This window comes from Macrotis lagotis, chromosome 7, assembly GCF_037893015.1.
Source record: "Macrotis lagotis isolate mMagLag1 chromosome 7, bilby.v1.9.chrom.fasta, whole genome shotgun sequence".
In the NCBI taxonomy this organism is placed as follows: domain Eukaryota; kingdom Metazoa; phylum Chordata; class Mammalia; order Peramelemorphia; family Peramelidae; genus Macrotis; species Macrotis lagotis.
Window position 1 is genome coordinate 40,196,697 of NC_133664.1, and position 288,358 is coordinate 40,485,054.

At 37.4% G+C, this 288,358-nt stretch overlaps 4 protein-coding genes and 1 pseudogene across 5 annotated transcripts; 2 read left to right on the forward strand and 3 right to left on the reverse strand.

Moving 5' to 3' along the window:
* Positions 1-23,834: 23,834 nt before the first annotated feature.
* On the reverse strand, positions 23,835-116,023 carry ACAD11 (acyl-CoA dehydrogenase family member 11). The gene is made up of 20 exons (XM_074195819.1): positions 115,838-116,023; positions 113,623-113,722; positions 109,941-110,066; positions 102,100-102,261; positions 99,909-100,073; positions 97,077-97,221; positions 94,149-94,270; positions 92,616-92,722; positions 92,300-92,426; positions 85,277-85,354; positions 84,309-84,447; positions 79,655-79,762; positions 76,872-76,970; positions 44,840-44,906; positions 44,000-44,085; positions 34,394-34,465; positions 33,423-33,577; positions 26,701-26,817; positions 25,793-25,902; positions 23,835-25,319 (listed from the first exon to the last, which is right to left on the reverse strand). The coding sequence occupies exons 1-20, from the start codon at positions 115,984-115,986 to the stop codon at positions 25,205-25,207; spliced, it is 2,349 nt and encodes a 782-aa protein (XP_074051920.1). The 5' UTR covers positions 115,987-116,023; the 3' UTR covers positions 23,835-25,204.
* On the forward strand, positions 64,288-77,574 carry ACKR4 (atypical chemokine receptor 4). The gene is made up of 2 exons (XM_074195821.1): positions 64,288-64,356; positions 65,892-77,574. Exon 2 carries the CDS (start codon positions 65,901-65,903, stop codon positions 66,951-66,953), a length of 1,053 nt encoding a protein of 350 aa, XP_074051922.1. The 5' UTR covers positions 64,288-64,356; positions 65,892-65,900; the 3' UTR covers positions 66,954-77,574.
* A 796-nt stretch (positions 116,024-116,819) lies between the features above and the next one.
* Positions 116,820-129,580, forward strand: UBA5 (ubiquitin like modifier activating enzyme 5). The gene is made up of 12 exons (XM_074195820.1): positions 116,820-117,088; positions 118,750-118,795; positions 118,899-118,988; positions 120,731-120,840; positions 121,385-121,471; positions 122,932-123,016; positions 124,067-124,171; positions 124,346-124,473; positions 126,384-126,519; positions 126,943-127,021; positions 127,178-127,284; positions 128,423-129,580. Exons 1-12 carry the CDS (start codon positions 116,907-116,909, stop codon positions 128,507-128,509), a joined length of 1,242 nt encoding a protein of 413 aa, XP_074051921.1. The 5' UTR covers positions 116,820-116,906; the 3' UTR covers positions 128,510-129,580.
* Positions 129,581-137,722: 8,142 nt separating this feature from the next.
* On the reverse strand, positions 137,723-183,468 carry NPHP3 (nephrocystin 3). 2 transcript variants are annotated; one of them, XM_074195823.1, is made up of 27 exons: positions 183,070-183,468; positions 176,757-176,882; positions 175,656-175,806; positions 174,072-174,224; positions 171,620-171,753; positions 169,741-169,901; positions 165,966-166,122; positions 163,959-164,033; positions 162,634-162,813; positions 161,356-161,459; positions 160,076-160,190; positions 158,943-159,086; positions 158,033-158,130; positions 156,749-156,851; positions 156,223-156,305; positions 154,799-154,937; positions 153,503-153,667; positions 151,773-151,867; positions 150,240-150,362; positions 147,313-147,502; positions 146,800-147,041; positions 145,602-145,677; positions 144,432-144,559; positions 141,747-141,987; positions 139,852-139,977; positions 138,719-138,834; positions 137,723-137,986 (listed from the first exon to the last, which is right to left on the reverse strand). In XM_074195823.1, the coding sequence occupies exons 1-27, from the start codon at positions 183,466-183,468 to the stop codon at positions 137,806-137,808; spliced, it is 4,005 nt and encodes a 1,334-aa protein (XP_074051924.1). In that variant the 3' UTR covers positions 137,723-137,805. The 2 variants fall into 2 exon arrangements, with proteins under 2 accessions (XP_074051924.1, XP_074051923.1); XM_074195822.1 differs by having other exon boundaries at positions 154,799-154,940.
* A 73,455-nt stretch (positions 183,469-256,923) lies between these two features.
* Positions 256,924-257,776, reverse strand: LOC141494024 (lysophospholipase D GDPD1 pseudogene; annotated as a pseudogene).
* Between the last annotated feature and the right edge of the window lie 30,582 nt (positions 257,777-288,358).

The window sequence follows — 288,358 nt, forward strand, 5'->3', positions numbered from 1 at the left end:
TGTAGTGGTATAAATGCCACTCAGGACTGTTAACTTTATTCCTGCCCCCTTCAATTGTTTCCTGAGCCATACTGGAATCTTAAGACTATTGGCAGAGTGACTTTTTTTATACATTAATAAAATATTCTTGTTTAAGAGTAAACAAAATATCCCCTCCCCAAAAAAATACAGACTCGCTTGAGCAATAAAGGAGAGAGAGAAAAAATTAAAATTAAAAAACATAATAGTAATAATTGGAGGTATGGCCAGGTGGCGCAATGAATGGAGCACCAGCCCTGGAGCTAGAAGCACTCGAGCCCACATCTGGCCCTGTACACCCAACAATCACCCAGCTGTGTGACATGCAAGCCACCCCAACCCCACTGCTCTGCAACCCCCCCCCCAAAAAAAGACCCAAAATAAAATAAAATGATAGTAGGGGTGGCTGGATGGCGGACAAAGCATTGGCCCTTGAGCCAAGAGCACCCGGGTCTGAATCTGGCCTCAAGACACCCAACAATCACCCTGCTATGCAGCCCCAGGCAGGCCACCCAGCCCCATTTGCCCTGAACCCCGCCCCAAAAAAATAATAATAAAAAATGTGCTTCCATCTTTGTTCCAACACCAACAACTCTGACATGGGTGGATCACATTCTTTATGGTGAGTCCATCACAAAAGTTGCTTCCATATTTTTCCACCGTTGCCATTGCCGATCACAACTCCCTCCTTTCGTATTTCTCCACTACCATGTACTATATTTTCTCTCTCCTTTCACTCGGACTCTGCTGTAGGGTCGCTGAGTGGTGCAGCAGACAGATCCCTGGCTCTGGGGCCATGAGGCCCTGAGCCCCCATACCACCCCTTAGGCCCAGAATCCACCTGGCCCTATGGTCCCAGACAGGCCATCCAATCCCAGCCCCTTGCAAGAAGTAAAAAAGAAAATGTGTTATATCTGACCACTCCCCCACCATGGTCCATCCTCTCTTCCATCACTCACATCCCCCCTTCCCCCTGCTCCCCACTCCTTCTTACTCCAGATGTTTATACCCCATTGGGTATATATGCTGTTTCCTCTCCTAGCCACCTCTTATGAGAGCGAAGATTCCCTCATTCCCCCTTGCCTTCCCCCTTCCATATCGTTGCAATAGCTCATTGTAATAAAGAAAAATTTTATTATATGAAATATCTTGGCTTATTCCCCCTCTCCTTTTTCTTTCTCCCATTACATTTCCCTTTTTTCTATTGACTATTTTTACACCATATTTTATCTTCGAATTCAGCTTTCTCCTGTGCTTCAATTATAAAAGCTCCTTCTACCTTCTGTATTAACTGAGAAGGTTCATATGAGTATTATCAGTGTCATTTTTCTATGCAGGAATACATGCAGTTCATCCTCATTAAGTCCCTCATATTTCCCCCCTCTCCTCCAATCTCCATGCTTCACCTGAGTCCTGTATCTGAAGATCAAACCTTCTGTTCAGCTCTGGCCATTCCAACAGGAACATTTGAAATTCCCCTGGTTCATTGAAAGTCCATCTTTTTCCCTGAAAGAGGACATTCAGCCTTGCTGGATAGTTCATTCTTGGCTGCATTCTAAGCTCTTTTGCCTTCTGGTATATTATACTCCAAGCCCTATGAGCTTCCAATTGTAGTTGCTGCTAAGTCCTGTGTGATCCTGACTGCAGCTCCATGATATTTGAACTGTGTCCTTCTGGCTGCTTGTAATATTTTCTCTTTGACTTGGGAGTTCTGGAACTTGGCTATAATATTCCTATGGGTTGGTTTTTTGGGATCTCTTTCTCAAGGGGATCGGTGGATTCTCTCCATTTCTATTTTGCCCTCTGCTTCTAGGATATCAGGCCAATTTTCCTGTAGTGATTCTTTGAAAATGATGTCAAGGCTCTTTTCCTGATCATGACTTTCAGGTATTCCAGTGATTTTTAAATTATCTTTCCTAAATCTATTTTCCATATCAGTTGTTTTTTCAATGAGATGTTTCACCTTTTCTTCTAATTTCTCATTTTTTTGGTTTTGAAGTATTGAGTCCTGATTTCTGGTAAATTCATCAATCTCCCTGAATTATATTCCTTGTCTGAAGGATTTGTTCTCCTCAAAGAGTTTTCTTATCTCTTTTTCCATCTGGCCAATTCTGCTTTTTAAAGCATTCTTCTGCTCAATAACTTTTTGAACTGTTTTATCCATTTGACCTAAGCTGGTTCTTAGCGTGCTATTTTCTTCAGCATTTTTTTTTTTGGATTTCCTCGACTAAGCTGCTGACTTCATCTTCTTGTTTTTCCTGCATCGCTCTCCTTTCTTTTCCCAGTTTTTCTTCCTACTCCCTCATTTGATTTTCAGAGTCTTTTTTGAGTTCTGTCATAACCTGAGCCCAATTTCTGTTTTTCTTGGAGTCTTTAGATGCAGGAGCTTGTGCTTCTTAATCTTCAGACTGAGTATTTTGATCCTTCTTGGGATCATAGATAATGTATTTCTCAATAGTGTTCCTCTTTTTTCTCTGCTTGCTCATTTTCCCAGCCTAAGCCTATTTTGGGGGTGCGTCCTGAGCTTTTGGGACATTCCCACAAGGATCTCAGTGTGTGAGGTTCTGTCCTCCCTCCTGGTCTGTGAATAACCATATGCGCCCCCCTCTGCCATGGGGCTGAGGTGGTGAGGTGGGGGGGCGCTGCTGTTCTATGGGGGGGGGGTCTAGACTGCGATCAGGATCTGAATGTGGTCAGAGCCCCAGAGTCCTGTTCCAGGGACAGAGGACAGAGCTCTGCAGTCTCTCTTCACTCCCCTCCCTAGGTTCAATGGGCTCATGCCCTGGGGGCTCCTGGTAACTGGCTCTGCCTGCTTCTGTTTCCTGGATCGGGATTGCCTTGGCCATGCTGCTTGCTGTGTGCCCTGAGGGCTGGGCTCCACGTACTCGCTCTGGCAGAGGTCCCCTGCTCCCCCAATCTGTGCCTGGTGCTCCCCGGGGGTGCAGCTCAGGAGACTCCTCCGCTGCTGTGAGCTGGGGCTCCCAGTGCCCTGGGGCTGCCTCTGGGAGGCTGAAGTTCTTTCACTCTGGCTGGCTGCCCCCCAACCTTGGGGAGCAGAGCCTTTCTGCTCTTTTCCAGGTTACCTTGAGTAGAACTGCCTCACTGGGCCCCTCTGTGGGTTCTGTCTCTGGAAAATTTAGTTAGAGTCCTTAGTTTCAAAGATTTATGAGAGAGCGCCTAAGACACAATCCGCTCTTGTCGCCATCTTGGCCCCACCCCATAGTGACTCTTGTGGTCACCAAGGAACATGACCAAAATTGGATGACTCCTACCTAGGTGGGGATCCAGAAGGACTGGGAGGATGGTGGTGCCCTCTACAGTAACGGAAAAGGTAGGAGAAGAGGGGATGGAGGGAAAAGAATGATTTCTGTTTTGGACATGTTGACTTTACATTGTCTGCTGGTCTAAGATATCTGAAAGATAGTAAGAGATATGAGATGGAAAGTTAGAGAGTTTGAAGAACTCTCGGTAGATTTGAGAATCATCAGCAAAGAGTGATTGAGTGCATGGAAACTGATGAGTTCACCGAGTGAAGTAGTTTAGGAGAAGAGGACCCAGGGCAGAATGTTGAGGGAACACCTGTGGTTGGAGCACATAACCTGGACAGAGATCCCCCAACGAAGTCAGAGAAGCAGCAGTCAGGTGGGAAGAAAACTGGGAGTGGTGCCCTGAAAAGCTCGAGAGAGAAAAAATCAAGGAGGGATGTTAATGTCAGAATCTGCAGAGGTCAAGAAGAATGAGGATTGAGCAACAAAGATCACTGGTAACTTTGGAGAGAGCAGTTTCACTGGAATAATAAGGTCCAAAGCCATATTTTAAGATGTTGAGGAGCAAGAAAACTACTGGAGGGCCAGCTAGGTGGCACAGTGGATGAAGCACTGGCCCTGGAATCAAGAGGACCTGGGTTTGGATCCAACCTCAGACACTTAATTACCTAGCTGTGTGGCCTTGGGCAAGTCACTTAATCCCATTGCCTTAAATAAAAAGAAAAAAAAAGAAAACTACTGGAAACAGCTTTTCCTAGGAGTTTAGTGGGATGGAAGAATCAGGCGAGGGATGTATTTTAGGTTGAACATGCTTGTAGGCAGTATGGAGTGAGTCAGGAGTCAGAGATTGAAAATAAGAGAGTGGGTACCAGAAAGGGTCATTCTGTTGGAGAATATGAGAGAATGGAATTGTTTGAACAAGTAGAAGGAATAGTCTTGGTAAAAATTAAGGTCATTTTATCATGTGAGACAAGTGAAGGAGGAGAGAGTGACAAGACATTTGAGTAATAGGCAATTAGGAAGAGAAGAGGGAATTCACAGCCAATGACCTGGGTTTTTTGCAAAATAATGGCACAGTTCTCAATTGGGTCAGGGAAGGTTTGGAAGCACCATCGTGGAGTATGGGAATAATGAATCGATAATAGGATTGCCTGGCTGCAGTGAAGCAATATCCAAGAAATTTTTTTTGTCATCTTGTGAATCCAAACCATAAATATAAGGTAAGTTTACAACCAAACCCTGCTGTAAATTCTATAAATCAGGTACAAGATTTGTAAATAGTAATATTTTGGCAACAAGATCAACTTTTCCATTCCATCAAGCATTTATTTGTTAGAATAATTGTCTCGAATTGTTTCTTGCCTGAACCACACCAGAGATTCAAGTAGTAGTCTCAAAAAAATTTATCCAAAATTTCTTTTGCTATAAAATTTGGACTTTTCCTTTAAAAATTAGTGCCTGAATAGAAGGCAGAAAGCCAAGCTCCCACCTAACCGCTGCAGCAAAGTCTGGAAGTTTGTGCCAAGTGAAATGTCAAGAAATCCAACAAACGATAGGAAATGGGGCTCCGAAGCGGTGAACCCAGAGTAGCCGGCCAGACTGCTGGTGCTGAGACATGGCAGCCCTGGCAGGAGGCTCCCGGCCTCAGCCTTGTCCTGGCCTCCTTCACCCCGCCCCCACCCCCATGTCCAGGTGGGGCCGAGCCCATCAGTTTCACCACAATGACATCCCTCATGAGCTTCACCTTTGGGATCTTTGACAGCTGCACCTGGTACACATGTGCACATGCACACACACGCACCCAACATCCCATCGGTGCCCGCCAGGTACACGTACACATGCATGCACGCGCACACACACCCAACATCCCCTGTCAGTGCCCACCCGGCACAACACACACACACACACACACACACACACACACACACACACGCACATGACAATCCTGCTGCCCCTATTTTGTAATGGTGAAACTGTTATTATACCCAACAGGGAGAATTTACATTCATCCTTAAGTTTAGCTCAAGGCTCAACTGTCTTTTGGATCCTGACCAAGATCCTATATATTAGTTATCCTTTCCAGCTTTGTGTCATTTGTAAATTTGCCCATTTTCTCCTACATAACTTTGGCTTTGGTGTCTCATAATCTTAAAGTCATTTTAATATTCTGAACTTGAATATCAAAAAGAATATTTCCAAATACAAAAAATGGGCCACAGGCACACACATTTTCTATGAAAATGTACAACTTCAATTCATGTCGGTGCCCACCCAGCATACACTCACTTTCAGAGTCATCAATCTTACACACACACCCAACATCCCTTGTCAATTCCACCTCTTCAGTATCCCCCCAATACATCCTGCTTCATCCTCTTAACATTGCCCATCCCCTGTGCGCAGGCCCCCATCCCCTGTGTGCAGGCCCCTCATCACCTCAGCCTGGACTATTGCAATAATTGGTAGAAGTTGACTGCTTTATGTCTCTTCCCCACTTCAGTACACCTTCAAGGGAGGTGAGTGAATTCTTTTTTTTCTGCTTTTTCATTGAGATAGGGGTGTGGCCATGGGGGAAATATGAGTTGGTGCTGGTGATGAAAATAAAAGGACCATTGTAACTTTTTTTTTTAACTCTCCAGAAGAGAGCAAAAGCACAAACAGGAAAGTTCATATGTATTTATATATTTTATAGCAGGCAGCATGAATTGAAGTTGTACATTTTCATAGAAAATATGTGTGCCTGTGGCCCATTTTTTGTATTTGGAAATATTCTTTTTGATATTCAAGTTCAGAATATTAAAATGACTTTAAGATTATGAGACACCAAAGCCAAAGTTATGTAGGAGCAAATGGGCAAATTTGCAAATGACACAAAGCTGGAAAGGATAACTAATATATAGGATCTTGGTCAGGATCCAAAAGACTGTTGAGCCTTGAGCTAAACTTAAGGATGAATGTAAATTCTCCCTGTTGGGTATAATAACAGTTTCACCATTACAAAATAGGGGCAGCAGGATTAAACAGAAATCAGCAGTTAATGGAGCAACCCAAAAAAGGAATGTGCTCTTGGACTTTTGACCCTGTGCATTCTGCCCTCCTCAGAGCTCCTAAGAATGGAGGTATACTTCCCTGTCTTCTATCTCCTATTCCCCCCTTCCCTACCCCCATTCCCCCTTATCCCATCCCTTTCCTCTCATTTTTCTCCAGGGTAAGACAGATTTCTATACCCTATTAAGTGTGTATGTTGTTTCCCCTCTGAGCCATTTATGATGAGAATGAAGGCTCACTCATTCCCCCTCGCCTTCCTCCTTTCCACTCTATTGAAAAACCTTTTTCTTGATCATGTGAAATATTTTAGCTCCTTCTTCCTCTCCTTTCTCTTCCTCCAAGTACTTTCCTTTATCACCCATTGACTCCATCTTTTTACTATATTATACCATTATATTCAACTCCCTCCTGTGCCTTGCTTGTCTATATATGCTCCTTCTAACAGCTCTTATAAATGAGAAGGTTCATGTGAGTTATCAAAATCTTCTTCCCATGCAGGAATACAAACAGTTCAACATCATTAAGTTCCTCATAGTTAGTCCTTCTCTTCCACCCCCTCTAGGGTTCACCAGAGTCCTGTACTTGGAGATTAAACTTTCTGTTCAGCTCTAGTTGTTTCAGTAGGAAAGTTTGAAAGTCCCCTGTTTCATTGAAAGCCCATCTTTTCCCCTGAAAGAGGATGTTCAGTTTTACTGGGTAGTTGATTCTCAGTTGTAAACCAAGATCTTTTGCCTTCCAGAATATCATATTCCAAACTCTACAAGCCCTTCATGTAGATGCTGCCAAATCCTGACTATCTATAGAGCCACAGTACTTGAATTGTTTGTTTCTGGAAGCTTTTAGTATTTTCTCTTTGACTTGAGAGTTTTGGAGTTTGGCTATAATATTCCTGGAAGCTTTTCTTTTGGTATCTCTTTCAGGAGGTGATCAGTGAATTCCCTCAATTTCTATTTTACCCTCAGCTTCTAGGATCTCAGGGCAATTTTGCTTTATCGTTTCTTGAAAAATGAAGTCTAGGCTCTTTTCCTAGTCATGATTTTCAGGTAACCCAGTAATTTTTAAATTACCTCTTCTGGATCTGTTTTCAAGGTCAGTTGTTTTTATTTTTTTGTTTTTGTTTGGGGTTTTTTTTTTTAGGTTTTTGCAAGGCAAACAGGGTTAAGTGTCTTGCCCAAGGCCACACAGCTAGGTAATTATTAAGTGTCTGAGACCAGATTTGAACCCTGACTCCAGGGCCAGTGCTTTATCCACTACACCATCTAGCCTCCCCTGAAGGAGTTATTTTCTTCAGAGTTTTTTAATCTTTTCCAGCTGACCAATTCTGCTTTTAAAGGCATTCTTCTCTTCATTTGCCTTTTATTTTGCTTTTAACATATTATTTCCTTCAATATTTTTTTTTGTATTTCTTTCAACAAGCTGCTGACTTGGTTTTCATGATTTATCTGCATCCCTCTCATTTCTCCTCCCAGTTTTTCCTCCACCTCCCTTAATTGCTTTTCAAAGTTTTTTTTTTTGAGCTCATCCATAGCCTGAACCCATTGGATACAGAAGCTTTGATTTTGTCATCTTCGGAGTATGTATTTTGATTTTTCAGGGAACCAAAGTAATTTTCTCTGGTCAGGTTCCTCTTTTTCTGTTGTTTGCTCATTTCCTCAGCCTATGACTGATTTACCACACTTCCAAGGTTTGGGGGGGATTTTAGGACAACCCACAGGAGGTTCTTAATTCCTCCAAGGTCTTATGAGAGGCACTGACTGCCCTTTTGCCTGTGTTCAGGCACTCCCTTCTGCCCTGGAGCTGTGAGAAGGATCCCTTGCTTGGCTATGGTGGTATGGGGGCCCAAACTGCAACCTGGTTCTGAGTATGGGCAAACAGCAGAGTCCTGCCCTAGGGAGAGCAGAGAGACCTCTGCAGTCTCCCCTGACTCCCTTACCATCTGTGGGCTGTGCTCTGGAGGTATAGGCTGGCTTCCCCAATTCCCACTGCAAGTTCTCACTGCAGGGCTGCTCTGAGGCCGGCACTCACTCTGCACTCACTCTGGTGTGGCAGAATTCTCTCACCACCCCTTCAATCTTTCCCTGGTGATTCCTGTGCCAAGAGGTCTGCTATGGACCCAGGTGACCCCAGGTATTTAGGTACTTGTCCCAGATGCACTGCAGCTGTGTTTTTTCTAACCCCAGGCCCGGTGAAGCAGACCTTTCCTGCAGAACTTCTAAGTTGTCTTGGACTGGAAAATTGTATCACTCAGTCCTTCTGTGGGTTCTGCCCTTCTAAATTTTGGCTAGAGCCAGAATTTGACAGCTTTTGAAGTTTTGAGGGGAATGAGTTTCTGGAAATTCTTGCCTTCATGGTGCCATCTTGGCTCTGCCCCCCACAAATAAATTTTTTTTTTATAATTCCTTACTTGAGGTGTCCTTGGAGATCTCACACAGGCTAGACAACCTTGATAGATGTAATATAACAGATTCCTATCATATTTGGACTAAATGGCAGCTGAGATCCCTTAACAACTGTCAAATTATGAAAATTATTGGCCACTGGAAAAAATAGAGCATGCTTTGAGATCATGAGTTTTTTTGAAGGGGAGAGGTTTTGAAATGATGCAAGAATTTCATTCATATCTTCTTTAGCTATATCTGTGCCACCAAGGGGAGGAGAAAGCAAAAAGATTGGGGAGATGTCAGATGGAGAACCAAGAGTTCCAAAGACCTTCTATTAGGGGAAAATATTGTATGGCAAAATAAGTAGAATATGAATCAGTCAATATTTTTTAAAATGCCTCTCTAGACTTTGCTATCCCTGGGATACTGAGGGATTCAAGGGCAAAAACTTTTTAAGATAATCAAGGATCATGGAAACAACATATCCATGTATAAATGTATTCAAGACACAAAGCAGACACAAGGTGACCTGGTACTGTAGGGGAATGGCAGACCAGCCTAGGAAAGGCCTGCTGTAGGAAGTGGAGCTAGAACTGAATCTTGAAGGAAATCATGGATTCCCAAGTGGTGTTGGCCAGGCAGGAGCCAGGGGATGGAACAGTGTGCCACTCCCCACAAGCACTATGGCTGGACCACAGAGTTCATGAAGGGAAGTTATAAGTAGGAAGATCGGAAAGGTTGGGAAAAGGTCCAGGTGTAAAGAGCTGGAAATGCCAAAGGATGTTTTGCTGTTTCTTAATACTGGAGTTACCAGTGCTTGAGTAGAGAGACAACTATAGCAGACTATGGTGGGGAAGAAACAAGAGAGAAGGAGAGCATTCTGTACATGTTCAACTGTGATAAGGAAATAAATAATTGAAGAAATATTCATTGTTCATGGGTAAACTAAGTCAATTAATTATTTGGTGTTCTACTAAACCATCAAGAATTATAGAACTAGGGGCAGCCAGGTGCCACAGTGGATAGAGCACCAGCCCTGGAGTCAGGAGTACCTGAGTTCAAATCCAGCCTCAGACACTTAATAATTAACCTGGCTGTGTGACCTTGGGCAAGTCGCTTAACCCCACTGCCTTGCAAAAAACAACCATAACAAAAGAATTATAGAACTAAAAAAATAATAAAATTCATTTAGAGAAACATAAGAACAAGAATCTCAAATAGCAAAAGCCAAAAACCAAGGAGATATTGCAGCCAACCTCTACTGCAAAGCAATTATTATCAAAACTATTTTGTTGTTGTTTGGAAATATAGGTCAATCAACAGAACAAATTAGATACATAATACATAAAGCAAACAACGTAACCTAGTATAAACCTAAAGATCCCAGGTACTGTTCTTTGACAAAAACCACTAGGAAACCTAGACACCACGTGGAAATTAAGTTTAAACCAATACTTCACACCATGTTGCAAGATAAACTTCAAGTGGATTTGTGGTCTAGATATAAAATAAAGTATCACATCATAAATTAGAGGAGCAAGAAAGAAATTACCTTTCCTATTTATGAATAAGGGAAGTAGGCATTCATGACAAAGGATAAAAGAAAAAATTGCACAGGTTTTATTATATAAAGTTGGATTGGATTTTTTGTTTGTTTTTTTTTCTCACCAACAAATCCATTACAACCAAGAATTGGAGTGAGGCTGGTAGCCTGGGGCAAAAACATCTTTGTAGCAAGAGTTTCATTTCCAAGATAGATAAGTAATTAACATCTATAAAAATAAGAACCATTCCCAATGGATAAAGGGTCAAGGAATATAAATAGGCAGATTTTTAAGGAAGAAATCCAAACTCAGTAGCCATATGAAAAGTGCTCCAAATCACTACTTACTAGAAAAATGAAAATTAAAGCAATAATCTTGTTATACCTCACACATATCAGACATATCAGATTGGCAAAGTTAACAAAACAGGAATATAATAAATGTAAAGCTGAGGAAAATGGACATGTTAGTTAATGTACTGATAGTGGAGCTATGAATTGATCAAGCCATTCTGGGAAATCTGGAATTATACCTCAAAAATTACTATATTTGTACACCTAGCAATATAATTCCTGGGCCTAGATCTCCTAAAAATATAACGGAAAAAAAAGATTCTGTATGTACTAAAATATATACCTTTTTCCTGATGGTAAAGAAATAGAAACTAAGAAAGTCAATCAAGGAATGGCTGAATAAAGTTATGGAATATTAATTTGACAGAACTCTTATTTTGTAAGTAATTATGAAGGGAATGGTTTCACTAAAACTTGGAAAGACTTATATGAATTGATGCACAGTAAAGTGAGCAGAACCATAAAAACAATTTATACAATAACAATATTATAAAAACAGTATCAATCCTGAATAGCACAATGATCCATCATGATTCCAAAGGAATGATAATGAAAAATGAAACCCACCTCCAGATAGAGGTGATTCACTAATTATGCAGGAGCAAGATACATTTTTGACATGGCCAATGTGATATTGTATTTGAAAGACTGTGCATATTTATTAGAAGTGGGGTTTTTATTTTTTTCTCCACTGTCAAATAGAGGAGAGGGAAAAAAATCTTGTTTGTTGGAAAAATGCAATTTAATTTTAAAAATTAAAACAACATGGGGGCAGCTAGGTGGTGTAGTGGATAGAGCACCGGCCCTGGATTCAAGAGTGCCTCAGTTCAAATCCATCCTCAGACACTTAATAATTACCTAGCTGTGTGACCTTGGGCACTTAACCTCACTTGCCTTGCAAAATAAAAAAATTAAAAACTTATTTTGGGTCATGTTGAGTTTGAGACATCTACAGTACATCCTATTTAAAAGTCTAATATGTAACTTATTAAATCCAAAACTACTGATGAGAGCTATACACTAAAATATATAAAAATTCTAATACTTTTTTAAAAATCATGCAGAGAAATTAAAGATATGTGTGACTCAGAAAAGCAAACATTGTCTCTCCTGTCCATAGATCACCCACTTTGGTATAATGGAAAGCTTCCTAGCCTGGGAAATAAGAGACTCAGGATCTTGTTCTACTATCATCACGAATCAATTTTTCAGGCCAGAATGATGTATAAGGGCCCTTTCACTCAGAATAGATTTTATCTTAATCTGGACTTTTGCTTTCTCATATAACTAGACAATTTGAAAGTACATTTTCCCTATAACATTTGAGAGGAGACTTCAGGATTCAATGAGGTACATAGGTTCTTGTCTATTATGATTTTTTGCCAGTTACATTATGAGTTAACAAATGCTATTTAACACCTACAATCAGAAACATTGTCCAGGTGATTCAATCATTCATCCATAGTCCAATGCCCCGGTAACAATAATAACTAATATTTATATAAGGCTATAAGGTTTGCAAAGCCCTTTACAACTAATGCCACAAAGTTCACCTGAGGCCATCCAGTGTCCAACAAGGCCACCAGTTCATGGGAAATGGGAGGAATGATGACCAGAACCAGGAATGCTTGGTTTTGTCATAAACAACAACCAAAAAAAATTATTTTTTTGAGGGTAGAAAGGAAAACTCCAGGAACGGTTTACTGGAAAATTTGTATAAGGACAAATGTTTACATGAGCATTCTTCCAGTGTCTGTGTGGATGTTTGATTTGGTTACTCAGCTATAGTATTTATAAAATACAGAAATATTAGCCTTATTGTCTGCCTCCTGAAGAATTATGTCAACAGGAAGAGTGGGGGCAGGTGGCAAACATGTGGAGCTTTAGGCTTTGCCTGGCGTAGAACTGAAGAGGAGATCGGGGCCAGGCTGGAATGAGTCACTTGAGTACTCTTTCTAGGTCATCTGCCAGGAGAGACCACTGCCAATGTTTGTCTGAGGAGAGATTCAGGAAAATTGCCTGGATTGTGTTTTGTTGGGGCAGGAAAAAAATAACGTTTGGACACAAGCCTGACAGAAGCAGTTTTTTAATGTTATGATTATTCCAAATCTAAGCTGTTTTCTACTTTGAGAAATGTCCACAATGAATAAAGACCCCTCTCGTCCTTGGACATTCTCTCCCAAGTCCTTCTGAAAGCACTTCTTGAATGAGGAATATTTCACAGATTGAGCAAACATCTGCAGAGGAGGCAACAGTTTGTCTTTTCCAACAGAACAAGTCATATTTTGGGCACACCCTTTGAAAATTGTTTTTCTGAAACCAGCCCCAAGATTTCTCCTTTCCCTGGTTGATCTAAGGTGAACCCTCACAATCTTGAGGAGTCTTCCTTCTCTTAGGTGGGGCCTGGAATAGAACTCTGGACCTCTGGGACACTGGGCAAGTCACTTTACCTCTGTTTGCATCAGTCCACCTTAGAACAGTTATCTCTGTTAAAATCTCCAAGTTCTCTCAGCTTCAAGCCAGCTTAGGACAAGAGTGTGGCAGAACCGCATTCCAGGATGTTTAATGGGAGGCTCAGGACCAATAGCCTTTCATGATTCACAGGAACAATTCTCTATGACCAAACTTCAAGTTGGATCAGACCAGACTCACACCAGTAGAGGAAGAAATTTCAAAGCCCTCCTCAACACACTATTTGATCCCCTATCGAGACGGTATGAGCCAAGGACCACTGGGAGTAAAAATGAATAGCACAAGGAATGGCCCCAGTCCTTAAGAAGTTTAAAATCTTATAGGAAGATAAGGGTTATAAGGGTTTTATATATATATATATATATATATATATATATATATATATATATATATATATAGAGAGAGAGAGAGAGAGAGAGAGAGAGAGAGGCAGCCAGGTGGTCCAGTGGATAGTGAACTGAATGTAGAGTTAGGAAGACCCAAGTTTAAATTCTACCTCAGACTCTAGTTTTGTGGTCTTGGACAAGTTTTGCCTAACCTCTGTCTGCCTCAGTTTCCTTATATGTAGAATGGGAATAGCACTGACCATCCAGTATTGATGTTGGTGAAATATGGCATGGTATTTTTAAAACCCTTCATAAACCTTCAAGTGCTTTGTAAATGTTAATTATAATAATAATAATGGTTATTTTTATTAGTGTGTATTTTTCCTGGTAGCCTTAGAGTTTGGGGCTATAAGAGGGATCTGAACAAATGCTATCACAGTACAGAGTGGGAAAAGGGTAGCAGCCCACTGAAAGAGGCTCCCTTACCAAGCAGGATTATTGAGAACAGGAATACTCTCAGTTGGCAGAGATGGGGTGGGGAGATTAAGTGAAAGAAATGGTATAAACAAAGTTCCAGAAACAGAAAAATCTAGGACATGTTGAGACGCCCACTTGGGCTGGAGCACAGATGAGTTATGGGCAGAATTTGGTGTTGAAATCAAATGGTTTTCTAGAAAATTAAGCTGATACTTGATGATGTGTATTTCTTAATAATTAAGCATCAGTGGGAAGTAGTTCAAGAAAATGTCTGGTCCACACATAGAGAACTCTCATCTTAGCTGTTCCTCCATTGCCCCTACGTCGGATTAGTTACCAGGGCAAGTCCTTTCCCACTTCTCTGCTATCTCACATCTTTCCTCTCCATTTCTGAATCCCCTTTCCTAGTTCAGACCCCCTCCCCAGACTAATGGGAGTAGATCTAATGAAAAAAAAAAAAGTTCCTACTTAGGGTGTCCCTTCTGTAAACCACATGGAGTCCCAGATCCTTGTTTGGTCACTCAATGTCTTATACAACCTAGTTTTCTAGTCTTGTCTCTTTCTCAAGTAGCCTCACTTTCAAAGGAGAAAAGCAGTGATGACTGTTCTGAAAGGAGGAAGCTTCACACCTTGACTCACCGACTAGTGAATTCTGTTTCATTACAATTTTGCTGCTAAATGTTCCTAAAGCAGATTGCTTGCCTTCTCACCACTGCTTGAAGAAGCCTTCACATGAGGCCTCCTGGGGATCATCAGAGGGAAAAAACTTGGGGAAAAATTAATTCCTTGGCATGCTAATCCTTTTCCAAGGAAATGTTTTCTCTACCTGATTCTTTGCAGAAATTAGCTAAAAATTTATATTTTAATTAATATCTTAAAAATGATCACTGAGAAATTGGAGCAATGTGGGTCAAATCCAACACATAATGGATTATGGATAAACACAAGGGAAACACTGTAAAGTCTTGCATAGTTTTAGAATTGTTAACTGGATCCAAGAAGCACAGAAGGTGTCTTTACAGATTAGTTACCAGGACCTAGTAACTAATCACCCCCGCAAAAAACTTTAATTTCTGCCAGAAAAAAAGGAAGCAGGAAGTTGGGTCCAGAGGCTGGTCACTCTGCTCTCCTCAGAGAGTTCCAGACCAGAATTATATTTATCTGTTACCTTAAATATTAGTACTCTAGGAAAAATAATTTTTAGGTTCACTCTAAAAACCACATCATATTTTTTTTTTAGTTTTTGCAAGGCAGTGGGGTTAAGTGGCCTGCCTAAGGCCACACAGCTAGGTCATTATTAAGTGTCTGAGGCCTAATTTGAACTCAGGTCCTCCTGACTCCAGGGCTGGTATTCTATCCACTGTGCCACCTAGCTGCCCCCATCATATTTCTTAATAGTGAAGATGGGGTCCCAAGCACCATATCTAAGGCTTAACTCATCCCTTTCCTACCAGATTCCAATTCCACAGTGAATACACATAGCAAATAAATTCATTTATGCTAATCAACAGTAAAATAGACATATAAGAGAAAGTATATGTAAAAGAATATGAGCCAGACAGTATAGAGTCAATGATATCTTCCAGAGGCAGCTAGGTGGTGCAAGAGATAGACCACTGGCCCTGGAGTCAGTAGGACCTGAGTTCAAATCCAGACTCTGACACTTAATAATGGTCTGGCTGTGTAACCTTGGGCAAGTCACTTAACTACATTGCCTTACAAAAACACCAACAAAAAATTGCTATCTTCTATTGGGAGCGGATTAGCTCAGCTCAGTCAAGAGTCCCAGATCTTACCCAAGCTGGCTGTGCATAGGGAGATGATAGAGACTGCCTGCTCCTCTCCTGTCATCTTCTTCCCAGTTGTCCTCCCTCTATGGACCTAAAGAGAGATTGGAATCAGGTGTTTTCTCTGTCAAAGTCAGAAGCCAGAGGAGCTGGACCAGAGCCTGGATGACTCTTCTCTCTCATATTGCCAATTCCAGGCACAAGTGCAGGGAGTTATCAGTCTCCACCATGAAGGAGAGGGTCCTATGCATACACAACTGGCCCTTTGATCCAAGGGCAACACAAAAGTAGAATACAGAACACACATCTAAAGTTGGAAGGGACCTTGAAGCCTTAAGTCTAACCTCCTCATTTTACAGATGAGGAAACTGAGGCACAGAAGTTAAGAGACGAGCCCAGGGTTATCCAGCGAGTGACTGAGATGGTGTTTAAATCCAGGTCTTTCCATCTCCAAGTCTTCCATGGATGAAGACCTGGCCTGGTGGCACGCAGGGAAATAGCATTCAAAACTGAAAGCATGCTCCACCAATTTTTCTGTTGTTTCCAGATCGGGTCCCATCGTTCTTTTGAAGAGTTCACCATGAGTGGTTGTTGACTTCCAAATACCAGTTCTCAGAGGAAAAAATATCTTGCAGCTTACCTGTTGTGTTTGAAGAGCTCCTCTGGGGGACATTGAATTCTTACATCTGAAAGCTTCACCATTGTCTTACTGTGTTTACTCATAACATAACATGTAAATTGTTGGGTTTCCTCCCCAACCTGTCCTGCCCCTATCCTGACTACTCGTTTGGGGCATTTTAGCTTTATGATTTACTTGAGATCACCTATGCTTCAATTCCATCAAAGTTGAATTTTTTCTCATTCTTTTTTTCCCTAACCATGTGGTTATCTTTTTCTAAACCAAACCAGTATTTGGTCTGACTCTATACTGATGATTCTCACATCTGCCTATCCTGTGCTAACTCTCTGCTGACCCCTAGTCTCATGTCTTTAACTGAGTTTCGGCCATCTGAAACTGGATGTCCAGTACACACATCCCAAGCAGACTTCACGATCGTTCTTTCTTACCTTTTCCCTCCTACTTTCCCCATTATTGTTGACACTGGTCACATTGCTCCATGAATAAAATACTTCCATCTGCCAGCTCTGGGCATTTTCTCTGGTTGTGTCCCATCCTGGAATGCTTTTCCTCCTCTCTTCTCCACCCTCCACTTTACCAATCTCTTGATTCTAGGGCCTTCCCTTTCTTAATGATTTCCCGTTTGTCCTCTAACTTCTTTGTACACATTGGTTTGCTCTTGTCTCCCACATTCGATTGTGAGCCCCTTGAGACCACCATTTTGTATCTCCATTGCTTAGCAAAGGGTCTGGAACAGAGTAGAAATTTAATGTTTTTTTGACTGACTGATTCCCTAGAAAAACATACTTAGTTCCATGTAATGATGAACTCTTTGTTAATCATTAATATGAACTCCTTGCCTGACCTGGCCAGTGAAGACTTGTGCATGGTTAGATTTCTTTTGGGTTTTCAGAATTGGTAATAGGGAAAATTGAGTGAGTCTGCTTTCCAGCATGAGAACTGTTTGGGCTGTAGCAGGTCATTAACCCAAGACAGCTGGATCTTGGCATTGGATTCCATTCAATCATAGCAGGTGAGCTGAGCAGGAGGGGCAGGCACAGAGACTGGACTGGGACTTGGTTGACCTAGGGAGCTTGCAGAGGAGAAAACTGCCTTCATTAAGACATGAATCTGTCTGTCAATAAATACATATGGAAGACATACCAGGTACCAGGCACTTTGATGCTTATTAGGGATACAAAGTAAAGCCAAAAAACCAACAGTCCCTGGTCTCAAGGAGCTTACATTCTAATGAGACGACAGACAAAAAGTTGTATATAGAAGATATATGCAGGATAGATGGGAGGTCGTCTCAGAACAAGGACACTATATGGGTCTCAAACAAGGTGGGACATGAAGTTGAGACTTGAAGGAAACCCAAAAAAGTCAGAAGGTGGAAGGGAGGAGTGAGACCATTCCAGGTATGGAAAAGAGTCTTTGAAAAGACATAAAAGAGCATCTTGGGCAAGGAATGGCAAGAAAACTATTCACACTGGATCACAGAGCTTGCAGAGGAAACATAAAGAGGGGAAGAGTAGAAGAGCCCAGATTACGGATGAGTTTGAAACAGAATTTTTACATTTGGTCCTAGAAGTAATAGGGTGCCATTGGCATTTGGCGAGTAGGTGAATGACATGGTCACCCCTATTCTTGAGGAAAATCTCTGGCAGTTAAGAGGAGGATGGAAAAATAGCAGGGAGAATCAACAGAAGGCTATTTTCAGGCATGAGGTGATGAGTCTGTCTCGGGGTAATGGTTATGTGGGTGGTGAGAAGGCAATCAAAAGATGTTGAGGGGCAGCTAGGTGGCACAGTGGATGAAGCACTGGCCCTGGAGTCAGGAGTACCTGGGTTCAAATCCGGTCTCAGACACTTAATAATTACCTAGCTGTGTGGCCTTGGGCAAGCCACTTAACCCCACTGCCTTGCAAAAAACTAATAAAAAAAAAGATGTTGAGAAGGTAGAAAGGACAAGGCTTGGCAATAGACTGGATATTGGAGCAGTCAAGGATGATCCCTGTGCTGTGAGCTTGCATTACTCAGGTGATGCTCTCAATAGTAACTGGGAAATTTAGAAGAGGGGATGGTTAGGGGGGAAAAGTTGAATTGTACATGTTGCATTTGAGATAGCAATAGGAGCTCTAGCTCAAGAGATCTAGTAGGCAGCTGGTAATGAGATATTGGAGGTCATTGCAGAGACCAAGGGTAGGTATATGGGTCTGAGAACCATTTCATAGCAATATGAACCCATGAAAGCTCATGAGATCCACCAAGTAAGATGACTTAGAGATAGGAAAACAGAAGACTCAAGACAGACATACTTAGTGAGCATGAACCGAATGAAAATCAAAAAGGAGGAAACTGGGAAGGAACAACAGCAGTTTACCAAAAAAGCATTATCTACCTTCTATTATATGGCAGCTAGATGGCCCAGTGCCTAGAGAAAGGAAGACCAAGTTCAAATGCAGCCTCAGACAAATGCTAGTACTAGTACTAGTAAGTCATTTAACCCTGCTTACCTTAGTTTCCTTATCTGTAAAAGATTAGGGAAGGAAATGACAAATCATTCCAGTATCTTTGCCAAGAAAACCCCAAATAGGCTCACCTAATGGGTTAACAACAATCGTATTTATGTTAGATATTATGAATGGAAGAATGAATGAAAGAAAAAAGAATTAAGTGCTTACTAAGTACAAAGCACTGAGTTCTGGGACAGAAACAGAGGAATCAGACTCTCAAAAAGTTTACATTTGAATGGAGGAAGGTTTCAGCCACAAGTCAGATGGGAAGGTCCCATGGTCCTTAGAGCACTGCAGCAAAGCAAATAGTCCAGATCTTCTTTCATATCTTGTCCACAGATAAAATCCTGATGTGGAATGGCCTCTCCTGGCGGGGGGGTGGGTACCATCTTCTGCCAGCCACCCCAGGAGGAGCTGGAACAGCTGCTACATGGAGGATCAAATTCTTTCCGACTCCTGTACTAATCCATCATTGGTCACTTAGGAAAAAATTTTCGTCCTCATATTCCTGAACCCTATTCTAAATATATATAGCCTTGCCCATACCTTCCACTGGGCCTTCTGGAATTCTTATTCCTCAATGACAAACTGTCCTCTTCTGGGACTTCTTCTACTCTCCTTCCAGAGGATGATGATGATAACTGGCCATCTTCCAGGGTTGTTGAGATCAAGTGAGGGTTTTTGTTTTTTTTTTTTTTAGGTTTTTGCAAGGCAATGGGGTTAAGTGGCTTGCCCAAGGCCACACAGCTAGGTAATTATTGTCTGAGGCCAGATTTGAACTCAGGTACTCCCAATTTCCAGGGCCATGCTCTATCTACTGTGCCATCTAGCCACTCCTAGTGAGGGTTATTTTAAAAGAGGAAGATATGAACTTGTTTGTAAGCAGCCAGTAGGCAGGGGGAGAGCAGAGCCTGGAGAGAGAGGATAATGAGTGGAGGGGCAATCTGCCAGGATTCCATAGGATGGAAAGGATCAAGGATGCATCAAGGGTTTGCTTTGGAAAGGAGAAGGCCTACCTCTTCATGTTGCATAGGGGTGAAAGAGGAAGGAGTAGGGGAATGCATTCAATTATGTAAGGGGGGCAGAAGGGAGGAGCTCTGGGTGAATGGCCTCCATTTTCTCTTCAGCTTGATAGGGTGGTGGGAGGGGGTGCCATGGGAAGGATGACTATGCCTGTAATAATTGTGATGAAGACCAGGGACAAAAATAAGAGGTGACAGTGGGAATAAAAAGGGAGAACAATGGATGGATTGAAAAAAAGATTAAGCTCAGAAAATGGAACTTCAGAATTCATGAACAGGGATGGGGAATACTTGCGGGTGATAGTGAGATCAAGAATATTACTATCTCTGAGTAGAGGGGATGTATAAATCCTGCCTTTGAGTGGACTTCTTGAGGTTCCTTCTAGATTTTCTAGTTTATGTAGTCACTCTTCTTTTTATTAAAAAAAATGACAGATAACTACTGCCTCATATTGCTTTCTCAGCTCTATAAAATATGAGAAAGCACAGTGCAGGCTTTACGAGTTTATAGTTGACTCTGGGATACAGAGAATTTATGATCTCACTGTCAGTTGATTTTTTAAAAATTTAAATACAATTTTTTTTCTTCACATTGTTTAGATTATGCTCTGGAACCTCCCCTCTCATCTTCCCAGAGAGCTGCCTTATGTAACAAAGAATTTTTCTCACAAAATAGAGGAAGAGAAAAATATCAGCAAAACTGATGAATACATTTTAAAAATCTAACAACACACATATAGATGCAATGATCCACACCTTGGAATCCCCCCTCATTGGCTTGCAAAAGAGTGGAGGTATCTCCTAATGTGTCTTCTCAGAGGACAACCTTTCTCTTTGCAATTTTTCAAGATTAAAAATTAATTTGTGGATTTCCATTTGTATTTTGAATTTATGCTTGTAGATGCACATACATTGTTTTCTTGGCTTTACTTACTTTGCATATTTTATAAATCTTTTCTTGCTTCTTTCCATAATATTTGTTGTTTCTTACAATTTAGCAATATTCTATTACATTCATGTACCACAATTCAGGCATTCCTCAATCAATAGGCATCTCCTTTGTTCTAATTCCTTGCTACCATAAAAGATATTGCTATAAAATTCATGGGGCATATGAGACTCTTCTTCTTAATGACTTTCTTAGGGTATATGCTTAGTAAGGGAATCTCTGGGTTGAAAGGCATGGGTGGTTTTTTTTTTTTTGGCATAAATCCAAACTGCTTTTCAAAATGGTTAAACTAAGAGTTCCACCAACAATACATTGCATTAGTCTTCCCACAACTCCTCCAATATTAACTTTTCCTGTCTTTAAGTCATTTTTGACAATTTGTTGGCCACTCTTCCTTTAAGCTTAGGTCCACTTATAGTGAGGATACACCCCAATACTTTGAAGAGACTCAGCTTAATCAGTTTAAGCGTTTTCCCATCAATGGAGAGCACACAATTCCACTAATTTGGGCGACAAACTTTCTGAATTATATATTTTATATGTTAAAAAAGGGTCTTCATCTGTTAAGAAGTCTGTGGGGGATAATTCTCTGTGAACTTAGCAATGTTGACTGCAGATGACATATTTTGGTGGCTTATGTTTTATTTTTAATTTATTTTTTCTTTTATTAAAGATTTTATTTGAGTTTTACAATCTTTCCCCCAATCTTGCTTCCCTCCCCCACAGAAAGCAATCTGTCAGTCTTTACATTCTTTCCATGGTTTACATTGATCCAAATTGAATGTGATGAGAGAGAAATCATATCCTTAAACATAAAGTATAAGAGATAACAAGATCATACAATAAGATATCGTTTTTTTTTTTCTAAATTAAAGGGAATAGTCCTTGAACTTTGTTCAAACTCCACAGTTCTTTCTCTGGATACAGATGGTATTCTCCATTTCAGACAACCCCAAATTGTCCCTGATTGTTGCACTGATGGAATGAGCGAGTCCATCAAGATTGATCATTACCCTCACGTTGCTGTTACGGTGTACAGTGTTTTTCCTGGTTCTGCTCATCTCACTCAGCATCAGTTCATGCAAATCCCTCCAGGCTTCCCTGAATTCCCGTCCCTCCCGGTTTCTAATAGAACAATAGTGTTCCATGACATACATATACCACAGTTTGTTAAGCCATTCCCCAATTGAAGGACATTTCCCTGATTTCCAATTTTTTGCCACCACAAACAAGGTTGCTATGAATATTTTTGTACAAGTGATGTTTTTCCCCTTTTTCATCATCTCTTCAGGGTATAAACCTAGTAGTGATATTGCTGGATCAAAGGGTATTGCTCATTTTTGTTGCCCTTTGGGTGTAGTTTTTGATGGCTTATGTTAAAAACTTTTCCAGCTTAAAAGAACTGGTCAGAATTTGTATTCTCCCAGCTTTGCCCTCAAGAACCCTGAGTCACCTACAAAGCCCAGTAAAGGTCTGTATAAGTGGAGGACCTTCTCTAAGGTGGATGGCAGTGATGTTATACAGTATCAGACAAAGACTGTTTTTCCAGTTTCTCACCATGTTTGCTGTTAAGTATTGTACTATTTTATCTTTGTGAAAAAGAGATAACCAGGATGCACACACAACAGGAACTAAAGGCTGGAAAGAGGTTGAAATCAAAGTTATAAAAAGAGCCTAATGATCTTTTTATATTTTTCCTTTCTATTCTGTACTAAGAGGGGATATATTTCTCAGAAACTTAGTCTTTGGAAAATCCTAACAATTACCAGAAGTGATCTTGTTCCTGTTCAGGTATCCTGACTTCCCCCGGAACCAGGATGCTCTTTTGGCCCTCCTGGGGACACACACTTCTTAGCTTCATTAGAGACAGTCTTCCATCCTCTCTCCTTTTGGCACGTGTGAAATAAGGAAAATATCAGTTGACAGAACTAGGAAATGCCTTAAAATTAACACTTGCCAAATTGAAGAAAGTTGAGGATGTTTGGAACAAAAACATTTTGTTCAACATTTCTCAGATGTCAGTGTCCTACTTCCCAACCAACCTGTTTGGAAGCAGTGAAGGAGGATCTGAATCCTTTATTCTGCTTATTTACAAACCCAGCATTAACCACTCCTTAATCTATCCCTCCTGTACAAATAAGAGACCAATCAACTTGTTATGCGAAAAGTGACCTGGGTAAGCAGACCCTGGCCTAATCAGATTTAATTTTTTAACTTAGTTTAATTTTTAAATGTTTTTAGACATTTTCTTAATTTATTTCCAGTGTTCTTTTATTTACAATGTTTAAAGACATGGCCAAAGATGCTTGTACTTTATGACTAGACCTGAGAGCTGTGTCCAGTGACAGTGTTGCTTTTGTAGGCCCTTCACAATGGGGCCACTCTCCCATCCCTCGGGTTCCCTGCCTTAGAAACAGATGCCAAGGAGGCAGCTACTATGGCAGTGGGTTCTGGCTCCATGATGCCTGGCAGACGCTTAGTTCATCAACCCTTCCATCGATTCCAAGGCAACATGGTGGAAACTGACCCTTTTCTCTCCTAACCCCAACCAGTTACTGCCCTTCTCTCATTTTTTTCATCCTACAAGTCTACCTTTAATGTTCACTTGAATCTGATTTTACTATGATAAAAATGTTGAGGAGAAAAAAAAAGACCCCATTGCATAATTTGCTCCCTTTTCTCTCATTCAGGGAGGACCCTGAATAGAATCTACTTTGGGTTTGGAAAACACATTGATCTAAAGGAGACTTCAGCAACAGCACTGAGTCACCTAGAAACATTCTCCTGTGGCAAAGAGGAAAAGGGAAAAAAAAATTAGGGCTTTTGAATAATGGACAGACAGATGTAAGCTGTCCTGGCTTTCCTCACTCCTCCGGGGCACAGGTGCATTGAGGAATTTGAGTTAGGGCACTGGATCCACTCTAAGAATCATCCCACTCACTTGCCCTGAGAGGAAACTAAAATACAGCTTGAAACAATTTCGAGAAACCAAAATATTCTGTATGGGCTTCAATTGAGCTGATTTAAAAACTTCAAAAAAAACCCTCAAAAAACTGCAAAATATTTTCCTTTATTTGGCATTTTAGTATAATTTACAGGAGTTTATTGCAGCAACATCCAAGGATTTTTAACAATATCATAAAGTCTTGATTACTCAACATCATTTGGGCCCATGGAAGAGGTGTGATTAAGGTTCTCCATTAGAGAGAACAATCTTAAAATGTTCTAAATATCTCAAAGGATTTCTGAAAGGTTCACATCTGACAAGGCTCCTTTTAGCAGGAAACCCAGTAAGTTAGGGCCGATCTGCAGGTTTGGCAAAAAAGATATTTGGTTCTGGAGACAAGATTCAATAATGGTCTGATCGTCTGTCTACTGATGTGATAAAGTTGTTCTGGGCTGTTTTCGTGCAGCATCTGGTGCTTAATTCACAGGAGATCTGAAATACTGTTTAGAACTTAGACGCACAATAAGTGAAGTTATTAATTCCAAATTGTGGCTCATTAAACATCTCTCCTCTTGGTGGGTAAGGTTCGGATGTATATTCCTCAAGGACAAGCTCAGTTTTGTCCTGGTCCTTGAATCCTCAGCCCAGTGCTCTCTACAAGGCAGGCTTTGATGACTGATTGACTGCATATAAAGGTGGGCAGCATAAGTGTTCCTTAACAATGATGGTGTAAAGGCTTTTCCTTGCATTATTACAATCCAACAATCATATACACTTCTAATGAGGAGTTCTGATTTGCTCTGGGTGCCACTGGTCTATTGGACATGATATCTGGGAAAGTCTCTGGACTTTGGCTCAGAATGTTGTTTTTAAATGCATAAAATAAAAATAGAAGGGTACAAAGCTAATCAATCATAGTGAAATACAATGATTAAAAAATAAAACAATAACAAATAAGTTCATGAGCAACAGGTAAGGTTAGAATGAAAATTCCTTAAATGTTTCCTCAAAAAAAAAAAAGCTTGGAGCCTCAAAACTAATATCATGGCTTTTTGTGCCACTCTCATTAAACTTTTGCTTCTTTCCCATCATTTTTCTCAAATTAGAAGTTTAAAAAGTCAAAACCCAATCAAAGATCCTACTATCAGTCTGGGTGACTAATAGCTATGAAATAGCTGTTTGGAATATTGGAATACATCATTGATAAAAAAAAAACCCTACCTTTCCAATAGATATTAGAATTAATGTCAATTGTAGACAAGATTATAGCTAATAATTTGTAAAAATGAAAAAAGTCAATCAAAATATTTCCTATGCTTTGATTAATAATGAGGTTATCAAAGAATCTTTCAAATTCCTGAAAAAGCAAATTGAAGGGTCAATTTTCCATTGTGATTCATATACTACTTTTAAACATTTTAAACAAGGTAGCTGTGCCCCTGCCACCTCAAAACCTCAGGGGTCTCTGAAGCAGGCCCTACATCCTGGCAGTCAGCTTGTGGGCTTGTTCTTGCAATTCCATTTTTGCAATTGTTGAGAGATGAACTTCATCAGGCCCATCTGCTATACGTAAGGTTCGAATCATGGCATACCTAGAGAAGAGAGAATGGGGAGAAGTTTACTAATGGGAAAACCACCTCCAGCATTAGGACAAGGAAGGGAAACCACTGAGCTGGGAAATCCTGTGGTGAAGGAGCGTAATAAGGCTATCAGTTAAAGAGGAAGGGGAGTAAGTCTAGGAGGGAAGCCAGGCAGACCCCCATCCCTTGCTACTAGCAGGGTAAGTTACCTTCTTGGGGCCCAGTGCCTTCCCTCTGACCAGTAAGATGCCCTCGGCTCCTGTTGCTACAGGTGTTCAGAGAACCAGGCTGGCTCAGACACTGGGGGCTCCTCAAGCCCCTTCCCTCCCTGTTCCCACCACATACTCAGAGCCTGAAAAGCCTCTTCCAGGTCAAAAGTCAACTATGGAGATAGGAAACTTTTAATTTGACATTCAGCGTCAGAGTTCCTTTCTTTGTTTCTTTCCCCCAAGTACTTTAAGAAACATTAAATGATTTCTACTCACATTTGAGCTAAAGGAAAATCCTGAGAGACTCCAGCTCCTCCACAAACTTGAATTGCCTGGTCAACAATTTTGCTGACTGCCCGGGGGGCAGCCACCTTGATCATGGCAATCTGTAGACAAGGAAGATAAAGCATTGGGAGAATCTGATCCCATCCATGTTTCTTTTATACATGTGAAATGTACCTGGAGGATGAGCCCACACGATTCTCTCAGTTCAGACAACTCTAATGAGGTCCCTGTGACTTGATATATAAATAGTGGTCATTTGTGTTTTTGGCCAGACCTGTAGTTCCTTGCTGAAGGGAGCCTCGTGTGGAAAAGCCCCAATGACTGACATGGGTAGCCAGTCAGTCATTGGAGTTCTCAAGAAGTTATGTGATTTGTCCAAGGTCACACAACTAAAATGTGTCAGAGGCCACCTCTCAACAAGCACCTCTCCCTACATAAGAGTCTGTCCACACTCTCCGAGCCTTAGAAAGTGTCACCTCAGAGACAAACGCAAGCCAACAGCTGAAATCTAACTCCCAGAAAATGGGAATCGGGCAAAGAATTCTCCAAACCACTTCATTAGGTGGAAATCTGAGAACTAAAGACATTTCAAGTTTTGAAATCAAAACCACATATGTACGTGAGACGTCCTAATCACATTCTGGCGATCTGAGCTCTCTGACAGCCTCCCCGCAGAAGGCACTGGCTCTGGGCTCTTTACTCTCAACTGATCCTCACAACAACCCTGGGGGGGGGGGCAGGGAGAGGAAACTGAGGAAGATGCCGTGAGTGCCCGGAGACTCGGTTGGTAAGTGTCTGAGGCTGGGTCTGACCTCGGGTCTTCCTGATGTCAGCCCCAGGGGGCTCTGGCCCAATGGTTCCTAAGTCAGGCTAAAATTTTTGCAGTGACCAGGATTTACCTCCTTCCTTGCCCGGGCACTGCCCACTGTATCAATGCTGTGGGCAGCTTTCAGGGTCAGCAGGCGCACCTCCTCAATAGCAATGCGACTTTCAGCTACCCAGTGGGCCACCACCTCCTAGGAGAGAAGAAAAAGGTGTGTTGGGGGAGGGGAGTTGTGGAGGGGGAAGTATAAGCATCAGTTTCTCTCTAATACATGAACTGTATCCTAGAGACCCAGCCCTGCAGCCTGCCTCAACGGAAGCAAACAGACACGAAAGGCTTTAAATCTGAAAAATCATTATGAAGAGGTTGGAAACCTTCCACAACGCTGAGGCTGTGACTATAAGCCTGCTAGAGATGGCGTGATGCCAGCTGCTGCTGAAAGGCAGGGCCTGGGAAAGCCATTTCATTCACATTCTTCATGTGACAGATGAAAAGACTACACCCAGAAAGATGCAGGAATTGGCTGAAAGCCTCACAGAAAGGTTTTCTGCTTGTCTGAACCTAGGGCTCCCCTTTTAACCCATCCCTGCCATTCTGGGAACCTTTGGGAAGGCAACAGGCTTCACCAAAGCCAGCGTCCTCTGAGGATGGGTAAAGTGCTGCAAATTCTTTAGCACTGGGGCAGAAGAGGATTTCAGAGTGAGCCAAGCACAGGTTCCTTTACATGGTTTACCACTGACATCTAGTTTTTTCCAAACAGGAAATATTCTGATGCATCAATAAGATAGTTTATCTTGGACCCTTAAGCCATCCAGACCCAGTCAACTAGGACTCTTTTCCTCTTTAGAAGGTGTCCTCCAGGAACATCCATCAGCAATGGGATCTTCCATGTGCAGCAACAATCAGAGTTAGGGTTCCCTCTGACACATTTCTTGTAGAATGGATCGGGCTTGCTATATTACTCTCTGTGCCCAACTGTGATTAAGGGAAGCCCGGTCTATCAATGGAACAAGGTGATCAGCTCTCTGTCACTCGGCCTTGCTTTTATTCACCAGGAACAAATGTCAGCCCTGTTTTCAAACATACTACAGGCTCTGCCCCTTAACCTCCTGCTGCCTGCGCCCCAGCTATCTAGGAGCAGGAAGCAGATATCAGGGTCAGTGGCAGCTCAGAGAGTGCCAAGGACAACCTGGAAGTTCAGTGGGAAAAGCCTGTTGCCCCAGGGTGAGAGCTGAGCTTGGTCCAGCTCAGCAGCACAGACCTGCCTGGGACTAGGGACAAGCCTTGGGGCCCACAGGGGCAGAGCTCTTGGTCCACAGATGGCAAAGGGATCTCAGGGGTCTCTTTGCTCTCACAGAGATAGGTCTCTGGCTTTGCCCATTCTCAGATCTGGGTGGCAGCTCGGGGTCTTGCTCCTCTTCCTGGGACCCCAACAGAACTTGCTGCCACAGGTGAGTGGGGGACCCTCCCCACAGGTCGAGGGCAGAAAGGAGGGCTTGTGGTCACTCACAGATCAGAGTACAAGCCAGCAGAGTATTCAAAACTTCTTCTTAGATCTTATCATCTTGGAAGAACTGAAAACTTGCAGGTCCCTAGAAGTATCACTGAAAACAGTTGCACAAGATCCCCAAGCTTGGACAGATCATCCTCCAACCTAGGAGCAGAGTTCCCCCTTAACAAAAAAAAAATGTTAAAATCAAGCCATAGGCTGGGGAAATGAATAAACAACAGAAGGAAAGGAATCTGACCATAGATAGAAACTATGGTGATAAGGAAGTTCAAAATTCACACTCAGAAGATGACAAAGTCAAAGCCTCCAAGCAAAATAGCATTTGGTCTCAGCTTATGGAAGAGCCCAAAAAGGATTTTCAGAATCAGTCAAGGGAGGCAGAGGAAAAATTGGGAAGAGAAATGAGAGCAATGCAGGAAAATCATGAAAACCAAGTCAGAAGCTTGGTCAAAGAGATAAAAAAAATTCTAAAGAAAAATAATGTCTTAAAAACCAGACTGGGCAAAATGGAAAAAGAGGCCAATGAAGAGAAGAATGCCTTAAAAAGCAGAATTGACCAAATGGAAGAGGAAATACAAAAGTTCACTGAAGAAAATAATTACTTAAAACATAGAATCGAGCTAAGGGAAGCTGATGATTTTGTGAGAACTCAAGAAACAATAAAACAAAATCAAAAGAATGTAAAACTAGAAGAAAATGTGAAATAACACATTGGAAAAGCAACTAACCTGGAAAACAAATGCAGGAGAGATCATTTAAAAATTACTGGATTACTTGAAAGTCATGAGTGAAAAAAAAAGAGTCCAGATGGCATCTTTCAAGAAATTATTCAGGAAAACTTCCCTGAAATCCTAGAAGCAGAAGGTAAAACAGAAATGGAAAGAACCCACCAATCCCCTCCTGAAAGAGATCCCCAAATAAAACTCCCAGGAATGTTATAACCAAAATCCAGCATGTCCAAGTCAAGGAGAAAATATTGCAAGTATCCAAAAAAAAAAAAACCCCAAACAATTCAACTACCATGGTGCTACAGTCAGGATTACACAGGATCTGGCAGCATCTACATTGTGGGCTCATAGGGTTTGGAATATCATGTTCTAGAAGGCAAAAGATCTTGGACTACAGGCAAGAATCAATTCCCAGCAAGACTGAACATCCTCTTCTGGGGAAAAGATGGACAGTCAATGAAATAAGAGGTCTTTCAGACATTCTTGAAAAGACCAGAGCCAAACAGAAAATTTAAGTATGAAACGACCTGCTTATTTTCCTTCATGGGAAGAAGATACTGATAATTCATATGATCTTTTTCATTCATTAGAGCAGTAGGAGAAAGTATAGACAAGGCACAGGAGGAAGATGAATATGAAGGTACAACATATTTGAAAGTTAAGGGGTGACAGAGGAATGTACTAGGAGAAAGGGAAATGGGTTAAATTATCTCACATAAAAAAAACAAGAAAATATTTTTTCAGTGGAGCGGAAGAGGGGTTGAGGGGGAGTGAATGAGCCTTACTCTCATTGAAATTGTCTCAGATTAGGAATACACACATTCAAGTATAGAAATCTGTCTTACCTTAGAGGAAAGCAGGAGGAAAAAGGGGATGGGAGAGAGTGGGTAGGTGATAGAATGGATGGAAGATGCAAAACACTTTTGAGGAGGGATGGTGAAAAGAGAGAGAACAGAATAAATGGGGGTGGTGTGGAATAGGATAGAGGAAAACACAATTAGCAATAGCAACTATGGGGGGGAAAAGATTAAAACAAGTTTCTCTGATAAAGATCTCATTTCTCAAATAGAGAACTGAGTCAAATTTTTGAAAAATAAGAGCCATTCTTCAATTGATAAATGATCAAAAGATCTGAAAAGTTTCTGGATGAGATCATCAATGCTATCTATGGTCATGTCCCAATTGAATACTGATTGGAGAAATGCAAATAAGAACAATTCTGAGGTACTTACCTTATTCTTATTGGATTGGATAATAGGACAGAGAGAAAATGACAAATGTGGAGGGATAGAGGGAAAATGAGATATTGAAAAAGCACTGTTGGAGGAGTTGGAAAATGATTCAACTATCTGTAGAGCAATTTGGAACTATTCCCAAAGGGCTATAAAACCATGCAAACTCTTGACCTAGCAATGCCACTACTAGATCTATAATCTAGAAGAGATGAAAAATGGGAAGGAAGAGTGTGTGTGTGTGTGTGTGTGTGTGTGTGTGTGTGTATTTATAGCTGCTCTTTTCTGATGGCAAGGAATAGGAAATTGAGAAACTGAGAGGATGTCCTTCTGTTAAGGAATGACTGAACAAATTGTGATATTCAATTATGATGGAATTCTATTCTGATATAAGAAACGACGAGCAGGATGCTCTCATCTAGAAAGATGTACAAGAGCAGATGGGAAATGTACTATTTATAAAGAGCAAGCAATATTGTAGGATGATCAGCTATGAGTGATTTAGATATTCTCGGCAATGCTGTGACACAAGACAACTCCCAGAGATTTATGATGAATACCATCTATCCCCAAAGACAGAGCTGATGGCTTCTGAACAAAGATTGATGTGTGTGTTTTTTTTAACTTTATTTTTCCTTGAGGTTTCTTTTTCTTTTTTGGGGGGGTGGGGGAGGCCTGTGTTTATTTTAACAACATATCTGTTATGGAAATGAGGAATGGGGTGGGAAGAAGGGAGAGAATTCACAACTCAAACTTTTTAAAATGATTGTTAAAACTTGTTTTTTCATGTAACCAAGGAAAAATAAACCTCCTGCTGCCAGATAAGTTGTCATTTGTGCCTCTGGAGGCTGAATCTTAACAGAGAAATGAACAATCCGAAGTAAACCTGCAGTCATACCATTCTGTTGTGAAAGTGACTGATAAAACCATTTTACTCCCAGAATCAAAATGAATTTAAGGCTAGGAAGAGAAACCACATTTATAATGTTAATTAGGAATTTTTTTCCCTCTGGAGAGGAAAAAAAATAATTCACATAGGAAGTATGTTCTTTCTTCCCAGTAAAATGTACATTAACTTTGGAAAAAAGAATTGCCAAATTCCAAATATCTTCTCTGAAGAGTAATATGGCAATTAGCTAATATTCTTTAGTAACTTGGTTGCTATAGATTAATACGGACCTCTCATCTAAAGTAATTTTAAATTCCTCTCTTGATTAGAAGCTAGGAGGCGTTCCATCAATACCAGACATCTGGAGGGAGGTTCCGCCACTTTCAGGGAAATGGAATGTTATTGTTTACAACATGCTCACATGTCTCTGCTTGGGTTCTGGATGATTATTTGGTTGGTGCCAGATGTAAGGAATTTCTAATGGGGGGAAACATTTATGGAAAATACAACTTATTTTTTCCAGTTACATGCAGTTAGTTTTCAACATCCATCCTTTCGCAAACTTTTGAATTCCACATTTTCTGCTCCTCTCCCTTCCTTCCCCTACCCCTTCCTTGCAGCAGTGAGCAATCTGATAGAAGTCGTCCATGTACAATATTTCCATATTAGTCAAGTACATTAACTTATTTAAAGAAAAGTGGGAACACTTCCAGAAAACTGTCTTCTGGTGTAAAGCTAAAGCATCTCTCATGCCACTAAGATATGCCGCATGGTTCAGAAGCTCGCCTGCCCCTCCACCCCATGGTACCCTTCTGCCATATTGTGTCAATACTGATGAAGAGTGAGGAGGGTGGGGAGACAGGCAGTGGGCAACTGTGAGGGGCAAAGTGCGGGCTTCTCAGAAACAGGGCTAAATCTGTCCACGCCATAGGACTCAGTTTCTATTTCTTAAGACTCAGGTGAGTGTGAGAACCCGGATCTCGGGCTGGAAAAATCATGTCACCCTAACCACATGGAATGTAAACAAAGCCAGACCCCCCGGAAAGCTTAGGGACACCTCCCTTCTGTTTGGACCATCAAGTTTGACCAATTGTTGTAAGGGCCTGCAGAGAAGAGGAGGGGATGGGTTGTGGTTTTTGTGCCTTTAAACCTGCTTCAGCTGCAATTTGGCTTTTCCTGGGCACCAGGCTCTCTCTCTGTCTCTCTGCCTCTCTCTCTCTCAGTCTCTCTCTCTCTGCCTCTCTCTGTCTCTCTCTCTCCCCCTCCCTCTCTGCCTCTCTCTGTCTCTGTCTCTCTATCTCTGTCTTTGTCTGTCTGTCTCTCTCTCTGTCTGCCTCTGTCTCTCTCTGTCTCTCTCCCTCTCTGTCTCCGTCTCTGCCTCTCTCTCTCTGTCTCTCTTTCTCTCTGTCTCTCTGTCTGTCTCTGTCTCTCTCCCTCTGTCTCTCTCTTTGTCTCTCTCTGTCTGTCTCCCTGTCTCTCTCTCTGTCTCTCTCCCTCTCTGTCTCTCTCTCTGTCTCTCTCTCTCTCTCCCTCTGTCTCTGTCTCTCTCTCTGTCTCTCTCCCTGTCTCTCTGTCTCTCTGTCTCTGTCTCCCTCTCTGTCTCTCCCTCTGTCTCTCTCTCTGTCTCCCTCTCTGTCTCTCCCTCTGTCTCTGTCTCTCTCTCTGTCTCTCTCTGTCTCTCTCCCTCTCTGTCTCTCTCTCCCTCTCTGTCTCTGTCTCCCTCTCTGTCTCTGTCTCTCCCTCTGTCTCTCTCTGTCTCTCTCTCTGTGTCTCTCCCTCTCTGTCTCTCTCTCTCTCTCTCTCTCTCTGTCTCCCTCTCTGTCTCTGTCTCCCTCTCTCCCTCTCTCTGTCTCTGTCTCCCTCTCTGTCTCTGTCTCTCTCCCTCTGTCTCTGTCTCTCTCTCTGTCTCCCTCTCTGTCTCTCTCCCTCTCTGTCTCTCTCTCTGTCTGTCTGTCTGTCTGTCTCTCTCTCCCCCGCTTCTTGCAAGAACCGAACTAGTTCTAACTCTTTGCTGCCAGTCTGGGCGGCCCCGCGGGGTCATTGTGGCTCCGGGCCGCAATGCCCAGAACGCCAGGCCCGGCCGGCCCTAAGCCCGGGGGCACAACAAGGGCCAGGAGGCCCCTGCTCGCAACCACTAGTCACGCGAGGGGACGCGTCGAGGCCTGCGTGTGCTCACAGGGCGGAGCAGTCGGGGGACACGCGGGGAGGCAGGTCCCTGGTCCGGGCCGGGGGTGCCCCGCGGGGCCCGGCGGGCAGCGGGGGTGCGGGGAGAGGCGGCCCCCCAGGAAGCCGCGGCGGGCCGGGCTGGGGGACCCGGGCTGGTCCTCGTCCCCGCTGGGGCCCCGGGCCCTGCCTGCCGGGGCAGCCCTGGGCGGGAGGAGCACATCCGGGCATTGGAGCAGCCCCGCCCCCTCCGCCCCCACGCTCCCCGCCCCTTACGTGCTCCCGCAGCCGCTTCCGGAAGGCCTCCCTGCGGGCTGCGCGCGCACACAGGATGCTCAGCGCCTTCTCGGCCATGCCCACGGCCCGCATGCAGTGGTGGATGCGGCCCGGGCCCAGGCGGCCTTGGGCGATCTCGAAGCCTCGTCCTTCGCCTGTGCGGGAAAGGGAGAAGCGGGGCCGGACGTCACTCCCCACGCTGGCCCGGGCCCTCGCGGCCTCCACGGCTTCTCGCCAGGTGACCGGCCTCCGGCAGGGGGCGCTCTGCGGCGCGCCCGGGGTGAAAGGGCGAGGCTCGGTCACGTGGGGCTGTCCCAGAAAGCACCGGGGCGGGACCGAGGGCGGAGCCTCGCCTGCACCGGGAGCTGGGGCCGGGCCACGTGGGGGCCGGGCCACGCGGGGGCCGGGCTGGAGCTCAGGCCGCGCTCCCTCCGGCCCAGCCGCCCCCCACAGCCCCCATCCTTGCCTGGTCCCGGGCTCCTGCCCCTCTCCTCAGGCCCCCCGGCATTTCCAGCCTCCTCGGGGGGTGCTGTCTCCCCCGTTAGGCTGCGGGCTCCTTGAGGGGATCCTCCGCTTCTCCGTCCCTCCGAACCCCCGAGCCGAGCCCAGGCCCTGCCCGCCGCCCGCTGCCCGGCTGCCCAACGTGCTACCCCAATGCCCGCCGCACACTCAGAGCTGCATCGAGAATGGGATGGAGCGGAGGGCAGGCGCAAAGCCCAAAATGACCCTGAGCCAACTATTTTAAGAGAAATGAGGGATATTTGTGATTCTGTTTCATGTTCAGGGATGCCCTACGCATTTAAGTATTTAAATAGAGTATAAACAGATGCCCAGTCCTTTATTAAAATTTTATTGTTCCATTTTCCTACTGATCTCTCTGAATTAACAAAAAAAATTAATAATCATTTCCCAAGAAGTTACTCTATAAAATGCACCCTGTTCTTAAGAAACATTTTCTGAACACCTCTTACCTAGTATTAAGTTGGAAACAGGAACTCGTACATTGTTAAAATGTATCTCAAAATGTCCTCCATGGAAATTATCTATAAAATAGAATATTTACATTTTTTTTAAAGTATAAGAAGGATTATTTAACATTACTCACTTGGTATTTAATTGAATAACAGGGAAGGAATTCACAAGATGAGTTTAAATCTAGTGACTCAAATGTGTTCCATTGTAACCTGGATAATCCTGCCAAACCTCCCAAACTAGTACTCCAGTGGGAATTTCAGATTAATGATAAAGTCTCAGGAAAAAAAAAATCTTCAATTACTTCAAAAAAATTGCTGGCTAATAACCACTACCAGGTTTGTATCCCAAAGAGATCATAAAATAAGGGGAAAGGACACATATCTACAAAAATATTTCTAGCAGCTCTTTTTTGTAGTAGTGGAGAACTGATACTGAGTGAAGTGAGCAGAACCAGGGGAACACATACACAGTGAGAGGAATATTCCCAATAAAACCATTTCAGGATTAATATTCCTAGTGAAATCCTCTGAGGGTTAAGAAATATGAAAGAAGGAACAAACTATTATTCTTAAACTATTTTTAGAACAAAGTCCCTTGTAATCCAAACAGGTGGCTCACTCTCACTTTTGATAAAACTACTTTACTGACTACTAGGATAGTAGACTTTCTCCCATAAGAAAAACCTTGCATTACAAGAAGCTTCTCTTGTTTGATGATAAGTAGACTATTCCCAGACCTTGCATTCCAGGACAAGTTACATTACTTCAATAAGATAGTTATAATCCTGAAGGTTATTTTCACTATCTGGATGGAGAGGTAATACTTTATGAAAACCTTTCATTCTTTTCTTTGTTGCTGGGGTAGATTTTCACAAATAGAATAATCCTGAAGATAAACTAATAAGTCAACAGAGAGGATAGGGAGGAGGAGGGGATCTCCATATAATCTTGCTTGTCTATCAATTCAGGGCAGCTCCTTGATCTTCACTACCTTTGGGAGACTTGGAGTGTGCCCTTTTCTCAAGAAAAGTCAAAATAATCTTTTCTTTTTGCTTAGAGGAGTTTCCATATTTTTCGTGTTTTTTTTTTTTACCCCACACAGTTTGGTTCCCTGACCCAGAATTACCCCACCCCCCAAGACTCTCTTGGACACATGCACAAGTGGGTGCCATGCTGGATATTGTCAGTAGCTTGTGATTTAGTACCCAGGCAGATCCCTTGAGGAATAAGGGAAGAATCTGGAAGAGAGAGAGACTTAGTTTGAGCAACATTGAAAGCCAGAGGATCTCTGGAGGCAGCACTACAAGGGAGATGCCCCACCACAGGAAAAGACCCAGAGAGGCGCCACAGTGTACACAAGCCCAGGTGTAGCCCTGGGTGACCTGACCCTTGTCGCTCCCATGCAGATCAAATCTGCAGATTGAATCTGATGGGAGCAGAAAAAAGGGCGGGGGGGAAGACACACTCCCAAGCAATTAATACAGTTTGCAGGGAGAGATTCCAAAGAAGTTCAAGAGGTTAGAGACTATAGGGACAAGACTTAAGGGTCCAGAAGTGCCGGCTAAGAGCTCTAGGGTCTAGACTTAATAATGGGGAAGAAATTCAAAGTAAAAATGGAAAAGTGAAGAAAATGATAACATGCTGTTGACTTTGTCTCTTCCCCACTTCTTCACTGTGGTTCTATGTTGCCAGAATACTTTCTCTTCCTCTCCCTCCTTCCCTCCTCCCCCTCCCTGCTTTTCTCCAGGGCACTTGCCTGTTTTGTTTTGGTTTTTTTTTTGGTTTGTTATCTCTTGACCTTGGGAGGGAAATGGGAGCAAAAAGGGAGCTTATTAAGAAAAAGGACTAATTTATAATAGAATTGTTTCATGAAGACTTAGTAAAATAAGCATTAAAAGGGACCTTATTTTGAAGTTAAAGAGACAGGAAAGAGACAATGAAAATTACCAAATATGGTAAATAAAAAAATCATAGAAGTGTTATTTTAATTTGAGAAAGTTTGGGGGAAGTAAATTCCATAAAGTCAAGAGAGTCAGGTTAATTCTAAAGGATATAATTTGGTTACACAGAAATACCAGAAAAGGGAAACTAAATAGTCAATCTTTTACCAGAATGATATGGTAACATTATACTTTCAGGAGTATATTAGTATAGATTCTGGTAATGTTAGTTATTACAGAGAGTAACAGAACAAGTGGGAATCTGAGAACAGAAGAGCCCCCAGGAAAGATCTTGAACCTCCCTCCTTATGAGAAAAGTTATGTGGTCTATTCTATCTGAAGAAGGGAGAAGGGGATATTCCAATTAGGCTGTGAGACTTTTTTTTGAGTAGCTGTTTGCCTTCTCAAAATTTTACCAGTTAAGAAGTGCTAAATATTAAAACCTTTGAATGGAAAATGTTTTGTGAAAAGTGGAATCATGTATGTGGGTTTTATAGTTGTAAAATTAAGTTTTAACTAAGCTATGGGCATCTAGTTCAGAACAGTATTGACTCCAGTCAAAAAGAGTTAATGAAAAAGAATAGTGGAACAGAATATTAAGGGAAAATGCAAGCTGTATAGTCTGAGTTCAAGGTTCTGAAAGTACTGGGATGAGAATTAAGGCATAGAGACAATTGGAGTTTTTTGACCATTTTTTAAGTATGTAAATTGGTTAAAGCATGTAGACAGAAGGTTTGAGCAGACTTGACATTGTCTCAGTAAAAGGATTGATTTGGGGATTTTGGGGAGCCTTGGGAGGTAATTTAAAAATCAATGTAAGAAAAAAGGGTAGTATAAAAAGCTAAAAGTTGAAATGGAGATGTATGTTTAAATGAGGTTGGGGTAATCTGAAAATTGCATTAAACTGCCTCGTTTGCAATATCTGGCAGTGAATTGATTGGAAAAACAATAAAACCAATAAGATGAAAAGTTTGCTATGAAAGCAATTGCTAGGTCAATGTTGATTTTTTTATTATGTTATTATTGATTCTACAACATGCTAATCTTTTGTACAAAGTAATCTGAAGATATATGTAAATTGAATAAGGGGTTTATAATGAAAAAATGTTTTTTTTTAATTCTAATGTTTGATGGCTCCTCAGAGTCATAGGAGGAAAAAGAGTTAATGGAAATATTATAACAGATAGGGCCTTGGTGGAGACTGGGAGTCTGACAAAACTATTGTCAGGACAGACTTTGAGTTATATGCTCTTAATTAAGCTTTAGAATTACTAAACAAGGGGAAGGTAATATTTTATACCAATTTAAAATATGCTTGGGGTACAGTTCCTGTATCTGAAAAAAAATCTGGGGTGAGTGAGTAATGATAAACAGTAAAAGTAAAGAATTAGTACATATTACTTTGATATCTCAAATTGTGGGGAATCTCCAATTCCCAGAACATAAAATGTTCTACGCTAAGGAATGTTGGTCAGTGAGGATAGAAAACTTTTATAGAGTATTGAGAAGTTAGAATTGCACTGATAAAGATAAAAAGAATTTGCAAACTTTTTAGGCTTTAAAAAGAAAATGATTTAAGATTTGTTTTGAATATGACATTTGGAAGTATAAAGAAAATCTTGTAATTATAAAAAAGGGGTTTTTAGCAACAACTGGTCTTAAGAATTTTTCTGGGTCGCAAAATTCTAGGGAGCAAATTGAAATATGTAATGAATAATTAGTAAACTTTGTATAAGAACAGATTCAAACAACTTTTTTTTTGAGAATTTAAAATTGCGTTACAATAACAAACAATGAATGAATTGAGGTTTAACCTATCACATTTTTAAAGATTTGTTATGAGAAAACTAGAGAATACCTTGCCAACAGGTTAAATCTCTCAAGGTCTTTTTGGCCCAGGGAATTTGTGAAAAGCTTTGTTTTATTACCTCACATTTATAAAAGGGAATATTTATATGTAAGATCAATGTAGCTTTATTTATTGTCTGTTATTTAAGAAGAAGAAATTATAGGTGTAAATGTAACATTGGCATGGGTAATAAGTGTACATTGGGCTTTTGAAATGATCACATGTATAAGATCAAATTCATGGAGAATCTTGTTTTCTTTGTTTTGAAAATAGAAGTGTATTTGAAAGAAGAGATAAATAAACTTATAAAACACAAATTAGAAGAGGTCTGTGTGTAAAAGATACATATTATTATTATTAGTATTAGGTTAACTTTAAGAGAACCTGTTGTTTTATTTTGCTTTAAGAGAATGAGATGTCAGCATGAAAAACCTTATGCTTCATATAGATCAAGAATTTAATATTTAAATTTTAAAGAAGTAAAATTGCAGATTTCTTCCCCCACATTAAATACAGAGTCAGAAGAAGAGTGTATAAGAGATTGGGAGATATATCTTAACTGCAAGATACCCTATTCAATAATGCTGAATAGATGTGAGGGGCTTTGGAAAATGATTAGGAAATTAAAAATTATGTAACCCTTTGATGACTTATCAATGAGTAAGATGTTGAAGAGTTTATCAAACATGTGATCTACTTTTGGAAATATAAACTATTTTACTCTAATGATGTCAAACCTTGAATTAATGACTGCTTACTTTGTAGGGATAATGTGGGAAATTAACAAAGTTCATGACCTGCTGGGTTCCCTGAAATTTTTAAATGATGTGTTGGGCCTTGCTCTAGATTTGCAGGTCCAGGCATAAATGTAATAATGGAAAGATTGTTTTGTGAAATCCAGTTCTTAATGTGTTACATATATTACTGTTTTGTTAAATTTAGAGACCCTTAAGATATTCTAATGGATTGAATGAATTCTGAAAAATAATAATTTGGATTTCAAACATGGCTAATAATTAAACAAGTTTATTAAAGAGAATTGTTTGCGTAACAACTTGCCAATTAAGTATGCATGTATGTATTGAAATTTTTGTGGATATATATATATATATATATATATATATATATATATATAAAATCTCAAAGTTGCAGTTGTTTGCTTTAAAGTAAAAGTACCTGAGTAACAATGGGAAAGATAATAATGATAATAATTTGTGTTTTTTTGTGACAATCTCTAGCTAATTGTTATGTGAGAATTCTTAGAATAATCTCCTAGCCAAAGGAGGTGTTTATGTATTGTAATACAGCAGGTTAGCCAAGAGGCCTCTAACATACCATCTTTATCCAGAAATAAAACAGGTATGATTTCAGATAAAGGGATATGGGTTTGCAGATTACAAGTTAGTGGTCCCGGGAGGATTCAATACTAGTTGAATTATGAAACATATTTGTGAAGAAGTTTCTTTTTTGTATGTCAAAGAATACTTCAGATGCTGGGGGAACTTGACTACTTTTTGAATGTTTATTTACTGTACTTATTTAATGTATTCTGGTGACAGGGGCATTCAAGAGTACATATAGGTGATATATGGGTAGGGAAGGGGGTTGATTGATTGTGCCCCCCCCAATTCAAATTAGAATTAGCATTTAGTCCTTGTGAAGTCAATTCCCTTGGAGATCTAATTGGATGGAATTACTGTTTTAGATCATGGGACTTTTAATTGGTATGATCAGGTATGATCAGCAAAGGAAATGTTGTTGAGTCAATGCTCTCTTGAAGTCTGGAAGCCAGAGAGAGGTTTGGATACTACACAGGTGACAGGTGTATTGGGAGAAAAAAGCTGAAGGGGCAGCTTTTCAGTGCAACCTGAGATTGGACCCTTTTGACTTGACATCCCCAAATGTGATATTTGAATAATGTCTCACCAGATAAATCTAAAATTTGACTTAAAGCATTTGACTATCCACATGGCCTCTGCCTGGAAGCTGATACTCTATATTTATAAAGGAATTTTTCTTTGATGTCTTGGATCTTTATAATAAGTCGCTAAAGGTCAATCTGATATAGAAATTTTAGGTCAATTGGAGTAGTTTAGTAGCTAGATCGACCAGCATATGGCTTTAACTGCTGCTGTTAACTTTATGCTTTGTGAAGATAAAGATTCCTTGATTTTATTTTATTTTATTTTATGCTAGGAAAAAGGATATTTAGGTAAGAAAAATAAAGAAGGTTTATATAATCTCAAGAAATACTTCTGTGCAGTAGCACGTTTCAAGGTCTACTTTAAGAAGGGAATGTAAATCAGTTGAGTATTTCAGGAGAAGAATTACCTATAGTTTAGTTAGAAACATTTTGGGAAGAAAGAAGAATATATTTTAGTTAAGGATGCTTGAGTTGTTTTAATGAAGAACAAGAGATTAAGGCTATTTGTGTGTCACTTGCTGGACACTCTTTGTACTAAGATGTCATCTAATGTAAATGTTTTAAGTTCAAGTTAATTTGATAATTTTCAACACATTCATTTGTGAAGTGAACAATTATGGAAGTTATATTTTTGTTAAAAAGTATGTATATCAATGTGACAGTGAGTAAGGCAAAATGTAAATTTTATGGTCTAATGATGAAAACATGAGTCTGTCTGATAAGATGTTGTGTTAAAAAGTTCCTTTACCAGAAGAGGAGATCTCAACAACTCATCCAAATTGGAGATTGGAATGGACTCTGCAGATACAGAAAGATATTGAATGACTCCAGAGAGGGACTGGATGAGTTCATCTTCCTCCATTATGTCTATGTGTGAGAGAACTTAAGATGCAAAATATTTATGTATATAATTAAAGAAAAAAAGAGGAAGGATTGAGTGGAATATTCCCAATAAAACCATTTCAGAGTTAATATTCTTAGTGAAGTCCTCTCAGGGCTAAGAAATGTTAAAGAACAAACTATTATTCTTAAACTGTTTCTAGAAGAAAGTTCCTTTTACTCCAAACAGGTGGCTCACTCTCCTAACTTTTGATAAGACTACTTTTACTACTAGAAAGAAGGATAGTAGACTTTTCCCCATTTATTCCAAAGAAACTCATAAGCCTCCTCTTGTTTGATGACAAATAGACTATTCCTAGACCTTGTGTTCCAAGACAAGTTGCATTACTTCAATAAGATAGTTATAATCCTGAAGGTTATTCTCACCATCTGGATGGTGAGGTAATATTTTATGAAAACCTTTCATTCTTTTCTTTGTTGCTGGGCTAGATTTTTACAAATAGAATAATTCTGAAGATTAACCAATGAGTCAACAGAGAGAGGATAGGGAGGAGGAGGGCATCTCGTTAGGCCACATAATCTTGCTTGTCTATCAATTTGGGGCAGCTCCTTGATCTTCACTACCTTTGGGAGACTTGGGGTGTGCCCTTTTCTTAAGAAAAGCCAAAATAAACTTTTTTTTTTTTTTTGCTCAGAGGAGTCTCTATAGTTTTTTAAGTGGATTTTTATCCCAAACAACAGCAACAGCAACACTGTATTGATCAATTATGATAGACTTAGCTCTTCTCAGCACAGTGATCAAAGACAATTCAAAAAGACTCAGGATGAAAAATGCCCTACACACAGAGAGAAAGAACTGTGAAATCTGAATGCAGAGGGAAACATATTATTTTCACTTTTTTTTGCTTTTTCTTTCTCGTGATTTTTTCTTTTGTTCTGATTCTTTTTTCACAATATAACTAATGTGGAAATATGTTCAACATGACTGTACATGTATAAAACCTATATCAGATTTCTTGTTGTTTTGGAGAGAGGGGAGAAGAGAGAAGAAGGGAAAAAAATTTGAAAATCAAAATCTTATAAAAATGAATATCAAAAATATCATGAAATTGGAAAAAATAAAATACTAATTATTGTCAACAAAAATTGTTGGCAACTTCACCTCATGATGTTTGTCCTTCATTCTTGAAGAAGACCAGGATAATGAGGGAGGTGATTTGAGTGGGGGGGGTGCTGTGCTAGGTCACCCAACCTCACTTTCTGTTCCAGAACCGAGGTTCAGTGGTCAGATATGAATCAGGATGACTGGAGATGATCCTCAATGAAGGGCAATCAGGATCAAGGGATTGCCCACGGTAATACAGCTAGTGAGTGTCTGAGGCCAAATTTGAACTCAGGTCCTTCTGACTACAAGGTCAGTGCTCTACTCAATTGCCATCTAGATGCCCTAATAATTCACCTCATACTCATATTATGAGAAGCAAAGCTAACCTAATGCCAAAGCAGGTCTTTTCATCCTACCTGAGAAGTGATACTAGTGGTGTGTGGTTTTTTTTTTTTGGTTTTATTTATCACTCTTGATAGAGGGAGGTTTTGCCTATGGGCACTATATTCCACAAGTAATGGGTCTCACTTTCAGGTTCTGGAACCCTCCAGCCCTAAGACCTGAACTCCTTCCATTCCACAAGATTCTATCATATACACATGGATAGTACATGCTGGGGTAGTTAGTGCTACTTCAACTAGCAACACATGGTCTTGAGGGAATTGGTCTCTTATCTTACACAGGTATAAGAGTTTAACAAGCGATTCTTAGGGGAAAAAATAAGCATGTGCACCACACTTTATTTTAATTTCAATCGGTGATATGAACTTTTTTGGTAACTTCTTAAGTCTAAATAATCTAGTCCTTTTTTTTTAGCTTTTGCAAGGCAATGGGGTTAAGTGACTTGCCCAAGGCTAGGTAATTATTAAGTGTCTGAGGATTTGAACTCAGGTACTCGAATCTAGGGCCAGTGCTCTATCCACTGCACCACCTAGCTGCCCCTTTAAGTCTAGATAATCAATCTTCACTCTGAAATTTAACAATCAACTCTCTAAGTCGGTTCAAGCAGGCTCCAGCAGGTCCATGGATAGAAGAATACAATGTCCAGGCCTCTGGAACAGTGTCTTTGGAGTAAGTTCATCAGCCATAATACTATTCTGAATATGAGGGTGAGTAACAGACGACTGCCCACAATTCTACCAGAATGGACCTGTCTGGCAGAAGAAGGCTATAAAACTTGTTTATCCAGAAGGCATTAGGTGCCTGCTCTGGGTGAGGCAACAGCCAGTCCCTGCTCTCCTCTAGAGACGAGGGTCTCCTTACCCCTCCAGGATCCTTCCTGGCTGCCACTAACCTCTCAGTGGTCCAGTGGTCTTCCTCCTCCCGGACCTTTCTGTAATATAGGTCACTGGTGACCACACTCTACTAAATAATCTCCTTTGACTTCCATGACTGATCTTGCTCCTGGTTCTTTTCTTGCTAGTGCCTCATCATCTCCTCAGTCTCTTCCACTACCTCATCTTCCTCCTGCCCCCAAATATTGGTGTATCCCCCAGAATTCTGTACTCAAGAGTTTCTTATCTCTTAAAAGCCAATCTCTAAAATATTCTCTGCCCTTTCCAGAAGAAAATTCTTGGCACTCAAATTCATTGGCCTTAGCACATTCTATGTTTTTTAATGTAGTTTTCAACATTCATCTTTTGATAAGCCTTTGAGTTCCACATTTTTCTACTTCCCTCCCTTCTCCCTATGATAGCTAATCATTTAATTTAGATTATACAAACATTCTACTTTGTGTCAATTCTTATTTATGCATATTATATATTTCTATTAGATTTTAAGATTTTGGAGGGTTGAGGCTATATTTTTACATGCTGGCATTATTCATAGCATTTTGTATACAGTAGATATTTAATATTTTTCAAATTAAATTATTATGTTTGAATACATACATATATATATATATATGTATATATGTATATATGTATATATATTTCTCACTTACCCAAATATCCAAAGACTGACAGTGGCCTTACCAATTCCACTCCTGGTGTGTTGATTGGAACTAGGATCATGCTATGTTGTTTGTGTCTGTGCCAATAAAACATAAGAGATATCAGGTTGACTCACAATAATGGCTTTTTTATTTTTGGCTTTATTTTGGCTCGTATTATGGTAAAAATGCAAAAGAAACATGGTAGCACAAAAAATTTAGGCTGTGATTCTGAATATTGCAGAAAGCAAAGTATATGATGATTCAAAGATAAGTGGAGGGGCATCTAGGTGGTGTAATGGATAGAGCACCGACCCTGGAATCAGGAAGACCTGAGTTCAAATGTGACCTCAGACACTTAATAATTACCTAGCTGTGTAACCTTGGGCACATTGCCTTGCAAAACAAAAACAAAAAGATAAGTGGGAAGTAACAACTTTGTAAAAATTAACTTGATTTTCATCAACCTTGATGAAATCAAATAGATCTGTTTGAAAGATATTCATAAGAAGCAAGCATTTCAAGACTGTAGCATTTAATTGAAATAGAACTAGCATGTGAAATGATAAAAAGTTAAACTATTACACTTCCTAATTTTGATCTATACACCTTTGAAAATTAGGGGAAGCTTTATAAATGCAGGAAATTCCACAGTGAAGCACACACACAGAAAGAATGTTTTCCACAATCTTTTCCAAATACATACTTTGGCAAAATTATTGTACATCATGATTAGATCAAACTTACTTTCAAAACATACTTTAATTTCTAGTGTGCTTTCTGGAAATCAAGTTTCATTTCTGTGAAACTATCTTTGGCTTCTAATCAGTATGTAAAAACAAAACTTATTACCTGGGTGCAGAAGAATTCTTACTTCTACCCAGGACAATTGCAATTTTACATTTTGGATTCCCAGCTCCTGAAAGAGAAAATAAAATTAATAGAAAGCTTCCCAGAAGATCCTTTGACCTTAAATTTGTTTTCTAAATTACTGATGTATTTGTTCCTGGCAAAACAATAATAAAAGAAGCAAATCTTTGATCGATGGAAAATGGACATGAACATAATTGTATCATTCTCAAAATGAGTAAATAAGTCTCTGAAGAAAAAACACTGGATTCCTTCAGCATGAAAAACTGTAAGACGTGCCACAAGGGATAGAAATAAGGATCTATCTGTTGCCCTTAGGACAAAAGAAGTGCCTTCACCCAAATTAGCCCCAGATGTACATACACATGCTGATACCATAAAATTCTAAAAATAGAGGAGTCTTACCTGCTTAGAATTTACATGTTCTAACAAAATTAGCACTGTATGACCAAATAAGGATATGCAATATCCACTACCAAAAGGGACCAAGAAGGGCCTAGGGTAAAGGCAGAGATGTTTCTAGGACTTCAATCAAGTAGATTGCATGTTTCATCATAAATTGTCTGGAATCTGGTTTTGGGCATTGTGTTGAACATAATTCCCAAGTCTTTTAAAGTTGTCTTTACAATATTCTTATTACTGGATGAATTGTTCACTTGGTCTTTTTATCATTTCTCCCCCCCCCCCCATTTGTATTGATTTTTTCCAAATACATGTAAAGATAGTTTTCAACATTAATTTTTTTTGTACTTAAATATTTTATTTATTTTGAGTTTTACAATTTTCCCCCTAATCTTACTTCCCTCTCCCCACCCCCCACAGAAGGCAATTTGTCAGTCTTTACATTGTTTCCATGGTATACATTGATCCAAATTGAATGTGATGAGAGAGAAATCATATCCTTAAGGAAGAAACATAAAGTATAAGAGATAGCAAGATCAGACAATAAGATACCAGTTTTTTTCCCTAAATTAAAGTTAATAGTCCTTGGTCTTTGTTCAAACTCCACAGTTCTTTCTCTAGATACACAACATTAATTTTTGTAAAATTTCCTTCCACACATCCTTGTCTCTCCACTCCTTAAGATTACAAATAATCTGAAATGATTTAGAAATGTACAATCATGTTACACATATTTCCATGTTAGTCATGCTGTGAGATTAGGATCAGAACAAAAGGAAAAACCATGAGAATGAAAAATCAAAAAGAAACACCCCCAAAAAGTTAAAAATAGTATGCTTTGGTCTACATTCAGACTCCATAGTTCTTTCTCTGGACGTGGATGGAATTTTCCATCACAAGTTTTCTAGGATTGTTTTTGATCACTGTATTGTTGAGAACACCGAAGTTCATCATACAATGATACTATAAATGTATACAATGTTCTCCTGGTTCTGCTCAATTCACTTAGTAATCAGTTCATTTTTAGGTTTTTCTGAAGTTTACCTGCTCATCATTTCTTATAGAATAATAATATTCCATTACATTCATATACCACAACTTGCTTAGCCATTCCCCACTTGATGGGCATTCCTTCAATTTCCAATTCTTTGCCACCAAAAACAGATCTGCTATAAATATTTTTGTACATATGAGTCCTTTTCCTCTTTCTTTAATGTCTCTGAGGTATATGGACCTAGTAGTACATATTACAAGGCTAAAGGGTACAGTTTGATTGCTGTTTGGGTAGAGGTCCAAATTGATTTCCAAAATAGCTAGACAGGTTCATAATTCTAACAACAGTATATTAATATACCTATTTTCTCAAAGCTCCTGTAGAATTTGTTGATTTTACTTTTTTTATCAACTTTCCCAATCTGATGGGTATGAAATAAAGCCTCATTAGAATTGTTTTATTTGCATTTCTCTAGATATTAATGATTTAGAACATTTTTTCAAATGGTACTGATATCCTGAATGTTTTTCTTTGAAAACTGCTATTTGTATCCCTTGTACATTTAGCATTTAGGCAATGGCTCTTTTATTCAAATAAATTTTAATGAGTTTACTATAAATCTTAGAAATGAATCCCTTAACAGAGAAATTTATAGTAAGGGTTTTTCTCTTCATTTATTTGCTTCTCTTCTAATTTTGGCTCAACTGGTTTTATTTGTGTAAAATGTTTTTAATTTTAAGTAATCAAAAATAGTTTACTTTCTTTGTTTGATCATGTAGCTGCTTAACAAACCCTCTTCTCCTCCCTCATTTCACCATAGATCTGACAAATAATTTCTTCCGTGTTCCTCTAATTTGTTTATAAATGCCACCCTTTATATTTAAATCTTGTTTGGAGCTTATTTTGGCAGGATTTATTGGTTTATGCCAAAATATTTAACAGTTCTCCTAAAGTTTTTGGCCAAAGATGAGTATTTGCCCTAATGTTGGGTTTTTTAGGTTTATCAAACACTAGGCTACCGTGTTCATTTGCTTCTATATAGTGTATCTAATCTATTCCCCTAACCAACTCTCTATTTCTTAACTGGTACCAACTTTATTTTTGTTACAACTGCTTTGTAATATGGTTTAAAATCTAATACTAATAGGCCCCTTTCCTCTCCAGGTTTTTTCATTATTTCTCTTGAGATTCTTGGACTTTTGTTCTTTGCAATGATTTAAAAACATTTATAACTATATAAAGTAATCCTTTGGTAGTTTGATTCATACAGCACAGAAAAATGAATAATTTATATTAAATTTGACAGCCTAGTCATAATATATTTCTTCATTTATTTAGATCTATATTTATTTGTATATTTTATAGTTATATTCATATAGTTCCTGTGTATATCTTGGCAAGTATTTTGCATTTTCTGAAGTTATTTTAAGTGGAATTTCTCTGCCTCTTTAAAGTATAATTTTTTGAATAATATATTTTATTGACTTCAAATTTTACTTTTTCCCAGCTAGAAGTCTCCAACAGCCATTAAGAACCTGCTTCTAAACTCAATCCCTCTGTCTCTCCATTTTTATCAATATCTCTATAACCATCTAATTCCTTGAGAGGAAAAAAGCATGATGCCATAAATACATGCCAAAAAAGATTTTATTAATTGAATTTACAATAATAATGATGCTTGTCCAAGTTTAAAAACAGGTCTGTACAAAATCCTACCCTGATTCAAATTATTTTTTCTAATTTCTTATAAAATATGGTTTTAAATAATTAAAATAATCCAAAACTTTTGGTAAGGTTTGCCAGGAATTATTCTCTAAAACAACAGCAGCATCATATAAGCTAGTTAAATAAATAAGAACTCCTCATTAAGAAATAAGCTAGGTTTCATAGTCAATCGCTACCAGGCAGAAGGCCGTACTGACGATCAGTCCATTGAAATAGGTTAGGAATTATGCATTCGGTTGCCAGATATCAGACGCTGCTGCTTGCCCTGCATTGATGACATGCTGTGGTGCCTCACTGATACAGTGGGAGAAAGCAAAACCAATTTAAGGCCAAGAGATTCTCCCACAGTGGCCAGACCATCTCCAACAATCCTATCAGTTGGGCCATGGATAACCTTCACTATAATAATCATCATTATATAACTCATGCTTCCAATGACTTGGTTGGTTGATATGGTCCTCTTTAATAGTGAAGGACTAGTAGTAACAGTGGTAGCTAGTTAGCTACAAATGCCAGGCCTGGAGTCATCTTCCTGTGTGGCCCTGGGCAAGTCATTTGACCATTTGCTTCAGTTTCCTCATATGAAAGATGAGCAAGATAAGGAAAAGACAAACCACTCTACTATCTTTTCCAAGAAAACCCCAAATGGGGTCATGGCTAAAAATGACTTGAACAACAGCTCCATGACCAGGAATCTCTGGAATCTGTCTCACTCTTGCTGTTACCATCTAATTATGCTTGGGCACATCTGCTGCCTTTTAGTTGACAAGGGAGAGGATGGAGGGGGCTGTGCATTATCTGTGTCCTGAATTCCACTGTGCATCTCAGTTTGGGGGCTGCCTAGGTTTTTGGCAGGTCAACTGGCTTGCCCAAGCATAGTCAGAATGGGGAATGGCAGTTTCAGACCCCAGCTTCATTCTTAATTATCTACCATTTGTGCTTCTCACGCACCTTCATGTTACAGAGAGAACCCTGGATTTGGCGTTGCAGTATGTGGGTTAAATGCTAGTTCGGCCACTAGAACTTAGGTTCTGCAAAGCAATGATCTCTAAGGTAATTCCATTCCTGAAATTCTATGACACTGAACATCACTAGCAGAGGAGGTTTAGACTCAGGTGATAAGAGGATTGCTCTTTAACAAGAAGGGCTGTATTTCTTTTTCTTTTTCGTTATTTATTTATTTACAATATTGTTATCATTTATTTATTTTTACAACTACATGCAAAGATAGTTTTCAACATTCGTTTTTTGGTAAGATTTTGAGTCCACCATTTTTCTCCCTGCCTCCTTTTCCTCCACCTCTTGACAGTGAGTAATCTGACATAGGTTTTACATGTAAAACTATGTTAAATATATTTTCATATTAGTCATTCTGTGAAAGAAGAATCAGAACAAAAGGGAGAAAAACCACAAGGGAAAAAATATACAACACATAAAACAAATTTTAAAAATTGAAAGCACAAAGTTGACAGTCATTGTTGAGACTACTGTTGCTGTGGGTGGGTTTAATGGGCACTAATATGAGAAAACAGTGAGGAGGCTCTCTGCCAACCAGGGCAGGAAAAGGCTCCCACCACTGATTTCCTAGTCCACGTTATTCTAACTGCCTCTCTGAATATGGAGGATCCAACTGTTGCCCTAACAGAGGCATAGATTTCCCCTTTTAATACACAGTTACTTATGATTCTATGGGATTTTTTTCCAACTTGAACTCAACCCTTCAAAAAAATTTGTGATTTCAAGGTTATACTCTGCCCATTAACACAGATCATGGACTTCTTCATAGTTTTGTAGATGGATTTCATGATTGATTAGCCAAAAAAGAAATTACCATTGGTCAGTCTCTGAGAATGCAACCAGGCTAGGAAGTCGGAGGATAGAATCTGTCTTGAGGTCAGCATCTGAAGGCAATTGCTCTACTGGCCTAATGTTAGAGAACCTTGGTTACCTCTATGTGGTGAGATGGAATAGAGAAGAGCTCTGAGCAAAGTACTTAAAAAACAAATGATAGTAAGGGACTTGGGAAGCACAGGGGTGTGACAGATGGCAGATTCCCTTCCTGGCTTCATCTTGCACAGGAATACGGAAAAGTTCTCAAATAGACAGTTGTGGCAGCATTGGTTTCTTTCTAAAACTATGGTGATTAGGGTTTCCAGAACACAAATTCCTGTTCATTTAACTTCAGTATCTTAGAAGATTTATGGACTTTTTGCCGACTATACAAGGAAACCAAAAAGACAAAGTATTTCACTGAACATTATAAATCAAATTGTATAACTTAGTAGTTAAAAATGTGTGCATAATCTTTTTCCCTCCCTGATCTGAAATTTTCCACTCTTGTAGGAAACACAACTTCTTCTGTTATACTTCTGGGTTTCTGGAACATAAATGTCTCTACTAAAATTCCATTAAAAAATATGAGTCAAATAGAAAGCTATTTCCAAAGTCTGCCCTCAAAACTTAAAAGAGTTTTACTAACTTTAGAAATAAAAAGTATAGTAAAGCAAAATTGATGCACTTACTAGGGCTACAAAAGATTCTCCCTAGCTAAACATTAGTACTAGAAAATAAAGGTCTATAATTTAGCTTAATATATAAGCTATGTTCTTTTGAACCAAAAAAAAGATATATCTATATCTATATCTATATCTATATATCTAAATATTCTTTGGAACTTCTGAACTCCCACCTATTAAACTGAAAAGCAACAAACAGTGATTCATTTATTAAATGATTCATTTATTAAAATTGATACTGTCCCAACTGTTGAAGTTCAATCCAATATAATGAAGGGATTGGCCAAGAAGAGTATGTCCTTGGAATACATACAATATGCTTTGCTTGGTAGCAACGATGGTAGCTTGGTGAGCCTCCTCTGGGCATGTGTAATGGAATGACCCTTCTCCCCATTTCAGAGGAAGAGCAAAATCACCAGACTCTTTTCTGGTGGCTTTCTAGTTCTGTGATTTTTTAAAAAAGTTTTTAATTGGTTGCTGAGACTGAGTATTCATATAAAATGTTCAAACAAAAACCAAAAAAACAAACCTCTCTCTCTCTCTCTTTCCTGGCATTTTTGAGTGATGAAGAAGAATGACTTTAAACCTCAGGTTGGGAGTCTTTAGTCCTCAATTTAATGTCATGCTTATATACAAATGATGCCTATGTTACTTCCAGTTATTTCTTCCTTTCCCAACCTCAGGTGCTCTGAGTATTCTGAGTAGGAGCACCAGGAGATCAAATATATCAAAGCTATCCAAGGTACCAAAGAATCTGGACCGTGAAACCTTCAACAGTGACATGCTTGATCTGGAGCCAGCCCAGCTGAGGAAGAGAGTATCATGCCCATCAACTTTGCCTCGTAGCACCCACTCTGAGCCCACTCTCCCAAGAACCAAGTAGGTGTGTAGAGGGAACAGTTAGCTCCCAAGCTGGGGGGATGTCTGTTCTAGGATTGCTAAATCTTCTCAATAAATCTAGGAGTAAAAGCTAATTGATATTAACTGGTTAACTGTTGGGGAGATATCAAGTGCTTAAGTGAAATTGGGAAACACCGTTTCAGGGTCAACTCTAGAAACTTGAAGAAGCACCAGCTAGTTCTAGAGCAGACTGGCAAGGTAAACCTTAGGAAAACCAGATAACCAATGGACAAGGTGAAAAATCTAGCATTCGTGGTTCATGGCTCCTCTGCCAATTCTGTGCCAAGGAAGTTTTCAACACCAAGTGCCCTGACTCTGTAACTGAACCTTCTTTGATTACTAGGACAGAGAGAAGGATTACTATACACAGAGAAGTGTATCTTTTACTGCTTATCTCTATTATTATCAAATAGCTTAGATTTCTCGTATAGTTTTTTTTCTTCTGCCAAAGACCTATTCATAAGCTTCAACAGAGGGTGGATGTAATTCTGGTTTCTTGCATGCCAAGAGCAAAAGGCAAGCTGTGGCAAGTTCTGCCAGTGAAGGATGGTAGATCATGAGGATCAGTCTAGTTAAATTTGCAAAAGGCACAAAGCCAATTTTGCCTAAGGATTGGTATTTGGCAATGACAACTCTCAAAGCTCAGGTATTAGCTTTAGAAAAGTTGTGCTCCCTGTCAGTAGCAGAATAGGTGAGGGCTCTCTGAAAAAGTCTCCCTTTTAGACTGGATGATTCTTGGAGTTTGATCTTAAAAAACTTCAATTAGAGTAAAAAAAAAAACAGAGGCCCATATGTGGAAAGACACTGACCACATGAAGAACATGTTTTCTCCCTTTGACTTTTACCTACTTCTGAGAGATTATTTTATAGAGATGTAAGGTTTTGGGAAACACTTCTCTCCCTATAAAGACATCTGGCATTCCATAACACTGAACAAGCTTCTCCAAAAGCAGAGAGGGAGGGAGACAGATGCATGATAGGTATTTTAGACAACATGGATTTTCTCTGGAATTCCTTTCCTTTCCTGGGCTGACAGTCTATGTTCTGCAAAGATTCAAGACATGGTGCAAGGTGTAATTTTTTTCTTCCACATGATTTTTATGGTTGGCTTTCTATTTTGGAGGGACCTAATTGTTGTGCCTATTGATTAAGCTTTGAACCTGTGCCCCCTGGGAACTTTGGAAAAGTGAATTTGTTTTGAACAAATTCTAAAAATAAGCAACACAAAAATTAAATCTTGCCTTTCATAATCTAACAAAATAACATTAAACACATTAGTGTTTATTATCCTCAACTTTATTCTTTCCCTTTTTTTTTGCTTTAGTTAGGTAAGAAAGGTGAGAGTAGATTTCAAATGAAAAATCAACAAGTGATCAGATATTTTTCTTGCTTTTTCAGAAAAATGGAAAACCCCTTCATAAATATTTCATCTCTTCATTTAGCCACAGACAAAATTTGTAAAATGATAGCGATTGACAAACCACCTACAATACAGTTTCTGTTCTTCTGTGTCCTGTACATCTTGTCAGTCAAGAACACAGGATACACAGATTAAATAAATTCAGGAAAATCTGGGTGGGAGACCAAGAGATATTCTCCTCTGGTAGTAACAGATGGAGGAGATAATAGAATTGCTGTTGTCTTTAATCCAAACACTGCACAATTTCAAGGGTATTGACGTAAGAGAGCTGAATTAGTTTGAAAATGTTTTTCTGGCATTTTGCTTGTGTGCATTCCTTATCTCCCCCACCACTACACTGAGGCTGATAAGCAGGAGCCTGTAGAGAGGAGGGAAGCCAGAATGACCAAAGAATTAGGATGTTTAGGTAAGAGAAGATTTAGGGAGCTGAACCTCTGTCTGAAGACTGGATGATGTAGACTTGGGAGTGCCCAGCCCTAAATAATAGTACTGAGGCAATAGAGATGTGGTGAAGAAGTGAATTTAGAGGTGACATAAGGAAAAATTTCTGAACAATTAGGCCTATTCAAGAATGAAATGCACTGCCCCAGGAGGGTGTGGGTTCCTCCTCACTGGTCATTCAAGCAAATGTTGGCTGACTGGCTTATTCAATTTCTTGTAATGAGGATTTTTGTTCTGGAGTGGGTAGGATGACATGGTCTCTGAGTTTCTTCTGAGTAGAAGATTCTATGATCATCATAGAAAATTTAAAAAAAAGTTGTCAGATGATACAGATCTACATGATGCACAGAGGAATCCAAGAGTTGTGTGAAGCACAATACATGTATTCAAATTCCTGAGAGTACTTGTCACTGGATTTCTAATGTAGGAAAGATTTGTTAGGAAACTAATTTTTACTTGAAAAAAAACTAGTGGGGTAAAAAAATAATACTTTATTTAATTTAATTTAAATGTTTTCTCAAGAAAACATGTTGGTGCTTTTTAAAATAAAACTTCAGTTTGTAAAAACATATCAAGGAGTTTAAAAGTCCCTTGGTAAAAATGTCTGCCCTTAAGCAGGATCACAACTACATTATACCCAAGATGTGTCAGTGCATATCCTGGTCTTAAGAGTCTTAAAAAAGATTTAAAAAATAGAGCCAAGACCTCAGTAGCTTATTCTAATGATTTATAATTCATCAAGACATTTAAATTAAATTTTTATTACTACAATTTTATATCCCTTTCTCTAGGATTGTTCATTGCTGTAATAACTTTCCTCACACTAAAAGGAAATCATTAAGTTGTGTGACTAAATGAGTGAATAAAACAGCATTTATTAAATACTTGCTATGTGAAAGTGAACCTGAAGGCCTGAGTTCAAGTCTCACCACCTCCTGTGGCTCTCAGCTACTCTCTAAGCCTCTGGATTTCAAAGAAATTCTGATCTGCACTGGGAGAAGGAGCTTCTTGTGGAAGGAATTCCCTCTACCAATAAAAGCAGGTCTAATCCCCATCCCTATTGTACACTATGTGACAAATCCTGTATTAAACTCTGGGGGTACAAACACAAAAGGAAAAATGGCTCCTGCCCTCTAGAATCTTAAATTCTTTTTTCTCCTTTTTGTTTTTTTTACTTTTTATTTTTCCAATGACATGTAAAGATAGTTTTAAAATTCATTTTTGTAAGATTTTGAGGTAGAAATTTCTCTCCCTTTCTTTCTTACATTTTTCCTAAGATGGCAAGCAATCTGATATAGGTTTTTAAGGGGGCAACCATGCTACACATATTTCCACATTAGTCGTGTTGACAAAGAAGAAACATAGGGGCAGCTAGGTGGCCTAGTGGATAAAGCACCGGCCCTGGAGTCAGGAGTACCTGAGTTCAAATCCAGTCTCAGACACTTAATAATTACCTAGCTGTGTGGCCTTGGGCAAGCCACTTAACCCCATTTGCCTTACAAAAAAAAAAAAAACTAAAAAAAAAAAGAAGAAACAAACCATGAGAAAGAAAAAACTAACAAATGAAAATAGTATGTTTCAATCTGCATTAAGACTCCATATTTCTCCAGTCTTTTGGACTTTGATCTCTGAAGTACTAAGAACTGAGTCCATCAGAGCTGATCATCATACAGGGCAGCTGTCACTGTGTACAATGTTCTCCTGGTTCTGCTCATTTCACTCAGCATCAGTTCACAGACTAGTCTTTCCAGGTTCTTCTGTAATCCACCTGCTCATGACTTCTTACAGACTAATAATATTCCATCACATTCCTATACCACAATTTGTCTGGCCATTCCCCAGTTGATGGGCATCCCTTCAACTTCTAATTCCTGCCACCCCAAAAAGAGCTGCTAAAAATACTTCTATCTTGTGAGTCTTTTTTCCCTTTTTTATGATCTCTTTGGGACCCAGATCTAAAAATGGTATTGCTAGTTCAAAGGATATGCACAGTATGCCTTCTGAGTACAGAGGAGTCTAGAAGAGAGCAGACTGATACACCTTTGTCAGAAATAGAATTGATTTGATAATGAACTGGAAAGAATAGAAAGGTGCCTATGTTTGTGAGTTTGTGTGTGTGTGTGTGTGTGTGTGTGTGTGTGTGTGTGTGTGTGATAGTCAACTGTAAGCAACAATGTTCTTTCTACTAGATTATACTGCTGCTGCAAACTACAGAAAACAACCAATTTCATTGACACAGATCATCAGGAAATACACTCACATTGAAACAGAAGATTTCTATTGGAATCTGAGGGATAATTTTTTCCTGGAATTTTGAAAAGTTATTTTCCCATTATAGGTGGGGAAAGTTCAATGATAAGGGTGGGGTGTGTGTGAGACTGACTCAACTTCATTATCAAATGAAAAGGCGTGCCATATATCAGATAGAAGACTGGGCTTGGGGTCAGGAAGTTCTGGGTTCATTTCTGACTTTGGTCATATGGTGTTGGGAAAGTGATGGAGGCAACTCTCTAAGATTATCCATTGTGGAGGCTGTTGGCCTATATTTGTGGAGGGCGTAAGCTCTCCACCTGAGAAAATGGCAGGTCTGAGGGGAAAAAACTAAGGCTTTGGTGGTGGTGGTCCATTCCAGCTCCCTCAAGACAGATGAGAAATATGAGGCTCAGAGAAGTTGGACCCTAAGACTAAAATCTTTGTCCCCCAGGATCTTTACTCAGGGATCCTTCTCTTATGCCATGGGAGGTCAAGAGGGCAAAGGAGGTTCCAACAAATTAGCTTTTTAGCTATGGCTAAGGGGAGAAATCAGTGTGGAGAGGGTGTCTTCCTGCCTCACAACCACCACTGGGCATTACCACCAAATGGTGGATAAAAACAGAGGTCCCAGGTGCAACCTTACCCCTGCCAGCCCACAGGTGATAATTCTGGTCCAGCTCTTAAAGCCATCATCTGAGGAGGTGGCTCCTGTAGAGAAGGGATGGCCATTCCAACCAACTGCTAAATGCCTAGCACTCACAGGTCAGGTAAGTCACCCACCTCACCCAGCCAGATACCACAAGGGAGAAACAGGAGACAGTATGTGCTACCAAGCAGGTCAACTCACCATCACCATGTTAACTCCATATCCCCTTAGTCTCTGTGAGGAATATTGGGTTTCACAAAAAGGTGAAGGTCAAATTGTTAGTTTAATGACAAAGACTGGGGTCTTACTGTATTGCTCCCTATGGGTAGGTATGTGAGTTAAGACAAAAGACTTAGCCTCAGTCTGATCAAAAACTGAGATTAGGCCAGGTTTGTCCCAACTATTTAACCTAGGGTCCTTGACCTTCTCCTTTGTGCATACTCAAGGAGGTAGCTGTTCTTGCTCATTACTATAATGAGTAGGGCGGGGAAAACGTAGGGGGAGGAATGTATCAAATAGATTGTGACCTCAGCCAATGTTTGGCACAAAGGGGCAGGAATAAAGCCTTTGAAGTGCATACAATATCTGGCATTTCCAGGATTTCTCATCCCTTCCCCTTGAGGGAAGTGTGTCATTTATTAATGTAAGATGTCTTAATTAAAAAAAAACATTTTAATCACTCTGGACTAAGTATTCATGAGTCATTTGTAACAATTTGGGGGCTCGTCTCTGATGTATTGTAAATCTTTTCAGTATTTTCCGTGAAGAACATAAGAAAATAATTTGTACAAATGGCTTGATTCCAAGCACACTTTCTTGGTGTTCTCTATGGGGGAAATATCTCAGAGATTCCTGGGAAAATTGAAGCTGAAAGTGATTAAAATGTCTGGGGGTAAAATCTGGGGCAAGGGGTGATCTACAGGGTGGTGGGGTGATGGCTAGAGCTGCCCTGACTGGCTGAGAAGTCCTCTAGGCAGGACATTTATCCTGAAGGAGAGGCCAGAGGATAATGGGGTGTCCTGACGGGAGGGAGTGAGATGTGGGTTCTCTCTCCAGGAATTTCCCCAAATTCTTAAAGCCCATGATGAAGAAGGTTGCTGGTAGACTTAGGGGGCAAGGGAGCCTGGTAGCCAGAAGCTGGACAGAAGGAAGCTAAATGGATCCAGTCTGATGTTTAAGTGAGTTTGAATGGTCCCTTGGGGGGGGGTGCTTCTTGTGTTGATATGTTCTATGTCTTGTCTTGTCTTGTTTTTTTTTTTTTTTGCTAGGCAATGGGGTTAAGTGGCTTGTCCAAGGCCACACAGCTAGGTAATTATTAAGTTATGTCCTGTCTTGTGCAAGTGGTCTAGGGTAGGTATCTCTGGGTCAGGGGACTCTGTCTAAGTTTTAAACTGGGGAGCTGGGAATTGGACCTAGGAGTTTCAGAAGGTGGGAGAGGAGGAAGTGGGTCTGCAGTGTCCCCCTCCTGGAGCTCAGCTATTAGACACTGGTGTGTGGAATTAGAGAGAGAAGGGGGGAACTCTTAAAGAGAAAAAGCTGTGGTTCAGGGAGAGTTTAGGAGAGAGAAATCCCCTCTAGAAAGGGATCCTAAAGGGAAAAATCGAGAAGTTATGGGAGGGAATATTTCTTATTCTTATGACTGAACAAATAGCAATTGTGTAGTCCCACTGTAAGGTAACTTATTGATAAACATAATTATTTGATTACCTTTTGTGAACATATAAGCTATTTGAATACTATAATGTTAAAGCCTGGAATTAACATATGATAGCTTTGAAGGGGTAATAAGGGAAATATCAAAAATTATGACCCCTTCTGGGATAGAGCTGTGGTTCATGCATAATGTAGTAATGCAAAGATATTTAGTAATTCATGTGGTATTCTGACTGCTCTTTTGTTATATTGGGACTAATAACACATGTTGGGAAATTTAAAGTCATCTTGTTCTAATGGTTTGAAAGAACTCTGAAAGTAATGATTTGTATATTAAGGATGGCTAGTAGTTAAAAAAGTTTAGGTATAGAATTTTCCCAGGTATATATGTAAACTGGACTATTTGGCATACATACATACATACATTAAGACTATAATTGGAATTTAGAGAATTAGAATCAAAGTTCTAATTAGGCAAAATTATTATGTTAGATCATGGAACTTTTAATCAATTTTCCTCTATGTCAGATGCCAGGATAGTCAGCAAAAAGGAAATGTTACTGGGTCAATGTGTTGTTCTTGGAGCCAAGGAAGCCAGTGGGCTGAAGATTTCATGTGACAGGGATATACAGTTGAAGGGGCGGCTTTTCAATGTGGCCTGATTTGATTTCCCCCAAAAGTGACATCTGGATCATGTCTCCTGATAGAATAAATCTGGCCCAAGATATTTGACTGCCCACATTACCTCTGCCTGGACACTGACATTCAAAAATTATATCTATAAAGGAATTTTCCTTTGATGTCCTGGATCTTTATAGTAAGAAGTTTTAGGTCAATTGGATTTAATAGACAGATAGGTTAGGTGTGTGGTTTTGACACCTATTGTCACCCACATGTTTAGATAGCAATTAAGCTTCCTTAATTTTTATGTTAGAGGGGATATTTAGCTAAGAAGAAGAATGGGAAATTTTTAGGATAATTATAGTTTCAAGGTCTAGTTTAAGGAAAGGCATGTGAGTCAGATAAGTATGTCAGGAAAAGGAAAATCTATGGTATAATTGGGAATATTTTGGGAAAAAAATTCATTTTGGTTAAGGATGTTGGAATTATTATTGTAATGAGAGCAAAAGGTTAAGAAATGTATCAAGCTTAATCCTCTGTGGAGTTTACTCATGTAGTGAAAAACTTGTGGAAGTTTACTGTGTTAAAGTGAAGTACATATGTCAAAATGACAATGAGTAAGGCAAAATGTAAATTGCATTAAGCTCCAGAATCTTATTGTCTTGTGATGAAAACACATGTTTATGATCTGAGTAAAAAGACACCAAAAGACAAAGTCTCAACAAGACACCTGAGCTGGAAAGGACCTTTCTGAACCAATTCAGAAGTTGTAAGACATCAGATGTCTCCAGGGGAGAAGAGAAGAGAGGAGAGAATTGGACCAATTCATCTCTACCATCTCTTACTTATGTGACATTGCTTAGTCAAGGAATCTGTCCCTTTTGATACCTGTAACTTCCCCTTCATTCTTTAAGTGTTACACCCCTTCCTTCTCCTTATAGATAATGAAGATTTTGATGAAAAGGAGGAATAGAGGCAGAGTGAAGATGTTCTCCATTGAGAGAAAAGGAGGTTGAGATTATTGGGTGGCATGATTATATGTCTATATATCCTATCTAGGGAAAGTCCTATCTCTGATTTAGTAATGATGGGAGAAGAATCTAGCTGACAGAAGACATTGCCCAGTCTTTTGGTGTGGCTAACTGTGGTGGTCCACAACAGTTTGAGAATTGGTCTTGGGTGTCAGTCCCCCTGGGTCCAGTCTAGCTTCTCAATTCCTAGTCAGAGGTGCACTGTGGTACAGGATTCCATTCCAGAGGAGAGAAACACTAGTTCAGGGTGATTATTGTCTACACCAGTCTGGACAGGATATTTCCCTGGGGAGCAGCCAATGCTGTGGACTTATGTCCAGAAGCAGGGTACACATATTCTGAACTATACAATTTACAGAGACAGGTTGATTGAGACTCATGTGAGATGTAATGATGCTATCTGCAGGCCTTGTCAGGATCTATTATAGTAAAGAAAATTGTGATTATTACTCATTTGCCAAGGATTGATCAGGGAGTTGTTATCCAGACTTAAGGGCCTTCTAGCTGGGCACAGGATGGGAGTTGGGGCTATGGATCACCAATTTATATCCTGATTAGATTCTAAGCTGTAATGGAAACAATTACCAATTAGTCAACTAGGGTCCTGGACTTGCTGGCTGGCTAAGCCATGCAAATAAGAGAGAATTACTCAATATAGAGCTGTATTAGACAATCTGTTGATTGGAGGAGGAGATTGTGGTAATTTGAATCTATCAAGTTGCTGTCTAAAGATAGATGACAATAGCAAGCAGTAAAAGACATCAGAAAGTTGGCATACGCTCCTGCACAAACCTGGAAAATAGGATGGGTTCATGTCTCTGATAATGAGGAGGTAAATATCTTTCAAAAAATTATTTTAAAATTTTTATTTTTTATTTAAGTCAGTGGAGTTAAGTGACTTGCCCAAGGTTACACAGCTAGGCAATTACTGTCTGATGCCGCATTTGAACTCAGGTCCTCCTGACTCTAGGTCTGGTTCTCTATCCACTGCACCACCCAGCTGCCCTGAAGTGAAAATCTTGATAAAAGAAAAAGTCAGTAGTCATGTCAATAACATGACTTTAACAATAACAATAACTGTTTAAGAAAGAAATCACTAATAGAACCAATATAATAGAACCAAATTTCTTATTAAAAAAAAAAGAAAAGGGAGAATTGTGAGGAATATGGGGGCATTTGGGTTCCACAAGAATGTGAAGGGATGAGGGGTGGCTAGGTGGATAGAGCACTGGCCTTGGAGTCAGGAGTACCTGGGTTCAAATCTGACCTCAGCCACTTAATAAATACCTAGCCGTGTGGCCTTGAGCAAGCCACTTAACCCCATTGCCTTGAAAATCTGAAAAAAAAAAAGAATGTGAAGGGAGAATTTTAAGTTTACATTACAAAGACTGGGGTCTGCCTATATAGTTACCTATGGGTGGGTACTAGATTAAGACAAAATATTAGTTTCAATATGATCAAAACTGAGATTAGGTCAAGTCTGCCCCAAGTAGGATACAAATAAATGACTTAACAACAACAAAAACAAGGAATCAGAAACCAAGTTAAATACTGGAGATAGAAAGTAAGTTAAACCTCTCAAGGAACTCACACCCTAATCGGGGAAACAACATGCAAACAAGCATGTACAAACAAGATAAATATCCCAACTAGTATGAATAATGAATTCACAAAGTAATAAGTTCATGCTATTTGAAGTTATAATTATGTATAAAATATAATTTCAAATCCAATGGAAACTTGTAATTAAAATTTATAAATATTAAAATTTTAATCTATTATAACTGCAAAGGATAAGAAAAACATATTTGTGATACTGATTTATTATAAACAATAGAGCAGTTATTGAAATTAAGATTAAGAAAAATAAAAATTGCCGAATATGACATCTACAAATAAGCCCAAATATATCATGAAAATGTCATTCTTCTTGCTAGAAATAGTCAGCTTATACTGAAGTGTCTTGTCTTTCTTTACACCTTCATGCATATGTTGGTAGGAACTGAGAGCTTTACCTACCTTTCCTTGAATTTGAATGCTTACACTCTCTCACAATAAATGGAGCATTATCTAAAATCACTAATACCTGGGATAATACTCTTCCTCTATTTTTCAATAATTGAAAAACACTAATCTTGAGTTACCCATGTACTTTCTTATTTGACAGTCCAAGAAATGGAAGCAACCAATGTGGTAGCAGCTTCTCAGAGCATGAGGATTTGGAAATCCATAATCAAGCACTGGTTTAACTAAGAATCTGCTTTTGCATTATCTTTCAGGTAAAGTGCTGGGTCATCTTTAGACACTTTAAATCCAGGCTGAGCATTTTCCTTCTTAGAAATATAAGTTCTGGGCAGCTAGGTGGCACAGTGGATAGAGCACCGGCCCTGGGGTCAAGAGGACCTGAGTTCAAATCTGGGCTTAGACACTTAATAATTACCTAGCTGTGTGGCCTTGGGCAAGCCCCTTAACTCTATTGCCTTGCAAAAAAACAAAATCTAAAAAAAAAATATAAGTTCCAGAAGACATATGTCAATTTCCAGAATAAAATCATTTCATCCACATTCAAAATGTTTTAAGTTGAGCCTTCACTTTCTTCAAAATATCAGGATATTTAGCTGTCACATCCTCATTTGCATATCTGTCTCTTCAATGTTTTTAACATTATGTGATATAAATTTTTAATGTGATATAATTTTAACATCATACCAGTTTTCAAAGTGGATGAACCAACCAAGGCTTGCAGTAAACGTTTCTTCACCTTTAATTTCATTTCCTTTTTTTTCCTCACTGTCTTAAATTGCCTTGAAGTATTTTTCTGATGGTTGTTTTGTTAAAAGGATTGTTTTGATGGCAATTTTCAGTTCATATGGCTGAAAGATGCCCCATTTCTAGCACTGTCTATAACTGTAACACTATAAATTCTTTGTAGTAGTTTGCAAAACACAGAAAGTTCATGTGACTTTATCTTTTTTATTTTACCTCGACACTTTGTTATATCCCATATTTTCTTTAGAGCTAAGTGAACACCCTTGTATTGTTCAATTATGTCAAATTTTTTGTTCTAATGTAAAAACAAGTCTCTTTTTTTTTTGCACTGACAGTGTTTCCATCTGAATTCTCTTCCCTGTAGTGCATTTTGTCAAAAATTCTTTAAAAAACACTTATGACTGTTGGCAATAAGGTACACAGCATATCACATTCACATGTGATCAAAGACAAATGTAGACACATGAGAAAGCATGTTAAAGACTTTGATCAGCTCACAACATTGCATGAATGAAAGTTTGGTTTGCATTAAACATGGCCTGGCATTATTTTATAATTCACACTAAATCTAATTTCACATGATTCAAACTCCACTTTACTTCAATCTAGTTGTACATAGGACAAATTGGAGAAAATGTTAGAGGGAAGGAACTAGTATAATTTGGGCTCAGGAAAGGCTTCTTACAGAGAGGAGGAGGAAACGAATTTCAAGCCTGGGGGGAGGCAAGGGATGAAAATGCAGAGAAAAGAGATGGATTGTACTGGATATGGCTCAGGGTCAGCAGCCTTAGTTGTAAGTGTACTACTGGTAACACTGAAATGGCCAACTCTGGGCTCCAGCAGGAGAACATTCTGCCTGCCCTAAGTTCCTATCCAAAAGAGTCCATCCCTAAGTGCAGATCTGACCAGGTCACTGCATTACCCAGGTTCTGTACTGACTTGAGTCTTCAGACTCTTTTGCTTAGCTTTTAAAATACTTCATCACCTTTTATTTCCAGGTTCCTAAGACATGACTCCCTCCGGATCACTTGGGAATCCAGCCAAACTTGCCTTCCCTCTGGCACAGGACACATCTCAAGGCCTCCATGAGCTATCCCCACCCCTTCCACTTTTTTTCCTTCAAGTCCTCCTTCCTTAGGGGTCGATAAACTATTATCTTCAAGTTGACATTTGAAAATCAAGTTCTATTATACTTAAAAATTAAAAACCATACTGTGCTCCCAGGCTACAAAAACAGGATTTGACCCTGGCCTTAGTTGGCTGACTTGGTCTAAGGGGAAGCCTTTCTTGATCCCTCTGAAGCTAACTTGTCGTTATCTACTCTGCAATGAATTATTTTATTCTTTTTATATTTATTCTGAATATGCTTTTGTTTGTCTTTGTCTCCTAGAGAAAGTATTGCTTCATTTCTTTATATTTGTTTTCCTAGGGACTAGTATAGTACCTGGGAAATGGTAGGTATTTTATAAATGCTTCCTTATTGGTGTAGCCAGAAAGACAGAGTCTGAAAGATCAATTCAAAATACAGTGCAAAAACAATATTAAACCCTTAACCTATAACTGATTAGGATTTAATATTAGATTTAAAAATAGCTTTTAAGAGTTGCCTCTCAATTGCAAATTTTTTCTTTTATTGGGCATCAGACAATCACTTCAGAGATAAAAATGAACATTTCCTTGTAAAAAGGAAAAACATCATTTATTATTACAAGGCTATATAATTTCATCTGCACCGATGCCCTTCAGTGAATTTCTATTTTGGTCTTTCAGTTATGCCTACAGCTATTTTCTTGTATTTTGGGTAACAATGGGTATATTTACAAAGTTTGTATTTTTTTTTCAAATGAGATGGTATTCTTTCAAATCCATTTCCCAGAAAACTTAGGCACTTGAGATATATGCTAGTATATAAAAATAAAACAAAATGTGTTGCAAGTTCTCCTGAAGTTAGCTTCCTGGAAGAAAATTAGAAACAAAACTCTAAATGTAAATGAAGACTCCCTTGGCTAGGAAACTTAGAGGCGTGGCATCAAACAAACTGAGAACAAAAGTGGAATGAATTAGCCAGAGATGACATTCCACTTCACTTGTCTGTACAAATCTCTGGTTCTCCAGCTCTCTGCAACAGGTCAGTTACTGCTTACTCATTCCAACTCTGCTGTGCATTTTTAAAGCCTATAAATATTGCTATTTCTGAGCTTAAATGGGGTGTCTTTGCCAAGGGACTTAAAGGTGCATATAGTCAAAACCCAGAGTAACAATGCTTTTTTCAACTTTAAATAAGGGTTTGAAAGAGGCAGAACATACTCCTTGTTTTCCATTTAAGTGATATTATGCAGAAGAAATTCCAAAAATATGCAATTCTTTTATTTTGTCAGAAAGGCAAAAAACATGCCAAAGTTTTAAATGATTTAGTCTTCTACAATAGTGAGTTTTATACACATCTGCTATAAACTAGGCTTCTCTTTTATAATAATTTTTCAGTCTTGCTTTGATACTTTAAGAATAATGATTACAACTTGAAACTTTTTGAAGATAATGTTTCCTAAGTGATGTAGCTGTGTTTTTCATCAAGAATTTTTTGAACTGAAGCAATTAATGTTTTCATGTTGTACTGCTAAACAGTGCATGAGGAAAAGTTAAAAAAAAGTCATAAGTAATTTTTCAATTAATTTAAGAGTAAAATAGTTAAATTCATTAATACCTAGGTATTGCATAGTGAAAGTAGTTTATATCTATATAGCACTTCCTCCTAAGACATCCTATGCCCCTTATTTTAGAACTGTATATTCATTTTTTTATTACATAAGGCTGTCATCTGAAAATCTATCATAAAAAAATTCATGGGAGAATATGATCATTCCTTTTTTTAAAAAACCACAACTTTGAAAGTTACTATAATTTTTGTTAAGGACAGCATAGTTCTTAAAGGTCAAGCATATTTATAATAGCTTATTTTTGTCAGAGATACATCCAGACACATACAGCATTTAATAGGTGTTAATACCTCCTGAACAAATACCAGAACATGAAAAAGATGTAATTCTGCAAAAAAAAAAATGACTTTTGTGGCTTTTTTTTTGTCTGACTGACGGGGGATGATTTTAACTAACTGTTTACCTCATTTTACATGGTTACTTTGAGTTTATCTCTCAAAAATTAAATTGTGGAGGAAGAATTTTGTAAGAATTTTGTGATATTCTTAATTTGTGTGGCTGGGTGTGTTCTACTACAGCAGGTTCAAGTTTTAGAGTTCTTAAAAAAATGAAATTCTCTGATACTTTTACTTAGTGTTTGACCAGTAAGAAAAATTAACATGTTAATTCTATGTCCCCACCACAAATTAAGGCATATTTCCAATCCCTCTGATAGTCATTACAAAAGAAAAGTATTAAATAATTGTTTCTGTAGATATGCATCTAACATGGATTTGACTGAAGTTAATTAAGCCTATTTAAAAAAGTAATTTCATTCCAAGGAATGTTACATATTCAAGTTCTGGCAAAGCATAGGTATCATCTATTCACTGATTAATGACTATGAAATGAACAAAAACTTCTTTTCTAACAAGGAATTAAAATTATGTTAAATAAAAACAGGTTTTCTTTTGCATAGTTTTCTAATCAACTAGTAACATACTCCACTATTCCATCTACCTTCTAGATTGTGGCCATGGATCTGGAACACAGTCATTTCACAGATTACTATTATGAGGAAAATGAAGTAAATGGCACTCAGGATTACAGTCAGTATGAAATGCTCTGTGTCAAAGAGGAGGTCCGGAATTTTGCCAAGGTATTCCTGCCAGCCTTTTACACAGTAGCTTTCGTTGCTGGAATTGCAGGAAATTCTACTGTGGTGGCCATCTATGCCTACTACAAGAAACAGAAGACCAAGACAGACGTCTATATCATGAATCTGGCAGTGGCTGATTTGCTTCTGCTCATCACCCTGCCCTTCTGGGCTGTGAACGCCGTGCATGGATGGGTCCTAGGCATTCCAATGTGCAAACTGACTTCAGCCTTGTTTACCATCAATTTTGTCTCTGGGATGCAGTTTCTGGCCTGCATCAGCATAGACAGATACTTGGCCATAACCAAAGGCCCAGGTAATCAGAGAGGCAGAAGATCATGTTGGATTATTTGTGTCAGTGTCTGGCTTGTTGCAATACTACTAAGCATCCCTCAACTAATTTTTAATACAGTGAATGATAAGAAGAGATGCCTTCCTGTATTTTCACACCACTTAGAAACGACAATTAAGGCATCAATTCAGATCCTGGAAATCTGCATCGGGTTTGTGGTACCATTTCTCATCATGTCAGTCTGCTACTCTGTAACGGCTAGGACACTCCTCAAGATGCCCAACATAAAGAAGTCTCGGCCCCTCCAGGTTCTACTAGCAGTAGTGGTTGTTTTCATTGTTACTCAGCTGCCGTACAACATAGTTAAGTTCTGGCAAGCCATTGACATCATCTATTCACTGATTATTGACTGTGAAATGAGCAAGCGCATGGATGTGGCCATACAGATCACAAAAAGCTTGGCCCTTTTTCACAGCTGTCTCAATCCAATCCTATATGCTTTTATGGGATCCTCTTTTAAAATGCACATTACCAAAATGGTGAAGAAATATGGCTACTGGAGGAGGCAGAGACAAAATCCAGAAGACATTCCCTTTGATTCTGAAGGTCACACAGGGCCCACAAGTACTTTTAGTATCTAGGGTGTATGATGCTGCTTAATGGATTCTAATATGGGAGAACACTGTTTCTCAGACTCAAATTTTAGTGGGACATAAAGACATATCTAAACAAGATGAATTTGTATTTTACAGCAAAAAAGTAATATAAAAATATAAGACAAGTTACTCCTTGTGACTTAAAAAAATCTAGCAGTGCACAAAGTGAATTAAAACAATAACGACAAGAGGAGGGAAGTAGGAAATCCCTACAGAAAAATCAGCAGAGAACGACAAAATAAACAAGCAAAGAAAACCCCTAATGCAATAAAAGACACAGTTCATGGTAAGAGAATGCTAACAGAGATCTTGGAATGGAGAGAATAATTCTATAATAGCTTGAATCACAGAACAAGGTATATAACATACATAATAATTGTTGGAATTGTTGGAAGGGCTTGTAAAAGAATTAAGGGAAGAGACAAAGAGGGAAATTAGAACTCTCAATGAAAATGAGTGACTTAGAACAGAAGCTGGAAAACCTTGGGTAAGCAGGAGACACAAAAAGAACAGAGAAAACAGTTAAAAAATTCAAAGATGTAATATGTTCTTATAGCAAAGACAAAAGACAGCAACAGTGAAAAACTAGGTGAGATCTCTTCAATCTAATACAAAAATCCTATACATTTACTCCAGAAAAGACAAACGTGCACTAACTGATTATTAAATAAAAACTACGATGCCAACTACACTAGCCAATGCATCATTTATTTATTATAAAATACTCCCCTCACCCCCCCCCCCCCCAAAAGGCATCTAAGGACTTTCACTAAACACGTCTAAAGGAAGAGATTAAGTTTTCAGTGACTACAGGCAGATCCTCAGATTGAGGTATAATTGTCCATAAGATTTTTAAAAATTTCTAAAAGAGATAAAACAAGAAATAGACAGAAATTTACAAATTAAATGCTTTTAGAGGAAAGAATTAGAAAAGAATGAACAATTTAGTATAGGTGATATGGGGACAGCTAGGTGGCATAGTGGATAGAGCACTGGCCCTGGAGTCAGGAGTATCTGAGTTCAAATCCAGCCTCAGACACTTATTACCTAGCTGTGTGGCCTTGGGCAAGCCATTTAACCCCATTTCCTTGCAAAAAACAAAAACAAAAAAACCTAATTTAAAAGGAAGCAATAGTATAGGTGATATGAAATCTTATACAAATAACAGACTCCTTAAAACAGAAATAAATGACTCTAGGAGCAATAGGAAATATTAAAATAAAATGAGGAAAATATAAGGCATCTCCTAATAAAAACAACTCACCTAGAAAACAGATCTAATCTAAGAACAATTAATAAAAATTATTTTTAAAAATTAGGATATTTTAATCTAAGATATCATAAATAAAAACACCCAGACCCATTAGAACCAATCACCTCCTGAAAGAAACCCCCCAATAAAAACTCTCAGACCCAGAAACATTATGGACCAAATCCAGAGCTTGTAGGCTGAAAGAAAAAATTCTATGTATAGCCAGAAAAAAAAGTTCAAATACCAAGGAACCATGGTCAGGATCATCTAAGATTTGGCAGCTACCAAAGTAAAGAACAGAAAAGCTTAGAATATAATAATTCAAAAGACAAAAGATAAACACTTAAAAGAAGAACAAATAATTTGGCAAAACTGAATCTAAGCCTACTGGTTAAAAAAAATAGATTTTATTGAATTAGAGGACTTTTAAGCATTCCTGATGAAAAGACAAAAGCTGAATAGAATCTATAAAAATGGGTGGGGAAGTCAAGAGAAACTGAGCAAGGCAAATTTACTGGAGCAATTGGAAGGGAATCTACAATGAAGACATGTTTGCATTATAGAGGGAGGAGAAACATTTACTTTTTTACTTGGAATCCTAATACCTTAAAAAAGTAAAAAGTTAAGTAAGACAGAGGGACTAAGGATGATTTTGTTCTCTCCTAATGATGTTAAGTGAAGAAAAGAGAGGAAGTGGGAAAGGAATACATAGGGGAATAGAAGGGGGGAGAGAAGAGATTGTTTTTGCATGATGGAAGGGGTTGGGGGAATCATGTCATATGAATCTCCCTTTGAGTGGTTAAAAACACACACATACACATACACATGTATACACACACTTACACACCTTTTTGGTGTAGGAAAAGTTACAGAGAACACTAACAGGGATGAGAAGATGAGGGATTAAAGAAGGAGGGTAGAATAAAGGAGATAAGAGTAATCATAAGTAAAATACACTACACTTTGAAGGGTAGATTGTAAGTGAGGATTAAAGAGAAAGAAAGAACAAGAATCTATAAGTAGATCCAAGCACAGAGAAGGAAGGGGACAGTGGAGTGGTATATCATTTACATGTATTGAGAACACATTTTTGTCACTCCTTTCTCCTTCATGAAGAGGGAGATGGGGTAATGAGAAGAAAACACAGAAGAGCAAAGAATGGAGAGATATATTATTAATAATCATTAAAAAACATGTGTAGGATAAATTTGATTATAAAACAGAAAAAGAATTTTGAACAGATTAGAAAGCAGAATTCAACAATATGCTATTTACAAAAATATTTGAAGAATAACTTCACATATTAAAATAAGGAACTATAGTATAATTCATTATGTTTAGCTGAATTCAAAAAGCAAGGATAGTAACCATGATCTTGAACAAAGCAACAATGAAAAGAGACATGATTATACGGGATCAAAAGGAAATTACATTTTACTTAAAGACACCATAAACTATGAATAAATTTTCAATCATAAGTATGTATAAGGACTGAGAAACAGTATCAGACTACTATAAGAAAAATTAATTGACTTACAGGGAGAAAGTAAAACTATAATAGTTGGAGACTTCAATGTGCTTATTCCAGACTTAGAAAAAGCTCATTAAGAAGTTAAGGACCTGAAAAGAACTTTATTTTTATTTATTTTTTTGAAGAAAACTTTAGAAGAGTTAAATATGATAGATCTCTGCTTACTTAAGGGGAAAAGGAATATCCATATTTCTCAAACCTGCAGGGCACATTTACAAAAACCTCAAAAATGTGAAAAAGCAGAAATATTTAAAATATTTTTTATGAACAACAATGTAAAAAAATCATATAGGCCCTTGAAGGGAGTAATAAAAATGATTTGGAGACAAAGAACTTAATTCTAAAGAATTCAAGGGTAAAAGAATTAAAATCAAAATTGTTTCATCAAATAATAAGAGAACATGGCAAAAACTGTTAGGAATCTCCAAAACAATTCTATTAGAAAATTTAAATGCTTAGAAAAAATGAAGACTAGAAATCTATAAATCTATAATCTATATACCTTTTTTTTTTTTTTTTTTAGGTTTTTGCAAGGCAAATGGGGTTAAGTGGCTTGCCCAAGGCCACACGGCTAGGTAATTATTAAGTGTCTAAGGCTAAATTTGAACTCTGGTACTCCTGACTCCAGGGCTGGTGCTCTATCCACTGCACCACTTACCCACCCCAATCTATACACTTTCAACAATAAATAAGAGAAAGAATGTATCAGTGAATTGGGTATGAAACAAAGAAACAAAAATCTAGAAAAACAACAATACTACCTTCTCCCAAAAGACCCAAAATAGATATTGTGAAATTCAAAGAAAAGATTAAAAAAAATCATCCAATTGGGTAAATAAATCAAAGTTATTTAAAAAATAATAAATGAATTGCTAGTTTCAAAAAGAATAAAAGAAAAACTATCTCAAATGGAGAAAAATAAAGGAAATTTCAATTAAATGTCAACAAAGTTTACAATTTAAGAGAAATGGGAGAACATCTACAAAAATTTAAACCATCTAGATAATCAGAATAAGAAAGAGAAAACTTAAATAACACAATCTCAGAAAAAACACATCTGAAATCAAAGAAAATCAAATGAAAGAAAGGAAACCACAGATCAATATCACTAATTATACCAATGCAAATATTTTAGGTAGAATAGTAGCAAGTAGGCTATCACAACATATAAAAAAGATTTATAGTATTATAATAAAAAATTTACATTAAGTATAAAGTTGGTTCAATCTTAGGAAAACTATCAATATATTATAAATAAAATAATCAAAAACCACATAATTATGTCAACATATGCTTAAAAAAACTTTTGAAAAGATGTAGCATCCCTTTATATTAAAAACAATGAAATATAGGGAAAATGGCCTTATTCTAAAAACATTAAAAAATATCTTTCAAGACGAAGAAACAGCATTAGTGGGTAATGGAAATAAAACAGAGCCTTTTCCAATAACATTAAGCATAATCCAAAGATGTTCCTTATCACTAATTTGTTTAACATATTAGCCAGAGAAATATGACAAGAAAAAGAAATGGAAGGAATAGGCAGAAGTTCAGCAAAAATAAAATTATCACTTTTTGCAGAGCTTGTTGACAATGATGACAATTTTGATAATAAAAATATACAACCACAATCAATTGCCAAAAATAAATACAGATATAAATAAATAAATGTTAATTACATGTGGTTGGTCTCTGCCAACATTATAAAAATGACAATGGTGCCTAAATTGCTATTCCTGTCAAATTATCAAAGCATTATTTTATAAATATAATAATAATATATAATTGTAAAATAATAATATAATTCATTTGGAAAGGGCATTTTCTCAAGTGAAATAAGGAGGGAAAAGTAAGGAGGAAGGGGTCCTAGATGTATAAGACTTCAAACCATAATCTCAAGCTGTAAGTATCAAAACTATTTGGTACTAGCTTAAATAGAGAAAAGTTATTCTGTGGAATAGATCGTGTGCACAATATATATAGTGTATAGAAGCAACAAATACAATAATAATGTTTAAGAAACCTAAAAACTGCAGCTTTTGGTGGAAGGATTCATTATTTGACCAAAATAAGTTCCATATAAATATAATCTATACACAAAAGATCATATAATAAATAAATAAATGTAGCAAGGAAGAAAATACTTTTCCCAGTTATGGATCTGACAAGAGTTCACATGCACACAAGGAAAGTATTCACATTAAAAAATCAATGTAGTTAAAATAGAGGAGAAACAGTTAACTGAAGCAAAAAAAAGCCACCAGTTTTCTAGGATGAAGTTTTGAGATCAAAGAAACAGCAAAATCAATATTCAAGTTATAAAAAAATGAGCTATTTCTCAATATATATTAGTCATTAGGCATAAACACACAGTTGTCTCAAAGGAAGAATTCCAAGTTATCAAAAGACATTAAAAAAGCGTCAAATTACTATTAAGAGAAATATATATTAAAATATCTCATAACTGTGAGACTAGTGAAGTTGACAAAAAAGAAAGGTCTGGGAAGGAGAGGGAAGAGAGGTATACTATGCTCCATCGCTGGTAGGGTAGTGAATGGTCCTTTCATTCTGTAAAGTATTTTGGAATTATGTCGCACAAATCATTAAGCTGCACATACTTTTTATCCTAACTATACCACTACTGGGCCTTTAAAGCCCAAAGATAACAGAGAAAGAGTTTAAGACTCAAATGTTCACAAATATTAACAGCTGCAAAAAAAACAAAGAGGATGCCCACCAATTGAGAAATGGCTGAACAAATGCCGCTATGTGAATATAATGAAATATTATTGTACCAAAAGAAATTTAAAAAGGGATGTTTCAGAGAAACTTGTGAAGATTTGTATGAACTAATGTAGAGTGAAATAAGCAGAAACAGGAGAACAGAAAAGCTGTTACAAAGTAACAACACTGTATAATGCTGTAATGAAAGACTATTTGGAAAGATTCAATGTCTGATCAAGGCAATGGCCAAAACATAATTCCAGAGAACATGATGCTACCCATTCCCTGAAAAAGAATGAAGAACTCAAATGTGGAACGATTTAACCACTTTTGAAATGTCAAATGTGTATATTTATTTTGCTTGGCTATACTTTTTTTTTTGTTACAAGGATTGTAGTTGTATTTTTTTTTAATTTGAGGAAAGGGGTTTAAAAATAAAAAGATGAAAATGAAAAAAAAACATTTCTGAACCTTACAAAAAGAAATTACAGTAGCAGAATAATTTAAAGTAAGTAGAAATCTGGTCTGTAATAAGGAAGATGAAGATAACAGTCTACAAAAGGGTAGAAAAAGTGAGAGGACTGTCTCAAGTTAAAAATAAATTACAGTTACAAGAAGATTAGGGACAGAATATAGAGATTTGAGTCTGGATTGGGAAGGGAGCAAATTGGAATCTGACTCTTCCCAGCTCCTAGGGACAAGCTTTTCAAGGAAAAAACATGATAAAAATATCTGATGGAAGAAAAAAACAAGCACAACAATTAGATATACTCTTAAAACACAATATTTACACAAGAGTAAAATGAAGAGCTGAATATTATTTCTCATTTGAATCTGAAATAACAGTAGTAGAAATCATGATCTCAGACAAGGGAGTAATTAAAACAAATAAGGTTATATAGAAGAACCACATATTCTTAAATATTCTATGGATAATAAAAATGTAAACGTGCATATACCAAATGATGTAATATATAAATGTTCTAAGTAAAAGTTAACTAAATTACAGCAATATATAGACAGTAAGGAAGTGTTGAAGATGGTAAATATTTTTCATTCTGACTCAGATATTTAGTAGAAAGAAGTTAAGAATCTGAATGAAATGTTATAAATGAGAACTCTTTGGTGATGACTGAATATGAAACAGAGAATATACATAATTTTTGCATTGCATAGTATAGCTGCAAAATACAATTACATATTAGAACATAACTCATAAAGGTATAAATGTTAAATTTTGTACAGACAATAACACAAGTATATTAATTGAACCTGTTTTATGACTAAATGAAGAAAAACAATGTTATCCCAAATACTGAATAGATTCAAAGTAAAAAAATCACAAAAACCAAAAAATAAATATGCTAAAGACAATGATATTGAGACAACTTTGCAAAATGTTACAGATGTGGCTAAAGAAGGAGGAAAATTTGTATATTTGGTTGCTCAAAAGATAATAAATTGAATATGTAACTAAAAACTTAGAAAAATTAAAGCTACAAATACAAAAGATTAAAATCAAAGAAGGAAAAAATAACAAAAACACTGTTGAATCATAAAATGAAGGTTTTTGCTAAATAAGTAAAATTAACAAATTCTTCATTTGTCAAAGAGAGAAAAATTAAATGATCAACAAAAAAAATCAGAAGGAGAATTTCATAAGGAATAGAAAAGAAACCAGAAACTATATAATTTTGGCAAAAGTCTTTCAGGTAAATGAAGTACAGCAAGTCAACTTTAAAAAGCAAGATTAACTAAACTACCTAAAGGAAGAAATTCTGTTTCAGATAGACTTATAAATGATTCCTATCAAGCATTTAATCAACTAATAATATCTATATTACATAAACTGTTTAAAATTACAGAAAGAAGTTGGTTTACCAATTTCCTTCTATGAGACAAATGTGGTCCTGATACCCACCAGAAAAACATAAAGCAGGGAAAGATAATATAGATGAATATCATTAATAAAATTTTTATAAATCTATGTAATTAGTTAAGAAATTTATTAATAAAAAGGTTATAGTAATATAGTCACAAAATTATTCATTATAATTTGGTTGCAGTGTTATCAGGAATGCAAGGATGGTTAAAATTAGGAAAGTTAAAATAATAAAAAAATTATAAAATCACATTTATCACAGTACTAGATACAGAAAAGATCTTTAACAAAATGCACTACTGGGGCGGCTAGGTGGCATAGTGGTTAAAGCACCAGCCCTGGAGTCAGGAGTACCTGGGTTCAAATCCTGTCTCAGACACTTAATAATTACCTAGCTGTGTGGCCTTGGGGAAGCCACTTAACTCCATTTGCCTTTCAAAGAAAACCTAAAAAAAAAAAAAAGAATGCCCACTATTTCCAAGATGGTTTGATAAAGTGATAAAAATGCTATAAGAAAAGGACACATAAAAAAATTCACTAGGAATAATAAAAGGTTAAGACTATTGAAGTACATAGTGAAAAAATAGGATGAAGGGCCATGGTATTACTTGATGTTATTATACTAAATAAAAACAATTACCAATTTGTACTGGATAAAATATAGAAAAATAGGTTAATGAATCTTATTCAGAATGAATACGAAATGAACCAAAGCAATGTAATAAGATAAAATACCTATGATATTTTTATGTAACAATATAAAATAACAGCAAAATATCTAAAACATATAGGAGTCAATGTACCATATCAATGTACTCTGTAGATGTAACTATAGCACTTTTTAAAGAAATTAAGAATAGTTTAATGAAGTTAAAATAACTGGAGGGATATTTTGTGTTCATGACTAAACTGTATCAGTGTAATAAAAATAATTCTTTAAAAAGTCTAAATTAATTTATAGATTTAGGGCTATGTCTATCAAACTATCAAGGAAATTGCTTTATGGAACTAGATAAAATAAGATTCATTTGTTGAAACAAAAGAAATGATGAAAAAAGGTAGGAATGAAGAAGGACTAGCACTTCCAGACTTCAAACTACATTATAAAGTGATAGGGAGATAGGGGAAGTGTAATTATTAAAATTTTTTTGGTTCTGGCAAAGATCCCACGTTCACAGCATTTATACCAGTACTTTTTTGGAATACTAAAAATTGTAAACAAATTAGATACCACTGACTGGGGAATGGGTAAACAAGTTATAGAAATGAATACAGGTCTTATGCTATAAAAAATGAATATTATGAAGATTACAAATCATGGAAAGACATATAAACTGATATAAAATGAAGTAAGTAGACCCAGGAGAACAATATATATGATGACAAAAACAAAATAAAAAAATAAATTAAACAATGCTATGAAATGAAAAGGTCCAAGACCAGCCCCAAAATTGACCTATCAGAAAGTACATGTCTCCCTTTTTAGACAAGGCAGGGAACTATGGGTATAGAATTCTCCAGATAAAATCAGCCCTTTTTTCCCTTTTTCATTCTTTCATTTTTTATTTCAGGAAAGAGGAAAGGATACTATTGGGAAATATAAATGATACTGAAACAAAATATGTCAACAAAAGTTCATCTAAAATAGACTAAAGAAGTAAGACTTACAAAATAAAATGGACAAAGATCTAGTGGTCAATATTAGAAAGGAACTCTTTTTTTTTTTTTTGTCAGATTTGGGAACATACTCCCCCCATCCCCCCCTTTAGTCTTTTGATGATCCTTTAGCTTACTTAGGAAATGTTAAATATATCACTGCAAACAGGAGAAAATCTTCAGCTCATAATTAACTAAATTCTAGTTTTAAACACTTCCTAAAGGGCTCATTAATTTAGCCAAGACCACTACTGATTGCTGATTGTACAATTCCTTATCACTAATGTCTCTTATCTCACACACAAACTAGATTTTTGAAGGAAAAAAAATGTACAAAAAGAAATCATTTTAATCAAGTTAATCTGCATATTGCACACTGCCTTGACAAACAACTTTCATATAATATGAATATTCCAAAAACACAAAGATATGGTAATAAAATTAAACTATGGTGATTATACATTGGTTCTCTGTTTACAGTAAGCATTAATGATATAATTTGATGAACCCATGGGTTTTTTCTAATGATAAAATGAATATCATATAATGAAAGATATTTCTTGTCATCTTCACTCATACTTAAAAATTAAAAGAGAAAACTAAAATCTTAAGAAATGTCCACAAAAAATTGTTTTTTAAAAATTATGAAAATACTTCAAATGTAGAATTAAAGAAACAAATTCTTTTCTTATTTCTGTTTTTAAGATTAAATTTCATTTTTTCCAAAAGAAATCTGCCTATTTCCCTTTTACCTTGTCACACTTCCCAAACAGAGAAAACAAGGAAAGCAGACCTGCTGAAAGTCACCTACTTCTGATGTACAGTAGTTCTGTCATAGGCATAGTTGAGTGTACTCACCGCTGCTCCACCATTTCTTGCCATTGATGACATAGTTATCACCATCTCGTTCAATAGTGCATTCAAGATTAGTAGCATCACTAGAGGCAACATCAGGCTCTATAAGGAACCAAAAGCTAAATTTAAATAAAATATAAAATGATCACAGCTAGGAGAAAAAGGGAAAGTTCAATACTTCAGTACTCTGTAGGCTCCACAGTCCTAAATTTTATTTCAAACATCTTCACTAATTAAGTGACTTGGCAGAAATTTTTTAACTTGATCAAAGGCATTGCTATCTATCTTCTTTCACTGAAAATGTTCAAGAAATATGGATCAGAGTCCTCAGGGCTCTAGAATTTATTTCCTTCTGGTAATTTAATGACTAATCTCTTCTGCACATTTGCACACTTGCACACTTCACTCCTTTCATCTCTAATCTCCTTCTTTCATACTCCTCTCCTACAAAGCTTGTCCAAACTCACGGTCTTTAGGAAGTGTTCTGACTGATTCTCAACAGCAGAATGTTTGCCCTCCCTCAGGATCACTTCAGTTCTTGTATTATCTATATCACCTTGTATTATATTCATGTATAGTTGCTAACACTTTCTATAAATGGGTTATTCAATTACTTTATGTGTACCTGACCTTATTGTTTTGTTTTTGTTTTTGTTTAGGTTTTTTCAAGGCAGATGGGGTTAAGTGGCTTGCCCAAGGCCACACAGCTAGGTAATTATTAAGTGTCTGAGCCCGGATTTGAACCCAGGTACTCCTGACACCAAGGCCGGTGCTCTATCCACTGCGCCACCTAGCTGCCCCATACCTGACCTTATTGAAAGCTCCTTATATTTCTCACAATGCCTAATATAACAAAGAAAAATATTCATAGAGTAGGTATAAATGTTACTGGATTAAGAGGAAAACTGGTTTTTCTAAGGAAAAGGCTTGTGTAATTTACATGAAATGTAAATCTGAACCTTACAGAAAATTTTATTAAAAAAATAATCTAGGGGGCAGCTAGGTGGCGCAGTAGATAGAGCACCGGCCTTGGAGTCAGGAGTACCTGGGTTCAAATCCGGGCTCAGACACTTAATAATTACCTAGCTGTGTGGCCTTGGGCAAGCCACTTAACCCCATCTGCCTTGAAAAAACCTAAACAAAATAAAATAAAATAATCTACATCCTAAAACTAAACTGTAAAAACAGAAAAACAAAAAATAAATTTGAGTTTTAATTCTAAATTCAAATATGAATTATAAAACTGCTTTTTGCAAAGCTTTTAAAAAAATTACTTTCGCCTATGCATGCATGAGGTCAAATATTCTTAAAGTATTTCATTAGGTATTTTTAACTTGAACCAGATGTTTAGCATTGCTCTAAGTTCCATTTTTGCTGGCTGATGAGAAAGCTAAGCATTTTAAGAACTGTATTATGAACTTAACATCAAGATGATTACTCTATCCAAGAGAAAGCGGCATGAAATGTCCATCAGGAACAATGTGAGTAATGGAAATCAGTCACAGATTTTTTTCAATTGTATTCAATAAACAAATACCTACTATGTGCTTGAGAGATTATAAATAAGAAAACAAAAGGCAGTCATGTGAAAGGGAATGCATCTTGGTTTTCTTATTACAGTCACTTGTGCCTCTGGCTAGGAATCAACCTGGAAGGATGATTAGAGAATCAAACCTTGCAGAACAATTTAGAAGACCAAGACTACTTATCTAGTAGTGGACAAAGGAGGGAAGGAGCCCCAAGATCTTCATATTTACCATCTATGCCTTAGCTTCTCTTTCTAGTCACCCACAATAATTTCTTCAAGCCTGTCCTAGAGGATGGTCAGTCAGCCAACATTCAGGAAGGGCCGAGTTTAGGCCAAGCACTACAAGCTAGGAGCTGAGGGCACAAAGAAAGGCAAAAGCCAGTGTCTGCTCTTAGGGAGCACACAGTCAAATGGGGAGATACCAAGCAAACTCCTCTGGAAGAGTACCTCATGGTCAATATAAACTGGAAATAATCTAGAGGGAAAGGTGCTAAAATCAAGGTAGAACTGGAGTGTCCAGCTCTCGGCCCACAGGCCACATAGGGCCCTCAAAGCCCATTCATAAATGAACATTAAATTCTAGATGTGACCCAGAAGAGCTCAAAGGTTGGATGCCCTGCTAGAGAAGGTGAGGCAAGTCAGGAGTTTTATGGGCCTTAAACCTGAATTACTGTCCTATAATTGTAGTAACCAGGGAGACCAGCCTCACTGGAAAGGCAGGAAGGGACCATGCTATGAAGGACTCTGAAGGCCAAGCAGAGGATTTTATATTTGATTTTGGAGGTTAGAAGGAACCACAGAATTGTACTGAGGTTGGGAGGGGGGGGCACAGACTTGCATTTGTGAATGATCACTTTGACAGCTGAATAGAGGAGGGATTGGAGTGGGAGAGAACTGGGGTGGGGAGATAATTAAGCAGGAGGCTACTGCAGTGATCCATGCAGAGGATGCTGAGGGCCTTTACCATGGGCTAGAAGGGGTATGAGTGAAGGGAAATTTGACAGACTTTGGCAATAGATTGAGTATTGGGGATATCAGAGGGAGGAGTCAAGGGTGACACCTAGGTGGTGAACCTGGTTGACTAGGAAGATGGTGGTATCTGCAACAGGGGCAATAAGGCAGTAAGGAAGAGGATAATGAGCTGAATTGTAGACAGGAAGAGTTTAAGATTTTTACAGAACACCAGTTCAAGATGTCCAACGGGCAGTGGGAGATACAAGACTGGAGGTCAGGAAAGACGCCAGGATGGAGAGGTTACCTGTCATGCAGAAGCAAGATTTAATTTTTCCTTGAAGAAGAGGTTCAAGCCACTGTTTCTTCTGTTCTTCATTCCCATATAAGTGAAGTACCTCCATATTTCCTGTGTCTATGAATTGATAAGAAGTACATTTTTGCACTACAATTTTACAAAGTTTGTAGTAGCTTTATGCAACTATTAAAAAATACATGAATTCACAAATAATGACCTTAGACCTGAAGGTATATTTTAAGCTTACAAGATGATAAGCCTGTTGAAATCCTAGTAGTGTGTGTGTGTGTGTGTGTGTGTGTGTGTGTGTGTGTGTGTGAGAGAGAGAGAGAGAGAGAGAGAGAGAGAGAAAGAGAATATGTGTCTGTATAAAGATTCATTGTGTTTTTATTCAAGTTAATTTAAGCCAATCTTGGACAGTTTAGAACATCACACTTATAAGACAGAACACACAGGATTTGACTCTAGTGTAGATGATCAGATTCTCAATGAGGGAAAAAAATTTCATGGACAAAAATTGAAATCTTAAACCTGAATTACTGTACTGCAAAAACATACTTTTGGTCAGAGGAGGAACATAAATGAGTCCTAGTATCATTAACTGAAAAAAAAACTCAGAGTACGAGGCACCCACAATTCTTCTATTCCAACAAATGACACTGTTTAAATATACCTTGTGCATTCTTGTCTGGGAATCTATGTTTATGCTGTTTCCTACACCCAAAAGGCCTGCTCTGCCCTCTCAATATACCACTCCCCATCCTACCCACTGACTTCTCCATAGATGTATGTATACACAGAGACAGAAAAACACACACACACACACACACATCCACACATACAAACGCACAAACACAGAGACACAGACACATGCAATCAGACCTCCCTTTTAAGGTCCAGTTCATGAGTCTCCTCCTTCCTTGGAGCCTTCCCTGATCACCCAGGCAGAAAAGCTTTTTCTTTGGAGTGAATTCTATGGTACTTGCTTTACTAGGGACAGGGTGCCCACTCTCTGCCTTCTCTTATAATGACTCCCTCACATGCTTATTCTCTTCTGCTGTGTCTAGAAGTAAGGACCATGACTTCTCTTTCATCATACCATCTGCTATCTGTATCATAAGGCAAAAAAGTGGGCATGGATAACCTATTGTAAAATTCATCATGACTGTGTTAGATACTTAATAAATATATTTTTAATTAATGAAGTCTCATCTTCATATAAAAGTTTGCTTCATCAATTAATTCATGTTACAGAGAAAAAAGCTATACAATTTTATTTTGGTCCTTTATGGTGTATTTTTCAGAAACATTAATTCCTAACATTTTCTAGGTCCTGTTCCTTGCTTGGGCTTAATGTTTGTCCTTCATTTTCAAAGAAGATCACATCAGGGAAGTGATGCCATGACAAGCACATGGATTGAATATGAGTGAGAGGGGACTGTTAAGTCACCAGCCTCACTTTCTCCTTCAGCGTCATCTGGGTCCAATGGCCTGATATGAATCAGAATGACTGGAGATGACTCTGGATGCCAGGCATTCAGGGTTAAGTGACTTGCCCAGGGTCACACAGCTAGGAAGTGGTAAGTGCCTGAGGCTGGATTTGAACTCCCATCCTCTTGACTCCATGGCCAGTGCTCTATCCACTGTGCCACCTAGCTGGTCTTGTTTGGGCATAAGGCTTTGGGGTATAAGTGCTTACTCATATGATCATAAAGACTGTTACCAAATAACAAAATAATTTTGATAAGCTTTCATTGTTTCAATTTATGAATGTTATATGTTCAATTAGTGATACCATTAATCAAATCTAAGCTAAGGGCATCACTTAAGGATACTAACATGTAAATAATTTCTATCAGGTTAATATAATATATATACATATATATATATATAATTGCTTTTCTAAATGGAAAATATTAAAGTTTAGGACAAATAATAAAATATTAAACTAGATTTTCTTTCAAAATATACTCAACTATATTCAAATGCAGTACAGAATTAGATAAGCAAAGCAAAAATGCTATCATTCATGGATTAGGACAGGGCATTACAGTAAAAGTAACAAGAAGGAGATAAAAACAATAAAGAAGGCTAGATAGACATGGCTGTTCCATATCACATCAGACTAAAAGATGGCTTGTTCTTAGTAAGCCAGTAACCTTTAAAAAATGGCGAGAAAAGCCCAGTAATTCTCAGCAATCAAGAGACTTGACATCTTGCTTCTCCCTCTAATTTGATGGTTGCTCTCGAAAAAGTTGCTTCACTTTTTCTAGACCTGTCTTCTCCAATATAAAACGAGAGGCCAATGCCAGGCTAATTTCCAGGGCTAAAAGTCTGTGACCTAGAGAACATTGTTCATACTGTTAACAATCAATAAAGACAAGGAATAATTTCTGCTCTGAACATAGTAGACTCTGAATATAGAGGTGAAGAGTAATTTATCAGCCAAGATTAAGATGACCTCAAAAACTATTTCTGAAACTCTGAGGAATTATTTAGGGATTCTGAGTTAAAGTTAATTAACCTTAATTAATTAATTAATCTACCCAAACACTTAATATAGAGAACATTCACTTCTATATCTTTCTTGGAAAGGCTTCAAGTTTTTTTAGTCTAGAACACACTGTGCCAAAGCTGAAGGCTGAGGGAACTTTGAGATAAAGGGAAAACATCTCACTTCCTCCTTGGGATAGTTGATGTTGTTAATCTGCTTAAGAAGTCCTTGACTACTTTGAAAAGTTGCTGACTATGCTTTAGTGCAACCGAGCCCTCCTCCTGGACTAATTTCAGAACACTGTTGCTGTTTCAGTCATGTCAGACTCATGTGGGTCCATTTGGGTTTTTTTTTGGCAGAGATACTGGAAAGCTCTGTCATTTCCTTCTCTAGTTTAGAGATGAGGAAACTGAGGGGGGAAAAGTTAAAAGACTAGCCCAGGGTCCCACACCTAGAAAGTATCTAAGGCTGGCACTTTGAACTTAAGAAGGTAAGTCTTTCTGGGCTCCAGATCCAGTGTTCTTTCCAGTGAGACACCTAGCTACCCTTTGGAATACTAGTAAAATGTTAATTTAGTGAAACTATCATAAAACAGAAAAAAAAAATCAGAGGGGGCAGCTAGATGGCACAGTGGATAGAGCACAGGCCCTGGAGTCAGGAGGACCTGAGGTCAAATCAGACTTCAGACACTTAGTAATTACCTACCTGTGTGACCTTAGGCAAATCACTTAATTCCATTTCCTTCCTTAGAACTGAAAGAGGTCTTACAGATTATAAGACTTTCTCATTTTGTTCATTAGGAAACTGATGCCCCCAAATATTAAGTACCATGTCCAAAGGTCACACCCTTTTATTTTTTATATATTTTGCAGGGTTTTGTTTGCAAGGCAATGGGGTTAAATGACTTGACCAAGGTCACACAGCTAAGTAAGTATTAAGTGTCTGAAGTCACATTTGAACTCATATCCTCCTGACTCCAGGGCTGGTGCTCTATCCACTATCCACTAGTTACCCCATCACACCCTTTTATGACAGAACCACACTAGGATTCAGGTATCTCACGGGGTTCAGTATTTTCTGCTCTATTTTGTTACTTGATAGATGGATTTGCTAAATATACAAAGGAGCTTTAATCTCAGAAAATGTAGGGACAGTACTATTTGAAGCAGTTATGACCAGTTCCCACAACAATTATCATTAAAAGGTCACAGTGTAGTACAGGTAATAAAGACAGTAGTTGGAAGGAATATGGCAGAGTTAGCCCCACTAACAGTTGCCCAGGATGAGTCCCAGAGAGCTCAAGTCCATTCTACAGTCATTTTGCCAAGCCTAGACTGGACTTGCTCTGATCAGTCCAGTCCAACTACAGCTAGCCTTGACTCCAATATACCAGTGGTTCCCTGGACAGGTCCAGCAAGTGAGCCCAGGCAGGCCATGAGACCAGCTGGGGGCATAAAGGGCCCTGAGGCCCCAACATTTATATGAGGATGGCACTCATTCACATGTGCACAGCAGACTAAAGCAGAATGAAGAAGCCTTCCTTTGAAGTCTTTGTCATTTCATCTCAGTAGTACATCCCAAGGGGTCTCCTTTCAGGCTGAAGCACAAATAACAAAACAGGGACTCCTTAGAGTCTGTAAGATCAAAACTATTTTCATAATAATGTTAAGATATTTTAATTTCTAACATTAAAAAGTATTAATAGAAATCCCTGCTGAAAAGCTCTTGGAATGAGTCCTCAGTATTTTTTAAGAGTTTAAGGAGGTCTTGAGACCAGAGAGTTTGAGAATTATCACTGGACAGGAACCCTGGAGCAGGAACAGGAACTCTCTGTACCCCATATGTTGCCAACAGACATATCTGCCAAACCTTCAACCACAACCCAATGTTCTTCAGACAGATTCTGATGGTTCACTTCACCCCACAATTCTGAATAGACACTCAATTTCTGCTACAGAATAATTAAATAGGAATTGACGGTCTTTATCATTACCAAAACCAACTAGATGACTATAACTTCAGGGAGGTTTGGGAGTTGATATTTGACCATAAAAAGAGAAAATTCTCATGTTTCCAATACCCTGAAATATTAGCTCCTTCTCTTAAGGTATAATTTAAAAACTGCTTAGAAAATCAGATAATGCTATATTTATGAAATGACTTTACAACCTGGTGCTTGGCAGTTGAAAACATCCGGAGCAAAAATGCATTTTCCTGTTTCTTCGGCAATCAATGCATAATCCACCTGGCTGAGGCCACTGAGAGCTGGCAGGAAGAGGTTCCAAAGCCCCTCAGCTTTAGCCATTTCCTGTCAAAGGGATATCTTTAGAATTTGCCTTGACCCTTCAATCTTAAATTCATCTCTATATCCCAAGGAATATCATGGTGAAAAGATGTTTTATTGACACAAACTTAAAAATCTTCTGAAAAAGTTTTTTAAAAATTCTTTTAAATACTAATGAATATAAAGATTGCATCCTACAGTATTCAAAGGCAACTGCTCTGACTTTTTACAAATGGAGGGTGTTTTTTCAAATTCAAAAGGAATTTTCTCTAGTCATCTCATTTGCTGTGCTTATAAACGCTTCTCAAATTGCTCTGGAAGTGATTTTAGAAACTTAATTTGCTCATTTTAGCATATCCTATTGAATCACAGTATTTTAAAAAAACCCAGATCTTGTACATCTATGCATGACAATGCAAATCACTGTGAATCACTGTTCCACTTCTTACAGTTATTTTTGTTGAAAACACAAAAGAGGAAATTAAAATTACAATAATTTCAACAATCTGCAAATGGCCATACTTCCAACTTGCTCTGTTTTATTCAAAATTAAGATACATTTGAAATTGCAGGGACTGTAGATGAAGTTATTACAGCAAGGAATTCTATCTTCTCTGCTCTACTCCTAGAACTCGAGCCTCTGACCTCTAGCATCTTCTCCAAGCAGCCCACTGATTCTCTATACTGGTTTTCCTTTTTTGACTGAAATCAATCATTGTCTAAAATCTGTGTCTCCTGTAATGATGAAACTTTTCTAAGTAGAAACATATTTCAAGTTGTATTTGATTAAGACTATCATCACTATTGTTTTTATAATACTTATAAAATGCTAAAAAAAATTTATTTTTAGTACCTCAAGTTTTTCGAGCACTTCAGGTCTTTTCCACTTGTCCAGTGAATTTTCATTCTGAATATAGAACTCTATTACCTCCTTAAAAATAAAAATGTTTATTCATTAGAAAATTGAACAATATTCATCAGTGGTATATTATTACTTATACATTGCACAAACTACTACCAAATGTCCAAAGTATACAGTGTTAGATCAAGAATTCAGATGCATCTCAATCTTATTTCTTTTTATGAGTATTATATTTATTAAGTGCCTACTATGTGAGAAATATTGAGCTAGGCATTGGGGATATAAAAACAGAGAGACAATAAATATATCCAGAATAAATAGAAGCAGTTTGAGGGGTGTACCACTGACTTTTGAGAGGATCAGGAAAGGCTGCATGTTCTGGGTAATGCTGAGTTGAGTCTTAATGGAGAGGAATTCCATGAAGGGGGGTGAGGAGAGCATAATTTGAATGGCGAATGGTCAGTCAGATGGTGGTGGGTGGGGCTATGTACTGTTCCATAAGATTATGCCATCTGAAAATCAGGCAGAGGATCTTCTACAATCTCAAGTCAAAATCAGAGACCAGAAGCTCCTTTTATGTGTAATTATCCTTGTGAGGAATAGCAATGGAACATTTCACATTTATATTTTAAGACAGAACTTATTCTACTCTGTTGTTATTTCAAGTTCTTTTGTTTATTTACAAAGAAACTATTTCAGTCTCAAGTACTTAACTTCCTACTGTTCCAAGAAAGGTCTGAGATGGGGGTTTTGAGTTAGTTTATATGTTTATTGACCAGGAGACCTACTACCAACATGAAATGGATTAGGAGTGGGGGGTTAGAATGCAGGAAGAGATGATGAAAAACTCAATAGGCAACTTTGGTATTCATAGTAGAGCTCATCATTTGATTGAAAGACATAATAATGACCATCATTTGGTGATGCATATGTGCTCTGTTCCTTGCTAAAGAAGATACGTGACCAGCACTTGTAGCAGGGGAACATGGGGCAGGGAGAAATATAAGGTAGCAGAGGAAATGCTGGATGAAAAAAAGATATTTAATCTGTTTTGTTCATAGTACCAGGGTACCATGAAAAATGGTTCATCTGTTGCCTTTTTGAACTGGTCTTGCACTAATGAGGCATCAAGCTGTCGAGCTGACACACATCACACACATTTAAGCTAACAAAGGTACCCTCTGGTCAGTACCCCCATCTCTTGGGCTGACTCTATCCAGATCCTATTCTGTAAAGAGAAGCCTTTGGGCTGGTGTCTTAAAGTTTAACCTGGTGCCTCCAGGCTATCTCACCCAGAAGGGATATGAAGGCACATGCATTCACTGTCTGGACACTAATTAAAGCTCTGCCCAGTTAATTTCTTGGGCCATGTGCTGGGCGCCCTGCCTTACTTGGGTGTCAGCTACTCCTTAGTCCTTCCCTGTTCCCCTCCAACACAGACACTAGGCTTGACTCCTCTCTTAGTTCCAATTCAGCCCGGTGGCTGCAATTCCAACTCTCCTTTTTTCTTAACTCTACTCCTTTCTTAAGAAACTCTGTAGGGGTGGCTAGGTGGCACAGTAGATAAAGCACTGGCCCTAGAGTCAGAAGTACCTGGGTTCAAATTCGGTCTCAGACACTTAATAATTACCTAGCTGTGTGGCCTTGGGCAAGCCACTTAACCCCATTTGCCTTGCAAAAAACCTAAAAAAAAAGAAAGAAAGAAAGAAAAAAGAAATAAAGCCCAACCAGACTTCTGGGGTGGAGTCAAGATGGTGGCATGAAACCCCCATGCTCCTGGAGCTTTTCCCTCCACAATGCTAAATGAACCCTTTGTATTGACATCAAAGCTACAGAGCTTTAATGACAAAAAAGACAAGATCAAAACAAGTTTTCAGTTGTGGAAAATGTACAGGATCATCAGGGAAGGTCTATCTCTTGTAAGGGAAGGAGAATTAAAATTCAGCTAGGCTGAAGAACCAGGAAGCTAGTCAGAGGCATTAGCCACAGTGCAGCCCAGGTCCTGGAGAGGAGCATGAGTCCCAGCAGCTAGATAGCAAGTCACTGGGAGGATGCCAACCCCAGACAAAGTCTGAACCCTGGGAACACTGGGACAAAAGACAGGACTGAGTTGGGAACAAACCACTGCAGAGGCAGAGCCTAGACATACAGGAGAAAACAAAGCTCTGCACAAGCAACACCTGGGTGCATAGGCAACTTCTTGGCCAGTGATGAGCCAGGGATCAGACCCCAACCCCAGCACAAAAAGCTCAGGTCTATACTTCCTATACCCCAGGAGCCAAGTTCAACAATCAAAATGAGCAAATAAGCTAAAAGAGTGGTAACCATAGGAAGCTACTATGCAGATAATGATGATAAAAATGCCCCTTCAGAAGATGAAAACAGTGACAAATTACCCACATGGGAAGGCTCAGAGGAGTCTATGAATTAGACTCAAATCCAAAAATCTCATAGAAGAGCTTAAAGAAGAACTTAAAAATCAAAGAAGAGGGGAAGAAGGAAAATGAAAAAAAGAAATGACAGACAGGAAAATTATGAAAAAATTGACCAAAGGAATCAACTCCTTTAAAAACAAAAATAATCAATTGGAAAAAGAAAGTAACTTCAAAAAATAAAATTGATCAATTGAAAAAGGAATGCAACTCATCTAAAACTCAAAATGAACAACTGGAAAAGAAATGCAACTCATCTAAACTCAAAATCAAGCAAGTGGAAAGAGAATGCACCTCAGCAAAAAAGTAAAATTAACCAACTGGAAAAGGAAACACAAAAGCTAACTGAAGAAAATAAAACCCTAAAAATTAGAACTGGACAAATAGAAACCAAGATACCAAGATTCCATCAAACATAATAAAAAAAAATTGAAGAAAACATAAATTAACTTATAGGAAAAACAAACAACCTGGAAAACAGATCCCAAAGAGATAATTTATGAATTACTGGTCTACCAGAAAGCCTAGATCAAAAAAATAAGCCTGGAAAATATCTTTCAGGAAATTATCAGGGAAAACTGTCCAAATCTGCTAGATCAGGAAGACAAAATAGCCATTGAAAGAATGAATACACTGAACTCCTCCAGAAAGAGACACCAGGATAAAAACTCCAAAGACTATCAAAGTCAAATTCCAAAATTCTCAAATAAAGGAGAAAATACTGAAAACAGCATAAAAGAATCAGTTTAAATACAAAGGAAACACAGACTTAGTTTCAACACTGAAGGACCGGAGGACCTGGAATACCATATTTTGGAGGTCAAAGGACCTTGGATTACAAACAAGAATTTACTACCCTGCAAAACTCAGTATATTCTGTCAGGGGAAAAGATGAATGTTCAATGAAATAGAGGACTTCCAAAGTTCTTGATAAAATCATCAGAACTGAACAAAGAATTCAATCTTCAAATACAAGACTCAAGAGATACAAAAAAAGATAAATGGAAATGGGAGGAAAAAAAAAAAGAAATAAAGCCCATGTTACTGCCTAACCTCTTTACTTTGTTACTTTAATCATCTGAAGTAAAAAGTAAATAAATTAGTAAATGTCCTTACATCTCTGGCTTAAGAGCTGTGTGAATTCTTTTCAAGTTTTTGGAACCCCAGCCTGTCAGTTTCTTCCATTCAGTTCTGCAACTTTCAGGGACACCATGTAGTATTTTTAGTTTTGTTTTTTGTTTTTCGTCAAAGATTCTAGAGTGCCATTTCCTTCTCCAGCTCGTTTTACAAGGTTAAGTGACTTGCCCAGGACCACACAACTAAGTGTCTGAGGCCAGATTTGTACTCAGGATAAGTCTTCCTGACTCCAGGCCCACTCCTTTGTACAGTGAATCTGTGAATACCTTTTTAGAAGGGACCCTGTTAATTTCTTTTGGGGAGACTTTAGATAAGTGCGATACTCTTAAGTTTTGTTTAAGAGACTTTTTTGAACAGAGCAGAATCACTGAGCTAGAGAGTGGACAGGGAAAGAAACCCATTTTTTTCTCTCTTTTAGAAGTCAGGCTCATCCCAGGCTGAAGCTTCACTCTTTATGAGTCCAATGCTGCTGTGGGAGAAGGCATCACCTTCCAAATTCAGTATGGGAAGAATTAAAGAACATCTACAAATCTATATATAAATGGCAATATAAAGAGATGCTTCCAAAATCAAGTATCTGGGGATTTGAGGTTTGCCTACTGATTCAAATGATTTTATGTTTTTCCAAAACAACAACAATAATAACTATAAAACCACTGATCTTCTCTGAGTACTTTGCTATTTGTTGGTTCTTCTAGCATGTGCTATCTTTGTTATTTTTCTCTTCTGTCAATAATTTACACATATGTCCATATCTATATCTATGCAGACAGATGTTTCTATGTAATTCATTGACTATGACATTAATATGTCAAAAAGATGAAATCTTCAAATTTTGCTCTGTAATTTCAGTGAAACATCTTTAAAGAGAGGATTTATTAATGAACATAATACTAACTTTATTTTTTTATTCTTTTTTTTTAGATTTTTTTTTCAAAGGCAAACGGGGTTAAGTGGCTTGCCCAAGGCCACACAGCTAGGTAATTATTAAGTGTCTGAGACTGGATTTGAACCCAAGTACTCCTGACTCCAGGCCCACTGTTCCACCTAGCTGTCCCATTAGTTTTTTATTCTGAAAAATTTAGACAATTGTTCCCATTACACAGAATCTCAATTTTGTCTTGTCATCAAAGATATAGTCAGAGAGTAAGAAAAATGTATGTATTACAAAATACTTTTCTTTACAGGCATAACAGGCATCAAGCAGTGTTCATTTTTATGAAAAACAATAAGAGTAAACAGCCTAAAATAGGAAACCTTAAATAGAAGCTAACTTCCTGACAGAAAAGAAAGCAAGTTACAGTTGTAGTACGGCCTAAATCTCTGTCTGGTTAAAAGTTACAAGTTTAAACTGGTCTGAACTTTTTCAGATAGATTATGAAAAAAAGAGTTGACAAGATTCCTTAAGCACCTTTTAGCCAAAATGATTAATCTTTTCTGAAGGTAAATACAACATAATAATGTTAATTATATAATATAATAATATAATATAAACCTTAACAAGAATGGTGACAGTGTCGTATTTTATTATTGATATTAATGAAATACTAAGAAATATATGTTAGGCACTTCCTACTAAATAAACAAAGGTCTCTTCTGTCAGGACAATTATAAAAGAGTGACAAAGATTAAATATAGCAATGAAAAGAAAAAGGTAGCACATATCAAGATTAATTGATATTATAATCTTAATTCAGTTAGCACTTATTAAACACCTATAATGTGTGCCAGGCCCAGTAGGTGTTGGATCTCTGCTTAGGAGGAGTTTAACTGTAAGGAAATAATACATACAATAATCAAGGAAAAGGCAATTTTTGAGGATAGGAGGGCACCTTACCCCTTCTATCATTCTACGGTTAGAATAGTGTTAAATTTAATTCAAAACAAACCAAATACTATGCCCCTCCAAAAAAATAACTCCAATAAACCCAAATCCACTCAGTCCTTTGGATGTTTCAAATGAAAGAGAGCTAATTGTCTCGATTTTCTACTTTCACTTTTTTAGTTTGAATCTATACCCTTAAGATGAATAACATTTGAAAGGACTTTTAGAGATGATCTAACTACTTATTTTGTGGGTGTGGAAAATGAGACCCAAGACGGTTAAAGAGTCCTACAGGAAATTGGCAAAAGGCTGGTCCTAGAAGCCAAATCTTCTGATTCTACTCCAATGTTCTTTCTGTTACATTTCACTTTCTTTATTCCTCAAGGAGGTTCTCGAAACTTAATAACTAGACAGGTCCCTGAACAAGAAAAGAGGCTACTTAGTTTCCAGATAGCTATTGCAGTAAACCCCTGAAGTTTATATCTGAATAAATGATGATCAAGAACTATACCCAAAGGGCAATGAAACAGTGCATAATACCTTTTGGTCCAGCAATACCACTACTAGGTCTGCATCACAAAGTGATCATAAAAAAAGGGAAAGGATCCACTTGCACATAAATATTTATAGCAGTTGCTTTTGTGATGTTAAAGAATTGGAAATTGGGAGATGTCCATCAAATGGAGAATGGTTGAACAATTTGTGGTACATGAATGTATTAGAATGCCATTGTTCTATAAGAGATGATGAGCAGGTATATTTCAGAAAAATCTGGGGAGACTTGCATGAACTGATGCTGATTGAAATGAGTAGAACCAGGAGAACACTGTACATAGTAACAATAACATTGTGTGATGATCAATTACAAAAGACTTGGTTCTTTTCAAAAATACAGTGATCAAAGACAGCTCTAAAAGACTTGTGATGGAAAATGTCATCCTCATCCAGAGAAAGAATTATGGAGTCTGAATGTAGTTTTTCCCATTTGTTCTGATTCTTCTTTCACAACATGACTGATATGGAGACATGTTTGACTTGACTGTATATGTACAATTTAAATTAGATTGCTGGGAGGGAGGGAAAGGAGAGAGGAAGAAAAATTTGGAATTCAAAATCTTACAAAAATGAATGTTGATGGGGCGGCTAGGTGGCGTAGTGGATAAAGCACCGGCCTTGGAGTCAGGAGTACCTGGGTTCAAATCCGGTCTCAGACACTTAATAATTGCCTAGCTGTGTGGCCTTGGGTAAGCCACTTAATCCCATTTGCCTTGCAAAAAAAAAATGAATGTTGAAAATTATGTTAAATATTAAAATATTATTAAACCAAAAAAAAAAAAGAAAAAAGACATCCAACGAGAAACAAAAATGACTCTTCCATCCCAGAGTTACACAAAATATGGTGTCCATATAGTAGGAAAGGATGTCCCAACAGAGGGACACAGGCAGCCTCCCTCTGACACTAAGCAGAGAAGAGCCAGAAACCTGTGTAAGTTGGGAGCACAGCCACAGTTTTTTAAGGTTCTTTTATAATTTTATATGTGTGTGTGTGTGTGTGTGTGTGTGTGTGTGTATGTGTGTGTGCATTCCATTTCAAAATAAAAGTGTTTGGAACACATTTACCTTTTCTGCTGGCAGTATGTATTGCTGCATAAAATGCTTCACTCTCAGTAGAACCTCTTGGCCTGTCCTAGTCTGGAGAAACAATCTTCCTGTAGGATCAGGCTGTGAAACTGTAGCACTCAAAGTTCTTTATCAAAGGTAAAGTAGACCAATTAGTATAAAATTCCAAAATGATCCCCTTTAAGCATTACTGAATACTCCACTATGACTGGTGGTGTGCTTGGCTATTGTAAAGAAATATTCCCTGCCCACCAAAAATTGGGGTATATATGGTACAAATTCATTAAAAGCTATAATCTGCTTTAGATAATCTTACCTCTTTGTAAATTGTAATCCGACCTCTGCTAGTGGTTTGACAACATCAGCAAACAGATAACTTGTTTCAGATGCAGAATTTCCCTGAAGATATCTGGCATATACTCCCTTAAAAGAAATACAAACACTCAGCTTTGCCCAGAGGAATTCCCATCCATACTCCTGAATGTCCAGTCTTCCATCTCTGCAGGCCCCCGGGGCTGATGCAGCTCCCCAATTCCACACTCACAGGACAATGCCAATTTCACTAAATTATCAGACTAGTGGTAGCTGAGCACTAGGGGACCACGTTCCTGTCACCTACACAGAACACTCTCACGACAGGGAGGACAAATTGCACTTTCTAAATGCAAGTCACAGCTATCAAAACAACCATATTTACCAATTACATCAGTTTCATTGACTGCAGAAACCTATTTAGAAACCAAATTAATATCAAAGCCATAGAACCAAAGAAAAGGTAATTATGCAACCTTTAAAAATGTTTGATCTGGGTTAAATTAGACCTTGAATAAATCACCTCTCCTACTCTAACAATTATACATGATAAACAGAGCTTTCCCATTTCATTCACCTCCTCTTCCCTTATTCCAGGCCCAATATTTTTATTTCCAAAGTCTCTTTGGAACATTTCTAGTTGCCACATCTTATGGCAGGTTCTTACTGGTATTTGTAGTGTACTAAAACCCTGGGGTCTTTTTCATATTAGTTGGTGTACAGTCATCTCTCTCCTAGTCTATATATGAATAGAAATGTTTTATTTTTCAAAACACAAGTGTAAGGATTAACACTTGCTCTAAACAGATTTCATCTGATTAGATACAGCTTAATCAGATTGTTCAGATCTTCCTAAATTCTGATTCTGCCAGCCAACATATTAAGTCAACTTTCTAGTTTCAAATAATCTGGAAAGTGGGTGAGCACACCATTTATGTCACAAAATATAAATTTGAAAAATGATATTTTTTTATTGCTAAAATAAAATTTAAACACTTTAAAACTGCAAGAGCAAGCTGTCAATGAGAGATGACATAATCTTTGCCCTTACTTTGGCACTTATTCTCTTAATAGAGAGAGGAACAATCCTCTAAGATTTTCTAAGTACCTACTAGTGTCTGTTGTGTCCATGTTCTTTTCTGCTTTTCCCTTTCTCTTATTCTCAAGTCTTTTAACAGTCACCATTCTGTTACTTTCTTCATTCTTCAATAAGACAAATCATAATAGCAGTTAGAATTCATTTAATGTTTTAAGGTTTGCAAAGCACTTTTCAAATGTTCTCTCATTTTATCCTCACCACAACCCTGAGGGGTAAATTCTATTATTATTGGCATTTTAGAGATAAGAAAATGGAGGCAGATAGAATGACCCACTCAGGGGTCATACCACTACTAAATGTCTGAGGCCAAATTTGAACTCAGTTCTTCCCAACTCCAGGTCCAGAACTCTATCTCACTGCACAACCTACATGCATAAAATTTGAATTTTAAAAACCTGTCCAATATTAATCTCTGTATGTTATAAACTCAATAATTACCTGCATTATTCCAGCTAATTTAAAATATGAAAGAGCAAGAAAGAAGTTCCAGTTGGGAAGTGTAGTGCTGATTCCTCTGTGGCGGCAATAAATTAAAGTCAGTTCTTCCACTGATGGTATCCCTATAAAAATCAATACTCTATTTATCTAAAAAGTTATGGCAGGTATTCAAGAATATTATGTTATCACATATATCACATCTTGTTTCAAACTAAGTAAATCAAATCACATACAATAGTTTTTCTAAGCTTTAGTTCTCTAAACTGCATTAAATATAGTAGACTAAATTTTGCAATTAACTGTTAAAATGGAGGGTGCCCATTATCACCACTACTATTCAATATTGTATTAGAAATGTTAGCATCAGCAATTAAAGAAAAAGAAATTGAAGGAATTAGAATTGGGAAGGAAGAGACAAAACTCTCACTCTTTGCAGATGACATGATGGTCTACCTAGAGAATCCCAAGAAATCATCTAAAAAACTACTGGAAACAATTAGCAATTTTAGCAAAGTTGCAGGTTATAAAATAAACCCTCATAAATCCTCAACTTTTCTATATATGTCTAGCAAGAAACAGCAGGAAGAGCTAGAAAGAGAAATCCCATTCAAAGTAACCTCAGACAATGTAAAATATTTGGGAGTCTATTTGCCAAGACAGACTCAGAATCTTTTTGAAAACAATTATAAAACACTTCTCACACAGATTTAAATAACTGGGCAAATATCAACTGCTCATGGATAGGTAGAGCTAATATAATAAAAATAACAATTCTACCAAAACTAAACTATCTGTTTAGTGCCCTACCAATCAAAATTCCAAAAAATTACTTTAATGAGTTAGAAAAAATTGTAAATTCATATGGAGAAATAAAAAGTCAAGAATTGCCAGGAGCTTAATGAAAAAAAGTGCAAAAGAAGGTGGCTTAGCCCTACCTGATCTAAAATTACATTATAAAGCATCAGTCATCAAAACTGTTTGGTATTGGCTAAGAAATAGAGTGGTTGATCAATGGAATAGACTAGGTGTAAAAGCAGGAGATGATTATAGTAATCTGCTGTTTGATAAACCCAAAGAGTCTGGCCATTGGGATAAAAACTCCCTCTTTGATAAAATTGCTGGGATAATTGGAAGTTAGTATGGAAGAGACATAGATTAGACCAACACCTCACACCCTTTACCAAGATAAGATCCAAATGGTTACAGGACATAGACATAAAAAACAATACTATAAGCAAATTAGAAGATCAAGGACTAGTCTACCTGTCAGATCTATGGAAAGGGGAACAGTTTATGACTAAGGAAGAGTTGGAGAACATCACCAAAAACCAATTAGATGATTTCGATTACATTAAATTAAAAAGCTTTTGCACAGATAAAACCAATGTAACCAAGATCAAAAGAAATGTAGTAAATTGGGAAAAAATCTTTACAACTAATGATTCTGACAAAGGACTCATTTCTAAAATATACAGAGAACTGAGTCATATTTTTAAAACAAAAAGCCATTCCCCAATTGACAAATGGTCAAAGGATATACAAAGGCAATTTACAGATGAGGAGATCAAAGCAATCCATAGCCATATGAAAAAATGCTCTAAATCATTAATTATTAGAGAAATGCAAATTAAAGCTTATCTGAGGTACCACCTCACACCTCTCAGATTGGCCAGTATGACCAGGAAGGATAATGATCATTGTTGGAAGGGATGTGGGAAATCTGGGACTGTTGGTGGAGCTGTGAACTCATCCAACCCTTCTGGAGAGCTATTTGGAACTATGCCCAAAGGGCAACAAAAATGTGCATACCCTTTGACCCAGCAATACCACTACTGGGTCTATACCCTGAAGAGATGATGAAAAAGGGTAAAAACATTACTTGTACAAAAATATTTATAGCAGCCCTGTTTGTGGTGGCAAAAAATTGGAAATCCAGTAAATGTCCTTCAATTGGGGAATGGTTTAGCAAACTGTGGTATATGTATGTCATGGAACACTATTGTTCTATTAGAAACCAGGAGGGACGGGATTTCAGGGAAACCTGGAGGGATTTGCATGAACTGATGCTGAGTGAGATGAGCAGAAACTGAAAAACACTGTACATCCTAACAGCAACATGGGAATGATGTTCAACCTTGAAGGACTTGCTCATTCCATCAGTGCAACAATCGGGAACAATTTTGGGCTGTCTGCAAAGGACAGTACCATCTGTATCCAGATAAGGAGCTGTGGAGTTTGAACAAAGTGCAAGGACTATTCCCTTTAATTTAGAAAAAAACAGATATCTTATTGTCTGATCTTGTTACCTCTTAGAATTCTCTTCTCTTTAAGGATATGATTTCTCTCTCATCACACCCAATTTGGATCAAGGTACAACATGGAAACAAAGTAAAGACTGACAGAGTGCTGTCTGTGGGGGGGGGGAGCAAGATTGGGGGAAAATTGTAAAACTCAAATAATATCTTTAATAAAAATAAATTTTAAAAAAATGAAGTAGGATCACACTGATCCTAGAATTAGAAAAAAAACTATTAAAATGGAATTTCAGAAAGAAAACATTGGAATGTTAGCTCTTTACTTAGTTTCTTCTTGTTTGTTTTTTGTTTTGCAAGGCAATAGGGTTAAGTGACTTGCTCAAGGTCACAGTTAAGTAATTATTAAGTATCTGAGGTTGGATTTGAAGTCCTCCTGACTCCAGGGCTAATGCTCTATCCACTGCACCACCTAGCTCCCCATTTCAGTTTCTTCTTAATTTAAAACTTACACTACTTATAAGTCCAGTAAACTTTATGAATAAAAACCTTGAAAATTAGTCATAGTTCTAAGATTATAAGAAAATTATTTAAAAGTCTAAATGTGGTTTATTATTGAAATATTACAGAAAATTAAATCAATCTTGAATTAAATCATTTGTGAAAAGTTTCATACCTGCACTATGATGCAAGTTAATGTTGTTATTTGGCATTGTAAGAAGAGTCCTAGGCCAAAAGAAGAAGGAGCAAAGATATGCTAAATCTGATATAGGGTGGCCAATGGTTGAAAGCTCCCAGTCCAGAACTGCTATTACTCGAGCCTTTAATTTAAAAGAAAAAAATAAAAACAAGAGTTTTAATAAGTTAGAACTTCAAAGTGACTTTTAAAAACATAAAGAAATTCAATCAAATATATCCATACCCATCATTGCTTTGCTAAAAAAAAAGTTCTCATATTTACAAGTAAACATAGCCATCTCCCAAATAATATAGGACTGACTTTTGCTACCTCAATTTGTAGAGTATCCAAACCCATTTAAATATTTCTGCAGACATAAAAAAGTTTAGTGAAATAAGAAATAGGCATTATTGACTAAAAATATAGATATGGATTAGTTGTGTTTTAATTACCAGTGCCATATAGTGCATAATAGGGCAGCTAAGGAGGTATACTATATAGAATGTTAGGCCCAGAATTCTGAAGACCTGAGTTCAAATTAGTTTCAGATACTTCCTAGCTGCATGACTCTGGCTGCCTCAGTTTCCTTATCTACAAAATGGGGATAATGATAGCTCCTAGTTCAAAGGGCGGTATGAGGGTCAAATGTGATAATACTTATAAAGTGCCTGGCAAGACTGTATGTGCTATAAAAAAGTTAGATATTATGACACAGTAATAATAACATTGAAATCATTAAAATATTGATGGAGACAAAGCATAACTTTCGTATGAATTACTCAAATCTCTATCAACCTGGAATTTATTAACTAGGCACACCATTTGGATGAGGTACAAACATCTGATAACAACAGCTAACATATAGAAACTTTATTGTTCACCCTTCACATTCATTTTTATTTGATCCTTACAACTACCTGGAGAAGAAGGAAGCACAAGTATTATCCTCATTTTGCAGATTAAAAAACCTGAGTCTCATAGTTCTGACTTGCCTAAGATCAAAAGAATAAATGGAAGTCATCATTGGAATCCAGGTTCTCTAACTCCCCACTAGTACTTATTCCACTTTTTTTTTTTTTTTGCAAGGCAATGGGGTTAAGTGGCTTGCCCAAGGCCACACAACTAGGTAATTATTAAGTGTCTGAGGCCAGATTTGAACTCAGGTACTCCTGGCTCCAAGGCCAGTGCTCTATCCACTGTGCCACCTAGCCACCCCATTCCACTTTTCTATAGCTGCTCTCTATATCCCCCCATATCCTACTATTCTTATTTCTTTACATTTATTTGGGAAAAATATAAATTTATCATGGGTCATACAAGCCAACATAATAATCAATTTAATTATTCAATATCATATAATTAATTTACCTAACTACTTTATACAATGACAAAAATTAGAAACTTCATATGGAGGGAGAAAAGGTGAAGAATCTAAAGAGAAAAAATGAAAAGAAATGAGATTTTATTCAATGTCTTGCTCTGTCCTGAACTTTAGCAGCTGCTTAATAATGAATTTGAATCTTTTATTAATTCCTTGAGGGCAGAAACTGTCCTTTTTCCCTTGTATCTCGTACAAAACAGCATCTTTCCCTTATAAGCCCTTAATATAGTCCTCTTGAATTGATTTTTTTCAAAACATAATTAAAGCATAGTGTTATGGAAATGTGAGATTAAATGTGGTCTGAAGAGTGTCTAAAAAGATAGAGAGTACAAGACCTTGGTCAAAGGGAGGACTTCTATTTCCCAATTCCCATCATACTCCTCTACTACCAGGACTCATAAATTGTACTCATTGACAGTTTTGAATTATTTTGACTAATTTTATGAAAACTCCACTGTGGACATCATCACAAAGAGACCATCTTCTTATGGAATACTTTTGAGGCTTTGGGGAATCTTTCCATCTTAAAGAAGATTAAAAAAATGAGGACATGTGATGCAAGAGAGGGCTAAAAAGAAAAAGGAAAAGTCAAACCAGGGATATAAAATACAGGCATTTTAAATAGTCTTCATCATTTAAGTAATTTTCTTTTTAAGCAACAGAACTGTAGAATTTCTAAACTGAAGAGAAGATTAGAGATTACTCAGCACAGATAGCACACATTCCTTCTCCACCATCATGGGGGGGGGGGTGTGTTAATGAACCCTTTACCCTAAAAGCAGTTCACTTCTCTATGACAGAACTCTCATTCTAAGGGATTTTTTTCTTTATATGAAAATTGCCTTTGCAGTTTTCCTCTACTCTCCTTTTTCTAACCTCTGGGGCAAAGCAGGAAATGTCCAATCCTTTCACATACAAATCCTCTGAATACCTACAGTTCCCATCTTTTCCTGAGCTTAAACTAAGCATCCCCAATTCCTTTAGTTCATCCTCTTAAAGCAAACTCCCCAGTTCCCTCACCATCCTGGTCAGCACAAAGATAAAACACTTATATCATTTCTTTCTTCTTTCTTTCTTGGCAATCAGTGTTAAGTGACTTATCTAGAGTCAGTTAGTAAATGTCTGAGACTAAATTTGAACTTTGGTCCTCCTAACTCCAGGGCTGGTGCTGTATCCCCTGCAAAACCAGCTGCCCTCTTTATACATTTCTAATTACATCACAGACATCACTCAGTATCTGGTTTTTACCCTACAAAGGAAGAATACATCTGTGTCATGAAATTTTTGTTCCCTTGCAATGATAAATATTCTGATTGGTGGCAATGATTCTGGCAGCAGAAACAAGAAAAGTTAGAGAAGCTCTGATGTTCTAGATGGAGAGAACACCTATTTCATTATCCAATGCTAGCCCTAGTTCCCTGGTTTAGTTTATATAGTATTTGAAATACCTCTTTTGGATGGAAAATCAAATTATCTATTTTAAAATCCCCATGAATCAAACTTTGCTCCAGGTCCTGATCTGGCAAGTTTTCCATTAACCAGGCAGATAGCTGGTTCATAGCAGGAATGGTCTGATGAGCAGCAGCTTGATATTGTTTGGTCCATGTCATTACCTGAAGATGAATATGTTGATTTGAGAAATTAAAAATAATTTACAAAAAAAGACATTCTAATGTGTATTTTAAATTATGTAACAGTTTTATTTCACTATGAAACACCACAGCATTTCTATGACCAGGTAACACAAGGCACCTTCTCAAGACTTAGCACTGTATTAGATCTTCATGTAATTATTATTGCTTAATATATACTGGCTCATTGACTAGAGGCAAATAGGAGCTATGAAAATATCCATCCCTAGAAATACTTCCTAACCATTAATCTGTTTTTCTAGGATACTTGTAAGGTATTTATAAATATATATATATATATATATATATATATATATACATACACACACACATATATACATATATTTACAATTATATATAATTTTTATATACATATAAATATATGTATATATATAGATATAGATATATATAAGTTTTTCACATTTGAAAAACAAAATTTTATTCAATTATCTTTTTGGAATGTTTTCATAAGAAAATTTTTCAGACTAGCCACAACATGTTGTCTAAGATAATACATAAGTGAACAATGAGATAGCAACAGGAAGAAATTTTTAAGAAGTCTGCAATGAAATAAACTCAATATAAAAAACAATTTTTTTAAAGCCAAGCACTAAAACATCAATAGGATAACTTCTGAGCTAACCATATTCAATTACTATATAAATGTGCTGTTTGACTAATAATTAATTTTTAAACAACACTGACACCAATGTCTAGTAAAACTGTAAAATAAGGAAAAATGACTAAATGACAGTTTACACTATTTTACTACTTCAACTATAAGAATGTCTCTCTTAATACCACAATGAGGACACAAGACAGATTTAGGAAAAGAAAGGCATAGGGAGAATAGGAACAATGGATATTTCAGAGCTCTTGAATATAGAAATGGAATACTTGTGAAAAAATCACAGGCATGATCATCCTTGTATGTAAATATAATAGAGTGAAGAAATATATTGTGGGAGTTAAGCAGATTAAAGAACTGGAAAGTTGGGATGTTTGAGGTAATATCAATATATAGAATGACATCTCCTAGTATGGATAAAGAGACTGTGGGCCATATACTGAACTCAGTGAAAAGAGGGAGAATAGAATGTCCTGGGCCATTACAAAAGTCACCAGACACCAGTCTGTGGGTGACAATTCTGGACAGCGTGAACCTCTAATGAGGAGAAGCTTCTGAATGATGGCTGAAGGAGAATCTAGAAGGGGCAACAAGGGCAGTGGAATTCTGATTGGCTCACTTGGACTAGTGAGTCAAGTGGTATGAAAGGAGGTGCAAGACCTCCTGGCAGGGATGACCAGGAATGCAGTGTCATTCAGGAGAAGGCAAATCTCAGTGCCAGATGGAAAGACAAAGAGAAGAGGACTAAGAAGCTTGTTAATTAGAGAAGGAGAGGGCCCAGTGAAAGGGGAGGCAGATCTGAAGTAGTATCCTAGAGGGTGGGGTGGAGTTAGATAGGAAGAAGAATCCTGGAGTCCAAGGTTCCTGAAGGGCAGGGTTTGTTTTTCAGCAATTGGAAGGTTCAATAACCCTGGAATCTAATTTTCCCAGAGAGTAAGAAAGGAATACTAATTAGGGAATGAGTCCAGGAAGACTATCAGTGAAGGGGGAGGAGCTCCATTGATGAAGCAGATTATTAGAAAGTTCAAGGACCCCTCCCTCCCCTGCTCTTCAAAGTCCACAGTCCACAGTAAATGGACTTAATCTAAACTAAACAAATCTCATTAACAATACAATTTTCAACCTACCTTCAGCCATGTGGAGTCAGATATGGAAATTTTTTGGAATTAAAGCCTGATTTGAAATTTTAAAATGTTACCTTTATGCTAAGGTTGAAAAAAAGTCTTTTTAAGGTTTAATGTTAGAACTCATAATAACTTATTTTTTTAAAAACACTCTTTTCTGGGTTTATATTTTTAAAATAACAATACTCATTATTTCCAAATTCATTAAATATTCTGATCTGTAGTAACTAAGAAAATGAGAAGAGGTATGTATTACTTGTCTCTTGCAGTATCCTTCTCCTTTACCATATACTTCCAGACCCAACTTCTGAATTGTCAGCGAATGCAGACGGGCCAGGGTTTCTATCATAGCCACATATAAGGCCGATCGTTCTGCTGGGCTAACTCCGGGAAGACTGAAATCACGAAAGATGCGACCCTATAAAATCAATTTATCAGAGACTTTTTTTTAATTTCAAAGCTCATTGTTACCATGTCATTTCACTAAGAATCACCATTCTTCTTCCTTTATTTCAGTGTCCAGACATATTTGGGATAATGGGTCTGTAATCAAAACTAGGATCCTTTTAAGATTTTATTCTGGAAACATTCATTTCAAATGCTGGCTTAAAAAAGAATTTTGTTGTTCAAAAAGAAAATGATCATAAGGAAAAAGACAATTTAGAATAGAAAAAATTCATAACTACAGTCCTTAAATTCTATGCTGCAACACTATTTGGACACTTTAATTCCATCTTTCATAGTTATTTATTTGGGAATTAATTAACAAACAAAAAAAAATCTATTATCATCTGAGTAAAGTTCTCCAAGGCCATCCCAATTGTCATTTAACAGATCTGTACTGACACCTAGAGGATAAGGAAAGATTTAGGCAATTTGCTCTAACAATTGACTTTGGACTCAGTCTTTTTTAGTTAAGGGAAAAATTAGAAATAAATAAATTTTGGTTGCATGACAGATAAAAGTTTAAAACCATGAAAAGATATTTATTCAATAGGTGATGGATCAAAGGATACACACAATCGGCTTTTAAATTTAAAAAAAAAAACTAAGTAAATAAATGTAAATAAGCTTATGTATAAATGTAAATAAGCATTTGAAAAAATGATCCAGTCATTAATAAGAGAAATGCAAGCTAAAATAACACTGATGTTTCACCTTATACCTACCAGTTGGTAAATTATGAAAGTGATAAATGCTGTAGAGACTATGGGAAGACAGTCACACTCATACAATGTTATATAAATTTTTTAAATTTGTTTTCCAATTATATATATAATAGTACTTTCTACCTATCATTTTTTGGTAAGGTTTTGAATTTTACACATTTTCCCCTACCCTCCCTTCCCTTGCCCCCCCCCCCCCCCCCCGAAGGCAGTCTGGTAATCTTTACATTGTTTCCATGTTAGACACTGATCAAAATTGAATGTTCAAAAAGAAAAATTATATACTTGAGGAAAAATAAAATATTAGAGATTGCAGAATTATGTAGTACATAAGACAACTTTTTTTTTAATCGAAGGTAATAATCTTTGGTCTTTGGTTAAACTCCACAGATCTTTCTCTGGATGCAGATGGTATTCTCCATTGCAGATAGTCCCAAATTGTCCCTGATTGCTGCACTGATGGAATGAGCAAGTCCATTAAGTTTGATCATCACCTTCATGTTGCTGTTAGGGTGTACAGTGTTCCTCTGGTTCTCTCATTTAACTCAGCATCAGTTCATGGAAGTCTTCGAGCCTTCTCTGAATTCCCATCCCTCCTGGTTTCTACTATGTCCCATGATATATATACATATATATATGTATATATATCACAGTTTGTTAAGCCATTCCCCAATTGAAGGACATTCACTTAATTTCCAATTCTTTGGCACTACAAACAGGACTGCTATGAATATTTTTGTACAAGTGATGTTTTTATCCTTTTTTTCATAATCTCTTCAGAGTATAAACCCAGTAGTGGTATGGTGGATCAAACTGTATGCACATTTTTTTGCCCTTTGGGTATAATTCCAAATTTCTCTCCAGAAAGGCTGGATGAGTTCACAGCTCCACCAACAATGCATTAATGTCCCAGATTTCCCACATCCCTTCCAACATAGATTATTGTCCTTTCTGTTCATATTGGTCAATGTGAGAGGTGTGAGGTGGTACCTTAGAGATGCTTTAATTTGCATTTCTCTAATCAGTGATGATTTAGAGCAATTTTTTATGTGATTATGGATTACTTTGATCTACTCATCTGTAAACTGCCTTTGCATACCCTCTGACCATTTGTCAATTGGGGAATGGCTTTTTTTTTTTTATAAATTTGACTCAGTTTTCTATATATTTAAGAGTTTTTTAAAATCAGAAATACCAGTTGTAAAAATTGTTTCCCAATTTACTACATTTCTTTTGATCTTGGTTACAGTGGTTTTGTTTGCACAAAAAACTTTTTAATGTAATCAAAATTATCCAGTTTGTTTTTAAATGATGTTCTCCATCTCTTCCTTGGTCATAAACTTCTCCCCTTTCCATAGATCTGACAGGAAAACTATTCCTTGTCTTCCTAGTATGCTTATAATATTGTCTTTTATGTCTAAATCCTGCATCCATTTTGATCTTATCTTGGTATAGGGTGTGAGGTGTTGGTCTAATCCAAGTTTCTGCCATACTCACTTCCAATTTTCCCAACAGGTTTTATTGAAGAGAAAATTCTTATCCTAGAAACTGGACTCTTTGGGTTTATCAAATAGCAGATTACTGTAGCAATTTCCTGCTGTCTCTTTTGCTCCTAGTCTATTTCACTGATCTACCACTCTATTTCTTAGCCAGTACCATACAGTTGTGATGACTGATGATATATAATATAATTTTAGATCTAGTAAGGCTAAGTCATCTTCTTTTGTACTTTTTTCATTAAATCCCTTGATATTCTTGACTTTTTGTTTCTCCATATGAATTTAGTTACAATTTCTTCTAGTTCACTAAAGTAATTTTTTGGAAGTTTGATTGTTAAGGCACTAAATAAGTAGAATTAAGGTAGAATTGTCATTTTTATTAAATTAGCTTGACCTATCCATGAGCAGTTGATATTTGCCCAGTTATTTAAATCTGATTTTATTTGTGTGAAAAAATGTTTTATAGTTGTTTTCATAGTTTCTGAGTCTGCCTTGGCAGGTGGACTTACAAGTACTTTATATTGTCTGAAGTTATTTTAAATGGGATTTCTCTTTCTAGCTCTTGCTGCTGTAACTTGCTAGTAATATATAGAAAGGCTGAGAATTTATATGGACTTATTTTATATCCTGTGACTTTGCTAAAATTGTTAATTGTTTCTAGTAGTTTTTCAGATGATTTTTTAGGATTCTCTAGGTATGTCATCTGCAATGGTTTTCTAATTCCTTCAATTTCTTTTTCTTCTCTTATTGCTGAAACTAACATTTCTTTTTTTTAAACAAAACCACAACTTTTTACTTACAGTACACTCACACTTCAAACCTTTGTTTCAAAGGATAAGCATTTCAAAATAAGTACAAAAAATTTCTCTAAAACTCTGACAACCAATATGATGTCTGATCAGCAAGTGGCTATATCTACATTGGGGACAGTTAATGTTAGGATGGCTTAATTACCTCAGATTATAAGTGATTACACAATAAAGGGAACCCCATCATTTGAAAAGTATATCTTAGGCAAGTATGGCACAAAGAATTACAGAGTTGGAATCTTATCTTGGAACATGCAGACCAAAACTACCAATTCGGGAATTAATGTGACCATAATACTTAATTCCCTCAGGAAAAGACACGTGGAGCAAAAGCAAGCTAAGACCTATGTGTTCTCTCGGCCACACCTTTGTCCTGAAATACTCTTTCAAAATGTGTTCCAGTTCATGAAAATTACATTAACTGCTCAGGTGGTTGTGGGAGGGAAGACAAAAGTGACCTACAAACAGAAAAATTTCTGAAAGATTTTTGTTACTTTAAAAAAATTTTTTTTTTATCATCCTCATAAATTGAGTTTGTCAGTCTCTTTCATATGATATGTTTATGTTCAAGGTAAATAGGATGTCAGTTAGACCAGTGTCTGAACCTGATGGTCAATACAGGAGTTGGTGAAGGCAGATGGAGCTATACTTCTAGTTGTTCTTCAACTGTTTGAATCCAAGTTTCCTCCAAATCTTCTCCAAGGCCACTCTTCCCATGAACAAGGTGATAGTAAAATTACGTTTGTACCAGTCTCTGTTATAGTATAAATGCTTCTGAAAATTTTTACTTAAGAATTTCTTGTAAAAATCAGCCATTTCCTCTGCATTTAACATTATTTTTTTACCTGTTTCATCTTTCAATCCTAGACCTCTAGCTTTTAATCTTGAGTGAATAAATTCTTCTTTTTCCTTATTAAACATCTGATTCTGGTTTGCCCAATATTGTTGGTTCCATTCTTGTATTTCTTGTCTGAATTTCCTAAGCTGCTGTTCCAAAGGAGATTCATTTTCGGGGATGTAAAATTTGATTGGTCGAAGGTTTGAATATCTATCTGGGGGGTCCAATCCAATCATTGCATGATTTTCTGGGTGGGCAGAATTGTGATACCCGGAGAGGCACAGCTGGGCCTTCCATGTGGCTCCCCACAAGGCCACCAAGTGCCGGGCCAGGCCGGGCTGGGGCTCAGGGGCCTGCTGCCCCTCCCCTGGGGGCGCAGGCTGTGACCCGCCACCCCTCCCCCTGGGGCACAAGCCGTCTAACATTTCTAATATAATATTGAATAGTAGTGATGATAAAGGGTATCCTTGTTTCACCCCTGATCTCTTTGAGAATGCTTTTAGCTTATCCCTATTGTATATAATGCTTGTTGAAGATTTCATATAGATACTGCTTATCATTTTAAGGAACAATTCATTTATTCCTATGCTCTCTAGTGCTTTTAGTAGGAATGGGTGCTGTATTTTGTCAAAGGCTTTTTTAGCATCTATCGAGATAATCATATGATTTCTGTTAGGTTGTTATTGTTATAGTCAATTATACTAATACTTTTACTAATATTGAACCAACCCTGCATTCCTGGGGTAAAATCTGCTTGGTCATAGTGTATTATTCTAGTGATAACTTGCTGTAATCACTTTGCTAAGATTTTATTTAAGATTTTTGCATCCATATTCATTAGGGAAAATGGTCTATAATTTTCTTTCTCTGTTTTGATTTTTCCTAGTTTAGGTATCAGCACCACCATATTAGTATCATAGAAGGAGTTAAGTAAGGTTCCATCTTCACCTATTTTCCCCAAGAGTTTATATAGAATTAGAATCAATTGTTCCTTAAATATTTGATATAATTCACTTGTAAATCGATCTGGCCCTGGAGATTTTTTCTTAGGGAGTTCAGTGATGGTTTGTTGAATTTCTTTTTCTGAGATAAGGTTATCTAGGTATTTAGTTTCCTCTTCATTTAACCTGGGTAACATATTTATGAGAATCTTTCTCCCAGGTGGGGAGTTTTTCAGCCAGTTTCATCTTATTGGATAGCAGTTCCCCCCCCCCCTTTTTACCTTTTCATGTATCTTTTGAGTCTCCTGTTTGAAGTACAAATTTTCTATTTAGCTTTGGTCTTTTCAACAGGAAAAGTTGGAAGTCTCCTATTTCATTAAATGCCCATCTTTTCCCCTGGAAGAGAAGGCTCAGTTTTGCCAGACAGTGAATTCTTGGCTGCATTCCAAACTCCCTTACTCTTCAGAATAATGTATTCCAGGCCCTTCAATGCCTTAATGTTGATGCAGCCATGTCTTATGTAATCCTTACTGTGGCTCCTTGGTATTTAAATTGTTTTCTTCTAGCTGCTTGCAGGATTTTCTCTTTTTATCTGATAGTTCTGGAATTTGGCTACAATATTCCTTGGTGTTTTGATTTTGGGATCCCTTTCAGGAAGCGATCGATGTTTTCTTTCAATAACTATTTTGTCCTCTGGTTCCATGAAATCAGGGAAATTTTCCTTCACTGTATCCTGAAATATTAATTCAGGCTATTTTTATCTTCAATGTTTTCAGCAAACCCAGTGATTCTTAAATTATCTCTCCTGGATCTATTCTCTAGGTCACTTGTTTTACTAATGACGTATTTTATATTTTCTTCTATTTTTTGATGTTTTTGGTTTTGTTCAACAGATTTTTGTTGCCTTATGAAGTAATTAGTTTCCACAGATTCCATACTATTTTTTAGAGAAGAATTTTCTTCATTTACCTTTTGCAACTCCTTTTCCAATTGGTCAATTCTAATTTTGGAGTTTTCCATTTGCCCAATTGTGGTTTTGAGAAAATTATTTTCTTCTTGCACTTGTCTGATTGTATTTTCCAAGGATTGGAAAGCTGTTAATTTTCTCTTATGTTTCTTTTCCCAGTTTTTCCAATTGATTTTTAAACTCCCTCCTGATTGCTTCTAAGAAGTCTTTTTGGGCTTTAGACCAATTCATATTTTCCTCAGAAGTTCTAGATTTCTCTGAGTTAGAATCTTTGTCTTTGAGGTAGCTTTCAATGGACCCCACCCCTTCTGCTGGCTTTTCTTCATTTTCCTAGGATCTTGTGTTGGGGGAGGGGCTGGTTCACAAACCTTTGGTGTTGAAATCCCTAGAGGTTTTGCTCACTTTTAGTAGGTTTAGTAACTCCAAGTGGGTTGGCCATTAAGGGGTACTGGTTGCTTTCTCTGGAATGTCTGTGACCTTGATCAGTGGCCCTCTCCCTAGGCATGGGGCGGGGCAACAATATTCTGGTTATCCTTGAACAATGTGGGCTGGGTCCTTGGGCTAGGTAGTTAATCTCCTTAATCCTCACTCATTAGTAAGGGAGTTCTGCTGCCCACACCTGGGGGGGGAGGAGGATTGTTACTGTTTTTGTTTTGGTTAGAGTCACTTTCTCCCACAGGGATGGGGGGGGGACTAACTGGAAACATGGGGATTCCACTGAAAATATAGAGCTAACCATCCTGGTCTTCTAGTCCAGCCAAGATGACCAGATCAATGTCTAGCTGCACTCTGGAACTCTCCTGCCTGCTGTACTGGAACTCTTTCACCTGCTGCTCATACAGTCAAAGCTTCCACTACTGTTCTCAAATTAGTTCCTGCCCCTGCTCTGGCTCTCTGATCTCTGCTTCAGGCTCATCCAAACTCCCCTGAGATAGACCTTGTTAGTAGATGTTCCCCTAGGTTTTTTGGGGGGCTGGGGGGTTGTGGATCCAACTTCTATAAAGAGGCTCGATTCATATTAGTTCTGAGGGAAAGCCAGGAGACCTTAGGACAGTGCCTGACTTCTCTCTGCCATCCTGGCCAGAAAGCTCCACACTCATGCAAAGTTGAGGGAGATGTGAAATAGTTTTATTATTGTGGATAAATATTTGGAATTATACTAGAAAGGTCACTAAATTGTAATTACACTTTGACAGTAGATGCCTCTACTTGGCATATATCCTTTGGATAGCTGTGATAGAAGGAAAGGCATATATAAAAATATTTCTAGCAGCACTTTTTTTTTTTTAAGGAAGAAAAGAATAGAACCCAAAGTGGGAGCTCATGGATTGGAGATTGACTGAACAAATTATGGTATATTAATATAATGGAATATTACTGCACCACAAGAAACAACTAATATAAAGAACTCAGAAAAACCTAGGAAGATCTATATCAATTGATTTAAAACCAATTTCCACACTGGGCACAAGAATATAAAGGAAAAATACCAGGAAAGGCTAAAAGAATTCTGACCACTGCAGTAAACAATAATAATATGAGAGATGAAGTATGCTTTCTTCCTCTCTATAGCGAGGCAATGGATCATGGGTCTAGAAAGAAGCAATATGATCAGACCTGACCCATAGGTTTTGCTTTACTTACCTGTACTTCTTTGTATCAAGAGAGAATTTGACTAAGGAGTCATTAGGAAGTAACATTGATGTTAAAAAAAAATCAACAAAATATTAAAAAGAAAAGAAAAATAATCACTTGAATCACCTAACATTTTAGGAAATATTTTTTCCACTTAGTGGCAGCTAAAGTTAACTCATTTTTTTGGTCTTTATAATAAACAATATAGTACAATAGTACAATAACATTGTGTATTAATTTACCTGTACATGCTCCATCACATAAAATTCAGTTCCAATCACAGAGGTATCATTGCAGTACAGTAAAGGCTTAGGGACCGGAAATCCATTAGAAAACAAGGCTTTCTGGACATGGAATTCTCTATCAATCTAAATAGAATAATAGATAATTCAGCAATCAAAATCAAGTGCTCCTTGTAACTGTTGTTGTTCCATTGTTCTCAAAAAAAGACCATAACATCAGGAAGGTGATGCCAGAACACAAAAGTGAACTGGACTTAAGTAATGGAAAGCTATACAAAGTCACCAGCCTCACTTTCTTCTCTAGAGTCATCGGGGTCCAGTGGTCAGATATGGATCAAGACAACCGAAGGGGGCCCAGGATATAGTGGGAGATCTTGGCTTTTTAAAGTTAGGTCTATCCCTAGTCACAGGTTGATTGCTGCTGATGTGTAGTGCAACATTCTTTTCATAACCGAAGCATATACCACAATATTTGTATACCCTAGCCTCTGAACCACGAGGCAGTGTGGTGTAGTGAGGGGAGGAAGAAGGGGGAGGGAGAGAGAGAGAGAGAGCAAGTTCCTAGATTTGTTGTTAGAAGACTTTGATGACTTTGTGATCTTAGGCAAATTCTCATCACTACTGGGAACCTAAGTTTGCTCATTTGTAAAATGAAAGCTAGCATTGGATGATCATGAAGGTCCTTTACAGTGTAAATTCATTTAAAATATAATCTTGTTTTAATTTTTCTGCTATTAAGAGAGAATATTTATGGGACAATATTGGTAAATATTATTTATAACAATAAAATAAATTTTTCAAGAATATTCCAGTATTAAATTTTCTTTCCAAAAGTAATATCAGTTCCCAAATTACTAAAACTCCTATAAATTATGAAATTGACTCTTAATTAGATACATAGTAGAATCCTATTTTAATAAATACCTACATAATGTCTCAGTCAATTTAAATCAGTTGCAGGGACAGGGAGTGGGGAGGTACCAAGGAAAGATGTCCAAACCTGTGATCTCATCAGTACAGGAAATTCTATGTAGAGATTCCCTTTATCAACATAGATCAACAACGCCTGTGAAATTTATATTCTTGACAAACTGACAGAGAGATTATGAGACAATTAATATCCCATAGTTAGGCTATGTTGAGACAAAATTTATACTTTGGTGTTTCTGATTGCCAGGCCAACTGCCTCTCCACTATAGTAATCTGCTTCTCCCAGCCAATATAAAAAATATGATTTCCACATCCAGAGTATCCTCCCTCAGGGGTCTGTGAGAGTAAGCTCTCTTGGTTTCTACAAGGTCACACTTTCCCTGCTTTTCCTTTTACCTCAGGAACCATCCTGAAAGTCTCCTTTCTACATCTTCTTCTCCATCCCTCTAAATGATGATATTTCCTTGGGCTGTTTCTGACACTAAACTAGGTCTGTGACCGAGGACAAATCACTTAATCCTCTGACCATCATCTGCAAAATGGGCTTTAATATATCCATGAGAAAGCTTTAAATGTCACACTATTTACATACCAGCTCTTTACCTCCAGTCTCAACTTTCTTCCAAGTTCTAGATCTAATTTCCCCCTTCCTATTATATATTTCCATCTCTATGTCTCCCAAAAACCTTAGTCAGCAAGTGGGGAACCTGCTCTGCCTCCTGACTTCAACATTCTTATTAATAACAGTTCTGGTCAATTATTAATATAAAGGTACTAATCAATGAACAATTATGAATATTAATTAGTAGGATACTAATTCACAGTTCACACCACTTCATAGTTTACAGAGTTCTGTCCTCACTAATCCTATGAAACAGTAGCAGTATTATTCCCTCCAGAGCCCTGGGCCACATGACTAGAGCTGGAACCAGAGTTGAGATCAGTTTCCAAGTTAAATCCTCATTATTTCTAGGCCTTACGTAACTATTTCTTCCTTAATCCTTTTTGACTCCTCTTCATTTCACATGAAATCTGTTCCTTTTCTTCCACAGCCATTGTCATCAGTGCCCTCACTAGACCCTTATTATCTGTTGCCTAGACTATTATGCTAGTCTCCTATGATGGTACCTCTTACCCGTCTGTCCAAATTACAAACAAATGATAGAATAATTTGTGAGAGCATGACTCAAACCCTCTGTCCCAAAAAGCTTCAATGACTTCTTATTAAATCAATTTGGATCTTTTAAACCCAGCTTCCAAGGCCATCTGTGATGTGGCTACCATCTTTCTTCCAAACCTTCCCATGTACACCCTACACCAGAGCTAAACTGGGTTCCTGTCTGCTTCAAGAGCATTCCCCCTTCTCTCAAGATCTGGATAAATTAGTCTTCTTTGAGAGTCCCACTCAAATTCCACTCTCTAAAAACATACTGTTTCTCAGGAACAGAAGAAATGTCTTTCTCCTCTGACCTCCCTTGACATTTTGTATGTTATATGTAGAAAATAAATATGAATAGATAATGCAAGGGAGTTTGGGAAGGTGAGCACTACCAGTTGGGGAAAGATAAGAAAGGCTAGAGTAGTGCTTGAACTTTGACCTGAGGAAAGAAAATTCTGAGATGCAGAACATGGTCAGATAGGGGCTAAGGAAACTCATTTTGGCAGTAGTGTGTGGAATGAACTGGAGTGGCAAGAGACGAGATGGGAGACTAATTACACAGCTCTTTCAATAACTGAGGAAAGAGGTGAGGAGGGCCTGAACTCAGACAGTAGCTTTGTGAGGAGAGTGAAGGGTGCAGATATAAAGGAAAATCTGGTGACTGATCAGATTAGCTGGGGCAAAGGAGAATTTTGACCCAAGATAATTTGTTTTCAGTAAAGAACACTGGATTAGAAAGTCAGGAAATCTGGGTTTTAGACCAATCCCTGTGTCCTAGAGGACGTGGCCCTTCTGCCCTGGGGCACACCCCCTCCCATACTGCCCTGATTAGTGAGGGTCCTATCAGTCCCACTATATATATAAGCCAGCTCATTTTATCTTCTAGACTACAGACTAGCTGAGAGCAAGAATTCTACATTTTAGTGCTCCAAACAATGCTTAGCACAGTGTTTCATTCACAGTAAGAATACAAAAAATGTTTTGAACAAGTGAATGGCTGAACAGGTCCTTTCAAAAGTCTTTGACAATTTAATAGTCAAGATCTTTATACAGATGTTGTTATTTAGTAAAATCTTTAAATGTCATTTCTGCATTTAAATGTCTATGTTTTTTAAGGAACTTTCACATTCATTGTTCCATTTTCTCCTCTTGAAAACTTGGCGTATCATTTTCGCAAAGTAATTTTTTAAAAACCATTATAATTAGCTATATGTCCAGTACCTGAATAACTATAAAGTCTTTGTCAAAGCATATGCTTTGTTGCTAATAAATTGGATGAATACCCTATTTAGGAATTTCTTTTCATTTTTATCTTCCATTGGATAGTACAACATAAAGTCCCAGAATAACACATATATTTTACTCCTTCAACTTCAATTCAGTAGATCTGGACTAATGGATATAGAATTTCCCTCTATCATTTCAGATTGAGACTCCTCCCTACAACTGCATTCTAAGTGACTGTTTTGCATGAGAAATTAAATACATTTTTATTGGCTTTGCTTAAATTTTAAACAAATCATTAAATTTTTTTTTCATGAGTTTAAAATTTTCTATTCTTTACTAATACATTTATCACTCTATTTGTCATACCTTGTGTGCTTTAGGAAGAAGAGAACCAGGTGGTTTTTTTCTGAGTACATAAGCTTGACTTCCCTTCTGAAGGTAAAAGGTTGGATTTGATTGTCCTGATCTAGATAAGAGAAATGATCAGTTACAAAGATGATCTTGTCTTTTTTGTCATTAAAGCTCTGTAGCTTTGATGTCAATACAAAGGGTTCATTTAGCATTGTGGAGGGAAAAGCTCCAGGAGCATGGGGGTTTCATGCCACCATCTTGACTCCACCCCAGAAGTCTGGTTGGGCTTTATTTCTTTTTTCTTTCTTTCTTTCTTTTTTTTTTTTAGGTTTTTTGCAAGGCAAATGGGGTTAAGTGGCTTGCCCAAGGCCACACAGCTAGCTAATTATTAAGTGTCTGAGGCCAGATTTGAACCCAGGTACTTCTGACTCCAGGGCTGGTTCTCTATTCACTGTATCACCTAGCTGCCCCTACACCATGTAATTGGGACAAATGCTATTAAGATTTAAAAAATCTTGCCCTGTCAAGCCTTGGATTACTCCCATCATTACTTTCTTCACTCCTACTCCCATGCTTCAGAATGAAGATGGGGAAAATCCCAGAACTGTGCTACTACTACTAAATTTCCCATTCAAGTCTATACAGAACCCCCTGAAATCTATTCACAGACTCCTGTAGGGGGTCCAAGGACCTCAGATTAAGAACCTCTATTTTAGAGACTGAATGAACTTCTTCAGGATAAGATTGTTCTTTATTTTCTATTTGGAACTAAACTCTCACTTTATTCCCAGCTGAAGAGTTTAATTGCTTTTGTGTGTCCTTTGGTATTTTTAATCTGTATATATCTTTCTAATTTCTGTTTCTTGTTTTTTTAGATAAATGAGTTAACTAGTCACTTGAAATATGCAATGGTCTTTTTTGTGAAAATGAAAGCTAAGGGTTACCCTCCTTCTAGAAAGTGAAAAACACAGGGCAACTAGGTGGCACAGTGTACAGAGCACTGGCCCTGGAACAGGAGGACCTGAGCTCACATCTGTCCTCAGACACTTAATCATTGCCTAGCTGTGTGGCCTTGGGCAAACCACTTTACCCCATTACCCCATTGCCTTGCAAAAGCCTAAAAAAAAAAAAATTAAAAATAAGAAAAAGTGAAAAAAAAGAACCTTTACAATTCAACTCAAAAATTTCCTTCTCGTCCAAAGATATTTGACATCTGGAAGATATTTTTCCTTCTAATTGGATAGTTTTCTTGGAAACTGGAGGATAGACTGGCTGGTCTCACATACCTGGACTTTGCCTGCTGTTACTGCCAGCTAGCATGATGAAAGTTCAGGAATAAACCTTGGCTTGCCACTGCTCCATAAAGTTAGGTAAGTCTCGGATTATATTTATTCATGCCAACTAGGAACTGTGTATAGAGGTGACCAGCATTCCTTCTGCACAGAAAAGGTTTACAATGGATCCCGCCTCCCTAATGTCTCAAACGCAGGCTACCCCCTTTGCCACGCATAGGAATAACTAGTTTACATGAATAAATCTGTTTTGTCATCAGAGTAGTAGCGGGAAGAATTGGCATAATATGCATCAAGTCATAATATTTACTTATTATTCAAAACATAATATGAATTAAACATAGATCCTGAGGTAAGTAAAGATTTGTGCAATTCTCTCGCACAAAACTTTGGGTAGGATTTCCTTATTTTCCAGGATAATTTTAGTCCGAACTATTTTTAGCACTTGTACAATATTTGTGTCGGCAGGCTCCTTCCAAATCACTGTATCCAATTCTCAATTTTATACAGTTCAAGTCTGTAAGTAGCAGAAGTCAGACTTTTGTCTGGGTCTTATTTTTTTTTAGGTTTTTGCAAGGCAGTGGGGTCGAGTGTCTTGCCCAAGGCCACGCAGCCGGGTCATTATCAAGCGCCCGAGTGCTCCTGCCGGGGCCGGGCCGGGCCGGGCCCCCTAAAGCTTCCATTTCTGCCCAAACGCTCTCGTTCAGGGTTATGAATCTCAGCGTCGCGGCGTGCGGGGCAAGGTCCGCTTTTCTCCGGCGGGGGGGGGGCGCGCCCGGGGCCCCCGGGGGCCGAGCCGGCGGGGTCAGCCCCCCGGGGCGGCTCGAGCTCCCGCGCACCCCGACTTCGCAGCCCCCGGGGGCCTCTTCTCCAAGGAAGCCTCGCGCTTTGCGGCCCCGCTCCGCGGCGGGGGGGGGGGGGCCGAGCCCCTCCGTTACCTGTACTGGGCGACCCTCAGGGCCCCCGCGGGCGCGGCGCGGAAGCCGGGCAAGCTGCGGCGCAGGTAGTCCTCCAGGGCCGCCCGGTCGAGCCTGTGCTGCGGCAGGACTTCGCCCGCGTCGGGCTCGCCAGGCCCTTGGGGCGCCATGTCCGCGCGGCTGGGGAGCGGAGTGGCCCGAGGGCGGGGCGGGGCCGCCGGGGGCGTGGCGGGGGCCGCTGGGGCGTGGCGGGGCCGCGGGGGGCATGACCGGGGCGTGACCGGGGCCGCGGGGGCGTGGCAGGGGCGTGGCGGGCGTGACCGGGGCCGCTGGGGGCATGACCGGGGCGTGACCGGGGCCGCGGGGGCGTGGCGGACGCTGGGGGCGTGGCGGACGCTGGGGGCGTGGCGGAGGGCGTGACGGGCGCTGGGGCGTGGCGGGCGTGACCGGGGCCGCTGGGGCGTGGCGGGGCCGCTGGGGGCATGACCGGGGCGTGACCGGGGCCGCGGGGGCGTGGCGGGCGTGACCGGGGCCGCGGGGGCGTGGCGGACGCTGGGGGCGTGGCGGGGGCCTCCACGAGGCAGCGCAGGGCCGCGCCCCCGGGGCGGGGCTCGTCCTCTCGTGCCCGCCATTGGCTCCCATCGCGTTGCCTAGCCACGGCGTCCCCGCCGCCGGAGGCGCCGGCGTTCGGGCCCGGGCCGCCTCGCCTTTCTCCCGGGCCCGGGTGACGCGCCCCGTTCTCCGACAGAGAGGGCCGAGGCGAGAGGAAGCGCGGCCTCCCGCTGCTCGACCCTCACTCACGAGCGCCCGGAGAGCCGCCTGGTCCCCCGCAAAAGGGCCCTCCGGGCGCCGGGCCCCCGAGATCGCGGTTCCGCCCCGCGAGCCCGCCGAGGGGGAGGCGCGGGGCGGGGGCCGGAAGCGCGGCCGGGGGAAGACGGAGCGCGCCGCACACCGGAAGCGGGCCGGGGGCCGGGGCGACGTGTCGCGCAGGCTCGGCTCTCGGGTGCGCGGAGCGGCGGCGGCAGCGTTGGGGGGCCGGCGCCGGCGGGGGAGGCGGGAGCCCGCGCCTGGGGCGGCCCCGACCTCGGACATGGCCGCGGACACGGCGGACACGGCGGAGCGGCTGCGGCGGCGGGTCCTGGAGCTGGAGCGGGAGCTGGCGCTGGAGCGGGGCCGGCGGGCCGCGGGGGGCCGCGCGGGCGGGGACGGGGCCGGAGGCCGCGCCCGCATCGAGCGCATGAGCGCCGAGGTGGCGGATTCCAACCCCTACAGGTGAGGCCCCGCGGCCCGGCCCGCGTCGCGCTCGGCGGCGCCCCCGGGGCCTCGGCTCCGGCCCGGCCCGGCCGGCCTCGCTCCGCTCGTCCGTCTGCGCAGGGAGCGCGGCCTTCCCGGCTGTGCCGTCGCTGCGGTCCGGGCCGCTCAGTGCCGCGGAGGCCGCCCTACGCGGATGTCGGGTCTGCTCGGCCCAGGCCCAGAGGCCTGCTTCCGGGCCGGCCCCCGACTCCCACCGGGCAGGTAGCCCCCCCCCCCGGGGCTTGTCAGCCGCGGGCCCTTGCCAGGATGCCGGACTGACGCTGTGCCATATGCGAGTGCCAAGGGGGCCAGAAAGCGACGACAAGTTAGAATCTGAGGGGCGGCTGGGTGGCAAAGTGGGTAGAGCACCGGCCCTGGAGGCAGGAGGACCTGGGTTCAAATCCGGCCTCAGACACTTAGTAATGACCGAGCTGTGTGAGCGAGCCACTTAACCCCACTGCCTTGCAGAAACCTGAAAAAAAAGTGAGAATCTAGATGAGGAGAGAAGATGAGTGAAACCATTAGCATATATATACATATATATATACATATATATGTATATATATGTATATATATATATATATATATATATATATATATATATACTAGATAGTGCTAAACTGCCTCATGGGTATGGAAATGGCTTTATGAATTGTGAAAGGGAAGATGGATGAGAACTGGAAGTGTAAACTGAAGAGAAAAAGGAGTCGGTAAATACATTATAACCCAAATGATTTGTATTTTGGTCATCTAACTAAATGTTAAAAAACTTTTATTTAAAAACAAACTTGGGGGCGGCTAGGTGGCACAGTGCCCTGGAGTCAGGAGTACCTGGGTCCAAATTTGGTCTCAGACACTTAATAATGACCTAGCTGTGTGGCCTTGAGCAAGCCACTTAACCCCATTTGCCTTGCAAAAACCTAAAAAAAATAAACTTGGAAGAAGAGTTATGGAGTTTTCTTTTGGCTTATTCTACTTTATTCTACCTATTCTGCCCTTGAAACTTCTTATCCTTAAGAGGGCAAAAGGCATATATAAAAATCTATTCAGTTGGGGTGCCCCATCCTCTGGTGGAGATCATTCCATTATCCTATTTTTAAATCCTTAAGAGTAGCAGCTGGAAGTAACCTCTCATTCAGCTTTCTACTTTAATAAGAGATGAGGAAACTGGGGTTCTCAGCAGTTGATTCAGTTGCTTAAGGTCAGAGGTAATAAAGCTCAAAAGTGACCCCAGGGCTTCCCACATCCAACACTTTTTCCAAGGTACCCACATCCCTGGTTTGTGTTGTTGTGTTTTTAAATGTGTTTTGGATATCAGACTGTAATCTTTTCTTTCACCCTTAAGACTAGCTCATAGGGGCAGCTAGGTGGCGTAGTGGATTAAGCACTGGCCTTGGAGCCAGGAGTACCTGGGTTTAAATCCGGTCTCAGACACCTAATAATGACCTAGCCGTGTGGCCTTGGGCAAGCCACTTAACCCCATTGCCTTGCAAAAACTTAAAAAAAAAAAAAGACTAGCTCACAGACTTCAGACTTACTACTTTTTTTGTGTCCAGTATACAGTGCTGTGCAAGAGATCTAAGCTTAAAATGCTTTTGATGATTTTTAAAAAAATCATTATTCTTTCTTTTGCTTTTAAGTCGTCTGATGGCATTGAAACGAATGGGAATTGTGAAGGATTATGAGGTATGATATTTATTTGATTTTTTTTCGACATTCAACCCCAAAATAATTCCTGGTAATTTTTATGAAGTGTATTGATTAGAGCATTGTAATGTACTTTTCACAGAAAATCCGTAGCTTTGCTGTAGCAGTAGTTGGTGTTGGTGGAGTTGGTAGTGTCACTGCTGAAATGCTAACAAGATGTGGCATTGGTAAGGTAAAAGAAACTTTTCTAACTATCATATGATGAACCATTTATTCCTGGAGAAATACAGGTACTGTATTACCTTATTATTATACACACACACACACACACACACACACACACAAAACATACTTGTAGTAAATTGAAACTGTTGAAGTAAACATATATTATTCAGGTCCTACTCTAGTGTTAAATTGTGGTGTAAAGTGAGATTGTGTTCTCCAATGCTGGCTATTAGAGTGTAAAATTGGGCAAGTCCAAAGAAGCTACAGTGAAACACTCATTACAGGATTGGTCACCAAAGACTATTATTTTGACCATTGTGCCTCATGAAATATGGAAGGGTTGTGATCTGTTAATGGGGGGAGTTAAGGTACCATTGAAATTGAGACTCCCTCAGCAGATCTAAATATATAATCATATAATATCTTTAAAATAAGGAATTTGAAAAGGGAACTCAGACTTCATTTAGAAATCTTTTGTGCCCCATGAATTCTGGTCTAGGATTTTACTTTTCCTTATTCTTGGGTCTAATATTAATAGTGTCCTGGTTTGATACTGAATTCTTTTTTTTTTAAATTCTAATTTGGTATTCTAATATTTCAGCTTTATTCTCCTTTTCCTCAAATTTGGCCGACATGGTGTTTTAAAATATGCATCATAGTTTTAAAATTTTCTTTCTTGGCCCTTTTTATTTTTTCATTTTTTTTAGGTTTTTGCAAGGCAATGGGGTTAAGTGACTTGCCCAAGACCACACGGCTAGGTCATTATTAAGTGTCTGAGGCCGGATTTGAACCCAGGTACTCCTGACTTCAGGGCCGGTGCTTTATCCACTGTGCCACCTAGCCGCCCCCTGCCATTTTTATTTTTTCAAGTTGCTTTTTTGATATGCCTCCTACACACACACTCTCTCTCTCTCTCTCTCTCTCTCTCTCTCTCTCTCTCTCTCTGTCCCCCCCCCCCCCACGAGGAGGAATGATTTTGTATTGGTTACAGTCTTAGTTGTATTTTAGAATTCTTTTTTTTAGTTACAATATAGACAGTTTATTTGTGTGTGTGAATATACATTCCATTCAGCATTCTGCATCAGAGAAAAAGAAGTTGACCTAGCTATTAAAGATTTTGGTAGCTAATTATGAAAAATGATAGTAGCTTTTATTTATGTATAATTACATTGGGATGATGTGTCCTTAATATAACATAGAGCTCTTTGTTAGAGGCCAATCGTTGCTTTTACATTCTGAGAAGATATCTCCAGTATAAAATTGATTCCATTTGTGATGAAGTCCTACTGAAAATTCTTAGGAACTTGCAATGAATTTTGTTCTTTGTTTTTCTGGATTTGTCTTTTTAGTCTTCTTATTTGGGATTGAAATGTAAGATTAAGAATTAATTTTGGGGGTGGCTAGATGGGTCAGTCGATAGAGCACCGGCCCTGGAGTCAGGAGTACCTGAGTTCAAATTTGGCCTCAGACACTTAATAATTACCTAGCCGTGTGGCCTTGGGCAAGGCACTTAACCCCATTGCCTTGCAAAAAAAAATAAAAAAGAAGTAATTTTGTTTTTGTTTTTCTTGTACCTACAATATCTTACACAAAATAGGCACTTAAATACTTTTTGAGTGAGAGAATGAATAATTTATATTGTTTTATATTTGAGGGAACAATTTGTTTTGAAAAAACTATGGATGACTTTCATACACATGAATGACCAATAAGGTGTTTATTCATAAAAATATTTTTTATTATCTTTAGCTATTATTATTTGACTATGACAAAGTGGAACTGGCCAACATGAACAGACTTTTCTTCCAGCCACATCAAGCAGGATTAAGCAAAGTTCAAGCAGCAGAGCATACTTTACGGTCAGTGGATGAAAATCAATATTGTTCATTAAGTGACATCTCTCTGTCTTGAAAAAAAAAGTTCTCTTGATGTCTAGGTGGAAGTGGAGCTCTAGTGTTTTATTTATAGTTGTAGGTTTGACTCATATTCAACAGGTATGTTGTGCTCCTGTTAACAAGTTCAGTAGATAGCCAGTAAATCCTTGCTGAATCCTTGCAGAAGCTTTTCTGCACATTGAAACCTAAAGTTCATTCCTGCCTTATCAGTTAGTCCTAGTTTTGGTGAAGTTTTTAAAAAAATTTTTCAAACTTTTACAAGTTCAGTTTTTCACTGTTGTATTTGGTAGTTTAACCACAGCTTGAGGTTGGAGCGAAAAGTAAAAGCAAGACTGATTCCTTTTTTTTTTTCCTTAATGACTATAAGTAAATACTTCCAATTCTGAATTAGTACAAAATATTCTGGAGCTTTTCTGTTTCTCTTCTCTTTTTTCTTTTAATTTTTATTTTTTTCTTTGCCCCTACTGGATGAATTTAATTGTAACTATTTCTTTTTTCTCTGCTTAAGGAATATTAATCCTGATGTTCATTTTGAAGTATATAATTATAATATTACTACAGTGGACAACTTTCAACATTTTATGGATAGAATAAGGTAAAATAATGCTTATTTAGAAAACTTCCATTAATGCTTTTCCCCTTAATTTTAGTTCTTTGATTATTCTCAAAATACTTTCTTTTGAGTTATTTTATTGTTAGATAGCATCTCAATTTTTTTTCACATATTTTAAAATGATCCATAGAGGAAAGATCTTATAGGAAAAAATTCTTTTATTACCTATTTAATTTCTTGTTTGTAGTTATATTCAAAATTTTTGAAAAAGCTATAATTATAACATCTTACTTAAGAGCCTACTAAATATATGCAGTTTTAATTATGGTGTTTCTTTTCTGATAATTAAAGATTTACTGTGGTCTGGGTCTTATTTTCATTTGATGAGTGTGTCTGTGGGAGATGAGTGTTCTGTTAGGAGAAATGCAAGTTGGTGGTGGGTTGTGGAGTCAGACCTGCACCTTAGAAAAATCATTTTGGCACCTGAAAAGAGGATAGGTTGGAGAAGAGGGAGAGCCTGAGGTAGATAGCAAGGAAGTCATTTGAGGAGCCAAGTCTTGAGATAACGAGGGCGGGAATGAGGATTGTGGCTGCAGGAGTGGAGGAGAGACACATAGGAGAGGTGTTTAAAGGTAGAAACAAGAATTGGGTGAGTGTGGATTCTGAACTTGTGCATCTGGGGTTTGCGCTTGACAGTTCTCTCAATTAGGAGGGGATGCAGTCTTTGGGGGCTCAGACAAGGAGGTCTGCTTTGGGCATGTGAATTTTGAAATGCCTGTGAGGTCTCCAGTTTGAGATTTTTTAAGAAGAAATTGGAAAGTCATGAATAATTTAGGAAACAGGGCTGGAGATTTGGATCTCTCTAGATGGTAATTGAACCCATAGGAACAGATGAGATTGCTGGGAGACATAATCTACAGCCCTGTAGTCAAACCCACATGGAAATGTATCCCTGTGGGCTATACATTGACTCAGAAAAAACTAAATTTTAATGGTCTATGTTTTATTGATTTTTTTTTAAAAAACATTTCGGAGTTATAGTTTAATCTAGTTTGGACCTTCTTAGGGGTATTGTGGGCTACTGTACTGGGTACATATACACTCCAGCTTTGGGAGAGAGTGAAAAAAGAAGGGGTCATGATCAGACCCTTCAGGGATACTCTTAGGTAGTTGGGGTAGCACGAACATTGAGCAGATTGACTGGACGGGTAGAACATGTAGAGCAATTCTCGAGAGAGTCTAGAGGAAGGGAAGGGGATGTCAGACGCAGAAGAAAAGGGTGAGCATTAAGCAAAGACTATCAGGAGAATAGATGGCTAGGAGGTAAAAACATGTTAGAAGATTCAATTTATTTCCTTAAACTTAATGAAATGTGAATCATTATCACAGTTTGAGATGGCAAGTTTTATGAACTAAGGCCCTCTGTGTATACTTGCTTGTTAGTAGCATGTTACTTTCTCTAGACAGTTAAACATTTTTTTCCTTATTTTTTCTTTGTTTAGTAATGGTGGCTTGGAAAGTGGGAAACCTGTTGACCTAGTTCTGAGTTGTGTGGACAACTTTGAAGCTCGAATGGCAATTAATACAGTGAGTACTTTATTTAGTCCAGATAGGACATGATAATGGACACATTTGGATTAATGTGTGTTCTGCTGTTATTCTTAATTCCTCTCTGAGCAGGGACTGAGCTTGTATGAGCCTGAAATCTGAAGGGTTTTAAAACTTGTATCTTTAAACAGATTTCTTAGATTATTTTTGAAATTTTTTAAAATTCCCATGTTAATGGACAAATTTTAGCTTTCTGCAATATAAAGCATGTTCTGCAATAGTGCTTAGTAGCTCAAGCAAAAATATCTAATCCAGTGGATTAAATTTTGTTTCTGAGTGTGTGTGTGTGTGTGTGTGTGTGTGTGTTTGTGTTTGTGAATGCACGTGTGTGTCTGGGCATGCTCACATGTGTGCGATTGGGTGCTCGCACACACACATATATATATATATATATCTCAGATGTGTTATTATTTTTTTTAAATGTGCAATGAAGTAAGCAGTTCCATAACATAGTACAATAAAAAAGATGATTGTACATGAAACTGCAAATCTATGCAGTTTGCTATTCCTTTCAAATATTTCTCAGATTTTTTTTAAAAGATAATATATTTTGCTAGAGCTGTTTTATCATAGAACTAATTTGTGAATATTTGAATTTTCTTCACATCTTAAAATGTGTGAATTGCTTCAAAGATAGTATTTCTCAATATCACAAAGCTTTTTCCTGTTGAATTATTAGAATATTTTTTCCCTTTATCGAAGTACATTATGATTTTCTTAATTGCTGCTAGGAATTCATTTGGGAAAGATTTTTACATAGACTGATAATTTCAGAAGAGGTGATATTTCAGTAAACCACATTGGGCTCTGTTCTAATAGTTTTAATATAGGAAAAAAGCTAACAATAGTAATTGATCCAAATCATAACTTTTTGCTCCTATGATACAAATCAATTTAATCTTAAAATATGTGTTTTGTATGTGTGTGTATACATGTATCACATGTGTTTATAGATCCTCATTTTTCATGAAACAGCATATGTGCTAAATTCTAGCCTTTTATTCACAGCTGTGACTTCATTTTACTTAGGCTTGTAATGAACTTGGGCAAACATGGATGGAATCTGGGGTCAGTGAAAATGCAGTCTCAGGACATATACAACTTATCATTCCTGGGGAATCTGCCTGTTTTGCGGTATGTACTGCTAAAAATGGAGTCCATTTTTAGGTTCTAGAATTTTAAAAATGTGAAATTAAAATTGGAGAGAGATGGGAGAGAAAATACCTAATTTCATGTTTTTCTATTTGGGCATCTCTTTTACTTTTTCTTTTAAAATAATGTAACCTTTTTTTTCCCTTTTCCTTGAAGTGTGCTCCTCCACTGGTAGTTGCTGCAAATATTGATGAAAAGACCCTAAAAAGAGAAGGCGTTTGTGCAGCTAGTCTTCCCACTACTATGGGAGTGGTTGCTGGAATTCTTGTACAAAATGTGTTAAAGTGAGTGCTAGAAAAAATGTCGGAATTATCCTGTGTATATGTAGTATAAAAGTATATAAATAGTATCTATGAAAAATAGAGCTGGATAGGAAAAATCATAAGGAGACTGGTTTTCTTTTGAGATTCATAGTTGGGGTAATTTAAAGGTATTGGCTTATTTATAGAACATTCATTTGCTTCTTTAAGTATGAACAGGTGTCCCAATAAATAAAAATTATTTTGAAAAAATAATAGTTATGATCAAACCTTTACTTTCTGACACTAGAAAATAGCTAAGGACTAAGACATAAGCCACCAAGCTTTCTGAGCAGTATCTGCAGATTGGTCACAAAGAGGTCATAAAGCACCTAGGATGTACTTGGGATCCAGTTCTTCAAACCTTGCTCTGAACTTCTTTACTCTTTATTTTACATATAGAGTTGTTTGTTGTTTGTTCTGTTGTTTGTGGTGATCACACTTCTAGACTTGCTGTAAATTAGGAGTACAGATTGGATGGAAGAGCTGCAGCAGCCAGTGTGCTGCTAGTAATAGCTTGACTAAAAGGAGCAGGCTGGAAAAAACAGTAACAACAAATGTCTTACATGCCACATGTTCTAGAGCAGCACCTTGCACCTTTGCGTTTGGGAGCACAGTTGAGGAATAACTGGTATTACTAACATGACCCTGAATGATCAAGAAAAGCTTAAAAGATGTTTAGTAGCCTCTGGTGAAGAGTATCAAGAAGATGTTTAAAGTAATAAACATTCAGAACCCTCTTGGAAACTGAAGTAATTCATTTTCCTGAAGAGACTTTACTATTTAAAGGGCCCTGAAGTTGCTGGTGGTTTGACATTAGAAAATCTTTGTCTATTTAGACCTTTAAAGATCTCATTGCATACTTTTGGGACTGACTCTTTATTCTGCTAAAGTGTCCCTGCCTTCTATTGTTGTCCAGTATTAGATGAACCTCAAAAGTTGAATGCCACATCCTCTCTTTACCCATTAAGCATTTAGTTGTCGACTTATTTTAACATGCCAGGTTAATCTGGAAAGGGGTGCTGTGAAGGGGACTGTTTTTTCATATTGTTTTTTATAAAGAATTCTGTCTGGTTCCAATTTATGAAGACATTCCCCTGAACGAGACATGTTAGCCCTCTTTCTTCAACCTTAAATTTTCTATTAAGGCAGATCTAAAGTATCCCCACTTCTGGGCTATATTGTCTTGGAGTTGTGCCTGCTCCTAGTCTCTGTCCTGGAGTCAGAGTCCATTCGGCAGTTGTAGCTTTTCTCTCCCTCAGTCCTGAGGGAGTTTTTTCATTTACCTAAGTTCTTTGACATTTTATATATCTATTTAGAAGCTACTTTGAATCTGATAATACTTTAGTATTAGACAGAACTCTGTCTCTTTATTACTCCAAACTGTGGTCCTCTGGGACTGAGAAGTACAGAGATATGCTTTTCATTGATAGATGAAATTTTTCATGACCAATTTAAGTCAGATCTATTTAAAGTATTAAAAAAAATCCTCTGTGTATAATTTTTTCAAATTGTTATTTCATCATGCTAATATACCGGAGTGAATAAATATTATAATTCCTTTATGAAAACTTTAATAATCTGCTTTAATTAAGATGTAAGAATAATTTGTAACTTTATCTTTCTGTACTATGTAAGTGTATTTTTGAAAAGTGTGTGTTTTAGACTTAGAAATTTTGATATGAGACCTCTTATCCTCCCTGGGACTCAGTGTCTTCTTTTGCAAAATGAGGGGATTAGATCATTAGATTATGACCTCTGAGGGAGGTTCCTTCCAGCTCTAGATTTATGGTTCTATGAACTTAGCCCAATATGTATATGTGTGTATGTGTATGCATGCTTATACTTTTTTTTACACCCTAGCTGAATTTGTTCTTTTTTCTTCCAAAAACTAGATTTCTGTTAAATTTTGGTTCCGTGAGTTTTTACCTGGGTTATAATGCAATGCAAGATTTCTTCCCTACCATGTCCATGAAGCCGAACCCTCAATGTGATGACAGAAACTGCAGGAAGCAACAGGAAGAATATAAGGTAAAGCCCTTGTTCCTGAGGATTATTGAAAGGGCCTATAGTCATAGAAAAAGAATGAATGCTAAAAACTGACAACAAGCCAAGGATTTATTTAGGTTTGGAATCTGAGAGAAAAGAAGAGCCCGCTTGTTGAATGAAAGCAATTTTTAAAGAATCAAATAAATACATTTACATCTTTGCTTTAGTGACTTTTGAAAAGTCTTTTTTTAGCAATGTAAAGACTAACAGACTACCTTCTGTGGGGGGTGGGGGAGGGAAGCAAGAATGGGGAGAAAGTTGCAAAACTCAAAATCTTAAAAAAAGTCTTTTCTAAAGAATTCTATGTAAACCCATCAGTTTCTGTAACAGAACTTAAAACTCTTTAGTTGTAGAATTAATAATGACTAGCTGTCTAAGAAGCATATTGATATGTGATTTCTGCAGAAAAAAGTTGCAGCTCTGCCCAAACAAGAAGTTGTTGAACAGCAAGAAGAAGAAATACTGCATGAGGATAATGCCTGGGGTAAGTCTTCAGTTAGGCATTTAATGGGAGCAGCAGGAACCCTAACCTTGTCCACAACAAGGAATCTTGTATAACCCTTTTAGAATGTTATGATGGCGACAGTTCTCCCTACTTTTCTGAGATACTTGGAAATAAACATCAAATGTCATTCTCCAGGTATTGAGTTGGTGTCTGAGATTTCAGAAGAGGAGCTCAAAGATGCTTCTGGTCCTGTTCCTGACTTGCCTGAAGGAATTACAGTAGCATACACAGTGCCACAAAAGGTATTTGAGCCTGATTTAGGAAATAATAATAATAATAATGTTTGTTCTTCATTCTAGAAGAATGAAGGTGATGCCATGATAAGCATGTGAATTGGATTTGAGTGGGGGGAGGGGACCATGCTAAGTCACCAGCCCCACTTTCTCCTCTAGAGCCATCTGGGTCCAGTGGCAAGAAATGAATCGGGATTACTGGAGATGACCCTGGATGGGAGGCAGTCGGGATTAAGTGATTTGCCCAGGGTCACACAGCTAATAAGTGTCTGAGGCTGGATTTGAACTCCTGTCTTTTGATTCCCAAGACCAGTGCTCTATCTACTGCACCAACTATCTCTCTCCTGATTTAGGAAATAAGGTTATATCAACAAACATAATGTGGAAATGTTTTGCATGACTTCCTACCTATAATGGGTATAGTATTTTTTGCTGCCTTAATGGGTGGGAGGAAGGGTGAAGGGAGAATTTGGAACTGAAAATTTAAATTAAAATTTTTTTTAAATCTAGAAGAAAGTGAAATTTGGGGTGGCTAGGTAGGCGTAGTGGATACAACACCAGCCCTGGAGTCAGGAGGACCTGAGTTCAAATGTGGCCTCAGATACTTAATAATTACCTGTGTGACCTTGGGCAAGTCACTTAACCACATTGCCTTTCAAAAACCTAAAAAAAAAGAAAAAGTGAAATTTATTGATCAAAACTATTTTTTGCTTTCTAAAACTCCTTCATGCTAAAAAAAAACCTTCCTTCCTTACCTTACCTTATCTTACCCATATTTGTCGAGATAGGAATTGTTAATTCTAATTTTATGTTTTTGTTGTATATGTGGTACATTTTCAAGTTTAATGGTATTAAAAAATCATTGTGTATGTTTCCTTATAATGAATTCTTATTAAGTGATTGTTTTTGTTTAATATTAATGTTTTAACTAGTGACATTTAAGATTTCTAGATTTTTTTTTTAATTCAAAAGATTGAGGGGATATTAATGGAACTTGGGTTTGGTTTCTTTTTTGGTCTCTTTAAAATGGGTATTTTTAATTAGTGGGGTTTATATAATTTGAGGTGAGAATTTAAGGTCATGTATTCCTGAAGAGCAAGAAATGTATGATCTGTTTTCATTTAGTATTTTTTTCATTTGATAATAGGCAGAAGATGCCTTGTCTGGGGGGCAATCAGTGGAAGATTCTGGGGAAAGTTTGGAAGAACTTATGGCCAAAATGAAGAACATGTAACCTGGAACCATTTTGTTTCACCTTTCTACCTTCTGGATAAACTGAAGAAATAAACTTTTAAGAAAATTCCTGGATTGCTAGTAAAGTATAAAGTGGCATAAATTGAAATGTATGTGGTCTTTATTGGTACTATGTCTTCCTTTTTGATACTGAGTACCTTTATTTGATTTTTTTTTTATTTACCTGAAGAGTCCTCCCTTGTGAAGAAGGAACTGTAAGAAACTGTGACATTTTTTCAGATCTAACCACTGAGATATAAGGCTTTAGGCTTCAGAAATGAAGGTCAAGGCAAATTGATGTCACCCTCTCTAATAGAAGCTGTGAAATCAAATTAGTTGTGTGCAGAAACTCATTTTTACATTATGATTTGGAGGGCAATTACAATTAAGATTTAAGGGTTGTCTTTGTTGTACCTTGATGGTATCTGTCTTTAAATATTGAAATTGAAGATAAATTTTGTAAAATTTAAAAATATTAGTATATGGTATTGAAATAAAGACAGTACAGTGATCTGTATAAATCAAAGGGGTGGTTCTCAGGGAAGCTACAAGGAGAGTGGAGAGAACTCAATATTTAACTGTTACATTTTATAGGACATGAATATCTGGTCATTAAAAAGTTAAATTAAGGCTAGTTTACTAGCTGATGATGAGCAGAAGCTTGCTTCTTCTGATTAAATAGACATTTAGCAGCCTTCCATCTAGTTGAATATTTTATTTTTTAGAAACCTATATACTGGTGGGGGGGAGTGGAAAGCACTGGATAATCTCTCTATAGTCTCTGTGTTAAATTTGCTTGTTAGTCGTTGTGATTTAGTTATTTTAAATTCCTGTCTTTCCTGGAGGAGTTGAATATTGAAGTTTCATACTTACAAAGTTCTGAGACCAAAAAAATCCTTTAATTGTGATTGCATCCAGAGGGATGTCCAACTGGAAATAGTTTACTGTTTTTACCTGTTACAACAGTCCTATTCACAAATGTTTTTGATGATGTAGTCAAACATAGATGAGGCAGACCAATAATGGCCAGATTGAAAGAAATTTTTTAATAAATGCTGAACTTATTTATTAATATACTATTGCTATGTTGTTTTCTTTGCTATTTAAGTCATATTTTTACATTGTAAATATAACTTTCTAATATTCTAATGAAAGTAATATTTTCAACTTTTTTTTTTTGCTTTGAAGAACATATCCATATCTGAACTGTCTCTAGTGACAAAAAATGCTGATAATTTACTAATTAAGGACATGGTACACATAAAGTTCAAAAAGCTAAAAAACCGCAGCAAATATTTTCAAGAAAGATAAACCTCATAACTAATGACAGTTTAATCTTTTGCTGTTCCAAAGCTGTATTAGTGATTATCATCATCTAATGGTGAAGGAAGGACAACTGGGGTACTGGAGCTGTGTTTTGTGGGATACTTCACTTTATTACAAGCTCCTTTAGTTCATAGGAATATTGTGAGAATCAAGTAATCTCTGTAAAATGTTTATTTCCTTGGAAATTATTGCATTGATATTGTAAGGTTTTACTTACTTGCTTTTAAGCTATGAACTCTGATCTGATACGTGTGTTCTCATTGTGGAAAAATCAGTGATTAACAGTGTTTAATATGGACTTTTTTTTACCTACTATATTACTCTTAATGCTTTTTGTGTGGGCTTATGATTTCATTACTAGAAAGATTTCTCATTGTGGAAGCTTCCATTGAAGATGGAACAGCTAATCTGTAATTCAGTTTTAGCTGTGTTGTAGTGTTTATGAACTGAGAACTTAAGATTTATTCATGATCAGGCCACTTTTACCTAACTGAACTAGGCCCTTGAACCCAGGTTCTTGATTTTACCATACTGCTTCTCAATGCTTTATTGTATAAAGTTTCTGCAAGTTTAAAAAAAAGAGTTAATGCATCATTATACTTTCATTCAAACAAATTTTTATTTGAAGCATCAGCTGAGGAGCTATGCTATCTCTAAAAAAAATCTTAACTGAAACCGACTTTCCTCATCATTTTCGATTTTATTGTAAATGTACATTTCTATATTTTTTTAAATTAAAAACTCACAATTAAGTAATACAAACAATATGGAATAAATTTGATATACTCATAAAATCAAAACATTTGAATATTAAATACTAAAACTTGTGTCTCTTCAATATCAATCTTAATCATTGCTTTATTAAATTGTAGGAAATAAAGTTTAAGCACATCCATAATTTGTGTTCCTTCTCAGATTTTTTCATAGATTTCATATGTGTCATATACAATACATATAACAGATACATATATATTTAATGTTTAATATTAAGTTATATATGTATATATGCACATAAACATATATTTAATGTCCACATCCACATAGTAGAACAGTACTTCTGGAAAATAAATGCTAGGTTTTAATGGGTTATCCTTGACTTGGAGGTCCAGTGTTTTAAATTTTAGCTCAGGTGTAACTTTTCTCATTCTATCCTAATGAGATATCCTAATCTTTAGTTTGAAATAAAGGGAAAGGTAGCCAGTTCTTCTGGGTATAGTGCCCCTTTCATCCAGGCTGAAGGACTTCTTTGTATTAGAAAGAGTAACAGAGCAATCAGTATTGGACCTGAGATGAAATGAAATTGTTAAAAAGAGTTTTCTTTTAAAATTTTTTATTCATTATGAGCTTAAATATAAAAAAAAGAAAAACTATTTCCGTGTATATAGCGCAAGACTAAAAGAGCATTCAATAAGAAATCATGAATCTCTTATTTCATAAAGTATACTTTTTTAAAAAAACTAATAAGTACTACTTATCATTTTCAAAACTACCCTGCTTTTCTGTGCTTCTGTTTTCTTTTCTCTGCTGTGTGCCTGTCTTTTTTTCTTCCCTTCCCACCCTGTACTAGAGAAAGCCACCATTAGACACACTGTCACTTTTTTTTCTGGAAGTGGATAGCATCTTCCTTCATAGGTCTTCTGTAGTAGAGTTGAGTATATTATTAAAAATCAGGATATTCTTTAAGCAGTGATGTATTTGTGCATACAGTGTTCTCTTGGTTCTGCTCATTTCACTCTTATGACTTCATGTGAGTCTTTCTATGGTTTTCTAAAATCATTGAGCTCATCATTTCTTTTGACACAGTGGTATTCCATCACATTCATATTCATAATTTGTTTAACCATTCTCCAGTCAACAGGTAGCTCCTCAATTTCCAGTTTCTTGCTGATCACAAGAGAGCATTTCTCTATAATCAATTATGATTTAGAGTATTTTTCATATGACTATATAGTGCTTTAATTTCTTCCAAAAACTGCTTGTTCATCTGCTTTAACCATTTATCAATTGAGGGCTGACTTATTTTTGGGATATTTTGGGACCTTTATTTGAGAAACTGTCTATAAATTTTCTTCAATTTTCTGCTTCTAATCTTGGTTTCATTGGTTTTATTTGTACAGATCCTGTTTAGTTTAATCAAAACCATCTAATTTATACCTCAATACTTTCTATCTCATTTATTCATAAATTCTTCTATCTATAAGTCTGATAGATAATATGTTCCATGTTTCTCTGATTTTCTCATGATAGTCTTTATATCCAGGAAAAGTATGCATTTTGATTTTATCTTGGTAAATGGGGTAAAATATTGATCTGTGCCTAATTTCTCCCAGATTTCACAGTTTTCTGAACAGTTTTTCCAAATAATGAATAATTATCCCCAAAACTTAAATCTTTACATTTGTCAAACACAAGGTTATTATACTACTATTGTATGTCTATTCTGTTCTACTGATCTACCTTGCCATTTCTTAACCAGTACCTGATAATTTTGATGATATCTGTCTTATATAGTTTAAGATTTGGTACCACTAAATCTTCCTTTATTATTTTTTCATTAATTCATTGATATTCTTGACCTTTTGTTCCTCCAAATGAATTTTTAATTTTTTACTAGCTCAATAATTTTTGATAACTTAATTGGGATGACATTGAATAAATAGTTTAGGAAAATGGGCAACTAGGTGGCATAGTAGATAGAGCACTGACCTTGGAATTAGGGGGGGACAAAAGTTCAAATCTAGCCTCAGATACTTGACACTGGCTTTGTGACCTTGGGTAAGTCACTTAATCCTGATTGCCTTGCATCTAGGGCTATCTCCAATCATCTTGAATCATATCTGGTCACTGAACCTAAATGGCTCTGGAGGAGAAAGTGAGACTGGTGACTTAGCCCAGCATCCTCTCACTAAAATCCAGTTTGTGTGCTTATCCTGACATCACCTCCCTGATAGCATGGTCTTTTTTGAGAGTGAAGGATAAACATTTTATCAGATTAGGTAGAATTGTCTTTTTCTATTATATTGTGCTCACTTTTGAATAATTAGTATTTCTCCAATTATTTAAATTTGACTATTTCTATAAAAAGTGTTTAATGAATGCATTCATGTAGTTCCTGGATTTGTCTTGGCTATACTCTCCAGTATTTTATACTGTATCTTTTTATCACTTTTTGCCGGGTTTTGTTGATGATAAATAAAAATGTTTATCATTTATATGGGTTTATTTTATTTTCAACTTTACTAAAATGATTGTTTCAACTAATGTTCTAGTTGAATTTCTAGGATTTTCTAAGTATGCCATCATAGTTTTGGCAGAAAGGGATAGTTTTATTACCTCATTGCCCATCCTGATTCTTTCAATTTATTTTTCTTCTTATTGTTATTCCTGCCATTTTTCCTATAATATTGAATAATATTGGTGATAAGGGATATTCTTATTTAACTCATGATCTTACTGGGGAGGTTACTAATCTATCTCCATTACAAATAATGCTTTGCTGATTTTAGGTAGATGTTTCTTATTTTAAGGGAAAATCCATTTACAGCTATGCTTTCAAGTGTTTCTATTAGGAACTTGTATTATATTTTGCAAAAGCTCTTTCTGCATCTGTTGATAGTTTTTAGTACTTTTGATATTGAAAGAATCAGGTATTTTTATAGTTTTCATTATGTTACTATCTAGTATAAATTCCACTTGGTTGCAATGTAAAATATCTTTGTGATATATTCTATCTTCTAGCTAATTTTTATCTAGAACTTTTGCATCCACAATCATAAATGAAATTGGGCTATAATTTTCTTTCTGTCTTTTTTGCTCTTTCTGGTTTATGGTTTTAGTACTCTATTTTTCGCATGAAAAGAATTTAGTAGATCTTCTTTGCCAAGTATTCCAAATAATTTAACTGTTTGGTTAGAATTCACTATTTGGTTCTGATGCTTTTTTCTTAGAAATTCATTTATAGTCTGTTCAGTTTCTTTTTCTAATATAGATTTAGATATTCCATTTCCTCTTTTGTTAAACTAGGTAGATTGTATTTTTGTAAGTATTCCATTTTACTTAAATTAGTAAATTTATTGGTATATAATTGGGCAAACTAACTCCTTAGAATTGCTTTGATTTTATCTTCATTAGTAGTATATTCATTTTTAATTCTAGTGACTTAGTTTCTTCTTTTTTTATAATGATTTATTTTATTTTTTCATAAAATCAACCTCTATTTTTAATTCAATGGTTTTATTGCATTTTCCTTCAATTTTAGAAGTGATGTATGTATTTTATAGGTACTATAAGATTTATACAACACTAAAGAAATTTGAGTCTGTAAAGAGCCTGAAGACTTTAGGGTAATTATTTTTTTAATTGGGACCTTGTGTTTCTGCAAAATTGGGCACTTCCTGAAAAATCCCCTCAAAGTACCTTCCTCTTGAAAACAGGTTAACAACTTCTCTTGTTCTATCATTTCCCTGAGATTGTTAATAACTTTATTTCTAGCATTTTCCTATTACAAATTATGCTGTTATGAATCTTTTGGTACTTAAGTATGGGGTTCTTGAATGGAGCAATTCCCAGAATTGGTTGAACCACTTCACAGCTCCAGAGGGCTAGCATGTCTGTCTTCTGACAGCCCCTTCAGCTTTGAATTTTCCCTTTTACCATATTCATAAATGGATGGTGAGCTGATAACCTCAGAATTTATATTTCTGATTTTTAATGATTTTGAACAATTAAATTTTTTTCTTTCATATGGGACTGGATCCTAGGATCATAGATGTGAAGTCCCCTAATTTAACAGAGAAATTGATCCAGGGATATTTATTTAAAAGTGCTTGGGGTCACACAGGCAGAAAGAACTGGGACCTGGACTTAGGTCCCCTCTCTCTCCAGAGCCAGGTGGCATACTACTTCTCTAGCCCACCACCACCCTCACCTCATCCTCTCTAAAACCAGCCAATTATTGCTGGAAGACATCCCTCTCTCCCTAGTAATGGGCACATTGCTACCTTGTGACTTTTCTCATTTCACTTTGGGAGAGCTTGAATTAATGGTTGTGTTGGAAATTTCTATTTGCGTTTAAGAAACATTTACCATAGCTCCTAGTTCTGACCTCTGATGTGTCCATTACATCTTGTCTCCTCCAGGCTGGACATCCCTGGGATCTTTCCTTGAACATTCATGATTTCAAGGTCCCTGATCATTCTAGTGTCCTCCTGCATGCTCTTTTCCTTGCCAATATCCTCCCTCAAACTGACACAACACTTCACATGGTTTGATCAGCAAAAGTACAGGGGTGCTATGTCTTCAGTTGTCCCCAAACATCATTTATTCCTTTGGCAACATCAGTTTTTCCAGGTTGTGCAGATGATTCTTTTTGAGCCTGTAGTACACTAAACCCCGCAATATGTTCAGATAAATAAACTTCCTTTATTTTTTACTGGTGAGTATGAATTTTTCATATCTGAATGTTTCATTATTAAATTTTATTCTTAATAGTTTCAACCCAATGGATGTTTTTGTATCTTGTCATCCAACATGCCATCCATGGCCTTTGATGTTGAATTGTTTTAGACAAGTTCAACCCTGTGACCCCTTTTGGGGTTTTCTTGGCAAGATACTAGAGTGATTTGCCATTTCCTTCTCCAGCTCATTATAGAATTGAGGAAACTGAGGCCAACAGGGTTAAGTGACTTGCCTAGGGTCATACCAGCTAGGAAATGTTTGAGTTCACATTTGAACTCGAGTCTTTCTGACACTGGGCCCAGTGCTCTTAGCTATTGATCTAGTTGCTACCACTGCCACAACCACAAAGAAAAAGAATGTTTCATAGCAAGTCTCCTTTTCTTTAAAAATGTCTATATAATAGAGGCAGCTAGGTGGCGCAGTGGATAAAGCACCAGCCCTGGAGTCAGGAGGGACCTGGGTTCAAATCCAGTCTCAGACACTTAATAATTACCTAGCTGTGTGGCCTTGAGGAAGCCACTTAACCCCATTTGCCTTTCAAAAACCTAAAAAAAAATGTCTATATAATATATGAACTGGTAGACAAATTTATGATAGAAGAATTACAAAGTTTTGCAGAGGTCAAAGTTAAATTATATAACTTAAGAGATAATTCAGGATAAATATTTTTGGATCCTATCATTAAAAAAGGGCACCTAGAATATTTATTTGAAATATTTCTTTGTTTCTTTTGGATAGTGAAATATATATGTATACTCACACACATATAGTTAAATATATAAATGGAATCATGACTGAAAGCTCATTTAGCTATTCAAATAGACCAGTTCTCTAGGATTTACAATCTTTGCAGTTTTATTTAAGAAATTATTTTGTTTGCTACTATAACCTGAACAGAACAATTCTCTTTTAAAAATAAACTGCTATGTAATGGGAGCCAGGGTATTGCAGTATGTCAAAATGCCCCAACAAGCATTTATAAAGCACCTGCTAGTTGCCAGGCCCTGTCCAAGATACTGGAAATAGACCAAAATGCAACATTCTGCCCTTGGGAGCTTATAATCAAAGGAGACAGCTGTGTGTGTGTGTGTGTGTGTGTGTGTGTGTGTGTGTGTGTGTTTAAAAAACACAATACTGTTTGAGAAGAGCTTTGAGGGGAAACGAGGGATTCTAAAAGGTAGAAGTGAGGAAGGAATACCTTCCAGATGTGGGGGCACAGCTTGTGGAAAGGTTTGAAAGGTGGATCCTATGGGATGCATAACAAGACCAGGGTGGCTGGCCTCCAGCATGTATAAATAAGCATCATGTAATAATGCCAGAAAGAAAGGTTTGCTGACAGACTGTACTAATGCTAAACCAATTTTGTTTTTAATCCTAGAGACAATAGGGAGCCACTGGAGTTATTGATCATGTTTGACACAGAACTGTGCTTCAGGAAAATCACTTTGGCTGCTAGGTAGAGAATTTGGCAATCTAATGAAAACCAGGAGATGAGGAAGACAGTTTTCCATTTTTATTTTAAAAGTGGAATAAGTTATGTCATTTTCACCTTTGCAATTAAGGCATGTTACACAATAAAAACTACAGACATATGAGACCTATCAAAAATTCTATATCTACATATCAATACAAAATGACATCTAAGGTGGGAGGTAGCAATTTCCTTTACATGGTGAATTCATCTTAAAATTGCTTCATTTTCAGTATAAGAAACAGCAGGTAAGTGTTTCAAATGTAAGTGATGAATGGACTGATTTTGCATAATAAGTATGCTTATAAGTGAGAAAATGTCAAAATTATATTTTAACTAGTCAAAAATTTGTTCATAAAAGATTTGGGATGATGAGGTATGATATTTTTTATTATCTCAAATGCCTAAGTATTGTGAAGAACAATAGAAAAATAGGAGCCATTTATATAGAAATTCATTTTTTTAAAAAAAGGTAATTACATATTAACATAGTTTTCTTAAAAAGTGACAGTGGAAGAAGGGATGAGAATGTAGCAGCCAATGCTTAATACAATAGTTTATGTTCAAATAGTCAAATCAAGATATCTCTTTAATCCTCAAAATCTCTACGAGGTAGACAGGGAGGTAGGGCTGCTTCTTAGAAGAATAAAACTTTGAAAAAGAGTATGTTGTTGAAATCTGGAAGAGTAAAGGTGACCAGAATCTTTGAGTTGCTGATGTGAAACTTGATTGAGCTTGTGCCAAGAGATGGCAGGGCATCTCAATCTACCTGGTATAGAATTGTCACACTCTAGAAGTAATTTTGAAGAAAACCTGGCACAAGGTATCCCTCTCTTTTGACTCATTTTATCCCCTGAGTCACTGTGTCCCATATAAATATCACAAAACACTAGCATGAGCCAGCCAGAGACTAACTCTTAAAAAGTAAGAAGCAAAAACCACCTTGTTATGGCTTGAATAATTCGTTGTAAAGTGCATTGATGTTTGCTTTAGGTTGGCTAGTTTGGGCCTTTCATTAGCACATGTTCTTAATATGGAGACTGCTACCTTTGTCCATGGAGAAGGAAAACATTGGGGGAAAGGGTTGTTTTTAAACTAAATGTGTCTCCGCTGGATGAATGTCTCGAGAGTGCATTTCCTCCGACCAGAGATGTTTCCGCTTCTTTTATATCCATTGCTCTTTTGTAGAGCTCTGCAGCCTTTTCAAAATCTCCTCCTTCATAGCTTAAAGAAAATGAGGAGAAGTTTAAAAAGTGGTAATTCTATTACCATGAGCATTTAAAGAGTGTATAGGATGAGGTGGTGATGTGGACAATAAAACTGGGAAGAAAATCAGCTGGTGGGGAGCATCTGAGCAAGTGCATTTATTCACTCAGGAGGATGAAAGAAGCCTCCAATCCCACAATCTCCTCTCTCCTGCTTCTGGGGATCTATCCCTGGGCTAGGATGGACAGGAGAGAAGGGGACTCAGTAGCACTGATGGAGGAAATACATGGAGGACATGGCAGCCAGTTTTTAAACAAGTTTTGTTGTTGCCTTTTGTGCCAATGTCACAATCAATTCATGATAAATTCTCCACCCTCCATCCCATGACACAGGAATGCTATCATAAAAATGTTGGGATCTGTTGGGACATCATATTTAACACTTCACTCAGTATTTTTTAATTGAACTATATATACATTAGCCATCAAGGAGCCTATATCATCTATTCTAACACCAGTTAAAATTTTAGGGTAGAAAATAATAAATACTGGTATCCTGTTTTTCCATTACCATCAGTGTATGAAATTATGTTACTTGGAAATATGGGAATAATTATTTTCCCCAACCATCTTCAAATGTACTTGTTAGTAAGTTTTTTATATTCATTTGTAAAGTATGCAAAAAAATTAAAAATATCTTTTTTCCCCTACAAGAGGTCAACTATATGAGGGGAAAGGATAACAATCTTACCTCAGAACAGCCAGATTTTTTAGCGTTTCACCTACTCGTGGGTGCATCCGACCTAAACTGTCTTCATAAATCTTTAATGCTCGTTCATACAATGGCAAGGCTTCAACAGGTTTTTTCTTTTAGTAAAGAAATAAACATGATGCTTATTAATATATGGTAAATATCCTTAATTGGTTAAATTAATATTCATGCATCAAACTTATTTTAATATGCACTTGAAAAAATAAAATAACTTTTTAGAAAAAACACTTTTATTAAGAGAATAAAGAAACAGTTTCTTAACCAGGAGTATGGTAAGGTTACTGGATGAGTGATCTTGTGTCTTAATTTAGTTACTTTTAAATCAGATAAGTTTTCAGTTTTACTTGCTTTGTCTCCTGCCTCTTTCCTTTTTAAAAAAATTACTTCAACAATCTATCATTTTATCTATATCAGTACTCCTCTTCATCACTACAGAGGGCAAAAGCTCTTTGACTTGATAGAAAGTCTTTAAGAGTGGCAATATATAGATCAGAGCAGGGCACACTAGTCTCAGAGGATGAGCCTCTGAACTGTGACCAAGCTATTCCTTTAGTAACAGATATTTAGCTCAGCACTTTCTCTGGTCTCCAAGCCTTCTTGACTCTGCAGGAATCACTAAATCTTGTCCTCTGTTGGCATTTCAGTCTTGCCCACTTGTACACTAGGAACTGGCATCAGTTAAAGGTTTTAGAGCATCATTGTCTCCCTACTTTATTAAGAGTATGAAGACAAGTAAAAGACAGCAAAAGGCATTAAACTTGTCCTTTAAACTTTAAGTTAAATTTCTTTTAAGAAAATGTACTATTTATTCCATCTGATTGGAAAGGCTTAAGGTACTAGCCTGGCAACAGTTTGGAGCTGCCATATTTAAGGAACAAATGAGCTAAATGTGAAGAGGCCTGTCAATGGAAAATTGTCTTATCAGATGATGAGTGTTTGGTTTTGGGTTTTTTTTTTTTTTTGCTGTGGTTTTTTTTTTTTTACTTCAGCCACTCATGAAGCTGCATGAAATATTTCTGCATTAGAGGAGTGCAAATACACTGAGAATAACATGGATCTTTTGACATATACTTTAAGAGGATTTTTTGAAGTTAAAAAGTCATGGAACTTACCATCTGGCTATAAAGAACAGCAAGGTTTACCAAGGCAGTAGCTACACTAGGATGTTTTGGACCAAAAGATTTCTGACGTATTTCTACAGCCAATTCATACAATGGCACCGCCTTATCAAGTTTCCCCTAGAAAATAAGAAATATTAAGAAAGTAACTAGCTGTTTTTTTTTAAAGAATTACATTATAGAATTATCTCCTGGTTCACTGCTCAAGATCAATTATGAATAATAAATTCACTAACTTCCCTCAACTACTCTCAAGATTTAATTCATTTCTTAACTCAACAAACATTTAAACACCCATACCACAGATAAGACAATGTACTGCATGTACGGTAGGGACACAAAGATAAAAGTTCAAAATGATTCCTGTCCTATGAAAAACTCACATCCAGTTACTGCCTTGTGTTCCAGGGATAAACGAGACTGGGCAAGGACGATGAGAGTTCAAAACCATATTTTACAAATTCCAGGCCTATAGTACTAAACTTATAGCTTATAGGTGAGTGGTAGGATGTGACAGCTGACATTTCCAAGGACTTGGAGGCATGTTCCCAAATATGCTGGTGGTCAGTACAAAGAACAAGGGAAACTAGACAGTGTTAAATCCTACATAAGAGGAACTGCTGCAAATATTCCTTATTATGTTGTTATAACTGATTTGTTTCAAGCTGAAGCAATAGGACATCAGTCTGAATTCACTATAGCATCGGCTACTGGACTGAAATGTGCAAACATCTGAATAATTCTTAACTTTCCTTCCCTTGAACAGATCTCTCTACAGAAATGCCCAACAGCAAAGAACTCGTTGACTTATTTACTGTATTTAATTCTTTACTTGTAGAACTCATTCTGGTTTCCAACTGCTTTATATATTTTGATGTCAGATTCTTCTCCAAAGTTTGGAGAATAAATTTTGTGTCGTGTTCTCATCTTTCATAATAATCCTGATAACTTTGCTCTGGAAGGGGTTATACACAAAGGGGTGGATGCAGGGGCTGCTCAATTTATAATATTATTGATTCAGAGGGGAAAGGATTATGCAAAAAAAATTCTCAAGGAACAGAAGAGGCCACTTAGACCCTACCTTGAGGGGCTTGAGGCAATTGGGTGTTTTCAGTCTTTGTGGGTGAACCTGTGCCAGTGCCTGCTTTGGTTCTTTCTTATTCTGTCAACTGAAGGCAAGTCCTGGTAGGTACTTTCATAAGCCAGAAAGACCTCAAGTCTAAGTCCTGGGATAGACTCAGTTGTGTCTAAGAATGGGCTCATTGGCAGATTGGCTGCCTATTGATCTATTTTTTGGCCATCACAACTCTCAGAGACAATCCAGTAAATCATAGACAAGTGACAGGAAATCATGGCCACTTCTTTTCATACTTTAAGGAAGTATGGAAGAATCACTTCAGAATTGAAAAGATATCATTTAAAAATAGGGTCCATAGCCTAAAATCACCATGCTGGTAAAAATGCTGACATAACATTTACAATTCTGATGTAAAGTGTGAACCCAATATATGGGCCTCTGAGATCTCATTTAATTAAAGAAGGGGTCTTCTACAACTTGTCTAAACTCTCATCTCATAAATGAGGGAACTGAAGCACAGGAAGATTAAGTGTTTTGCCCAAGGTTGCACAGATGGTCAATGGCAAAGTTGGACTTCTAGGCCAATGTACTTTCTCCTAAGACACAAAGCTGCCCTTATCTACGTCATAATTTCATGAGGCTCAAATTGCAAATGGACTTTTAGCTATCCATTTACTTGATAGAATAGAAAGTCACTATAACAGCCTAAAGAAAAGTTATCAAAGAAAAGTGAAATCGTTTATTTGACTACTGCTGATTTAAACGGAATAACCTATGTAGATAAAGAAGCATGATTAGAATGAACACTGACCACTTTCTTGTACAGGATTGCGAGATGCTTTCCTGTGTATGCCAGCGAAGGGTGATCGGGGGCCAATGCTCGCCTCCTGATGTCCAGGGCTCGTTCATAGAGTTCTTCTGCCTCTGCATATTGCTTCTTCTCATTGTAGAGAGCAGCCAGGTTATTCAGAGATTGTGCACAGTCCGGATGGTCTGGTCCCAAGACTCGCTCTCTCATTTCTAAGGAACGCTTCAGAAATAGATCAGCAGCTCTGTAAAAAGTAACAACCCAAATACTAAGGTAATCAGTGGGGTCTATACAGTTAAACTCTTGTAAGGCCCGATCTCCTCAGGTGAAATGAAATGGAATATTGAGCAAATATTTTATATTTTAACACATTAAGTAGACAGTTTAGAGAATTGGGACCAATATCCTGTCCTCCTATAAAAAAATCCCCAAATAATTGTTTTCCTAAATGCAAGTTTTGGGACATGAATTACCTAAACAATGGCTTCAATGTTCCATTTCCCAACCTAGATGATATAAACAGGATTTGCATAAGATTTTAAAATGAATGATTTTAAAACAAAAGTTCTTTAAAAAAATCGAGCTCAATATTCCTAAAATAGCTAATTGCTAATAGATTCTAATACAATGGTCTAAATGTAATATTTTTTTGAAATCCAAAGATTGCAACGATTTTAATTCTTTCTATAGTACAAATAAAATCCAAATAAAAACTTCTTCACAAATTAAAGGAAGGGGAAAAAACCCTTAGAAATGTCCTTGCTCTTAGTTACTAATTCTATATTGATGCCAAGGAGTCTTTTGACCAGGGGGTAGAATTTCCCATCTGAATTCATTTTTCCTAGATTTAACATTTTCAGTACTTTACTTAATTCAACAACCAATATTACCCCACAAGGAGAGTAGGGAAAATCTTTATTTGGGCTAACATTTTTCTAAAGGATGTACCTAGCTAGGGATGGAGGGATTCAACATGAGCAAATTGACCACAGCAATTCATTAAAAGTTCTAAATCATGATATGAGAATAATTGGATCAGTTTTGGAAGAGAGAGAGCAGCCACATGGATGAAATCATTGGGTTTATATAACTGAGTCTTTTACCTTTGATTATCATTTGCCACATCGACTGATATACTAAGAGGATGGCAGTCTTTGTTTTGCTAAACACTATGCATTTATGTTATTGAACAATTACTTTTTTTTAAAGTTAAATACTTAGACCTAGATGCCAAAATACTGAGCCCCCCCCAACATTTTGTTATTGAATTGTGTCGGACTCTTCCTCACCCCATGGATCACATATCTCCTGAAGTCTCTCTAAAATCACGTTCATTGCTTCCATGACACTTATCTACTCAACTTATCCTTTGCTCTCTCCTTTTGCTTTCCATCTTTCTTGATATCTGGGTCTTTTCCAGTGAATCCCATATTCTCATAATGTGGCCAAAGTATTTCAGCTTCAACTTCAGTATCTGACCTTCTAGTGAATAGTCTGAATTAAGAAACTGATTTAATCTTCTTGCTCTCCAAGGGACATTCAAGCCTTCTTGAGCCTCACAACTGTTGAGCTCAGCTTTCCTCATAGTCCAAACTCTGCTAGCTATACATTGCTACTAGAAAAATCACAACTTTGACTATATGGACCTTGGTTGGCAAGGTGATAGCTCTGCTTTTTAGTGTGCCATCCAGATTTGCCACAGCTTTCCTTTTAAGGAGCAAGCATCTCTAAATTTCATGGTTGCAGTTGTCTTCTGCCATGATCTTTGAGCCCAAGAATATAAAATCTGACATGCTTCCATTCTCCTTCGATTTTCCAGGAAGGAATGGGAGTAGTTGCCAAGTTCTCAGTTTTTTGGATATTAAGCTTCAAGCTAGCTTTTACAATCTCCTTTTTTTACCCTCATCAAGAAGTTTCTTGATTCTTCTTCACTTTCAGCCATTAGAGTGGTATCATCTATACATCTTGAGATTGTTGATATTTCTCCCAGAAACCTTAATTCTGTTTTTTGATTTATTCAGCCGGACATTTAGGATGATGTATTCTGCATATGTTAAATCAATAAGGTGACAATATACAACCCTGTCACATTCCTTTTAAACCATCAGTTGTTCCAATTTGGTCTAACTGTTGTTTCTCATTTAAGAAAGCATTCTTATCTCTTCTTACTATTCTCTGGAATTCTGTATTTTGCCCTTTTTCCTTCCTTCTTTCATCAGCTATTTATAAAACCTTATCAGATATCCATTTTTATTTTCTTTTTCTGTCAAATATTTTCTTCTTGCTGTCTTTTATACAATATTGTGAACTATATGTTCCTAGTTCTCCAGCTCCTCCATCTACCAGACCCAGTGCCTCAAATATATTCATCCTCTCCACTTTATAATCATAAGGGATATTATTAAGGTCACACCTATATGGTCTGATGATTTTTCCCTAGTTTCTTAAATTTAAGTCTAAAATTTGCATTCAGAAATTCATGATTTGAGCTGTAATCAACTCCAGGTGTTGATTTAACTAACTGTTTAGAACTTCTCCACTTGTCAGATTACATAAAGAATCTGGAACCAAGTGGAGTAACCTTCTAGAATGGATGTAAGAGAAACTTTCTTATGTATTATCACAAGCCTAGCTAGAAGTCAAAGCACAGCATATCTTTACTTAGTTTTTGGTCAATGCACTACTTACTCAAGATTATTCTGCAGATAATAGAGAACACCTAGCTCATTGAGGGTTCGAGCATTATCCGGTGTGTCTCTGCTTAATGTAAGTTCTTCTAACTGTAGGGCCCGTCGACGTAGGAGGGCAAATCCATACTAAAACACAAAGGAAAAAAAAATCAGTCATCAGTTGAAGCAATTTATAATTGCTTGTTAAGTAGATTTTCTTTGTTTTATAATTATTTAAGTCCTATCTTAATTTAAAATTATTATTCATTAAAAATCATCCTGATCCAGGGATTTTCATCATTCACATGCTAAATTTCATTAAAAATGCTTGTTTTCAAGCACATGATGGTGTTTCAGAAAATGATTTGCTAGCAAACTTTAGGTTTCATTTCATTTCTTTTTAAATGGGCAAAATTGGAATCATAAGGCTGGTCTCTTGATTGCCCATTAAGAAATTTACTTTTTTTTTTTAAGTCTCAACTTAACTGATACCATACGAAAGAACGAACAATTTAAAAACAAGAGAATTATAAACCAACTCACTAAGTCATTATTGAACATTCCCACTTCTTAATTAAAATTAGACATGGGCGGTTTTTAAACCTTGACAAACAGCTTCCAGGTGAGAAGGGCTTGGGGTTTAAAGAGCACATTTCTTATCCTTTAGGGTAGAGACAATTTAAGTATTATCACTATGATGATTTCCACAATAGAGATATGAAAAATGAGGCTTAGATAAAATTATTATGCCTAATTTTTAAAAAACAAAACCTGACAAAACTTTTAAAAATTTGTTTGTGAGAAAGGGAGGAATTTTTTCTTGTTTCCATATAATTTAATATGCAAAGATCTTGATCAGACTCTTGGTTAAAGAGGCCCTATTTCTTTATCTCCCTGAATATTTTTTAGAGTCTCAATCTAGCTCAATATCCAAAAGGGGTTCATAGCTCTCCTTTCTTGATTGATTGAACAACTTACCTACCCCACCCATAGTAATGCACCACCATATTAAACTGGAACTAACTAAACTAACCACCATATTAAACTGGAAAGGCCTTAACTAACACTTCAAGATCAAGTCCCTGACTTTCTGAAGGGAAAAAGGCCTGTGCTACACTATGTGAAATCCAGTTTTTAATCATTCTTAAGGTTTCAAATACAAAATGAAACAAAAACTTTAATTCTTTACCAAATTGCCTTTTCTTCTTGCAACTTTCTGTCGAATTTTAAAGGATTTTTTCCTTAAATGTTCAGCTTGTTCATATCTAAGAAAGTAATTTAGGAGAAAAATAAGCTAAAAGGAAGGAAACACATGTTCAAATATCACTTTGGTTAAAAATGAAATATTTTTAAATGCATAACTGAAGAAATATTTCTGATTACTAAATAATGCTGAACTTTCATCCAATGAAAATGTTCCTTAACTCCACTGCTCCACCAAAAAAGAAATCAGAAGAATGCTTATGAAATTTAAAACTTTTTTTTATTAGGTTTTTGCAAGGCAGATGGGGTTAAGTGGCTTACCCAAGGCCACACAGCTAGGTAATTATTAAGTGTCTGAGGCCGGATTTGAACTCAGGTACTCCTGACTCCAAGGCTGCGGCTTTATCCACTACGCCACCTAGCAACCCCAATTTAAAACTTCTAATGAAAGTATCTCATCTCATAAACACAAAACCAGATACTACAATAATGTATTAGGAAAAAAAGAATTTAACAGAATAAGAACAATCTCTAGGGCTTCAGAACAGTGTTTTTGTTTGGAGGTGAGGAAAGAAGGGGAGGTGCCTTTGTGCTCTCAGTACCTAGGACCTAGTGAAGCTGAATAAATGTTTTCTGAATGAGTCTTGCCAGGGATCTTAGATTTCATTTGATTCAACTCTCCCACGTTACAGAAGAGGAGCAGGAGGCAGGGACTTGCCCAACTGTTCAGACATTCAATGGGCTAGAGCCCAGGTCTCCCATCTCCCAGCCCAGGACATCATGATAGTCCTATTCACATCACAGTGACACTGGATGACCCAAGGTCCCACCAGATGACACAAGTTCCAGGTTGACTTGGTCGACCTTCCCAGTGGCTACTGCAGCAGTTTTAACTGCATCAGAAATTTGCTCTATAGTGTCTTGTGAGGCAAAATGAAAGTTTGAACTTGCAACACTTCTTAGTTACAAGCCGAATGCAGTGTGGTTCCTATCTGATGCTGTTACTTCATGCAAATCCATCCAAAGTAATTCTACTCAAACACACTGTATACATAAGTTATAAAAATCAAGAAACATACACTGAACATTCGCATCATGCTCATCACTTCTATTCCCCATTGCGAGAGACTGATTAAAACACAGACCAATCCAAACCTCCTCCCCTGACATGGCTTCACTCTTACTTGTTTTGTTTCTGATACAAGGTGGCAAGGGCATCAAGCCCCCGGGCAATAAGAGGATGCTCAGAACCATAAGCATTCTCCAGGATTTCCAGGGCTTGTTTATACAACTGCTCAGCATTGCCAAATTTTTTCCATTGCACGTAAACACTTGCCAGCTGGTGAAGGGACTGAGCCACTCGGGGATGATCTGGATCCAGAGCTGTTTCTCGAATTTCTAAAGACCTCTGCAAGGGAACAATAGCCTGTCCCCCCCCCCCCCAAAAAAAATCAAATTAAAACCGAGAATTCTTCGAAATCTGTTTTCTAATGGATATTTTCTAATAAACAACAGCCTGCTCTCAAATGGAAATCAAAATAAAACTTAGAACTCTTAGAGACCTGCTTTCTAACTACACGGAAATCAGTAAGGGGAGTAATAGTGAGAGTAAGGGTAAGTAAGAGTAAGGGGAAAGGACTATACATTTATCTACAATATGAAAATCCACATTTCCAGGGAGTCTCTAAGACCCTTACCTGACTGAGAAGGCCTAGGTCCTTGAGAAAACGACCCAGGGTTTCATAGAGGCCAGCTAAAGACATCATGCTTTCTTCACCTTCACAGTTTTTTTCATATTGCTTCAAGGAATCAAAATATTCGGCAGCCATGGATCCCTTGTCTCTCCCAACGAGCTGCCAGTAGCTCAGTAACTCAGCAAAATGTCCTCTGTTTTAACATAATAATTTAATGAGAAACTACAAACATATACATATACACACAGACCCAGGCAGGACAGACAGACAGATAGATAGACACAGACACAGACACACACACACACAAATACAATGACTTGGAAACAAAGTCCATACCAACTCAATATTAGTTTTGTCTGAGATTGAACTTTTTCCAGTTCTGATATAATATACAGAAACTTATCCTATATATCTACCCCCTTTACTGCAATTCAGTGGTTACTTTATACTAAATAGTAAATGTAGAATAACTGTTACTATGAAAACAAATAACTCTATGCTTTGTTTAAAAATGAAAGGCAAAACAAGCAAATGTCTTTACAAAGAATTTTCCATGAAGAAACATAGCTCTTTGACTAGTCAAATACAGGTATGTTCAGAGAAGGATTATGGAGTGACACCAACACATTAAGTTGACATTCACCATCGAGGCAGACAGGATCACTCTTAATGTATCTAATGGGGGAAAAAAAGACCATGAATTAATGAAGCTGAGAAAAATGATGGGCTCTAAATGGACTCCTCGTTTGCATTTTTATCACCAAGCTGCAAGACAAAAGAAAACATGTTTCTTTTGCAGAGAGTTCCAAGTTCAAGGGAGACTTGCAATTCTCCAAAACAGAAAAAACAAAACAAAGAACAATTAGTTTAGGGGTCATAAAGAATTAAAAAGTTAACCTGAAAAAAAGGGCACTAGAGAGAGAAATAAAAAATATTTAAATCCAAACATTTAGATTTGATGGGATGACAGGAAAAAAAATTCTGATATTTCTTAGTAAGTCCCAAGTTATAATGTTAATGCAGCAATCTATATTAAAAACAAACATGGCACTAAATAAAATAGATCTGATATAGAAAAAAATCACAAAGAATAGCCCTTTTATTACATTATGCTCATTAATCAGACTCCATTGAGCATGGCCTCTGGTCTCAAAATGAATTTGAAACATAGGAAGGAAGGATATACACATTTACTAGACACCTACTACATACTAGGCACTACTAAGTATTTGCAATTATTAATATCTAATTTAATTCTTTTAACAATTTAATTCTTCCAACAATCCTGGGAGGTAGATGTTGTTATTAACCCCCTTTTTTAGTTGAGGGAATGGAGGCAAACAGGGACTCAGTGGCTTGTCCAGGGTCACACAGCTAGTAAGTGCCTTGGGCTCTTTGAACTCAGATCTTCCTGACTCCAAGAAGTCTAGTGCTCTAGCCACTGCCTCACCTCAGTGCCACTAGACATAGAATCAGAGCTAGAAAGGACCATGAAATTTTGTCCTTTCATCTAGTCCCATACATCTTTTTTTTTTTAGGTTTTTTTTGCAAGGCAATGGGGTTAAGTAGCTCGCCCAAGGCCACACAGCTAGGTCATTATTAAGTGTCTGAGACCAGATTTGAACCCAGGTACTCCTGACTCTAGGGCCGGTGCTTTATCCACTGTGCCACCTAGCCGCCCCTAGTCCCATACTTCTTAACGTGGGTCTGGAAATTTTTTTTTAATTTGGATATCTACATTTCATTATAATTGGTTTCCTTTGCAATCTGATATAATTTATTGTCTGCATTTACAAACATTCTTCTGAGAAGGGTTCCAGAGGTTTCCAGAGATGTTAAGAAGATTGGCTCTAGTCCAACAGTTTCATCTTATAGAGGAAACAGCATCACAGAGAGTAGCAGAGACATGCTGGGCTCATAAAAGGCCTAAGTGCTTGAACTGGGATCTGATCCTTAGAGGCAAAGAACATGAATGATCAGAAGAAGTGGCTTCCTCTGGGGTGGTGCTGACATAAGGAGGAGGGCCAAATGACCTCTCTTGGTGGATAGAGCATTGGCCTTGGAATCATGAGGACAGGAGTTTGAATCCAACCTCAGACACTTACTAGCTATGTGACTGTGGGCAAGTCACTTATCCCTGATTGCCTTACATCTGGGACCATCTCAAGTCATCCTGATTCATATCTGGCCTCCATTCCCAGATGGCTCTGGAAGAGGAAGTGAGGTTGGTGACTTAGCACAGCTCCCCTCACTCAAATCCTATCCATGTGCTTGTCATGGCATCACTTCCCTGATGGAATAGTCTTTTTTGAAAATGAAGGACAGAGGGGCGGCTAGGTGGCGCAGTGGATAAAGCACCGGCCCTGGAGTCAGGAGTACCTGGGTTCAAATCTGGTCTCAGACACTTAATAATGACCTAGCTGTGTGGCCTTGGGCAAACCACTTAACCCTGTTTGCCTTGCAAAAAAAAAAAACCTTAAAAAAATGAAGGACAAACATTATTATTCTAACCCTATGATTTTATGAACCAGTTACTCTCTTCTTACTCTCCCTTTTGAGTAAATCTGGCCATATTGCAGTTTTCTGCATATAATGGTCAGAGCTCCCCATCCTGGAATCAGGAAGACCCATCTTCATGAGCTGAAATCCACTAGCTTTGTGACCCTGGACAAGTCACTTCACTCTGCTTCAGTTTCCTCCTCCATCAAATGAGCTGGAGAAGGAAATGGCAAAACCACTCCAGGGTGTTTGCCAAAAAAATCCCAAATAGGAATCATGAAGAGTCAGACATGACTAAAAATGACTCAACGACACTTTCTATGAATCTGTCTCCACTGTGATTTATTTAATAGAATCCCTAATTGCCAAAAATGATAATCATTTTAAATCACATTTGTTTTTAAAACTAATGCACTGAGGTCTTTTCTCACCTTTTATAAAGATTCTGAGACACAAAGAGGTTGAGTAGACATTCATGCAACTTCTGTTTGTTACCCTGCTGTTGGAAAAGCCAAGGGAGTTCATCTGCACACCTCCAGGTCACTCGGGCTTTACTAAAGAGAGAAAGGGGAGGAAGACTCAATGAAATACGAAACATGATGTATATAGAACGGCTCCAATGCATCAGGGGAAGGAGTAGCATGATGATGAAGTCATGGGGTTTTGAGGCAGTGAAGGATATGAATTTAAAGGAAAGAAATCTTTGGCCTAGAATCATGGCCTCACTATATTAGCCAGTAATTAAGATAACACTGGGACTTGAACCTAATGGTTCTTGCAACAAAAACCAAGGCAACCCCAGTAACTGACTGCACCCTGAATGAAAGCCAATCCAGAAGATTTTTATAAAATGCCAGAAATGGAATGATTATAATGTCAAAATGAAAGGCACCAATAAAACTTTTTTTAAAAGGGTATCAAAGATCACTAGAAACAGAAAAACAGAAAAAAGAAAAGCCAAACCAAACTCTTTCAGTAATATAAAACACAATCTTATACTTTTTCTTTAACTATTAAGCTTGAGGAAAAATTCAATACCAAAATATCGTCCTTGCCAAATTAAAATTTCCCTGTCTTAAATTTGATTTTAGTTCTTCATCAAAATATTGAGGCTTGGGGCAGCTAGGTGGCACTGGCCCTGGAGTCAGGAGTACCTGAGTTCAAATCTGCCATTCAGACACTTAATAATTACCTAGCTGTGTGGCCTTGGGCAAGTCACTTAACCCTATTGCCTTGCAAAAACTAAAAAAAAAAATACGTAGATAAAAAATATTGAGGCTTATTAAGGCTTCTTCCTCCCCTTCCTCTCCCCTCTTTCTTTTCCTCCCCCTTCTCCTTCTCCTTCTTCTTTCCTCCCCCTCTTCTCCCCTTCTTCTCCTTTTCCTTTTCCTTCTCCTTCTCCTTCTCCACCTCCCCTCCTCCTCCACCTCCCCTCCTCCTTCACCTCCTCCTCCTTCCTTTTCTTCTTCTCATATAACTGCTTCATTTGTAAAATGAAGGGATCCAACTGGATGGTCTCTGCAATCTCTTTGAGCTCCAGATCTAGGAACCACTCATTTTTACTCATGTGGTAAATTTCTGGCATGGAAATCTTTTGTTATCAAACTATATCAGCAACTCATAAAAAAAAAATAAGGTCTTTGAAAATGCCCAAGTGCACAGAGAGGTTAAGTTACACCCATAGTCATCCAGCCAGGATGTGTCAGAGGCAAGATGTGAAGGACAGACTTTAGGACTACAAAGATGAACTCTAACTATGGTGTGCTTCCTGTTCTTGGAAAGAAGACATATTTGGGAGGTTCAGTAATTTGATTCTTTTGATATTTATAGGGTAAGGAGAGGATCTGAATTTATTTTCTACTAACAAATTCTTAAACCATAAAACCACATGGGAAAAAAATGATGTTGCTACACACAGTTCACAATAGAAGTTAAAGAAGGGTCAAATTGAAGATCTGAAATACCTTAGTTGTGAGGTGAAATAATGTATTAGTTTTTCTCTATAGGTAGAAATATCTTGACTTTCTTCCATGTATTCTAATCTCACTGTTTCCCAAGCCTAGGAAAAAATAAATAAATTATATAATTTTATTAAGTGATATTCATATTACATCTGTGCTATCTTCATCCTTAGATTGTAAGCTCCATGAGGGCATGAACTGTCTTTTGCCTCTTTTTGCATCCCTAGTGCTTAGCAGAGTGCCTGATATACAGCAGGTGCTTAATAAATACTTATTGATTGGTTGACACACATCTGTCATGGAATCTTTTTTTCCATTCTTTTTTTTTCATAAGGCAATGGGGTTAAGTGACTTGCCCAAGGTCACACAGCTAGGTCATTAAGTTTCTGATGTCAAATTTGAATTCAGGTCCTCCTGACTGCAGGGCTGGTGCTCTTATCTACTGTGCCACCTAGCTGCCCAATGGAATCTTGTTTTTAAGGGAATTATAATTCCAAATACATCATTGTCATACTGTAGTAAATAGTTACCAAGCTGTATTTTTGTCTGTTGGTAAAAACTAAATGCTGTATAATAATGATTTTCGATACACTACCTCCATTTCAACATTTATTTTAGGAAAAGAAAGGATTAATTCAAACTTTAAATCATGTATGAAAGATCTCAGATATATGTAATATACAGAAGACCTTCTATGAAGACAGGAAGACCTGTGTTCTTGTCCTTGATACCATCTACACATAAGAACACAGGCTTAACCTCTCAATGTTCCATGCAACTCTTGAGCTGTGAACAAGTTACTAATTGCATCAGCAGAGGGAATTTCCATACCAGGAGTTCCTTACATCAATGAAATCACAGGTGCAGTGAAGGGGAAGCATTAAAAATGAAATTGAAAAATAAAGAAGGCAAAGCTGGGAATCAACACGGAGTAGATTAACAAACCAAAAAAAAAGATGAATATAATACAAAAACACATTCCTTGTAATAGATATCAACCATGAGATTATTCATAAGCAGAATATATGAGAATGAAAAACCCATAAAAATAGAAATGATATTAAAGTCAGGAATATATTTACATTCTACACAAATAAAATCTGATAAAATAGAACAGATATTTTAGACATCAGGCTCTATATAGTTCCCTTTAAAGTTTGTTCAAATAATAATGCCTTTTTAAATTTAATATTCCTAAATCACAGCTTTAATAATGTGGCCTCCCTCTCCCCATTCCTGGATTACAGAATCTTTGATGACTACTGTATAAATTTTTTATTCCTTAGCCTGGTATTTAAGGCCCAATACTTTCCTTTTCCAGTCTTAACAAGTTCCACATTGTAAAGCCTATATATCTTGACTCCCACTGTTCCCTCTGACTGGAATGATCTGTCTTTTCAGGTCTGCACAACCAAATTATCCCCATACAGTGAGGTTCAGATCAAATGCAACCTCCTTGACAAAGTTTTCCCTGATTCCTTATAGATCTGTCAATAGGAAGTAATCTCCCCTTGCTCTGAGCACCTGTGCCTCCTCAACTGCTCTTTCATTATTGCTCTTCCAAGCCCTACATGTGATGGCCTCACTAGGCTCATTCATCTTTGGATTCTCCCCTAGAACGGAGCTCAGGGACATGCACATTGGAGGCTCTCCACCAGACACTTTTGGTTTTACATGTATTGAAAGTTAGAGGCAAAAGGCACTCTGGCAAATATGCAAAGCAGACCACTTACCTGGAGGTGTTGAAACTTGAGTAAACCACAGCCATATGTCAATAAACACATTTTGTGTAAACTGTGGACAAGAGATGTCAGCACTGACCAGGACAGGTCAGGGTAAAGCTCCATCAGTTCAGATTCACTCACTCCATTGTGACTGACACCGACCAGGCAAAGGATCTATGGAGCAAACAGACTGGCATCAAGACTCTGAAGCCGACTAAATAAGGGAGAAAAACGGTGGCAGAAATCCTTAATCTCAAGCACTGTTTATTCAAAAAAACCAATTCCATTGATTTCCCCTCATAGATCAACAAAGCATCCAAAGTCACCATCAAGGAATTTTGTTTTACAAACAGAAATTAAATGATACAAAATGTCTTATACTATAATATGAATTATATGTACAAAGAGAAAAAAAGAAGTTCAACAAAAATTCCCAATAAATAAAATGCAATATTTCCAAAGTTATGGTAAATGTACTGCAAAGGGAGTAAAGTTACCTTAATATTAACTTTCCTAAAAAGTGAGTATTTATAGAGAGAGATATGATAGATTTCTGAGTCTAAAAATACAATTTTTTTTAAGATGTAAGCTAGCTGGTAGCTCCTCTTCTGTTCAGCCAGGTTCATCTAAATCATGCCACCTGCACATTTCAATAAGGCCGATCTAGACCTGTCTGTCTCCACTTGGGCAGATTTCACAAAGATCTAAGAGGTTGTAAGCCTGCTCACAGTCTGCTAAGCAGCTGAGAAACATCCATGGTAAGCGTAAAATCGGGGCAAAGAATGCCCCGCCCCAAATCATTCATGCAGAGGCAAGAGTTGGAGGTGAGCAGCCCGGTCCTGACTCATCACATGCAGCTAGTGCTTTCTACAGATCAGCAGAATCAAGTGAAATATCGTGAGATGGAAGTCTAGCTGGGGCGGATGGATTTTCCTGGCCAACAGGGACATTAGATGTTTTACCAATTGAATCAAATTGTAAGAAGTTCCCACAACAAGCAGGCATATTGTGATTTGCTGACATGCAACATGAAATGTCTTAATGACAATTTAAAAATGAAAGCATGAGACAAAGAATAGCTAAGAATTATTATTATTATTATTTTTTAGATTTTGCAAGGCAGTGGGGTTAAGTGACTTGCCCAAGGCCACACAGCTAGGTAATTATTAAATGTCTGAGACCAGATTTGAACCCAGGTACTCCTGACTCCAGGGCCGGTGCTTTATCCACTGTGCCACCTAGCCACCCCAAACAAAGTATATATATATATATTTTTTAAATGCTTTTATGACACTGTCTACTTACCTCCTTCATTAGGCCTCTCTCTTTATCATTTTCCATGGACTCCTGAATTGATCGCAACACCAGCCTATATAATGACACAGTATCCTGACACTGGAAACACTGCTGCAAGATTTCATCTAGGTTGCTGGCTCTTCCAGCTCTGCTAAAATATAGGAGAGAGGTGTAAACTGCCTTTCATGTCATCAAAAAGTAAGCATTAGTTCTGGGAAGGAAATCAGATCTCATTCCTTCAAATGACAAAATCTGGTAATAAACTATAGTAATTCAGAAAAGAGCTCACTACCCAAAATCTTTAACAGATAATAGCAGAAATCACTAAGATCATGGTATGGGGCTAGGCAGGACATTTAAAAAGAGGGCTTTGTCTGGATTCCTAGATGTAAATGAGCATTCAAGGCACTATGAAAATAAACACTAGCAGAATTTGTGAGTGAGCCAGGGGGTTAGAGTCTGAAAGAAATCAGCCTGGAGGCAGTGAACAATTTTTACAAATATGAATTGAAAGTATAGCTCAGTATTTGTGCTTTTTACTGATGCTCATGATCAGAGCTGGTATATAGAATTCTTCATGCAAGAAGTTATAAGGATGCTTAAAAAAATCTGTCTTTACAAATCCACATTTTCAATGGGAAAAAATATTATTTTCCATGATGCTTAGATCTTGATTTTGTGATAAGTCAAGCCCTGTGTTACAGTGTAGGGTTAAGTCTCTAGCAGATAATCCCTGGAGGGTGTCGTGTTTAAACCTTCCTCAGATTGCACCAAGAATGGTGATTTTAGAATTAGAAAAAGTGGGGTCCCAGACAACAAGAACTAGTCTAAAAGATTCTCATTTTACAGAAAGGAAACTGTAAAGGATAATTGGACTTGCCCAAGGACATACAACTAAGTAGATAAGGTATCATTAAACTTGAAATCTGCTTCCTTATTTAAAAGGACAAGAATTCATCACTGAAGGAATTTAAAGTTCAGATGTGAATATTTTAAGGTTATTTTAAGAAGATTATGAAAATAATTAAAGATAGCATCTATATAGATCCAAAGAGATCTGCTTTTGCAACAAAGAAGCTGAGACCAGTTACCCTTTGTGTATGGTGTTTACCTGTGTGGCTCACTATGCTAAACAATTTTTCAAGAGCAATCCTCTACCTGGCTAAAAGTTAATACTAAAAAGTTAGATAAATATATTGAATAACATCTGATAATTCATTAATTATTAGCCTCAGGGTTCAGTCATCCACATAGACTATTAGTAATTCCCTAGTACTCTGCAGTTACTACTACAGTAGAACAATGACCCTCCCCCTCCTTCCCCTCATGAACAGGGATGGTGATGGCTCCCCAAATCTACATGCTAATGAAATGGATTTTCAGTAAAGACAAAACAAAACATGCTAGAGAGAGTTTTAAGAACCACAACTTACCGTGTTATCATTTTAGACAAAAGAGTGACATACAAGGCGTTGCAGGTTGTGGCGGAACGACAATGTCGCTCTAGTTTCTTTTCCTAGAGCAGCAATTTTCCAAACAAAACAAAACAAAACAAAACAAAACAAAACAAAACAAAACACAAAATCCAATTTGAAATGAAGCAGTCAGAACTGCTGAGGCTTTCACATCACCAAACAATGGACAAGGCTGTGTAATCTTGATCAAGGTGACAAATACATTCAGATTTGACAAAGTTCCTGATTTTATACAATAAAGGAGGTAGAGGAAGGGGTTTTTTTGGGGGGAGGCTTAGACCATGTACCCAGACATATGTAAAGCCTTTGTATTTCCAATTATACAAAAGTATGGGATACTAAATCTCACTGCATTCAGTCATGTGGTGGTTAAAACTCCTTTTAACTTGTGATAGTGAGCAGTTCTTATCTTCAGTTTAAACATCATTTTCTTTAAAAAAACTGAAACACAATGAATTATATCTTCTAAAATTAAAGTACGTACCTGTTCTTTTGTCAACTTAATATCTACACAATTGCATTCTGCAGTAATAAGAGTTTTTGCATCCTTTGAATTTAAAGGATCAAGATGAAGTGTTGGCCACAACCTTATATTTAAAACAAAAAAAAAAGAAAAAAATGATATCCTGGTCTAATCACATACTGTACTATCATAATCTATAAGCAAAAAAATTAAAATCTTTGATGAGAATTGGAAATTCTATTCTACTTTGGAAATATATGAAATATATCTAGTAACAACTGATAGTATAAACTAATGTTAATTTTGTTTGTTTCCCCCAACATAATTATATCATTGCTCTTAAAAAATTCTCCCACAACCACACACAATACTAGGAAATGAAACAGCATAAATACAATATTGCTAAAGGACAGCATATTTAGAAGATAATATTCTATACAGTAGCTTAAAGCTATATTAATTAAACATTTATTGGGCACCTGCTAGGATTAAGACACTGATCTTAGGGAAAGAGTGAGAGGTATTAAGATATCCTATTATCATTCAGGAATGCCTGAGATCTCTTCTATTGCAGGATATAGCTTGGTATCTAGTTGGGAGTCTGAATTATGGAAAATCTCAAGTTTGCTAACTTGGTCCCCATGGATTCTCTCACTCTACACTCACATCCTCACTTTTACAGAAAACCCACCATTTTCCTTTCTTTGAATGATGGATCCAACAGGGTCCTCAAACAAAAATGTCACTTCCCTATTTAAGACTATCATTAATAGTTGAAAACACATATGATGATATTTAGTATTTTTTAAAAAATACCAAATACATCAGATTTAATGTTCACCAATTTTACTCTTAAACATTAAAAGTAGGAGAGATTGACTAAGTGCCCACCATTCAATAACCATATTTAAACTGACACTCACCACTGATGGGTGAAAAATTAGCCCTGGCAAGAGAAAAATGAGATGATGGCAGAATATGGACTGCAGGCAATACTGTCTGGTAACATTAACTGCATCTTGGTGTTACTTGTGAGTAGAAAACAGAAAGGAAAATATTGGGCCTTTGTGGGAATGATTAGAAAGGAGCAAGAGCATTGAGCCAAAAGGGACACTATAAAGGGCGAGAAGAATAAAGATGGAAGAGAAATAAAGACGGATATTAGAGATGAAGCTGGGAAGGAGAAAGCTCATAAATTCTTCTTGGCAGGTTAGTGAACTTTTATGGCTGGACAAGTTTTAAAAATTGATATATAACAGTGTTACATATTTATAGCTAGATAGCTGAAAAAACTTAGTATCATACCTCCATGCCGGGGGGCAGGTTTCTACATTCACAGACACAATTACTCTCACATTCACGGGCAGGGGATCTATCAACCATTTCATGTGTTTTTCAACTTGCTTGAAAATACAAAAACAACATTCAATCTCACTGAGAATCACATTCTCAATATTAATCAAAATGGAAAAAGTTATCATTCAATATTACTCTACTATTTTAAAATAATCATACCAAAAATTCTATTGCATGCTTCTTGTTAATGATGTAATACCTTCCATATTGAGAATTCTAAGGTAGATACCATCAGATTCTATAGATTCTATCTATAGCCAAATGGTAAGGAAATATAAACTCTTTTAGTTTAAAATATGGCAAGTTAATTTTAATCATGGAGCACATCAGAACAACAATAATCTTTAACCTGTCTGGCTTTCCCTCCCAGGAAGAAATTATAAAATCAATGGAATAGAAATGCAGCTACTTTTGTTACTGGCAATGCTTTTGATTCTTTTCCAGAAAAAGCAGCACAGGAGAATGGGCAGAGCCTTAGACTCAGGGTCTGAAGTCACAGGTTGGAGTCCAGACTCTACAAGTTCCAAGGTGTGTGACAAGTCCCCTCTGTCTTTGATTCCATTTGTTTGCTTAAAAAATGGTAGTAATATTTGCACTACATTCTCCAGGGGTCTTAGGGGTCATGTGCTTTGTAAACTGTAGGACAAAGGGAATTACAGGTGGAAGGAACCTCAGGTCCTGTTTTGGAAGCTCTTCATTCTGTTGATGAGGAAACTGGGTACCACCAACCTCACATAGACAATGGGCAGGTAGGGGCAGGATCTGAACCTTGGTTCTCTGAGGCTCGTGTTATAAAAGTAGAGGCTCTTATTATTTCAAGTTTATCAAGAAGGTTATGGACAGAAAACTGTAACAGTACCTGGATTTGATCTATCGAATCAATAATGATGATAATACTTCCTTGATGACGAGCAGACAGTTTTTCTAGCCATCGTGGAAACTCTTCAAGGAGTTTACCAGGATCCAGTGTTAAACCAGACACTGACCAGGAATGCTGCATCAGCTGTAAGAAGAGACACATATAGACATCGATGGACATGTTCATGAACACATGTACACATACAAATTAGCTGCTGCTGCATAATTTGTACAGACTATGAAGGCTAGCAGAAGATATTTCTGTCTGTAAAAACCAAAAGAGAGATGTGAAAGGGATAAGTTCAAACAGCCATGACAATTATCCATTAACAAATTCAAAATAAATGTTTCCATATTCAAAAATATCTATTGCAGCTCTTTTTTGAAATGACAAAGAATTGGAATTTGAGAGAATACCTATTAATTGAGGAATGGATGAACAATGATAGATGATGTCAAAGATATGATATATGAAAATGGTGGAATACTATTGTTCTGTTAGAAATTAAGAGCAGGCAGACTTTAGAAAGGATTGGAAAGACTTGTATGAACTGATGCTGAGTGAAGTGAACAGAAACAAGAAACAATGCACATATTAACAACAACATTGTGAGATGATTGACTATGATGGAAGCAGTCCCTTTCAAGCAGTTCAGCAATCAAGGACAATCCTGAGAGATCTGTTATGGAGAATGCCATTCACATTTAGAGGGGAAAAAAAACTATGAAGTCTGACTGAAAAGCAAAATATACGAAGTTCATTTTTTAAAACTTCTTTTATGTTTTTCTTTCTTACTCATGTTTTTTTCTCCCTTAGTTCTAATTCTTCTATTACAACATGACTAATAGGGAAATATGTTAAATATTATTGTACATGTACAATGTTTAAGAGATTATTCACTGCTATGGGGAGGGAAGGGAGGATGGTAGAAAAATGTGGAACTCAGAAACTTGTAAATGATTATATGTTGAAAACTACCTTTGCATGTAATTGGAAAAAATCGAATCAAATTGAAATAAGTGTATCATTCTGAAAATACCTAAATTATTGTCAGGGTCTTACAAACTAATGAGAACCATAACATTGAAATAAGGATTTTGCTCACATGGGGAAAAAAAAAGGTTTTGGTTTACCTTTAAAGTCAGCCGTTTAATTATGGAGGCTGACTCTGAACTGGTGGACATAGGCCTCCCCACAAAGTGATACAGAATTAGTGTGTTTGGAGAATGTTTTTGCTGCAGCTGAATCCTGTAGAAAAGACAAAGTGTTTTTTGAGAAAGTTTATAAAACTAGGTGTGCCAGTCTCCAAAAATCTTTTAAGTGAATCTTTTAAGCATCTTAATCCACACTAAGACATCTTATCAATTGTCATCAATCTGTCAGTTGTTTCGCATTCACAATCTTTATCTTTGGTCTGAAATTTATCTTCTTGGGATTATAAAATTTAGGAGTTCTTTGGATCACTAATCATTTCATTACAGAGTCATTTCAACTATGAATTGAAGCAACTATCTGAATGTTTCCAGTCAGGGTTGTTTAAATTAGAATTTAAAGTACAATTAAAATGAATAATCACCTTTTAAAATACACGTTTTTCAAATGAACTAAAGGCATTTCTGTGGTAAGAGATAACCTAAGTATTTCCTGACTATAAACACAAATTAGACTAAAAAGTTCTGGGGAAAAAAAATTTAACTTTCTATGTGGTGCAATGAAAATAATAACTCTGACAGACTCCTTTCTTTTTTTATCTTTTTTTTCTTTTTTTAGGTTTTTGCAAGGCAATGGGGTTAAGTGGCTTGCCCAAGGCCACACAGCTAGGTTATTATTAAGTGTCTGAGACCAGATTTGAACCCAGGTGCTCCTGACTCCAAGGCCCATGGCTTTATCCACTACACCACCTAGCTGCCCCGACAGACTCCTTTCTTATGATATCTTGTTCAGTCACAATCAATTAAACCATAGAAAAATTGTTGGTTAATGTTAAAATTCCAAGGAAAAGACAAGGCACCAAATATCATTTTAATAAGTCAATATTAATCATCCATTTCTTAATTTTGCCATCATTAATTTTGTCCCAATTTTCAATGAAATATAAATCAAAACTAGAATGGGATAGCTTCACCATCTATGTGAGCACTCCCCACAAGTTGTTCATTCCCATGTTCTCCAAAGCCCCAAAATGCAAATATTGTTTGCACTTCATAGTCATGTCCTTATGCCACTGAGGGTGTCACTTATCTGTCACTTCCTCCATGTAGATCTCAACTTCCCAATGACATTACAAGTACTTCAGTGACAAAGTTGAACCCAGAGTTGGTGTTGAGTCTAATTCTAATTACGTAGGTGAAACTCAAAAACGAAAGATAGATTTCAAAAAAAGAAAAAGAAAACAAGAGCAAAGAACTCAGACCACTTAGATAGAAGAAGTGATTTCCCAGAGCCTGGTCCTCCAGATACAAGAAGGGGTGGGGTAGGTGCTGCTGCAGTCACAAGATCATTTAATCGCTGGTAATACTATGAACAAACAAAGAAAAAAATAGAAGTGGTAAGGGTTCTAACACTGCTAATGGCACATGAAAAGATATTTCTATCAGTTATCTGTTTAGAACAAAGAAAGAATAAAGAAATGAATCCAAGAAATGACCTAAAAATCCTAATTTTAGATAGTACATCTTCCTAGGATCTCTATCCATAGTGGCTGATTAAGTATACTTATATTCAAAGGAAAGAATCCAAATATAATTGATAGAAAATTAAAATAAAACAAGACTGCAGCTGGCTCAGTGCCAACAATATATGGCTAGAAGTTTCCTGAAGCCCTAGTAAAATGATTAGCTGGCATGGTACTTTAAATCAACGCCTAAAGTTCTATTCCTGGAATCTCACAGAGAGTGATGCAGTTGATTGGACTCTTAAATAATTTTGATAATGAGAAGGGTTCTAAAAATACAAAAGTCTTTATATTCTTTATCTCATAAATCCCAGTAACAACTCCAATTACTTATGTGACAAGATCTACTCTTAATTACAGCAAAGAAAACTGAGTTGTTTAAATTACTTGCCAATATTCCCTAACTAAATGTTAACGACAAGAGCAAGAAAAGACTCATTTCAGATCCATGATGAAGAAATATGAGTGTTATTGGAAAGAAAATCATGTCATTCCATTATTTAAACACTTTTAATGATTCAATTTGGCATTCAAGGCCTTCAATACTGGATTCCCATTTACCTTTCCAACCTTACAAATGTGAACTCCTCACTCCAGGCTGGCTTGCCTATTCACTGTCCTTTGAATGTGCCTTGATCTTTCTTGCCTCTATATTTTTGCTTAAGTTGTTCCATTCATCTAGAAGGTCATGACTTCTCCTTATTCCTATGTAAATCCTACTAATTCTTCAACACCCTGGTTGGGTTCAAGTTCCTCCATAGTCTTTCTGGAATATTAGTATTGCTTCTGTTTTCAGTGTATGTGTTTTAAATCCTCAAACTATAAAGTAACAGTGAAGCTCAGAGCCTGATGGTTAATATGTCTTCTTATCACTTATGATTACAAGTCTTTCATGTCACCCTAGGGATATATCTTGCAATCTATAAACAGCCTAAAAGATCTGACTAATGTAGTTTGAAGGTTTTTTTACTTAACGAAGCCACTGTTTTTGTCTCTGTAATATAGCTAAGGACTTACTTTCTCAAATCCCAAATCATATGTTGAATTAGAAGCCTGCTGAAAAGCCTCCATTTGCTCTTGTTCATCATGTATGTCCCACAAAACGTCACCATAATCATCTTCTTCTGGAGTGGTAGAATTCTCTTCATTGTCCAAAACTTTCATTTCCTGCTCTGTGTTTTCAAAGCCTAATATATCCTAAACAAGAGAGAATAGCCACATAAAAACAAAAAGGAAGAAGATCCATTGTTAATATAATTCATGGTCTAAAAAAAATAAGATAGCTATAAAGTTTATTCTAGTTAGTGAGTTAGGACAATTTTCTGACTTGACATCAATGTCTCACTAATGGCATGGGAGGGGTAGACTGTTTTTATATTTTGGATTGAGTGTGTTCAGCTATTAAAGAGAGCATGATCCATGAATTTAAATGAATTTTATTTGTTTCACCAACCTGAAGTTCAGTCTTTGACTTAGCAGAAAACATTTCTAGTCACAATTAATCCTTAGTTTAAGACCTCACAAATTTTCTAATTCACAATAAAAGATAGATACTGGTGCATGCCTATAATTCTGGTGCCCCAGGAGGCTGAGGCTATTGCATCTCTGAACAGTGGGCCATGCTGATCAAGTGTCTGCACTATGTTCTGCATTAAAATGGTGAACCTCATAAAGTGAAAGGCCACCATATAGACTAAGGAAGAACAAAGTGACCCATATCAGAAATGGAGCAGATCAAAGGTCCTCTATCAATCAGAGTGGGAGTGAATTTGTGAGTAGGCATGCATATCTAAACTGGGGAAAATAGAGAGGAGAGTCAGTATTTATTTAAAAAAATAAAAGGGAGATTCAAATATAGCCTTTTTTAAACTTCCTAAATCAAGGATTCTAATTCTCTCATCTAATTTCTTGTGTGTCTATGTGAGATTTTTAAATATCATATAAGCTAATACAGAAATAACTACTTTACCTGCATTTCAGAAAATTCTCTGAGTAAAATGACCTCAAGGCAGAACTTTTAAACTACTGTTAATATAATACTTTTCAATAGAAGATAGCAAAGTATTTCATAGCTGTTGCAATATTAAACAATTCTATGAGCTAGGTAAGGGAAATACTTTTTCATAGTCACTAAGTAAATATCATGGATAAAAACCATAAGAATGTACTGTGCATTCTCTAATAGGAGAGATGAATCATTCTATCTTAAAAAGATTGGAAAAAAAACACAAAACCAATAACCCTCTTACCTGATTTTCTCCTGAACAACAATATTTATAGAAAATCATTGCCTAGAATATTTAATATCAAGCCTTAAATATAATGCCTGTAATCCCATATACCTGTTTAATAATTTTTTCCATGTAATTATAAGTTTTATATACTCCTTCTGAAGGTTCTCCTTGGTGGTCAATTATCTGAAAAATTGAGATACAGAATATTTTAGAACTGAATTCCTTAATGAACATCAGACTTATAATTATGAGGAAGGAACTTGAAATATCATCTAATCCAGAATTTCAAAAGCTCAAAAGAAATGTGAGATGCACAAATTTAGAGTCATCTCCACTCCAAATGTTCACAAGGTCTATTTGTGCTCAACCTACACTAGAACCTTCCAAGCTCATATGGTCTGATCAATCACAGTTGGGCACACCGCATAGTGCTATGGCATTTTGGCACTCTATGAGCACAAAGGACAACAACTGCCACCAAAAAACCACCAGCATGAAAATTTATCCTACTTTCAAATCTTTAAATTATTATAGCTATTCTAATTTTTGCTCCTTTTCTTCCTTTTTATTAAGAGGAATAAGGATTATACTTATGATTTCAATGGTACAGGAAGCTCCCCAGTAGAGGTTGGCCACATTGCTGTAACTTATACTCTTAGAGACACTGTAGGGGGATTGCCTAGAACATCAGGGAGTCAGTAATGTGACCTGGGCAACATGGCCAGTATGTGTCAGAGGAGGGATTTGAACTCAGCACTTCCTGGCTCTAGAACCAACTGGCTATCCATGAGAAAATGATGCCTTCTAAAATGAATCTGTAATTCTAGTTAGTACTATTCAGAATATCACACTTTAATTTTTACAATACTTTAAACAAATATCATTGCCTGTATAACCTTCAACCTTTTGAGGACATAGTAAATTAACTATGCTATACCTAATTCTAATATATGGACACTGGAAAGGTCAATGGAAAAAAATGTGATACTTTTATAGTATAAGTACAATTAGGGATAAAATTCTTCAATTTATTAAGGCTTTTCTTTATTCTATAAGTCACAGTCAATTTCTAAAAAAGCTGTAATTAAAGAAAAAGTCTTGCATCTGATCATGTTTAAATTTTTCTCTAGCTCTTCAATTTTCAATAGAAGTCTTCAGTTTTATCTTTAATATCAACATAATAAAATTCACAAGTCTCTTCAAATTAAAATGGACACTCTACTTGCCATACAATCATTCATGATCAAAGAAAAAGCTAGGTGGTGCAATGGCTAGAGCTGGGCTTGAAGTCAGGAATGTCTAAGTGGGAATACTTCCTTGGTCATTGACTAGTTGCATGATCCTGGGCAAGTTACTTTACATCTTGTTGAACTTCTCTAAGTCTCAGTTTTCTCATCTTCAAAATGGGGTTAATATCAGTACCTATCAGGCCACTGTTCTTCTGAAGATCAAATGTGATGTAATGCACATGGCGTTTTGAAAACTTTAAAAGCATCACAGATTAGCTATCACATCACCATCATCATCATCATCATCATCATCATCATCATCATCTAGTTCATGGGATGGAGTTAGACATAAATAATATTATCATTATCAGTTTTTTATTATTTTTGTATGTTTCTGGAAAAGCAGCCCACAACATGGAGCATAAAATGGTCCTTTCTCCTTAATTTCTGTGTCAGTGCAGGTGTTGGTAGGGGTGGTCGAGGCCCTCAACTTGCCCTGGATTCCAATGTTCTGTGGGTGGAAAATAAGTTGGCAATTTGGCCTACACATTTACCTACTGATACCATTTTCGCCTCTCAGTCATACAATGCTTCTCTTGCCTATGCTCTAGAATCCCCATTCAGGTGGTTAACTAATGACAATTCTACAGGTCATAGACCCACATCACTTTTTGGCTGTCCAGGTCTTCTGCCTCTCACCATATCCACAGTGGGTTTTCAAACATGGGTCAAGTTTTCTTTAAAATTTACTTCGGCCATGGGGCAGTAAGGTAGTGCCCTGGAGTCAGAAGGACCTGAGTTCAAATCCAGCTTCAAACACTTAATAATTGGACAAGTCACTTAACCCCATTTCCAAGCAAAAACAAAAACAAAATTTTTTTTTTACCTTGGCCTTGTTAGCCTTGTTTAAGTAAGAAACTTGTTCAATCAACCGTTGCACAGAGTCAGAGCTGACTTGGCCATCCCCCAAGCGATGATAGATCAATCGAGGCTTTCCTTCCGAGTTTTTCAAAAATGCCTCTTCACAGTCCTCCAACAAACAGCTAGATTGGAAATCAGCATTTCTTGTGCTACATTACACTGTTGCAGCAAACAGTTCAATCAATCAACTTAGGTTGCAATAATGGACTTGATTATAAAGACTATTCATAAAGGTCCCTGGTGCAAAAAAGGGCATTTCTCTAATTATTCTGGCTTGGTCAAGAATCCCAACTTCTGACTCTCCTAAAGACTTCTCAAGGACAGATCTCATCTGCCATCCCCTCTGAGGAGATTTTTTCCCCTTTCTCTTCTGTAATTATCTCACATGCTCTGATTTACTATGATTCCAATGTCATTTCTATTTATTGCTCTTTGCTAGAATGAAGTGGCTTCAGGGCAAGGGCTGTTTTTGCTTTTTTATTTTTTTAAATCCGTAGAGAACTCAACTTGTGTCTGGCATAAATTTAAAGGAAGTGCATAATAAATGTGTGTTGACTGATTCATCCATCAACACAGACAGCATCTACTAAGTGCCTCCATTTCTTCAACATGTTCTCACTTTCTGAACCACTGAAGCTGGGCTTCCAATCTCACTCCTGTAAGAAAACATCTCTCTGAGAGGTCATTAAAGGAAACTTGTGACTATTCCCAAATTCAATCATCTTTTTGACTGATCTCCTTTTTTGGCAGTTTTTGACAGTGTTGATGATACCGTTCACTATCGCCTTTTGCCATGGGGTGCTGACCATCTTCTCTCCCCCATGTGTCTGCTAACTTCCTAGTCTCCTTTCCTGGTTCACCATCCATATCCTATCTCCTGAGCATGGAGCTCTGTCTGGCTTCTTTTCTCTCTCTCCAATAATGGTCACAATTACTCCCACAGATTGAAATATTCTTTCTATGCAAATGATACCCATAATGCCAGGCTTCTCTCTCTCTCTCTCTCTCTCTCTCTCTCTCTCTCTCTCTCTCCTAAATTTAATCTTTTGCATTCAAGTGCCTCCTGGACTTCTCTGTCTGTTCAATGTTCTGTTGATATCTCAAACTCAGCCTGCCCTAAACTGAATTCAACTTTCCCTTCATCCTCTATCCCCCATCCCACAGGTTTTTTTTTTTTTTTTAGGTTTTTGCAAAGCAAATGGGGTTAAGTGGCTTGCCCAAGGTCACACAGCTAGGTAACTCTTAAGTGTCTGAGACCGGATTTGAACCCAGGTACTCCTGACTCCAGGCCTGGTGCTTTATCCACTGCGCCACCTAGCTGCCCCTCATCCCACAGTTCTTTATCTCTTTAAAGGGCACCAGCACTGTCCTAGGCACCAGCTTTACAGTCCTCCCTCTCACCCAAGTGCTTTATTATTTATTTAGCTGCATCCAATTCTACTCAGACATCTCTCACATTCATTGTCTCCTTGCCATTCACATGGTTACTGGCCTAGTTTTGGCTTTCGTCTCTTTTTGCCTAGATGATTACAACCTTGTCTCTTCAAACAGCCAACAAAATTGGCTTCCTAAGTTGCAGGCCTGTACTCCCTAGCTCAACAATCTAATGTGGCTCCTGTTACAAAATGCAGACTATAATGAGTCCCTTGGAGTCTTCTACCATCTGGCTCTCTGATTTTATTTCATATTGCTCTCCATTACATGCTTTATGTTCCAATCAAAATTAGATGACTTGCTCAAATACAGACCTTGGTGACTCCTTGAGGGCAGGCTGTCCTCTGCCTTTAGGAAATATTTAATAGGTGATGGTTCATCATTAGCTCAGTCTTTCAGAATACTGATCATCCATCAAAGAACAGTTCAGATGCTCCCTGAAGCTTCTCCTAAGTTTTATACTCAGCTGTGTCCCAGCTGTAGTTTCCTTATAGAGTGTAAGCTCCTAGAAGGCAGACATGGTTCATTTCTGTCTTTGTAAGCTCAGTTTTTAGTGCAGTGCCCTGCCATAAGTACTAAATATCATTTGTTCAGTTGAAAATGTGACTTTTGCTATCATTATGGATGTCATTTCTCCATTTCCTTCTTCTTTGGCCATTTTTACTTGCTCTTTATTTAATCATATTTACCCTGATTAGGGAACTGGTTGAATAGATTGAATAGAATATATTGAATTGACAGCTCAATTTTAATTTTAAAAATGACTTCTTATGATCAAGAAAGAGAAGCAGGAAAAGTCCTGATATTCTCAAAATAGCAGAAGTAAATTATTCACTTTAACAGTATCTCCCCCACTAACACAAAGTACAACAAGCCACAAAATAATTCCACATATTGAAGGAATTATTAAATGAAATTATTAAAGAAAGGGAATCCCCAGAATCTTAGAGTTAGACAGGACTACTAAGACCCTCTCATTCAATCCACATAGAAACTGAAATTTTCTTAAAGGAAACAGTAATAAGAGGCTACCTAGACTTTGCCTGAACATCTCCTATGAGGGTAAGCACACTGTCTTAGGCCACTCCTATGAGATGCTGCTGTTGATCATTTTTTCTGGTGTCATGGATTCCTTTGGCAGTCTACTGCCTGAAATCTACAGGCCCCTTCTTAGATTTTTTTTTAAACATAGGATAACCAAGGAAACCAACCGTATTGAAATATGCTTATCAAAATATTTTTAAAAATCAAGATCTCAGGCTTCAGGTTAAGATCCCTTGACCACAGAGAACAAAATCTAGATTTTTAAAAACATGCAAAGAAACATCTATATTTTCCTATTTCTTCTTGACTGCCTTTACTTTCAAAAGTAAGGCTTGGGACAGCTAGGTGGCACAATGGATAAGACACTGGTCCTGGAGTCAGGGGAACCTGAGTTCAAATTCGACCTAAGACACTTAATAATTACCTAGCTGTTTGACTTTGGGCAAATCACTTAACCCCATTGCCTTGCAAAAAAATAAAAAAAGTAAGAGTTCCACCTTGAAGGGAGTCTTCATACAGAAACTGGATAACCTTACTGGGTTATGTTATCTTAGAAATTTTCTCTAGACCTGGGTATCTAATCTTTTAGCTCTTCTGGGATGCATCAAACCAAAAAAAAAAAAACTTGTCAAGGGCCACATACAGAATTTAATAGTTATTTATGACTATAATATAACATATATTACCAGTGGGTATAATAATAAAATGTAATGATATAGCATGAATAGGTTTTGAGGGCACACCTGCTCTAGAGAATGAATTTGAGAAGATAATCATTAAAAACCTTCTGATATTCTGTGATTCTCATTTCTAAATATATATGATCTGCTTTCAAACCAAAAACTTAGTATACAAAAACCAATCTATTAAGTAGGCAAAAGGAGGGTCAAAAATAAAATTTAATTTTAAAGGTCTGAGGATTCTTTTAAATAATGAGTTCCCTTGCTATATTTGAAATGTGCTTCATTTTACATGTAGCTATTTAGGAAAAAATTGAAGAAAGTGATTTAAACTTAAATTCTTACTCCAAAAAATTAAATTGCCATTAGCCCATACAGATAATGAATTTAAGATACACTGAGTAAGATGAATGAGTAAGCACACTTTGATGATTTGAATTAGTGAACTGAATAAAGAGCCCATTAGAACATTTTTAAAATAGCATATTAAATTAGAATGCAAATTTTAAGTTTCATTTCTAGCAATCTGTTTACTTCACACAAATGCAGTCTAATAATAAACCATAGACTCATTATACTTACCTTGGTAAAGTCAAATGAATAAACAAAATAACTAATGAACTCTTCTCAATTTCCCATTTTCTTACATTGAAGTAATTATTTCCATTTTCTATTGGAAAATAAATTGCATGAAAGAAGTATCCTATTGTCTCACACATTCTTTGGAGTTTGGGTGAATAGTCCTAATAGCAAAAATGAGAAGAATGAAAGAATAGTTTCTTAAAGTTTAGCCAAGGCTCAAGTAAGATTCCATACTATTTAAGTGGCACAAAGGACAAAGGATTTGGAGTCCTATGACCCTGGGCTCCAATTCAGCTCTGTCACAATCTGTGTGATGTTGGGTGATCACTTTCTCTGCCTTGGCCTCAGTGTTCTCATCTGTAAAATGAGGCAGCTCTTTCCAGCTCTAAATCCTATCATATCACAAAATGAGCACCATATGCATTAGTCATTTGGGGTCATTGTGGACATCCATCCATCCATCACAAGTAAATGAAATAACAAAATTTACTAGATTAACTTATTCTCAAAAATTAAGGTCATCCTAAATATAAAAGTTAAATTCACCATACTTAATAACATTCATCAGTCACAGAAGTAATATGGAATATCATGGCAGAATCGAGGACAAAATGGTATATTAATATGCCTTGAGTCCTGAATTTCCTTATGAAAAAACTTGGAGAACAGTTCTCTAGTAATAATAGTTATGATGTTGGCAAGTACCTAAGATAAGGTTTTTTTTTTTTTTGGTGTCATGGAACTCTGGCAGTTTTGTGAAGTTTATGGAGATACTTCCAGAGGAATATTCTTAAATGCATAAAAGAAAATACAAAGAAAAACAAAATGAAACCAATTATATTGAAATAAATGTATTTTTTCTACCCAAAATCACCTGAAATTTATTTATTTCCTCTAGGTGTTCATGGACCCCAGGCTAATAGTCTCTGATCTAAGCCTTTATGTTGCAGAGGGGTCCCCGGTAGAAGAATTTTATCAATAAGAACTCCCTACCCAGATAATTGAGGGTCAGGGAACAGGAACTGGGTCTTCCTCTACCTGGGGATGCTTCTAGGTTAGGGAACTTCAAGGAGAGAGTACAGTAGTATTTTACAAAAAAATGTCTTTGAAACTAAGTGCAGCGTTTTTTACTGAAGTCAAGGAATCTATGTCAATCTCCTTTTAGAAAAAGAAAGGGGAGCTATGACATGGTCTCTGTGTATCTTGGTTTTGTTTAAGAACAATATCCTGTCCTTCCCAAGCCTTGCAACAAGAACCAAAAAAAGTGACAGAAGCTGATTTAACCCTACTAGAAAAGGAGAGAAGAAGAACCAGAAAAGGAAATGGGAAAGGGGCCAGACAGGGTACAAATGTGAGTGTCTGCAAGAAATCTGAAAGAAATGAATGAATGAAAAAGAATTCATTAAACACTTACTATGTATAAATCACCATGCTAAGCACTAGAGAACCAAAAAAGAAAAGAAGAGATGATCCCTGGTCTTTTTTTTTTTTTTAGGTTTTTGCAAGGCAAATGGGGTTAAGTGGCTTGCCCAAGGCCACACAGCTAGGTAATTATTAAGTGTCTGAGACAGGATTTGAGCCCAGGTACTCCTGACTCCAGGGCTGGTGTCTTATCCACTATGCCACCTAGCTGCCCGATCCGTTCTTAAGAGCCTCAAATTCTAATGGGGGATACAACATACAGAGGAGGCTTCAGCTGCTGATCAGTTGTGTCCAGTCTTTTCTCCCCAAAATTGCCTTGGTCACCAAGCCCCTATAGGACTAGCTTTCTTACTACAGAAGATAAACTATTATTTGTATTAGAAGTGGTTGGGTTAGATCTCTAAAAGGGGACAGACAGAATTCATTTCCGTGAACCCACATTTTATAAGATACTCACCCTCAAAAAAATGTCCATTTCGGGTTGCGTTTCATCTGTATTGATGAGGTAACATCTGACTGTGTTACTCCATAAAGAATGTGAGAACAATGGAGTAACTTGCAATAAACTGGCTACAGCAGCATCCCAGTCATCTGTAAACAAAGAAAATATGAGTGTTTCCTAGAAAAACTGCCAGTCTTTCAAATGATGTTCAAGTAGCAGCCCATAATAATAATAACTGCTGTTTTTAACTGTACTTTAAAATTTGCAAAGCATTTTTCAGAGAGTACTTCATTTGAGCATCAAAATGACCCTCTGAGGTCAGAACTATGAATATAACGACTCTCATCTTATTTATTTATTTATTTATTTGTTTGTTTGTTTATTTAGATTTTTCAAGGCAATGGGGTTAAGTAGCTTGTCCAAGGCCACATGGCTAGGTAATTATTAAGTGTCTGAGGTCAGATTTGAATCCAGGTACTCCTGACTCCAAGGCCGGTGCTCTATTCACTGCGCCACCTAGCTGCCCCAATGACCCTCATTTTAGAGGAGGAAACAATGCAGAGAGGGGCTTAGTCACTTACTCAGAGACCCTCAGCTGGCAACTACTTGTGACAGAATTCAAACCCAGTCTTCCTAGCTTCAAGTTTAGCATTCGATTAACTAATCCATACTGCCTTCCAACTTCAAAAAATCTTCAACAGATTCTTTGGATATTTGTTAACATAGAAATGATCTTTTAGATCAGTAAACTGCACTAGGAGTCATTAATAACCCCCTTTATATTGAAATCTGGGGTAATGAGACTCATTGAGGGTCCCGTCCAAAGATGTCAACTCCTACTAAGATTGCTCCTTCAAGAAAACTTCAACCAACTTTAGATAAAGGTTAAGGTAGGCCATTTTCTCAGTTATCAAGTTGATCAAGTCAGGTTCCTCCTATGTTGTGTGGGTTTACCTAACTGGTGATGATGGAACTACATTGGCCTCAGATACTTAGCTGGGTGACCCTGAAAGTCACTTAACCCATGGGGCGGCTAGGTGGCACAGTGGATAGAGCACCGGCCCTCGAGTCAGGAGTACCTGGGTTCATACCCAGTCTCAGATACTTAATAATGACCTAGCTGTGTGGCCTTGGGCAAGCCACTTAACCCCATTTGCCTTGCAAAAACCTAAAAAAAAAAAGTCACTTAACCCTATCTGCCTCAGTTTTCTTATCTGTAGAGTGAACTAGCGAAGGAAATGACAAACCATTACAGGATCTCTGCCAGGAAAACCCCAAATGGGGTCATTAAGAGTTGGACATGACTGGAACAATTGAACTACAAACTACATTGTTTCCAAGATGGGCATTAATAAAATAAAAGAATAAAAGGGACATGGAATTATCTGATATTTGGTTAAAAGATCATTAAATTTTTATTAATGCCTTTTTTTATATATCACAGTCATGCCTTCCTCTAAATTTTGAACATTTTTGGACATGCCTTCCTCTAAATGCCTCAATTTTCTTATAACAAAGAAAAATAGTTAAACAAAACCAAGATACACAGAGACCATGCCATATCTCCCCCTTTCTTTTTCTAAGAGGAGACTGATATATATGTTCCTTGACTTTAGTAAAAATGCTATTCTTGTTTTCAAAGACAATTTTTTTTGCAAAATACTACTGACATTTATATTGAAGCCATAGGCACTGGAATGGTTGGAGAAATAATAAAAACAAAACTCATTTACATATTAATATAGTGCATCTGTTTGACAAGAGATTTTCTCCTAACCATACTATACTCAATTTAAGAGAAAGCTCATTTCTTTTTGTTTGTTTGTTTTTGCAAGGCAATGGGGTTAAGTGACTTGCCCAAGGTTACACAGCTAGGTAATTATTAAGTGTCTGAGGTCGGATTTGAACTCAGGTCCTCTTGACTCCAGGACAGGTGCTCTATCCACTGTGCCACCTAGCTGCACCCCCCTCCCCAGAAAGCTCATTTCAAAGATTCAACAAGTCATTTACTAAAACTCAGAGCTCACAAATTGGCCACCCACTTCATGATTCTAGCTCCCATTCTGCAAGGAATAAAACAAGTAGGGTCAAACCCCTTATTGTCTATAATCTTGATGTTCTATTGCACTGTTAACAAATTCAAGGGTAGAAACATGATCCTTGGACACATCTTAAAGAAGACATTTATTGAACTCTGCTGCCCTACATGTTTAAAGTGGTAAGACTCTATGTAAGCCATAGAGGATCACTGTTTCTTTGCCACCCCTTGCACCCCTAAACTCTGGGTAGCTATATTGCAAAGATAGACTACCACACAGGGCTACCCTATGGACAATGAAATGTAGATCTATGATCATTTCAGGAAAAAATCAATCCTACACTCATGTAAAAAGGTACATTATAGGAATATTCAGTCTTGGGCCAATCAAGTTAGTTGAAACAAACAAAACAACATGGTGTATCTTACCTCGATTAACATTTGCAAATGGTCCTTCTACATCTATAGAACTATGGGCAAACTCGGGTCCCCTGTGAGACTGTTGAAGTTGCATCATACTGCCTATGGAAGGCTCACTCCCCAAAGCACCACCACGCCAGTAGTCACATTGCGTTCCAGTAGCTTAAAAAAAACAACTTTCTTTTGAAAAAACCAAATTATAGAAAAAACCTGCTAAAAATTTTGCTATTCTATTTTCTTTACTAGTTTCTTATTTACTTATCATATTTATTTTTAAAAAATTCCTATTACTTGTACAGAGCTATGAGATACCAAAACTATGTTAACCCGACCCATCTAAAGTAGAGACAATTAGTATCTGAACACTTAGGTTAGTAGGTAGAAGAGCCCCTAATGGCCTAACCATCTGTACACATTAAATAACCAAGCAGACCGTAGTTATTAAATGTCTCAGTATACAAGTAAACTAAGGATAAAGAGGCCAATCTTATTCCTTTTTTTACCTATTTCATAATATTGAGAATTGCTACATTTCCCTCTTCTACATTTATATCTAAACAAACCTATATCAAAAGTTTTTGAATGTGATCAGATTCTTTATATAAACAAGGAACTTTTGCAAAGATAAAGGAGCTACTCCAAAAGTGATCTAGGCAATTCATTTGAAAAATTACAACTTTACAATATGGTTTAAAACTTAAAACTTTAATATGTATCACTTCATTTATACTACATCATCAGAATGAGATGCTTTACATGATTTTCTAAATAACTGGTCATCCCTTTAAAAACCAAAACATTAAAATTTTATACATTTTAAAGATAAATATTTCAAATATAATTCTGCTTTCTCAAACAGAGGAAACTGTATATAACTTTAGTTTTTATTAACAATTCAGGTTCATCATTATGATCATCAATTGCTATACCGGGCTACGATAGAGATGTCTTCTGCATGTGACTCTACAATGTTATGCTAAATATAGACACACTACTATGCATTTTACAATCTTGCATCTGTTTTGTTTTTTTAATATTTTTTTTCTTTTGTTACTATTGGTATAACTGTTCTTAGCAATCATGGCCCACTGGTTTTATGGTTCAATGGGCTTCTAAGAACTGTATTTAAATTAAGAATTAATTGTCTCAGATTAAGGACCTGATGGAGCTCTTCTGGGAGTAAATTACACGGTAAACTTCTGGGAATGAACTTCATGGATATTTTTGGGTATTTTCGCTACTCAAAGGTACTGTCTCCTTTAGAAAAACAACTTATTTGAAGGTTCTGGATGTGTTCTAGGTCAGATGTATCACACTTAAATAGAAAGTATGGACTGTAGCCATATACTAGCTTAGAAAACCACAAAGTAACATTATATATGTTGGATTGTATTTATATTTGTTTAGTTAAACATTTCCCAATTACATTGTTATCTGGTTCCTGCTCCCGGAAGTGAGTTTGACATCTGTTCTAGAAAGCTGAGGTTGCAATTAAAAGGAACTTTTCCATTGCATCATGTTATGAAGAACTAGATTATGATTTTTAAATACCAACTCTTCACTAATATTATAGATAGCATTCAGATATCTTACCCGTGACATCTGTGCAATTGTCATCAGAATCAGACTCCTCAGGATCAAAGACCTGGATGCCTTGAGCCTGGAGTCTCTGAAGTTTAGTCTCTAATTCTCGTTTGGCTCTTAACAGGTCCTGAATTTCATTCTCTTTAGTTTCCCTAAAAATCTATAGAAATAATTTAAAAAATATTTTTCATTACTAAAATGTTGACTGATGATCTAAGGATATTTCATAAAAAATATTTATATATGAAACCAAAATCTTCTCTTTTGTAAACTGAATAACCCCAGGTCTTTTAGTTTTTCCTGTATAACCTCATTTCTCATTCAATGACCTTCATAACTTGACCCTGTCCAATGCTTTTCAATTTTTCTATAACTTCCTTGTCTCTCATACTCTGTGATCCTGTGACTTTGGCCTCTTTATTGCTCCTCATACAAGATACGCTCTCTCCAGAATATTTTCAAGGACTGTTTCCCATGCCTGGAATATTCCTCCTCCTACTTTTTACTTCCTCATTTCTCTGACTTTCTTTAAGTCCCAGCTAAAAAATCATCATCTAAGAGAAAACTTTCCTTATCCCCTCAAGGCTAGTACCTTCCTTCTGCTGCTTATTTCGAATTTATTCCAGATATAACTCATTTGAAAAAATAGTAGCTTCCATGTTGTCTCCCCCATTAGATTATAGTGACTTTGAGAGTAGGACTGTCTTTTGCCTTTTTCTGTATCCCTAGCACTTTGCACAGTATCTGGACTATAACAGCTTCCTTAAAAATGTTTATTGACTGCCTAAAAGGGATCACTTATCTTCTTGAATTTCTCCATGTTACTTAAATCAAATTCCTACATGGTGTTGAAGGCTGGACTAGATAACCTCAAAACTCCCATTCAACTTTAAGATTCTCTGAACTCAAAAACAGAGCTAAGGATATTGGCTCCCATAAAAGTGGCTTACTTATTTACTACACTTGGAGCATCCCCATCTGCAAAGCATGGGAAGGGATTAAAGCCCCTTCCATTTCAGACATGAAACAATGCTATTAAGATGGTTTTCACAATGTCCTATATATTTAATGTCTGTAATTGTATAAAGGAAAACAATCAAAGGCATTTACCTTGAATTGTCTTTTAACTTTATCTCTATCCTGTTCAAATGTTGCTGCTCTTTCCATAGCTTGATATTTAGCTTCTAAAGCACTTTCCTTTTCTCGAAGTATCTTCTGATAAGTTTTCTGAAGGGCCTAAAGAAGCAAAGATATCAAGTCTTTCTGACAGGTAGCAGCACTCCACAATTGCAATTCAGCATTGCTTTATTGCATATAAAACAAGAGGTCATATAACAAGTTTTAACCACACATTAAACAAGACATCTCTCCAAACTGAAGATGTCTTTCTTATCTAAATTGCCCCAAGCTGAGATTGTGATCTTTTTACTTTTTCTTTTAGAATACTGAATCAATTCTTTTGTTTTCCTAGGACTCATTTGCCCCATCTGTAAAGGAGAATTAAAAAAGATCCATTTCATTGGCTAAGCTTAAAGGATGCTCTAATGGGACTGCCATAAGATGCTTAGAGATAGAAGAGAAAAGCAATAAGTTAAGTTAGGCAGAATTGGTAGCAGCAGCAGAGTGAACTAGGTCATATAAACTCAGCAGCATCCTGACCAGTCAAATTAGAGGCATTTTATCCAGTTTCCAGCTCACTGATGGATTCAAGGGCCTTCTCCCTTATTCTGGGCAAGGTAAACCCAGAATTTGAAAATCCTAGTATATTTCATACATGTGATCACCAGACAGGACTGTGGGTAGGCAAATCACTGCTAATTAGCAGGTTCCTCTAATATTACTAAAAAGTAACATAAATTCTGGCATAGTCCAACATATATATTAATGTATGTATATATATTTAATGTGTATATTTATGTAAATATGAGTATGCATGTATTTATATATCTCTGTTTACATGCACACATATATGTAAAAAGTCCTGTTTTTTTCTACTGAAGACGACTTTTTTCTGTCTATGGAATAGTCAATAATATTTACTGAACTATTTCTGCTGGGGATGGCAAACAGCTGTAGACTTAAGAGGGAATGTAACCCACAAGGATGAGGGCTCTGTGAGATGACAAAGAGGACCAATGACAATCAAGAGGATGATGTCTTGACTTGCAAGCAAATTGGATCTAAGTGAGGGAGAGCTATGCAAAGTCATCAACCTCACTCTCTTCTCCAGAGTCACTGGATTTCAGTGGCAAGACATAGGTAGGACATTTGGCACATCTCCGAGACAACTAGAGATGATTCCTGACAGGGTACTAGGCCATGGAAGATCTTGAAGGTTGAGTGAAGGGATATGAAATTTATTTAGTATGGCACGCAGACATACTTGCAGAGCCTTAGCCAATTTTAACCATTCTGCAACCAGTCAGGAACCAGATAGACAGTGAAAGGAAAACTAAAAGGTCTCTGAAGTGGTAAAAATTGACATCACAATATCTCTGTTCATCCAAGATGCATGTGCTTTACTTACTGGGAAGGCTCCAAACCTGTATTGAAAGTATTTGGTCTTAGGCTATACATCAATCTAAATAGCATCTAGCAATAGCAATCACAAATAGCATCTGTGTTCCAGATGTTCTCCTTATGAGGGCAAAGTTCTTTGGAATTGATTTTCTATAGAAGCAAAATAATTGAATTAGAAAAAAGTTTTAATACTTATAGGAACAAACCTTCAGAAATCTGGAAACCTGGGTTATCTAGAACTCAAGAGAGTTCAGATAGTTAAAATATTGCTTTAATTATTAAAAATCCCAGGACCTAGAATCCTAGATCTAACCTGAAAGGAACTTCAGAGATGAATTAGTCCAATCTAGTAATTTTACAGTTGAGGAAAGTTGATCAAGGACCCAGAGATATTAAATGTCAGAGATAGGATTTGAACTCAGATCTTTTGGTTCCAGAGTCAAGGTTCCTTCCACTATTCCATTACTATCTGTGTAACCAGAGGGCTACTATTTTACCTTACTGGCTCTTCATCTATAAAATGAGGGGACGGGTGGCCTAGATGAGACCTCTACAATATATGTGTGTTTTATATGATGTTTGTCCTTAGTTCTTGAAGAAGACCAAAACATAAGGAAGGTGATATCATAACATACATATATATGTATATATACATAGGCATATAAAATATACACAAGGATACCCTGAAAGTCAATTAAATTTTGTACTACTAAAGTTTACAACTGCACCATGACTTTTGGGACAGTCTTTCTTTTGCAATTACTGAAGTGCATCACATGATGTTTCCCCCATTAGCATGTCAGCTCTCAGCATAGGAATTATTTCAATTTTGTATTTATATCTCCAGCTTTTAGCATAATTCCTTGAATTGTTCACTGATCAGAGGATCTTGATTTAACAAGACTTTGAGAGACCAAACACAGGTATAGGCAGATGTGGGTGGGCACATGTACTACAGATACAGACTGGCATTTTCCTTAAACAGATTACAGTAGAAGTCTTTTTATGAATTTCCGCTAATGAGTTAAAAAGCCTGACCCCCCCCCCCCAAAAAAAAGGGCACTAGATTTGAATTCAGACAATCTGGGAATTTTGATTCTGCTCTAAATGACCTTAAGATGTCACTTCATGCTCTGGGACTTGGTCTCCTCATTTGTAAAATAAGAGAGTTGGTTTGTAATTTCTGGGAACTCTTTTAGTGGTAAATCTATTATGGAGAAGAAAATCCCATATTCCAAGATATTGAAAAATCAAGTAAGAGTAAGGGATGATCAGCCTGGAGACAAGAGGATTTGGGAGGGGCTGGACACCTCAGTCCTGTTTTGTTTCACCCAGAGCAGAATTAAGAACCATGGACTACAAAGAGACAAATTGACTTGATATTGGGAAAAACTTTCTAACATTAGTTGTTCAAAAGTGAAATGGGCTAATGCTTCTGGAGGAGGTGGATTCTCTCTCCCTGGAGAGAGCAGAAATTAGACAGCCACTAGTCAGGTATGTTGAAGCAGGTCATCCTTTCAGGTACTTGTGGGACAACATTGTTGCTTACAGTGCTCAGTGTTTCTGTGATTTCTCCAATGTCTTACTCTCCCATGAGGAGACATGTCTAGAAAAACACAATCATTTTTTCAGTTCTCTTGTTGGGTAATTCCTCAGTGGGATACATAAGGTCATGACAGCTTTCAGTCTTGGTTTGGTGGTCCATTGGGACATGGGATACATAAGGTCATGACAGCTTTCAATCTTGCTCTGGTGCCTATTGGGATATGGGATACATAAGGCCTATTGGGATATGGGATACATAAGATCATGACAGTTCATTTTTAATTTTTTTTTTTTTTTGGCAAGGCAGTGGGGTTAAGTGGCTTGCCCAAGGCCACACAGCTAGGTAATTATTAAGTGTCTGAGGCCAGATTTGAACTCAGGTACTCCTGACTCCAAGGCCAGTGCTCTATCTACTGAGCCACCTAGCTGCCCCAGCCATGATAGTTTTTTAAATTGCTCTGGTAGCCCACTGGGACATGGGATACATAAGGCCACAAGTTTTCAGTCTTGTTCTGGTGGCCTATTAGGACAGGGGACACATAAGGCCAAGGCAGCTTTCAGTTTTGCTCTGTGACCCATTGGGAGGTGACCTGAAGGGATGGAAGAATACACATGGAGGAGGCCTCCCCAAAGGCCATCCCAGCGGTGTACGACTTCTGACAGGTTTATCAAGTGATAAGGTTTTCCAATAGAGGTGGTAATGGTCTTAGAATCAGTCTCATTTATCATCATGTTAGCTAGTCAGCAGGGAGGAATGAATTTTCAGGAAAGATCTTCTAATAGGTGGTATTCAAACTTTTGTAGTTTGCACTCCTTAGATTCCAGAAGAACCCCTCTGAACCTCACTCTATAGGAAATAAAATAAATTATGTATTTTCCATGTAAGAGCATATAAGAATTTTTTCCCTAGTAAAAAATTAAGTCATCTCAATGGGCAATTAGGTGGTACAGGGGATGGAGGGCTGGATGTGGAGACAGAAGACTCATCTCCATGAGTTCAAATCTAGTCTCTGACACTTTCCAGTTGTGTGACTGTGGGCAAGTTACTTAGGCTGGCTTGCCTCAGTTTCCTCATCTGTAAAATGAGCTGGAGATGAAAAGATCAAACCACCCCAGTAGCTTTGTCAAGAAAACCCTAAAAGGGAATAAAACTAAGCAGCAATATTTGTTTTTCTTCCAAATATTTCCAGGCACAATCCTTCAGATCGCAAATTCTTGCTAGAATAGGTTATAGAAGGGTTAGTGTTTGCATTGAATTAGAATATCTTCATAGACAGGAAAGTTAAAAGGCTGCAGAAGTAGCCTGAATGAATGAATGAATGAATGGAAGCAGCTGCCAAAGGTGACTTGAAGGGTTAGTTGACACAGTGGGGAAGATAACTCACAGAGAATGTAGTACAGTGGAAAGAGTACTAACCATCTCATTCAGAGGACCTGGGTTAAAATTTTACCACTGCCACTTATCACATGAGTGACCTTGGGCAACTCATCTCCTTAGGCCTCAGTTCCCTTATCTGAAAAATGACTCAGGTTTGGCTTTGGAACTCAGGTCCTCCTGATTCCAGCACCTAGTTGCTCTTGGCAAGTCCCTTAACCCTGATTGTGCCCCATCCAGGGCCATCTCCAGTCATACTGATTCATATCTGGCCACTGGAGCCAGGTGGCTCTGGAGGAGAAAGTGAGGTTGGGGACTTCCAATTCATGTGCTTGTCATGGCATCACCTTCCTGATTGTCATGGTCTTTGAGAATGAAAGACAGACATTATCAAAATGACTAAAGAGATTCCGACTGTAGGTATAGGATCCTCTGATCCTCTCTGAGACTCAGTCTCCTCCCCAGTAAAATTAGAGAACTGGGCTGAATGTGCTCTGGAGCTATAGTCCTCTCTGCGCCTCATTTTCCCTCTCTGACCTTGGAGATCCCTCCCAGCTCCAAGTCCTCTTTCTGGCCTTAACTTGCTTCCTGATCCCAGAGGACTCAGTCCTCTCTGAGCCTCAGTTTCCCTGTCTACCCTTGGGGATCCCCACCCCCAGCTCTAGATCTATAGTTCTCTCCCTGGCTCCGAGGCCTCAGTCCCCCGGGGCCTCAGTTTCCCACTCTGCCCTTGGGGATCCCCCCAGCTCTAGGTCTATAGTTCTCTCCCTGGCTCCAAGGCCTAAGTCCCCTCCGAGCCTCAGTCCCCCGGGGCCTCGGTTTCCCGGTCTGCCCTTGGGAATCCCCCCCAGCTCTAGATCTATAGTTCTCTCCCTGGCCCCAAGGCCTCAGTCCCCTCCGAGCCTCAGTCCCCCCGGGCCTCAGTTTCCCCGCTCTGCCCTTGGGGATCCCCCCCAGCTCTAGATCTATAGTTCTCTCCCTGGCCCCAAGGCCTCAGTCCCCTCCGAGCCTCAGTCCCCCCGGGCCTCAGTTTCCCCGCTCTGCCCTTGGGGATCCCCCCCAAGCTCTAGATCTATAGTTCTCTCCCTGGCTCCGAGGCCTCAGTTCCCCCGGGCCTCAGTTTCCCGTTCTGTCCTTGGGGATCCCCCCCAGCTCTGAATCTATAGTTCTCTCCCTGGCCCCGAGGCCTCAGTCCCCCGAGGCCTCAGTCCCCCGAGGCCTCAGTCCCCCGGGCCTCAGTCCCCCGAGGCCTCAGTCCCCCGGGCCTCAGTCCCCCGAGGCCTCAGTCCCCCGAGGCCTCAGTCCCCCGGGCCTCAGTCCCCCGAGGCCTCAGTCCCCCGGGCCTCAGTCCCCCGGGCCTCAGTCCCCCGGGCCTCAGTCCCCCCGGCCTCAGTCCCCCGGGCCTCAGTTTCCCCGCTCTGCCCTTGGGGATCCCCCCAGCTGGCCCCGAGGCCTCAGTCCCCCCGGGGCCTCAGTTTCCCGGTCTGCCCTTGGGGATCCCCCCAGCTCTGGATCTATAGTTCTCTCCCTGGCCCCGAGGCCTCAGTCCCCCGAGGCCTCAGTCCCCCCGGGCCTCAGTCCCCCGGGCCTCAGTCCCCCGGGCCTCAGTCCCCCCGGGCCTCAGTCCCCCCGGGCCTCAGTCCCCCGGGCCTCAGTCCCCCGGGCCTCAGTCCCCCCGGGCCTCAGTTTCCCGCTCTGCCCTTGGGGATCCCCCCAGCTCTGGATCTATAGTTCTCTCCCTGGGCCCGAGGCCTCAGTCCCCCCGGGCCTCAGTTTCCCTCTCTGCCCTTGGGGATCCCCCCCCAGCTCTGGATCTATAGTTCTCTCCCTGGCTCCGAGGCCTCAGTCCCCCGGGCCTCAGTCCCCCCGGGCCTCAGTCCCCCGGGCCTCAGTTTCCCCGCTCTGCCCTTGGGGATCCCCCCGGCTGGCCCCGAGGCCTCAGTCCCCCGCTCTGCCCCCGCTCTGCCCCCGGCCGCCGCTCGCCTGCAGCTCGGCCCGCAGCCGCTTGTTCTCGGTGTCCAGCTTGGCCTCCCGGCGGCCCATGGCCAGCAGCTCCTGGTTCTTGCTGACCCGGAAGATGTCGTACTCCTTCTTGAGGCGCTCGCACTCGGCCGCCGCGTACTCCAGCTCGGCCACGGACGAGCCGGTGGACTTGAAGCTGGCCCCCAGCAGGCCGGCCGCGCCGCGCGCCCCGGCCCCGGCCCCCGCCGGCGCGGCCCCGGCCCCGGCCCCGGCCCCGGCCCGGCGGAACGAGCCGCGCAGCAGCCGGGCCTTGGGCTTCACCTCCACCGGGATCTCGCAGGCTTCGCCCCCGCCGCCCCCGTACGTGTCCTCGATCACCTCCGCGCCCGCGGGGCTCACCAGGGACGAGGCCGTGCCCATGGCCCCCGCCCCGGCTGCGCCCCCTGCCCTCCACCGGGCCCGGCTCGTGGGCGCGGCCGGGCGGCCTCGGGGGCTGCCCCAAACCCCTCCTCCAGGCCCCGCTGCTCCGCGGCCCTTCTTCCTCCAAGACTCCTCCTCCTCCTCCTCCTCCTCCCCCTCCCTCCTCCCCCTCCCTCCTCCTCCTCCTCCTCCTCCTCCTCCTCCTCTTTCCCCCCTCTTCCTCACCCCTTCTTCCCCAAGTCTCCTCCCCATCTCCTCCTCTCCCTCTCCCTCCTTTTCCGTCTCTCCTCCTCCCCTGTTCCTCGCTCCCCCTCAGCCCTTCTTCCTCCAAGACTCCTCCTGTCTCCCTCCCTTCCTCCTCCCTCTCTCCACTTTCCCTCCTCCTCACCCCTTCTCTCTTCATCTCTCGCCCTCTCTTCCTTCCTTTCCCATCTCTCCTCCTCCTCGCTTCCTATCTTCTCCAGTCCTTCCTCCCCATCACCTCCTCCCCCCTCTCTGCTCCATCTCTCCTCACTATGTCCTTCCCCGGCTCCTCCTTCTGCCTTCCATCCTCAAGTTGCTCCGAAGATCCCTCTCAGGGCAGGCCCGGGCAGGGCTGCTGCACCCCCAGGCCTCGGGATGCGGGTCTTCCTTCCCATGTCTCCTGCCCAGAGCAGAGCCACAAGCTCACTTTGCCCAGTCCCATTAGCTTGGGAGCCGGAGAAGGGTCCAAAACCCAGAGGTGAGAAATCAGACAGGTTTTTAGATGCATTTTTGAAGAACAAATTCCAGTACTTGATTCTCTCTCTGTCTCTCTGTCTCTCTCTCTCTCTGTCTCTCTCTCTCTCTCTCTCTCTGTCTCTGTCTCTCTCTGTCTCTGTCTCTCTGTCTCTCTCTCTGTCTCTCTCTGTCTCTTTGTCTCTGTCTCTCTCTGTCTCTCTCTCTCTCTCTCTCTCTCTCTCTGTCTCTGTCTCTCTCTGTCTCTCTCTCTGTCTCTGTCTCTCTCTCTCTCTCTCTCTGTCTCTCTCTGTCTCTCTCTCTCTCTGTCTCTTTGTCTCTGTCTCTCTCTGTCTCTGTCTCTCTGTCTCTCTCTCTGTCTCTCTCTCTCTCTCTGTCTCTCTCTCTCTGTCTCTGTCTCTTTCTGTCTCTCTGTCTCTCTCTGTCTCTCCCTCTGTCTCTCTCTCAGTCTCTTTGTCTCTGTCTCTGTCTCTGTCTCTCTGTCTCTCTCTCTCTCTCACACACACACAAATATACACACATACATTTACAGGATGCTTCAAAGACTTGACACATTTGTAAGCATTCAAGCTTAAATATATAAACACATTTAAGGTATATGTATATACGTTTAGTTATGTCTAACTCCCCATGGCCCCCTTTGGGTTTTTTTTGGCAAGAGATTCAGGAGTGATTTTTCATTTCTTTCTCCAGCTCATTTTACAGATGAGGAAACCGAGGTTAAAAGATTTGCCTAAGACCACACAGCTAAAAAGTGTCTGAGGCCAAATTTCAACTTAGGAAGATGATTTTTCCTGACTCCAAGCCTAGCATTCAATGTACTATGGAGTCACCTAACAATCTAAAAAGGATGTAGCATTTTATTTAATTGGCATGGGGGATACATTTAAGGTTTTTCAGCTGGCCCATACTGCGGGCAGTAATGCATTAAGAAGATTGCTTTGGCAGTAGCGTGAAGGATGGCAGTAGTGAAGATGGATTGGTGAGATGGAGAAGAAATGGGATGTCAGAGTTAATGTAAGATAAGTTGTTCAGTTGTTTCTAACCTTTCATGACCCTATTTGGGATTTTCTTGGCAAAGAGACTGGAGCGGCTTGCCCATTTGCTTCTCCATTTTATACTTGAGGAAACTGAGGTCAATAGGGTTAAGTAACATTTCAGGGTCACACAGCTGGTAAGTGCCTGAGGCCATATTTGAACTCGTGAAGATGAATCTTATTGACTCCAGGACCATCACTTTTTGAACTATGATACCACCTAGGATAAGGAGAAGCACCTGAGAAAAAGGCAAAAATAAGAATTTCCAAATAAGGAGAAAAGTCAGGAATGGTTAGAAATCCCCAAGATTATTTATGTGGGTAGAAAAGCAATAAAACCCCTTCTGTAGATTATATATAATATGAGAAATTCTCAACTTATGGAGAATTTAGTTATGGCCTTCCTCTACTCAAAATAGATTGTCATTTCCCATTACTTTTTAGAACCAATCCAAACTCCTCAATTCAGTTCTCTGTTAAGTGTGATCTCCCCTGATCTTTCACAATCCCAGAAACACCTCTTACGCCCTAATAGGCTCCATTCATTCTTGTCCATCTTGATCTCATTCCTTGTTTTTCCACAATAAGCGTCATCACTCATAATCAAACAGAACCACGTTGTCATACGTTGACAGAACCTGCATATTATGTTTATTATAGTGAGGAGAGTTGTGCAGAGACATCCTTCCCATTGCCTTTTCCACACTTGTTTCACGTCTTGGTCTGATTTGATGGGAAAACAAGACTTTTGGTGATGTTGAATGCTATGGGAGTCCTTGACTTTATGGATGTGGGTCCCTCCCATATAAGTGAGGCACCATGATGCTCCAACAATAAGGGGCAAAGTACCAATATATAGTGACATTGGCGATAACGTGGATTATCCAAATATATCTTTGGATGGTCTAATTGTCAGTACAGTTATTTATAGTGATAGTCTTTTGCCGGGAAAGTAAAGCTCAACGGTATGGTGTTATTGGTGACAGGCATTCACCAAAATGACAAAGTCAGTTTGCCACTCAGAGGTCTATGCTGTTCCACTCCTCTAGAACACTCCGCTAAACTCACTGGACACTGTTGGAACCAAAATGCTTTAAGGAATAGGCCCCCTCCTACGAGAGGCCCCATTCTAGGGCAGCCCTGCCTTACACAAAGAAAAGAAAATTCTCCCGCTGGCTTCTTTAGCATTAGTCACCTTATCACACTGGATACCTCTTAGTGGCAGTCTCCATCACTCCAGATTTGGGGATCTGAACCTGTGTTTCATTCAATTGGCCAAGGGCAATGGAGTCTCTTTGGAACAGAGCTTGCCCATCTCTTCACAGGACTGATTTGACCCATATTTAACTACTTGTTTCCACCTCCATGATGATTAATGCTATTCTACCTTCCTTGAAATATAATCTCTCTTCTTGCCATCAATCCGAATTTTCCTTCAAGAACCAGCTTAGAACTCTCTTCCAATAAATGCTTCCTGACTTGCATGACCTTAACTACTTGACTGCCATGCACTTCTACATTTAATGAATGTGTCCCATCAAACTCTCTTATTCCATATGGAATCTATTGCTTAGATGTCCCTCCCCTCAAGGCACTTAAAACAGAATTATTATCTCTATCCCTTTAGGTATTTATATTTCATATATATATATATATATATATATATATATACACCAAAAATGTCAATTTTCAGCTCTTGTGTCTAAACTTTAACAATCCATTTAGTAATGGAAACAAAAGCAAAATATTTGATGAGCAAATTGGATCCATAAGTTATTTTAAGGGATCCAGAGAGCACTTCTTGCTTTCCTAACTTTCTGACTAACCTAGTGCCAATACATGGAGGCTATCCAAATGAAAATGTAAAATATATTTGCCAGGTTGTGATATAATCAAAGTACAGATGCTAGAGTGGTAAGGTCATCCAATGTATAAACCTGCCCCATGATGCTCTGTCAAGAGGTTATCCGGTCTTCACTTGAACTCCATCCCAGGACAGGACAGGAAACCCAATGGACTGGATTTAGGAGACCTTACCTTCTTCCCTTTTTTGAAAATAAGACAATGTTTGTCCACTCAATCCTGAAGTATGTCTCAGGGCTTTCTCAAAGGCAGTTTAAGGAATCCCATCTTCAAGTCTTTCTCTAGTCTATGTATCTTTTGTCCAGGCCAAGTAGCTTGAATTCATGTTAGACTAGCTAGGTGTTTTCTAACTATCTCTTCACTTATCTTGACTTTCAACTCTGCATTATAATTTTGATCCTATTTTTTTTAGCCAGGATGATTCTCTAAGAAGAAAAATGGGAGCTGCATAATTCTTCTTTTTCTCTGTTATCTGATTCCTTTATATCATCTACCTTGAGCACTAGGCCTTTCTCTTCCTTTTCTACTTATTCAAAACATAACCTAAATTGCCCCTTCAATTAAATTAGAATATATTATATTGTAATTCAAATATTCTGCTGTATTCTGCATAAAGTTTCACTAGTTATGAGCCATCACTAGGGAAGCTAAATTGGGTTCCCAAGTAAGATCATCATGATCAAATGATGACAGATGATAACAAATATTTACATAGGGCTTTAAATTTTTCAAAACACTTTATGTCTTCCCCCATATATACACACAAATATAGACTATATGCATATAAATGTACCTGTATATTGAACATATATATATGCAGATTATATATATATTTATATGAATCTCATTTGATTTTTCCTAGTAATCTTGTGAGGTAGGTGTTTTTATCTTCTTTCACAAGTGAGGACACTGAAATTGAGAAAGAATGAGCAGCTTGCCCTACTAAGTGTCTGAGGCTAGATTTGAATTGTCTAATTCCAAGTTTAGTACTATGACACCTAATATTGACTCATTCATTTGTTCAGAAAAGCACATCACAAAAGTAACACTACATGGTCACAGCAGATATCTATCACCTGTATCAGTGATTTTCTTGAGCAGAGTTAATAATCTGAAAGAATGCATGCTTTCTGATATATTGTGTTTATTCTATATATAGATTGTGCATGAAACTGGGGACTAGACCTGTAATTTCATTGATACTCCCATAAAACGAAAATCTGTCTACTAATGTTGGTAACATCTTCTCTCTCATTTATATTTTTAAAGAGTTAGAGCACAGAAAGGTTAATTAATTTGCCAAGGATCACATAATCAGCCAAGTGTCAGAGGTGGGACATATGGTATAGATACATAACCTAGTATCTACATTTTAAAAGAAATTAAATATAATGTATATTTTATATATAATTAACATAATAAATATAAAATAAGAATAAAAGCATGAAAATATATTCCAATTGGTCAGTTTAATGTATTTAATTCCGAGTTTAATGAATATGTCCTTTCTTGGTTAGACTCTGACTTGTACAAATTGACTAAAGTATCATGGAATCGTGTTTACTATATCACATTGTTGTCTTTTCATGTATAAGAGAGGTAAATAAGACATGATAAATTGATGCTAGACTCAGAAAATCTGGTGTCATATCTCTCTAGGGTATATTTCATAAGAGTAGACTGAGGTATAGACTCTGAGCAAGATCAGTTTATTATCAGTGATGAGTATAAGTAATAGCAGAGCAGACCCAGCAACTTCAACAAAGCCAGCAACCAAGAGAAGGAGGGGACTCTCTTTACTGACATATAACAAAGTAGGTGTGGAGAAAAGGTGATAACTTATAGGGTTGGGGCAGGGACATTATGATTGAGGGCAGTCAGGTGGTGCAGTGGCTAAAGTTCTGGGCCTGGATGAGGAAAATCTGAATTCAGATCCAGCCTTAGACACTAATTGTACAATCCTGGTCAAGTCACTTAATCCCATTTGCATTCGTCCCTTGGATATAAAATGAGCTTCAGAAGGAACTGATAAACCACTCCAGGATCTTTGTTACAAAAATTCCAAATGGGTCACAGATTTAGTGAACAAAAAATAACAACCAACATCACTGTTTAGTCATTTCAGTCATGTCTGACTCTGACTTTTCTTAGCAAATGTATACCTGGCTCCTAATAATGAAACAGCCTGGAGTGACAGAAAGATTCTTTATTTAACATTACTTGCAGGAAATGAGTATTCCCCCAAGTGAGGAGAGACCTGAATTGCAATAATGTCCAATCTTATATATGACTGAAAAAACTTTTCCTTTCAGAGCCAGGCACTGCTCTTAGTCATCAGGGGTACAATCTAATTGATATACCCAGTCCATGTCCCTCCTTAATATGTCCCCCCCAGTCATATGATGCTTGTATAAGTTACTATGCATGAAACTTATTAAGATGCAGACTTGTGAAGGATCAGAGACACCCCTGACAAGTTTGAGCTGGCTTTGGCCTGATCTTAGCACAGGCACAGGTTGGTCTAGGAGAACTCTTTCAGTTGGATGATTGACTAGAGTCATTTATTTTATCTTTACTTTTGTCTTCCACATTCCTGCATGTAGGCTTGTGTTTTGTTTTGTTTTTTTGCAAGGCAATAGGGTTAAGTGGCTTGCCCAAGGCCACACAGCTAGGTAATTATTAAGTGTCTGAGGCCAGATTTGAACTCAGGTACTCCTGACTCCAAGGCTAGTTCTCTATCCACTGCGCCATCTAGCCACCCTGGCTTGTGTTTTTAGCCTAATTAATAGCCCAGAGACCTCTACTTTGTGATGTAATGTTCTGACAGATACCTGTGAAATCCTAACAGCGTCTTCTCACAATGATGGAGGCTTAAGAAAGTCAGAATGTGAGGAAAAAGGGAACTCCTCCTTATTTTGGAAGGTCCCTGAAGAATGACTGTTTAGACCACACACCTGGGTCCAAAGCAGAGGGGTCCCTTAGGGAAAAGGGAATGGGGAATGTACCTTTGGACTCAACAGCTAGTTTTTCAGTGTCAGACTATGATTCTGTGATCACTGAATTCCTGCCAGTTCCCAAATGCCATGCCAATGAAGATGTAGCATGGTACACAGTATGCTGAGGGAAAGAGTGGTAGCAGATGCCAGTCCAGTTAAGCCATTACTACCACTCTGATCCTCATATCTCTTCAGACTCTGATAGAGAACAGCTTAAGACTCTGAAACCCAAAGTTCTTGGAATAGTAATGTTTTCTCTCCCCTACCCCCACACAAATCAAATTTTAGACTGCCACCTTTGTGGAAGATGACTTTTCTTGATTGCCACCATCAACACTTACTGCTAGTGATGAGGCAAGAAAGCTCAAGAGCCAATGTCCCACAAATCAATGAACCTGCCCACAACCCAGTCCCCACAAGCATCATTCAAAGGATCAACCCTTGTAGAAAATGATTTGCCAATGACAGAGCAGGCAAAACAGCCTCTAGTTGAAACTAAAAGGCCCCTTGAGGGAGAGACAGAAGATGACTTATGTCAAGCCACCTCCTCTCCCTACATTACCATCTTCCCCCAAAGAGAAGATCCAAGATTCTAAGTGATTCCCAGATCTGCTTCTGTAGCCATCATTTAAGGAATAAACACTTGCAGAAATGGGATCTGGCACCTGCCTCTGAAGGTGCTGCTGTCTCTACCTCCCCATTGCCTTACCTCAGAATCGGTGAATGGAAAGTTCTCATCCCCCAAATCCTTGGCATTGTAAAATGGGTAAGTATTAGAAATGGAAGTAGTTTTATCATTGGAAATAATATCATAGAAGATGCATTACTACTGCACCTTAAGAACCAAGGGTTTTTTCCATCTAATTTGTAACTGAAACCTTTTGTCTGTGAACCCCCCCCCCCCATTAAAATCTGAGGTCCTTGAGAGCAGAGACTGACTTTGGGTTTCCATTTTGGTTTCTAAGTTTAGCACAACGTAACTCACATAGATGCTTTTTTTCATTCATTATTCATTTGTCTTCTACTATGGAAAAAGTATCAGCTCAAGACATAAGAACCTATGACTAATTTATTACAATTGTTCAGTTATATCCAACTCTTTGTGACCCCATGGACCAGGAGTGATTTGCCATTTCCTTCTCCAATGTGGATCCATTTTACAGAAGGAGAATTGAGGCAAATAGGAGTTAAGTGACTTGTCCAGGGCCTGGTACAGTTGTTAAGTGTCTGAGGACAGATTTGAACTGAGACCTTCCTGACTCCAGACCCAGCATTCTATACATCGCACCCCCCATCTGTCCCCACCTTACTGAATTTCACATCTTTTACATTTTCCACCACCAGGGGTCAGCATGATTTAGCAAAGAAGAGCTAATAGACTGTAAAAGAAATGCATTATCCTTCATGAATGGAATAGATATTACCTGCCCACTGTCAGTGGGGCGAATGCACAACCCCATATACACTCACATGTTGGTATATTCTGAGCTGTTTTTTCAGTAACAGAAGACAGTGCTCATGCATCCATAGTCCCATCAATACTTAACTTGCAAGATGGTTGGCTACAGTCAAGAGGCCACATATTGGAGCAGAATGAGCTGGTCCATGTGGGGAGCAAATTTTTAACACTGGACCCATTGACCCAGTGTTTCAATGAACCAAACACGAAGTCAAATAGTTTTTTTAAATTAATTTTTATTAAAGATATTATTTGAGTTTTACAATTCCCCCCCATCTTACTTCCCTCCCCCCACCCCCACCCCCATGGAAAGCAATCTGTCAGTCTTTACTTTGTTTCCATGTTGGACCTTGATCCAAATTGAGTGTGATGAGAGAGAAATCATATCCTTAGAGAAGAGACAAGGAGTCTAAGAGGTAAGAAGATCAGACAATAAGATATCTGTGTTTTTCTAAATTAAAGGGAATAGCCCTTGAACTTTGTTCAAACTCCAGGGATCTTATCTGGATACAGATGGCACTCTCCTTTGCAGACAGCCCAAAATTGCTCCCGATTGAGTTAGTTTTTGATAGTAAGTTGGAATATTGCTTTTAATAGTATTTTATATTTTATAATTATTACCTAGATAATTTTTACCATTCATTTTACAAGTAGAAGTTTTTAGAATGCTTCTATAGTTAAATCAGTTGTCTATTCTCTCAGATGACTAAATCTTCAAAAGTTAATGTTGGATCAATCAAAGGATGAGCATTAGCATCTTTAGTTGGTGTGTGGTCTCATTATTGCCATTACTCCTTTGAACCATGAAAGTCACAATCCATTTTTGTTTTTAACAAAATCCTCTGATAAAGTCTCCAGAAAAGATTTATCCAGTGCTTTGGAGGCTCGGCACAGGGTCTGGCTAATAATAGGAGCTTAATAGATGCTTGTTGACTGACTGACTTGCACTAAAACTTTTAACATTCTGTCGGTCCTATTTCTGTGGTCTGTTCATTGGTTACATGCCCTTCTTTTTCTGTTGTTTCTAGGAACACTATAAATGTAAAGCACAAAAGTCCCATTATCCAGAAAAATGTTCATTTCTCATTTCAACTCTCCTTAATTCCTCTCTCCTTCATGAATGTGTTCTGGTTAAGCTGAACTAGTACACCATTTCCCCCAGTCTATACAGCTATCTCTTCCACATGACAATTTTCATGATTTCCGTAAATCAGAGGTCAATGTAAGAAATTAAATGGAAATTTTGGGGGAGTTTTACAGAAGCCAGTGATGACCTGGATAACACAGAGCCTATGTCCAAACACTTGACCCAAATTTTTGCAATAACACTCCATTTACAAAAAAAAAGGAAGAAAAGAAGTCAGACTTCTCTGGTATGACAGGAAGGCCAAAAACTTCTACAGGAATCTAAGATCAGGCCCTGTGCCCCACAATATGTGAAAGGGGTAACTGTATTTGCTCTCTTACTTCTATGTATTTACAAAATCCTTCCCAGGCTATATCCTTGTCTTTCATATTCCTTGCTTTCTTTGATGACTCAGCTCTGATTTCACCTTTTTCAGTCTTCCTTAATCTCTTTTGCAATTCTCAGTTGATAGCATCTCCCTTCTACTTTGTCCAAGAGCCTTCTCTCCCTGGACCATCTTTCTGTGATGCTGCCCCTACTCTCTCATTGTTGAATTCTTCCGAATTGATATTTTATTTTATTTTTTCAATTATATGTTATGAAAGTTTTTCAACATTCATTCACATGCATATACATATTTATAAGCTAAATAATATCCTTTTCCCCTCCCTTACCACCCCCCCTCCCCTCAGCAGTGAGCAGTCTGGTGAGCATTGTATATATATACATTTGTGTTTAATATGTTTACAGATTAGTCATTTTCTGTATGAGGAATTAGGACTAAGGAAAAGAAAGAAAACCATGAGATAGGAAAGAAAAATATAAGAAAAATTTTAAATAAGTGAATGTAGTGTTCATTTAGATTCTATAAGGTTTTTTGTTTTGTTTTTCTTCCTCTGGATGTGAATAACATTGTCCATAACAGGTTTTCCAGGATTGTCCTAGCTCTTTGAACTGCTGAGAGGACCTACAACTACATTGATGAGTTCCTTCTGGAATTATCTATTTTGAGAATGGACCCAGGTTGCCCTAGTCTTATTTTCTTCCCTACTGTGCTTCTGCCTCTGGAATTCTCTATGCCTCCACTCAGGTGTATTCTCTCTCTCCTCAACTTTCCTTCAGCTCCCTTTTAAATGTTGTTTTCTCTCATTAGAATGCAAGCTTCTTGAAAGCAGGAATTATCTTTCTTTTCACTTATATTTATATTCTCAGCACTTGGCACTGTGGCTGATAAGTGTTTAATAAAATATGTTTGTTGCCTTGTCCTAAGAAGAATATAAACTTCTTGAAAGTAGACACTATTTCATTTGTATCTTTGTATCCATAAACACCAGTACAGTCCCTTATGTATCACTACTGGTCCTTTGAAAATGTTTAAAAGACTTATATGGAAATATATTAAATATAATTGTAATATGTATAACCCATATCAGATTACTCTTTGTCATGGGGAGGGAGGAAGGAAGGCAGGGAGGTAGAAAAATGTGGAACTCAAAATCTTACAAAAATATGAATTTTGAAAACTATATGTAGTTGGAAAAAACAAAATAAAATATCATAGCATAAAAAGCTTGTTAAATTGAATGGCTACTTACACATTGGCTATGGCTATCACTTATACAATTTTGCCAGTTCCTTATAGATTTTCATGTTTAATTTTTAGCAGCAATATTAGTTCCAAAGATTTTTCTATAATCTGCCCTTTTCTTTTTTGTTCTGTATGAATTGATTTGTATTTGCACAAAACTCTTATTTTTATGTTATCATATCCATGTCATATTTTCATGTATTTTTTGAACAGCTAAAATGTTCCTTCTTTCCACAGTTATGATAACAATTGAATTCCACTTTCGTTTTTTATATTTAGTTCATTGAATCATTTGAAATTAATTGCGGTTAATACTATATACATAAGATGTTCCATTTTTTTTTTACCACATTGCTATTTCAACTGTTTTTCTTGAATGATGAATCCCTTCCCCTAATGTTTTGTGATTGTGCATTTGCCAAACATATCTATTATATGCTTCTGCTTCTAATCTTGAATTGTCATATTCCATTTTTAAAAATATGTTTTTTATCCATTTCCAGAGATTTCACCTATCCTCCCTAGGTGATTGAAGTCTAAACTCTGAGAATCTCTAACTTCCATCAGAATTCAACTCTGTTTAACTCTCACATGAAGTTTTTTCTGAGCTCCCTATGCACTAATGCTGAAGACAGTTATACTGTATTTACTTTATATACTATTTTTTATGATATGAGTACAACAATCAGTGACTGACTATTGCTTCCAGATGACTGTTTCCTGAGAGACGAGACAGGCATGATGATTTTTATTTTTGCATCCCTGTTTCCTAATACTGTTTGACACATAGTGTTTAATAAATGCTTTTTGATGGATTGATTTGACTTAATTACAGCTTACAGTGTGATTTGAACAGTCAAGTACATTTTTTGCTTCATAATTATTTTTAATATTCTTGCTTGTCTTTTCATTTTCAATAAAATAGCCCGTTAATATTTTGATTGATAATATATTAAAACTATAAATTAAATTTTATTCTCTTGCCCTATTTACTTTATCAGTTTGGCTCAGACAATCAGATAGCTTTTAATTACTTTTTTCCTTATTTCTATTAAATTATTTTTATAGTTTTCTTTAATAGTTATCTTTATCTTAGATATATATTTATATCTTAGGTATATCAATATCTTAGGTATATATATATATACATATATACATGTATATATATATATATTAATGTCCAAATATTTGGAACATTTTATCATTGTTCCAAATATTATTTTCCAACTTCTCAATTTCTTTTGTTTTTATTAGAGAATATGCAAATGCTTGTTTTTAGGGTTTTGTCTTCTATTTTGATTTGCTAAAGCTATTTATTACCCTAATTAATATTTATTACTAAGTAAAGTTTCCTAATTATATCATCAATTCAAAAATTACAAATACAGGTATTTTGAATTTGTTTTCGCCTATACTTATTTCATCCATTTCTTTTTCTTGACTTACTGCTCTAGGTCACATTTCTACAACTCTATTGTTCACTAACAGCAAGAGCTGACAACTGTGCTTTACTTTTGTTTTTAATAGGGATCTCTCTGATATTTCTCCATCGAGGAGAGAATTACGAATGCTGTTGAGAGGATATGCCCCTCAGTTGGGGAATGGCTGAACAAATTGTGGTATATCAGTATGATGGAATGCTATTTTTTTAAAAGAAATCATGAGCAGGTAGATTTTAGAAAAACCTGAAAATACTTATATGAACTGATCCTAAGTAAAGTTAAAGAACCAGAAGAACATTGTACACAGTAACAGCAACATTGTGTGATGATCAACTTTGATAGACATAGCTTTTCTCAGCAGTTAAATGAGCGAAGACAATTCTAAAACACTTGTGATGGAAAATGTCATCTATATACAGAGAAAAAACTGGAGTCAGAATGCATAGCAAAACATATTTTCAGTTTTTTCAGTTTTTTTCTTTTTTTTTTTGTTTTTTGCAAGGCAACGGGGTTAAGTGGCTTTCCCAAGGCCTCACAGCTAGGTAATTATTAAGTGTCTGAGGTTGGATTTTAACTCAGGTACTCCTGACTCTAGGGCCAGTGCTCTCTCCACTGCGCACCTAGCCACCCCCTTACTCTTTTCACTTTTAAAAATTTGTTTTATGTTCTTTTCTTTCTTGTGTCGCCCCCCTTTTATTCTGATTCTTCTTTGACAGTATGACTAATGTGGAAATATGTTAAATATGATTGTTCAGATTACACACTGTCATGGAAAGAGGGTATGGAAGGGAGGAAGGTAGAAAAATATGGAACTCAAAAACTAAATGTTGAAGACCAGCTTTACATATAATTGGAAAAAAGAATTTAAAATGAAAAAGAACACCATACAGAACTAGAATTAAATAGAATGAGAAACATAATTATATTTAATCCAATCCTTGTTTTAAAATTATTTTTAAAACTTCAACAGTATAGAAGACTCCTTTTACTGGGTCAAATCACCATCCAATTGTAACTTAGAATGTTGAACTCAGGTTTTCCCAACTCCAATTAGCACTCAGAGTATTGTAACCCACTATGTTTTCTTTTTTAAAATAGATTTTCTTGATTTTTTGTTATTAATTATTCAAATTCCTTCTAGTATTCCATTCCCTCCCACCTCCCAGAGAGTCTTCACATGTAACAAGGACATTTTTTAAAGAAAAAAAGAAGAAAAAAAATCAAAAGAAGTAACAAATGTATAATTATAAAGGTCTGAATATAGGACCAGTGTAAATTTTCCAGCTATTCAAAGAAAAGGAGAGAGATATTTTCTAATATTTCTTCTTTGAGGTGACATTTGATCTTTGTAACTCTGTAATGTTCAATGTCAATTGTTTTTTTTGGTGATTGTTGTAGCTATCGTTTTTATTATTTTCTTGAATCCACTGGTTTCACTCTATTAGTTCATATTAGTCCTTTCATACCTCTCCAATTCTTCATAATCATCATTTTTTACAGTACAGTAATATGCCATGATATTCATGTACTAAAATTTATTTAGTCCTTCCCCATTTGGAGGGCATTTACTTTGTCTCCAGATCTTTGCTAACACAATAAGTGGTGTTATAAATATTTTGGTGCATGTGGGAATCCCCCCCGCCTTTTATTTTCTTGGCTTCTTTTATTCTAATGATTTGTTGTTTAGGATTTGTTTTTGGTGTATGAATTTATTCATCTTCTAGTTTCTTTAATTGTAGATCCAATTCAGTAATTTGCTTTTTTTACTTTCATCTTAATATAAGCTTCCAGGAATATAAATTTGCCTCTGAGTACTGTTTTGGCTGCCTCCCATACATTTTAATATGCTTTTCATTGTAATTATCTTTAATATAATTTGTTATTTCTATAATTCTATAACCCAAGAATTATTCTGCAAGTCATTTTAGTTTCTATATAGGTTTTTTGACAAAATTTTTATTCTGGTTTTATTGTACCATAATTTGTAAATATAGTTTAAAATTTTTGTCTTTTCTAAATATTCTTATAATTCCATTATGTCTTAGATATTTTCAGTTTTTCCTATTCTATCTTATCCATATATCTAACAAATTCAGTTGCTTTACTACATTTAAATTTATAACTTATTTTTGTTTGCATGAATAATTATATCATGATTCAATGCATTTAGGATTAAATGTTACAATTATTGATTTGTTTATTTTGGTTTATTGTGTTGTTTCTTTACAACTCAGTAAACTTTCTCTTTATAAAATGTTAATGTTATTCATAAAGACATTTATTGTTGGTGCATATAGTTCTCTGTATTTCTGTTAATATTTTTCAATTTGTATTGGTCTTGTATGCTATTATCACTAAAATTCAACATTTTTCCCCAGTTAAGTGGAAACGTGGTAATTTTTCTTCCATTCCATCAACTTAAATCTATAGATTTATACTGCATTGTGTGGATTTACATTAGGCAACATTTTTTTTAACCCAATCAATTTATTTTTTTAATTTAATTTTTTTCCAAATACATATAAAAATTGTTTTTAGCATTCATTCATTTGTAAGTTTATGAATTCCACATTTTTCTACCACCCTCCCTTTTCCCCTCCCTGTGACAGTGAACAGTCTGGTAGGAGTTATTTGTACAATTGTGTTTAACTTATTTCCTTATTAGTCATGTTGTAAAAAGAGTAATTAGAAATAAAGGAGGGAAGGGGCGGCTAGGTGGTACAGTGGATAAAAGCACTAGTTCTGGAGTCAGGAGTACCTGGGTTCAAATCCGGCCTCAGACACTTAATAATTACCTAGCTGTGTGGCCTTGGGCAAGCCACTTAACTCCATTTGCCTTGCAAAAAAAAAAAAAAACAACCTAAAAAAAAAGAAATAAAGGAGGGAAAGAACCAAGAGAAAGAAAAATAAAAACATAAAATAAATATTAAAGAGTGAATATCACATTCAGACTCAATAGTCTGGATATGGATGTCATTTTCCATAAATAGATCTCTCAGGATTGTCTTTGATCACTGAACTGCTGAGAGGAACTGCATCCATCATATTTGATCCATCTCACATTGTTGCTGTTACTATGTACAGTGTTATCCTGGTTGTGATTCATTTCATTCAGCATCAGTTCTTTTTTATTTTTTGCAGGGCAATGGGGTTAAGTGGCTTGCCCAAGGCCACACAGCTAGGTAATAATTAAGTGTCTGAGGCCGGATTTGAATTCAGGTATTCCTGACTCCAGGGCCGGTGCTCTACCCACTGTGCAACCTAGTCACCCCTCAGCATCAGTACCTGAAAGCCTTTCCATGTTTCTCTAAAGTCTGGCTGCTCCTGATTTCAATAGTACTCCATAACATTCATATACTATAGTTTGTTCAAACCATTCCCTAGTTGACGGGCATCCCCTCATTTTCTAATCTTTTGTCACTACAAAAAAGGCGGCTATAAATATTTTTGTACATTTTATGATCTCTTTGGAATAAAGATCTAGTAGTGCTATTGCTAGATCAAAGGGGATGAAGTTTTATTGTCTCCAGAATGGTTGGATCAGTTCACGACTTCAATTCAGTTTACAACTTCACCAACAGTTTTCCCATATCCCCTCCAACAGGGATCATTCTCTCTCTCTCTCTCTCTCTCTCTCTCTCTCTCTCTCTCTCTCTCTCTCTCTCTCTCTCTCTCTCTCTCTCTCTCTCTCTCTTATTTTTGCAAGGTAATGGGGTTAAGTCACTTGACCAAGCTCACACAGCTAATAACAACAACAACAACAACAACAACAACAACAACAACAATAATAATAATAATAATAATAATGTTTTTCCTTCATTTTTGAAGAAGACCATGACATCAGGGAGGTGCTGCCATGACAAGCATGTGAACTGGATTTGAGTGAGGGGGTGCTGTGCTAAGTCACCAGGCTCACTTTCTCCTCCAAAGCCACCTGAGTCCAGGGCCAGATATGAATCAAGATGACTGGAGATAGTCCTGGATGGAAGGTAATCAGGGTTAAGGGATTTGCCCAAGGTCACACAGCTAGTAAGAGTCAAGTGTGTGAGGCTGGAATTGAACTTCTATCTTCATAACTCCAGGATCAGTGCTCTATTTACTGTGCCACCTAGCTACTCCTACATGATCATTTTCCTTTTTTGTCAAGGTGTGAGGTAGTACATCAGAAATGTTTTAATTACTATTTATTTAATCAATAATGAGTTAGAGTAGTTTTTATTTAACTAGAGATAACTTTAATTTCTTCAACTGAAAATTGCCTATACATATCCATTGACCATTTTATCAACTAGAGAATAACTTATACTCTTATAAATTTGGCTCAATTCTCTATATATTTTAGAAATAAGTCCTTTATTAGAAATACTAGTTGTGAAAATTATTTCCTAGTTTTCTACATTTCTTCTAATCGTTGCTGCATTGGTTTTGTTTGTGCAAAAATTTAATTTAATGTAGTATGATGTTCTCTATCTCTTGTTTGGTCATTAACTTCTCCCTTCTCCATATAACTGACAGATAGACTATTTCTTGTTCTCTTAATTGAAACTATGGTATCAATATATTCTTTATCTTTAAATCCTGTGCCCATTTTGATTTTATTTTGTATAAGGGGGTGAGATGTAGGTCTGTTCCTAGTTTTTGCCATGTTATTTTCCAGCAGTTTTTGTCAAATAGTGACATCTTATCCCAGAAGCTAGCATCTTTGGGTTTGCCAACCTGTAGATTATCATACTTATTTACTATTGTTTCTTTTGTACCTAATCTGATCCGCTTCTCTATTTCTTAGCCCATAGACAGTTGATGATTACTGTTTTTTATAAAATAGTTTTAGACCTGGTACAGTTGGCCACCTTCCTTTGCATTTTTTCATTAATTCCCTCAATATTCTTGACCATTTTTTTGCTCAAGATGAATTTTATTACCATTCTTTCTAGCTCTGTAAAATAGTTCTTGGTCGTTTGATTGGAATGGAACTGATTAAGTAATTTAATTCAGATAGAATTGTCTTTTTTATTATATTAACTTGAGCAATTGACATTTTCTCATTGTTTAGATCTGACTTTATTTGTGTGAAAGGGGTGTTGTAATTGTGTTCTGGGTTTGTCTTGATGGATTCACAATTAAATCTACTTTAAATGGAATTTCTCTTTCTCTATCTTCTTGTTGGGCTTTGTTGGTCATATGTTGAAATGCTGATGATTTATGTGGGTTTGTTTTATATATATTTCTACTTTACTAAAGTTATTTGCTTCATGTTATTTTTAGTTGATTTTCTAGGGTTCTCTGAGTATACCATCATATCATCTATAAAGAGTGAAAGGTTTTTTTCCTCATTGCCTATTCTAATTCTTTCCATTTCCTTTTCTTTTCTCATTGCTAGAGCCAACATTTTTAATGAAATTTTGAATAATAGTGGTGCTAATAGGCATCCTTGTTTCACCTTGATCTTTTTGGAAATGCTGCTAGTTTATCTCATTACATATAATGCTTGTTGATAGTTTTGTATAGATACTGCTTATTATTTTAAGGAAAATTCCATTTATTCCTATGTTCTTTAATGTTTTTAATAGGAAGGGTGCTGTATTATGTTAAAGGCTTTTCCAGCATCTATTGAGCTAGGCATATGATTTCTGTTAATTTTGTTATTGATATGTTCAATTATGCTGATTGGTTTCCTATACTGAACCATCTCTGCATACCTGATATAAATCCTACCTGATCATAGTGTATTATTCTAGTAATAACTTGTTATAATCTCTTTACTACAATTTTATGTAAAAATTTTAAATCAATTTTCATTAGAGAGAGGGGTCTATAATTTATTTTGTCTGTTTTGGCTCTTCCTGGTTTAGTTATCAACACCATGTTAGTGTCACAGAAGGAGTGTGGCAGGACTCCTTCTTTGCCTAGATTATATAGAATTGGAATTAACTGTTCTTTAAATGTTTGATAGAATTCACTTGTAAATCCATCTGACCCTGGAGATTTTTATTTAGGGAATTTATTCATGATTTCTTCAATTTCTTTTTTTCTAAAATGGGATTATTGAAGTATTTTATTTCCTCTTCTGTTAATCTGGGCATATTCATCATTTCACTTATTTTATCAGATTTGTTGGCATATAGTTTGGCAAAATAGCTCCAAATTATTATTTTAATTTCTTCTACATTAGTGGTGAGTTACCTTTTTTTTGATACTGATATTTTGGTTTTCTTCTTTCTTTTTAAAAAAATCAGATTAACCAAATCATCTATTTTATTGTTTTTTCATAAACCCAACTCAGTTTTATTTATTAGTTCAATAATTTTCTTTTAATTTTATTAATTTCTTCTTTAATTTTCAGTTTCTAATTTTGAATTTATTTGAGAATTTTTAATTTGTTCTATTTCTAGCTTTTTAAGTTGTATACCTAATTCATTGATCTCTTCTTTCTCTATCTTATTCATATAAGCATTTAGAGATCTGAAATTTCCCCTTACAACTTCTTTGACTGTCATTTAAGTTTTAGTAAGATGTCTCATTATTGATATTGTCTTAGATGAAATTATTGATTATTTATTTATTGTTTGATTCACTCTGTAAAATTAGGATATCTAGTTTGCAATTAATTTTTCATTTATATTTTCATGTTCTTTTATTACATGTAATTTTTATTGCATCGTGATCAGAAAAGGATATATTTAATATTTCTGTTTTTCTGCATTTGGTTGTAAGATTTTTATGCCTGGTATGATTTTTGTGTAGGTTCCATGTACTGCAGAGAAGAAGGTCTAGTCCTTTATATCCTCATTCAATTTTCTCCAGAGAGCTATCATATATAACTTTTCTAAAACTCTATTCACATTCTTAAATTCCTTCTTGTTTATTTTGTCGATAGATTTATCTAATTCTCAGAGAGGGAGGTAAAGGTACCCCACTAATAAAATTTTGCTGTTTATGTCTTCCTGTAACTCATTTAATATCTCCTCTAAGGATTTGAAGGCTATATCACTTGGTGTAAATAAGTTTAATATCAATATTATGTCAATGTCTATGGTACATTTTAAGAAGATACAGTTTCCTTCCTTATCCCTTTAAATTAGTTTATTTTGTTTTTTAAATGGAATTCAGTCCATTTACATTTAGGGAGGCAATTATTAAATCTTACATTCTAATTTGCATTTTTCCAGAAAGGAACACTAAACATTTGCTAATATTAATCATTCCCTAATCTTTACAGACATATAATATGTATATATTCACACAAACCTATACATCATTAAACAGTTCCTATAATTTGTACTATTTATAATCAGTTTTATGTAAAACTTATGCAAGACTTCCTTATTCTACTACTATCTATTTGAGATGAGATTGTTCTTTCTCCTCTCCATTATTAATCTGATGGCCTCAAAAAAATCCCACAAAATGCTTAGCTTATTTTATCTTCTAACATTTCACTTTTTTAGTTGTAAGAAAAACCTTGACCAGTTCAAGGGAATTTATTTTTGATAGCTGAGGGCATTGCCCTTGACTCCTTTTAAAATAATGTTCCTGTCATTAAGATCACAAAACTTTACAATGATATACAAGGAAGGAATTTAGTTTTCTTGCTGTCTTAAGAACTCAGTTAATTTGTAACCTGAATGCTCCTCCCTCACAGTTAGAAATTTTCAAAATTTGGGGGAAATAGAATTTCCTTAAATATAAGAGTGACATTTTTTCCATCACTTTTTTAAAGGAAATCTGCTATATGAATTTTCTTTTCTTATTCTAGCATCTCAACCCATTACTTTCATCTGCATAACTTTCAAATATGTTTCCAATTGTATAGTTTTTGGTTTATTTATCTGCTTACTCTGTTGTTTTTAGCATTTTGCATTCTAGTAAAATGATTATTTTTTTAAAAATTGAATTCATTCTTTTATTATGTTTTTCCTTAGATATTTCTAACTTTTTGAAATTTGTCATCATCTTGTCTTGAAATGCATTAGGCACATAAAATTCCTTTTTAAATTTCATTGCAAAAATTCTTTTTCTGGTGCTACTTTTGCTGTTTTTAATTTATTTTTCTCTTGATATTTTTCTCTTGTTTCTTTTGATATAATATATTTTTTCATTGCAGTAGAACTTTTATTTACTTCTTCTGAGTATTTTTTTAAAAGATAAAATTTTCCTCTGAATTTTTAGGAGTTTTGTTTCTTTTGGTTGCTTTTGTTGCTGTTTTTGAGGGGAATATTGAGGGGAAGCTCTTTTATAAATTCTCACTTATCATCTTCTAGAAACTACCCTACTCCCTTCTTGAAGAAAGAGTTCATCATTTACAGTTTTGGGAATTCTGAGTCATCTGGAAGTCTTTCAGCCTCTTTAACTTCTTAAACCCAGTCATATTTTCTAACATATTGCTTTTTTTTCTTTTTTCTTTCCTTTCTTTTATACTGAATTTGATGAATGTTAAGATACTGAGTAATTTATAAAGCCCTTCATATATTTTTTCTGTTTTTTCAAACTGTAGCAAAAATTGATATATAAATTGCACTGATATTCGTGATGATCCTTTGCCTTTTCTTAGGCATGATCATGCCCAAAGGAGATAAACAAGTGTATCAGAGAGCAATATTTCTTTTATCCTTGAAGCATACACTGAAGCCAAATCCACAAAATCCTTTATTTGCTTCTCCAAGAAGAACCTATGAATCATTTTGTCCATTTACCGGTAGTTTTATGTCTTCTGGCTTCATTTATAGGAATATTGCTGTGATTCAATTCCTCTATTAGTAGTTCAACACACAACTCATTGGAGAAAACCCTCACCAAGAATCCTAATGGTTACAAGAATATTTAGTTACTATAAAAATTAAGTGATTTTTAGCTCTCTTTACTCTCCTTTCCACCATTAGCATTATTACTGAGAAAATGGCAATGGCTGTGGAAGGCTAAGGATTCATTTCATTCTATCTATTTCCATTTTATCTATTGGTCTTCAGACTGCAGAAGTGATATCTTTGACTGGAACAATTCTCAAACCCTTGAGTAGAATCGGCCAGGAACATGTGTTCTATTGGCAGAACATTTGTGAACCTATAGTCACCTTCATACCATAGTGAGGCATCAGAATGGAACTTTTGTGACAGTCAAATTTTAAATTTATAATATATGTGTTAATTTGTTATGTAACAAATAATAAACACATATCCAGTATGTTACATAAAGACAGTTAGTCTTCCCTCCTGCATTAATGCTTAAATTTATAGTAGGCAATTAAGAAAGAAGCATGGTTATCAAGATCAATATATTTGGACATTGTGGTAGAAGTTTTGGGGGTGGTGCTGGGGAATGGGACCAGAGTGCTAGGCAAAACTCTGGGATTCACACTGGTTATAAGTCACTGTGTAAAGACATTAATATGAGTAAAAATAATTCACATTTCTAACATGCTTTGAGATCTACAAGACCCTTCCCTTAAAAGTGAGAAGTTAAATAACTTTCCTGTGTTTTACTCATCTATAAGGAAATGATGACAGTGGGAAATTTCTCATGCTTAGAAGCGTTAGATGTCAGGCAATTTTATTCAGTGGTGATCCCGAGAAGTGTTACAGGTGTGCCTTCTCCCTCATGTGTCTGGTCTAAGGACATTCATTCTGGCCCTGTCCTCCCAGGAAGCCCCACTCTGCCTTTGCTACAGAGCCTTTTTTTTTTTTTTCAGTTGAGGAGAGGGGGTTGTGGAATAGCCATTAATGGAGCTGAAGTAGGACAGGGGAATAATGGCAATGGATACTGACACTTACATGAAACTCTTCATGTTTCTAAGGTGCGTTTCCTCTATTCTCTTTGAGCCTCCCTGCCACCCCATGATGCAAGGACTCAGGTATCTTTTCTCCAGCCTCACTGAGATTAGAAAGCACTTTTGGTGGGAGTTGAATCCAGGTTCTCCCGTCTCTTGATCACTCACAAGTGACTTGCAAGTCTTCATAGATATATAGGAAACTATCTACTTAAGTTATACACAAAGAATTCCTGGAGCTAGGGCAGGAAACTACCTTGGAGATGATCTAGTACAAAGCCTTCATTTTACTGATGAGAAAACCATGGAACTGGTAGGTGGAGCAACTTGCCCAAATCTGTAGAGGTTCTGAGATTCAGAGCTGGGATACAGGGCTTTTTCCAACATGGTGCAAAAAAGTGATGAATTTTATAAAAAGAATAAAAGATCATTAGTTGTGATAGTCAGAGATTGCACTTTTATCGAGGCATCTAGGTAGCTCAGTGGATAGACATTGGATTTGGAGTCAGGAAAATCTGAATCAAATTCAGACTCAGACCCTTACTATGTGACTCTGGGCAAGTCTCTTGACCTTTATCTGCTTCAGTTTCCTCATCTGTAAAATGGGGATAAAAATAGTCTCACTTCACAGGGTTTTTGTGAAGTTCAAATGAATTAATATTGACCAAACACTTAAGAGAGTACCTGGTGCATCTGTAGTAAGTGCTTAAATGATACTTGTTTCTTTCCTTTTAATGTCAAATAATAATAGTTCTAAGTAAAAGAAGCTAGAACAGGGATTTGGCAAACAAAGACTGATCATTAGGGAAAAAAGTTTATTTTTTTTCAATTTCGTTAAATTTCTTTCTACAAATGACTCAGCAGTGCTTCTCCAAGAAAATGTTGACAGGTTTGATAGATATATTTCACTTATGGAGATCCTGAAGGGTGATTCAGTTGACAGCCCAACAACACTTATCCTCTTGGAAAAAAAGCCCAAGTGCTGACATATCTGCTTCAATAAGCATATCTCATTGAGGAAACTAAATTGGCATCTCCTGATGGACTGCTCCCTTGGTGGCCAACTAGGAACTGAGAGTTAGACTGCATCAAGAAATTGCTTCATTGGATCTTTTAATAAAGAGGTGAAAGATTGCTCCCCTCTCACTGCACACCTCTGTCTTCCTTATATCATCGGGTTATCATTTAATGATTGACTATAAAGAGAAGGGAGCCATAAGAGAGTTAGAAATTACTTAGTATGAGAATGGTGACTAGATCAGAATAATGGCATCAAAAGAAATTCAAGCTAAGCTTTGTTGCAAACCATTGGGTAGAATCACATAGGTAGTAGCAGCAACAATGTCTTTCATCTGTGAATTGTGAATACTATACTCCCTTTGGTTATGAGAGTCTTTCAGATGTTGATTTTATATTTTTTTCCATTTATATTAGATCGTCTACCTCTATGGGTTGAACTCTCACCTGCCTAAACAAGATCCTCAGATCTATTTGTCTACTCCTTTTCCCTTTCCCTCATAATCCAGTTTCTGTCACTACAGGATTTTCATTTATAATTCAAATTTAAATGTGGTTAAGAAATAACTTCTTTGATTTTTCTAGAGTCCTATTGTTATAAGACTATATTATTGTTGTTATAAGACTGATTATTTTTTATAAGGTTTGTTATAAGAAAAAATGTTTAATAGGCCTGATAACATTGAAAAAGAAGAGTTGTCGTTACTATCCCTGCCACATTTTCCCTTCAAACTATGCAATTACAGTATCTACCTAATTTACCAACAGAATTGAATCACCTAAACAAAGCAGTTTGGACACATATTTGTGATTCTAGGCCACGAAGGAGAGTGGCCAGTGGTATCAGACCAGAAACCACAGGATCATAGGACTACAGATTTAGAATGGAAAGGGACTTCAGAAGTGATTGAGTCAAACCTCTCTATTTTTAAAATGAGGCATCTGAGATCTAAGGAGTTTCTCCCAACCTCACATGGATAGTTAGGATTGGAACCAGAACGTCTTAACTTCAGACTCAGCACTATTCCTGCTGTTCTGTGTTGTCATTCAGCTGTGGTCACTCCCTCCAATCAAGCCAAGAGGCTTGAACTTACTCCCTGCTAGGGTCTTCTGAACAAGAAGCTAAGGTAGTGAGCTGAACTTAATTAACTCCTACTTTCTCTTTTTTTTTTCTCCTGGTTTTTGCAAGGCAATGGGATTAAGTGGCTTGCCCAAGGCCACACAGCTAGGTAATTATTAAGCGTCTGAGGTCGGATTTGAACGCAGGTCCTCCTGACTCCAGGGCCAGTGCTCTATCCACTGTGCAACCTAGCCGCCCCAACTCCTACTTTCTACAAGGAATATTTCTGTATCACTGATGTTAGTCAAGGAGAGGTTATATGATCAAATTTTGGCAATGTTGTGGAAGGATTCCAACACAGGGTAATGGGAAGAAGTAGCTGGGTAGGATTCACCCTAAACACTTTGCTTCTGAGGTTCCTTTCAGTGTGATTTCTATGATTGTTTTTAAACTGTCCACTGGTCCTACCAAGCCCTGATACTTTTATTTTTTATATATGTTACACCAAGTCTTATTTGGCTTGGGCCAGGAAGGCAGAACTAGGAACAAGTGGTGGAAGTAATTTTTTTGATTTGATATAAAGGAAAGTTGAACATGAAATGGGCTTCCATAGGTTACTTTAGGAGCCTTAGGAGGCTCCTAGTAATAAGAGGTCAAGAAAAGTCTGAATGACCATTGCTGGAGAGATTGGAAAATGTGATTTCTGAGATCTTTTTCAGCATGCAGATTCTGCAAAAGTTATTTCTTTCTCATTCATTCTTTATGTTTCTAGCCTTCACTGTTTGAAATTCCTTAATCAATGAGCATTTATTAAGTACCTCCTATAGGCCAGGCAAATATAAAGCATGAAATAATCCCTGCTGTTAAGGAATATAGATTCTAATGAGGAAATTACAAGGTTAGTGTTTAGATATTAGTTCTTCTGTAAGAAATGCCATTTATCCTGCACAATGAACATAGGATTACTATTCAGCACCATATTCTCACATTTACCCAGAGATCCCTTTTCTTATAACTTTAACTATGCAAAACATGGAAGGGTACATAAAAATAAATGAAAAAAAGACTTTAGCACTGATAATATATGTTATATAGTCCAACAAGTAGTTAACCACTGCCAGGGAGGAAGAAGACTAAAAAGGGCTCAAAATCAGCACAAAAACTCATAAAGCCCTGAGACTTGGGGTATATAGGAGCCCTCCCATTCTCTTTTGCTCCAGGGGGCCTTCTCTCTTATTGCATCACAGTACAATATTTGTTCTTCTTCTTGATGACTTTAAAGATGGGTAAATTGTATTCAGCATGCTTTGTTTATGAAAGCAAGGCCATATATAATGTCTTTTACAAAGATTTCCAATATGGAAAGACTTATGAGGAGTGATGAAAAGAGAGATATCAGCAGAACACAAAGTCCAGTATGCATATTGAGCACAACTATATAAAAACTTATAAGCAAGGGATTCATAAATACCCAGATAGATTTGGAAAGGGTAATAGGGTAAATGTATTATTTATTGTTTGTTTGTTTTTAAATTTTGTTAAAAATACATGTTTTACATTTTCTTAATCAAAAATTCAGGAGTTCAAATGGGAGATTTAATCTATTTTTGTCTATTAGATAGTTTGCTATTCTAAAAATTTTACTTATTTCTTTTCATACATATATAAAATATATATCATCCTTATTTCTACATATAGCTTTCTGTCTTAACTTACTTGGCAAGTCATTCCTTATAACAAAGGATAAAAAAGAAAAAATTAGTTCAGCAAAATTAGCCAACTTAAAAACAGAATATGACAGAACATGCTATATACTATATCTATAGTACTCTGCCTCTGCAAAGAAGGGAGAGGAAATAGGAAGGTAAGGAAAGAGGAAGGCATATTTTTTTCATTTATAATGACCTGCTAAGCTTGATCATTATAAATATGGTGGTAATTATTCTTAAGTTCATAACACCGCCTTAAAAAAGAGAAAGCTTTCTATCCAAATAATTTAATTAAAATTAGTTTGACACTTCAGTAGAGGCATTGTTGGTCTATGAGAATCATACCCATGGGAAAAAAAATCAGCCCAACAGAATAATATATTTTATATAAATATTTTATCCCCAAAGCATCATTCAAAAGGGGACCTTAGAGGCCATTTTATCTAAACCCATACCTGACCTAGACCCGACCTTACAACATTTCCAACAAGGGTCATCCAATTTCTGATTAACTTCCAGCCAAGCAGAACCCTTTACCTCCAAAGGGAATCCATTCCACTTTTGGGTGGCACAAATATAACATTAAGACAATATTGGTTTTTCTACAACTTCCAACCATCGCTCCTAGTTCTATTAACCTGGAGTCAAAGAGAACAGTCTCTTCCACATAACAGACAATCCTTCAACTGATTTGCATATGGCATGAATTCTATCTATCTTCCCATCCTTATCACCTTCTGGAGACCACATATTCTTTAATTAATCAGTGTCCTTCCTGAAATGCAGTGCCCAGACACAATACTCCAGATGTGGTCTGACCAGGGCATAAAACAGTGGGATTACCTCACTCATGCTGAACACAATGTCTTTTTTAAATATCATCTATTATATTGTCTTTTTAAAAAAGGATATTTCAGTGTTGACTCATTTTGGGCTTTCAGACCACTAAAGTCCTCAGATATTTTTTCAGATAAACTGTTCCTTACACATTTTGAGCTTGGGGAATTAATTTTTTTGACTGTCAGAAGTAAGATTTTACATTTATTCCTATTAAATTTAGATGTATTGGATCTGGCCCAATGTTCTAGTCTATTAGGATCTTTTGGATTTCTGACTGTCATCTAATGTATTCATTTTGTTTCTGAGTTTGGTGTCATCTATGAATTTGATTAACAGCATGGGGTCAAACACAGTTCCAATGGTCACTGAACCAGTGATGACTATTCTTTCATTCCAGCTTTTCAGCTAGTTTCAAATTCACCTAACTATACCACTAAATTTCCCTGAAAAAGGAAGAGCTAACCAGAAAATAAGCCTAGCATGATTTTTTTTCAGGATGCTCATAATATAAGGCCTATCCCCCAGTTAAGATTATCAGTCAGAAGGATACATTTAATACACACAATGGGCATATTGAATTATAAAATAATAATATGAATATACAATTAAATATAAATAAATAATGTTATTGACATTACTATTTAAGATAAATGATAATACAAATTATAATAACATATTTGTGAATACTGAAGAGGGCACCTTTGGACAAGAGATAAACACCTATGTAAAAAGATGAACTTGAAACTTATTGCCAAATGACCAATCGGAATACAGACACAATGCCCTAATACTGTGCACACTTGTCTGGGGGGAAAGAAAATTCCATCTCTAATCATTATTAAAGTCAAGAATGATAAAATTGAATGAATTTCTGACATTTTTGTTCTTCAAATTGGAAATAGCCTGGTGCCCACAAGCAGTTGTGAGAAAGTGGGTGGATTTAAGCTTACCACTTGTTTTGTGAGGTGGCCAAAGGGGTCTACTGGTCTGGGATCAGCAGACACTCACCATGCTAAAGATGGGAAGAACTTCCTTGCAGAGAGAATGATCAAATAATGATTCCTACAGGAATGCCGCCTACCTCCAGACTCTTGATATTGCAATAAATAAGCCATTCAAGGACTATTTGTCCATGGAAATCAATGACTACACTGAAAATAGAATGGAGAAAATAGTATGGAAACTGTGAAGCTGAGCCTGCAGGAGGGTGAAGAATTGGATAAGAATTCATGCGATAAACTCACTGACTGCTGGGAATGCACCATGAGCAGGTGACATGGACAAGAAGTGCACATTGAAGGAGAGCTCTAGGACTGGACTTGAGAGATTGGGGCTAATGGGTCTACAGGAAATGGTGCTGCAAGAAATGCAGGCTGGAATGATGAAGATGAAATGACTGTAATTGAATAAATGTCAATTTTTGTACATGAATCAATGAATCAGTGAATCTATGTAGATTGTTGTACGTGAAAAAAAGACATCCCCTAATGCATTTTTGGAGCAAAAATTAATATAACACCCAATCTTATTTATGGAGAAATACAATATTGAATGCTTTTTTGTTCTTTCTTGTCCACAAGATTAGCACATAAGGTTTTGTCAAGTGCTTTGCTGAAATTGAGATTAATTAAAAGCTAAAACACTTCTGTTTTTCTAGATGTATACAAACTTTTCTCTTAGTAAAAGGCTTTCCAAGAATTTTTCGGCACCACCACCCTACTTCAAAACCTCCAGTTATTTGTCCAGAGAGAAAATTATAAATTCCTTGGCTTGGCATTTGAAGCCTTTCATAATCCATTCCTAGCCTACCTTTCTAGGGTTTTTAGATATTAGTCTCTTTATATAACTGATATTTCAGCAAAACTTCCCAACTTGTTGCCTTCATTACTCAGCCTTCCAACTCTCCATCTTCATGCCTTTGAACAAGTTTTCTCCCATTCTTGGAATATATATTCCCTTTTCATCTCTACCTTTTAGAATCTCTGGCTTCCTTAAAGGCTCAGCTTAAATGTCACCTCTTGTAGAAAGCCTGTCATGATCCCTGCAATAGTCTCCTTCACTGGTTCCCAAAAATCACTTTTTATTTCCTTGCATTTCCTTCTCTGTGTTTATGTTGTCTCTCTGTCCTGCTCTGCCCTGCCTCCTCCAATAGAATTCCTTGAAGATAAGGACTGTTTCATTTTTGTTTCTGTATTCCCAAGATCTACCATCATATCTGGCACATAGTAGGTATTTATATGCTTAGTGAATGAATGATCATTGAAGTGAGACTCCAGTAAATAAAATCCTTTTTACTCAGTTCCATTTCTTTGGCAATGATAAACTCCCTTTGGGTAACTAGGACCTGTCTTTGCCTTAAGTAATGAAACCTTAGGCTTCCAGCCTCTTCTAAAAATAATTTTCTTTCATTTTCTCCAGACTTGAATTATCTCCCAAATTTCTGCTTTTCAGAGTAAATTGACTTCTCTTGACATTCCAATTCATTTTAAATTATTTTTCTTCTCCAAAAAATAATTCATTTATATGATTGTGCTCTGCCATGAAGTCTTGATTGAATCCACTGAAAATGTACTCTGAGTACTTTGCTTCTCTTATGTCTGTGGATTTCAAATAGTGCAGTTTCCATGTGAACCATAGACATGAATGAGATATATTATCCAGGTTTACTGGCACCAGTTGAATTTTGTCATATTTCCTTATTGAGTTTTGTTTTTCTTTTTTTTCTTCCTGAAATAAATCAGGGATCTTGATCATCAGTGTTGGAGGACTGCTTTTGTCAAAGAATAGCTAAGCATGGGAGAGCCTCTGGGGAACAACAATGATATTTTCCTGGGATGTTTATGTCACAAGTTTGAATTTTTTGCATCTCACAGGATGCTGTGATACAAGCTGCATTAAAATATCACGATTGCATCCTTTGTTTATTTGGTGATCTCTGGTGATTTTCTAGATCTCTTTTCATATAAATATCCAGAGACTCTGATAAGCATCTAAAGATTTTTTTCTTTTCTCTTCTCTTCCTATTAGTGGTTCTCTTTTTTTAAAAAGAACAATTTTTTTAGCTTTTTCAAGGCAGTGGGGTTAAGTGGTTTGCCCAAGGCCACACAACTAGGTAATTATTAAGTGTCTAAGGCCATATTTGAACTCAGGTACTCCTGACTCCAGGGCCGGTGCTCTATCCACTGTGCCACCTAGCCACCCCAAGAACAATTTGTTTGATGATTTTATGAGACATTTCTGAATTTACTTTTCCCATCCCCTCCCCTATACATTTTCTTGGAACAAAATAATAATAATAATAATAATAATAATGATAATAAATAAAACAATAAGCAGGAAAAAAATGATACAGTAACCATATTGAATGACATTTGCAATTTTTTTACTCTTTGATGACCTAAATCTCTACAGAAAGTGACAGAGGACCATAGATTTAGAACTGTAAGGAGCCTCAGAGTCTAAATAGGGCAGCCCCTTGGTTTTACAGATGAAAGAAAGACCTGAGGCCCAAGTCATATTACGTGAATTATTCAAGATCACACAATTATCAGAAGTGGGATTTCTGCCTCTAGAACTAGTGCTTTTCTGCTGCATGAATATTTATATCAATGAAAACATTAGCTAGTATTGATGTAGCTCTTTAAAGTTTTTCTAGTGTTTTACAAATTTTGTTTCATTTTATCTTTGCAACAACTCTGGGATATAAGTAATATTATGATCTCCATTTTACAAATGAGAAAACTGATACAGAAAGAAGTTAAGTGACTTGCCTACATTAAAAAACTAGAAGTGAGTCAGGTTTGAGATCAGGTCTCTGGGAGTCCAAATCTAATACTCTAGCCACTGTGACAAATGACCATGGTTTACTCTCTAGTCTCCAGGACCATTTTTGGTTTTTTAGTTTCTCAAAAGCCTGGCTTCCTTTTAGAGATACTTTCATTAACATTGTCCTTCTTATTCCTTCTTATTTTACTCTGTCATCATGGACCTCTCTTCAGAGCTTGAAGGATGAAGAAGAATTTGGGGTGCAGGAATTCTTTGGCTCAGGATATACCAAATCAAGTATCTGCTGGGTGCCATGCTTCATCCTGTCTTGGAGGCAACTCTAGATTCTAGAAAAGAAAGCCTAGAGATTTCCTACTAAATTGGAAAGATTTTTTTTGCAAGGCATTGGTTTTAAGTGACTTTCCCAGGGTACACAACTAGGCAATTATTAAGTGTAGGACACTGGATTTGAACTCAGGTACTCCTGACTCCAGGGTCAGTGTTCTATCCATTGCACCACCTAGCTGCCCCCAGAAAGACTTTTGAGTACAGGCTTGGTGAAGGATTGTATATATGTTTGTGATCCATGGACCAAAGTCATTAAATTTCAAAAACCTTGTCACCAGACTTGTAGCAGAATGATCGCTTTTTTTAGACACAACAACTCTATTGGACAGCCTACTATGGTTTTTTTTTAGGTTTTTGCAAGGCAAATGGGGTTAGGTGGCTTGCTCAAGGCCTGCCAGATTATACCCGAGAAGAAAATGAAGAAAAATGGATTTTTTAAATTTTATATCATAAGGTAGAAAGGTACAGGATCCAGAAGGGGCTATTTGATTCATATAAAGGTTGATTAGATCAGTTCCTTCACTCAGAATGAAAGGAGGGACATGGAGATAGAGATGGCTAGATTGACTGGTGAACATTCGTTAGTTTAGCCACAGATTCCAAAGGAAATTTGCTAACTACCATGCTTAGCCCTATCTGCATTCCTTGAGTTCCCCAAACCTGATTATCACACCACTGAATGGCTATTTCTCCAACCTTCCCAGGAACCATGATTTTTTTTTTTAGGTTTTTTGTAAGGCAAATGGGGTTAAGTGGCTTGCCCAAGGCCACACAGCTAGGTAATTATTAAGTGTCTGAGACTGGATTTGAACCCAAGTACTCCTGAGTCCAGGGCCGGTGCTTTATCCACTACGCCACCTAGCCGCCCTGGAGCCATGATTTTTTAAACACCTCCAAATCATCATTCACAGAACATCTTAATAAACAACCAAGCAGTAGGACATAATATTATTTACCATCTCAAGTGCTACTCCTCTGGAATCAACTAAATATCTCCTTTTATAATATTTCCTTTTCCCTCCCAATCCTTAAGAATTTGTTAAACACTATGTGAAGCTAGAATGATTTGTGGGCAAGAGTTGTTAGTGAGAGATATGGATATAACAGATGGATAACTGAGTTAGCCCTGGCCCCCATGAAATGTGAAAAACCCTAAAGTAAGGCTTCCAAGCATGAGAAGTAGATCCCATGTGGATGATTTGTAGGGGGCCATAAACAGAAATTATACAGAATAAATAAACAATGGTTGCAATCTTCAACAATGAAAGAAATACCCACATTGCTGAGATCTTGGCTTAATTTAACTAGAATGTGAACATTAATGGATAGAAAACAGATCTTCTCCTCCTCTCCTCCCTCACATTGATGAGCAGGTTTTCTTTTCAACAAGATTTGGGAACAGTAGAGCATTTTTAACACATTTTAGCTCCAATGTCATTCAAACATTTTCCCCAAGAAACCAAATTTGAAAATTTAGACTAGTTTCCCAGGTTTGGAATAAGGAGGAGTCTTCCTTATTCCAAACCTGGGAAACTAGTCTAAATTTTCTTCTGAATTTTCTTCTCCTCTTCTGAAGTTTAAATTCAGTCTTAAACACTTGCCAGTCTTAAACATTTACTGTGTGAACTTGGGCAAGTCACTTAACCCTGTTTGATTCAGTTCCTCACCTGTAAAATGAGCTGGAGAAGGAAATGGGAAACCACTTCAGTATCTTTGCCAAGAAAATCCTAAATGAGGTCACAGAGTCAGACAGGACTGAAAAATGGCTGAATAGTACTTAATTTAAATGACTTAATTTTTTTCCCCCCAGAAATATAAATCCTTCTATATCATTGAATACTTGGTGAGAGGAAAGCTAATATTTTGTTCCTAGAATAAATTTTTAAAAATCTTACTTATCTTATTAATGGAAGATACCTGTGCAAGTCCTTTCATAGAATGATGCTTGTCAATAGAAAGAATTATATGAATATCCTACTGTAGCTGAAGGGATTTGTTCTTTGGGTTGATTCAGCTTCTTATCCAGTCAAATGTCTGACTGTAGAGAAAATATCATGGCAGGCTGCTGCAATTGCTTGTCCTGCTCTGTGAAAGGTATCTTTATTAGGATCAATTATAACAACTTCAAGGCTATCAGAATGCTGACTCTTTGTACAAGGGAGGAAGGAAGGGACCAAGCATTTATTAAATGCCTCCCATGTGCTAACACTGCTCTAAATACTTTATAAATATCTTTTTTGATCCTCAGAATAATTTTGGGAGCTAAGAGTTATTTTTGTCCCGCTTTATAGATGAAGAAACTGAGGCAGACAGAAGTGAAATGACTTGCTCAGGTCACACAGCTAGCAAGTGTCTGTATTTGATTTCAGGTCTTCCCGACCCAGCATTCTATCTACTTCATTGCCTAGTTTGGCATTCCATTAACTGGTCCAGTTTACACTTTCCAGACTGGAAAACGAGTAAGACACAAAAGTGAAATGACTTGCTGAGAATGATCAAATCTCTCTTTTTTTTCTGAGCCAGGCAGCAAGCTTAGAACATCTGACTTAAAACAAGTGCTCTATATAATCCAGTATTTCTAGGACATAGTTCAGGTCCATTTATCTCATTTATCTTCCCAAGACAAATGGGAACTAAAAAGCATCTGATAAAAGGCTGATTGTTTTCAGTATTTTGCGGCTGTTTTTCCTCTTCAGTGGAAACCTGTAAGTTGCAGCAATGAACTACAACAACCTGGATAGTCAGCCCATAAAGTCATCTTTTGTAATTATTTTTCTCTGGCTCAGCTATATTCCTTCTTTCTTCTCCTCTGAAGCCAATATCTACATCAAAACTAATGAGCATGAGGAGGGGGAACCAAGATGTCTGAGTAAAGGCAGGGCCTTGCTGGAGCTCTCCCCCAAATACCTTTAAATAATGACTCTAAACAAATTCTTGGACAGAACCCACAAAAAGATGAGTAAAACAGTCTTCCAGCCCAAGACAACTTAGAAAGTTTTCAGGAAAGATCTGTTACACCAGGTTAGTAAGAGAGAAGCACAAAGCATCAAAGGTCACACCAGTGCAGACTGGTCCCCCACAATCCAGGAACCTGACCTAAGAATCAGTGGCAGCAGTGATGCTTTCCAGTCCTCTCACCCCTCAAATGCCAAAGACAACTTAGGTCAGCAGGAAAAGTCTTCACACCAGGTTAAGAGAGGAGCACTGTCCAGCGCAGGCTGCACCAGAAGAGCCCAGACCCCATCAAACCAGGAGCAAGTCTTAGGAACCACCCAGGCTATAAGTGGTCAAACAACTGATCAGAGAGAAATTGCAGAGGTCTCTTTGCTAGCACTGAGGCAGGACCTGTTGCTTTGGCCATTATCATATCTCTGTTGCAGTTCTGGGTTGCGGTTCCAGGATAAGAAGGGAGAGGAGTGATGAACTTTACTGTCATCAGAATTGGCTCAAAGATAGGATAACATACACACTTAATTGGGTATAGAAATCTATAGAAATCCCACCAGAGCTTGCAACTGCAGTGGGGCAGGGACCCTCCCCCCAATTCCAAGATAGGAAAAAGTGCTTGAAGTCTCTCACAGAGCAGAGCACAAGTCAGGAGAGTAGTAAATGTACCTCTCCTTAGATCATGCCATCTTGGGAAAACTGAAAAATTGTAGATACCCAGAAAGATCTCTGGAAACAGCTGCACAAAACTCCTGAGGCTTGGGATAATGTGCTCTCCATCGGGAAAACAGAACCCCTCATTAGCAAAGCATAAAATGTCAAGTAATAGGCTGGGAAAATGAGAAAACAATAGAAAAAATATGACCATAGAGAGTTACTATCATGACAAAGAAAATTAAAACATACACTCAGAAGATGATAACAAAATCAAACCATCCAAAATCCTCCAAGAAAAAATATGAATAGATCTCAGACCATGGGAGAACTCAAAAAGGATTTTGAAAATTAAATAAGAGGTGGAGGAACAATTAGGAAGAAAAAATGAGATTGGTGCAAGAAAATAATGAAAAATGGGTTAGAAGCTTGGTAAAAGAGACACAAAAATAGAAATTAGTACCTTAAAAAAACAGACTAGGCAATAAAAGAGACACAAAAATGTCACTGAAGAGAAGAATGCCTTAAAAAGCAGAATTGACCAAATAGAAAAGGAGATACAAAAATTCACTGAAGAAAATAATTTCTTAGACATCAGAATTGAGCAAAGGGAAGCTAATAATTTTTATGAGAAATAAGAGACAATACAATGAAAGAATAGAAGACAACATAAAATATCTAATTGAAAAAACAGTTTTCCTGGAAAAAAGATCCAAGAGATCATTTAAAAATTATTGGGCTACCTGAAAGTCATGATAAAAAAAAAAGAGCCTAGGCATCATCTTTCAAGAAATTATCCTGAGGGGTGGCTAGGTGGCACAGTAAGGGGAAGCTAGGTGGCACAGTAGGGGCGGCTAGGTGGTGCAGTGGATAGAGCACTGGCCCTGGAGTCAGGAGTAACTGAGTTCAAATCCAGACTTAGACACTTAATGATTACCTAGCTTTGTGGCCTTGGGCAAGCCACTTAACCCCTTTGTCTTGCAAAAAAAACTAAAAAAAAAAAAGAAATTATCCAGGAAAAGTGCTTTAATATTCAAAAATATCAGAAGGTAAAATAGAAATTGAAAGTCAATTCACTGATCACCTCCAGAAAGACATCCAGTTAGGAACAGAACCAAATTCCAGAGCTCCTAGGTCATGGAGAAGATATTGCAGAGGGGAGAGGGAGGGACAGAAAGAGAAAGAGAGAGAAAGAGATAGAGAGAGAAAAAAACAGCCAGACAGAGAGAGACAGCAAGACAGAGACAGAGAGAGACAAAGAGACAGACAGCTGGGGGTGGGAGGGGGGTGGAGTGGGAAGCAGGAATGCATTTCAGTGAGTCGAATCCGAGGAACTGATATCTAAAGCAATAAAATTAAAGGGTGAGAGAGGAATGTACTTTGAGAAAGGGAAAGGGGAAGTCGAATGGGGTAAATTATTTCACATTAAAGAGAAGAAAAAGTTTTTACAGTGATGAACTTTACTATCATCAGAATTGGTTCAAAGAGGGAATAACATACACACTTAATTGGGTCTAGAAATCTATAGAACCAACAGAAAAGGAGGTGAGGAAGGGGCTAAGAATGTGTACATGTGTGTGGGGTGATTGAAGGGAGGGCAGATTGGGGAGGAAATAGAAGCAAAACACTTTTGAGAAGGGATAGGTTGAAACAAGAGAGAATAGAATAAAAAGGAAGATCATAGTATGAAGGGAAATACAGTTAGCAACAGTAACTGTAAAAGAAGTTTCTCTGATTAAAACCTCATTTCTCAAATATATAAAGAACTGGATCAAATTTATTAAAAATAAGAGCCATTTCCCAATTGATAAATAATCAAAAATTATGGACAGCTTTCAGATGAAGTTCTTAAAGCTATCAATTGTAATATGAAAAAATAAACTCTGAAGGATTTATGATGAAAAATACTATCCATTTCCCAAAAAAGAATTGACAGTTTCTGAATATAAATTGAATCATACTGTTTTTAACTTTATTTTTATTGAGGTTATTTTTTGGTCTCTATTTTCATTGACTGTGAACATGAACTATGATATGAACATGACTATTATGGAAATATTTTGCATGTCTACACATATATAACCTATACTGAATCAATTGCTTTTTCAGTGGTGGGAGTGGGGAGGGAGTAAGGTAGAGAATTTGGAAATCAAAGTTTTAAAAATGAATGTTAAAAATTTTTATATGTAATTGGGGAAAAATAACAAAAGAAAATTAAATAAAAATTTAACAGGCATGTAATTTCATATAATTAAATATTAGTTTCCTATAGATTCTGTTCCAAAGTCTCTTATTGAAAAAAGTTATATCTTTTTTCCAAACAAATAAAAAATAAAAAATTTAAACATCTCTGACAGAATCCTTTTAAAACATAGACATAAGGTGGTTTCTTTATGGTCTGGCTAATGATTCCCTAAAATATGTGAGACCTCTTAGAATTTTAGCTCCATTGAGAGGATTTTCTGTTAAAGAAATTCAGGGTCAGTGGTCTGTTAGTATTTTCTGGATTGATGTTGTAGGTCATTTGTATTGCATTTGTTAAGAATTCATTCAGCAAAACTGTGCCCTTGCAAATCTTTGTCATGTATGTTATCAGTATTTGTAGCTTAGTAAATGGCTCTTTCCAAACGATTTGTTCATGAGACAAATATATTTTTAGATATTTAACTACATCTAATGTGTATATATTCATAGAGGAAGAAAACAGATTTGTCAAAATATAAGCATATAAGAAACTCTTTCTTCGTGCCTATCTCATACTCCATAACCCATCACATTCTTTGCTTCCTTCTCTGGCTTGAGTCTCCAGTGAAAGTGTACCCCTTCTTTTACTTTATATATATATATATATATATATATATACACATATATATAATATTCATATATATGTGTGTGTGTGTACATGATTTCCCATTATATATACATATATATATATATGTGCATGATTTCCCATTATACTTGACCCTTCCATGAACCTTCCCTTAAAACAAAGGAAAATGTTAAACAAAACTAGCCAGTATTTCCTCTTTTCCTCATCTTGACTCCTCTCTTGAATCCCTAGCCCCCTTAGGTCACTGATAACCCCTGCCAAGCTTCATCCTTTAATCACTCCCACCATTTGCCACATGAACTACTGAATGAATGTGGAGAAAAGTCACGCACTGATCCTGGAGCCCCTACAAATTTATGTTATATAACATCAATTGGACCCTCTCCATTGCTAGGCAATCCTCCTTTACCTCTCTTTATCAACTCACTATTCCACTGCCTACTGTGGTTCTGCTAAACTTTCTCAGTCCTCATGATACTTCGTTTCCCCCCTCCCCACTCTGCTTGGGGTTTCTTCCCCTCCAATTCATCCTACGCTCAGCCACCAAAGTGTTTTTTCCTAAATCACAAGGCTAACCATATCTTTGGAGTGGTTTCTAATAACTTTGAGGACAGCTGGGGGTGGGGGGGTGGAGTGGGAAGCAGGAATGCATTTCAGTGAGTTGAATCCGAGGAACTGATATCTAAAGCAATAATGAAAAAATCCTCTGTTTGGCATTCAAAGTCCTTCAGAACCGACCCCCTCCAACTTTCTAGTTATCTTCTTCCTTACTCTCCATCACATACTCTTTGATCCAGTGACACAAACCTCCTGACTATTCCATGAACAAGACATTCCATCTCTCAGCTCCAGGCATCACTTCTGACTGTGCCTAAGCTTGGAATGCTTTCCCTTAACACTGCCTACTCATTTCCCAGGTTCCTTTAAGCACTAATATCCCATCTTTTACAGAAAGCCTTCCTAAATCCCTCTTAATTCTAGTGCCTTTCCTCCATTAAATTATCTACTAATTATCCCCTATATTACTTTATCTCTATCGTTTATATGTTGTCTCACCCATTAGAATGTAAGCTCCTTGAGGGCTGTGACTGTCTTTTATCATTTTTTATGTATTTCCTTACCAGTTCACACTGTGTCTGGCACATAGTATGTGCTTAATAAATATTAATTCATTGTTTGAAAAAGATAAATTTGAAAATGACCTCTTACAGAGGCGGCTAGGTGGTGTAGTGGATAAAGCACTGGCCTTGGAGTCAGGAGTACTTGGGTTCAAATCCGGTCTCAGACACTTAATAATTACCTAGCTGTGTGGCCTTGGGCAAGCCACTTAACCCCATTTGCCTTGCAAAAACCTTAAAAAAACGACCTTCAACAGTGCCCACACTATGTGGTTCCTCTCTACTAAGAGGAGGGAGGTGTATTTCATTTTCTGTTCTCCTAGACTGACTGGTCTCATTGCCTTTTCTCATTGTTTTCTTTTAAATATTGTAGGTAGTGGGCATATTGTTCTCCTGGTTTTACTTACTCTACTCTTTTAGTCCATAAAAATCTTATTATGTTTCTCTCAATTTCTTTTTTTGTTGTTTTTTTTTTTGTGGTACACTAATGTTCCATTACAGTAATATTGCATCATTATTCAGTCTTTCTTTAATAGTGGGTCCTCCCTTTGTTTCCAGTTTTTGGCTACCACAGAAAGTATTATATGGTTATTTTCATGCAAACAAGACTTTCATTTTTATCTTTGACCTCCTTGGTATAGATGGCTAGTCATGTGATTACCTGGTCAAATTGTATGAAGAGTTTAATGGGGATATTTCTCACATGATTCCAAATTGTCTTCTAGATTGACTAGAATAATTCAGAGCTCCATTGACAGTGCACCTTTCTTCTCAAATCCCTTGAAACATTTAATCATCTTTGTGACCCTTTTTTTAAAATCAAGGTCCACCATTCTATTTCTGCCATTCTTGTTATGTCTCCTTTGGGATCTTGCTGCTTCAATCATTTTCCTGTCCTGTTCAGCCTGATATTTAAGACTTTCTGCAATCTTGCTCCAAATATTTGGTATTTGCCCAAGGTCAATATAATTGTGATCTTTCAGGAGCAGCTAGGTGGCGCAATGTATAAAGCACTGGCCTTGGAGTCAGGAGTACCTGGGTTCAAATCCGGTCTCAAACACTTAATAATTACCTAGCTGTGTGGCCTTGGGCAAGCCACTTAACCCCATTTGCCTTGCAAAAAAACCTAACCTAGCTGTGTGGCTTTGGGCAAGCCACTAAAACCTATTTGCTTTGCAAAAACCTAAAAAAAAATTGTGATCTTTCCCTGTCAAAGATATTACTGTAAAACATTAGCTGGCCCTGCAATAATAGAATTGAGAGAGAGGCATCTCAGAAGACATGTCCTGGCCTCAAGTGTTTCTCAGTCTGTCTTTCCTTGTTTATTCTCTACCGTATATTTAATAAAAAGTGAGAGATTCACTCCAGGATTAAGGGGGACAATGTTATATTGCTTCTTTAAACCCCCCCAAAACCACAGCAAAGCTATTTTGTTAGTCACCTTTGCTTTGAACTAGTCTGGTTGACTAATAAAAGGGAGCACATTGATAGGGGCTCATGAAGTCTGGGTTTTTGAGTTAATGCAGACCTTGAGCATCTTGAATCTGGTTCTGGGGGGGCTCATGTTAGTGAAGATTATATTTATATGTTACCAAAAAAAATCAATGTGATGAAAAACTTCCAACATATCTTATTCCACATTTTAAAATGAAGTATCTAGTTTCACATATCTAAACCAGATACACTTTGTTAATAAAGAGAATCATAGGAACACACATTTAGAGTTGGAAGAGAGCTTAATGTCATATAATTTACCACAACACCCAATTTACAGATAAGGAATCTCAAAGCCCAGACAAATTAAGCTCCTCTGATTCCATAGCCAATGTACTTTGCACAATCTAATGTAAAACTTTTTTTTAATAAGAAATGATTAAGTGATCTGAAACTTGGCCCCAACAGCTCCATCGCTATGTGGGTTATGTCAATCATCCCACCGACATGATACTCTTTTGGGTTATGGTTTCCTAGAATGATAGTTTTTATTTGGAAGGGACTGACCTAGAGATCATTTAGTTCAACCTTTTTATTTTATAGGTGAGAAAATTTGATATTGGTATCAAAATATTGATATTGATAAATAACATATTTAATGACACCCAGAAAGTCAAAGATAGATTTGGGATTGGAATTTTGCCTCATCCATCAATTTAGTGCTTTTTGAAAAAACCTACCTAATGCTGAATATTATAAAACAGGAAGTAAGTGGAGTTTCCTAGACACTTAGACCATATGTAGCTTCTTGCTGGGTGGGATGGGGCATGCTTGTTATCCCTACTACCAAGTGGCTGAAGCTAGTGAATCATTTGGGTTTAGGAGTTCTGAGCTGTGGTGTGGTTAAAATGACAAGAATATTGTCAAATCTAACACGAATATGGTGAACTCTTGGGAGCTGTTAGGGCTGATAGGGAGAGGAACAGACTGTTCTAGGAGGGATCAAACGGTTCTGTCTTCTATACTGACCAATGATGGAATCAAACTTGAGAGTGGCTGCATTTTGTTGAGATGGAGATCCAATCCCCCCTGCCCCCAAGCCAAACCAAAACCAACAAACAAAAATGATCCATTTCTAATTTTGACTTGGTAAGGAAAAAAACTTCAAATGATTGATGACCAGGAATTTCTCAAGCCCTAAAGGCCTTAATAATCATAATATCTTCCATTTACCATTTAGAGTAGTTTCACATCTATGATTTCACCTGATCCTTTGAAAGAATTCTCATTTAGCAGGAAATTTAAAAGATGGAGATTATTGGTGTTAAATTACAGGTAAGTTTCCACTGATATTAAATGGAGTGAGATTTGCATCCAAATGTTCGGTCTCCAAGACCAGGACTCTTGTTATTGCACTACACTACTCCTTTTAAGCTTTGATGGGAGCTTTTTGGTTCTCCCAAAAAAGCATTTGAAGCAATCTAAGATCATTGTGGGGCAGGGGACCACCCACTGAAAGCAGATATATAGAAATGGTCAAGAAAAGAGGAAGTGCAAACAAACAGCTTCAGACATTATACTACCAAGATGTCAGGAGGCAAAATTCTTTGGATATTTCATTTTTCTTGATACATTGAAGGGAAGTGGATGGAGCTAACCTCTTTCAAATGCACTTCAAAGGGGAAAAAATCTGCAGCCAAAGACATCTTCTCAGCTTATTTATAAGAAGCTAATCGTCACTTGATTTTAGAGTGAGGTAAACAAAGACATAAAATTGCACCATACAGAACTGTCACAGTGGGTACAGCTTTTAAATCACATAGAAGGATCACCACTGCAGCTTCAAAGCAGAGCTTTGTTAAAACCAACTAGGTAGCTGAAATGAGAATAAGGAGAGAGAAAAATCCTCTTAGTATTTATGCTGTTAAACAAAATAGTTGAATCCTTCTTGTTAAAGACACATTATGATCAATAGAGCCATTCAAGTGACCTTCAAAAAAAGAAAATATTTCTTTTAGACTTCATGAAAGCTTTTTTATTGACTGACTTTATTTCAAGGTAGATGAGCCAGCAGGCAAAAAAGAAATAATTCAGATATTGTATGGGGGGAGTTGAGCTGCCACCAATTTAAGTGCACTCAGGAAAGGTATATTTTATTTATACCCAATTACCTGATTGGACATGGTAGTAGGTGAAACATTTGAGAATTTTTTGAGGTTCATTTAAAACTTAATAAATGCATTGTTGGTGGAGCTATGAACCGATCCAACTATTCTGGAGAATAATGTGCAACTATAACCCAAAGAGTTATAAAACTGGATGTGAACTCAAAAGAAATCAGAGAAGGAACCCCCCCCCCCGAAAGGACCCATATGCAGCCCTTTTTGTGGTGGCAAAAAATTAGAAATTGAGGAATGCTGTTCATCAATTGAGGAATGACTGAACAAGTTGTGATATATGCTTGTGATGAAACTTCTGCTCTAAGAAATGATGTGCAGGATGGTTTCTGAAAAACTTGGGAAGACTTACATGAACTGTTGCAAAGTAAAGTGAGCAGAACAGAGACATCAATGCAAACAGCAACAATATTGTACAATGAGCAACTGTGAATGACCTGGCTATTCTCAACACAATGATCTAATACAATTTTGAAGGACCTGGGATGAAAAATGCTATCCAACTTCAGAGAAAGACCTGATAGAGTTTGAATGCAGATCCAAGCCTGCTTTTTTAAACTTTATTTTTCTTGATTTTGTTACCTTGATCTGTGCTTTCTTTAACAACATGACTAATATGGAAATACTTTTTTGCATGATTGCACCTGTATAACCATCTCAGAGAGGTAGGAGACAAGAGAGGGAGGAAGAGAATTTGGAACTCAAGAATTCAAAAAAAAGTAATCAGCAAATATAGTACTAAGTTAATTTTGATACTTGGATTCTCACTCTCATCATCATACTTCCTTCACAGATATAGATCACAAATTCATTCACATCATGTCTTCCTATAATATTCTTCACATTAGGTCCTTTACTATGAGTCTCTAGGGGCTTTCTTCTAGCCCTAAAACTACATATAATAGAATACAATGGATGTAGTAAATTTAGTAGGTACAGCCTAGTAAAATCTTTATCCTCACAAATAATCACATGCTCAGAGATGACCTGGGATTCAGATCTCCACACAACTACCTTTCTGCAGTCTCTTCTCTATCCATCCCCAACCTGGTTTCTAGCTTCCTTCCCCATCTTCTCTCATTAGCGTCACCTCAAGGGTAAAGACTTTCTTGCTTGCATGTACTGATTTTTTCTCAGAATCTAGAATCTAGAATAAATTCTCTCTTTCTCCAAAAACACATATATGTATATGAGTGTGTATATGTGTGGACACACATGGTTCGTTATTTTATAATTGCAAATAAATTGGTGGTTAAGTATGGTTACATTCAATAAAAGATCCAACTGAAGGTTTTTAAAAACAGAAATCATTCTGCTATTACCCATGTTCACTTTTATTTTTGAGGTACTGATCTTTTCCTTCTTCAGACACAGGATTGTTATTTGGAATCAGGTGCATTTTAGTCTGATAGAAAGATGGGTAACAAACATGTACCAGAGTCAGAGCCAATTGTTAACTTTTCAGTGTGAACATTTACTCCCCAGAAATTGGCAAATGCTACAAATGAGGGCTTAGCTTATTGTTTTTTTTTTTAAATTTTATTTATTTTGAGTTTTACAATTTTTCCCCTAATCTTACTTCCCTCCCCCGCCCCCCACAGAAGGCAATTTGTCAGTCTTTACATTGTTTCCATGGTATACATTGATCCAAATTGAGTGTGATAAGAGAGAAATCATATTCTTAAGAAAGAAACATAAAGTATAAGAGATATCAAGATCAGACAAGAAGATATCAGCTTTTTTTTTTTTTTTTTTCTAAATTAAAGGTAATAGTCCTTGGTCTTTGTTCAAACTCCACAGTTCTTTCTCTGGATACAGATGTATTCTCTATTGCAGACAGCCCCAAATTGTCCCTGATTGTTGCACTGATGGAATGAGGGAGTCCATCAAGGTTGATCATATTGGCTTATTGTTTTGTTGATTGTATAGGTTGGAGAAAGTGATAAAGCAAATGCTGATAATGCAAATCAAATTTAAATGTATATCATGTGGTCACTCATGGAGAGTCTGTTATTAAACACTTACTGCCATACCCCTGGCTACGTTAAACTAAAGGGAGGACAAGTAGTGAACACAACCTATATCAAATTATGCACAGCCTTTTTAACCCTTCAGGAAGGTGGGAGGAAGACTGGGTGTCACATTTTACCTAAAAAAGGTGTGAATTATTCTAGTTTTCCACCAGGTGGTGCTATAGTCAAGTCCCCACTCAATTGGTTTTTGGCAGTTATCACTCTGACAAGCTTATAGAAAAAGCCTTCACCATCACTGAGCCCTGTTGCTGTAGAATTATTGGGAAAGTAAAAAAAAACAAAAGACAAATGGTAGCAATATGAATTTAAACTAGAGGCTGTTGAACCATCGCTTAAAAATATTACAGTATGAAATCAAAGGTCTAAACATAGTTCAGAGACCTCACTGTCTGAACTTTTCCTTTTTCTAACTGATCCTACAGATTCAAAGCGAACAATTAATCAATAGATGATAACCACATTAGTTTATTTAATATAGTATAATGAAAATAAAAGGTTTCACCATTTCTGGTTCAAGTGATCAAGTGAAATATAAATTTGAAGTCACGTAAAACATCTTTCCCTACTGGCCATATTGCAAAAACAAACAAAAAATAAAAATAAGGAAAATGAAAAAAGTATCCTTCAGTCTTCTCTCAGAATGCATCAGTTCTCTTCCTGGAAGTAGATGTCATTTTTTTCTGATCGCGTCCTTTGAAATTGTCCTGATCAGAACATCTAGGACTTTCAAAATTGATCATTGCTATAATATTGCTATTATTGTGTAGTGTTATCCTGGTTCTGCTCACTTCAATTTCCATCAGTTCTTCTAAATCTTCCCAGGTTTTTTGGAAACCATTGGTCAGGATTCTTCTTTAGCTCACATGAATAGTGCAGAAGATAGAACTATCAATTCACTCCTTCACTCCTTTTTCCATATCCAGTACATGGCAGCTAAAGTAGAAGTCTTGTCCAGGCTGGATTTTGAACTATCTCTTGTTTTTCTTTGCTGAGAAATAATTAAGCATTAACCTGGAGATGGAGTCCAGGAGGTGACTTTTTGAGTTTGGAGGAGTTAGCGATCTGTAGAGTTCAGGAATAGTTGGCTGTGGAAATAGATGAGCATGAAGTTCAGGTTCACAGTGGCATTATAGAGTTGTATTAGTAAATATTTAACAACCTATCTCTGAAAAAATAAAAGTATGATCAGTACACTTTTAAATTGATTTGCATTATTTTTTTCTCCATTACTTTCTTAAATCTAGACAACCAACAAAATAATAAAATTCATCTCTAATTTATAGTCTATTGATTTCTGAAGTATAACCATTCGAAAAAGATAATTTGACAATTGGCTTTCTAGATCCAGTTTGAACTCTGACACATTAAGGTAAAATGTAAAATGCCTAATCAGCCTTCACATAATTCTTTATGTTCTAATGAATTCATGTTTATAGCTTCTTTATGTTTAGCCTATGTTTTTGGTTCATTTTTATTTTGGGGGTGGGGGGTTTGAAAGGCAGTGGAATTAAGTGACTTGCCCATGGTCGCATAGTCAACTAAGTATTAAGTTTCTGAGACTGGATTTGAATTTGGCTCCTTCTGACTCCAGGGTTGGTGCTCTATGTATTTTACCACCTAGCTGCCCCTAGTCTATGTTTTGTGTATAGAAATAAATTGTCTGTCCCATCCCTAACTATATTGTACATCAAATATTTTTATTATTGTATGCTTTGGGGATACTTGGATGTGAGCCATAAAAATTGCCTTAAATTAAGAAAGTCTGATTGAGCTAATGAGCCTGATCCTTTGTTTCATAAAACTAAACCTAGTGTATACTTCGGGTCTGGATAAAAAACAAGATTGGTCTAGAACCCCAACTCTTGTGTACTCAGAAATCATTCTTTCAAATTAGATGATCAAAGGAAGATAGAGGAGCAAATGGATTGCTTTCCCATGCTTCTCATTAATCAATTAGATCTCCAAATTGCCCACTCGTCCAATCTTGCATCATACACTGATGCTTAACTGACTCATTCTCCAGGCCTGGCTCACTTTCATAAGCTGGTCCAACGGCCCAACTGCAAGTTCATATCAGCTCTCCCTTCATAGAACCTGATCATATCAAAATAGAGGCACTGATCAAGCAAACTGGTAACATAGGATGGGCAGGAAATATGAGATTTACTCTCTGTCTCTTTGACTGAAAGGAAGTTTCTCTCAAGATCAGTCAAAGGGGAGAAAATCATTTAGGGTGAAGGCTGGCATGGTCATCAGCAACACAGAGGACAGAAAACTCTTTGTCATCAAATCATCCTTGGTAGGGAAATTATAATTCCTAACAGATAAAGGTGCTGTATAGCCACTGGTTATACTATGAATAATCAAAAGTCTAGAAAGAGAATTATATGGGTATATAGGTTGAAGTATTAATGAATGATGAGATCACAGATCAGCAGGCTCGTCATTCTAGTCTAGAGTTCCATCTGAACTTTGCCATTGTCTTGACATTTGTCTCAATTCCCTATGTAAGGACACTAAGGACTATAAGGTTCCTTGCTGGCACTTACCTTGAAATTTCTTAGATACCTTGTCTGGATTATCCAAATAGACAGCAAATGTTAAATTAGAAGTGTGTAGGTTCTGAGTTGAGTGAGAATAGAATCTTGCTAAAGGGGGAAAAGGCAGTCCAGTCCTTGACAAACAGGGGAACAACTTGAACTTTGCTTTGAATGAATTTGGAACTCTGCACTGAAAATGACCTTGTTAGATAAGAAAATGCAAGAGAGCTTAGTTGGAGATCAACAAACAGTTCTACCAAAATAACAGCAGATGATAAGAGTTAGAAACAGTTCCTTTGACCTAATCACCTAATCACCCGATGATTATTGCTATTCATACTGAACTTTAAATTGCATTCATCAAAAATCAGCGACCTGATCATGCCTGTGGGACCAAACTTGAATCATTTTCAAAATATAAACAAGTGATGAAATCATTATGGCAAATGATAAAAAGTGAAGTCTGTGAAAATGCTATTTTCTCCTGTGATTAAATTCTTTAGTCATAAGGATCCTTGGATTGTAATTATGTGAATGAGATGGATGTAGATGTTCATTTTAGATGGGAAGAAAAGGTGTCAATCAGTACCCTGTTTATTCTATGGATGTTGTAATCCTTCACATTTCAGGACCCTGTGGCTGTGTATATGTGCAGGGGTAAGTTCCTGTCATTCCCCAACAATTAGGAATTTAGTAAACTGTTCTGGTCTCCTTTCTTTCTTCTCCACCCTCCAAATAGTTGTCAAAGCAGGTTTTCTAGAGAACAAGTCTGACTGCCATTCCCTTGCTCATGAATCCTTTTGTTAGTGAGTTGTTTCAATAATGTCTAATTCCTGTGACCTCATTTGAAATTTTCAGGTACTGGAATGATTTGTCATTTTCTTCTCCAGCTCATTTTACAGATAAGGATATGGAGGTAAACAGGATTAAGAGACTTGCCCAGGATCAAAAAGCTAGGAAGTATCTAAGGTTGGCCTTGAACTCAGGAATATGAATCTTCTAGATCCTAGGCACAGTGCTCTATCCATTGTACCACCTAGTTCCCCTGTTTGTCAAGAATCTTTGGTGGTTTAATAACCACAACCTTGTATGATGATCAACTATGATAGGCTTAAGCTCCTCTCAGCAATAGAGTGTTCAAAGACAATTCCAAAAGACTTGTGATGGAAAATGACTGTTTTCACTTTGAAAACATCAGTTTTCATTTATTTTTCTTTCTTGTTATTTTTCTCTTTTGTTCTGATACTTCTTTCACAACATGACTAATGGGAAATATGTTTAATGTGATTGTATATGTATAGCATTGCATATTGCTAGTTGTTTTGGGAAGGAGGTAGAAAAATTTGGAGCTCAAAATTTTACAAAAATTCATGTTGAGTCTGAGAGCCAAGATGGTGGCATGAAGGTAAGAATTCCTGGAAACGCATTCCCCCCAAAAGTTCAAAAGTCATCAAATTATGACTCTAGCCAAAATCTAGAGAGGCAGAACCCACAGAAAGACTGAGTTTCCCAATCCAAGACAACTTAGAAAATCTCTGGGACAGGTCTGTGCCACTGGGACTGGGGGTTGGAAAAAGCTGCAGCACAGCCACAGCCACAGCACAGCACAGCCAGGCCAGGTGCCTGGGTCTGTGACAGAGGGGATGATTTAATCAAGCTCTGGCCTCAGAGCAGCCCTGCAGTAAGAACCTGCATCAAGAGTCAGCAGAGCCACCCAGCATGTCTAGAGCTCCCAGTACATAGACAATAAGGGGGTTGGGGGAGACTGCAGAAGTCTCTCTGCTCTCCCTGGGAGAGGACTCAGCTGTTTGCCCACCCTCAGATCCAGGTTGCAGTTTCGGTTCCCAATCACCATAGCTGAGCAGAAACCTTCCTCACAGCTCCAAGGTAGAGGGAAGACCTGAACACAGGCAAGAGAGCAGTGAGAGCCTTTCATAAGACCTTGGAGGAATTAAGATCCCTGTGGGTTGTCCCCAAATCCTCCCCAAACCTTGGAAGTATGGTAAATCAGTCATAGGCTGAGGAAATGAGCAAACAACAGAAAAAAGGAAGAATTGGACCATAGAAAATTACTTTGGTCCCATGGAGAACCAAAATACATACTCAGATGATGACAAAATCGAAGCTTCTGTATCCAAAATCTCCAAGAGAAACAGAAAATGGGCTCAGGCTATGGATGAGCTCAAAAAAGACTTTGAAAAGCAATTAAGGGAAGTAGAGGAAAAATTGGGAAGAGAAATGAGAGTGATGCAGATAAATCATGAAAACCAAGTCAACAACTTAGTGAAAGAAATACAAAAAATACTAAAGAAAATAATGTTAAAAACCAGTTTAGGGACGGCTAGGTGGCCTCGTGGATAAAGTACCGGCCTTGGAGTCAGGAGTACCTTGGTTCAAATCCGGTCTCAGACACTTAATAATTACCTAGCTGTGTGGCCTTGGGCAAGCCACTTAACCCCATTTGCCTTGCAAAAACTAAAAAAAAAAAAAAAACCAGTTTAGGCCAATTGGAAAAAGCAACACAGAAGGAAAATGAAGAGAAGAATGCCTTAAAAAGCAGAATTGGTCAGCTGGAAAATGAGATAAAAAAGCCCTCTGAAGAAAATAACTCCTTCAAATGCATAATGGAACTAAAGGAAGCTGATGACTTTGCAAGAACTCAGGAAGAAATAAAACTTTACCAACCCCCCCCCCCCCCCAAATCAGAAGAAAATATGAAATATCTCATTGGAAAAACAACTGGTCTTGAAAAAAGATCTAGAAGAGATAAATTAAAAATATTGGGCTATCTGAAAATCATGACCAGGAAAAGAGCCTAGACTTCACTTTCCAAGAAATAATGCAGCAAAATTGCCCTGAGATTCTAGAAGCAGAGGGTAAAAATAGAAATTGAGGGAATTCACGAGTCACCTCCTGAAAGAGATCCCCAAAGAAAAACTTCAAGGAATATTATAACCAAACTCCAAAACTCCCAAGTCAAAGAGAAAATATTGAAAGTTACCAGAAACAAGCAATTCAGCTACCATGGAACTATAGTCAGGATTACACAGGGCCTGGGAGCATCTACATTAAGGACTCATAGGGCTTGGAATAAGATATTCCAGAAGGCAAAAGATCTTGGTCAACTACCCAGCAAAACTGAACATCCTCTTTCAGGGGAAAAGATAGACTTTTAATGAAACAGGGGACTTTCAATCTTTCCTATTGAAACAACCAGAGCTGAACAGAAAGTTTAATCTCCAAGAACAGGACTCAGGTGAACCATAGAGGGGGTGAATGAGAAGGACTAACTATGAGGAACTTAATGAGACTAAACTGTTTGTATTCCTGCAGGGGAAGAAGATAGTGATAACTCATATGAACTTTCTCATTCATAAAGCATTCAGAAGGAGCATATATATATAGTCAAGGTATAGAAAGGAGCTAAATATAATGGTATAATATAGTTAAAAAGATGGAGTCAATGGATGATAAAGGAAAGTACTGGGAGGAAGAGAAAGGAGAGGAAGGAAGGGCTAAGATATTTCACATAAGAGTCAAGAAAAAGCTTTGACAATGGAGTGGAATGGGGGAAGGTGAGGGGGGATGAGTGAGCCTCCATTCTCATCAGAAATGACTCAGAGGGGAAATAACATACACACTTAATAGGGTATAGAAATCTGTCTTACCCTAGAGAAAAATGAGAGGAAAGGGATGGGATAAGGGGGAACAGGGGGAGGGAAGGGGGGCAGTAGGTGATAGAAGAGAGGGAAGACCATGGGAGAGGGTACTCAGATACAACACAATTCTGAAGAGGGACAGGATGAAAGGAGAGGCAGAATGGCAGACGAGAGTGGGGAGGAATACAGCTAGTAATAGCAACTGTGGGGAAAATATTGAAGCAACTTGTCTGGTGGTTATGAAGGGGAAAGCAACTCATCCCAGAGACAGAACTATTGGAATCTGAACACTGACTGAAATATACCTTTTTTCCTTTCTCTCTATCTCTTCTTGATGTTTCTCATCTTTTTTGGGGGGGAGGAAGGTTTAGGATTACTTTCACAAGATTATTATAATAATATAAAATAAATAAACAAAAATGTATGTTGAAAAATATCTTTATGTATAATTGAAAAGAATACTATTAATCAAAAAAAAGAATCTTTAGTAGTTCCCTCTTGGCCGTAATATAAAATGCAAACTCCTTAACTTAGTATTTAAGTCCTTTCACACTCTTGGCTCCAGTTGATTTTCCTTTCAGACCTGTTTCACATTATACCTGTTCTCAATTCCAGCCTATCTGTCTTACTTGCTCTATCTCATACTTGGAATTCCATTTCTGTTTCGTTTTTATTTTTGCATAGGTTGTACCCCCATGTCCTCAGTGGACTCTTTCTTCCCTTCATTCCTTACAGTTCTTATCTTCCTTCAAAGCTCATCTCTGATGCCACCTCTTATGGAAAGTCTTTCCTGCTCCCTTAGTAGTTAGTGTTCTCTCCCTTTTCAAATTATTTTGTATTTACTTAAACTTGGGAAAATATATGAAAATTACCCTGCTGGTACATTGAGAGACCTTCTCAGTTCCTATTTCCAAGAATTTAGTCCACAGCATTAGAACAAGAACATTTATTAAAAAAAAAAAGAAAAAAATAGAAAGCTTAAAATGAGGAACCCTGCAAAAGATGTTTGTAAATCTGCACTAGACCAGGGACTGGACCTAGGATGGCCTTGATGTAGGGTGCTCCCACAAGAGGAAATCCCCTCCAAAACTGCAGATTGGAGTAGGAATTCTTAACCTTTTATGTGTCAGAGATATCTCTGACAGAGTCTGGACCTCTTCTCAAAATAATGTTTTTAAACAATGAAAGGAAATGCCTAATTTTATTAAGCAGTTAGTGAAAATAAAAATATTTTTTTCACATCCAAGTTCACATCTTGCCCCTATTCTGTGATCCATCCAAGGACCCCAAGTTAAGAGTCTTTGTCCTAGGGAGATTAATTATGAAATTTGTTAACATCTAAACATCACAGTGCTTTAAGATTTGCAAACACTTTATATCTATTTATCTCATTTGATCTTCACATCAACATCACTAGGATATACAGTCATTAGTATTCTCATTTTACAGATGAACCAGCAGTCTAAGAGAGGGTAAATGATTTTCCTTGTATCACGGAGATACTAAGTGTCTGTTGTATAATCAGAACTCTTGTCTTCCAGTTGAGCACTAAGACATTTAGCTTTACCTGGATGACTTGTCTAGGGTGACACAGACAGTATGCATCAGTGGCAGGATTTGAATTCAGGTCATGGCCAACTCTAAACCATTAGACCACACAACCTCTCCATAGTCATGAATGATCCTGACAAGGGGTCTTCTGGTCAATACCTTTCCATGCGACTCCCTCTTGTTCTGCTGCTTGCTGACTACTCTGTGTTCCCCAGAGCTGCTGTGGCTAAAGAGATTGTGTTTCTCCTTCTCCTTCCTTCCTTTCTTCTTCAGATACCTAGTCTCCCAGTTTCTTAGCAAAGTCGGGGGAACTCTTTGTAACAACTTGCGGTATTTCAATGAAGCTTGGTATGAAGTGGAGAAAGTACTGGACTTGGATAGGGAAGATCTGACAACTTAAGTTGTCAACCTCCATTTCCTCAATCTGTAAAATGGGGATAGTGATGACACCTACCTCATAAGGCTGTTCTGAAGCTCAAATGATATAATAAATATAGAACACTTTGAAAGCTTTTGAAGAATTATATAAATATAAACCAAGTATTGGTACTATTATTATAATGCCATTTTCCCCAGTTTAAGATGAGGGCATTAGTGGTTATCATCGCCTCCCTCTGGGCCCTTGCAGTTTCTTTGTGGTTTCTCCCAGTTGATCACTCTGTTCATCTTCTGCTTTTAGGTGGACACGTTCTCTTTTCCCCAAACCTTCTAAATAGGAAAGAAATGGAAAAGAGAGAAGGAGCAGGTATCAGAATTTGCTGCATTTAATAATGTTTGCTCTATTCTTTCTGTGGCCTGTTGCTGCTATCTTTTCTTCACATCCTTTTGAATGTCTAAGATTTCCTAATGAAGCCAGTGAAGTTAAATTAAATGGTTGGTCAGAGTAAATACTAGTAGAATCTCAGAAGTATAAATTGGTTGAATTAGAAATTTGAGCCCAGGGAGTGACCCCAATATCTGGGTTAGGATATTGAATAAGTGATTTTTACATGACACAGAGACTGTCAGATTAAAGCTGAGATGTTGAGAGGCCATGAGGCAATATGGTGCCAGAGGGGAGAGTACTGAATTTGAACCGACTATGTGAGAGGCCTTAGGTCTTCAGGTCCACAGTTTCCTCAACTATATAATGAGGAGGTTGAACTAGATATCCTTAAATGACTCTTGGTTTTAGTTATATGAGGTCAGAGTTATGAGGGAGTTCACTTATTAAATACCTATCATCTATCAGACCCTGTGCTAAGCATTGAGGATTCAGACACAAATGATACAATCTCTTTTCTCAAGAAATACTATACCTCCTATTCCTAACCTAGGGTCTTTGAACTTATTTTTAAAAATATATTTAATTGTATTTCAACATAGTTGATTTCTTTTGTGATCCTGTATACTTTGTTTTAAGTATTTTAAGACATTATTCTGCCCAGGGCCCTTAGGGTTTTATCATTTTGCCAAGGGGGGGTCATCTGTGACATACCAAAAGAATTCTTCTTCTCCTAAAGAGATACCCTTGTTTTATTTAAGCACTTATGAATTGGTGCCTGACATAGTTTATAAGTAGAAAGTATTACTTTGATGGGGACTCAGGTCAAAAGAATTGAAACAAGCCACCCTAAAAAAGGGTCAAAGAGCCAAAATTCTCGGCATGTTCAAAGGTCCTGGGATACAGTTAATGTAGGAAATAGCAATTAAATAGAAGAGGATTTGGGGGACATGGCGGAAAAAGGCAGGAAATGGCGTTGCTTGTTCTTGCAAATTTTGAACAACTTGAAATGATCCCTGAACGTGAACTTCAGTGCAGCAGAAATAATTGAAAGTCAGGATATGGTAGTTATCCGCCTAAGACAAGTTGGGACGATGTTAAGAAAGACCTGGCCTCCCAGGATGGGGGTCTGCTCTGATGGAAGAGCAGATAACTCCATGTAGATACCTGGGGGCAGTTGGCTGGTCATGGGAAGATTGAAGGACCCTCCAGTGGTGGTGGGGGCTGGACCCAAGTGCACTGATTGACCAGATGCAGTCCCGTGACTGTGGACAAGGAGCGAGCACATTCTAGTATGTGCAGTCACAATGGGATGGGCCCCTGCTGGCTATGGGCACTTGTAGAGAACAGAGTTCCTGATTTTCGTTCCAGGGCAGATGGGTTAGCTGGAGAGTGGAGCCTCCACAGGGACCTTCAGGAAGTAAAAGCATTTGTGGTGGCAGTATTACTGGGGGCCCTGGTAGTACTCTCAGGGCAGAGAGGAATATCTGAGATTGGGTTCCCCAGACAAGAGCTCTGAAAATAACAGGACTAAAAACTTGAAACTTGATAAATTATACCCCATACCTAACTCTAACACAAGATTAATAGCCAGAAATAAGTCATTTTAAAAAAGTAAGCAAAAGAGGAAAATTGACTATAGACAACTACTATGGTGATAAAGGAGATATGGATTCAGACTCTAAAGAAGATAGTGAAGTCAAAGAAAAATGGACATAGGCTTAAAAAATAATTCTAGGAAGAGATTGAAAAGGATTTTAAAAATCAAATAAGAGAGGTTTTCAAAAATTGGGAAAAAATAAGAATAAAGCAACAAAATCAGAATTATAGAAAGTTAACCAGTTGGAAAAAGAGATCCAAGAACTTATGGAAGACAATAACTCTTTAAAAATCATGCACTGGGGTGGCTAGGTGGCGTAGTGGATAAAGCAGCAGCCCTGGAGTCAGGAGTACCTGGGTTCAAATCCAGTCTCAGACACTTAATAATTACCTAGCTCTGTGGCCTTGGGCAAGACACTTAACCCCGTTTGCCTTGCAAAAACCTAAAAAAAAAAAATCATGCACCAACCCTGGAGGTAAGAGAACCCGAGTTTAAATCTGGCCTCAGACACTTAATAATTACTTAGCTGTGTGACCTTGTGCAAGTCACTTAATCTTTGCAAGGCAATAGCCTTGCAAAAACAAAAACAATTAGAATTGGTAGATGGGAAGTTAATGACTTCATAAAACAAAAGAAATAAACAAAATCAAAAGAATGATACAATAGAAAAGCACATGAAACATCTAATTAGATAAACAGCTAAGCAGGAAAAGAGATTGAGGAGACTTCTTGGACTACCTGAAAGCTATAATAGATACTACTACAATCAATAAAAAAAGTCTAGATACTTGAAGAAATTATAATAAAAGATGGAAAAGGGGCAATTAAGTGATGTTTCTACCTTTTGGAATCACTCTAACAGTGAATCCTTTGGATTTAACCCATTAATAAGGTATTTTTCTCCTCTCTTATATAGTGGATAAACCTATATAATAGTTCTAAATACTGATAATATTTTCTTTCATTGACCTGATTCTCACAATATTTATGCACAATTTCTCTGAAAAATAAATTGTTCTAAGAATAGTACTTAGAGTCAAGGATAGCAAAAAAAACCCAAGCTCAAATAGATCACTCAAAACACAGAGCTAGTCTTGCCTAGTTCATATTCTAACTAGGGATTTTCTTCATCATATTATAATCTTAGGGTATTCAGGAAGATTTCCCTAGTCCATTAGAGAAGATTGTAATAATATAATACATAATTCTCATTGTTTGGGTTCATGGTCATTTCCATTTCAATCATATTCTTCAATGATCAGTAAGAATGCTGGATAAGGAATACAAGATAGTTTCAAGACTGACAGTATCATCAATGAAGCCCCATGGCTACAATCAAGAATGAGAAGTTTGGATCTTCCTGGAAGCATCCATGTTGATGAATTGTGACCTGATTTTCAAAGAAGACTAAAATCTCTCCAAATCAAGCCTTTATTTACTTGGCATATGCAATTTTCAGATCTGTTTCTCAACCTCCTACACTTTGTATATTAAAAAATGCTGACTGTAACTTCCAAAAATCTGAGAGCTTCATTCACAATTCTGTGTGAACCAACCTTGTTATAAGATTTTTATTTTTGCCTTTATAAAATTTTGACCTAATTGTTGAGATTTTAGTACAGCTCCAAATACTTAATGTCCTATTTTTTAAATTTAGATACATTATTAGCATACTATTGGTGGAACTGTAAATTGGTCTAATAATTTTGTAAAATTTTTAAAAAAGTAATTATTTGATAAAAATGACTGACATCCAAACATTTTGACTCAGAAATTCCTTCCCTTAGGTTATACTCCAAGGAGCTCAAGTTGGGCAGAAAGACCCCACATAAAACAAAATATCTAGTTTGACACTTGTAGGGTAACAAAAGACTAGGGGATGAATGAGCTAATTGTAGTATATGAATGTAATGGAATACTCTTGTACTATGCAAAATGAGGAAAATGAATTCAGAGAAACAGGAAGGTTTATATGAATTGATGATGAATGAAGCAAGCAGAACCCAGAACAGGAACGACCATGAAACAATACTGAGGGGTCAAAGGTTAATTTTGTGAACTTTTGGATTGTGAAGAACAGATGGTGAACTTCATTTCCTTACTCTTGGTGTAGAGATGACAGAAGTTAGGTTATGAGTGTATAGGGGCGTCACATGTGCCGTCAGATGTGGGCATATAAAAAAAGTTGATTTTAATTTATTTTTCTTTGTCAGAAGAGAGAATTCAGTGAGTCTATGGGTTAGAAGACATTTTGAGAAGTTATTGGTGAAAAACTTCAAAAAACACAGACATGAGCCTTTGATAAAACTCTAATCATTGCCACATATATTAAGATTTGCTTATATGTTTTGCCCTCTTCCTTGAAAAATAAGTAAAAAAAATTAGATGTAAATAACTGAGCCCAAAAGTTGCAACTTGGTCAGGATTATACAGTATTAATGTCTTCAAAAACTAATAAATATTTTGGCAGGAAATAAAATCATAAATGAAAGTGATTAGTTCACAATACTGGTGTGTTGGAAAGAGTGCTAGTCTATTTAGAGAGTTTGAGCTTTGCCTTCCTTTACAGGTTGTGTGGTCCTGATCAAACAACATATCTTCTTGGAGTCTCAATTTCCTTATTTATAAAATAATAGAACCAACCAACCTCACAGGGTTTGGGGCAGGATCAAATGAGGTAAGGCATAGAAAGTGTTTGGAAAACCTTAAATTGTCTTGGTATTATTAATTAATAACCCAAAACAACCTGCATCACTTCCCTCAATTTTCCCTTCACTACATGTTAGATATTCTTACTTATTTTTCAAGGAAGTGGGTAGAACATAGTGACAAGCCCTGTTGAGTAACTGTGACAGGTAGAGTTTTATTGTAGTAGACTTCTCTCTGTTTTTTAAAAAATATATTTATTTAAGGCAGTGGGTTTAAGTGGCTTGCCCAAGGTCACACAGTTAGGTAATTATTAAGTGTCTGGGGTCAAATTTGAACTCAGGTCCTCCTGACTCCAGGGCTGGTGCTCTATCCATTATGTCACCTAACTGCCCCCTCCATTTTTTTTTTACTAAAATATCTCTCACATTGCTTATATACTTTATATTTATTATGTAATGTATCTCTATGCTATAGACATGTTGATCAACACATATTTTCTTCTACATATAAGTCACAATCTTTCCATGTAAATATACCCACCTACATATACAAGTATGCATGTGCTTCTCTGTGTCTGTGTCTGTGTATGCCTCATCCTCTGAACTAAAATGTGAACACATCAGCTGAAAAGTCATCAGATCATTGCAGATCATTGAGTCAGAGTTTTAGGACTGGAATGGGCCTTAAAACTCATCTAATCTAATTCCTTCCTTTTATAGAAAAGAAAACTGAGGTCTAAAGCAGACATGAGTCACTAAAGGTCACCTGATTGTCTACTTCTTTCATACTGCCTCTAATCTCTAGTACTCATGTTCAGTGAATTGACTTTTTTTTGTCATTTTGTCCTGCTCTTGAGGGAAGTTTCCCATCCTAATTGAGATTCCCCAAGAAAAATATGGCAACTCACTGGCAATTTGGATCTATCTCTCAGTCCACATTTTCTCTTAGAAAACATATGCCCTAGAGAAGATAGAACATCATTAAGGCTAAACTCTGGGGTAGGTGGGAAAGACAGTCATCTGATACCAGACTCCTCACTTTGCTCATTTTTTTTACTTTGGTACAAAAGAGAAAAAATTAGAACTGATGTTATGTTTGAACCACATCTCTTTTCAGGATAGAGGAATATTTTCTGTTGTTAAACCAGGAAATGGAGAAGATTCTGCTTCCTACACAGTCACAAAGTCTTGAAAGTATTAAAAAATAAAATAACAGTGGAGTTATGGGATCAAAATATATGTTTTCCCCTTGTTCATTTTGAATCTTGTCTAGTCATTACAAAAATCCTTACAGTTAAAGAAGCAAGATTTATGTAAGTTTGACATGATGTTAGACAGCCAGTACTTGGGCCCTTCAGTTTATCTGTCTGCAAGTACATCACTTTATGTTCCAGTTTATACTCAAGTTTATGACTTGCCAGTTGAAATATTAGACACTAGCCAAAGTCAGCTATCTCCCTGAAAGAACAATACTCCTTCACAGAAGAATACTTTTCTGGGATATTGGATTTTATATTTCAGACATAAAATTTGATCTAATCATACATACATATACTCACCAATCATATACTTGTGTTATTTGGAAGGTCTGAGATAATGTGGAGTAGTAGAGAGGCCTTGGAACTTAAAGTAAGAAAGAACCAAGTGGGCAGTTAGGTGGTGCAGTGGCTAGAGCACCAGGCCAGGAGTCAGGAGGACCTGAGTTCAGATCTGACCTCAAACACTTAATAATTGCTTAGCTGTGTGACCTTGGGCAAGTCAATTAACCCCATCACCTTAAAAAAGAAAAGAGAACTAAATATGAACCCACATATTTATTAGCTTTGTGAACCATAGATATCTCAAACCCCAAATATCCCAAAGCAGAATTATCATTCCTTTTTAAACCCACCTCCCTTCCAAATTTTCCTCTTACCATCAAGAACACCACCATCTCTAAAATCATGGATGTTTTCAATTCTGTTATCACCCTCAACTCCTGACTCTCATCCTACAAATCGAGTCGGTTGCCAAATCTTGTCATTGCTGTTGCTACCTTATCTCTCCATGTGTTCATGTGTTCCCTTCATCCCATACATACAACCATTGCCTTAATTCAAGCCTGGACTCTCTAAGTCATATCTTCATTGATAGATTGGGTCCTTATACTGTACTGTATCCCATCAGAGTTCCAGGAACACTCTTGAGGGGCTGTGAGAGTCTCCTCATTTAGGATGGGAAACCTCCCTCAAAAGTAGTACAAAATGACAAAAAAAGTCAATTCACTGAACATGAGTACTAGAGATTAGAGGCAGTATGAAAGAAGTAGAGAATCTGGGCTCCAAATCCAACTCTGGCCAGGTGACCTTTAGTGACTCATATCTGCTTTAGACCTCAGTTTTCTTTTCTATAAAAGGAAGGAATTAGATTAGATGAGTTCTAAGGCCCATTCTAGTTATTTTATTTATTTATTTGGTTTTTTTTGCAAGTCAATGGGGTTAAATGACCTGCCAAAGAGCACAAAGCTAAGTAATTATTAAATGTCTAAGGTGGAATTTGAACTCAGGTCCTCTTGACTCCAGGGTAGGTGCTCTTATCCATTGTGCCACCTAGCTGCCCCAATATTATTACTTCATTTATATTCTAATGTAGTGTCTCCAGTATCCACTGTCACTATCATCTATGTAGTGATGATCACCCCAATTCCAGAGGACCAATGATAATGTTTGCTACCCACATCCTGATGGAGAGGTATTGGATTCAAGAAGCAAAATAAGTCATACAAGGTATCCCTAAAGCTATTAAATATTAATAATATTAAGCCATTAAAGATTAAAGCAACACATATACTTTTGGGACATTGTAGATTTTTACACATGGTCAAAGGGGGAATTTGTTTTGCTAGAATGTATATTTTTTAAACAAGGATTTTCTTTTTCTTTTCCAATGAAATGGGGTATGGATGTGTGAAAGAGAAGTAGGAGAAAAGAAAATAAAATTTAAAAATAATAAAATTAAAAGATTAGTTAGAGATAATTGTGCTAACTTTTATTTTGGTTGAGATTGTATTTCCCACTTGCTTGAAGTGGGAGGTTATATAATTAGAAAATTATATTTTAAAAAATTTGTAGTTTATTATTTCCAAATACATATAAAGATAGTTTTCAATATTCATTTTTTAAGATTTTGAGTTCCATATTTTTTCTCCCTTCATCCCCTTAACCCACCTCAAGACAGAATGTATATTTTCATACACAATTATGTTAGCTAAATTTCCATATTAGTCATGTCTTGAAAGAATAATCAGAAAAAAAGAGGAAAAACTATGAGAAAGAAAAAACAAAAAACAAATTTACAAAAGTGAAAATAGTGCGCTTCAGTCTTCATTCAGACTCCCTTGGTCTTTTTTTAATTTAAATTTATTTTTTATTAAAGATATTATTTGAGTTTTACATTTTTCCCCCAATCTTGCTTCCCTCCCCCCCCCCCCCACAGAATGCACTCTGTCAGTCTTTACTTTGTTTCCATGTTGTACCTTGATCCAAATTGGGTGTGATGAGAGAGAAATCATATCCTTAAAGAGAAGTCTAAGAGGTAACATGATCAGACAATAAGCTATCTGTTTTTTTCTAAATTAAAGGGAATAGTCCTTGTACTTTGTTCAAACTCCACAGCTCCTTATCTGGATACAGCTGGCACTCTCCTTTGCAGACAGCCCCAAACTGTTCCTGATTGTTGCACTGATGGAATGAGCAAGTCCTTCAAGGTTGAACATCACCCCCATGTTGCTGTTAGGGTGTACGGTGTTCTTCTGCTTCTGCTCATCTCACTCAGCATCAGTTCGTGCAAATCCCTCCAGGTTTCCCTGAAATCCTGTCCCTCCTGGTTTCTAATAGAACAATAGTGTTCATGATATACATATACCACAGTTTGCTAAACCATTCGCCAATTGAAGGACATTTACTGGATTTCCAATTCTTTGCCACCACAAACAGGGCTGCTATAAATATTTTTGTACAAGTAATGTTTTTACCCTTTTCCCTCATCTCTTCAGGGTATAGACCCAGTAGTGGTATTTCTGGGTCAAAGGGTATGCACATTTTTGTTGCCCTTTGGGCATAGTTCCAAATAGCTCTCCAGAAGGGTTGGATGAGTTCACAGCTCCACCAACAGTGTAATAGTGTCCCAGATTTCCCACATCCCTTCCAACAATGATCATTATCCTTCCTGGTCATACTGGCCAATCTGAGAGGTGTGAGGTGGTACCTCAGGGAAGCTTTAATTTGCATTTCTCTAATAATTAATGATTTAGAGAATTTTTTTCATATGGCTATGGATTACTTTAATCTCCTCATCTGTAAATTGCCTTTGCATTTCCTTTGACCATTTGTCAATTGGGGAATGGCTTTTTGTTTTAAAAATATGACTCAGTTCTCTGTATATTTTAGAAATGAGTCCTTTGTCAGAATCATTAGTTGTAAAGATCATTTCCCAATTTACTACATTTCTTTTGATCTTGGTTACATTGGTTTTATCTGTGCAAAAGCTTTTTAATTTAATGTAATCGAAATCATCTAATTGGTTTTTGGTGATGTTCTCCAACTCTTCCTTAGTCATAAACTGTTCCCCTTTCCATAGATCTGACAGATAGACTAGTCCTTGATCTTCTAATTTGCTTATAGTATTGTTTTTTTATGTCTATGTCCTGTAACCATTTGGATCTTATCTTGGTAAAGGGTGTGAGGTGTTGGTCTAATCTAAGTTTCTTCCATACTAACTTCCAATTTTCCCAGCAATTTTTATCAGAGGGAGTTTTTATCCCAATGGCCAGACTCTTTGGGTTTATCAAACAGCAGATTACTATAATCCTCTCCTGCTTTTACACCTAGTCTATTCCACTGGTCCACCACTCTATTTCTTAGCCAATACCAAACAATTTTGATGACTGATGCTTTATAATATAATTTTAGATCTGGTAGGGCTAAGCCACCTTCTTTTGCACTTTTTTTCCATTAAGCTCCTGGCAATTCTTGACTTTTTATTTCTCCATATGAATTTACTTACAATTTTTTCTAACTTGTTAAAGTAATTTTTTGGAATTTTGATTGGTAGGGCACTAAACAGATAGTTTAGTTTTGGTAGAATTGTCATTTTTATTATATTAGCTCTACCTATCCATGAGCAGTTGATATTTGCCCAGTTATTTAAATCTAATTTAATTTGTGTTCCCTTGGTCTTTATCTAGATGTGGAATGGTATTTTCCATCACAAGTCTTTTGGAATTGCCTTGGATCTCTGTATTGCTGACAAGAGCTACGTCTATTATAATGGAACATCACTCAATGTTGCTGCTTTTCTGTGCAATGTTCTTGTTCTGCTTACTTCACTCAGCATCAGATCCTGTGAGTCCATGGTTTTCTGAAATTTTCCTGCCCATGCTTTCTTATAGCACAATAGTATTCCATTGCATTCATATGCCCCAATATGTTCAGCCATTCTCTAATTGATGGACATCCTCTTAATTTCCAATTTTTTTGATACCCCAAAAAGAGCTGCTATAAATATTTTTGTACATGTGTGTCACTTTCTCCTTTCTTGTGATCCCTCTGGGATTCAGACCCAGGAGTGGTATCACTGGGTCAAAGGGTTTTATTGTCTTTTGAGCATAGTTTCAAATTGCTCTCCAGACTTGTTAGGATCAGTTCACAACTCCACCAACAGTGTACCATCTTTCCCACATTCCTTCCAATATCTATTATTTTTATTTTCTGAAATATTAGCCAATTTGATAGGTGTGAGGTTGCACCTTAGAGTTTTTTAGTTTACATTTCACTAATTAATCTTGACTTGGAGTATTTTTTCCATATCTTTTATCTAAAAACTGCCTGTTCATATTCTTTGACCATTTATCAATTGGAGAATGACTTGTATTCTTATAAATTTGGCTCAGTTCTCTATATATTTTAGAAATGAGGGCTTCATCAGAAACACTAGTTATAAAAATTGTTTCCCAGCTTTCTACTTTCCTTCTAATCTTGGTTGAATTGGTTTTGTTTGTGTAAAACCTTTCTAATTTAATGTAATCAAAATTATCCATTTTGCATTTTATAACATTCTTTATCTCCTGTTTGTTCATACATTCTTCCCTTCTCCATAGATCTAACAGATAAATCATTACTTGCTCTCCTAATTGGCTTATGATATCACCCTTGTGTCTAAATCAATGAACTCATTTTAACCTTATCTTGGTATAGGGTGTGAGATGTTGGTCCCTGCCTGGTTTTTATTATTTTTCCAATTTTCCCAGCAGTTTTTTTTTGTCAAATAGTGAGTTTTTATCACATTGGGTTTATCAAATGGTAGATTACTATGGCCATTTACTACTATCACATCTATTCCACTGGTAGAGCACTCTATTTCTTATACAATACTAAATACTTCTGATGATTGTAGCTTTAAAATATAGCTTTAGATCTGATATGGCAAGGCCACCTTCCTTTGCATTCAAAAAAATGTATTTTGCAAGGCAAATGGAGTAAAGTGGCTTGCCCAAGGCCACACAGCTAGGTAATTATTAAGTGTCTGAGGTCCCATTAGAACTCAGGTCCTCCTGACTCCAGGGCCGGTGCTCTATCCACTACACCACCTAGCTGCCCCTCCTTTGATATTCTTGACCTTTTGTTATACCAGTTAAATTTTGTTATTACTTATTCTAGTTTTATAAAATAATTTTTTTGCTAATTTGATTGGTATGGCACTGAATAAGTATATTAATTTAGGTAGAATTATACTTTTTATTATATTACCTCAGTCTATCCATGAGCAATTGATATTTTTCCAGTTGTTTAGATCTGACTTTATTCGTGTGAGTAGTGTTTGGCAATTGTGTTCATATAGTTCCAGGGTTTGTCTTGGCAAGTAGACTCCTAAAAATTTTATATTGTCTACAGTTTTTTAAATGAAAATTTTCTTTCCATTTCTTAATGCTTAGCTTTATTGGTCACTTATAAAGATGTTGATGATTTATGTGGGTTTATTTTATATCCTGCAACTTTGATAAAGTTTTTAATTGTTTCAAACAATTTCCTAGGTATGCCATCATATCATCTACAAAGAATGGTAGTTTTGTTTCATTATTGCCTATTCTAATTCTTTTAAATTCTTTTAGAAATTATCTTAATACTTTTTGCAGGGGACCTTAACATTTCCATGTATTTCATTAGGAATAGCTTCCAAATATAGCCCATTATGCGGTACAGAGGAGGAAATGCTAAGCCTGGAGTCAGGGAAACCTGGGTTCAAATCTCAGTTTTAATATTTACTACTTTGTTATAATGGACAAGTCATAACTTCTCTTGGCCTCAGTTTACTCATCTGTAAAAGGGGAATAATAATGAAATAACTTCTTCATATATTTCTGGAGAGAAAAAATGAGAAAGTGTATACAAAGGACTTTGTAAATCTACAAGCACTCTATCAATTCTAGGAATTATTATTTAATTCTTCTTATTCTTGTGCTTGATGGAGATCAGATAGGAAAGCTCTTGTGATGTCACAATTTTACTCTTATTCTATTATGGTTTGTGTGCAGTGAATAATGGGGCAAATCAATAAAATATGGGTTTTCTTATAATTGATTAAAAGTATTAGTTTGTAGGCTTATCTTGAAGTCTCCTTTGTGACAAATTCAGTGATAGAAAAGATGATGGGCAAAAAAATTGTATGAATTTATTATTCCCAGATAGGTTTTAATAAGAATGTCTAGTAGTTAGAAAGACCTTTAGGTTTGCAAAGTGCTTCACCTCTATAATTTCATCAATGTTAGATCCAGATAGTTCTGTGGTTACAGATAGTTTTATCTCTAATGATGCTCTAGCTCTAGCATGGTTTACTTGTGGAATTCTCAAGGACATTTGGGGGTTTGAATTTGGAGTGCTAGCAATTGTTATTTGTTAGTTTATAAGTGAATTTCTCATGGTCACTTGATTATGCCTTCTTAGACTCGTATGTGTGTGTGTGTGTGTGTGCATGTGTTGGAGGACAGAGTGATCGGGATCTCCTAATCAATTGAGTCCCCAGTTACTCCCAAACTACTTGATGAAATTCGAGGTTATAAGGGGAAGGTAACAGAAATATTGACTTGTAAGGTTTTGCCTTGTAGAATCATTACATTTAAACTTTGAGCAAATAAATCATTTCTACTATTATAAATATCCAAATAAACTACAAAGAACATATGAAGGAAGATACTATCTGTATACAGAGAAGGAACTGATAAATAAAAGTATATTTGGACTTATTTTACACATACACACACACAAAATATAAATAAATTTATTTGTATCTAATGGTAGCCATATCTGAGGGAAAGGGGGAGGAAGAAAAAAGGGGAGAAAAAGAAAAAGAAATTTACATACTCATGTGCCACTTTAATTATACTATGTTATGGAAATGTTTGTTTTATTCATAAATTAAAACAAAACAAATATATGTTCATATTCATATTCAATATATATACATTATGTATATATATATATATATATTTAAAATAATGAATCAGGGCATTTAGGTGGCACTGTGCATAGAGTGCTGGCCCTGGAGTCAGGAGGATCTGAGTTTAAATCGGGCTTCAGACACTTAATAATTGCCTAGCTATGTGACCTTGGGCAAGTCACTTAACCCCATTTGCCTTGCAAAAAAACCCCAACCAAACAAACAAATCCAAAAATAAATAAATGATCAGGAAAGCTAGATGTTGCGGTGGAGAGAGCTTCAGCCCTGGAGTTAAGAGGACCTGAATTTAAATTCAGCCTCAATCACTTGATACTTACTAGCTAAGTGACCTTGGGCAAGTTACTTAACCCCACTGCCCACAAAACCCAAAAAATAAAAAAAATAAATAAAAAATAAGGAAAGAATCTAAGGTTAAGTAACAGAATCAATTAGATTTAAGGTACCCCCCTTTCAGACTCTGTATATCACTTTTGCCTTCTAAAGAGTATGCCCTTTTCAGACTTTGGCCAGTATAAAGAATGTCTGTTTTCAGTCAGTATCCAATAAGCTTCTTAGTAGACTAAGGTTCTTTTCTTTTCAACTCAATCTCTCATTTGCATTCTCTATATTGGTGATTGGACTGGGCAAAAGATGCTAGGACATGCTCATGTGCTCCTACTGTAAAATGTTGAGGAATATATCATCTCCTTGCTCACAGAGAGATTTAATAGATACTACATAGTTTTTGCCAACTGCAGGGTTATATTATGCATTGCCTTGCAAAAGCTTCATCAGCCAGCTTATCTGAACTACTTCAAAATAAGATTGATGATGATGATGGTGATAACAAAGGTGAAAATGATGATTTTGGTCAAGAATTTTAATTTTGTTGGTATAGGGAATGCCCAATGCGGAAACCGCCAGCTCTTTGGCATATAGTCTTAGGAAGTTCCTAGAGAGCTGATGAGATCTAGAGACTTGTCTAGGGCTACCCAGCCAGTTTGGGAATGGAAGCAAGACTAGAATCCAGTTCCCCTGACTCGGGGACCAACTCACTATCAATTATGCTATATTATGTCTCTATTATTATTCAGATAGAAGATATATGTTAGAATACATATGTATACATGCCTATATAAATCTTATATATGCCATTATACATGATATATTGATTATTGAATTACCTGGAAGCAGAGTTCCTTCATCACACAGCCAACCAAGGTTAAAAATCATCATAATCTGGGGAAATCATTCAGTTTGTTAGGAAAAAAAGGTTTTGTTTCAGCTTTGGTGGCTACAGAGCTGTCTATCACACACAGATGATGTCAGGCATCATATATGGGTTCCAGGATGATGAGAATTTTTTATGATTTAGCTTCCTTTATTAGAGTAAGTTGTTACAACATGATGACTTATCCAATAAATTTGTATTTGTATATTGCATCTATAATTAAACTTTTAAGACAGACACAAGAGTGGCTGAAGAAAGGTAACAGTTTCTGTTTAACAATACAAGGAAACTGCTCTCAGGGATTTAAGGAGGCAAGACTGACCTTGAGAGATTGTATGGACCCAAATCAAGTCAAATGAAATAAAGTCACTAAGACCGTCTACTTACTGCCCCTAAGTGGAGGTATGAGAAAGAACATATTTTGGATGATCATTAATTTAATCAATAACATTATCCCTGTCTACTAATGTTTCTTCCTAATTTCAAAGGTCACAATACATCTCAGAACAGATTTCCAATTCATCTGCTGTAAATTTTCTCATTTCCTCCATAAAAAGATAAAACCAAATATGAGGCAGGACTGAAAATCTGTTTTGCTGCATCCACATACTCCTCCCTTTAGAATAGCAACATTTAAAAAAAAACATTCATAGAAAAACTTCTTTTTGGCATAGTTTTCAGAAGCACTGATAGAATCAGAAATTAATTGATTAGTATCACACATACCAGCTGAAATGGTTGGGGAACTGTCCAGCTTGGAGGGAAGAGAAAAAGGTTGCTAACTAATCAAATCCACCTCCATCCTTTTTCTATGCATCTTTTGTTGCTTTGTTTTTGCCTTAGCCTTTTGCCTTTGAATTTCTTTCCACCCCACCCCACCCTTACCTTCTTTGATTCCAGTATTCCTTCTCCAGCATCCTGTTAGTGCTACAATATGTGCTTATGTGTTTATTTTCCATGTGATTTTTAAAAGTATCATTTTTTTTTGCATCCATTTATTTTCACATCTCTCTCTCTAAAGACAGAAATGGAGAAATTCTTTATTGGAACTAGAAAGCTGAGGCTCTGTCTAATCTCTGGTTCTCTAAACCATACCTACAAATGAACATTCTTTCAAGGTTCCCCAGTGGCAAAATAGCAAGTTGTGACTACTGCTTTATTGAATTGCCTGGGCTGTAATTGCATACAAGCAGTTAGCAATTTAGCTACTCTTATCTGGAGAACTTTCTGTTTGTTTAACTGTAGCCAAATAGTAAAACATGCTATTTCTTGCCATGCCCAATTTTAAAAGACTATTCTTTGACACAGTCCTTCTTGTTTTTGTGTTCATCTATGTCCCTGTTCCTTTTCTTCAGTGATGATTGGGTTCTCTTGCCTTGTACTAATAGGAAAGAAAACATTCATTCAGCCTTTGTGCTTTCCAGAGAGTAGTCTGTTTGAATTTTCCACAAATAAAGCAGGTAAAGATAATTGCCCAAGACATTTGTAATGTTCTTATGGCATAATTTGTGATCACAATTAGTTTCATCATTTTAATCTTCTTAAAGGTTTTCTTTCTAGATTGTTGCTGATATCCATGTGCATAATTCATCACAGGGATTTGTAAAGCCCCATTTTTCTTCAGCTAGCGCATAAGAAATCTATGTGCTGTTGGAAGAGGAATGCAAGTATCTTTTTTCAAACCCTCACAATGATTTTAAAGAAATCCCACTGTGCCAATTCAGTTATATGGAAGGAGATCAAGGATTACTTACTCATTTTGAGAGTACCTTGCTTATGCTGATGGCATGACATATCATTAACTTACAATGGTCATTTACAGCATGATAATATAAGCATAATAATAAAAACAAGTCCCATTTCTGACATTTATCTTTGCAAATGCCATTTGTAAGACATCCAAATAACAGTAATATAAAATTGTATTTTTGTCAAGCTACATTTCATTCAAGTTACATGAATATGAGAAGAGTAGATAAACTATAACTCAGTGGTCTTACAGTTTCTGATAACTATCACCTAGAGTTTACAAGTCCATTGTGCTCATGTCTCTTTGGTATCAACGAGATAATTTTGGCTAGAAGTGGCAGTGATGATTTAGTAGTAGAAAAAATTAATGATGGAGGCAACTTGAAGAACATCACATTATGGCCCTTGGGAAATTTTCGCATAATTGGCCAATGAAGGCCCAGTTCTTAAAGCAGATTTAATGTTTAGAGGATTATATGATTTAAGATTTTAGGCTTTTGCTGCTGCTGTTGTTGTTGTTAAATGATAGACCTGATTTTTTTCCCCAGTAGTTCTTATACTCTGTATGAAATTCTTCCAATCAATTGTAAAATCTCAATTTTGAAGGGAACTTAGGGATCATACAGTCCACTTCCACCTAAATGAGGAATTCCTTCTATAAATAATCTCTCCTACTTATGATCATTCAACTTGAACACCTCCAGAAATTGAATAGGTTTGTCTTTGGAAGTAATATTCTGAATGTTTAAGGTTTCTCTAATTGCTAGAAAACCTCTCCTTATCTTGAGTTAAAATTGTTTCCCTGTAACTTAGAATTGCATAATCATAGATTCTAAACTGGAAGGGACAAGAGTCTATCTCACCCAATCTTTTCAATTTATATTTGAGAGTACTGGGATCCAGAGAAGTGACTTCTTGAGACTATTTTCCTTCTTTCACTCTAAACATGGGAACAGAAAAAAATTGCTGGGTCTTGGATTATATGACTGAGTGATTCATCAAGATCAAATTTTGCAGGAGCAAGTAAATAATATGTTAGAGGAAAAAAAATTTTCAAGGTGAAGAGAATGAGAAAGATACTTGTATTCCAGTATAATGTTCTACACAAAGGGAAAAGGCTTTCCGGGCTTTCTAAGATCAGTGTTTGTTGTGGAATTTATAATTTTCTAACTATAAATTTAGTTGAATAAGGGTCTAGTGGAATATGATAGCCATGCTTTTATTTTTCATCTTTTCTTGATTTTTTGTATTGATGATTTTAAATATGTCATTTTCCAATGCCTTCCCCAGAATTTGTAAAGCAATCCCTTATAACAAAGAAAAGAAGAAAAATAGGTGAACATATCAAACACTCTGGCAATGTTTTTAGCATATTATAAATGTGATCTAACACATCTCTCTACAGAAGAGGGAAATATATTTCATTTCTGGTCTTGTGCAATCCAGATTGATCTTTACATTAATTTGCATTCTGATGTCTTGTATCATTTTCTTTTAAGTCATATTTATTGTGTATTCAGTTTTCTTGGTTCTTTATTCTTTATTCTGCATCAGTTCATATAAGACTTCCTAGACTCTCTGAATTTCTCATATTCCAATCTTTTATTTTTTTCTGATGACAAATTGCATAACAATTCTCCATAATAACAACACCTGACATCCTGATAATGCTTTAAGGTGGCAAAGAGTTTTACCTCTCTTGTCTCATTTGATATATGCCTGGAAAGCACCTTGTTAGAAGTGAGATTTCAAGGGAACATTTTGCTTTACCATATGAAATGTTTGATAGAGAGGGTGAAGTTGTAGATAAAGATCTATTTCAGAAGCCAAGAAGACTTGAGTCCATGACCTACCTCTGATAATATTGACTTTTAACCCTCAGCAAGTCTTTTAATCTCTTGGAAGTTGTAGAGAAGGCATTATCCTACATTGACAGAGATTTCCTCATCTCAGAGCTTTCTATATCGCTGAAATTACACGTCCAACCTTCGTCTTTATTAAAAGCTTCTAGTGTTGTTGCATGGCTGGAAGTCACAGAACAGTACAGTTTCTGAAGAATTAAAAAGGAGTAGCTGTCAAATAATAATGCAGATAATAGGTTATGTGTAGGGTGCAATGTCTCACTAATAAGAAATCCTGAAGAAATGGAGGAAAGGATGTCTGAAAAAAAAATATGGGCTAGTCATGAAGCAAGGGTAAAGGATGTCAGTGGGTTGTCCACTGCTCCACTGCTCCCCTTGCAGATTGAAGAGAAAGCAAGGAAGTCTCTCAGTATGCTGGGTGGACTTCCTGCAATGGACTAATGAGAATATATAGAAAAGTATTACATGAGATGGGCAGACTTGTATTATTGCAATCTCTATCACCTTGGGGCATCCCTACTGATGAGAGTGCAGATTCATTAGAGTTTTGGAGAATCTCATTCAATCCTTACAGTAAGAATCTGAAGTGGGTACTTTGTTATTTGTTGTTCAGTCATTTTCAATCATGCCTTAATATTCGACACCCCTCCCCTCCAGTCTGGGGATTTTCTTGGAAAAGATATTGGAGTGTTTGCCATAATCCTTCTCCAGCTAATTTTACAGATGAGGAAATTGAAGCAAATAGAGTTAAGTAACTTGCCCAAGGGTCTGAGGTTAGATGTGAACTCAGGTCTTCCTGACTCCAGGTCCAACTCTCAATCCACTGTGTCACATAGCATAGAAGAGGAAACTGAGACCTAGAGATATTAACTAACTTAATTTATTCTTTTTTTTGGAAGGCAATTGGGCTTAAGTGGCTTGCCCAAGGCCACACAGGTAATTATTAAGTGTCTGCGGTCAAATTTGAACTCAGGCCCTCCTGACTCCAGGGTGCCACTTAGCCACCCCTTAACTAATTTAATTAAAAATTTCAGAGGTGGTGTTTGAATGTAGGTCTGTTTTGATTTCAAGTCCAGTGCCCTTGCAACTATACCCAACTCCCTCTTATTTTCATATATTGACACACAGATCCCATATATTGACCAAACACTTATCACCCAGTTAGTTCTCAATTCCAAATGATTCCTATAATTTGAAAGAGGCGGACATGTAATCATAGTTCTAACAAATGGACTGAATGTTTTTTCTTTATATACCTTCTAGAGTAATGGATTTATATGACTAGTTCTATGATTTGTGATTTCATTAATGTGGAATCCCTTTCCACAAAACAAAGCAAAGTTTTTTTGGTGACATTATTTTGTTCAGCCTTGAAATGACCCTCCCTGAACTTAGAGTCTATAAATTGTAGATATGAAACCATCTTCAAAGCTTTACAGGTTTGGTAAATGATGCCAGAGCTTAGACTTCAAGGATATAGCCTTCAAGATTCCAGAACCTCCTTGATGTCACTATGAGACATTGGAGGATGATCTAATAGGAGAATGACTAGACTTAATCTATGATATTAGGGAATAAATAAGCTTCATCTTTATATGCCATGGATAAAGTTTTAATGGGAAGACAAAAGATACCAAAGCTAATGCCAGATTGCTATGGAGTAGAATGTAAAATTTATATTCTGACAAAAATTCCAGAATTCTATTTTGAATTTCCAGGGGTAGCACCTGTCTCTAAAAGAGGGAAATGTTCAGATATACCCATGAACCAAATGTTCTTTGTGGATAATCTGACTCTCCTTCCCTCCTGCAAAGCTTTTGTTTTCTAATTCTTTCTCTTCAAGCTTAAAAACAAACCCAACAGCAGGTTCTTTACAAAATTTTTTAAAGTTTAATCTATGAAGTTATTTTAAAGCAGGGATTCTTGACCTTTGGTGGACCTCTTTGTAAAGCCTATGGACATCTTCTCAGAACAGTATTTTTTTTTTTTTTAGGTTTTTGCTAGGCAAACAGTGTTAAGTGGCTTGCCCAAGGCCACACAGCTAGGTAATTATTAAGTGTCTGAGACCGGATTGGAACCCAGGTACTCCTGGTGCTTTATCCACTACGCCACCTAGCCGCCCCCTCTCAGAACAGTATTTTCAAATGTATAAAATAAAATACATAGAATTACAAAAGAAACTATATTTAAACATAAAATATATTTACATATTTTAAATATAAATATGAATTTATCTATTTTAATATAGTCTTATACATATATTTTAAATACCAAGTTTGCAGATCTCTGCTTAAGAACTCCAATATAAACCATCCAGAATGAACTATTCTAAACAGGTATTATTAATTTTGTTCTAAGTTGAGGGTATCCAGAATCTATGTGGAATTATAAAATTATTTAATTTCTAGTATAAATTTAAACATACTTTAAACAATTTCAAAACTTATTTAATTTGAGTGATCCAATGAAATGTTTAAACTTCTCTATCAAGGTGGACAATCTTAGGCAAATTAAAATTCAGATGATGATACACAAAGTATTATGCTGCTAAAGTAGGCCATAGCCATTGCCATCAAAGCCAGTTTCTCAATAGCTTTCCTCTGACTGCTAAAAAGATTTATAGCATGCGTTTAAAAAAAGATAATGACCTCATGTTCAATTTAAATCTCTAGCTTGTGAGAATGTATCCCTGCCCCACCCCCAGTTCTTCTTTCTTCCCTAGAAAACAATTACAGTAAAGCATCATAATGTACCTTGCTATCTTATGGATTTAATTATAGAACAGATCAAATTATGTTCTTCTTTTGCATCAGTAGGTGCATACATTGTGCTGCAACACTTGAAGTCTGGAACCTAGACGTTATTGAGCTTGGTAAACTGCAAAATAGATTATGAAGAGTCAGACATACATGAAACAACGCAACAACAAATTTGGGGTTATACATGGTTCTGAAATAATTCGATGCTGACACCACTAAATTGCAAGAACTAGCTCACTTTAGCAATATAGACAGCCCCACCCTTATCCCAAGCCCAAAGGATTAGTGATAAAGCATACCTGATTCCAGATAAAGAATTGATATTGTTTGAATAAAGATGGAAGCATGCTATTTTCACTTTCTCCCCATTTTTTCTTTTAATTGAATCTTCCTGATTAAACATTAATATGAAAATGTTTTCCATAATTGTACATGTATAACCTATATAATTGCTTACCTCTTCAGAGAACAGAAGATGACCTATCCCAATCAATGTTAACTTTCTAAACAAACTAGGTACAAACATAAAAATTGGAATATATTTTAAAAGAAATACACATTATAGTTTCTACAGACTTAGACATGAGGTCATGAAACTTAATTAACTACATTTTTACCATTCTGGAAATGGTTTATATCTGTGATGTCAAAAAAGAGAGAATATTTCTTAGTCTTCTTTGGATGCCTTTTTATGTTGAGCTATACATAATTATATGAAAGTTCTTTAAGCTTTTTTGGATAGTCTGCCATCACCTCAGTTGCTCCCAAATCAAAAACGTTTTTGTTTTTCTGCTCTTCATTTAGCAAACTTATACTTGAATATGTGTCTCACATAGTGAAGTGATCAAATAAGACTTTTCTCATCAGCAATCTATCAGTCAGCCAGATGAGAAATTTTGACTTTTTGATATGCTCTGTAGCTCTTTGGTTTCAATATTAAAGAAGACATTGGAATTTCAAAAACTGCTCACAGATGGGCACAAAGGGCAAGAAACCAGTGTAGAACAGGCCAGGAATGAGCAGAACACATTGTAGATTGGGGAAAATGGTGATATCTGAATTCTCTTTGTAATATTTTTCTACAATTTCTATTCTGGCATTTTGTTCTCATTTCTATTGTGTTACCAACTCTGAAACTTTCTTAATCTACAGATTGCTGTTGACTTTGATATCAGTATTTACTGGAGAATGAGGAGAGACCTCAAAAACTTCCTTCAGTAATGGCATGCATTTGTCTTTCTCATTTTGGCTTCCTTTTGGAAATGTTGCCTCCAATTTGCCAAGGTAAGGTTCACTGTACTTCAAGTCAAAGGTGTTCATATTGATTCCGGTTGATTTCTTCAGATTTCCATTGAGTGATATCTTTTTAGATATGGTAATCGAATTCCAGCATATCATTTCCCATATTAACTGTATGCTGAAAGGCTACCATTGTGTTCTCCAAGTTCTCTTCAGCATCTCCATGGTGAGAGAAATGTTTACTGAAGCAATGCTGCTTCTTCCTCTGGTGTAGCAGGGTCAGGTACCTGAGTAGAAGGAAGGAGGTCACCATGTGGGTGACCACATAGATCCTCAGGGTGAACAGCTGGTAAATCCACACAACATGGCAGTGCCTCGGGTGCTTGGGTAGGGTGGGTAATTCCCTCCCAGTATGGCCCTCACCCCTTCCTCCCAACCCTGCCAGCTAGAATGGGAAAGCAGCAACAATACCAGACCAAATTTTTTTGAATCAAAAGGTCAGACAGGAGGATTAGAGGAAGGGACAGAAGGAAAGCCAAGACAGACAACAGGACATACATCATCATATATTAAGAACAGATAGGTAAGTTAGCCAGCCAGTGGGAGATTTCTAGACCTTCTCAGAAGCCTGTGGCTGTAGTCATTATTTGGAGACCTTGCCAGTCTTACTTTTCTGGCTCTTAGTGTGCTTCAGAGTCTGACCAGGGGGGTACCTCTTCAGTATCTCTGACAATTACCCTATTCCTAAATTCTTTTGTATATACTTGATTTCACACTCAAATTCTATCAAAATGTATCATTTAAGGCACCCAATTCAGCACAATATATATTTGTTATCAGTCCTGGGGTCTGATTGGTTATTGTTTCATTTGACCCGTTATATTTAACTGACACGAGTCATGCTTCACCTTATTGCCCACGCGTCTTGTCTCCATCCATTCAGCTCAATAGTGCCATCGCCTCTGGAAAGGGTACGCCATTTTATTTTCTTGAGGATCTACTCAGCCTCCCTGTGATTTTTCAGACCCAAATTCTCTTCTCCTACCCCTCCTCCCCTTGAAGAGAAGTGGCATAGAAGATGTCATTAGAGGGATGTATTCCTTGAAAAGTAATAGGATTTGTAGTGTATCAAGGGTGAAGGATAACCCTATCATTCATCCATAGCCTCAAACTGAAGGAGAACCTCATCATTAGACTGTGAGTTCTTGAGTACAGAAGCCATTTCTTCTTTGATCTCTTTGTTTCTCAGCACTCAACATAGAAAACATTTCATAAATTAGCTTACTAATTGATCGATTCAGCAATTTGAGGTACCACATGTGGAAGATTTACTGGAGGACTTGAACAATAGTCAAACAAAATGCAAAGGCATAATGGGGTTGTGGTCACAAATTCATTAGTGTCCTGAATATGGCTTTGCTTCTACTTCTTGGACATTTTAGATTAAGTGGGTTTTGTATAAAAGTCTAAGAACCATAGTTTATGAATAATTAATCAGTTTATTAATTATGCTAGTGAATAATTATTTATTTTATCAATTATGCTAGTGAATATGAATAAAAGGGGTCAATGACACTGAAATGTCAAAGATCCCTCATGGATGTTCCATGCCCTTGAAAGAATGGGTGATCTGGAGGATGGCAATGAACTCTGGTTAATAATTAATGAATAGAAATAGCATTATAGTAAGAGGTGGACCTATTCTAATGAGGAACTGGGTGACATGACTCTGATCACTCTTATTCCCCAATCACTCCCAGTCTTGAACAATCTAGACAAAGCATCTTTCCCAACCACCTAAGCCTGGATAGGACACTATGACTTCCCTTCTTGGGTGGGGTCTGAACAAGATTAAGGAGAAAGTTAATCCAGGGGGTGGCTAGGTGGCGCAGTGGATAGAGCACTGGCCTTGGAGTCAGGAGTACCTGAGTCCAAATCCAGCCTCAGACACTTAATAATTACCTTGGCTGTGTGGCCTTGGGCAAGTCACTTAACTCCCTTGCCTTGCAAAAAAAAAACTAAAAAAAAAAAGAAAGTTAATCTAGTCTCATTATAACCAATGTCTTTCAGATACTGCCTTGACCAGTAGAGAATAAGGAAACAGGAAGGGAACAACCCTGGGTTTCCCTAATAATTAATCATTTAATAATTAAATTTTAATTTTTTCAAGGACAAATTCTATCATAGAGCTCTTTTTTCCTGACCCTTTAAGACTATTTGTAACACCTTGCATAAATCATTAAGAATTGTGCAAAATATTTATACCAGACATTTGTTTAAAAGACAAACCATACTTCTTTTAAAAAAATACACCCTTAAAGAACTAAACCAATTATGCTTTAGTAATTTTGTCATTTGCAAATTCAGAGTAAGTCATCTGTCAAGTGTAATACCATCTCAAGTCATTTGGCAAACTAAATAAGAGTGAGACTATGCAAAAAGAAAAGAGTTTTACTTTGGGAGAAGAAAACCACTTCAGGAGTTTAAAATATTATTTTCTTCTGAGACTCTTCAATAAAAACAACTTAGGTTTGTATCAATTAACATTGTTCCCAGAGAAGATGCAATTCTGTGCTAATGGATTTTTTCCTTAATAGCTCAAACCTTGGCTTGTTCCCAAAAACATTTTCTAGTCTTATATGACTCCCTGATTAAGCTCTGAAGAGAAAAGCTTACCAAAGTAGGTTTTTAATCTTCTATATTGTTTTGAGAAATCCTGTGATAAGGTGTCTCGAGGCTTTCAGCAATTGGTAATCTAGTATCAAGTAATATTTCTTGCTAGTGGACCTCAAACTGCCATCCATGGGGCGGCTAGGTGGCGTAGTGGATAGAGCGCCGGCCCTGGAGTCAGGAGTACCTGGGTTCAAATCTGGTCTCAGACACTTAATAATGACCTAGCTGTGTGGCCTTGGGCAAGCCACTTAACCCCATTTGCCTTGCAAAAACCTAAAACAAAACAAAACAAATTGCCATCCATGTATGTAACACATGTCAGAAGAAATAATTATTAAACTCAATATTATTTCTAATTCAAATTTGAATGGAATCTGTAGTGATATATTTTTCCATGTAAGGACTAGTGAACTAGAAGACATTTAAACCATTTGTAAACTGTGAAATGATTCTAGCATCTATTTATACATTTGGTACAATGATCCTTCCCCACCTAGGTCTTTTGGTTCTAGTGCTCTAATGTGATGCTTTTAAAATGGTTTTTATTTAAGGCAATGACCTACCCAAGGTCATACATCTAGGTGATTATTAAGTGTCTGAGCCCGGATTTAAACTTGGGTCCTCCCTGCTCCAGGGCCAGCACACTATCCACTACACTACCAGGGTTGCCTTTCTAAAGCAGATAGAAATTCAATATGACACTGTTTTAATTATCCAACAAGTAATTACAATATCTGAGTTTCCCACTAGATGATGTTTGTCCTTCCTTCCTTTTTTTTCTTTTTGTAAGGCAATGGAATTAAGTGACTTTTCCAAGGTCACACAGCTAGGTAATTAGTTAAATGTCTGAGACCAGATTTGAACTCAGGTCCTCCTGACTCCAGGGTCCATGCTCTATCTACTGTGCTGCCTAGCTGCCCTCCTGTCCTTCCTTCTTAAAGAAGACCATGATATCAGGGAGGTGATGTGAGGACAAGCATGTGAATTGAATTTGAGTGAGGTGGGGCCTCGCAGTCTTCTCCATAACCCTCTGGGTCCAGTGCCCAGATATGAATCAGGATGACTAGAGATGGTCCTGGATGTGAGGCAATCAGGGTTAAGTGACTTGCCCAAGTCCAAGTCCAGATTTGAGCTCAGGTTCTTCTGACTTCAGGGCTGGCGCTCTACCCACTATGGCCATCTAGTTCAGTTGAAGTGCTAGATAGCATTCTCTCTGTGGCACATAAGTGGAATAGCTCATCCTTCTAAAAATCATGTGTCTCAGATAATCATCAGTTATATCCATTCTGAAAAGACCTGGACTATATGGCCTAGATTATATGCATATTTTCAGGCATTCATATAAACATATTCATATTTGCATATGTATGCTGCCCAGTGCTTATGTGTATTATGTATACATAAGCATATGTAGTACAATGGAAAGACATTTTTCTTCTAGGAAAATATGACTGTGATATACAGAGCACATGACTTTGTTGTTTCTGAATACCAACTTATTGTGTAACCTTGGGTGGACAATCTTATCTTTTTGGTTTTAATTTCCTCATCTGTAAGAGAAAAAGGAGAGTGAAATAAATGATCACTAAAGTCCTTTCCCATTCCATGATTCTATTTTGTAGCTTAGCGTGTCCAGGTCTTACTATGTTCTAGGGGTTCAGAAATTTGTTTAAATTCAAGTTCATGAAGCTCAGTTAGCATTCCAATCCCCCTATAATGAATGGGGCATTTTGGGGGTATCACTTCTTTTTTGTGGGGTATCACTTCTTAAAGATGTAGGTCTTCATAGATCTGATCAAGTTGGCCTCTTTGGCATCAGTGGTTGGAACATAGACTGGTATTATTATTATTATTATTATTATTATTTAATAGACTGGTATTACGGTGCTGTGGAATGGTTTGCCTTGCATTCTTCCACTTTTGAAATTATATCCCAGTACTGATTCTCTCAACCTATATGGTGCAGTGAGAGTGCTGGCCAGGAGTCAAGAAGACTCATTTTTGTGGATTCAAATCTGGTCTCAAACACTAGCTGAGTGACCCTGGGCAAGTCATTAACTTTGCCTCAGTTCCTTATCTGTAAAATGAACTGAAGGAGAAAATGACAATGCACTCCTGTATCTTTGCCAAGAAAACCCCAAATAGAGTCATGGAAAGGCAGACATACCCCCCAAATGACTGAACCACAGTAGGCATGTTGTTTGCTGGGGATTATGGGAGATGTAAAGGCAAAATCCAGCATTCCCCTCAGATATGGGTTTTCTAAAGGTTAGTCTGTGTCAAAAGCATGCTGGAGTCAACATCCATGTTGATGTGTGTGTGTCTTCCCACCAAAGATTTTTTTTTTTAATGAGAGGACACATAAATTCCAAGCAAAAGACATTTAATTAAATAGTATAGCAATTTAAGTGACGTATGAACAGGGTTATTTTCTCCTATAACTTCCAAAAGCAGCAGTGGAGAAATGGCACATCCAAGTACTAGGAATTGTCACAACTCATGTCCAAAAGTAAAGTATGTGTTTATATGTCTCTGACTGTCTCTTTTTTCTTTGTTTCTCTCTCTCTGGCTTTGTCTCTCTGTCTCTGTGTTTTTCTTTCTCTGTGTCTCTATCTGCCTTTCTTTTCTCTGTCTCTCTGCATGTCTGTGTTTGTTTCTGTCTCCCTTGCCTCTGTCTCTGCCTTTCGGTGAATCTGTTTGTGTCTCTGTCTGTCTTGCTCTATCTGTCTTTCTCTGTCTTGACCTTGCTTTGATTTCCACATATAAATGACATCTCACCGTTGTTATTTCTAGTTTGTGGATTTTTCCTCTGGTGAATGTTTCAGTCCTGAGCCATTCCTAGCATATTCCAGACTGCATCAAGACACAATCCCACTGTTGGGCCAAGCTCACTCAGCCTAAGAATATCAGGATTTACGAAGTGAAATATAAATGCCTTTTGTGTTATTCACTGTTTTGGTTAATTCACACTATTATTTCTCCACTTCAATATTCTTACTTAGAAGGCAAGTGACTGCTATCAGATAATCAACTAAGAGCTTTATACAAAATGATGACATCTTTTTACTTGTCACTGTGTGAAGGAACTCCCTAATAAATTGCTGTGGGGGAAGGGGAGGGGTATTGTTACTATTTATTTCACTCTTGGCTTCTTCTCTTATTATAATTCATTCTTATCTTTTCAGGACATTTCATTCTCTGCCTCATTTTTAACTTCTATTTGTTTCCTAATTTTCCTCACCCACCCTAATTACTGGGAAAGGTAAAGAAGACACAGCCAATTCATTGAGGGTGAGGGGGGCTGGGGAGACACTTCTTGGGAAAGGGCAATCACAGAGGCCTCTAGGATGAAATGCAAGCCACTTGGTAAATGACTTCTTGGTCTTTTCCCTCTATTTCCAGAATTCTTATCTAAGGAATGGATTTTCTGGGATGATTCCTGGAATTGTTGGAGAAGATGTGGTGGAGAGCTGTCATCAGGGTGAGTACAAATTGGAGCAGTTTGGTTTATTTTTTTTTAAATCTCCCCTGGGGAATTCCCTTTCTGAGAACCCAGATTTTCACTTAGGCAGACTGCCAATTGTTATCACACTTAATGATGGACTCATCCTGCCAGCATGTTGATAGCACGCTACTCTCTGTCAGATAGTCTTTGAAACCCAGGGATGAATAGTCTTTAAAGAAACTACAAAACCAGAGAGCCGTATTGGCATATCAGTGTGCCTTCAGTGATTAGGATTCTATGCAGCTCTTCTATCCATGCTTCCATCTATCATTTTGCATGAAATGGCCACGTCTCATCCTCACAATTCTATGTAGGACTTGTGCACAAGAATTCACAAGTAGAAGTATTAATTTGGTACCCTACTTATTCAGGGGCTACATATAGATGACAGGCAGTGATTGGTTAATTGTTACTATTCATATTAGATAGCTTGGGACAACTAGGTGGTGCAATGGTTAGAGCACTAGCCCTGGAGTCAGAAGGACCTGAATTCAAATCTGACCTCAGACACTTGTCATTTACTAGCTGTATGGCCTTAGGCAAGTCACGACCCCAATTGCCTTGATCAATAAATGTGAAGGCATTCACTAAAAGAAATATGTTTCCCTGAATCCAAGATAAATAAAGGCTAAATTTTTAAATAATATCTCCTTCCATTCAAGCTGGATCAAGGTTAAAAATATATATATAAGCTGAATAAAAGAAACATTTTCTCACATAGATCTCAGGTTTTTCTGAAAATTCCTATTTTTCATGTCTGACAGGACAATAGTATCATATTTCATTTGTGTTTCATAATTTGGCTATTGTTCATTGGATGGGGATCTTTTTCATTTTTAATTTTTTTCACTATAGAAACAATAGCTATAACCACCCTACTATAATTATTTATTGTAATTGGTCATTTTCCCCTCTTTATTTTATCTCTTTGGGTCCATAAATGTACCACTAGGTCAAATTTTTATAAAAAATAAAAATACACGATTAAGTGCTTTGGGGGACATTTTTCAAATTGCTACAAAAATGACATACTCATTCCCAGTTCTACAAATAGTATGATTTGTGTCTATTTTCCCCCAGCCCCATCAATATCTGTCATTTTCTTTTTTTTGTTAATCTTGCTAATCTAATGGAGAGAAGTAGCACCTCAGAGTTGCCTTTGATTTGAATGTCTCTAATTATTAGTAATTTAGAATCTTTTTCTTTAAATATGATTCTTGATGGCTTGGATTTCTTCCTTTGAAAATTGTCTTTTCAAATCATTTGACCTTTATCAATTGGTGAGAGGCTTTTATTTATCAATTGGTGAGTGGGCTTCCTCAGGTAGGTGGTTGGTCTTCTCTGCCATAGACATTTCAAACACAACTTCAACGGATGTGGAGAGAGTCAGTGCTCTCCCACAGAGTAATTAATAAATATTTGCTGATTGATTAAGTGATTCTTATGATTTTCTTGATAATAGGGACCCCTAGTTTAAGGAAACTTCTTTTTGCCAATGTAGTCTTAGCACCTTTTCTGCAGCGGGGACACTGAGAGATTGGGTGAACTTCCCAGGATCATACAGTCAGTATGTGTCAGACACCTTGAACCCAGGCCTTTTTGTCTTTGAGGCTAGCTTTCTATGTACTTGGTTACACTGATTCTGAGAACACCAGAGTTACAAGGATCCATGTTCCCAAGTAATAATTTTTGTCTTTCATTCTCAAAGAAGACCACAACATCAGGGAGGTGATGCTATGACAAGCATGTGAATTGGATTAGAGTAAGGAGTGCTGGGCGAGGTCACCAGCCTCACTTTCTCCTCCAGAGCCATCTGGGTTCAGTGGTCAGATATGGATCAGGATGATTGGCAATGGCCCTGGATGTGAGGCAGTCAGGGTTAAGTGACTTGCTTGTTAAGTGATTTGAACTCCCGTGTCTACATATATGGGAATAAAAAACATAAAATGAGGTGATTTTGAAGGGGAGGAAAGCCTCAGGCCAAAGGCAGCTAAAAATTCCAAGAGAGAGAGAGAGAGAGAGAGAGAGAGGTGAAAGCCAGTGCATTCCAGGAATGGAATGCCCATGAATAGGCATGGAGATGGAATGTGGGAATGTCAAAGATGAGAACAAGACAGTGTTTGACTGAATGATAAGTTGCTTGTGGTGGAGTGATGAAGCAGGAACATTGCTGATTGTGAGGAGCTTTAAATACCAAACAGAGGAATTTCTATATAATCCTGTAGACCAGGGCTGGGGAATGTCCAATCTGCTGGCCATATAAGGCTACAGAAATCATTTGGTCTGGTGTTGCTATGGCAACGGCAGGCAGCACTCGAAATTCAATAAATCTAAATGCTTTTTTAGGAGTGGATAATTAAATGTTTGACCAAATATAGCAGATGAATGATATTATAAATATTCAGTGATCCTTGATAGAAAAATGGTTCCCCACCCTTGTTGTAGACAATAGGGACCCACTGGAATTTTTTGAGCAGTAGTGACCTGGTCGGCACTCTGCTTAGGAGGGATGGATTGGAGCTTAGAGACCTGCAGCACAGAGGCCAATTGGAAAGATATCACCATAGTCCAGAGAAGTGGTGTTGATGTAGTGACCATTAGAGTGGAAAGGAGACCTGTACTGGAATGTTATGGAAATGGAATGGGAAAGATCTGACAACTGATTCATTGTGGACAGGAGTATTGAAGATGACTCTACAGCTGTTGTGGACAGGAGTATTGAAGATGACTCTACAGCTGTAAACTAAAGACCTGGAGATCAGTGTTGTCCTCAGCAGAAAGGAGAAGGGTGAGTTTGGAAAGGTAGGATCAAAAATGGTTTTCTTTTGGATTTGTTGAGTTTGAGATGCCTGTTGTGGCACTGTAAAACATCTAGTCCACAGACCAACCAGGTAATTGGCAGCTAGGAAGAAAAAAGGGAAAGGCAGCAGTCTGCACTGGAATATCTTAATTGTGCAATTTGGCATTGAACATGAATTCAGTTTACAACATATGTCAAAACTGCCCTTTACTCCTGAAGATTCTTGGTTATCTAACGTTGGGCAAATGACTTTACATCTCTGAGACTCATTTTCTTCATTTATGTTATGAAGATCGGGTAGCTAGGTGGTGCAGTGGATAGAGCTCTGGCCTTGGAGTCATAAGGATGGGAGTTAGAATACAGCCTCAGACTCTTGATTCATCCTAGCCGAGTGACCTCGGGCAAGTCACTTTATCCTGACTGCCGCACTTCCAGTTGTCCTGATCCTTATCTGGCCGTGGACCCAGGTGACTCTGGAGGAGAAAGTGAGGTTGGTGACTTAGCACAGTGTCATGGTCTTCTTTGAGGATGAAGGACAAACATTATTAGGAAGAGGGCAGTCCCTAGAATAGGTACCTCCCAGAGTTGTGGTGAGGAGGACAGATCTCTTCTAAGCCTTAAAGCCTATAGACATCTGAGTTGCTTCTGGGTTGCTATCATGGATGTACCTGCCAAGGGATACCTTTAGTGACATTTCTCAGTTTTTTTTTTTCAGTTGTCACTTTGTACAATAGACAGGGTGCTTCTGGAAGCATATGACCACATTCCTGCAGATGTGACACTCCCCCAACTGATCCCATCTAGTTTTATCCATAGCTTTGTCTTCCAGGACACATCTTTGCAGCCAGACAGTATCTCCCAACTGAACAGAGAAGCTAGTAGGGAGTTCTTGAAGCCAAGGATAGCTGTGAAAGGGTCATCAAAGCCGAGAATGTCATGACATTATGAGAAGTGGGAAACTGGTGATGGCACCATTGGGCTTTCATCAGATGGATGTCACTCTAAGTGTATCTTCCTCTCCGGTAGACTTCCAAGAGACTGTATTATTTTAGTAGCTCAGATTCTAGAAATCTATTGTTGGTTTACAGCAAGTGTTCCTAAAGCTGCGGCCCCTGGGTCTTTCCAGCGGCAAGAGAGGATCAAGAATCTGTTGAAATGCCACTATCCATTTGGATTGTGGGCTGGCACCCTGTGTGTAAGTGCTAAGTTGTGGGAAGTTACTCCACTGAGAACAGCAAGAATCTACCCAAAATAGGATATTTCAAGCATCTCTGCCTAAGTGCTGCTAAGGGTTGGAAGCCTGCCTGGGCAGTCTCTGATTGAATTTATCTCTTTTTTTCCCTTTTAAATCCAAAGACTTCTCATCTAAGTATTGAGACTTTTTGCACCATTATTTAAAAGATTCAGGGATAATAATATTAGCATTTATTTTGGAATAGATTTGTGATTTCACTGGCCTTAGCTCTGAGTGAGAAAGCTTTCCTTCCCAGTGCAGGTGAACTGCCTACTCCACAACCTACAAATCTTGCCTGGGGTGGTGATGATGTGTGTCCTTTGTTCTTGAAGAGGACCATGACATCAGAGAGGTGATGCCATGACAAACATGTGAATTGGAGCTGAGTGAGGGGGGCTGTGCTAAGTCACCAACTTCCCTTTCTCCTCTAGAGCCATCTGGGTCCAATGGCCAGATATGAATCAAGATGACTTGGAGATGGCCCTGGATGTGAGGCAATTAGGGTTAAGTGACTTGCCCAAGGTCACATGGCTAGTAAGTGTTAAGTGTTTAAGAGTAGATTCAAACTCCTGTCCTCCTGACGCCAAGGCCAGTGCTCTAACTGCTGCACCACCTAGTTTGCCTGGGGTACTGAGATATTAAATGACTTTCCCATAGTCATTTAGTCAGTGTGCATTAGAGTCAGGACTGGAACAGGTCTTCCCAAGTCCGAGACCAGTTCTCTATTTAATACCCATAATCCCTTGATTCATTAAGAGAGCACAAATTAATAATAATATCTCACATGGCAACTAGCACACTGAAAGTCAGAATAAATGCATTTGACTGTATTTGACTCCCATTCATATATCAACAGAGATACTAGAAATGAAATGCAATGAAAACTTTCTAGCATTAGATAAATGCTCAGTTATTAGTACAACCAATAAATGATCAGTTGGTATAACCAATCCAGTAAATGCTCAGTTATTAGGATAAATGATCCAATTTGTGCATCATATTATCACATGTATCCTTGGCTATATACTACTATATGTCCTTCATATCGAAGATGACCACACCAAGCAACCAAATGACTGTTCCATCTGCTCACTAGAATGTAAGCTTTTGAGTTCAGGAGAGGTTTTTCATTTTGTCAATATGTCCCTAGCTTCGAAAGTGGTGCTCAGAATGGAGGAGATGTTCGGTGATGATTATGGAATGAGACATGGAACTTTATGGCTTGCACATCGTTTGCCCCCTCCCCCCCAAGATCCTTGTGAGGCAGGCAAGAGGAATGTTGCAGTCTGCATTTGTAAATTATAATCTTTGCTATCACCTTTAATTACATCTTGTATCTTTTTAAATTATGTGTCTCACCCCTGACTAAATCATTTTTTCCTCCTAGGTTTTTTTGTTTTTAACATCTTATTTCAAAATATCTAGAAACCATTCTTTCCTTGGGAGTTAAGAGAGATGTAGGATTTTTTTTTAAAATGATATTATTTACATTCTGTTGTTTCTTTAAGGCAGTTGATATCTGTCTTGATCTATGTGAATTTCCTCTGGCAAATCTTCTGCATATGAAATTTGTGTTTGGCCATGTCTCGATGTTTGAATTTAAATTGGATCATATTTTAAAAGTGTGCCTAACTGCTCTAAAGTAGAGGTAGAGAATTCCATCATTAAGGAAAGGACTGTTGGGAAATATCGCGCCATTGTTAATGTTCTTATCTCAGACTTGTGGCTTTTTCAAGGCTTCTGGGTATTCAATGACATTTTTATTCTTGATCCTTCTTCCATACTAAATAAGAGTGATTGTATACAGAATGGCTCATTAAAAATAAGGCACATTTAATAGGCTGAGGAGAAAGTTTACAAGCTACTAAAGAGGAAAGGGTGCTGAATTTGAAGCCAGAGAATCTGGCTTCAAATTCCACTTCTGTTATTAACTTTGTGATTTTGTGCAAATCATTTCATTTCTCTGGATCTTGTGAAACAGAAGAGATATACTAAGTGATCATTGAGGACTCTTTCAGGCTTTAATGCAAGGGATCTATTTTTGGTTTGTCTTCTTTGTGAGAGCAATGGGGTTAAAGTGACTCAACTTTCACAGTCACAAGCTATTGTCAAGTGTCTGAGGTCACATTTGAACTCAGGTCTTCCTGACTCCAGTCACGTGCTCTATTCCCTGCACCACCTAGTTGCCTCAGGCAAGAAATCTTAACCAAGGGTATGTGGACTATGAAAAAAAATCGATAGGTATATCAATATAATTTTTTGCATTTAATAAAAATAGATCAAATTTACATAGTATTTTAAGATTTACAAAATGCTTTACACATATTATTTCATTTGGTCCTGATGACAACCATGTGAGGTAGATAGTGCTATTAAGCCCATTTGACAGATAGGGAAACTGAGGCTGAGAACATTTAGGGGATTTTCCCAGGAATCACATGGCAGTAAATGACAGACAGGATTTGAATTAGGGTCTTCCTGACCTCAAGTCCACAACCTATCCACTAGGCCATTATTTTAAAAAAGGTATATAGTCTTACATTAAGTTCCAGGTCACACAAAAAAAGTTAAGAATCCCTCATCTAGCGTATGCTTCCTAGTTTAAAAGTCTTTCTTTTATTTTAACTTTGATACCTTTGAATCCTTTTTACTTTGATTTTTGCTTCTGAAGGAAGGATTAAACATTTTTTTTCCATTTAAATTAGGTGAACTATAATAGGCAAATAAGAGCAAAATTTAATGAAACATTTGAGAGAGAAGCCATTTTTTTTGTTGTTCATTTCTCTCCCACAATTTCAAAGGTTAATAGTCCTTCTTTTTCTGTCTTCCCACCAGGAAACCACTTTAAAACTAGGCATAGTCTTGAAGTCTAAGCATTTACTTAATTTTCATCATCCTTATTAAGTGATCTAGGAGTTTTAGAATTCTCTTTCTCCCTTTTCATATTTGTCCTCATTTTGGCAGCCTCCCTTTATCTGGGGCTTAATTCTTTACCGTGTCATCTCTTCTCCCCTAGATGACTTTTATTCTTGCAATCACAAAATTCAGAGCTTAGATGAAAACCCAGAGATCATTTAGTCCAGTATCATCATTTGACAAATGGAGACACTGAGGCCCAGAGGTGACAAACTTCTTCATCTTCACTATATCTGACAGATCTTACCAAGAATGATGGTTGATTTTTATAAGGCACTTTAAGGTTTGCAAAGTACTCTACATGCATTATCTCATTTGAAGTTGAACAGACTTTGAGTCTAGGCTGGCAATGTCCTGTGTGTCCATCATTTGCTAAGAGCCTGCCTATCTTGCCATCCTTGGCAATATAATAATTATCACTTGACACCTTCCTATTATTTGGAATGGAGAAAATAATAACCCTTCATTCTCTCATCCAACTCCCACGAGAGCAGTAAGTAACTGAAAAGTGGGCAGCCATGAGCTGTGTGACTAGTTTCATGAGACAGCTTTTTGTTGCTAACTGGTTTGGACTTCTTTAGTTCCAAACTGACTTATTCCTTAAAAAGGAGAAATATCCCACTGGACCCTCCATTTGACATAGATCTTGAAATGCAGAACCTGTGAGTTTTTGCCTCTGGAAAGGAGGAAAGGAGGGAAGGAGAATGCTACAGAGGAAGAGTTCTCTGTGTTATGGAGTACTTTGTTCATTTTTGAAGCCTCTGGACTCTTTCTTTGAATAATTTAAGGAAAAATTCATAATTGATAAAAAGGCTAAATTTCAGTGAAAATTGAATGAAAATCAAGATGCAATTTTTTTCCTTATAGAGGTCCATGTAGTAGAGTTCAACTTATTACAATATTCTATCACTACTGTTCTTTGAAGGTTGTAAAAATTGCTGCCTTGGTACAGGAAGTGAGTCCATAGGATCAAAGATGTAAAAGAATAAATAATCATGAGTTCATCTTGTCCAATGCCCTCATTATACCAAAGGGGAAACTGAGGTAAAGAAAAGCTGAATGACTTGCCCAGGGTCATACAGTAAATAACTGAGTCAGGATTTGAATTCAGACTTAGTGATCTTTTCATCACAACATGCTGTTTACTGGTCTAGTTTGGAGAAACTCACCATCAGAAGGTTGACTATTGGTGATGAAAATGGTGTTTTTTAGATTTTTGCAAGGCAAATGGGGTTAAGTGGCCCAAGGCCACACAGCTAGGTAATTATTAAGTGTCTGAGGCTGGATTTGAACCCAGGTACTCCTGACTCCAGGGCCAGTGCTCTATCCACTGTGCCTATCTGGTCCGTGATGAAATTTTTTGACAAGGCTATAATAACTAATGTTTTTATATTGCATTTCAAGAATTGTGTTTACATTATTTCATTAAACTTTCCTAGCACCTGTGTGAAGAAGGCATGGCAGATATTTTACAGATTATTCCATTTTAAAGCTAAGAAAACTGAGGTTCAGAAAGTGGAATGATTTTCTCTGACTTACCTATAGCCCACAGCTAATATAAGAAGCAGAATTCAAACCCAGGTCTTTCCACTACACTGTCCTGATTCTCAGTTTGTCCAGACAATTTATTAAATGTATAGAGTGGTTGCCATATGCATTAGGGAAACAAGAAACAGGAGCCACGAAGCTGTCATCTTCAAGAAACACATCAGTGCTATTCCACTGTTGCCCACCAAAGTCCGCTCCTGATGTTTTGACATGTAGTAGAGTTGAATAAGCTCTAGAAAGTTCTACCAAGTGGGAAAGACTTCCTATTAGTGATACTGTATAGCTGTCACCAGAGGCTATTTAGATATTTATCACTAGGTCTACTAAAGAGTGATAAAAATCTGGATCACAGAATCTTTGTAATTACTATAATTATACAATGGTATTGTATTTTAATGGACAATAGATTCAAAAGACTTAAGAATTCTGGTCAGTGTTATGCCAATGGAATGACCCATCACAACTCTAGTTAATTGACGATGACCCATGCTTCCCATCTCTTGGCAGATAGTGGGACTGTGGCTGCAGAAAGGGACATGCATTTTCAGATGACTAAAATTTGATTTTTTTAGCCTGTACCAATTAGTTAGAAAGGAAGGTTTGAGGATTGTTTTTTTTTGGCAGGGCAGGAAGAGAATAATTGAAGCACTATAGAGATAAAAGGAGAAATGTTTTAAACATACATTGAAAAGAGCCATTGGGAGTTCAGAAGCAGTTAAAGGCAAGCAGGAGAGTATGGGTATTATCATGTCAAATATAAAGTAGACTTTGCAAAAGAAAATACTTTGCAACATAAATTCATGATCTCAGAAACAGCCCACTTTTTCTCTTCATTGTATATGGAAATGTTCATTTATTGACATTTCCCAAATCCATAGCAAAAGTTTTTTGAAAACACCAAGTGTTATGGTTATGTATATGTATGTGTTTGTCTCCTATACTATTAGATTGAGAACTTCTTGAGGGCAAGCGCTCTGTTGATTTTAAATGTTTCTTGCATTTGACCCTTAGAGGAGTCAGTCTCATAAAAATGGTTGTAAAGGTAATTAATTTGACAATGGAATGTACCGTCAATCAACAAATATTTTTAATAAATCACTGTGTGCCAAATTTGGGGCGAGGTGTTGGAGATACAAACCCTACCCTTAAGGAATTTATGATTGAAATCTGTGGAAGTTTCAAAGGAGCCAGGGTTCACCTAGACTCAGACTCATCCTGGGGTCTTGACCTCATGGGGACTCCAAGTTTCTCTCTCTGGTTCTGGCCCCATCCCAGAGTAACTCCAGGGAACTCATAAGCACAAAGTTTGGAGATGGTGCATGCTTATGTCCCCCTAGATTCCAGCAATAAGGGCTCTTCTAAAAAGGCGCTAAATATAGAATATGACTATAGGTAGAGCAAAACTGTTTATTATCTCCAACTTAGAAACTGCATAAGAAGGAAAGGCATGCATGAGCAAACCCCAGGAAGTTCAAAACATCTCAAATGAACCATTGTACTCCCCTAAAAGGGAGGACAACTGCTGGAGAGAGATTTTGTTTTTACCCTAACCCTGCATTACCCGAGCACCTCACAAAGTGTAGGTCTCCTAGCCAACCGGTCTGTGGTTTTCTGTAATCTGTTGGCTACAGAATGATCCCATAATTTCTTCTAAGAAATCTGCTGTTAAAGAAATTCCCCCTTCCTTGGCAGCAGGCACCCCACTCAGAAATTCTCAAATTAACAAGGTAATCAATAACCAAGGCTACAAACAACCATTTCTCAGGTTTGTTGGTGCTGATCTGTGTTTAAAGAAGGGCAGAGAAAGGCAAAAGGCACCATTACTACTTAGGGGTGAGACTGCAGAGGGAGGGTATCTCTTTGCTCTCCTTACTAGAGGTTCAAGGGAGAGCAAACATATGCAGAAGGAGAAACAATCCATCAATCATTTATCAAAGACGTATTGCATTTAAGGCACTATGTTAAAAACTGAGGATCCAAAAAACCCCAAACAAAAACAGTCCTTACTCTCAAAGAGTTTGCAGTTTAATGGAGGAGGCAATATGCAAACAGGATATATGTGTATATATCTATATCTATATCTCTCTATCTCTATATATCTTTATCTCTATTTCTCTCTATCTCTATGTCTTTATCTATATATCTATCTATCTATATATCTATGTATCTCTATCTCTATCTCTCTATCTCTATCTATCTATTTATGTATGTCTAATATCTTATCTTGCCAGGGAATCATCCTAAGAATTAGCTAGGGTCCATTCCCTCCCTGCTGTTTTTCTTATATAAGAACATTTTTCTTTGTTTTCATTTAGGTTGAAAAGCAACCCTCAGGCTGCTTGCTTTGGATCCCTCCTGTCATCCTAAGACATCTCACATGGAAGCAGTTCCGCATCCTGGTATGATTCTGGGAGGCTGTCTAGATTTCACAGGCATACAAGAATGAAATCAGCCCAACAGCTATGTAAACCTTAGTTTGGTAGTCAGTCTAATACCTGCCTCCTCTCTCTAGCTCTGGCCATGTGTGCCTACAACCCATGTGTAATCCCTAGAAGTAAACTGCCAAGATAAGTGAACTTAACCATAGACTAAAAGTTGCTTCACTTACTCTACTGATGGTTTTATATATGGATATGATGGCTGGTGGAGACTGATTCTCAATACTACTGATCCAAAATTAGCAGAAGTAGCAGAGACTCGACCCATACTTTGTTAACATTTCAGTTTCAGAGACTGAACTGAGTGCACAGTCATCACTGAGAAGAAAAAACACACATGCAACAATTCTTCCTCCACTTTAGTCTTGGCTTGCAGCCTTTTCAAATTAAATAATTTATCATCAGTACAATTGCTGACCTTGATGCAGAAGGGAAGCACTGAGTTTAAGGAGGACTGGAAAACTTGTTACAATAGCTTTATAAGTTACGGATTTGTGAGAAGAGTTTGTCTACTCCTGAATCAACTTTCAAACAGCTTCCAACCATTAGGGATAAATCAAGAATAGCATCCTAGCAAGGCCAATCTCCTTCAGTAGGAGACCAGACTGTATATCCAGAGCTTCATGAGAGGCACACTTACAAGCTCCCAAATCCCCCCCAGTAATTCCTAGCAGATATGAACAGACATTCATCCATATCTAATCTGTGACTTAGTTACAATCATCTAGACTTGTAGTATGCATGGACATACATGGAAATGGGTAGCTGAGGTGGGAGGCATCAGCAGCCCTGAGGAATCAGAAAAGGCTTCAGGTTGAAAGTACTGCTTTAGGTGAATTTTAAAGAAATGCGATTCTAGGAAACAAAGGTGAAGAGAGAGAGGGCATTCCAGGCATAGTGACAGCCCATGCTAAGATTTGGAGTTTGTAGATGAATTGCCATTCATAACGGATAGCAAGAAGGGCAGTTTGGCTGCCCAGAATGCTGAATGAAGTATTGACTCATCACAATCACAATTCCAGAGAATGGATGATGAAGCATGCTGCCTACTATGTAACAGAAAGATAGAGAACAAGATGCATATTTATGGCACATGGGCAAAGGAAGCATTGCTTGACAATGTGTATTTATTACAAGGATTTCCTTTTTCTTATTCTTTTTAATGAGGAAAAGTAGTAGAATGAGAAAATTTTTTTATTCATTTTATATTTTATTTATTTATTTTTTTTAGTTTTTTGCAAGGCAAATGGGGTTAAGTGGCTTGTCCAAGGCCACACAGCTAGGTAATTATTAAGTGTCTGAGACCGGATTTGAACCCAGGTACTCCTAACTCCAGGGCTGGTGCTTTATCCACTACGTCACCTAGCCGCCCCTTACATTTTTTTATTCATTAAAAAAAACAAAATTGAACTTAGAAAAGTGTTCATAATGGGGAGTGATGTGCATTAATGTGAGATGGGTAGGTTGGAGCCAGGTTTTGAAGACCTTCAAAATATCAAATAGAATTTGTATTTGATTTAAGAGATAAATAGGGAGCTTCTGAAATTTACTAATACAGAAAAAATAGAACTCTCTTTGGAACCAGTGTGTAGCCATCACCGTCAAACCAGTCACTTTGACCTTCTTGGTAGGTGATGGTGCATCACTTAACCAAAATGAAAATAACAATTGATAGCCATTGTTACAATTGATAAAAAGCAAATATGGTAATGATAATGTCTCTAGCCCATCACAATGCTAGACTGTAAGCTACATGAGGGAAATTAGATGACTTTCTCCCTATTTTGATCTTTCAGTCCCCAATTACCAGCACAGAATTCTCTCTACATAAAAGCCTAATAATATTTATAAAGTCAGGACCCTGTTCTCTAGGATGCTAGAGATTTGTTTCAGGGGAACTGAGTGGGAATGAAATGTGAGACTCCACTAGGGATTTTTTTTAAGACTCCTGATGATTTGGTTTAAAATGAAAGCTCCCTCTCTTAATTACATGGGGAAGGCCATTGGAATCATTGGGTTTTGTTTTTATTTTTCATGAATTAGCTAGGGTCCATTCCCTCCCTGCTGTTTTTCTTATATAAGAACATTCTTCCTTGTTTTCATTTAGGATGAAAAGCAACCCTCAGGCTGCTTGCTTTGGATCCCCCCCTGGATTAATAAGCACAAAAGCTATTATTGTTCAACTTTCATTACTGTTCTCAGCACTTTTCTATTTGTTTGAAGCTGAAGGGAAGGAAGCCAAGAAGGCATAAAAACAAATATATTTTCTTTGGACTCTTGAGGTTTATCAACATAAGGACCAGCGTCTGAGTTCAAAGAAACTCAATTTTCTTACAAGAAGGAGGATAAAAACAAATTTCAACTATTTTTATTTGTTTGTTTTAATCTGTAATCTTGAAAACAGCCTTCTAACAACTGGGAAAATGAAAGTCCTATGCCTACCCATCCACCCAATTCAGGTCCTGATCATTTTCTGACTGTTGCAAAAAAGACACTGTAAATACAAGGAAAAGGAAGAATGGAAGAGAAATCGCTGGGGAAATAAGTTAATTAGTGAGAATTGTGGGAGATAAGAAAATAGAAGCTCTAATTCTGAAACTGAGATGTTGAATAACCCTGTCTAAAAGGGTTCCCTTGATCACTGATTTTTAAGGAATGCTTTCAGTTTTCATGTCTTGCTTTGCCTTCTTCCCAGATTTTCTGTATTAATAAGGCTTATTTTGTTTTCTCCAAATTGAGATTACTGCTGATCATTATTTGTGCATCTCCTGTACATCTCTTATTCTTCAGTGTTTACTTCTCAAGAAGAGCTGATAGTGCCCTTGGTGGAAATCTAGAGGAGATAGCCCCATGGGTAGGTGCTGTCATTTTGTTTTAGATGAGGTAGGATGAGATCTGTGCTTTTATCAGTATGGGGGATACTTTCTCTAGAGAATGATGTTTGCAAAACAATAAGGAATAATATAGAGAGCATTTTCTTTGGGGTCAGAAAAATCTAGTTCAAGGTATGTCTTGGATTCATGCTGGCTGAGTTATTCTGGGTAAGCCACTTAACCTCCTAGTGGCTCCAAGCCACTATTTAAGACTCCATTTCTATACAGAAGGAAAAAAAAATATTGACTTAGCCTTCTCACTATTCCATCTGAAAAACTTGACTAAATTTCCCTCTAGAGGATTCCAACAGTAAGATTGCAGGAAGAAGAATCAGGCTGAATAGATTACATTTTCTATCTCCATGAACTAATCCTCAAGTGGACAGTGTTCCCCATTCCTTGCCCACAATCTGACTTTGGTCATATCTTGTAGCTATGTATAGGCAAATGAAAAATAATAGGGTTATTCAATCATGTAAGATGAAGGCTAAGAAGGAATTCCATCATTAAAACCTCTAGATTAGTAAAGTCTCTGAAGTCATGAATGAATTTGGTTAGAACCAAACATATCTTTTTTGGATGGACCTCATGGCTCAGTATTACAGAGAGATTCCAGTTTAGAACAAGTAATAATAATAATAATGATAATAATGATAATAATTTATAAAATACTTCATGGTTTTTGAAAGGATTTTACATGTGTAAGTTATTTTATAACAACCTTGTGAGGTAGGCACCATTATTATTCCCATTATGCAGATGAGGAAACTGAGATAGGTACAGGTAAATGACTTACCCATGATCACATAGCTAGTAAGGTTTCAAACTCTGGTTTCTTGTTTCCAAAGTAATGCCCTATCCCCTGCAATTAGATCATAAGCATCTCAAGGGCAGGAACTTCAAATCCATTCCTCTTATTGCTTCGCACAGTATGTACCACAGAACAGGAAAATAAGTTGTGTTTGTTGATACCAAGGGAAAGAAAGTAGCATTTGACAGTGGAATGGAGAGAAAGCAAATTTATAAAACTCCTTATTCTGAGTTAATTCAATTTGAAAAAATAGTGAAATCAGAAATATGAGACGTTTAGAGATGCCGAGTAAATTACCAATGCCTTCTAGGATGTTTGAGGAGATTAGAACTTATCCCTTAGGATGGGAGTGCTAGAGGAGAGTATTGCAGCTATCTCTAGATGCCTCTTCCAGATGAAGACCTAGGCTTCTAGGGTCTTAGATCTGACCCAGTGGAAGAACTCTTAAACTATGTATAGTTGGATGCTATTTATCACCACTGTTTGCCTCCTATAAAAGGACGAGGATGATGGGATGTAGATATGGGTCTAGAGAAACATGATGCTCAAGGAGGAAAATATTCCATCCTTCATGCCTTAGAGCATATCTTATCCAGATAGAGCAGGCAGAGGGATAACAGGATACAATCAATGTGATTTAGGAACATTTTCAAATGCTGATTCTTTAAAAATGCACTGGGCCTGACTTCCTAAACTTTACTCAAGCCAAACTCTCATTAATTAATTAGTTAAATTATTTTAAAGAGGATTCTTCTTGTATGCTTTTTGGGCAGTGTTGTCATCTATCTTGCTCTTACTAAATTGATACCCTGAATTGGATTTGAATTAATTAAAATCCTCGTATTGGCAGTTATAATGAACTATGGGTTTTTAAATACTTTGTGTCTACCACAAAATCTCTAGTCGGCCACTTTTCCTTGAGTATGTCCTGTGCTCAAGGTACCGGGTTAATGACTATAGACATTAAAAGGAAGAATAAAAATGCAGTCCTGGATCTTAAGCAGTTGACAATCTAGTTTTGGAACCAAGACATAAATGTGTCAAAAGCCAAATAGCAATACAGATAAATAACAATTCAGGCAAGTCCTGGCCCAGGTTAGGACAGTATCAATTGTCAAATGCATTGTGCAAAATAATCAATACTATGGGAGTTCAGAAGGAAAAAGACATCATGCTGGGCTGATATGGACTAGGGAAAAAAAGCATATAGGAGGAACAATTTGTGCTTGGTCTTGGATGATGAGGGGATGGAAAAAGAACAACATTCAGAGTAATTAGCCCATTTCCCTACTCTGTACAGACAGTTCCCAACTTAGAAGAGGTTATGTTCTAAAAGTTCCCCACTGGAAACATGGAATGCAATTTCTCCCATCAAGACAATGCTCTAAATGGTGGCAAAATTGCCCAGCCAACTTGTTCCAGTCTTTGTTATATTTTATAAGATCAGTTTGTGCTATATTTTTTGAATCCTATTTATTAGGTTTTCCTGTCCTTTGACTGACCAGACAGGACAACACTATACTATTCCAAGGCCTGGAAGACAGAAATTAGCTGGAGAAGCATTTGGGTACCATAAAGTATCACAAGGATTCTATGAAAAAATATATTCAAGATTCAGACTTTCAAAGGCTAGAGATACTTCCAAGTCACTGTGGTCTAGAGCAAGGGTTCTGAAAGGAGAAGTGGGAAAGAGTAAGGTGTGAGACCAGGGCTTCTGGAGGGTACCTAAGACTAAGTTCTGTGGGGAACCTAAGACTTTTTGGTATATTTAGCTTCATACATTGTTTTTCTTCTCCAACCACTTTGCTTCCTTTCTCATTGATATCATTAATCTCACAGATCTAGAACTGAAAGGGACCCGAGAAATATCCTTAAACACTCATTTCACTGATGGAGAAACTAAGCTATAGCCAAATGAATGTTATGTCCTAAGGTCAAATACGTAGTAACAGGAGTGGGATCTGAACCAAGGTCCTCTGACTCCAACTCATATTCAACCAGGGTTTTGTGGTGCACAGATTTTTTATGAGTTTCCAAAGGTTTTTTTTAAACTTCTGGTAAGTTCAGAGAAGAGAGAATTCATGAAATCTTTTTCTCTATGAATTAGTCTGACAAAAAATAGAGTCAGAAATATGAGATTTGGGCAGTGGATAGGGTTCAGAGAGGAAGGAAGTTTGTGGAACTCTTTACTCTATGAATTGACTTAGACTGACAAAAGAAAATAGTTTTAGAAATGTGAGGAAGAACATTCCTGTATCCTCTATTCCTTTTCTTGTTTTTCTATTACTTCTCAATTTGGATTGTTTAGGTATCATTTCATTCCACATCTATGGTAGAGAGAACTAGGGAAAACAGATGGGGAGCTTGGACTCATCCAGATGGATGGAAGACCTCAAATCCACTGAATATATTTTCTTTGGGGGTATTTCTAAAGTACAGTAGAGGGAGGGCTGCCCCACACACGAATCAGACTCATTCAGTTTGACCCTAGAGGGTAGAGTTGAGGGAGACTGGTTCCTTTTCATCTTTGTGCCCTCAGCAATTGGAACAGTGTCTTTATGTTGGATTTTAATTATCGAATTAGTGGAAATCATGAAGAGATAAATTTAAACAGTATAAAAAACCCAACCACTCAATCACTAAGAATCAGAGGAGAGATTTTTCACTTTTGTGTGTGTTTGGGTGTGAGAAGACTCCTTTGGCTGCCCCATGATGCCTTTGGACCACTTCTCAGAATCATGTATTTAAATCTTTGAAGAAAATGCTCAATTTCAGAGATTAATGATAAGAAAGATAGGTTTTTCTCCCATTGACATTCATAGACCCTTCAGAATCTATCCAGATTCTGGATATATACCTTATGAACTCCAGGTTATGAAGCCCTGAGTTCAAGTTGTCCAAAAGTGGGGTGGGCCATTTGGGAACATAATGTCCTTACTTTTTTTCTTATTTAGAGGTTTCCAGGTGAGGGTCGAATGAATATTTGCCAGCATTGTTGTACCAGGGAATACTTGGTGACTGCTAAAGTTACTTCGATGTCAAAGACTCTGTGATTCATAGCAGTGTTATTCAATTTTTCCTGTGAATCTTATCTATTGACCTGGCTTCATGAATGGAGAAATGGTTAAATCATTTATTAAGCACTTGCTGTGTGCAAAGCATTTGGTACATACTAAAGAGACAAAGATAAAAAGCAAGATGGTTCCTTTCCCAAAGGAGCTTAACATTCTAAAAGGGAAAACTACTCATGTAGGCAAGTAGATGGTACAGTGAAGTTAGTCTTGGAGAGAGGAAAAACCTAGCTTGAATCTGACCTCAGACACTAAATAGCTATGGGACCCCAGGCAAGGCTTTTAAACTATGCTTTGCCTTATTTCCTCATCTGTAAAATGAAAATTATTATACTTCATGGGTTATTGAAGACCACATTAAATAACATAACTGGGATGCTTTGAATACTGCAGGATGTATCATCATCATCATCATCATCATCATCACCATCATTACTATTAGTACGTGGTGCAGTGGATAGAGCATTGACTCTGGAATCAGGAGGACTTGAGTTCAAATGTGGCCTCAGACCCTTGATACTTGCTAACTGTGTGACCCTGGGCAAGTCACCTAAACCTGATTGCCTCTCACACAGGGCCATTCTCCTGATCTATGTCTGGTCACTGAATTTAGAAATCTCCAGAGGAGAGTGAGACTGGTGACTTATTCATGTGCTTGTCGTGGCATCACCTCCCTGAGGTCATGGTCATCTGGAAAATGAAGGACAAATACAACAACACTGCTGTTATTATTATTGTTAAGGGGGTTGGGATCAAGAAGAGGTTATTAAGAAGTTAAAAGAGCGGTGAGCGGAACCAGCAGGCGGATGGACAATCCTCTCTAGGAACAGGACGTTATTTAAACATAAAAGAAACAGTTCACGTAACACACAGGGATTATTATTTTCCAACTTGCGTCTTCCAGAGTCCGAAGAAGAGCCTTCTGGGTGCTTTGTAGAGGTGGACAGTCCCCATAAATATGACTTATTCAGGTCAGCACAACTGAAAAAAATGCATTGAAACAGGATAGCTCTTTCCACTCAATGGGTTGCTGAGACTACAAATATCAGAATGCCATAAATTTAACTAGAGTTCTAAAGATTTCCATGAAAATTATTGAAGAGGCAAAATCCTATGCTTTAAGCCTGATTTTGACCTCCCTTGCCTATTGGAGTTGGTGCTTCAAGCCTCAGGTTATTTTAAACATCTCTTATGGATCTCCCTTCTCTTAAACGCCCCCTTCACAGAGATACTGGACTTTTTAAAAAATTATTCTTATCTTGTTAAATATTTTTCAATTGCAAGTAAACCATTTTTTGACAATCACTAAAAAAAAATTGAGTTCCATATTCTCCTCCTTTCTCTGTCCCTTCTCCTTCCTTGAGAAAGCAAGTATTTTGATATCAATTAATATGAATAAAGTCGTGTAAAATATATTTTCACATAACCCACATTGCCAAAGAAAACACAAGCAAAATACAATCACAAAAATAAGGAAAGTAGACTTCAAGCAGCTTTCAGAGCTCATCAGTTCTATCTGGAGATGGATAACATTTTTATCATGAGTCCTTTGGAAGTGTCTTAGATCAATGTCTTGTTTTGGGTAGCTGTTTTTCACAGTTGAACATCATTAAAATATTGCTATTACTGGGTTTAATGTTCTCCTGGTTCTGCTCACTTTACTTTGCCCAGATTCATATAATATCTTGCCAGGTTTTTCTAAAATCATTCTGTTCATTACTTCTTATAGCACAATAGTAGTCCATCACAATTATATATTATGGATTGTCCAACCATTTGAAGAAGAAGACCATGATATCAAGGAGATGATGCTGTGACAAGCATGTGTACTGGATTTGAATGAGAGGGATGCTGTCCTTTTTCACCAGCTTCACTTTCTCCTCCAGAGTCATCTGGGTCCATTGGTCAGTTTTGGACCAAGACAACTGGAGACAACTCTGGATGTAGGACAATCAGGGTTAAGTGACTTGCCCAAGTTCACACAGCTAGTAAGTGACAAGTGTTTGAGGCTGGATTCGAACTCCCATCCTCCTGAATCCAAGGTCAGTGCTCTATCCTAGTTGCCCTTGGCCAACTATTCACCAATTGGTGGATACCCCTTGATTTCCAATTCTTTGCCACTACAAAAAAAAGAGCTTTTAGAAATATTTTTGTATAAATAGATTCTTTCTCCATTTCTTTGATGTCTTTGGGACACATACCTAGAAGTGATATTTCTGGCTCAAAGGATATGCATAGTTTTATAGTCCTTTGGGTGTAGCTCCAAATTGCTCTTTGGAATGGTTGAACTAGTTCACAATTCCTCCAGTAATGCATTGGTGTCTCAATTTTTCCACATCCTCTCCAGAATTTGTCATTTTCCTTTTCTGTCATGCTAGCCAATTTGATTTGTGTGAGATGGTACCACAGCATTGCTTTCATTTGCATTTTTATAATCAGTAGTGATTTAGAATATTTTTTCATTTGACTATTGATAGCTTTGCTTTCTTCTTCTGCAAACTTCCCATTCATATCCTTTGACCATTTATCAATCAGGGAATGGCTCTTATTTTTATAAACTTAACTCAGTCCTTTATCAGAGAAACTGTAAAATAGTCTTCCCCAGTTTGTCTCCTTGACCCTGGGACATTTTTTTTAGGTTCCAGGGATTCTGATCTTAAACTTTGACAATGTTTTGGAGTCTGGAGACTTCTTAAAGGCTCTTCCTGTTAAAATAGTAATATTCAAGAGCTTCCTTTTCCCCTTTTGTTTATTGCTGAATAGTATTTAGTTGTTCTGTCTTCTGTTTTTTTTATTAACTTAAGGAATGTTTCTTCTTTTTCCATTAAGAGAATCAAATCATGCTTCATTAATAACCACATCTGTCTTCCTTACTCTCAAAGTGTTGAAAGTCTGTGCTAGATGAGAACAACTAAATATATTTCTAGAATTGATGGTGGTGTGGAACTTGATTTAATATTCCTTTTATTTTTTTCTTTTTTAACAGAATACTGTAAGTTCCTAGAAGTCAGAGACTGGTTTCTTTTGGGTTTTGCACCCCCAGCACCTACCTCATTTCTTGGCACACAGTAGGCACTTAATAAATATTGCATTTAATTAAATATAAGGGATATGCTGGAATCATATGGATGGATTAGATGCATATCACTTTGTAGATGAGATGTATTCTTGAAAAGTTGCCCAGAAAAATGCATACCTCTATCTCAACATCTATTTTCCAACTACTTTTCATTATATAATTAGAAATATTATTTCTTTTTCTTCTCTCACCTCTCCATATTTCAACCTTTCAATATCAGGGCCAAGATAGGATGGTGTTGAGCTAAGCATAAAGGATAAGTGGTGGTGTTCCTGAGTTTGACCCTGCATTTGAAAACTTTTTATTAATCATACTAGCAAAGGAGCACAGACAAAGGATGATCCTAAAATCATTAATATTTTACTTTGAACGAACTGAAATGAACAAAAAGAGAGGCACATAATCATGATATGGGATTTTAAATTGAGAAAGAACCCTTAAGTCCAATTCTCTTGTTTGGTAGTGAGACAATGAAATCCCATAGAAGGTGAATTCATTGACTCCTCTCAGATATCTGTCTGGAGCCACTTTAGTTTCAGCTGGATGCTATTTTTTTTTCCTTTATGGTTTCTTGGGTCTTTTAGGTACCAGAAAGAACAAGAAACACATAATGGAGAAGGCCTGTGGGTATTTAACTTAAATGGAGTTAACTGAATTCTATTCTAATGTGAACCTATGAGTGGAACATTCAGAGAGAGTCAACTGCTTTGTGGATAGGGAACAGACATCCAAAATGGTGAGCTGTGAGAAGGTAGTGAAGACGTTGAAGAGAAGATGGGAATAGCTGTAGCTTTTCTGTGAAAGCCTGTCACACCCTTATTTTAATTGAGAATTTCCTCAGTATATGCATAGATTGTAAATCTTGTAAAGATTCTGTAGTCATGACAAAGCAGGAATATGGGTTAGCAGTAGTAGTAGGCAGATAAAAATATCTCATTTTTAGTTTTCATTCTTTTGGGTCCTTCCCCACTTTGTGATATTTTAAAAAATAAATTCTTTTAATTAGTGCCACCTATAGTATGGATTTATTTTGTTTGTACTTGGTCAGATCTAGCCACTTTTCCCTACTTCATCTTCATAAGAGTTATTTCCATCATTTCACATAATATATTGGCTGGTGGAAATGGTGGAGTCCAGTTGTGGCAGTTGTGTTGTTGCTGATGAGAAAATGCTGGTTGATCAGTTAGCTGCCAGTTGATGAGATTTTTTTCCTCACAGCAATCCATGAAACAAACAAAAATATATAATATTGTCTCTTGTGCAAAGAAATATGAATGAGTGTTTGTGTGTATGTGTGTGTGTGTGTGTGTGTGTGATTTATAGATGGGATTGGGTTAAGGGTAGAGGAGAAACAAACCTTTTAGAAGCACACTATGTTTACTTGTCTCTGATTTGTAGTTTGGCATTACTAACTCCCAAGGAGATTTAGGAGATTTAGTCTTAAGGGACTATAGATCTCTAACCCCAAATAATCTAGTTAATGTTGCACAATAAATTTTTACTGGTTTTCTTGGAACAGTAACAACCGTTGTGCACAGGAGGTCTAAGGCATTGTCTCTTCTCCCTCTCTACTTAGGGACCTTGTGCACATGCTTAACCCTTTTTTGTTCATTCGTGTCCAATTCTACATGAGCCTATTTGGAGTTTTCTCGACAAAAATACTGGAGTTGTTTGCCATTTCATTCTCTAGTTCATTTTACATATGAAGAAACTGAGGCAAATAGGATTAAGTGCCCAGGATTTGAGGTCAAATTTGAACTCAAGCCTTCCTGTTTCCAGATTCAACACTCTATCCACTGTATCACCCAGCTGTTACTAGTGTCTTCCAAAAAGGTGGAAATAGTAAGGTACTCAATGAAGAGAATAGACCAGACATAAAAGAATTATTTCCTCTAGCCAAAAGAAATGCAAATACAAGATCCAAGAGCATATACTCATAGATTAACTTAAACAAGACCATTCACATGTAACTATTATCATATCCTTTCAGAAAACTGATATTTAAATATCAAGGTATAAGTTGTTTGTGGGACTGCTCAATAGGCATTACTCCTTTCACCTCTGTTCTGCACTGTCCAAACAATTCCCTCCAGGTCCAAATCTCTGCTAAGCCAGAGATTCATCCTCCTGTCAGTGGTCATTTAACAGTGTTTCTTTAAGTACATCTGACATCTGAGGACTCTGAATCTTAAACCTTTCAGATTTATAATGTAGCTTCTAAAACTGGAAGTCTTCACCTCAGGATTGGTTGTTCAGATTCATGATCATACAAAGAAACCCAAAGCAAAAGAATAAACCAGAGTTTATGATCCAATATGTCCAACTGGTCCCCAGATCTCACTGCCACATGGGAGCAGTTGATATTCCAGTAGGCTGGGGAAAAGGGCATTGCCTCTCTCACATTCCCTCATAGCAAAACTAGTGTGGGAGATCTACTTACCACATGGAAGAGTTGAAGCAATGACTCCACAAACAGTGGAGTTATTCCTATTTTAAGTACACTGAGTGAGTCACTCTCTTTTGGCTTAATTGAAATATAATAGTTAATTCAAATGACCATAACCCAAGATCTTTCTTCCATTTTGTGGCTAGTATTGGAAAAAATGTGCATTTGCTTTTACATCAGGAATAGATTCATAGTTATTTGACACAATTTGATGTTATTTTCCTCCAATTTCACCCACCTTATACTCCCATGCTTTGCTTGAATCAGTCCAGAGTTACAAGTCCTTCAGAGGTAAGTATATATTATATATATTATATTTTATATAATATAAATATATTTTTATATTTTTTAATTTTTTATATTATTTATATTTTTCTTTTGGACATCTTCTAATTTGAATTACAGCTGAATTTTTCCATCTCCAATTTTCTCCCCCATTAGAATGTAAGCTCCCTGAGAGCAAAGACTGCCTCACCTTTTCTATTTTGTATCAGTGCTTTGCATAAAGTAAGCATTTAATTCGTGTTTCCTTCATTCATCCATTTATTTGAAGATTCCATTAATGCTCAGTGTTGAGATCATCCATTTTTCATCCTTTGCATCTGTTCGTGACTGTCTGACTATTTCATTTGCCCCAAACATGCTTTTCCTTCGTGTGTTTTATGCTCTTCACTGCCCTTATATTTTGCTGTGTCCTTGGTGGCCTTGGGTTCTCAGACCATGCCAGTGAAGGGTAAGCTTCTAATAAGTTTGAAAAACATTGATACGAGCTTGGTAATCTGTCAGTGAGCATCAGCTTTGGTTTGGAGAGGCTCTTCACTGAACTGACTATAGTACAATAATCTTTTGGCCACAATTCTCAAAGACATTTTACTGAGTCATGGAATTGAAATCTCCACTTGTGGAGGGGTATACCTATATGAACAAGATCCCAGTTTCCTAGAAGTATCTTCTATGTAAATTCTTGTCTCCATTTCATTCTTGGGACTATACCTCAGTCTACTTAAACCTTTCTTACACATAGCTGTTTGCATTTTTGTCTCTCCCATTAGAATGTGAGTTCCTTGAGGTTAGGGACCATGTTTTTGCCTTTCTTTATATTCCTAGCATTTAGCAGAGAGTCTGACACATAGGCAGGTCTTAATAAATATTTGTTGTTTGATGTCCAATGTATTGGATCACCTGCAATTTTGAGTCTTCTGAGGTCAGGCTTTTATGAGATTTGAAACTATGGAGCATCACTGGTAGAATACTGGCATCCAAAGATTCATTTTCAAGACAGGCAGCAGTTTGGATCATTGAAAAAAAATGGCAGTGTCCTAAGAGCTACCCAGATCATTTTCTTCCTCCTTTTTAATGTTGGGTTCAAGTCATTGTCCAATTTTAGTTCATGTCCAAAATGTGTTCCAATAGACTAACTTAGCTGACTGCAAACAGAAGCTACAGTTCTTGAAAGTGAAAGGAGCATAAACATTGTCTGCAACAAAGGCCAAAACTGAGA

What these genes read in the sequence shown, in the direction of transcription:
- ACKR4 (XM_074195821.1), top strand. Translation starts at nt 65,901, where the DNA reads ATGGATCTGGAACACAGTCATTTCACAGATTACTATTATGAGGAAAAT.
- NPHP3 (XM_074195822.1), bottom strand. Translation starts at nt 183,468, where the DNA reads ATGGGCACGGCCTCGTCCCTGGTGAGCCCCGCGGGCGCGGAGGTGATC. An exon ending in TTGTCTAAAATGATAACACG is followed by an intron (nt 154,941 to 156,222) that starts GTAAGTTGTGGT and finishes CCTATATTTTAG; the next exon opens with CAGAGCTGGAAGAGCCAGCA. An exon ending in TCTCAGAATCTTTATAAAAG is followed by an intron (nt 147,503 to 150,239) that starts GTGAGAAAAGAC and finishes ATGTTAAAACAG; the next exon opens with AGGACATTTTGCTGAGTTAC.
- UBA5 (XM_074195820.1), top strand. Translation starts at nt 116,907, where the DNA reads ATGGCCGCGGACACGGCGGACACGGCGGAGCGGCTGCGGCGGCGGGTC. An exon ending in GCAGCAGAGCATACTTTACG is followed by an intron (nt 120,841 to 121,384) that starts GTCAGTGGATGA and finishes TCTCTGCTTAAG; the next exon opens with GAATATTAATCCTGATGTTC. An exon ending in CATTTTATGGATAGAATAAG is followed by an intron (nt 121,472 to 122,931) that starts GTAAAATAATGC and finishes TTCTTTGTTTAG; the next exon opens with TAATGGTGGCTTGGAAAGTG.
- ACAD11 (XM_074195819.1), bottom strand. Translation starts at nt 115,986, where the DNA reads ATGGCGCCCCAAGGGCCTGGCGAGCCCGACGCGGGCGAAGTCCTGCCG. An exon ending in ACATACTGCCAGCAGAAAAG is followed by an intron (nt 85,355 to 92,299) that starts GTAAATGTGTTC and finishes TTTATTTTTAAG; the next exon opens with GAGGTAATAGAGTTCTATAT. An exon ending in CAAGAAATGGTGGAGCAGCG is followed by an intron (nt 44,907 to 76,871) that starts GTGAGTACACTC and finishes TTTCTCTTTCAG; the next exon opens with GAGCTGGGAATCCAAAATGT.